Source organism: Anomalospiza imberbis, chromosome 10 (genome assembly GCF_031753505.1).
Source record: "Anomalospiza imberbis isolate Cuckoo-Finch-1a 21T00152 chromosome 10, ASM3175350v1, whole genome shotgun sequence".
NCBI lineage: Eukaryota > Metazoa > Chordata > Aves > Passeriformes > Viduidae > Anomalospiza > Anomalospiza imberbis.
Genome location: NC_089690.1, coordinates 11322381 through 11610738, shown reverse-complemented (window position 1 = coordinate 11610738; position 288358 = coordinate 11322381). Strand labels below are relative to the sequence as shown.

The 288358-nt window shown below is 44.1% G+C and overlaps 4 protein-coding genes and 2 long non-coding RNA genes across 11 annotated transcripts; 2 read left to right on the top strand and 4 right to left on the bottom strand.

Annotated features, from left to right (window-relative positions):
• Positions 1-124947: 124947 nt before the first annotated feature.
• On the bottom strand, positions 124948-168057 carry CCDC50 (coiled-coil domain containing 50). 2 transcript variants are annotated; one of them, XM_068200683.1, is made up of 12 exons: positions 167860-168057; positions 150052-150114; positions 148599-148728; positions 144019-144109; positions 141297-141414; positions 136981-137679; positions 135300-135406; positions 134671-134715; positions 134024-134128; positions 133051-133130; positions 131961-132058; positions 124948-130965 (listed from the first exon to the last, which is right to left on the bottom strand). In XM_068200683.1, the coding sequence occupies exons 1-12, from the start codon at positions 167906-167908 to the stop codon at positions 130946-130948; spliced, it is 1605 nt and encodes a 534-aa protein (XP_068056784.1). In that variant the 5' UTR covers positions 167909-168057; the 3' UTR covers positions 124948-130945. The 2 variants fall into 2 exon arrangements, with proteins under 2 accessions (XP_068056784.1, XP_068056785.1); XM_068200684.1 differs by lacking the exon at positions 136981-137679 and having other exon boundaries at positions 167860-168046.
• A 3546-nt stretch (positions 168058-171603) lies between these two features.
• Positions 171604-174473, bottom strand: LOC137479941 (uncharacterized). The gene is made up of 2 exons (XR_011002605.1): positions 174117-174473; positions 171604-172771 (listed from the first exon to the last, which is right to left on the bottom strand). It is a non-coding gene; the product is annotated as an uncharacterized lncRNA (long non-coding RNA).
• A 14-nt stretch (positions 174474-174487) lies between these two features.
• On the top strand, positions 174488-186460 carry UTS2B (urotensin 2B). 3 transcript variants are annotated; one of them, XM_068200681.1, is made up of 6 exons: positions 174488-175379; positions 177178-177394; positions 179561-179662; positions 182557-182594; positions 183885-183978; positions 185702-186316. In XM_068200681.1, exons 2-6 carry the CDS (start codon positions 177271-177273, stop codon positions 185725-185727), a joined length of 384 nt encoding a protein of 127 aa, XP_068056782.1. In that variant the 5' UTR covers positions 174488-175379; positions 177178-177270; the 3' UTR covers positions 185728-186316. The 3 variants fall into 3 exon arrangements, 2 of the variants coding, with proteins under 2 accessions (XP_068056782.1, XP_068056783.1); XR_011002604.1 differs by lacking the exon at positions 174488-175379 and having other exon boundaries at positions 175855-177394; positions 185702-185782; positions 185931-186319; XM_068200682.1 differs by lacking the exon at positions 174488-175379 and having other exon boundaries at positions 175830-177394; positions 185702-186460.
• Positions 186461-190346: 3886 nt separating this feature from the next.
• OSTN (osteocrin) lies at positions 190347-272114 on the bottom strand. 3 transcript variants are annotated; one of them, XM_068200679.1, is made up of 6 exons: positions 271906-272114; positions 207998-208201; positions 198121-198219; positions 195166-195383; positions 190991-191087; positions 190347-190690 (listed from the first exon to the last, which is right to left on the bottom strand). In XM_068200679.1, exons 3-5 carry the CDS (start codon positions 198217-198219, stop codon positions 191003-191005), a joined length of 402 nt encoding a protein of 133 aa, XP_068056780.1. In that variant the 5' UTR covers positions 207998-208201; positions 271906-272114; the 3' UTR covers positions 190347-190690; positions 190991-191002. The 3 variants fall into 3 exon arrangements, with proteins under 3 accessions (XP_068056780.1, XP_068056779.1, XP_068056781.1); XM_068200678.1 differs by lacking the exons at positions 207998-208201; positions 271906-272114 and adding an exon at positions 252975-253156; XM_068200680.1 differs by lacking the exons at positions 207998-208201; positions 271906-272114 and adding an exon at positions 205125-205256.
• On the bottom strand, positions 231274-231856 carry LOC137479563 (uncharacterized). Its single transcript, XR_011002344.1, has 3 exons — positions 231805-231856; positions 231573-231715; positions 231274-231466 (listed from the first exon to the last, which is right to left on the bottom strand). It is a non-coding gene; the product is annotated as an uncharacterized lncRNA (long non-coding RNA).
• A 2277-nt stretch (positions 272115-274391) lies between the features above and the next one.
• Positions 274392-282470, top strand: GMNC (geminin coiled-coil domain containing). Its single transcript, XM_068200079.1, has 5 exons — positions 274392-274697; positions 276710-277214; positions 277316-277401; positions 278790-278906; positions 280293-282470. Exons 1-5 carry the CDS (start codon positions 274392-274394, stop codon positions 280941-280943), a joined length of 1665 nt encoding a protein of 554 aa, XP_068056180.1. The 3' UTR covers positions 280944-282470.
• Positions 282471-288358: the final 5888 nt, after the last annotated feature.

The window sequence follows — 288358 nt, the reverse complement described above, 5'->3', positions numbered from 1 at the left end:
GAAGGAACTTGAAATATCATCCAGTTCCAAGCCCCCTGCCACGGGCAGGGACACCTTCCACTATCCCAGGTTGCTCCAAGCCCTACCCAGCCTAGCCTTGGACACTTCCAGGAACAGAGCTTCCACAGCTTCTCTGGGCAATCTCTGGGCAATCTGGGCAATCTCTGGGCAGTCTCTGCCAGTGCCTCACCACCTTCACAGCAGCTCCCCCCACTTTTGGCCTCAGTCCCTCTTTGCAGCACCCTGGAGTGCCTTGTCTTTCCCTGAACTGAGCTTTCCATGTCCAGCTCCATGCACGACATTTATGAAGCATCCTGGTTTATTTGTCAGAGAAATAATGTTTGAGGCAGTGCCTCTGAACTGAGTGATTTGTCAAGGTAACTGCAAGGGGAGGACAGAGCAGTGCTGGGAGCTAATGTATTGCTGTCCTGATAGATTCATGTTCTTAAATTGACGCCTGACATTGCTGGACCTCTCAGTGGAGAAACTGCCTGGACCATTGAAAATGCCATGTTAAAAATACTGGTATTTATCACTTACAGGGTTCTTTATAGCCTTGGATCTATTTAAAAAAATTAACCAATGGATCTCCTCCCGTTTCTATGGTGAGAACTCCGCGTAGCTAACATTAATCTCATCTTACAGCAGGGGAAATATGAAGGCCTCATGAACTGGCTGAGCACCCACAGATCTGGCTGAACACTCCAAGAGTAACAAGAAGAGTGCACGCAAGACATAAAACCATAAACCCCAAACTACAATGAAAATATTGGTCAGAAACTACATTAAATTCTGTTTTCTCCCAAAGGAATGTGGAAATATACATTTCGTTTTTAGAGATGTGATACTATACCACTCAGTTAGGAACAAGGGTAGAATTCTGAAGTCGCGGTGTTTTACCTGGTGCCACAATCCAAATCCTAGTTCTGATGTGCCATTGACCTCTTTGCTTATTAGTACCAGATGTTACAGCAATTCAGTGAAGAAAGCAATGCAATATCTGGACAGAATTTAAAGTTCCTTTCTCTTGTAAATTTTGTATCAGTCCTAGAACTTCACAGCAGACAATCCCTTCCTTCAGAGATCTCACCAGTACCATGTTTGCAAGTAGCAAGCCTATTTTAAGCCTAGTTTATAAACAAGCATCTTGGCAAAGCCCAACCTCCCTTGACTGCCCAGTGATTCTCTCTGTGCAGGAAAATGGAAAATGAGTCTCCCTTGTAGGCTATCAAAGCACTGGCAGCACTGCAGGGCTGTTTGTACGTGTTCCTCTCCAACGCCTGATTTCAAAGCTGAGCTGTGCTCCTGGGAACTCCCACACACCAGTACAAGTGCTGTTTGTATTACTTAGGAAAATAATGAGGTAATTTCTCCTTTGCCTTGTCCTTCCAGCTGTCACTGCCTGCAGAGGCCATTCCCTCCAGCCTCTGTGTGCTCCTGGCTGTTCACAGGTGCTACCAGGGCAGCTCTGGGAGCTGACATTATCACTACCTGGCACTTCCCTCTGCTGTTTTCCATTTTCAAATTGCTGTACTCCTAACAAAGGTGAGGAATTGAAAGCAGCCAAAGGGGACATTGTACTACAGTCTAAAGGGTCTTCAAGATGAGAATTAAACACCTAAAATTCTGTTTGTGCTTTTGGTAAACCCCTGGCCCCCCAAATGATGGTAATCAACACAATATTTTTGACGTTTGGAAAGGAAACTACTGAATGGCCCAACCTTCCTTACCTTTAATGTTCATACTGACTTCCCTTAATCCCCACTCTTGAAAAATGCATCAGGCATATGTCTCTGTTTGCAGAGGACAAAACCCAAACCAATCAGCCCAGTATAGCTTTGATCTTATTTATTGAAGTTGTCTTTGTGAAATATGTTCCTTTTAAAATTCAGTTATTAGAAGTTCAGAATAATGAGACCATTAAAATAACTTAGCACAGACTGGGATCAATTAAAATAAATGGGTAGGAATAAGGACTTTAAGAACAAGTTGCTTCATCAGGGAATTCAGCACTCAGCTGTGTCTACCTTGGCTTCAGTCTTTGCCACATGTATATTCATAGTGCCTTGATTCAGAGCTACACACAGCTCAATGTCTTGGTTATTGGATCAACTCAAATGTGCCTTTTTTTTTTTTAAGGTAGAAAGACTGCTTTTTAAAAACAGGGTGTGTGCCAGTTCACTGTCAATGAATCGTTAGTGGTCTCTTTTCTTTCTCAGCCAGATGGAATTGCTGTACCAGATCCCTGTGTATATAAACCTATGCTTAAGTTTATTTTGATCCAGTAAATCAGGTATTTAAGGACAGACTATTCACAAGGCTGTATGCCTTTCTGTGGGATTTGGGGAATTTAACCTCCCTTTGTTGAAAATTGTAACCAAAGTACTGAACTGAATAGGGATCAACAAGCTTAACTGGAGTTTTTAGCTCACCAGAGGTGCTGCTTTCTTCCCAAACTAGTGCTAAAACTAAAGACAGGGAGACATTGCTGAATATACCTTACACAAAGATGATGAAACATAAGTCTAGATTTGAAAGCACTTATCAGCATGAAAAAGGAATCTAGAAAAAAAAAAAAAAAAAAAAAAAAAACAGAAAAAACTTAGAAAAAACCATAGAAAACAGAAAAAACTTAGAAAACATAGAAAAAAACTTGTAACAGGTGGACAGCCTCTCTTGTGGCATGAAAGTAGATAGACGTTCTTTCTTTTCTGTTTACATTAGAAATAGTAGAAAAACTTTGTAAGAGTGCTTCAAGATCTAAATATTTTCATATCTGAGACCCAGCACCTTTCCATTCTAGAGGTTAATGCACATATGGGGATTCAGGAGAGCCCAGTAAAACTTGAGCTTTGCCAGTGATTTTCAGTGCAAGGAGTCAAACAACCAGACTCTCCTCCAGGTTTTTTTGCCCATGTCTTGTGACCCTTTTGTCTGTTCTTCGGTATAATCCTAATCCTACTGTCCCAAGACTGCCTTTCCATGCAGTGAAGAAATGTTCCAGCCCAGGCTGCATGGGGCTTCAAGCAACCTGGTCTAGTGGAAGATGTCCCTGCCTTTCCTGTGTGTTTTTAAGAAGATACATTTGTTTTAAGCATACTTTTACAAAGTATGCTAATTTAAGCCTAATTTTACAAAGCCATTGCTTTCCAGCAGTCTCCACCTGTCCAGCTGCACCAGGTTTTGTTGAAAGGGCTTCCAACCTTATTTTCAGATGGTTTTCAGTAACTCTGCCTAAGCATGAATGTCATCTGAGCAGGAACTTTGCATTACAAGAAACTGCATCTCAATAAAAAGCCTTCAGCAAGCAGCAGCTCTCCAAGGCACAGAATTATTAATGTATTAGAGCATGCTAGTTAAGCAAGGTAATTAATATATCTCTGAGCATTAGGTATGCATGGCCAACTCTGATACCTGTCAGCAAAACATAGTCTAGGTAATTTCTAGCATATAAATTGAATGCACTTTTGAAAAACAATTTCTAATTATGAAGACTAATTAATTTGGGGGAAAAGCTTGCTTTTGTTTAATTTGAACAATAAATTTAATTATGATAACAAACACCCAGTGGACAAACCACTCTCAAGAACATTATCTCTGTCCACAAAAAAACAGTTTTCTTTTATTTAAAACCTGATCCTGGAATGTCACCAAGAAAAATAAATAACTGCTTACTGCAAACACAAATATGATTTCCTGTGTCATATTTAGGGATACATCTGGCATTAAACTCACTTGCAATTGTGCCAACTGCATACACAGTGAGGTATCACAACCTTCCTGATGCTCAAAAGTGTGGGTGAGATATTCAATACCACAGGCAATTGATAAAAAACAAGTAGCTGGAATAGAAGGTATTTTTTCTATTATCAGCTTCCAGCAGCCTGGGTAGTGCATAGAAAGCAGTGGAACAAGACCAAGGGAAAAAAACTGAGCTGTGCCAGGCTTTCTCTTTTTCTCCTCAGCACAGCAGTCACCTTAAAAACTGGCAAGGTGGGAACCAAACCCTGTCCTTCCTTGTCCCCCTTGCACTCAGTAATACCCTGTTCACCCTCTCATAGCTGGGACACAGCAGGTATTTTTGTGGTCCCAGTGCCAACCCCTTGGGCAGAAATTGCTGGTGAGCCTATTTCAAAAAAGCTGAGAGTCAGTAACGGTACAGCTCTCCCAGTGCTCCCTTGTTTTGCCTGAGCGATACGTGTGGATTTTGGAGCAGGAAATTCAGTCCTTTATCACAACACAGAACAAATATTCTGCTGAGTGTATTGGGCTGTGCAAGCCAAGGGAGGAGCTACACTGTGATGACCACGAGGCACTTTTCAAAATAAAATATCCTGCTTTTGTCCATGGCAGAGAGTTGTTTTTATTGACTCTGAAGTGTCATACTCTGCCCTCGTTTGTTCGCATGGGATTTGAGATTAGAAAGTGAATTTCAAGCAGCCAGTTAAAATTGCTGAGATTTGGAAAGGGAACAGCATGAGAAGCAAGGATTCTCCTGAAGAAGGACAGCAAGCCTTTGAAGTCTTTTTCCTTTGCTCAGCCATCTAACTTGTGTGCAGTTCATGGCCCCTGGGGTTAAGATTTGCATCCCAAAAGAAAGACTTGAAAAGTAGCTGGTTTGAGGCACTCACACTTAGAATCCAGAGACTTCACAGGCTTCATGGAGAGCTGCATCACATTTCTGGGAAGCCTCTATAACCTTGGTGCTAAGGAGTTGCTCCTGCCACAAACCCTTCATACTATGCTGAGTCAGGTGAAACATCAGCAAGGATGTGGCAAACTTGCTTACCCTTATTTTTCTTCATGATCATTGCTTTCCCTTGCTGAGTACCTGGCTTATCAGGGCAAGTTCTTCACAAAAGAGTGCTTCAGCAATGGGACATGCATTCAGATGACATAGGAAAGGCTACAAAACTATTAAAATAAAATAAAAGGAAAGAGAAAAGGGCACTTGGTCTGCCTGAATTTCTGCTAAAGGCACTTTGGAAGGTCCTTTAAAAGACTTGAGATGAAATGCAGTCTCGACTTTGAAGTACTGTATATGTGAGCTAGGGATCATCCTGGTGGAAAGATTAATACATCCTTCATCCTCCCTCAAAAACTTTCTTCTCACATTTATTGTTTTACCTCCTGCTGCATTAACCTCATTGCAGCTGGAAGTTTCCGAGCTGTATTCCCAGGAGTGAACTCAGGAAGAATTGTCTGGTTTGCTGTTCTCATGTTCAGTGACAGGGGTAAAGCAGGGGTTTGGGGAGTGCTTGTTACTCATTCCAGCACTCAACTGGTCTCAGGCAAGTTGCCACAGAGGGCGGTGTGAAAACCTCCCAGAAATGCCAGAGCCCAAGTAAAATAAGAAATCTAACAGCTGACCAAGCCAAGCAAAACTTGTTTGGTAAAGAGGAGAATGGGATCAGTATGTGTCAAATCCAGCTGGGTACTTCTGCTGCGCTGTGAGGCTTCTGAAACCCTGACAAGTAAACCTGTGAGGGCAGGCTGGGCAACTTAAGAGCTAGCTGAGCAAACACACTCATTGTCACAGAGCAGCCTCATGGTCAGACAAGTCAGAGCATAGGTAACTGCAGCAGTAAGGAAAATCTAACAGAAATCCATTTGCAAAGGACTGAGAGCAAATGGAAAGAGTAAAATTTTTCAAGCACTTGGCATAAAGCATCATCATCCTGATACCACAAGTGAGCGCAACAGGAACGAGAAAAATTTCTGTCACTCTGCAGAATACAGAGCCCTGCAGCTACCAGCTTTTCTCATGGGAGCAGGGAATCCCTGCAGAGGCACAAATAGCAGCATCTGGCTCTGGGTTGAATTCCCAAGGTCACTTTTAAGCAGAGCAAGAATTTAGCTGCTGCTGAGACTTGAGATGCGGTACAAAGCACCGCGGTGGGCCGGCAGGAGCCCTCGCATTGTGCCCCTGCAGAGCTCTGCCAGGGAGGAGCAGAGCAAGGGGCAGGGAGTGCCACATCCAGGGGAGCCCTCCTGCTCTCTCCCCTCACTGGAGCAGCGTGACACTGCCAGTTCACAGCTCCAGCAGCCCTGGACTGCCAGGACCCTGTCCATCCGGGCAAGTACCCAGGAATACACTGTGGGGGTGGAAGGAGATGAAGGATGGAGATTTTATCATTAAGACTGCAATTGCATTTAATCATTTCACATTATAACTGAGTAACTGGCTTTCAGGTCATTGCCCTACAGAGGCTCTGCTGCACAGGGAGTGCTGAGACTTGACTGCTTTTGATGAAAAGTCCCTGCAATTACAAGATTCCTGGAAAATGTCTGGTTGCAAGGCAGCATTTTCTGATTGGCAGCACAGTACAGGGCAATTCCAGCCAGCACAAATGGTGAAATCCCCTCTCTGTAGAGCAGGATCCAAGGCATAGGAGGTGGTTTTCACTAGGGAATTCACAGAAAAGCAAACTGCAGGAGGAGAATCCTGACTGCAGTGTTTGCTTCAGGTACACAAGGGCAATTCTCATTAGCAACAAAGTCATTATTTAACATAATCTTTATCTTCTCCTTGAAGAGAAAATTGGTACATGGCCAAAGGTTTTGTTTCCCACCCATCCACCTGGCCCAAAAGCCATCCTAAATTTTCTGATTAGCTTTCCTGCCTGACTCTTCCACCACAGGATTTGTATGCTTCATAAAAATTAATGAATTAACTCTGCCAGCAGCTCTATGACAACAGAAAATATTACCCCCACATTACATATTTTAAAGATGCAGACAGCACTACAGGCTTTCACTAGATGCCCAATATAAAGGATGGGAGTCTCATGGATTTCTAGGGTGCCTGATATTTTTATGCTCTGAGAGCAGTTCCAAGAAAATTCTGTTAAAGACACATATGAAATACTGAGAATACAGATATGATTTATCTCCATCCTATCAGTCAGGCACCTAACAGAAATTAAATTAGGCCTTTATTTGCTCTAATCTTCCTCTATTTTCTCTGAAGAGAGGTAAAGCAACTTGTGTCCACATGGCTGTGCAATACCCAACCTGGGTCTCCTCTCTTCATATATTTTCCTCATAAGTGTGGAATGAGTTTTCTGAAATGGAATAACGAGCACATTTCCAACAGGTTTTGTCGTTTAGTTTCCTCTAGCTCAGCACTACTTTGTTGCTCTTACAGAGTCAACAGGGCTTCCAAATGGCTGCAGTGCAGCAGTCCCTGTTATTGCTGTGGTGCACCTGTGTACCTCTAGTTTTGATATTGCATAAGCTTCCATAAAATGTCAGTCTGTGCTCCAACAGACTGATAATTATGAAGGAGCTACTTATCTAACAAAAGAGCGATGAGGATAATAAGAAGATTTGGCCTGTGATACTGCTCATTTATCACAAAGATGTTAATTAAGTTGTGTTAAATCTTTGATGGTCTGGCTATTTGCAAAGGAGGGTCATCACTGTTTCTGGCCATGAATGTAAGATGTGGTCTCTAGCAAGGGAGGCAAAAGTAATTTTTCCCGAATTAACATGTTTTAAAGCCTCTGGATATGCATATGCCAAGCCTTGGTTTGCAAAAGCACATGAGGGCAGCAAGTGCCTGTGTGACTGGAATCATTACCCAGGTTGCAAATGCAAGAAACAGCATGCAAAAGAAATGCATCAAACAGTCCCCACTTCTTCCCTGGAAACACAGACCCAAGGAGCCACTTGCAAAACACAGCCTTAGATCTTGAGCTGCTGCAGCTGCCATCTGCAGACTGCTTTCAAAATGTAATAAAATGCAATTTGAACAGGAGGTAAAGAATGTGATATGTGCTTTATAACTAAATGATTAACAAAATGAATTGAAAAGACTGAAATATTCATAGCTTTAAATATTTTTAAATTAATTTTTAAAGTCACTATGCAGTATTGAGCTGTCTTTAAAAGTCTGCCAATCTAGGACCTCTCAGTTTCATTTCTGCTTGTTATTACAGTTATTAATACTCAAAAAAATGACAGGTGCTTGGCAAGAGAGATGAAATGCAGCTTCCAACACAGAAACAGCAGCTAATGGTTCTGCACTAGTGTAGGGTCAGCTACTCTGCTGGCAGTCACTGGAGGAAACCCAGCTCCTGATCATCCTGAGTGGATGTGCCCAGAGCCAGACAAGCCACGCTGAGCTGTGCCAATAAATCTCCCAAAGCAACAATTCCTGGCCCCATCAGTGTTAGCAACAACCTGTTCCTGACTGATACAGGGGCAAGTCACAACATCCCTCTGCCTGGGGTCCTTGCTGGACCACGCAGCAGCGTGGTGTGCCTCAGGGAAAGAGAAGAAAGAGCAATTCAACAGAGAGCATTGGCTGGAGCTGTATTTTATTTCTCCTTGTCCCCACAACAGTCTGCACACTGTAGCAGGAATTCACCTGTCCTTATTTGTCCCAAGATAAATTAAAAATATTAATAATGAGGCTGGTGACATTCCAATCTGGCACCACATTACCACGCAGGAGGAGACCACTGTCTGCTCTCCTACATCAGAACCTGAAAACATTCCCCCTGGAACACAGCCAGTTTGCTGGACATGCACAGTCCCCTCATGCTCACAAATGCCACAGAGAGCAGAGCACCTCAGGTTCCTCCTGCATGTCCCTCTTGCAGACACAAACAGTGGCACAAGAGCAATGATCCTTTTCAATACTTCTGCTTTATGTTTCTCCTTCACTTCCCTTTCACACTTATTTCTGATAAATACTCTGTATTCATGTAGCAGCAGGAGACCATTACCCTTTGACAAGAGTCTGCTTCCCTTGACATCTCTAAATTATTCTCATTTGATGTGACTCAGATGGGTTATACTTAAAGGGGCTTACATGGTAGCGCTTAGAAGAACAACAAAAGTTGTCAGACTATTTTTTAATATCACCTAAGTAAATAATTACTTTTTTTTTAAAAAAAAAAGGTGTGTCAGTATTTGTGTGTGAATATCTGAAGTTTATATCTTTCCAGAACAACAAGAATGAAAGGTCAGCTTATGACTCACAGAAGAAATAGTTTAATCTATCTTTCTTAGAAGGTTCAATAGTTTAATCCAGAGCATTGCTTTAATTTAGGACTATACTTCAAAGAGAGCTGAATACCATAAGGGAATGGATAATCCCATCTATGAACAGTTCCCAAACAGGACATTATGGGACATAACCAGTGAATGGGATAGTTTTATAAAGATTCTACTCAAGCCAGAAGATCATTCTTCTGATCAGCCAATGTTGTTGCATCTGCTCCTGAGCAGTTCTGGTCCATCACAGCCCATGCCATGGGGAGATAAGCATTTAAGAGATGCAGATCACTGTCTATCTGGTGATGCAGATTACCTGAACTTCTCTTCTCACACTTTCTGGCAATTTCCTGTCTTGACTTAATCTTTTAAAAAGAACTCATTTAAATAATGATCCTTCTCTAACAGTCAATTGCTTTCTCGAAGTGAGCTGATGTAAATCGAGTAGGTGGCTTGTCATCACATCATAGAAACATCAGAGAGATGCAGCAAACTTCATCAGGCTGCAATTAGTACTTTCAGAGCAATTTATATGGTTCATTTTGTAGTGCCACTGCTGGTCCTACATAGTGAGGATTTCTCTTCATGATTACAAATGTTACTCAAAACAGTTATAAAACTTCTTCCTTTAGAATCACTCCATTTATGGGATTATTTAGTATATGTGTGGGGAACTGAATAAATCAGAAAGAATTTGAAAGGCAAAACATACCCTTTTCCAGTTCAGAAAGTGTCTGTGTATATAATACCATCCTCTCAGACACTCTGCACATAATTATTGGTTTGTTTATTTATAAGAATAATGACAGCCTTGCAGCTTGTTAGTGAGAAGTCTGTACCAAGGATTTGGTATTTGAAGCCTGACCTTTGAATGGGAAACAACAGCTGAAGTGGTTATTTCTTGTCTTTGAATAAATTAAAGTACTCCTTAGAGCTAGGATTGAAGAGCCCCAGAAGGTCTTTCTGCAAGCCTCCAAGTTTCCACCGCAGCAAACACCAGTGGAGTAACGGCCTGCAGTTATTCTCGTGGTAAGTGTTCACTACAGCCCAGGGGAGCCACAAACTGGTGAGCACTTTGGGGCAGACAGTCTGCAGAACGAGTTGGTGGAGCAGAGAGCCTGGGAAGGCAGGGCACAGGCCCAGGCACCTCCTGGTCCCAGCCAGCTCCCCAGCACTGACAGGCAGAGCCCCCAGCAGCCTTCCTGCCTCTCTCAGCCGCACAGGCACCTCTGCCAAGGATGATTTCTTCCCAGATCATCACCGAGGAGGTTTTGATGCAAGGAGCTGTCAGAGGAGATAGTTTAGATGCTGGGAAGATAATCCCCATCTATCTGCTTTAAAAGGGAAGTAAATAAAAATGCTCTCCTTAAATCACAGAGGCACGTGGGTTTATTTGGCTGAATATCACCAAGGCATTTGTTCCTTGATCTGAAGGCAGAGCATAAGGGAGTAGTAACCTGGGGCAGGGAGAATAGCAGCTACAATGGGCACTGATGACATTAAAAACTGCAGTGCCAGCATCCTGCAAAACAAGCCCACACTTTATATCCCTCAATTTACTCTGCACTGACGCCTTACAAAGAAGTATCTCATAAAATAGCCACCTAACAGCAAATATTATCGAGGGGAATGTGTGACCATGGGCTATTTAATTCTGCTGAATACTCAGGTGAGCTAGATTTGTGGTGAGACACCTAGCTGCATGATCAGAAGTCAAAGAAATAATCACAGTTGCTGTCACCAAAGAAATAAAAAAGCATACTGAAGTGAGATGCAGATGTTCAAGAGTTCAGGTAAATAACCATGGGAACAGAACACCTGGGGAGTGCAAGTGGGAGTTGCACAGCTTTATAAAGAAAGCCAATCTAGTTCAAACATGAGCTTACTTTTGTTTTAAAGTTATAAATTGGAGAAAGGTATAAATAATGATAAGGTTTCTTCTGCCTTTTTTTTTTGCAGGTCAGACCATGTTGCAAAAGTGGCTCATCCTTGCTTTGAAATCAATGATAGAAACAACCATTTTTACCATCTAGTCTGACCTTGGATTTCTTTGATAACAATGGTATTCTTGGTTGGGATAAAATGTTAGAGAAGTTCTAAGATGTTAACAAGTCAGAGATGCCTCAGAGAATGTGATCTCTGCCTCACCTGTGGCTCTGCCCATCTCAGAGCTGGGTCAGAGGCTGCTGGAGAGGCTGAAAACCTAGAGATGATGCCCTCTGAAATATCTCTTGATTTTCAGATGCCCTCTCTTTGCTATCAGGCTCTTACAGCGTCTTGTTGTAGTCAAACCTGACTCTGTCTGACACTCTTGAGCCTGTCTTGGTGTGGAATTACAGAGATGTTCTTATGTTACAAGAATAGTCCTAGATTAGAATTTCAGCCTGAATTTCAGAACTATAAAAGGAGCCAGTTTCTTACAATTTTGCAGGACATGAAGACAAAGCTTTCAAATATCCCAAGATATTCCTAACAAAATTTTATTCATGCTCTACAAAGTTTTGCCTTCAATGTCCATTTTGCCCTGATGAAAAGCAGATACAATATTTGCTTATGTAAGATTGTCTCCTCTAGGCACTGGGCCCAAGTATAACAATCATCTTCTATTGAGAAGATGGCTTTGAACCAAGGCATCTTGATGAAGTATTTCTCATAGCCTCATTTACAGCTGTGCATCAGCCAAACAACCCAGCTACAAACAGAAACTCCAGCAGGAATTGCTTAAGTACCCTGGTACTTTGGAATCTAGGTTTGGCATAAGAATAAAAACCAGAGAGAGATCCTTTGTGCTGCTGTCTTTTGAGCTCTTTGATGAAAACTGAGGCCTCAAGCCATGCAACACTCAAGAATTGCTGTTGATAATGTGGACAAGTCAAATTAAACAAGCTAACTAATATTAGAAACAAAGATGTCCATGGCTGTATATCTACTTCAGCCATCTAGGCTGAATATCTAATTCATGCCAGAGATGGAGGAGGAATCAATATTATTGTTATTCATTTAATTTAACTCTCACATTATAGCAAAGTTCTTAGAATGAGATAGGGATGTTTTCTAGGGCATTTTGACATCATTAGTCATAGAATTTATTAAGAAGAAACCTCCAATTTTTTAAAGAATATTTTAGACTTTAAAGCAAAGCAAAAATATTTTTTTAAAACTACATTTTTTTTCCCCACCAGAATGGAAGTCTTCTCATATTTTTGTTCTAGTGGGCACACACCGACAAAAGTTTGGATGTGTGTTTAGGTGGTTGCGACTCTTTGGCCGCACTGCCTGGCCTGTTCCTTGGGAACCTCATAGTGCACGGCCTGCTGAGACACAAAAAGCACACCTGAAATGTGGAACTCAGAACTCATTTCCACTTAAATGTCTGGCAAATATTTCCTGTGTCAGATGTAGGGCTCCGTGGAAGGAAACCAGAGCTCACAGGCAGAACAACACAGACCTGGCCAGGTACCTGATTTGGATTTGAGAGAAGGCCATTGCCTCGTCCCTGCAGAATAAAAGCTCTTTGCCAGCTCTGATCTAACGTGAAAGCATTTGCAACTCCTAACATCACACACCTCCTCCAGCACTAAACATTTCCTGAGAGGAGCCTGGAGAGCAGGGAGAAGGAGTGATTCTAGTGAGAATAAAGATGAAAGGCTAAGAGCAAGAAGATGGAGAAGAAGTCCTGTGTGGGTGCTGGGATGCAAAACACAGCCCCCTGCTCTCCTTTATCGGACTCTTTTTCCTGTGTCTGGAAACAACCGGAGCAGCACCAGCTGGTGCCCTTTCCCCTCCCTGTGCTGGAGCAGCCCTGCCTGGCCACAGCAGGCTGGGGAGGAGGCGTGGGCTGCTGCCATCTCCTCACTGCCCCAGCATCCCCGGGGTCGCTCAGCAGCAGCTGGCAGTGGCACCCGTGATGAGAATGGATGCTGCTCATCAGGTGCCGCTGTGTGAGCTGCCACAAACCTCGCGGAGCTCCTGTGAAGTGCAGAGAGGAGAGTTTTTTAATTGCCTTATGCCTCAAGGACAGCAGTCCTCACTCAAAGGTCAAGAGCATCGAAAAGCAACCCGTTCCTGATGCAACCAGCTTGAAAAAGATGCAGAAGGGATTAAGCCACAGTGCCTGGCAGCGACAGGCAGGGGAGGGGCAGGGTTGGGTAAGTGTTTGCTGAGAGGTGGCAAATGCAAAATTGATTTTCTTCTTCATTTAACACGTTTTTCTCTCTCTTCTCCCCTTCCCCACCCCTTTATGATTAAATTTAAAAACAACAGTGACTTCAAGAGGCAAACACACTTAAAAGTTTAGAGGGGAGGCATGAGGAGAGGGGCTTGAGAGAGGAATCAGCCACAAAGAGAGAAACTTCTGCATTAGGAAAGCTGCAGGGATGCAGACATGGTATGAAAAGGAATTCCCTGAGGGAGGAGGAACGAAATGGCCTTGGTTTCTGCACACTCCAGAAGATTTGAGCTCCTGATTCCTCTGCAAGAAGGATGACATGAACACAGCTGACAAGTCAGTGGGGACCACGCCCTTGGTTTACTTGAACTTGCACAGGCCTTCCTCATGTTCATTTTACTTCAGATATAGAAAACAGGAATTAATTAGACATCTTCTGGAAGAGGAAAAACACACCATCAATTTTAAATTTAACAGACTTTTCAATGGTCTTTTCACCTGGCAAAAAGCTGGGAATGTTCTGTATGTCTGTAACGTTCCTTCATTTATGCACAGCAGGAATGTTGGGGTGTGTGTGTGTGAAATAGGTTGGGAATATTCTAAATTGCAGCTATGAAAGTGTGTCTTCAAATATCACAGAGTACTTTCCAACATTCCTTTCTAATTTACCATTCAGTTCTGTTTGGACATGCAAAACAAAATGAGAACAAACAGGGCGGACTTAAAGTCTTAGCTTTTTTTTTATTTAATTACTTACACCATTACTGATCAAAACATCGTGAAAAAAGGAGAAGTTGAAAAGCCACATTCAGCAACAAGCCTGCAAAACAAAAACACCTTTTCCCTTTGTATTCAACACCTGTACTACTGGGAACAATATTTTTTTAGGCTTCCCTTAAACTCATATTTCCCCTTGCTTGCCTCCTTTACAGCAGTTTCTGCAATCTCCAAAGCTTTTGTTTGGAGTAGCTGGGGACATCCTCATTCTTGTGGCATATGAGCCCCTTGGCCTGTACCATCACTGCTTCTCTCCACACTTGGCATCCCTACAGATGCTCTGTTTAAGCCAGTGCAGGTTTTCCCCAGCCATCCAAACTAGTCCAGAGCAGACAAGCTTTGTGGTGCTTATTAATCAGCCGAATGCACATGCACACTGTCAGTGCTAAGCTGAAAATCTCACCTACAGAGAAGTCAAGAAAAAATGTAGAGGCAAAGGGAGGTGACCTACACTGTCTTCCCGAGGGAACAATTTGTTGCAGGTCAGTTCTGGCTGCCCAAGGGTGCAGTGGTCCCTTAGACCTGAATTAACACAGGTCTACCATCACTATGTCCTCAGAAAATGATTACTTATTTTAAATTTTGCAAGCCAGGCTAAAGTCCTCAGCTAGGTTTGGCTCTGCAAATCTTCTAAGAAATGAACATCTCAACAAGGCTTTTCATGGCTTTTAGCAAAGCATAGGCAATTATTAGGAAAGCCCCACTTCCCAGAAATTTAGCACAGCACTACCTGGTTTTTAACTCCAGTATAAAACACAAACTGTCAAAACTCTCATTTATTTTTTTTCAGCTGCAGTTCAGAAACTGTATTTCCAAAGTTCCCTGCACCATATAAATAATGCATGAAAAATTACAGAAAGCAGAGAGTGACTGGACACGGGTGTGCTCCAGGGAGCCCCAGGACACGGCACCATGTCAGCCATGGCTGCCCTGGTGGCTCAGTCCCTTCCCATGTCACGAGAATTTGAAATAACCTGCAGCGTGGAAATTGGAAAATGATGCCATCAGCTACTTGTTAATCATGGAATGAGTCTACATAATATTCACTATCTCTTTCATGAGAACCAAGGTAAGGTCAACTTCAAAGCCTTTCTTACCTTGTTGGACCTAAAACAGAATTATATCAGAGAAAACCTGAATATGGCAAGATATAACTCATACAATGTATTCCACTGAGTCTGGTTGGTGGGGATTATGAAGCTAATCATGTCCTCCATCCAAATCCAGATGAAGATGAAGAAGTTTCCTCTTTGTAGATGTATAGTCTGAACTGGAACTGTCCAGCTCACAGGCCTGTAATGAACTAAGCTGCACTGGGTTTTCAAAGTTCTGTTTTCTGTCTTTATGAAATATTTCATAAAGCTTCCTGGGGAAAAGTGTTTTCCACACTGCATGAAATGTGTCAGTGCAGTCACAATGTTCAAACTCTACCCTGTCCTCCAGCTTGAATTTCTGTACAAGGATCAGCTCAGAGCTTATTCTTGGCTCTGCCTCAGGATCTGCCTTGGGATTGCTCTGCCCATATGCTCCCTCCTCTTTTCCCTTGAGAGCAGGAGACACACAGGAGGTACCAACCTGCTCCAGTGAGCCAGCAAAATCCAAATCCAGTAAGAAGGTGGGAGGTTTCTGGCAAAGAAGAGCCACATCAAAGTACTCTCCAGTATCCCCCTGCCAAAAAGGATTTTGGTACCCCTCCTCTTGCTCTGTGATGATTTACTTCTGCAGCAAGGGGAGTTTTCCATGTGCTTATTAACTGTCTCCAGGAGGCTTTTGGCAAGGTACATTGCCATCTTCCTTCTTGACTGCATCCCACTGAAATCTGTATTCCTGTCACCTGCCCCCACCTCTCTTGGTGGCAGCTACTCAGTTCAGCTCTTCTTCCACTCTGCATTCCCGTTAGACTAGCAATATCTGCATAATATCTTTGGGGGAAAAGAGCTTTTGAAATATAGCTTTTGTTTTAATGACAGAACGGCATATGCTGTCACTCCTCCAAGCATTTTCTAAGTGGTGAAAATGCTCTCAACTTATTTAATACAGTATTTTTCCACCAAGGCTCTTTGTGTAACTGCTCCCACCTCATTTTCTTTCAGTAGTGGTGGCTGCAAACAGGGCACATGGAAGCCAAAACGATACAGGCTGCAACTCAGACAAGAGCTACTCAGGGATGGTAACAGACCCAAAAAGCTAGACTCAAAAATAAACCAGGAGGCTCTGAGATTAGGAGTCTTTGGGACAGCTACAAAGACAACAAACACAGCCCGGACTTGCTGTCCTTTTGCATTCAGTGCACATGAAATGCCTTTGTTAATGGATGCTGTGTGCAACATTCACTGAAGCTGCATGACTGCCTTTTGTGCCATGTGGTGGCTGGATATGAAAGTGCCCTCAGACTCAGGGCAGGTTCCCATTGCCAGCTCACCAGATGCTTCCTGCCAGCCCAGAGTCCAGCCACAGACCCACCTGTGGCACTCTGCCCTGCGGCTGCCAGCACGTGGAATCACTCCCAGAAGTCAAGCACTAGAGATGTCTCTGGGTGAGTTCAAGGCTGAGACATCCACCCTGCTGGTAAGCCATACAAAAAAGCCCTGTGCTTGGGTTTGCACCTCTGGCACAAGGAGCACTTTCCCCTTGCCAGCACCTGCACGCCTGGCACCTGTGAGCTGGAACAAAACTCATGCAGCACAGAGACCAAAGGGCAGAGGTTGGTCACAAGATGGAAAAGCTCAGAAGCCACCTCCACACTGCCCAAGGAACTTCCTTGTGCACCTCTCCTATTTGACAGCATCTTTCTGCCTCTTCTGGCTGTGAGAACTGTGATTCCAGATGGTATCTGCTCCCATGTGAGTCCCACTCAGTGTGCTTGCACACGTGTTTTGACTTGTTTTGTTTAGATTTGCAATATCATCCCTGGCTGGACAAATGCAAAGTGACTTATTGGCAAAGAGTTTTTTTTTTAATTATTGAATTATTTAATTGCTCATTAGCTTTGATTACAAGTGACCATGACTTATTTAAATCAAATTTGACCTTTGCATTCAAATCACAAACAGAAATGACAGCAACAACAAACCCAGCAACAATGTTTGTCAGTCCTGGGCCTGGACAAAGGAGCACAGGGCATGAGTGACCTTTTCTGAGAGGGAAAGGGCTTTCTTGGAGCTTTCACTTCCCATGTCAACAGATGTTTGCTTATTTCCCCAGTGCTTCCAGGAATGAACAGGTAGAGCATGTGCTCTAGAGAATCCCATTATAATACACAAAGGCATCAGAGAGAAGGATATTCCTGCATTTTCTTAAAATAAAGACAAGAAATCTCCATAACCCAACAAGCACATTTATATTCCCAGATTTGTTTTTAAATGAAGGTGGTTGGTACCTGTTCCAACAGAATGCAAATCTCCCAGCTCTGCTCTGGTGTGCAGCTGACACCCCCTCTCAGACATGCAGCTGGCTCTAGAGCTTTCATTTATTTCAGAAAATAGTTGAAGTAGGAAACGGTAGACAGAGACTGGAGGAGTTCCAAAGGCCTCAAAATGTCACCCTTGTTATTAAAGCAAAAAGAGAATGTAGGAAACTGGCTGAGAAAAGGTCAAAAGTTTTTTTGTGAAAGAATCAAACTGCACTTTTCTTGTCCAGCTGTTACCTGCAGTGTTGTTGACACTTCCACTAATAAAATGTGAGGACCATGCTGGATGTATCCCAAAGCAAACCTGTTTATTGGGAAGATGGGATTTGCTCCATCTGATGTCCCAGTAAGGAAACCTTCCCACCCCACAGTTGCTTTTGGATGTGCTGCCCACATTAAAAAAGATGACTCAGGAGTGAGTAGAGGAAGGTGTGGAGTGATTGGAGGTGGTGCTAGCGTTGCCACCCCCAAGGCTCTCCTTTGCAGGCAACTGTAGGCTGATGAAGAAGAAACAACCACATCCATCCCCACCAGGGTGATTGGAGAGGCAGTTCCTCAGCTTAGAGAAAATACCCAGCTTGGATTTGCAGTCAGAAGTAGCAGTGCCATTAGGAAAAAAAAAAAAAAAAAAAGCTCTGGAAAGGATTTGGCTCAGACTGGTCCTGGCAGAGCTGCATGACCCAGAGATGCAGCAGTCAGGCAGTGCAGAGGAGCTGGCTAAAGTCAGGCAAAGCTGCTACAAATAAGTGCTCAAATAGAGTCACTCAGAGTTTATTTTTCCTATTTGCTCTGTCTATCCCCTTCTAGGGTTTTTGTCCTTTGAAGAGTTCCCAGACAGATGAAGAAGAAAGAGAACAGTACAACCTGTGCAAAGAAATCTGTTTTGTTGTCTAGACCATGGAAAAAAAAAAAAGGCTTTATTTTTTCCTCTTTATTTATGATACACCTTTTTCCAGGTGGGAGCTCTCCCTGTCTGAATAACACTCAGGTGGGACTCAGAGGTGGTGTAGCTCAGGCTCCTTTCCTCTCCTACAAATCTCCCTCAGCTGACAGTGACACCTACTCCCTGCATGGGAAGTACAAGCACCAGCAGGTCCTGGAGATGCTACAGGCCTGCACTGGCTCACTTCAGGGTTTTACAGCTCAGAATTAAACCAAAGAAGTAAGCTATAATATGATGGAAGCTAAGGCTTCCTAATGGTAGCTGGAGTGTGGCTTTACCCAGGTGGCAATGCCTGCAGGCACAGCCCACCAAACCCCCACTGAATTGCCCCCTCCATCCACCCTGCCAGGAGAGATCTTCCTGCACCTGCAGCTGAATTCTTGAACAACCCTGAGCTATGTAAGTATAAAAGAGACTATTTTTCTTGTTGTCCCAGTAATATTCCTGAGCAAATCCCAGATCAGCCAGATATTCCCAAGGGAAACCTGCCTAGGTGGTTTCTACCTCACATAAGGCTGGTTCTTGCATATATCCTCAGTCCAAGCCATCACACAACACCCTGAGAAAGATTATAAAAGCTTGCTCTACTTTAATAAATTCATGTTACTTAAATTCATATCTCCCTGCCGACCTATTCCAGGTCTGTGATCACAAGGCATCTCCACGCAGAAGGGTACCATAAACCTGCCAGTTTCCAAAATCAGTTTTAAAATCCTGTATGGAAGTTTGAAACACATCTACAACAGAACTGCCTGACATAAAACACTCCTGCTGTTCCATTGAATCTGTCCCAAACTGGACTCAGTGATTCAGTCATGGATAGTCTATGTGAAACCTTACATGCACATTGGACAACACCCCAATGTTGTTCCCAAAGCAGAGGTCTTTTACCTGGTCTGCCAGAGCCAGTCAATACAGAGTTAAGCTGTTTGGGTTTTTTTAACACCATTCTGTAGAAGAGGATGTGAGGCACCTAACACCACTGACAGACCTTCTAGGAGACATGCACAGTGTGTTATAGAAAAAGGTAACAGAGAAAGAATGATGCAAGAACAGATGATGGGTCATGTGCACTTCTGTATCAAAATTCTTAATGCATGTGTGGTCTTGGTCCAGTTCACTATACTACAATTTGCACCCAGAAATTTTCCTGGGGGTGTGAGTTTCAGTATTATAATTGCCCAAGGTAACTCTAGGTTACATTTTCATCCTATCAGCTACCACCAAGCTATTATTTAACTTTATACTTTATTACAGTTTCTGCTTAAGTCTATTTGGACGACAAGTTGTGAACAAAACAAGGATTGTTAAAGTACTCTGTTCCTGTGGACTCCTCAGTCCTCCATTGCTCTGCCATGTTGTTGTCATGGTTTCAAACCACCCCATAGTTGCTGTGTACCTTTTTATCTGGCTTTTTTACTTCATTTGATATCACAGAGGCAGCAGTTTCAATTTTGGATTGCCCAGGGTGTGGATAGTTGATTGCACTCAAGTCCTTCCCCTGCTGCACAAGGTTCTCTCCATGGCTCTGAGCAGCTGCTCTCACATCTATCTGAAGCTGTACCTGCCAAGAGGACTTTTGTCTTCACCCACCTGTGCACAAACACTGATTCCTTCTTCAACACAAGCTGAACTGTTTGTGTGGGAGGTACTTTTGTGGTTGCAGCTGTAAATCAGAGAAAACATAATGCTTCTTTTTCCGGTATTGAAAAGCAACCCCTGTTCTCCTGAGGCAGAGATCTACAGCTCTGGGGCTGTGTCTCCTGAGTGTCTTCTCCACACGCTGAAGCTGTGAGCAAGATTCTCAGTGGGTAAAAGCTGATGTGCTGCCACGTTCAGGAGCCAGCAGAGCTCTGGGAGCAGGTCCTCACCTGAGCCTGCCTGAGCCTCAGCAGCACAAACCTGTGTTGTGCCTGGGCTGATCCTGCGACAGAGGGAAACTCGGCTGTGCAAGACTTGGGGAAAAGAAGTCCCCGGGGAAATTGTCCCCCGTGGGCAGCAGATAGGGACCTCTTGCTAATGCCATCCTGTTCCTTCCTCCTGGTTGGAACAAGCAGCCACACATCCCTGCCCAAAAGGCAAAAAGATAAATGCTTCCCAACAGGATTTCATCTCGCTTTCCCCGTAGGCAGGAGCAGCGATTCCATGTGCAATCGCAGTGTGACATTGTGAAGGGCACTGGGGCAGCTCCTTTTGTGTTTCAAGTGTAAAAAACAAATACCAGACTTTAACAGCAGCTTGTCCTTCTGCAGAGACAGGCAAAGGGGACAGAGCCTGAGTGGCTCAGAGGGGCTCACAGCCAGTCCCACACCACGAGCAGATCTGACTCCCCCCCTCGCGAGGACTCCCTGCAGGGTCTCCCCAGGTCCCTTGTCCCGCAGTGGAGACTCATTGATCTCCAGCACTGCCATCCATCCCACAATGGGAAACTGAGGCATGGAAACACAAACTGTTTTGGCACCCCTACATGTCTGAAAGAAGGACTGGGCTCCACACCAGGACCTCCTAGCTCTGCCACAGTTCTCCTGCAAAACATCACCTCAAACCATCCCCATCCATAGGGAGCCAAGGACTGGATTTTGCAACTTTCCTGGGGACATGGCTAGGATAAAATGTTAAAAGGTCAATTAGCCACCTTCCTGAACCATACCAATCTCCTTCTCCTATGGTAGGCATCTAAGCCATTTTCCAGCCCTTTCTTTTTCTCCCTCTTGCAACTTCTGAAGAAAAAAAGGGCACTTTTTCAGACAGACAATTGGAGGAACAGCAAGTCCCTGCTAGGTTATATGACAATTTGTCAGGGTCCTGAGGCCCCCAGGAAATGGTGCAGGGATGATGGATGAAGGTGTGAAACAGAATTGTCACTCCACAGCCGAGGCATTAATCAACTGTCAGGGTGGCTGAAGAGTGTGGCAGGCGAGCCTGGAAAAGGGGGCACCACGCTGCCAGCAGGGTCCTGCTTCTGGCACCTCCTGAAGAGGGAAAATACTCCGGGAGTGACTACAGCTCTGCATAAGAAGCAAATGGTCCTGACAATTCCCGGGGGAGTTGCTCCTCGAGGAAGCACTCGTTCTTGCGTTTCAGAGAAATTTGTTCACAAGCCCTACTCCGCTCCCCAGAGCCATCAGCAGCTGTGGAAAGTGGCTCCAGCTCTGCCAGTGGGAATGCTCATGAACAAACCCAGCACCCACTCCATCCCCTTTCTACTTATTAAATATTTTTATTTCCAGGTTGTTGTAAAATGCATTTTGATGGTAATTTTTTTAGAGATTTTCAAAAATATTTTTCTTTTTTTCTTAGTTTAGGCAATTTTAATAATAAAATTAAAAACTGTGTTTCAGCATGAACTGTCCCCTTCCTCTTTAAAAATAAAAACAAGATGCTTTGTCACTTGGGAAAAAAACCCCTTCCCTTTATTTTGTAGTGAAGCTGTTCAGCAAGAGCTAATTTCACAAAGAGTTTAGTTCCTCTGAAAACTCAACTGTTAGTCAAGATCCCTATATCTCAAAAATATAAGCAGATATTCAACAGGATCTGTAGAATGCAAGCTCAAGACAACTTGTGGCTCTAAGCAGGTGTTACTCTGATCACTATTAAGCTGCTCTTTTCTGTTTCTACCCTCTTCATGTCTCCCCACTATTCATATCCACCTTTCCCCCAAGCTCACACATCTGTAGCTTCCCTCAGCAGTGGATGCAGTGTTCCCACCAGCCTCCAGACTTGGATCTGTGGTGCGCTACAGTAACAGTCTGTGATGGGTATTATATTTGAAATTTCTTTTAAGATATTAGCATTCAAAACTCCCCGTTGAAGAACAGGAGGGACAAAACCTCAGTACAGGAAATTCCAGCTTTTTTCTGGAGAATTTAACCTGAGTTGTTAAGTCAGTTAATGTCCACTGCTGCAGGCTCAACCCTGCTTTTTTGATATTAACAAGACTTAAGGGTGGGATTTTAGTGGGATCTTAGGAACAGAGATCTCCTGCATATTTTTATAATATGAAGCAGACATCTGTGCATGTACATTGATAACAAGAAATTTCCAGATGAAAAGCTGTGAGTCATGTTACTCAAGTTCTGGGTTTCATGGCACATCTGATAATCTCTGAGCAAGGAGAACAAGCTTGATATCCCCTCATGAAGAAATAGTGGGTTTTCCTGCTGGGTCTCAAAACAGATTTGAAGCATCAGATTGCCACAGCTGACAGGTTTAACTGAAACATCTGCTGAGCACAGCCCAGAGGGATCATGTCAAAAGAGAGATTAGGAGCATCTCCTGCTCTTTGGCTAAGAGTGGTTATTTGGTGCAGAAATTCTCTGGTCTCAGAGCAAATGTAGCCCTCAGAGCATGTCTCTCTCAGGACTGTTTTGGAAGAGGTGTGCAGCCCAGTAAATGAGTTTCAAAAGCCTGACAGGAGCGAGGAAGGGCAAACACAGTGCTCAGCCTTGCCCATGTCTGTGCCTTGCTGGTTGGGCAAGGCAAGCCTGAATTCCTGAGAAACCTGGCAAAGGCTGAAAGGTCTTTAGTGGCAGCCCTTACAGTGTCAGTGTCCATACAAACTTAAAGCCCAGCCTGACTGAAAATCTAATGAGGAAGGCACAGCGAGTGGAAAACCTCTCCAAAGGTTCAACACAGCCACAAAAAAGTATTCCAGGGCAAAAGTGACAGCTCCTCATTGCAGTCCTGGTGAAAGGAAAACTGCTGCCAGAGAGGTGCAAAGCCTGTGGGGACTCCTGAGTTCTGCTGCCATCCTCTTCCTTCAAGGGAGTCCTTCCAGAGCATTCCAGGTTTTCATTAATTATGTGGGTCACGGCAAACAGAGAATCATGTAACTTGCAGACCACACTGGGAAACAACCTTCAGTTCAGCGCTGAACAGTTTCCCCCAGAATTAAACTTCAGCTTTATGCCTGCTTTTACCACCTCACAATTCCCCACCAAACAAACACCATGGTTTGCATTTTGCCTTCTGCCTTCATCACGTGGCAGTGAGGGGGCAGATGAGGACACACATTTTGCACGTATAATGCAACCACTGAGCAGAAGGAGTCTCAGCAGTCCTGGTTCAGCTCTGCAGCCCTGTCAAGGGGAGCCTGCAATGCTGCTGCAGCATAAAGGCATCACAGTGTCAGGCTTATTCATTAACTAGATGAGAGATGGAAAACCCCTGTGCCAAATAAATGGATTGCATAAACTTGAGCCAGTCTAGAATGCCTGGAAGGCAGAGGAAGGATGGTGGATATTATAAATATGCCAGGAATCTTTTCGGCAAGATATATAAAGCTGAGAAAGCATGAGGTGCAAATAGCAGCATATGGTGGGGGAACTCCAAGATTTCCATAAGGGGGACACAAATTCGATAGGTATGATCAGCTCTTTCTACCTCCACCTTCAGCAATTACTTGCATATAATTCAGCATAGAGGTCTGCTTCTTCTCTCTTCTTTGCTCCCAAACTAGCTATTAAATAAATCTCTAAAGCTCCAGGGTGAGAATCTGCTGCAACAGAAGTTTCCCTTGCTAAGGCATCTTTCCACACCACACAGACAAAGGAAGTGTCTGTCTGAAGGAATTATCACAGCAAGCAAAAGACTAATGGGACCATTCATTATCTTTAATTATATTCATCATCTTCTGGTGATTAGAACACAGTCATAAATTAAGATACATTTAAATTTGGTACATTTGAATGAACTGGATATCCTTTGAATATCTTATAGGAAGTGAATTTGCTAGGAGTAATGATGCTGTCACCTTGAGAGGGCAGAAAGGATGCTTCAGTGTGTCAGGGAAATCAGAGGGCTTTGAGGTACAGTAACAGTGGCATTAGGGGAGGAAGGAATCAGCCTTTGCTTTGGTTTCTCATAGATGAAGATTCAGAGAGCTCAACTCCCAGTGTTCAGCAATTTCTCAAGCACTGTAACAAAGAGCACAGCCCTTTGTACTTCTGAAATATCTTGAGGTTTTTTGTTCTCAACACAGGAGCTTCAGGACAAGGCTCTGTGTGTGGAACTAGCTCCTCTTCTGTCCCCAGAGTGGTGAATCCATTCACAGATTTATACTTGCACAAGGGTTACAGACTTGGGGCTGTTAATACACTAAACTCGTGTAGCCCAGGAACAGAAATCCGCATTAAGGCCTGGCCCTTCTAAATCCCTCATATCTTAGTGGTTGCACCATAAATTAATCTAGTGGGAAGGATTAAAAGCTTGTGACTTGAGCTGCACCTTCCTAGGGGATGAGTGAATGAGAGGGTACATCCTTCCCCAGGTTTTACTCCACTTTTATGTCTCTATGTCTTTAGAGAACATTTAAGCAAGTTATTTCCCAGAGAGAAAAAGCCACAGGCACAACTGTTATGCTTCTTCCATGTTCTCACACCTCTCCAGACATTAACTAGCAGAGCTCAGATAATAGATATCTATCAGGTGATATCTATCAGGAGCTGTGATGCCTCCTGCTCCTGGCACCATGCCTATGCTGAACATTTTTGAAAACGGCTCAGAGACCAACCAATACAATACATGTGCACCTTGGGCTGCTCCATTTCAGTGAAAGCCTCCAAGGACAGTAAAAGATGACCCCATTTGCCTTTAGAGACAGCAAGTCTACAACATCATCAGCTGTGTGTCACTCTACAAGTTGGTGAAGGATAAATATTTTTTATGTGGATTAAGACACATAAATAGGAAATGTCAGGTTGGCAAAACCCTCTGAATCCCAGCTGATTGTCAGTGATATCAGTGGGCCTGGTTGTAATTGATGTGCATCACGTTACCCTGCATTTTCTGTGGACTGAGAACGTGTGGCCAGCAGGTCCCTGTGGCTTGGTCAGGCTTCTTTTGTGGAAAAGGCGCCTGCTTCTGTCACCAGGGCTGTCCCCATGCGAGTAAACAAAAGATCTACTGTTATTTGTTCCTGGATACAATTTTTTGTTGGTCAGTCCCTGGAGCACCAGAATGCTTTACACCATAACAAGAATGTACATCAACACATCACACCCAGCACATCAGCAGCCAAACAAGCCATTGCTCTTAAGTAATCCACTGTGCCAACACAAACACCTCATCACTGGCAGCAAAGGAGCACCCTCTGTCCAGATTTGGATTTAGCTACATGCCAGAATTCCTCCATGATCAAATTATTCTGAGCTGCTTTACCTATGTTTATGTTTCCATCGGAAAAATAGTAGATAGGAAAAGCTTAGCCAGTTAAAAAAAAAAAAAAAAAGGAAAAAGCTACATAAAACGTGATAGCTGGTACATTACTTCAGAGAGATAAAATGGTCAATCCGACTGGAACTTTTATCTGTAAATACATCTGCAGAGCCAGGATTACTTTGAAACAGAAGGAATTCAGACTAGAAGCAATGATCACTTTCAGAAGCTGCTAAGAAATTGCCGAGTGCTTTTAAAATCTCCTTTATTCACACCACCATCTAAATAAGATATGTATAGGTTGCACATATAAAAGATCATAATGCAGTGAACAGAAGCTGAATAACAGCATTGAACCTGAATTTAAATTATTTCAAACAATTAAAAAGAAATCCTGAGAAGAACAAAGTAAGCCAGCCTGAAGCAGAAGCAAAATTTAAATTAATAAACAGAATCAATAGAGGTTATTCTCTCTTATCACCCAGTAAAATAAAATGCACTAAAATAAAAGAAAAATGAGGTAAAATACAACCAGAAGAACAGTATTTTAGTATGAAAACTACTCCAATGCATTTTCTAATGAAAATATTTGGAATCGATAAATGCAAATACTGCTTTATGTGCTGATTTACATCAGGCACATCTGGCTTTATCTGAAATCTCCCATTAAAGTCCCAGAGTTCCACTGCCAACCTAAGAGATGTAATACAGAAATAGAGATTCTAAGCTGCTGTAGGTAATGGGAAAAGCATTAAGTGAAGATGGTGCTTAAGTCCTTCAAAAGCCCCTAACAAGGCTGTTTGCCTGGCACTCTGCAGTAGACTGAATAGACTGCCCTGTTCCCAACAATAGGCCAGGGTAATAAAGAATATATTTGTTTTCAATTCCTCCTAGTTACATATTTTCTATATATTTTAGGTTTATTCCTTTAGATTGATTTTTTTTTTCTCAAAGAAGCATTTAGCTTCTAACAAACTGTAAAAATAACTTTTAGAACACACTATGTTGTTTCTGGAAGAGGCTATTTCTTTGTTAATCTGTGCTCTTCTATACCCTAAATCACAAGGCGGGGTCCAATCTCCACATGCATTTTTAAGTTTAGGTTACTGAACAGAAGAAACTGCTTCTGGAAGCAGGAATAACACCCCTTTACCAGAATAAGTTACTGGATCAAAATTCCTACCCACAACAGTGGTACCTTTCATCTGTCAGAAACATTTGACTACTTTCAGCAAAGGAGGTTGAGTAGACAAAGTAAACTGTCACTTTTCATGGCAGCATGCTGTAAAATTCTCCCTCCAGTCCTCCCCCAAAAAGATCTCTCAGAGAGTGATTACACTGCTGCCATGACCATGAGTCCACATATGCTGGATTGTTTTAGTAACTAAATATGCTAAAAGGAGTTTGAATAGCTACTGATTCTTGGGCAGCTTTAGGTAACAGCTCTTTTCACACCCACAACTAGAAAACACCACTTTATTTTCAATTCATGTCAACAATCAAACAGTAGCTATGACCCAGCACTATCTGAACATGAAACACAGCTAATCTAGGCAAAAACTTCCTCCACTTTTGTTAAGGATGAAAGTACATCTCTGTGCCTTTATTGTTAGGGATCTGAAAAAAGTTTGAGGCTGTAGTTTGGTTTTGAACATGCAATTTGAGATTTAAAAAAGCATACTTATTACTGCATATTCTACATATCTTTAGCCTCTGAACATGATGGCATCCTTAATTTTTTCCATGACATCTCATTGTTAGGCTGTTTAAATTCATTTGAAAAAGTCATTAGCTTTACATTAAGGATTGCTGTGGCACCTGGCAGATGATCTATAAAGTTGTGTTCATTAGTGTTCATAGACTGAGAAACATTATTTAAAAGGAGGATAGCACTAATGGTATCTGGCACATAAATACACATCCATGTTCATCAATGAATCACACAGTGCATTATCAGTGTTAGCACTCATAAGACCCCCATGGAGTAGGTAGGAGGAATTACTGAGGCTGCTGAGATGGGGAAATGAGGCACAGATACTGTAGAGAAGAAATGGGATTACAAATAAATAGCAAACCAAAACACTCAAATGAAAAGGGAAATTAACTCCAGTCTTTGTTTTTCATCCACTGCTGGAAAGACAAACCCATCCTGCTCGTCCCATCCATCTGACAACTGAAGTGCCTGAACTGACATGGAGGGGACAAACATCTCAGGATTCTCTCAGCTCTGAGGTTTTAAGCTTCATGTAGGCACCAACCAGAAAGGCATTTCAACAGGAAAGAGCAAGAGCCACCCATGCCAAGGCCAGCAGAGCCCATCACTGTCCTCTCCCCGGCAGTAAGTCAGAAGCTCACTGAAGACTGCTGCTGACAGTGGGGCTATCAGCAGCACTGGATGCTTGTCATCCCCATCCGTTACAGCTTTGACCAGGAAACAAAATCTGTATCCTCCAAGCCCACAGACATACAGGGAGAAGACACAGATGAAGGCTGGCAAGAATACTGTACACATCTGCATTATGAATTTTTATTTTGCATTTGTATTTTTATGAACACTGGGAAGATAATTCCCAACTATTTAATTCATCCATACTTCTGCTTGCTAAAAATATTTTTAAGTCAGCAGAGTGAAGATTATGGGGAAAAATGAGACAGTTTAAATGCTCCATATTATGGAGAACAATAAAAAAATGTTTAAAGTTTCCTGGTTTTATAAAACACAATGGACCATGTCTGCTCCTGAGAACAGTTTAAGTACACTGCACCCTATAAGATGTTTTACCTAATCATCCACATTAATGATCCTATTGGTACAATCAGGATTGCAGTAACATTTTGCATTAATGCTTCATTTTACCTTCAGTTTGGGAAAGGCACAAAAGTCTCTCAGAACTAGCAATTTGTTATCCAATCCACCTCTAAGGATGGGTCATTCACTTTCAGACATGGGTAATCTCTGCATTGTCACTCCAGCAAAGTTATCTGTACATCATTTCCCCGTGGGATGGGATTTTCCCAGCAGGAAACCCAACAGGATACCTGAACTTGAAGTAAAAACCACATCATGCATACACCCACTCTGCCTGATGCAGATTTCCTTTTCCAGTAAAAATTTCTCTCATTTTTTTCTACCATCCAGGTTTGAGATTCATGGGAGATAATGTTACCTTCTAAAACATATCAGCTCTTGATAGAAAGCTTCTGTAGGTGAACTCTATTTGTTCACTAAATAAACAAGAGACAAAACCATCCTCTGGGTTTTCACCACCACTTTCTAACAAGGAAACAAGTCCTTACCCACTAAACTTCAGCTCGTTAGGTTGGCAAGTATTATCAAGCTCAACACACATTTCTGAGGGCAGAGGATCACCCTGCATCTCTTCAGGGCCCTCTCACCAAACCTCTTCTTGAAAAATTAGACTGCTGTGGCTTAGTCTGGAAGCCATGAGCTCAGCAGACAGTTCTGGAAAACTTGTGATGCTCTGACCCTAGTTTGACATTGGTAGAAGAGTCTCAGAAAAAAGTCAAAGCAAAACTATGTACATGGTTAAACAGCAGTTCACCACTCTTGAAAAGAGACAGGATTGAGAGCGATTGCTCCATGGCATTGGGATCCAGCAGGCAGAGCCACACCACAGAGCTCCAGCAAAATCTTGTTCCCATTCAGTTCAGCAGTGCAAGATCTGATGTCACAGCTGCACAAAGCAGGAAGCCAGGGCAGGCCCACCCAGGACTAATGTTCCCTCTTGACCTTAGAGGTGGCATAGAAGAGACAAGACCTGATAGAAAGCCATTGATGGCCTGACACCTTCTCTTTCCTAAAGGAGTCAAACACAGCAATGCAAACCTTGACATTGCATGACTGTCAAATCATGCAGAAACGAGGGGGGAAGGTGAGCAAGCTTCCAGGTTAGTAATAGCTTTTGGAGAAGGGCAAGAAGAGCTAAACAAGCTGCTATAAAACTGTAGGGACTGTCTTGGTATCAGGGTAAAAAACCAGACAGGACTGCAAAGGAGCTGAGGCAGTGAAGGCTTTTCAATCAGTGAGGGACACAGTTTATTAGCCTGGCAATAAACCCTATTTGTTGACCATTTGTTGATGAGATTTAAAATCAAACAGGCCAATAGTGTACACTGAATACTGCTGCCACTTAGCTTAACACTGCAGCACATTGAATTAACCCCATCTTTACTTGCTGCATATCCAAACATCTTTTACCAGCAATTACGAAGTTTGATTGAACACTGGAATCCAAATTCAGAATGCACAAAAACTGAAGAGCTCAACCAAGAAATTATTTACAGCAAGATCGCAGGGAGAAGCTACAGATTTTTTGCTTTTTCCTTTAGAACAGTGTTATTATTTTATGTGCTGGGGTCATGCTCACACTATCTTTAACCTGGAAGAGCTTTGTGCAAGACTAATAAGCATCAGTTTCATGCTGAAAATACTGTGTTAGGTGAGACTCTGTAGGTACACTGCCTAATGGGCTGGGAGGGAAGCTCCTCCTGACTTCTACTATTACAGGAATTTTGAGGTGTATATGCTGCTGCCTCATGGTGAGATGGAAATTTTTTGCTCCAGAGACAACAGATACTCTGCTGTTGTTCTGGGTCCAGGGAGAAGCAGAGGCCAAAACCCACAAGAACAGATACCCATTGCACTCTTTTCATACTATATTATGGAAGAACATTACTCTCAGTTTTCATCCTTGCACACAACTTCTCTGCCTCCTCTCAGACATGACACTAGAGCAGAATCTTGCAGAGAGAAGACCTTGTAGAACAAAGACCTTGCAGAACAACAGCACAACAGACTGTAGGAGAGACAAAAAATGGACAAAGCTGCTTTATGGATGTAATTAAAGAGTTTCTGGCAAGGGTGATTTCTACCAAGGTTACTCATATTGTTCACCAGTGCAAAAATAAGCAAAAATGAAAGTTCTTGGCGACATTTTATTCTTTAACATATTTAATTTTATTTCTTCATTTTTTATCACAAAGGGAGGGAAAAGAGGCCATTTCAGCCCTGAGCTATAAGGCTGACTTGCAGCTGGTGGCTCAGTAATTGGTATTTATTGCTCAGAACGCATCACTAACACACAGGTTGGAGACTGATATTTTCATCACTCCTTCCTTTGCTCTCAGCTTTGCAGCTATTTCATGCACTCTTGGTTTGCCAATTACCTTCCCGAGGTGGGACGGGGTGATTTGTTTTTAATGCACGTACGATGAGTTCGAATAGCCTGGTTTGTTTTTGCATTTGCAATTTCATGGGGACAGATTCAGGGACAAACACATAGAAGAGACAGCAGATAGCCTTGGTAAGCACCTCAAAGAGTTCTTGGAGCTTCATTTCACCCCAGCCAATTACATATCTGTCCCCAAACTGGCTCTTAAACCAGCAGCTAGTGCTGCTCCCTTTGGTTTGTGGCCTCTGTGCTTCTGGTGCCTGCTAAGCTGTTGTGCAGTTCTCATGCTGTGAGCTTTGCCTTCCTGGGGACTGGGAAGGATGCTGAGGGCTGGAAGCTGTAACTTGGATAGACAGAGATATTACTGAGAGGGTTCACAGAATGGGTGTGCAGAGTCAATCCAGAAAAAGAAGCCTTTACAGAATCCTATGAACAGGGGATGAGATCCCAGCACGAACCAGGAGGTGCAAGGGAAGCTTTCATGAACCATGCTGCTAGTTCTGTAATCTGCAGCCCTAGATTTAGGCTTTTTGAGGAAGTCAAATAGTATCTCATCTAGAATTCAATCCTCTTTCACTCTGTTCAGGATTCCTAGAGTCCCAATTTCCCCCCAGAGATATAACATGTCCTGCCTGAGGGCATGGGTACCAACAAATTGAAAGTGTCACCATTTTGTCATATTTGTCACTTTTGGAAGCAGCATGCTCAGAATAGGAAAAGGAAATTAAAATATCAAGAGCACAATTAGCCAGAGCCCATTGCATGCAGAGAGGCTGTCTGGGACGATAGAAACCCCTGGGTGAAATACCAATTCCTGAAGTCATTGAAACTAGTCAGAGTCAGATAGCACAGATAAACTCTTAAATAAACAGTAGAGTTTAAAAGATGGACCCTATACAGATTTAATTAGCATGCTAGAAATAGAGAAGAGATACTGGAAAGCCACATAAATCTGCATTACTAGGATTTCTGAGTGTAAAGAATGGAAAAGGGAAGGCTTTCTTATAGGAAAGAAAGGAAATAAAATATTTTAGTGAATGCACAGAAACTTTCCTGTAAATGGGCTGCTGGAATAACACAGGCAGAATAAGCTTCAGTTTCAACTGAAGCATGAAAGTCAATAATCTCTGTAACCTTTCTAAACTCTTTGCTCTTCTATCACATATTCAGAGGCTGAAGGGAGTTAATCTATTCAAGGTGTGTGTGTATCTATACTTATATATACAGCAGAGTACTCCTTCACAGAGAACCAGTTACTCAGCAGCCTGTCTAATGCTCAGCACTAGTAATAATTAAGGAAAGTGCCATTGTCATTTATGTTACTGAGAATTTTACTAAACCCAGAAAATATCCTGTTGTCCTTCCTAAAAAAATGAAAAGTTGAAAGATTAAAGGTGGTTCAAATTACCTTTTAATGATCAATTATTTGTCTAAAAATTAGTTTCTTATACATATGTTGCAATTCATAAACCATTTTGTAGATATATGCATTGTACCTTAAGAATTAAATTTGTAATATTTCTTCTAAAAATGCCAAATTGACCCACGCTGCCTTTCTCTGTTAAGTTTCTTTGCAAGAGGAAACAGTGCCTGAGCAGAGCAGATCATGTTGTTTTCAGAGGACAGTGTCAAGTTTTGAGTCCTGTAATTACTTTGGTTTAGTAATTTTATCCCTGATGAAGGTTTCCCTTGCAATCCATGGAGGGTACCTTTCCATCTGGGCAACAATAAATAGATAGTCCAGACTAAGACTTGCAGTTTCAGGACTGCATTAATTTTTAGTTGACAGTAATGAGACTGTCAGAATAATTCTTACCTGAGAAGAAATAATCTCTCTCAATAAATGCTGCCCAAAATGTACAACTGTCATTTGCTGAACTTCTCTTCTACAACTGCCAGATTGTTAGTGATAGGATGAAGTAGAAAAAGGCATTGAGGTAGGCAGCCTTGGCCTTAACAAGGGGTTAATGAATAAATAATTTCCAGACCATTATTCCAAAAGAGAAAACCAAGAAGTTGTAGCTGGAGAGAATACCAGAACAGACCCCAAATCTCCCAGCTCTCAGGATGAAATTTGGTTTCAACTAAAGAATAAAGATGTTTTTATCCTCTTTAGAACACTCTGCAGATAAATTCCTTCAGCTGTTGGAAATACTCAGATGTTGTGGCAATGGGCTCTACATAAAATAGGCAAGTACATCTTGAGAATATTAAGTTTATTACAAATTATTAATTTTAAACGGAGATTTATGATAGACAATGATTGCAGTGGGAAAAAATCACCATTGCAGTACAGCACATGCACCCACAAACAAGATGCATCAGCAATAAAAGGGAGGAGAAATCCTTCTCTAACTATATCTCCCTTGGAAAGGCATTTATTTATGGCTGGGCACTGGAGCATTTGAAGTACAAAACACCAAAAAAAACACATCACCAGTGTTCACTGGCTAAGATTCCAGCTCTTCCACCATGAGGACAGATGTAGCAGGTTAATAAAAAAGTTCAGGTGTATGTCTGGTAATATGCCAAATTAATTATTTCAGGACTTTGGGGCAGGCAGAGGAAAGATAAGGTGGGGATAAGTTGACTGCTATTGGAACATGCTTTGCACAAGATGCAGTGATGGCAAATAGCCTAGTTTCAGTGGGCTAAGCTGTGATCCGTAGATAAATATAGACTAAAAATGCAACAGCACCTACCATCAGATAAAAAAAAATAAAATCAAACTTGCAAAGGATGAAATGCCCATTTCTGTCTTGGCTGTCGAGCACAAAAATGCTGCACATAACCATGCTCTTTGAACCAGTTCTTTTTAAACATTGATACTACATAGGAAACAAAAAACAGTAGGGCTACTGTTTCCCGCAACCCAGCAGGAATCCATGTGTTCCACTGATAACGAAGGAAAAATACACATACAAATTTAGTGCAGAGAATGCTGAGTGTGACACACTGACTAAGATGACCACTGACAAAACGGCTCCATTACACATCAGTGCAGTGCAACACAGCCAGAAGGGGCAGGGGAAAAGCACACTCCTGAATTCTAAACCTGACCAGAAACAGGCAATTGCCTTGTCTCACATGCAAGACCAGAGCCTGTAAGCCCCACTGCTGTATCTGCTGACCTATCTATGTAATTATTCCAGAGCTCACCTCTGAAATTTTTGCATAAATATTTTTTGAGATTTAGAGCCTGATTCAAAGATAGGTGAACTCTTTAGGAACCCCTAGCACCAGGTTTGAGTTGGACTGCAAAGAAAAAGGCATTTCTGTGCCCAGGCCCATGCACTGCAGACCCAGCCAGGCCCCCCACCTTGCAGGATGGACACAGCACATGAAGAGGAAACACCTTTTGTGTAAGGCTCATACCCAATTCTTTGCCCTATAACACCAGCAGAATTACCTGTGTGACTCAGCAGACAGTCAATGCCCTCAAAGTGACAAATAAACTTATAAATGATAACTGTCAACAGCTTAAATTGCTTAACCACTTCTTTTCTGCTTACTGGCACATTGCTCCTCAGGCTGCTTTAGCTGAGGTTTTGTCCAACTCCGTTACCTCTAGTAAGATGATAAAGCAAAGACAAACTAAAAATAATGAAAAGCACTTTCCCCAGTTCCCCATCTGACAAATTTCGCCCTGTTTTACTGTTACAGATGATGACATATTAATTGCACTGTGGGTCGGACAACACAAAGCAATTAACACTTCTGCTGTGCTTCATGGCTGCTCTGTGCAGTTTCCAGGGGGAGGTATGACATGAAATCTCATGACTAGCATGAAACCAACTGTAGTTGACACTGAATTTATATTTTTCCATGCCTGCCTAACACCCAGTTCAGTGCCTGCTAGGCTTTCTCTTGTAGGCAATCTGGCAGCCTGGAACAGAAGACCTAATTTCTACAGACGTGGCTTAAGAACAAATTGCCCAAGTTTTGGGGGAACTGGGGCTTTAAAGGAAACCAGATAATGTTCAATAGCCTACCAAAACAAAGGGGAAAGAAGAGTCCAAGAGTTCCTGACTTTGGACAACTCATTTCATCTCCCCCAAACCATGCATTCCTGGAATGCAAAGAATAATACACTGGCATTCTTAGGATGAAAGCTATGCTTTTGAATTAAAGCATAAAAAACACAGGAGGTTTTCTCACATTTCAAGCTCTCAGCATTACTAATAATTTGATTTTATTAAAGACAATAAATATGGGCTTAAATCATAGCTTTTATCTGTAACTTACCATTGCATCCAGCAGAATCCCCCACTGGAATTTCTCCCAAACGGCACAAAAGAATTTGTTCCCATAATTAATCCTAACATTGTTAATGTTTGGGTTTAGGTACTGCAGCTCTTCCCTCAGGTCTATTTACAGCCTTTTGCTCTTTGCCACCTCCTACTCCTCCCTAACAGGCACCAGGACTGAAGGGTTCAGCCACAGGCAAGGATGACATGGATGAACTGATGGGTTCATTTGATCCCTCGCACCTAGGCCTGTGGCCACCATGCTCGAACCACAAATAGTGCCTGGGTGGAGACAACCAAACTCCTTCCAGCTACCCTGGATTATTTGTTGCAGAAGTTTATTGTCAGCTGGTAAGGTGGGAAGGATAAAGACAGATGTATGTGTGAGTCTGGGGGTTTGCTCCACGTGCTTTAGGCACGGCCAAAGTACTGACTAATCCCAACAAAAATGAAAGGAAACTGTTTGACAGAGGATTTAGCAAACATGGGCACTCCTTCCAGCCTCACCAGGTGGCTCTTAGCAAGCCAGGGAGCTGCAGGTGGCTGGGAATGTTTAAAACAGCACTTACAGAACCATCCTAACACACAGTCCTAAGGCTGCAGTCCAGGATGCCTGTGAAGTGGTGAGCTTCCTCAGGAGGGACAGACAGGCAGCCAACTTGGCCTGCTGCACATGCCTAAATCAGTAAGCATTGCATCATTGCTTGTGTAGGTGTATCCTTTACTTAGCATCCTGAATCTGTAGGAAACAAGTTACCTTGGCACTGGGAGTCTGATTGGCAAGACTTGTGAAATTTTAAGAAGGGACTAAACTGCTGGGGAATTTCTCTTACAAGATGTATTTCAGCTCTGGAAGTTGCAAAGTGTTAAAAGTGTTAAGTATTAAAAGCAGAAATGTATCCTTTTTTCTCTTGTTTTCAGGCTCTGCTTTACTCTAAGTTAATTGGCAAATTTATTTTATTTGCATAGCTCAACAAAATGTTTATAATTCTCTGCACAAAAATTGATTTAGAAAGGAAAGCCTGAGAGTCTTTTAAGCTGAGCAGTTGGTAGATGCATAGGACCATATATAATGTATGCCTATACCATAAAGACGTATATCAGTAGTGGGTGGACTGTGTATCTCCCTGTGCACTTATTTCTATTTTATGTTATTTTAAAATAAGAAATACCCTTTAAAAAAGCTGATCGCCTCAGGCTGGCAAAATTTTGTAAGGCTCACTTGAAATGTTTTTGCTTAACAGCAGAAAAAAAAAAGTCATGCATTTGAAAGTGAAAATTTCAATCATCCCAATCCTGGTGACCTCTTCTGGGTATTAAGATGCTATTGGCAGACAGCTCTCTTCAAAAGATAAATTGTGCCTTTCCACAGCAGCAGAATGGCATTTGTTTTCATGTCAGGACATATTGATTTCATACAAATTTTAGAGAAAATAACAGCTGGCCACATATATCAGTGATGCCAGAACACCCAAGTACAAGTGCCCTGAAGGGGAGGGAAGCAAGTAGGTCAGTCATAGAATCACAGAGTGGCTTGGGTAGCAAGGGACCATAAATACCACCTAGTTCTAACCTCCTTGCCATAGGACACCTTCCACTAGACCAGGCTGCTCCAACCCTTGCCCACCCTGGCTGCAAACACTTCCAGGGATGGGGCATCCACAGCTTCTCTGGGCAACCTGTGCCAGGGCCTCAGCACCCTCACAGTTAAGAACATCTGATATCTAACCTAAACATACTCTCAGTGTAAAGCCATTACTCCTGGTCCTGTCATTTCACACCCTTGTAAAAAGTCTCCTCTCAGCTCTCTTGTCAGCTCCCTTCAGGTACTGAAAGGCTGCGATTAGGTCACCCTGAAGCCTTCTCTTGTCCAGGCTGAATAATCCAAATTCTCTCAGCTATGTCTCTCAGGAGAGGTGCTCCATCCCTCTGATGATCTTGGTGCCCTCCACTGGACTCACTCCAACAGGTCCACATCCTTTTTTTGTTGGGGCCCCCAGAGCTGGGCTCAGCACTGCAGGTGGGGTCTCAGCAGAGCAGAGCAGAGGGGCAGAATCCCCTCCCTGCCCTGCTTTGGATGCAGCCCAGGACACACGGCCGGTTCATGTCCTGCCTCCCAGCCACCAGCACCCCCAGGCCTTCTCCCAGGCCTGCTCTCGACCTGTTCCTGCCCAGCCTGGACTGAGACCAAGGCCTGCCCTGACCCAGGCGATTCCCCCAGGCCCATTTCTGGAGCTTGTCCAGGTCCCTCTGGTCCCATCCTGTCCTTTAGGGTGTCAACCCCACTTAGGCTCAGGGCAGTGTCTCAGATCTGAGGACAGAAGGCATCCCAGGTCAGAGGGACAGATTAGTGAGCTGCAGCCATACAGAGATATTGCAGGAGATATTTTGACTTGTCTTTGAGGGTTGTCTGACTTCTGACAGATGAAGAAGGGCCAGCACAGAGGCCTCATGCTTACAATGGGGCTGCAAGGTAGAAACTGAGCATTTGCATCCCTCTCCACCCAGACAGGTCCTTTACTTTATAAGGATGGGAGCGGCAAATTTTACCTCTGGGAAGAGGCAGCAATGAAATATTTTCTTGGAGTTGGGCAAACAGTTCAATGAATGCAAAGTCAACCAGCTGGAAGGACAGAGACTGAAACCCTGCTATCTCTTCTCCTGAAACCAGAGCTGTGTTTGGAAGCCTTTAAGAATGAAGAAATAGAGAAGAAAATGCCATCGTGTCTCCAGGCCACAGACCAGGACATTATGAATCCATTGATATTGGGAAGAAAAAAAAAAAAGGAGTTTGAACATTGCAGTCAGTAAACACAGAGTTCATGATTAAAATTCAGCCTCACTACGAGGTTTGGTAGAGCAGCCCAGAGCCACTCATTTTCCCTGCTGAGTTTAAGTGACTTTACCCCAAGTTCCAGCACTGGTAAAGCCAGGCTTTACTCTCTCCCTCAGCAGATCTGAGGTGCCTAGCAGGAGCCACTGTGGCAGAAGAACGAGCAAAGCCTCTCTGGTGGACAATGAGAGATGTTCCTGAGACAGCAGCTGCTTCCAGCTCCTCTTCTACACTCCTGCATTTATCTACAGCATGGGTTTGTGGTTTTAAAACAGATGGGTTTTCCAAGCACGGCTGCTTCTTTTAGGGATAAAAATGCCATTAAGAGCAGCCAGGAAGGAGGCACAGCTTGCCACCACCAAGGGGCCTGCTCCAGGATGAAGCAGACTTCTTGCAGGAAAACCCCAAAACTACTTGTAATGTCTACCCAGTTTTGCCATCATCTCATTCCCAATTTTACTAACAAATAAAATGACTGGGCAAACACTGATATTAATTTACCAGCTGGTTTGAGTATTTATTTCTGAAAACATCTTAATCTTCTGGAAAAGCTCATAATTTTTAATGCAGTTGTCGACACAGTCTTTTAGAAACTGGTACAAACACAGGCTTAAGGGTTTTTTAATACTATTCTTCTCTTTCATTTCAGATCAGAGGGCTGGAATTACTGAGGTTTTTAAGCATGACATGTATTTGCTTTTACAGAATGAAAATAAAATAGGACAAAAAGGCTTAAATATTTATTAACGCTTTTCTTTAAAGATTGCAAATGGTTTTGTCATGACTGCACACTGAGAACTTTGCTGTGTTCCAGATGAAGTCATTAACTGGGAACCCTGTGTCAGACTTTGGAGACATTTTGACAAGAAAAAGGTTTTCTTCTTCCAGTTCACAAATCTTGGACCAGAAAATATATATTTGTGGTGTACCTTGGTGAGAGCACTTTACTGATAACACCATTCATATCACATTCTCATTCACACTAATTTAGCAAAGCCATCCAATTCCACAGCTTCCCTACTGCTGAAATAATTTTAAGGAAGACCAGTTATAGTAGGTTTTTGGGCACTTGTCTGTAGGAGTGTTTTATTACACTCAGGTAGGAGTAGCCCAAGGGAGAGGAGCATCCCAGAGTTTTGCCATCAACCTGAAGCACATACTCCACTGGTTTTAAAACATCTACAGAGCCATAGAAATTCCCAATGACTTTCTGCAGGGTAAAGGAGTGAAAGCTCCACTTTTCAGCCCCTCAGTATAGAATGCACCATCCTCACATATCTCAGCCACTGGTCTTAACCTTAAAGGGTACCAATCCCCTTTACTCATCAAGTTAACTCATATTGTAAGGGTCAAGAGGATAGTTCAGTCTCTCATTTCCTGTATTAATACAATTTCCAGGCAAGAACTCACCAAGCCTGCGTGGCAGCATTAGATGGGCACTGATTTAATATCAGTGTAATCTCAAAATAAACACACGGCTGGCCTTTCAGCTCCTCCTGATTCCTGCAGGACAGAATTGGCATGAGGAGAGCAATTGCTGTGATCCATACTTCTCTTACCACTCTTATCTCATACACTTGAAACACATCTCCTAGTGACAGAGAAAAAAAGCAGAGCTGGCTCGAAATGTTGCTGTTTTTAGAGCAGAGGGAAAAAGCAGCAACAACAAGAAGAAATGCCAATTTTTCTGTCATTCATTAAAAACAAAAGGTCCCTAAAGCCTTTAATGCAAGAATCAGATTGAAGCAAAATCAGAAAACAGACTTTAGAAGCAATCTGGGAAAGAAAATGTGGTATTTTTCAGAAAACAAAAATCTTCTCAGATAGTATGGACTCTGTATTTGCCTTGGTACAAACCACAGAGTCCAGGGCTCCTGGTACCCCAGAGGAAGTTCCCCAGTTCCATGCCAAGCTTCAGTGATTGCTAAAGGGCCCCAAAAGCAAAGTATTTATTTCATCTTATTTTCATGGAAATGAAACCCCAAGAATGTCTCATTGCAATAAAGCACAGTCAGGGAGATCAGTGATGAGAGCCCTGAGGCTTCATCCCCCTCAATCATGTGCAGCCCAGAAGAGAGTGCAGGGTCCCATTCCAGAGCTGGGTGCTCTCAACATTGCAGTCAACATTGCAGCACTGCCTCTGTTTAAGTCACAGCATAAAAATGGCCATGTACAGGAAAATATTTGGGATGAGAATTAATATAATTTGGCTTCAAGCCAAGATGTTCTTTGCTCAAATGGCAAAAACTTCTCCAGCTTCTGAAAGAGCTCAGGGCTGATGGTCTACAGATGATACCACAAGGCCCAGCTTTATGCTGCAGGTGCTGATTGAAAAAGCTGAGGAAGCTCTTGGTGACAGACAACGGAGCTTTGTCCATCCTGGTGAGGTCAGGTGAGACTGGTACTTTACAGAGGAAGGAGGATGATGCCTTGGGAAGGAGCTGCAATTCAGTTCTGCTGTTCTGAATTACTGTTAGGAACACTGAGATTGCACCCAGGAGCCTGGCTGTTTGTTAGGACTGCACCGTGCTCAGCAGCGTGCAAGCACAAAATGAAATTACATTCTCTGAAGAGTCCTTTTCATGCTTTTAAATAAAGACACTAAAGTCATACATGAATTCCTTTGAATCTCATTTATAAATCAAAATAATTATTATAGCAAGTGATGACAGGAAATAAGTGGCACAAGCTCTTGTCTTTTTCACTGCAAGATGAACCGCTTTCCCTGGATTACGGTAGGATTTCCCTCACTCACTGGCCCCTCTCTCTAACAATGCACTGCTTCACTTCCTCCTGCATCCAGCACTGGAACACCAACTGAGTACTTGACCAAAGAACTCACAAAGACAAGGATTATGTTATCTACAGAGCACTGAAGAGTCTCCTCACAGTCTATACACCAGTAAAAAAAAAAAAAAAAAAAAAAAAAAAAAAAAAGAAAAATTAAAAAGAAATCTCATTTGCTGAAGCTCACAGCTTCAGCCTTTGCAGATATGGCCTAAATATCTGCTTGCACACACTTCACAGCAAGGCATCCCACCAGCCAAATACATAATCCCTCCATTTAAAACCACCCACAAAAGAGGCAAGTATTGAATCATTTTGGGGGCTGGCACAGGAGATCTGCATCTTGCTGGTTTCATTACCTTGAATAATAGTGCAACAGATCTGTAAGTCACATTTAATCGATTTTAAATTAATCCAAACCCTAGGTGTAAACATAATAAAATGTTGGATGAGAGACTGTGTTTTAACCCATATTTAGATCCCCTGTATTTCTGGGATAGCAGGCACTGAAAGCACAGGTGTCAAATGAAAGCAGGCTTCAGCATCTGAGCCACTGCTGCAGTCTAAACAAGAGAGATGGTCCAGCCTTGAAAAAGAGAAAGGAGCCAAAATCCTGGATACAAACACTCAGCTATGGAGCACAGACCTTCCTGGGCATTTAATCCCTGACTGTATTTGAGAACTCCTTAGGATAACTAATACACACATACCCCCCCAGCTGACCCACAGATCTGCTAAGTTGCCCTCTACAGGGACTGCTGCATGGCTGTTGTTGGAATAAGGCACCCTGGTGCTGTGTGTTTTTGCAATTCAAATAATAAGTAATGCTGCTCTTTCCTTGCTCAAGCCTTTTATGTAGCAGAGGAACGTAAAATGCAGCATATTCCTGTCTCTCACTGATAGAGAAACAAGGTTCAGCTTACTCTGTGCTCAAGAAATGGTGACACCAGTCGCAAGATCTCTGCAAAGGGGCTGTAGTGGGGTACAGGGTAGCTCAGTTAAAGGTGTTTTTCTGAGGAGATTTGGGCTGAATTTGACCAATATTCTTAGTATTAAAATACTAGGCTACAGATGTTTCTCAGCTTTGTGAAAGTATTTTGCATTCAAAATCTAAAAACAAACAAAATTCAGTGAATCTGTATTTGGTAGAGGTCTCCTTCAGCAGGTCTCCATGACATTGATACCAGCTGATAGAAACAAGGGGGAAAGTCTAAACTTCAGGCTCTCCCCAAGCAATCATTCTGAAACACACCATTTTTTTAGTCAAGGAACTATTTTGCCTCCTTCCAAGGCCAAACTCCTATAAAAAAAGGCAGAGAAAACTGGTACAAAGCATTGTCTGAAAACAACACTTTTCCAGGTGGAGTCAGGGCTTGTACTCCTGAGAAATCCACGTTTCCAATTCTCTAACCTTCAGCTGATCCCTCTCCTGCACTTTGACTCTCATCATTGCAGCCCACAGCAGCCATCAACAGATGGTACCCAGAGAGTTCCTACCCTGCTGCCTGCATCCAGAAAACAGGCATGGAGGGGCATTTCCTCAAAGCACATTTAATATCCTTAGTGCTGCAGATGACAACACGTGGAAGATGCATTTGCCATGTCAATCTGGAGCTTCTTATTCCCAGTAAAGTACTGGGCTGTCTCCCCATAGAGGTTTTCTTGTGCTTTTTGTTGTTGCTTGCAGCACAAAATAATTTCAGGTGGCTCTGTACTGGTCTGGGAGTGAAGGAGTTACAGGAATGAACTCAACTGGCTGTGCCTGTGCAAGTCCAGGCATCCCTTCTCCTGACACCCCTTCCCATCATACAGGAAACAAGATGCAATTCTTTGTAAATACCACAGATAGGATATTTCTCCAAACTGCAGGGTCCCCCTATGTAAAATACAAAAGAAGAGCAAATGAGTTGTAAGGATCTCTGCAGCTCAGGGGAAATCATTCCAAAGATCAAATCTGTGCTGTGCCATCAGCTGAGCTTAGCACATTTCCACTGGTGCAGTAATTTACAGCTCTGGGGCTGCCACTGCCCGAGCACCGATGGGCATTTCCCAGCTGGGTTCTGACCAGCACAGCCCTTTAGGGAGCACCTGTGCTGCTCCCAACACCATGCAGCATCAGCAAACACTGGGATGTTCCCCCTCTTGCTTGCAGACAATGCTGCACAAGATGCAGCACACCAGAGAGGTAGGAGAGAATCAGGGAGCAGCAAGGGATACCCAGGGCCAGGGCACGAAGCAAACACAAGTGCTGGAGGCTCTGCAGGACTGGCAGTCTGGGTGCCTGTGCAGGAAAAGGCCAGGAGACATCCTGGCTGCTGCTGAGCACTGCAGGTGGGCACTGGAGGCTGCCCACTTAGAGCAGCACTGAGCAAAACCCAGCCAAGAAGCTTCCAGCAGCTCTCTGGGCTGTGGGGAGAAACCACTGCACTTCAGCAGGGTTAATTCAACCATCACAGGATTAACCACCACCAGCTTGGCACATTATTATGCCATGAAAACAGAGGTCAAATCTCTTCCCTAGAGTTGGGCCCGCTTGTCTTCAAATTTGTGGCAATTAAATCTGTGGCGTTTGGGGGTTTTACGTGACTCTTTAAAAATTTTGTTTCAATGATCATTGTGGGTCACTTCCAACTCAGGATATTCTATGATTCTAAAATCCCCATGACTCTAAATTTGTGTGCAAAACCTGACATAGGCTGTTCTCTCCCTGATGTACTCTCAGACTGCAATGCTTTGGTAAGAATTTTCGGGCAAATGTCAGTTAGTTCTCTTTAGTTTTAGATGAGGTTTTTTTTTTGTTAATCTGAAAAAATACTCTAGCAGTCATGGTAATTTTTATGTATATTCCTTCTCCACACACAAATAATCCTTTATATAAGGTCCTCTACTACTTTATGCCTCATTTCATTTACTTCACAAGAAGAAAGGTGCTTTACAATAAAGTTTTTCCTTTATCTTCTCCAAAGAAGTGGTTTTCAGCAAGTACAAACAAATTTATTTCTTTTAATGGTGACCACTTATTTCTTCAAGACAAGGCCATCCACAGAAACTGGACATTCTACAAGACTCTAAATACATTTCAGTAGAAAAGAAAGGTAGCTAGCTCTGCCTTGAAAACAATAATAATATTCTAACAATAAAATATATATCTAAGCAAGAGCCAGTGGACTTGGACCAAATCTGGTTGTAAAAACCAAAACACAAGTATCAAAAGGCAGGGATAAAATGCCAGACTGCTCTAGGATCTGAAGATTATTGCTACATCTCTCTGCATTAAGACATGCTCATTAGAGCCTTGGGGAAGTCATCCAGACTGGTAGCACCTATCTCCCTAGGTGGGAAAAAGGCAAATAAGGCAGGCTACACTACAGCCTTCATCTGGAGGATTTAAAACACTGACAACTATTTGGATGTGAGGACTGAAATATTTTTGATACTGCCTTTGTGGTAGAAAAATGGATGAAATGGAGTTAGAGGGAATTCCCATGAAGTATCTCCCGTTACTTGGTCACTGAGAACTACTAAAAGTTCTTGAATTCACATAAGTGGATAAAATTATTAATCTTAAAGATTAATGACAACAGTTTCTCCTTAAGAAGGTCATGACCACACTTCAGGGAAGTAAAAGCAATTACAAAATTTTTATGGGTAATGATATAAGCCACCTAAATAAGCCAAAATACTACTTGCTTAGATGAACAATAAAATGATCTTTGAACTAAATCAGATTTAAACTATTCCTCATACAGAAGTGCTACCAAACACGTACATTTAAGAGAGGAATTTCCCTTGGATACTCATCCTGTTCTGGTGCCAGCCTCAAGCCTGTGGCTCTGCACACCCGGAGGGACAGAAGGCAGGAGGAGATGGGTCACTGGAAATTGGCCTGGCAGCTTGAGGTTCCTTCTCATTCTGGCACCCACAGCAGCATTTAGCCTGGCGTGTGTGCAGGCAGACTGCCAAGCAGCTTTCCATAGAATCCCACAGGCTGGAGAGGGGTGAAGCTTACGAGGCTTTTCTAGGCTTTGTGGCCGGCAGTGCAGGGACAGGATGTCTCTGCACACGAGGGTGCTCCCATCTGTGGGACACCCTGTGCTCGAGCCACAACTGGAGAAGCGAGAATTGCTCACCCTTGACTGAGCTGCAGCACTGGCAGAGCTCCAAACCTGGCACATGGTGTTTCTTTAAGGCAATAAACTTCATCCCTTGGCTGGGCTCTGCAGCCCCTCATTCCCTTGAGAAAGAAGCTAAACTGAGAAGGAGCTTAGTATCAGCACAGAAAATAGATGGCTGTCTGGAAACAGACACTAAGGCTGATTTTATTACATGGACAAAGCTGAGATCTCTGGCAATAAAATGTTTAAATATTCTGAAGAAAATCAAATGCATCATTTTTCAGAGGGAGTTTGTTCTACTGAATTAAGTGCTAGTTTGGGCCTGAGGAGACTCTGATCCTACTCCCAGCTGCTCCTGGGGTCCTGGACAGCCTTCAGTGGGTAAGGTCACAACCCCCCAGCTTTGTTGCCCTGCCTCCTCCCTTTCAACTGTAGGAGCACACAGGTAGGGAACCATTTCTATGCTTCATTAGGTGGTTATTCAAAGCTTAAATGAAACCCATTGCCCTCAAAATAACAATAATTTATTACATGCTCTGAACTGAGCCAGACTAAGCAATATTGGATCAAAAATTCCCCAAATGTTTTATCCAGATTTCTTACCTGATTTTACCCAAGACACATCTCGTACCAATTGAATTACTCCTAATTTACACCAAGGAAAACATATTGAAATGCCATTACTCATAATTCTCATCAATGTGGGGAAGACAGCTTGCTTTCAGCAAAATCAGATTAAGACATGGGCAGAGCTGTCCAGAAAGCCTTTCACTTCAACACAAACCAAGGACAGTGGGCTCAGAGCCAGCACTCTAATTTTTCAGATTAGGTGCTCTGTCTGCTGCCTTCCCCCTCTCACTAGAAAGATTTTATTTCAGATCAAATGTGTTTACAATACATTTACCACTACTGAGAGTTTCTTTTTCAAACATGAATATAAGGAATAAAAAGATCTCATACACCTTTTCTGGTGGAGTTTAAAGTGCCTGGAAGAAATACAAGCACATGACACCTTTCCATTACCAGATTACTGCCTAAATACCTAGTAGACCTGCAGCACATGCTGTGTTTGTGCACAGAGCCTCAAAAACTATATTAAAAAAATTGAGTTCACTCTCCTAAAAATCAGAAACTAGGTCCTGATAAGATAAATGAACACTGGGAACATTTCTTGAGCTCCAGCTATGGAAACAATTCCTACACACAGGAGATGAATTGCCCCACTTAACTCAGTGAATGTTTTCTTAGCACAGAAAACAAGGAAAACTACATGTAAAAAAAGTAAAATACCTGCCAGAGTCTGATTAAAAGCAATCTCTGATCTCTCTGAAGAGTTAATAAAGTATGTGTTACTTGGTTTCTGTCATTTAATTTTTCAACTCTTAAAATAAACAAGCACTATTGCTTATTCCCATCCCTTCCACCATCCTCTCCCTCCTTAATGCAAATCGCACTCTTTTCCTTTGTGTCCAAGGAAGAGCTCAGCAGCAGAGTCCAGCCATGATCTCCTTAATCCATGAACATCAGCTCCCAAGTGCTGCCACACCAAGCTTCTCTTGTTTGGTTAGAGATAACAAGTGTTGGAGCATCTAATATGGTTTTAGGTAAACTATTCTAATATTTGACTTACAACAATTTATACATTATCTCTATCTTAGGTTCACCTGCCAGCTTCCAGTCGTGACTCAAGAGCCTGGTTAGGTCTGCTACCACTCTGAGTTCTCTAAAAACCAGTCAGTAAACTATGTCCACCCTTGATTTGCTCTTGAACAGACTTTCTTTAACCACTCTTGAAGACTCTTCAGCCTGGGGTCACCTCATCAGCAGATTTCTAGATGTTTTCCAGATCCTCAGGATCCCATGGAAACACAGACACCAGCACCAGGAACAACAGTCTCACAGTACCTTCAGAAATGATTTTGCTCAACATTCCCAAGAACACTCATCTACAACCTCACCCCAGAAGAATAATCGTACTCCATACCTAATTGCTACTTTAGGAGATTCCCCCCCCACCACAGTCATTATTTTCAAGCTAATCTCCCAGTTAGCATGCATGACCTCCCCTTCTTCCCCAAAACTATTCCTTCTTTCAGCATCTCTCATGTATACTATTTAGATGAGCACAATTTGCCAAGAAGCAAAAAGCCCTGTCTGTGTCTAATCTGCCAGGTCATTTTATCACATTCTTCTGCAACTCTCCTAAGACAGTTTTGCTGGCAGCACTTCCCTTATTTTATTCCTCTGCCCTCCATATTTCAACTGGGGGTTTCTTTACATAGAAATCCCAACCCCACAGCTGAGCAGGGCTGGACATGTCAGGAGGATGAAGCAGGGCAACATCGAGTGTGGCAGGCACATTCTTCTCTTACTCCGGATTTTTTCATAGACGAGCACAGAGAGAAGAAAGAGAAAACTACTTCTATTTCTGCCTCTTGTTTTTCCCATGTGGAATGTGTTTGGAGAATTGTTTACCTGGGGCGGTTGCTTGATTGGATTCTGGTGAGGATTGTTTGAGTCTGATGGCCAATCCAATCCACCTGTGTCTGGACGAGAGAGAGAGAGAGAGAGATAGAGAGAGAGAGAGAGAGAGAGAGAGAGAGAGAGACGAGTTGTGAGTTAGTTAGATATGGTAGTTAGAAAAAGTAGCTATGTAGTTTTAGTATCTCCTTTAAATAGTATATGAATGTATTATAATATAGTTATAATAAAGAAATCATTCATCCTTCTGAACTGGAGTCAAACATCATCATTTCTTCCCACCAGGTTCACCTGCATTTACAATAATCGAGTAACTGGCCACAGCGTTTTATTTCACAGCATTTTATTACAGGGACTTGGGGCTTCTTTGGCAACGCCTACATCCACTCACAATGTGCAGAAAGAAAAGCCACAAACTCCTTTATTCTTTTGTTTCTCTGGAAGATTAAAAAGTTCTGCTTGTTTTTTACCCTGGAGAATAATAAATCATCAGGAGATGATGCACTCCTTTGACACATCCCTTGGTTCCCATGCAGATTGGTATCAGCAGGAACAGCAGGCTTCCCCAGAACATATGTGCAAATATTCAAGAATAGCAAACACCAAGGATAAACATAGTTGGACCAAGCAGCTTTTCTGAAGAGAAGGGAATGTTTGTAAATGGTGCTTTGCAGTATTACCTGCACTAATGAGCTCCCTGTATTAAGTAACATGGTCTTTTACTCAAATAAACCTTTCTGATGAAGGGCATGCACCTCCAGCTTTCCCATAGGGCTTAAAAGGGTGTTCTAAATGAACATCTCTGAGACAAAACCAAATTATTATATAATTATTGCATATTATTCTCCAAATCAAGCAGCTTAAACATGTAGCCTTGATGAGAACTGATATTTACTAATTATTGCCATTCATCAAATGAGTCCACTGAGCCTTAATGCTGTATTAGCATTAAAATTTGACAATGAACTTCATGGTTTCTAAACTTTCACAATTTAACCTGATCTGACTAATATATAAAAATGATGTGTCCCTAGGATGATCCACTGGAATCTGTGTCAATTGAAGAATGCTAGTAATTTTGAAGGAGACACTTCCATATTCTCTAAGAGTAAGCAAGAAATTTGAATATTAAGATTCTGGAAAAAAAAATCCCTACAGCCAGCAATAGAAACTTACCTTCAGTACAAGAATAATAACATTTATCTGGAGGAGCAGTGGCTCAGAACAGATGTTGCCAAGATGAATGATTAATGCACATTAATTGTGGTGAGAAGTTTTCAATTTCAAGTGGTTTTGAATGTAAAAGTAGGAGATTTGATAAAAATAAAAAAAATTCTCTTTACAGTCAAGTGCCTTTTAAATCTCTTTTTGCCTTTTGAAAAACAAAAGAATTTGCATGTAAGTGAAATTTTTAGTAAAAAATGGTTCACTGAGCTGCAGTTGATTTCTGACTCTTCAGATGCCAATTTTTCCCCATCCAAAAAAAGACCAAAAAAAGTCAAGGAAAGGGAAATGGGAAGGATACAGTCTGGGAAGAAAGCAGCTTCCAGCCAGCTCTAGCACACTAATAATTAGTCAAGGCAACCCAGAAAGACTTTTCTCTCCGACAACATTGGTTTGAGCAACACCAACAACAGTTGCAAGGAATGAAAGCAACATCTGGTACAGGAAGTTTAGAAGTGGGCTTTGTTAATTTTCAGCTTTCAGAACTAAAAAAGACTAATGCTGGTCAGAAAAAAAAGAAAAAAGTTTAGTTGGCATTTTCTCTTTTCTGTAGATGTGCAGTGAGGGAAAGGACTCTTCCAGTACAGAAATTAAGATCTGAATATCAAACCCCAGCCATTCTCCTGACAGAGATTCACCCAGAGCACTGAGTGCCAGCGTGTCCTGACAGCTGTTGAACAGCTGTAACCAACACGTGGCACTGCCTACCTGGAGAAAACCTCTAATCGCACACATGAGAAAACTGCTTCATGTAGCCACAAAAGCACTGAAATTTTCATCTCAGCCTCTCCTTTTCTTTGATTTTATGTCAACAGAAGTCCTTTCTTATTAAGTGTTTCACCAGAAAGTCACACAAAATGTCACACAAGAATAACCTAAAATGCATCTTAAAACTCCCTTAATTTGTCAGCCTCTGTTCTTAGTTCTAGCTGTTGTTTCTCAACACCCTGCTGAGATGCATCTCATTTTCTCAAGCAGGGAATTCCTCCATTTCACCTGGTCTATGCTGTTTCTTCCCCTGAGACAAGCAAATGCTTCTTAAAAGAGGGTAAAATAGAAGAAGTTTTTTGGGAAGCTAGCTAGTAACATTTTTCCCATTCTGCAAAGTGAGCACAAGGTCAGAGAAGACATTTCTGTTTTGATTTAGGTATCAGTCCCTTCACTGGGAAGGTGTTTGGAAATATTTTTTTAAGAGGGGATTGATGCCCAAACCCAACCCTGGAATCTGAAGACAATTTCCTACTGTTATAACCAACTAATCCAAATCCCCAATTTCACTGAGAGTGGGGAGCATCAGTGTAGATCTCAGGCTGCCAGCTCCCCTCCAAGTAAATATTAAGGAGACTTCAGCAGGTTAATACACATTTTACTTCCACAGACCAAACTTTGGTGGGGGCAAAGGCTGACTCTGTTGTCAGAGGAACACAATCATTTCATTCCAAACATTCAGCCCATCATTTCCTTATTAAAGGGACTACTTCTTATTAAGGCTTTTACACCAATTCCATCTAAGCTTTTCCTATGTGTTCATTTACAAGGCAACAGATAAGAATCAAACTGTCCACAACGAGAGCAAAAAAGCCCCAGAAAAAGGAAGAGTTACAATTGCAAATATCAATCTCCATGAAATATATCAGGTGTCATCATCAACAAGAACATCTCAACAGCCTTGACAGGAATGCAGGAAGACACTGTCCCCATTCTCAATTCAAAATTTAATCAAGACACAATGTACCATGCAAAGATTATATACAGCTGAATCTTCCAATATACCTGGTATGAATTGTGAACAATTAAATGAAGAAAACTTGAAATTACTTTGATATCAGTAGCAAGTGTTCCCTGTCTAAGGTACAAAAGCTGAAATTGCCCCAGATTTCAGATATTTTGTCTCCATAGCTCTGCGTAAGCCACAATACTATTTCCTCAGCACAGCATATAAAAAACCCTGTTGTTCAACATTAAAAAAGGAGATGGGGCCTCATTTAATTAGCTTAAGTCAGGAGAGCTCCCACTGGTAATTGGGCTGTATGATCCGCAGGCTTAAATTTTATATCTGGGACAAAATATATATATAAATATACACACACACAATTCAAACACAGAGCACACAGTAACGGAAGTTTCCAACACCTGAGTAACTCCTCCAAAACACTGCAGAGAGAAAGTGCTCTAAAAAAATCAGAGAGGGGGTTCAAGGCTGGGAAAGTGAGGCAGTACCTGTGTAGAAGGTGAAGAAGCAGCAGCTGTCAGCTCAAAATAAAAGGAGATAATTTGAACCAGAAGGATGAGGTGACTAAAAAGCTCAGCTCCAGTATGAGCTATGTCCAGCTTATCTAAATTTATCTCCTACTAGTCAATATTTCTCCATAATTATATGGCTAGATATGCTGAAAACAGAGGAACCTGAAATCTGGGGTCTAAACCAACTACTAATTCAGAGTAGGGAATGGTATCTTTATTTAGCTGACTGCACCAAGAAATCATCTTCCAGAGTAGAAAGAAATGGGCACAGTGGAAAAAAACTAATCAAGTTGGGAGGTGAACCCTATTCACATTTGTAATAAGGAACATATTTGAGCAAACAATATTTTCTGTTATTTTCCTGAGTTGCTTCCTTCCAATAACAACAACCAAATAGTAAAGGGAACTGAGAGTGTGTTACATAGAGCAAGCAGCATTCCTCATGGAGCAGCAGCAGCTCTGGGAAGATAATGTCATCAATCAGAGAGAGGAAACAAATATGCTTTGTCCAAAGTGTCAGCACTGGACCTTGCTTGATTTTTCAAATGAATATTTTTGAATTAAGTCTTCAAAGAATTCAAGCAGGATATTTATTGCATGCATTACTCAAAGTCTTTTGTTTCTGGAAAACAGATTTAATTAAAATAGTGAGCATCAATAAACAGATCAAGTAAATATTTTTTATTAGAATGACAGAGCCAGAAACCAAAGAAAAATAAACCTAAAAGACTGAGAGAAAACCCTTCAAATTCCATTTTAATAATCAACTTTTACTTTCAGAGCATTCTTGCTTTTTTTCAGAAAGATGATCATTATTTGGACCTGTTTCCTACAGAAGCACACCATAAAGAACTTGACACACATGACCCACCTGGGCACAATTTTCTCAGCCTGAGGAGATCAGGGCCAATGCCCTGACCCAGGGCATACCCAGAGGGGAATGTCTTGAGCAGTGACACCTGTGGTTGTATGCTGGTTATCTCTGGCTGGCTTTAGGGCTGCATTCCTGGTTACATCAGGAGTTTAATTTAAACTTCTCTCCTGTGTCTTAGCTAATATTTTGGTTAAAATTCACCACTTTACCAGCCCTAAATGGTATCAGGGGAAAGAAGAAAGGAAATTACAGAGAAGAGCCAGTAACTCCTCTTTACATACCACAGCTGAGCTAGTGCTAGAGGTGCATTAAATGTGGAAGATTAAACTGATAAAAAATTTCCCATTTGTGGAATATACATGAATAATTTGTGGTATCCTCACAGTCTTAGGGCCCTGAATTAGGCTAGACTTCTAAAGCTCTCCAAGCAAGAGGAATCAATACTCAATTTCAGAAAGATTTCAGTCTCCCCAGCCTCTGCTCTTCCCCAGGGCACTGCGCCTGGTCCAAGCACATCAATATTCCCACGTGCACTAATGTGTGGATTTCAGGCCAGGGGTACAACAGTCCCCAGGCAGGCTGGCCCTCAGGGGTGGCACCCCTCACTCACACACCTTTGCACCCCCTGGACACACCAGGTTTCAGGAGCTGTCACTGGGAGCGTTTATGGGGCCACAACCCACTCACAGCACACAAGATAAACACAGAGGCTCTGTTGTTGCTCTCTTGCCATCACAGAGGATACAGCAGATCCTCAAGGGTAGATGAAGGCTGCTACTCATTTTCATGAACTTCCCTCAGGCAAGAGATCCTCGATGCAGAGCAGCCAGACATTCAGTGGAGTCTTTCTGACCTTTTGTTTCTGCAACTATCCAGAATAGGCACCTCTCATATATATACATACACACACACACACACACTCACAAAGCCTCCTTAACAGGAAAGACTGCCAAGTGCAGAAAATATTTAACTGCTTTTCACCCTGGACACATTAAAGAAGTTGAAGTGACATTGATTTATTTATGCTCAGAGCACACAGGTTAGGACCTGAACAGATTACAAAAACATCATCTCAAAAATACACTTTCCTTTGGATGAGTCATGCTTTGATGTGTTTAAGTATGTGAATAAAAAAAACATAATTCCTGATGAAAGTTTTATTAGTCAAATTAAAGGTTTTTAATCACTGCCTATGTCTGGATACCAAAGAGAAGAGAATATTATAAATACAGTCTGACCACACAAAGCACATGGAAAGGGTAATGGGTGGCAGGGGGATGCAAAGAAATTACCACAGCTAAAATGGCTCTAAATTAAAAATATTCTACTGTCAGTCAGCCCTCCTAAAAACAGTGTCAGAAAAAGATGCAGCTCTTATAACAAGAACTTTCAATAGCACCTGAGTTTGCAGATGTAACCTTATAGCTGTACAAGAGTGTCTATATTTAAGAAACTATGACGAAAAACACAATTTACTCATGGTGAGAGATCTATTAGGCTGACTTCAAAAGTCTTCCAGTTTTTAGAAGAGATTTTGAAGCCAAGTACATTGTGGGTGAGTGGAGACCAGACTGAAAGACAACCTGTATTAACTACAGGGGTTTTAATTGACTGACCCAACCCCTTCAGTGCCAGGAGAAGCAAAGGAGAGCTGGGCCCCAGAACCTTCACTAAAGCAGGCTGCATTGGCAATTATTACTTCCCAGCCCACCTTCACAATTACCTCCTAACCATGGGAACAGGAGTACCTTGATGATGTCTTCAAATGACACCAACTTTGTTGGCTATAACAAGACAGGTTTTAGCAGAGGACTGGAGCACCATGTGGGCAGGGATGACACTGACTACTAAATTAACGGAAGTGGTATTTAAATTTAAAACAAAAATAGATTCATTTTGGAATAAAAACTGAATTTTCATTATAAGCTACATGCTTGCAGTTGGAAATGTCTGAGGAGGAAAAGATGTGAATCCCATGACAACTGAATTACCATAATGAAGCCACCAAAAAAGGTCACTGTGCTCCCAGAGTGCTTCAGAGGAGAGCCAGCCCCTGCAAGTGCAGCAGTGCTAGGTACAAATCACATGCAAGGTATGTATCCAAGAAGATGTATATGGTTCAAGCACAATTTAGGAAAGATGAACTCATTCTAGAAGTGGGCAGGAGGAAGACTCTTGGCATGATTTCAGTAATGGAAATACTGCTTTAAGAGAGCTAAACAGACTGGGTTGGTTTAGCCTGTGGAAATGAAGGCTAAGAGGGGATGCAAACTCTTTGCTTCAGGATTAAACAGTAAGAAGAGAAGAACTATAGGAGCTGAAAGAGAATTCTATATGAAACCATTGCTGAATGCACGTGGGCTGGAAGTCAGAATGCAGGTTTCAGCTCCTGGAGGAGAACTCAGGAGTAATGAGCTCCTAACAGGACAATTGAGGAAAGAAAATTCAACCTGCCCTGTGACAGCAGTCTGCTCACTTGGCAAACAAGCTTGTGCCACTTGTCTGTCAGCACAGAAATCTGCTCACAGGCCTCCATTCCCAAAACATCTTCACAAGAAAATATTTGGAAAGTGTGCTAAACTTTAAAAGGACTACAAGGCGATTACTGAATTCCCCAGATAGCAATCTGCATCTCAGTCCCACAGCCAGTGTGGGCAGTCTTAGAAGTAATTTCCTTTTCTTTTTTTTTCCAGTTTGCCTGAACATCCCATAAAAAGAGGAATTACTACAGTGAAAGGGAGAAATTGATTATGCATATAGTACTTTCAAATGCAGGGGGAAAACAAACTAGAAAAAATAGAGCAGAATAAATTGTTTCTGCAATCTCAGCGAGTTAAAGAAAGAAAAACCCAGGAGATAAGCAAGGTGGTTTTGTTTTTTTGTTTTTTTTTTTTTTTTTCACAAAATTTCCACTGGTCTTTTTATACCAAAAGACTCACTTAATTTTTATTTTTCTGCACAAACGTGAATATTCTGGGAAAACATAGTGAAATCGCCCAGACATTAAAAAAAAAAAAGGCAAAAAAAAAAAGCAGGAAAGACTGTTTAGATGAAAACCCAATCAATAAAACTGCTCAGAAGAAACTTATCTGCATCCTGTTTGAGATTGACAGGGGAGGTATTAATATTGCATGTGCTTGTCTAGTGGATAAGATAATCGAGTACCATCAAAATGCAAAGCGGTTCCTGCAAGTCCTCCAGCAGTAAAAGAAAAAAACAAAAAGAATTTAAAAAAATCTCCTTTTCCATCTGAATTCCCTTTCTCCTGCAATGCCATCTAGAGGAAAGCAGGCAGAGGGAAGGGAGGGCAGAGGCAAAGGGCTGAGGAGGCAGAGGGTGCCAGTGAAGGCAAAGCTTCCCCCAGCCCTCGCCATGGAAGTGAATTCAGCTGCCCAGTTGCTGGAGCCATTAGGGGCAGCACAAGCCCTGGCTCTGGCACAACAAATCGCATCCAAGCACCAGGGACTCGGCACTGGGGCTTCCCTGACACCTTTCTAAGGAAGGCACCCTATTATTATAGGTCTCTGTCTGCTGAAGAAATCTTCATAAATTTCATCCCTTCTCCCACTATTTGCATCTGCAAACATATGAAAGGAGAATCCTTTAACATCCCAGATTTGACTGGAGGAATAAAGGAAAAACAAACAAAACAAAATCAACAACAAAAAATAAAGGAACTAAAATTTGCAGTGAGTCGCAGGCACCGCCAGGCAAACCAGCAGGATTTGGTTAGGGGAAGTTCAGAGCCCAGTTTGCCCCCTCCTCCATAGAGCGTCCTTGCCAGGGCCTTGAACACTCCTTCAACTCTGTCATTCCGCTCCCCAGTCATTTCTTCTCGGAGGGGTTGGAAGTGCTTGTGAAAGGCTCAGGCTGTGGGACACTCAGAATTCCTGCAGGCACTTCTGCATGCCCAGGGTCACATTTTTCAGCACCAGCTTCAGCCTTGTTTTGTACAGCAGCAGTGACCACAGCCCCTGGCTCTCAGCTCCACAAGGACTAACACAACATCATTTTAGCAGTGCTAAAACCTCAGCAACAGCTTTGCCACATGCACTACAGAGGATGGTTGGGAATGCATCACTTTTTACCCTACACAGAATTTAAACAATTCCTTTCAGATCACAGCTCTCAAATACTGCTAATGTAGATGTTTCTATCTGAGGGCTCAAGCTTTCTCCTCAGAGTTCCCCTGGCCTTTAAAAATTAATCACAGTAAAGCTGTAGGAAGAAAAAAAAAAGAAAAATCTTCAAAGCTTTTAGGGAATAGAACAGTTCAGAATACTTTGTTTTGACAATCTCTGGCTGTAATTTTTTTTTCTGACAATTTAGAGGATATTTTTTTCAGCCAAAAAATCGATGAAACTAACAGTAAATAAGACCTTGTTAAGAAATCTTGATTATTTTATTAATAGGGATGAGCAAAAGAAAAAAAAAAGATGTTATTTGGGTCTGGACACTGCCTGATTTTTTCAGTGGTATAGCAGCTTTAAAGGACCTCTTAAGCAGCATGCAGTTCAAGTGAATTTGCTTTTATAGCAAAAAGTTAAAGAAAAGACAACTTCCTCTGGTCAAGGGAAGCAAAGAGAGTGAGAGCTCTGAATGCTCTGCTCAAACACAGATCCTTGTGACTGATAAATCTTAATTCTGAATGAAATCTATTGCTCAAAGCTGGGCTTGCAGACAGCTTAAAAGCAGGGAAGTTTTACCTTGTGTTCAAGGACGAGCATTATCCAGACATCATGAACTGAGGGAACGAACAGCCCTGGTACAGCACATCCAGAGAGCGGGAGACTGCTGGGGCCTGGGGGTGGCTATTTAAAAAAATAATTCATACTTTCTGCCAGTTAAAATATTTTACAAATGTTTTGGTGGGATGCATCCGTTGCCTTAAAGAAAGCAGCCTCCTGAGCTCTACTCCATGGCCACACCTAGGCAAGGCTTCATCTCAGAGCTACTGGGGGTGTGTGCTATTAAAAATGAGAACTAGGTATAAAAATAGCTTTATAAACAAGACCTCAGCCTGTTGGGAAGTCTTGGTCTCTGCCAAAAGTGTGACAATCCAATGCCCAAGCTGTACGTAGGGAAGAGCAGTTTGTATTTCAAAAGGTGAAAATGGTAACTGAGTTATCCCTGGTTTTCAAGAACAGTGATCAGAATCTTTTAGTAACAGTCACCAAAATAACAGTTCCTTGTTTCTCCTCTTCCACGTGAAAATTCAAACAGTTCAATTTATCAGTGCTGAAGGGTTCTGTACCTGCTGATTTTGAGCACTAACAAATACTATTTCCAAATCTTTCTTACAACAAACTCCAGAAACATTTCCCTCTCTTAACATGGAATTTCAACAGTTCTTAAAGAAATAACCACCAAGAATTTGAAAAATATATGGTGAGAAAGACTAGTCAACAACCTTTAATATCTAAACTCATAGATTAGTTGCAGGGTCACTTCACTTCCCCTCTGAGCACAAAACAGGAACCCTTTGATATCTCTCCTTGGGCATTCAGCCTTTACTGACCAAGTAAATCAGAGGATGAACACATGCAAACCCCATCACCTTCCAGACAAACAAACCCCAGCATAGGCTGGATGCAGCAGCAGGGATGATGGTGCAGTGGCTGTGTGCTGACACTGTCACCAGACCATGCTTAAGAGCACAAATTCCCTATTTCTGCAGGGCTAATTGTATCATTTTTCTTTTCTCACACAGGCACCTCTATTTCCTCCTATTTATCTCTCTACCTTAGTGTAAGGTAGGAAAAAAAAAAAACCCAAGGAATTAAACCAAACTCCTGGGCCTCAGCAGCCTTGGTAACTCCTCACCAGTTTGTAGGATGGTTTCCCCCCTGCTCTCAGCTTGACAACATGCATGTCCCTTACCTCCCCATCAAGAGAACCCAAAGTCCTCCCACCCTGTGCCTTGAAGCCAGTTTGAACCAGTGGCAAAGAAATAAGCATCAGGACATCTCGAAGTGTAGTATAAAGACAGATAAATCTTCTTTCATGAAGCAGCTCCTCTGCTGCACAAACCACACTGTGAGCTTTCCCAGCAAATCCTCTGCTCCAGGGAAAAAATCATCTCCTCAGCTGCTACCCCAGGGACAACAGAGGGTAAGTTCTACAATTATATTACGAAACCCACAAATTATTTTTTTAAATCAAAACAATGCAAAACAGATAATTAATTTACAAAGAGAAATAAATGCTGCCTCATCCCTAAATAGTCCAAGTTCATGAAAAGGAACAGCATATTTGTTGTCTGCCACATGAATGGCTCTGACCAGCAGCTGTACACAGGCAGAGGATTTTAAATCTACTGGGACCCAATCCTGTAGCAGCAGTTCACTCAGGTATGCACCACAAACTATTGCTGACAGCACTGTGGAGCCCTGAATATTTAGTACCACCAGTACACTATAGTGCACCATTCCCAGAGTGAGCTGAAGTCCTGTTTTAATTTGTTCTGTCTCTGTGTACACAACAAAGCTACCGCTTAAAGTGGATAAAATTGGGTCTGATTTTTGTCCCTTGTTGAGTGGTTCTCTGTAAGAGAATTTTAAATTTTAGACTGTACATGACATGGTTTTAAAATCTGTTCTCGAAACTTGTCTTGATCCATCTGCTAAACTAGGGAAAGGTGGGCTCTGTGAGCCCTGGGGCCTTGAGATGGATTCAAAAGAAACAAGTCCAGGAGGAGAAAGCAGAAGCTGAGCTGCAAGGGCTGGGAGCAGGTTGGCTGCTGGTTCTCTGCCAGCTGGGCAGTGGCCCCAGGGACAAGAAGCATGCCCCTGCCAGCAGGCACCATCTCCTCCTGAGCAGAAAAAGATTGGAGAGATGCCTTGGCTCTGGGGACACTGGACTTTTTAATGCTAATCCTTTATCTACCAGCAAAGGAGAAGGCTGTATTCCTTCACTGGAAGCCAGAGGGACAGCAAAGAAAGGTGAGATAAATGATACCCAACACTACTCTTAATACATCCCTCTACAGAGATGGCTACACCAAAAGATGTCCATGTACTAACCTTGATTGAGAGGCTATTTGTGCCCAATATGCTAAAATTAAAAAAAATAAATAAATAAAAAAGAAGTCAAGAACAAATCATCCTGTTAGCCTGCCAGCATCAGAGCATGCCTTGGATTTTGACTGAGCCAGGACAGAAGCAAGAAGACAGTGTAAGTAATTCAGAGCACAACTTCCTTTTGGAAAGTTACTTTAAAAAATAATAAAGGTCACAGTATTGTCCTAAGGAAAAAGTTTCTTATAGCTTGTGCTCTGTTTTTATTCCATGAGCCTCTAGGCATGAGATTTCTCTGGTGGCTCAGGCTTTGTTCAGTACAGCTCCAAACTTTCTAAATAATTTCCAAAGTAAGCTGGGGGGAAAAAATTAGCTTTGAAATATTTTGTAACCCAGCTTTTAATAACTGATGGGGGGGAAAATGGTGCTTTGAGGTGCTTTGTAGGGCATAATTCTCTCTGCAAATCCTCATCTAGGCAATCCTTGATGGCAAAAAAATATTGAATGAGGCTTTGCAAAGTGACTATAAGAGAGGACAGGGTATCAAAAGTCATGGGTTTAGGGATTTCTTGCCTGGCATTAGCACTCTATTGTAAGGTCCTCTGGGGAAATCTCATCATGTTTTGCAAGATTTCCATTTCATCTTGAAAATGCTTTCCCATTCCCACAGCATGCTAGGTTAGGAAGGGAAACACTTGCATTTTAGCACTGGAAGAAATGATGCCAAGTGAGAAGAGCCACTTATTTAAGAACTACCCTTAAGAAAAAAAAAAAGAAAATCCCTGCAGTTTTCCCTTGAAGGTTGATGGCTCAGCAACACTGTCCTGGGCGGATATCACTGTAAATCTTCCTAGGGGCTACTTTTTACATCAGCCAATATCCCAGAACCAAGGAACAGCAGCTGATGTAGCTGTACTATTCAATTACTGGGGTTCATAGTGATATGACTGGATGGCAGCAGGGCAAAGGAAGTCCTGGCTTTGTCTCCTCAGTGCACAGGGCTTCGTGCAGTGCTTAGGAAACAGCAGTCAGTGCAAATACATAAATTGCTGCTCACCAGCTACTGCAGAGGAGCCATAGGGCACGCAGCTGAGGAATTTGTTACTTTGTTGATATACTAAAAACCCCAGTCAAACCCCACCAGCACCAAAGACTGCAGTTCAATTCAATTCCATCTTCTCCAGCCCCAATGAACTCTGGAGCAGCAGTTCAGATGCAATTTGCTTGAGCTCTGTTACTTTTAAAGAATGTGTTAAAACCAGCCAAACCAAGCCAGGGTTGTTGTTTTCCATGGGCACAAAATTTAAATGCAAGTGGCTAGAAAAGTGTCATTGTAATGCTTTTGCAAACAATCCCCAAGGCTGATTTGTCACACAATGCTGGTCTAAAAGCAACCTCTATTCAGAAGAGTTATTCCTTAGGGATTGCCATAAAATCTTTTAGCGATCTCTGATTCAATGTGCTTTTAATCCCATAGGAATGTCTGTCATTTTGGGACCTTATAATGGATGAGAGGAGAGCCTATAATCCATCTTTAGAGGGGAGAAAAAAAACCAAAACAAACTACCAAATACCAAACCCCAAGAGTGTAATGCACTCAGGAAGGTTTACACTTTAACATTCTACTTCACTGTGCTTCTTTGTCATTGAGAAGAATGTTATGAACATTTCCCTCAAACACCTCTTTCTAATAATGATTGTTCTGGAGACAAAACACATTTTGTTGTGATCATAACATAGCAGACTGTTTCACCTCCCCATCCCTCAATGCTTCCAAGCCACCCTGGGCATCCATTTGTAAGGAAGGGCAGCATGTCCTTGAGCACAAAGAAAAAAACAGCGTGCAAATAAATAAAGCAGATGCAATACAGCTCCTATTCCAGGTAACAGGTAGCAGCTGGTCATGCACACAGGGGATTCTCTTTCATTTTAGGGCTGCCTGAAACATTTCAAGACACAATTGATGCTTCTCCTTTAGCATTTTAGGTTAGAGAAGGGGTATGCTTTGGAAGCAAATCTCCCCACCCCCATCCTTCCTTACCCCACTTTGTTGTGCATCATAGAGCAGTCTCTAAATGCAAGGAGTGCTTTGCTTCCAGATCAAACCAGATTGCAAGATGCTCTCCAGGTACACACCCATGTGCTTCACCTGCTCACAGGTGTGCAATCCCTGGGGCCAGGTCAGAGCTATCTCAACACAGCTGCTGCTGCACACACACTATGAAATGCATGGGGAGAAGATTTCAGCTCCTGTGAGATTGGAAAACCCCCCTGAGCAAGTGGTGGAAATCCCATCTACCTACAGTTAGAGATGTGGAGATCACTCCCCCAAGCAATCTGGTCAGAGTTAAATTCCATTCAAGTATATTCTTGAGGACTTGGGATAAGAAAAATGCACTCATATCTTACATGTGCATCACAATCCTGTGAAACACAAGCCTAGCAAGCTCACAGCTCATGCCACTAACTTTAAAAACTGTCTGTCCCATAGATGTATGTTGGGGTATAAAAAAAGTTTTATAAATGAAGGACTGGGAACTAAATTCTTCTGACTAGAGGCAACAGGACAAAACCCTAAAAATTACTGTTTATTATCAATAATCTCTACTATCAGAACAAATTGCCTATTAGAAGAGTCATATATACACAGGGTTTTATCACTTAGTGATGTTGCACTCTGAGGCTGTAGTAGTTTTGTCCTTATTAAGGGGATATAAGAGAGTTTTAGGGCATGTCCTGCTGTTCAAACAAAAGAGTTAATGGTTTTCAAGAAGCTCCCATTACTAGGAGCTGAAGCTGAGGTCTTTCTCTGCAGGACACCTCTCAATGAGGCTGTATCTAAACTGCGCCTTTGGGATGAGTGATCTAAAACCTGCTGACTCCAGGGAAAGCTGGGGACATTCAATGTCCCCAAGGGTCTCACCTTTGCCACTTTGCAAGATGCTTCACTTGTCCAGGGGGTGTGATTGCACTGAGAGTTCCCTGTCTGGGTTCTTCATGCAAAGCCTTTCCTGAACCAGCCCAGTCATTTCGTGCCTGATCAAAAAAATGGCTCAGGAACAGATTCACCAACAGAATAGTCAGGAATGTGAGGATGGAGGACAGCACAACATCAGTGCTCAGTGAAGTACATACCACATCTCTCCATCTCTCATCACAAGGGCAGGAGTAGCCTGACTCCCTGGGTGCTCAGCTGAAAGATCCAGAAACTATTTCAAGCCCCCCAGCTCTTGACCTGTTCACATGGAGTTTGTCTTTGAAGTAAAAATACTCAAGATGCCACCAATCTAAAGTTCAAAAGCAATCAAACACTCATTGTTGGCTTGACTCGAGAAAGGACATTATCTCTGAAGTATTCTGAAAAAAAATTAGTGTAAAAAGAGTCAAGTAACCACCCTCAGGCTGGGCTATGAAAGTCACAATTTAGCTCAGCCTAACAGTGGCATATATAACAAAATTAGACTTTTTCCTGTGATATAATTCAGATAGCCTTAATGGATTTTCTTTCCCATTTTTAAACAGCTGCAGCAAAGTAACTTACAATTATCATATCTTCAATTAAACACGCTGTGGGGCTTTTGGGGGACCTAGCATGAAAATGTTGCCTGGAAAAAAAAAATTACAAGCTGCTAAGAGTTGGTGGTAAGTTAATTAAGTGAAGATTGCCAGATTGCAACAAACTGGCATGGGATTCACAGACCCTCTTCTCTAGATAAAGTGCTTTGACTCACGATGAAGGCAGCACACAGGAGAAGGAATCAAAAGCTGCTCTATCTGGAGAGTTCTTGTCATGTGAGGAGCTGTCAAAGAAGCCAGTGCTCTTGATCTCCTGTTATATTTAGTAGAGAAAGTTATGTCCTGAACAAAAAAGCATATATTGTAAGAGAAAGCAAAATGGAAGAGTTTTGTGCAGTCAAAAAGGAATTCCTGACCAATTCCTGCCTCCCCAGTGGTGACACTGATGTCAGTGCTGAAGCAGATAGAAATTTCTTTAATGATCAGTCTCTACAAGGTTCTCTGTTTATAAACCACCTCAGCTCAGCCAATTCAAAGAAAATGGCCGAATGCATTTCAGGGGACTGCACTCAGTCATCAACCCTTTCAAGCCACAGCTGTCTCCCAAAGGCAGCAGTTTACCAATAAATAGAGCAGCAAAGTGCTCACAAAATCTGCACATTAAAGAAACGATCCTGCTTAAGACTGGACTACTACCATGCCCAAATTCACCCCTGAGAATCCTAGTATGAAGAATTCCAGCTCTGCTTTCTTAGATCTTCAATTTTCACTGTTTCTTACTTCCTCCCACTCAAGCAATTGAAACGTTTCTTAATTTAATCCCGTTTTGGGCTCCTCACTGTATTTGTGAACTCCCTGTATGTTCTGCAAGGCAGCACCTTCCACCCTGGGCACAAGGTGGAAAAGTGGCCTCCAGCACTGCCTCCTCTTCCCAGAGCCACCTGCAGGAGCACATGCAGCAGGAGCAGTTCCTTTTGGCCACGGAGTGTGTTACAGTCTGCCTCACACCTCGGAGCAAACCCATCCCTGCAGAGGATGTGGGCACAGCATTTATGCCAGTGCAAGTCAGTGCCCAGGGCTGTGCCCCACCATCCCATTATCCCTGAAAACTGACGTTTCTTGAACACTGTGCAGTTGCTCAGCAGAAGTGTTCAGTTTTAATGAAAATCTAAGGAGGAGAGAAAGGTATAAACCTGTCAAACAAACAAACTGGTTATCTCAGGGATCTAGCCAAAAGGAACAAGCCTATTAAAGGAATCATTTTCTGCACCAATATGTCACTGCAGTATACTCTGTGCATAATAATTACTTAAATCCAGCCATTCCATGCATTATTAATAAGACCAGCCAACCTCAAGTCCCCATGCAGCCTTAAAGCAGATATATTAAATATTCCCAACAGGAAACAGGCAGCCATCCATTATCAGCAATAGACTACACAGTTAAGTCAATGCCTCTTTCAAGAGGGTTTTGTTCCGGTGTAATCAACAAGGCTGCTCTTCCCCATCCTCCAAACTGCCTTTCCTGTCAAATCTGAGCAGCATTTCCTCATTTCTCTATGAAACATGAGAGATTACCCGTTATTGGGAGCAACAAAATCTTGTGTAGGTAATAAATATTCCAGGAGCAGAGAAGCATCCTAAGCAAGATGACAGCAGAAAAACAAGAGGTAGTGGGGATCCAAGGCTAAAGAATCAAGGATGGGAGAAGAGGGAGAAAGAGTAAAACTTTTCTTGCTGCCGAGGACAATGGAGACCTTTGTCCACTGCTCACGCACCTGCCATGGCTATCACTTGTTTTCATATACAGGCAAGTGCCAATCTACTGGCCTATAATTCAGCATTATTCAGATTTGGGACACTTTGATTCTTATCCCTCCTGAATTGTCTCTCTACTCCTATCAGTCTTTCAAACTGCTTTTGTGCAGTTGTGGAGTACTGGTTTTGTACCAGGCCACACCACTAGCAAAATGCTGGTTTTCCACAGAGGGATGGGACGTCCTCATGGAGGGGCATGGAGCAGAGCACGTTGTGGAGAAGGGAATTGCTTTCTCACAAGAGGATATGGATCACAACACGCACACAATCACACAGTTTTTACATTATAATACATGACTGTAAATATTGCAAATCATAGTGCTTCTTGCATACTCCTAGGCCCTGCCCTCTTTGCAATTCCCCTGTATTCTGCAGCCTCCCATGAAAGGTGTGATTATGGAGTGATTCAAAATAGCAGGCCTGGAAGTTTAAACACTTCAGCAGCAAGCCAAGGAAATGCCCACAAATTATATGTTAGGAGAGTATTTGCTATGAAAATGTTTGGCTAGAGATTTACAAGGCATGAGCAGTGACAGAAATATGAAAATTCCTTCCTTATAAAGAAAAAAGACATGAGAAGATGGGGGAAAAGTCTAAATAGGAATGGCATGGTATTTAAAAATGTATTAGTTTCACTAGAGAGTACAAGGAGCAGCAAGAAGAAGAAGCACAGAAAAGATTTGTGTGCTGGAGAGGGACTTTTCCAGCCAGGCTGGACCGGCTGCACCAGAGGAGCAGCACAGCGAGGCACATGGGCACCATGGTTTTTGTCTAGCAGGTACAACGCATCCAAAAGACAGAGATATCAAGCCAGCTGGTTGTGAAGGCAGCCCCTCGGGCTCCTGGCTGTTGCTGGGAAGCCTGCAGTATTTGACATTTCTTATCAGAAGAAATGAGCCTGAAAGGTTTCTGGCTGGCGAGGGGAGGCAGCGCAAGCAGACGAGTGAGTTCTCGGCAACATATGGCTTGTTGGAGGAGAGGGACACCTAATGTAATAGTTATCAATACCTGCATGTCTACTTCAAATTAGATTAAAGTTAATTAGCTCCAACTCCAGTCCTTCCTTTATGTTGATAAGCTCTCGGAATTTTTTTATCAGTCTAAGTTGTTGGCAATAATCTAGTCCCAAAATCAGGGTGTTTTCGAATGTGAAGTCATTCCCACAGTGATACCTGTCTTGAACTCCTACTATCATATTTTTAATTTGCAGCAGAAAATATAATTTTCTGACTTCCTCTCCTGCAGCAAGACAAATACCCCATTGCAATATTATAAAGGGGGCAGAGGGGTGGGGGAAGCAATCCAAACCAGGCTGTTTTCAATACAACAATTCTAAAGAAGCTATTAGCAGATTACCCAAGCAATATATTACTGCTGAACCAAAGATGTGTTAGAAAACACTGAGTCATGCTACTGAATTAATGAAATTAGTTTGAAAATATAAATTTTCAACTGAACTCAAGCAGTTTGGGCTCTTCATCAGTTGCTGTAGTCTTCCATACCCTTAGACCATGTTATTCATGTTTTAATCTTGTTCAGCAAGGGGTAAAACCTGAAAGCTGGGGAGGGGAGGGGGGGTTGTCAGCAAGTATCACAGTAACATTAAAAACCACAAGCTTTCCTCACCCAAGGCAATTCCTGTCCAAAGATTTGCTTTTTGAGGGGTCTTCGTTGAAATTGTCGTAGATGGCAGGTGCTTAACCTGCAGAGGGTTTAGAAAGTTACTTGCTGGGGGGTACAGTGAAATGGGCAAAATCAGACATCTCAAGGTAACACCTATTTACACAACCAAAATGAGCCAGTTTGCAAGCATTGTCAGGTTTACTGCAGGGATCTTAAATCTTATGAGTTAACCTTACTTTTCAAAGTGTATTTTTTAAACCCAAGAGAGTTAGACAAAGAGGAAAAAAAAACAACAAAACAGCAACATGAAAACTATTCTGGTTCTGCTTTTGATTTCTGTGGTTTGTTAGACATTGTGGGAACATAGAGAGATAAGATAAGCCAGTCTCAACGCCTCCTCTTTCTTATGCCTATATCCAGCTGGACCTGCAGCTTATCATTCTGTCATTTAACTCCCTCTCTATTAAGTGATGAGGGAAGAATTAGTCTGGCCGACCCTCAAACTCTTTCCTGAGAGGAATGTGGCACAGGCTGTAAGAAGAGTTGTTAGAAGGGAGCACTGTGAGCTGATCTACTTATCCAAGGTAGCCAAATTTTTGGAGGCTGAGGAGCAGGCTGGTTATCACCAGAGAGCAGCCCCAAATACCTCTGTTCCTTTGCCTGCCTTTTGTTCAGCTCCTGTTTGAGAGCTCAGAGCCCCTGTCAATGCATAAGTGGCAATGCACATTTTTCTTTTGATGATTACCATGATCCTGATGTCTCAACATAAAGAAAAGACATTTCGATCTTTAAGGTTTTTTTGTATTTTTTGTCCAGAACTGAGGTTTTGAACACACAGGATGCCACTGCCTGTGTACAGAAGAAAGCACTCTTTTGGGAATGTTTCCCTTTATTTTGCTATCCCAACAGCTCTCTTGGCTAAATTTCAGACATTTCTGGAGAGACTTTGGCACAAAGGCAGAGCCTGTTCTAAGAACAGCTTTCTCCTGAAATGCATGAACCTTTTCTAGCACAGCTCAGCATTCTCACCATACATTAAAATCTATCCCCTTACCCCTGTCCCCGCTCAAACAGGAAAAGAAACAACCTCACCACTGGGTGTGGTCTCTGACCCGAACCTTTCTTTGCCTTTTCAGAGTAACAAGCAGAAGGGAAGGTGGGGAACTGGATGCATGAGGGAGAAAAGACTGAATTCTTCCTGATTGATTCCTAGTCAGGAATTCTGTTTCTAAGAGAAAGACTTAAGATAAAGATCCTGTTTCTTTGCCATGAACCCGACAGAAATATAGAAAAATTAAACTCAGTGACAGAGGATAGAAAACCAAGTGGAAATTGAGCAGAGAACCATTAACCTTGGTGTAGCCCTGTGATTAATACATTGCAGGGCTAGTGGACAGTATCTGCTCCCACAGCATTTGGGGACGGACACAAACAAGGGAACACATTTGGGCTGCCCTTTTGCTCAGTGGCAAAGGATAGATTTTTTCCAACGTGCATCCTCACTCTTAAATAATTCATGACATCTCCAGAAGCAGCAGTTTGCTGCAGACATACTTTAGAGCTCCAGGACTTATCCAGAGCCACACACTGTAGTGCAGAATCATTTCTCTTGGAAAATACCTCTGAGATCATTGAGCCCAACCGTTAACCCAGCGCTGCCAAGAAAGTCACACTCCAGACTCGATTCCCATTTTCTCAAAGGGCTGAATGAGGAAGCCATCCTTTTTGGGCACTGACACCAGCAGTATCTCTAGTACACCTGGTGGAATTTGCCTGCCTTTCTTCTTTCCCTGCTTTAGGTTTTATTCCTCCCACAGTTATTTGGTTTCTGCATGAATCCAATGCCTGCTGGCAAAGCTGTGTGGGACTGAACCCTTTCAGGAAAAGGCATGCCAGCATGGAGTGCTGCATGTCTTGTGAAAGGGCGTTCTGGTAGTGCAGGGTCATTGCAACCAATTACACCGTTCAATTCTTCACCCATCCTGCCCTTAACAACAAAACAGAGACTGGTTTCATCCTCCAACAGTCTCTTATTCCACTTAGGGTTTTTTCAGAGGCAAGAATGCATAGAGCATCCCTGCATTATAAAAGTCTTTCTTTGTGCTGTGCATACTGAGCTGCTCGAGTTACTGTGGGTTTTCACCTAATCCAAATCACTGAGGCACAGTCTGGGAAATGGTAAATGAGGCTGACAAAGAAGTAAGAAAAATACTGTCCAGGGGAAACATTGGCTGCAGCTTAACTTCTCTAATTTCTCTTTTCATCTTGATGGGAGCAGTGGGAAACAGGAGGTTCTTGTTTCTCACACCCTCTCCAATTATAGCAATTTTTCACACAGCACCTGAAAAAGTCTCAGGGCTGTACTATCAGAAAAATCAAGCAAAGATGAGGACAACAGTTCCAGCAGTAATCTCAGGTGAAAATTAGTATTGTAGCAGCAGAAAATGAAGCAACAGACATTTTAGTCACAGTATTAAAGTACAGGATTCCTCACTAAATAACTGTTCAGAAATCACAATATGCCATCCAAAAAGAAAGCACAGGACAACTGTCTACAGGCATGAAAGCACACAGCAAACCCTGGTGTTAGAGGAGAGAAAGCCTCAAGTCCATCATGGCAGGACACTCAGACTGGGAGCAGGGGCTCTGGGGGCTTCAGCCTGAAGGTTTTGAGCCATGTTTCTGCTTCTGGAGCAGACTGCAGCCCCTCTCCTGCCCTTGTTTCTTTTCACAGCAGTGGAGGAGATAGCCCACGCCAACAACCAAGCAACTCCTGGCTCTTGTACACTGCACACAGCCTCCCAGGTGCCAGGTGCTATAGAGTCATGTGCTCCACCTGTCCTGTGCAGAAACTTCTCTGCAATTCCCACTTTAAACATATTCCAGACCTTTTATTCATGCTGTCCCTTCGTGCAAACACTTTTTTTTCTTCGCCCATCAAATACAATCACCCCCTATTTGATCTTTTTACTTCAGTCTCACTGAATTTCAGTGTCCTCTCTCCCTCTGTGCCCCATGCCCATTTGAACAACTGGCTGATGGAAAAAGTAGGTTGGTTGGGTTTTTTGCACACATCCTAGAGCACTTCTGAGGATTGCCTCTTACCTTTGGCTGGCTGACTGCAGCTGCAGGAGGACACGGCCAGGCTCGGTAGCAGAGGACAGATCCCACCAGTGGAGTTGCAGTGTGCCAAACAGAGAGCTGTGCAACGACCCCACCAATGACTTCCAAAGCACAGAGGAAAGGGACAGCAGCAGGACTAACTTTTGTGAGGGGAAATAAGCTGCCATCCAGGGCTTAACAATTCCCAGCTGCAAACGAGATTTAAAACAGCTGAGGAGGCACAGCCAGGTGCATCAACAGCCCAACACATCTCTAAAAGAGACATGATTCTACTTTTGTTTTCTTAAAAGTGTCCCTGGCATTTCAATTAATGCCTTTAAATGAAATGAACTATTTCCTAAAGTCAGAATTGCAGATCTGCTGGACTGTAGCAGTTAGAATGGCCTGGAAGCAGAGCAAGGATGGTTGGTACACATTGCAGCCAGTTTTCCCAGCTGCATTGTGCAGGGGTAGTACAGGGCAAAGGAAAGAGGTCAGCACGCAGGGATGGATGTAGAAGAGGTGATGCAAGCCTGTTTAGCAGCTACACAGATCCTCACCACCAGCTTGTCTGTTGACCTTCACCTTAAGGGAGCCAAGATCTGTGCTTCCTCTCACTGCAGACAGATGAAGGGTGGGGTTTCTGTTTCTTTCAGGAACAACTTTGAGTAATTCTAAATTTGTTTTAAAAGCCAAACAGGAAAGCCAAAGGTGAGAAATAAGGAAAGTCTACAAGAGCTTGAAACTGAGCACCTTGACCTTGGCTATTTGGAAGAATTTTGACTACTACAGCTGCATTTTGATCCCACTTCTGATCTTGTCTTTTAAACATAAAGTCTTATTTCTAGCTCTTCAGCACTAACCTTAGGCTCAGCTCACAGCCCCACCTGAAATCAAGGTCAGCATGTTTGGACTGCTACAGTGCCCCAGGTGCCTGCGCCTTAAACACCCCATGCCCTGGCCAGTCCCCACACTAAAATCAACATTAAAATTAACCCACTTGTTTAGTTTTTTTCTCTGAACTGAATTTCATGCCAGATTTTTGAAAGAGATGTCAACATTTTTATTTTGAAAAACATTTATAGAGAGGTAGTTTTTTTCCCCCTCTCACACAGTTTCCCAAATCAGCTCCTATCATTACAGGTATCTCACACAACTGTTCTTTAGCAGGATTTTTAACCCAGTTGTCCTTCTGCCTCTCTACCATTTTCTGCAATACAAGACTTTTAGGCTTATTCTTCCTTCATATTACAGAAGTGCTGTGAAAGAACTCTGCAGTGGAGTTGTCCTGGATTTATACCATTATGAAGCAGGATTTGTCCCTTGAATGCTGGGGACAATATGCTACCCACTATCATTAAAATAGGGCAGAGAAAAGTAAACTGGATATAACAAAGCATTTTAACTAGGTCTCCTTATCTGCAAGACCAGAAAGAAAAAAATATATGTAGGCTAAATTGGCAAATAATCTTTTCCCATTGATTTACAGTTACTGGAATTTGTTTGGTTTATTGATAAATTATCTTCCTATTGGGATTCTGTGGGTGATTTAGGGGTAAAATAAATGTCTGGCTATGACTCAGGACTCCTTAATGTCCAGTTAACAACAAGGTAAAAAGTGCTACATGAAAAAAAAATTGCCCTTGTCATCACAAACTATTCATCATCAGAAGACTAGTCCAAATTAATGTCCACGCCAACACAGCGTGAACTGGTATGTGCTACACAGCCCCTTTTGGTTAGCACAGCTGGTCAAACACTCACTATCCAACCATTTTGATTTTTTGCTCCACATCTCAACACAAAGGGAGAGAAGTTTTCAGTTTTTGGGATAATGCTCAGGCTTTTATTACATAGGCAGTGTTAGGAAGCACAGCAGTTTCAGATTCAGTGATGAACAGGGGGCAGCTGTGCTGCTCATGCCGTGCCCTCAGCATCACCCTGTGCCGTGCAATGCTCTGGGAGTGCTCTGGGGTCAGGGCTTGAGCTGCTCCCAAAAATTGCAGTGCTGACATCCCCACAGGAATGCTTTACCTGTAGGACTCAGTAGGCCCAGACTCAATACATAATCCTATTTTTTCCACAGTTTTGCCCTGTGTGGCCTACATGAGCAGTCCCACAGATAAGTGTTGCTACAGTTCCACCCCTGTGACTGCTGCCAGCCACGCTGCTGCTGTCAGCACTTCCATCTGCATGGGATTGCATGGACCTGAGCCAAGCAGAAATCCCCCAGCCCTGGACCTACAAACTACAGGGACCATTTTGTCCCATCCTCATTAGTGCTGTCAGAACATCTCTGAGTCCACCAGGGGCCATAACTGTTTGAGGGAGACTGGTTGTCAGACCTGTTCCAGAGGTTACTTTCCAGAAAGCAGCTTCTGCTGATTCATCCCCTACTGACACTGCTGACTTCCTGTAAATGCCTGACCTGGGAATATAAATTACTGTATAGGCTGACAAGGATATACCCTCTCCAACAATAACTCAGGCAGCTATGGTCTCCTAGCACAAAAGCACATCCCTTTTGCTTTGGCACAGTGAGCACATCCTTGGGTTAAGGGGCTCTCGCTGACCTTAGTGAGGCTGCTGTACTCTGACATGGGGGACAGCCATGCTCACATCACAGGCTCAAAGACAGCCCAGTGACCATTATTCTTTGTGGGGAGAATGACTTATTGCAAAGGACTCAGTTCCTAATGTCTTCATCCTCAGCACAAGCCTATAAGTGACATTACTCATCCCTCTCAACATTTGAGATATCCTAGAAAACAGCCACTACTGCTGGACAGCAGTGAAATTATAAGGGCTGTTAATTCAGTCTCAAGGTTTCGGGGCAGGAGCTGATCACCAAGTGGAAGCAGGAAGGAATCTCTCCTCAGCAATAGCATTATTGCAGAAAATTTTGGAATGAAGTGATCATGGAGCTGGGAAGGCAGGGGAGGGAAGTGGTTTTTAGCATGCAATGGGACCATGCCTATAAAGGAGCAATTGCACTAACATTCACAGGAGCCCCTTTGAAGACACATAAAGTGTGGTGTCTTCATCCTTAGTAGAGAAAATTTCCACAGTGCTCCACTGACATCTGTCATAAAACAATCATATAATTCAAAGTTACAGCTTCAAGCCTCTCTTAAAGGTACAAATTTGTTATAAAATGCACTACGTTAATTACAGCTAAAATTATTCCCAGCATTTTTACTTTGGTACTGAAACATCTGTTTGCATCTGCAATGAGCCTCTCTTATCCCACAGCAACTTGCATAATGTTTTCATTAACACCATCTAGCAATGACAAGACAATATTCCAGCAATGTTTCTCCCACTAACAGATGTGATCTCATTGAAATCTCTCCCTTTGGCTCCCTTTAACTTCTTGCTCCCCTGGAATGATAGGATATAGAAGAAGGGGAAAATAAAATCTACAATGAAGGGGAAGTTAAGCAACCATACTGCAAGGAACCTAGAATAATAAATGATCTGAGTTTTGGAGAAAGGGAGCTTGCAGGTTATTTGTACTTGTTCTTAAGACCAACGGTGTGCCTCAACCCAAACTCTTTATTTTAAATGAGGTAAATGTAGCTGTCACTTAAAAGTGAGATGAGTGGCTGCTTTGTGAAGCTGTTTATTATGTAGACTCAATCATATCTGCCAAGTACATGTTTACTTTCAGCTGAATTTCTCTATTGAGGATGGGATCACATAAGATTCTTTCTCACCTCAGTCTTTGGTTGGACTGTTTGCAAGTCACTGTTGCTGCTGGATGCAGTGAGAATGCTGCCTAGTGCCCAGAAATCCCTTCTAAATTCAAAGTATTTCAGGACAAAAGAGATCCCACAAGAAGCACGCAGGATATGAACACACTTTGTTCACTGGATATCAAACAATTTCTCAGTAGGAGTCTTGACACAAGCAGGCTCCTCACAGTCCTCTGAAACTTCTAAGGTCTGGCTTTAAGGTCTGGTAAAGCCATTATTTTCCTGCACAGACCATTTCTGAAACTTTCTTGTTTTGGAAGTCTCTTTAAAACCTTCTCAGCTTTTTTTTTTTAATATTGCTGCCACCCCAGGAGCTGTCCTGCTATCTGTGACCCAGCTGTCTCTTGAGCCTGAACTCCACCAACCTCCTCTGCAGTTTCTGTGGTGGTCCAGCAACCTGGCCCAGGTTTGGAGCCATATGTCCAGCTCACAAGGAGGGAAAAGTGAACTTGGAATAAATCTACCAACCTGTTCTCAACAGAATTATGCCTCATATCTGGATCTTTCCTGTTGCTCTCTAGTCCCCTTACTTTTTAAGCAAAGGCAATTAATCTGCATGAGAAACTCAGATGATGGATGCAGTAAAGAGTAACTTTATGCCACCAATCAAACACATAATAGCATTCCTAAAATTACAGCATAGTAGTTCCATAGCTGTAAGAAATACTTCTTTTTATTATTATTCTCGTTTAGCCTGCAGTATATCAAGACTTCATTTTCTGAAATCAATAAGAGAAAAGAAAGTCCAATTTAGCACGTGAAAGCAGCAATAAAGTGTAAGTCTCTCTTCTCTTCCTATGTCCTGGTATTGTCCTTCAGGGTTCACTACTAAAGGATTTGCCATCCCATGCTCAGTTTCTCGTCAGAGTTTGCACAACATTTCCTGGGTGCCTTAATTGTCCTGGAGAAGACACTAATGGTCCACAGATTACTGGAGTGAGACTGAACTTTTGTACCACAAAAATTTACTCCAGCTCTTGCAGGGCTGTCTAAACTAAAATATCCCAAATGTATGTTTTAATGTACGTGAAGTTGGGTTGAAGTTGTCACAACAGTAAACACTTGGGTAATTTTTACCTTTTCCTTGCTTTTTAGCCTTTAGTACTCTCTTTTAAAAGATTCACTCCCAAATCTTGAAGACTATAAACTAATCAAAAGCTTAAATCCTCCCATAGTTAATTATGAAATTAAAGAAATTTTTTTCTTCCTATGGGAGGCAATACTACACTCTCATGCACCATCAGTAGCCATCTAGTAAACAGATTTGATCTCCAGCCAAGGTTCTTCTTCCTTGTTTATGTTTATTTCTGGAGATTCCTTAAACATATTAAAATCACATTACTTCTCCTGCACGTGCAGATGTGCTCTGTGGGTGTGCCCTTGCTGCAGCCCTCCCTGAGAAGGCGTTGCTCTCGCTCCTCACTCCCTGATTGCTGCATTGATGCAACCTGCTCATGGTCTTCCTTGAGAGTCCATATTCCCCCAGATATGCCTGGCTCATGCAATGCATCCTAGGAATGTTTCTACAGGAGACACTGGGGAACTTCTGCTCTACGTAATTTCAAATTTATCCAGAAAACAACAGACTCGTGCCAGGCTTTGTATGAAGTTGTTTGAACCATATTTGCATTGTGGTTCAAAGACACCAGACAAATTATAAAACTCTTGAGCTAAGGCTTGACACTCTACAGATAAACAAAATAATATAGCTGTTTCTGTTTCAAACTGGGCAGCTGAGGCACAGAAGGGCTCAGAGTCATTGTTACACTGCACCTACTGTAAGGTCTTAGCCTGACATTGCTTTTCAAACATTATTTGGACTCATCCTTTTGGCTGATTATCTGCTCCCAGAGTGGTCTGTACCCTGTTTCTGTTTCAGCACTCATTGCCTGTCCTTGTTTTCTTTCCTCCTTCCCATAACCTAGGCATCTGATTGATTAACCATTCTTTCTTTTGAGAATGTTGCCAAACTTTCTATTCGCCCCGTACTGTGTTCTTGTGTTTCTGGATCATTAAGCATGTAAATTAAATTCAATTGCAAATAGAATATATAATTGTGTATATGCAGGGTCTTGAAGAATAGGGGGGACTGTAATGAGATAAGATATTCCCATATCTGTAATTCTGACCTACTCAGTCTTTCAGAAAAGAATTGCTCAACAGATTTGAAATTGTATCATTTAAAATAATTTTGGCAGCTTTTATAATCAATTATCTCCCTCTTATTGAAGTTTTCTGGAAAAAGAAGGGCAACCCTTTCATCTCCTGTTTCTGGCTGTATGTCTACTACTAGATTGCTATCCCTTTGACTTAAATTCAGATATCTGAACTAAACAGTAATATACCTTGCTTTTCAGTGGAAAGAAATGCAAATGTTGGAATCCTTGAGTCCAGTGGAGTGCCTTCATAGATGCCATTTCTTCCTGAAAGTCACTAGAAAACACATCATACAATCCAGTTAACCTTTTCTTCTCTGATGTAGGGTATCCTTTTTTGAATGACTTTTGTCTTTCCTTTTTTTTTAACACAAAGGAAAAATCCTGTCCCATTATGAGGCTTTTTCTCCTAGAAGGATTTTGCTTTAATTTTGGACTATTCATGATGCAAGAACATAGGGCTTTGCCAAGGATGTTTCCTTGTTAGATCAGACTTACACACATTGCTCATTTCTATCACCATCCTTCACCTGTCGTTCCCTAATATCAACTGAACTCCCTGAGTGTGGAAGTAAATGGGAAAATGACATCATAAACAGATTCTCTGGGATTAGTGGTCAATAAGGGCTTACTGGCACCTTTGGCAAGGAAAGAGATTTTATCCTTATAACCTTCTGGATATAACATATCACCTGCCTTATATATTTTTTCATTATTATTAAGCCATTTGAAATACTGAAGAATAAGTTTGATAAAGCAGCAGTTACTTAAGCAAACCAGCTTACTCCAGTGCCCAAGCCATAATCACCATTGCAAGTCTTCCAATAAACAAATAAATCCATCATGTTTTGGCCAAATTACACCCTTGTTAATCATTCACATATTGCAAAAAATAACTTGCAATAATTAGTGTATAGTGTGAGTTTTTCTCTTTTTCCTTTCTAGAGGATATTTGTGATCTGATATTAATTGTTTCATATATATTGCTGTTCATTTCTACAAATTGCATCTACTAAAATATTTTATTTCTTGGCATGAGGTTTATGGTGGTCTTTCAAGCAGCTAACGCCGGGGATTTGAAATCCATGAAACTCCACTGTGCTGCTTTGTAGCATCTAGACAGAGCTAGATGGGATTCCACAGTATGCGTTCCATGTCTGGGGGAAACAGGATGACAATCACCCTCATGGAAATTTTAATTTCAGTTTAGTAGTACATGTAACTTTAAATTTACTTTATTGAAAAATTTATGTCAGTAAAGCTTTATTGCCAGGAAAGCAGAATTTGGACACGGGAGGTTCATAAAAATTGCTACAGCTGTCACATTTTGAAATTAAAAAATTATGGAAGTTTCGTTTGCAACATTTGTCCAGTAATTATGCTGTACTTGCCTAAAATTACAGTCTGCAAGACACTGAGTGAAGAAGTTATTCCTGACACCTTATCTAGACTTTGTGTAATTCCTTCAGCACTGCAGACATCTGCTCATTTCACTGTTGCATAGTGCTTCTTCATTACCTGCCAAAAGATTTGTGGCCATGTGGTCTGCAGAGTGCTCGGCAGTTGCTGGTGTGGGTGAGAGGGAGCAGCAGCAGCCAGCACTTCCTACTCCCCCTTTCCTCAGAAGACTTTGAAATGAGCATCATATTTGCCTCTGCCCAGATTACTTCAAGGTAAAATATGCAAATAGCCTAGAATTAATCTTCACAGGGGTATGTATGTCTTTTCTTTTAAAGGTATCAGTCTACTCAGCTTGCAAATGCTCCATTTCCAGCTGTCACTTCTGAAGAATTAAAATCAACAGCCTTTATTATTTATTGTTCTCTATACCTACTAATAGCCTCTTAATTGTGTTTTGGATAGGGTATTTTTAGAGGGAATCATTAAGTTTTCATATGCTGGCAGACTAGAGAATTAATGAGAGGCTCTTAATTTAGCCATAAACAACTAACTTTATTTAAAACATTCAATTTCCTGCTATTCATTTTGTTGCTCTAATCTTCACATCCTGTCCTGACATACTGCTGCTCTGACTGTCAGATTTTTCCTTTATCTCCTTCTGGATATCATAGCCCACCTGGTCCTGCTGCTCCCTGGATCTCAAAAGGAGCAGGGGTGAGCCTGGGGGGCAGTGCTGAGGATGCCCACAGTGGACTGTTGCTGTGTTATTTGCTGTCTATCCTTATTGCCTCACTCTGCTTTATGCCTGCTTTCCCCAGTTACCACCTTTTTTTTTTTTTTTTTTTTTTTTTTTTTTTTTTTTTGCTGTGGCACCCTGGGATCTGGGAACACATTGTTGTTTCAGCAGCAGAAGGGTGAAGGGTTTCAGGGACAGCCTGTGCCACTGGCTGCGGGTACCCTCCAGATATTAAATGACTTCTGCACACAGAGAGAAGCTCAAGGCATCAATATGAGGTTTTCTACCAAATAACTAGGGGGCCTCAGCCCTGCTTTGGTCCCAGACCAGTTGTAGATCATACTGCCTTAGAGTGGCCTGTTTAAATCCTACCATGCAAGAGACAAAGAAAGAATATAGCTGGATACACGTCTATAAAATGTTTTCAGCTAAGCCTTGAGCACAAGAAAAGTTCATCTGATTGTGCCCTATCTTTAAATCCTACTCTAGGATTGACTCCTTCCCTTCTCACCTCCTCCCCCAAACCCTCCCAAATGGCTCAGCTAGACTTTTCTAATTTTTTATTAATCTTGTATCTTATTTTAAATTAGTCTGTATCTCCATCACTAAACATAGCTTCGAATATTCTTCTTCTAATCCCTCTTGCTGTAGAGTTTTTCCACACCAAAAGGAAAAAAACCCAAAACCAACCAAAGACAAAATCTCAAAACAACCAAAGTCATTTTCTAGAGGCTGCAGAATAGCTGTTTTCCTGTCCTATGCCATTTTCCTAGGATTTTCTTTATTTGTATGTAAACCAGAAGGTGCCGACTGACAGAAATAAAACATCCTCAGGGGACCTAATACCAGCTTGTTTTTGCAGCAATCCATTGCTCTGATGAGAGCTGTAAGACATTTTTTGAAGGACCAAGCTCTTCATGACTCTGTTGGTTCAAGGAATGCACTTTCTCTCATCGGGTGGGGAGAAGGGTTGGGGAGCAGAGGCCACACTTTGTACTTCACTTCTTCTGTTGTATTCAGTGTTTATTCTCTTCCTTCACAGCACAGAAATCAGGCAGGGCACTGCTACGAAGAATGCAGATGGGAACTGCCTGCTCTATCCCTTCAGCCTTGCTTTATTCCTTTCCAGATAAATGTTGTCAGCTGCAACCATGCTCAGTAGAAAAGAGAAGTGCCTGGTCAAGAGTAGAAGAGACAAGCAAGGACCTCTCAGGAGATCACTAACCTATTTTTCTGTAGTAAGGAGCAGCTAAGATGAAGCTTCTTGCCTTTACACCACATATTTATAACAAAAATAAGATTTTAAAATATTCATTTAGTGCTAGATGTAAGGGCTGGACTGAGGTTTCAAGAGAATAAGGCATTGTTTTACCTCAAATATCAACATGATCTGGCAAAATATGGAGAAACCCCCATTTCACTGCTTCTGCAGGGTTCAGTCCTGTCCTGGGCTGACCTCTGCCAAGTTCCCTCACCTTCACAGCACTGCTGATCCTAAGCCTCTGCAGGAATACCACACCACTTATTAATTAAGCCAATTCCTCACACAGCAGCTGGAGGAATCTCTTTCCTGCTGGCACACCTGTGTCCATGCTAGGTTCTGGCTGACAGTTGGAGAGCAGAAAAAGCATGTGATTTTTTTTCATGTCCTTAAAGAATGATGCTAGTCTGGCAAAACACAAACACCAGGGACTACCTGCTACCACTCATCTATGTTCATATGCCATTGCTGTCCACGTATTCTGGTTCTTGCCGGCCTGAAGTGCTGAGATTAAGCCACTTGCCTCTCAGCCACCCACACTTCCACACAAACCAGGAGAAAGCTGAAATTCCATTTTTGCAAGCAAGCACATGGCAGGATCAGAGAGGGAAAAAAAGAGTTTTAAAAACAATTAGTTTGGGTCATCCCATTAACACACAAATGTTAAACCAGGCAGATGAAAAATCAGGAGGAATCACAAAACTGCACCTATAGGCACCAATTGGAAATGCAATTCAGAGACAGGATGGAGGATTGTTTTAAAACTGGTTATTACCCTCACACACCACATTTATAAGTCCCTTAGGGCTTTCTGAGAATAAAGCAGTTGTACAAAAGAAAAGCCTTAGGTAAGACCTCGACTCTTTGCTGGATTTCCACATTGCACATGGGGACTACAAACCCAGGTTTCCCGGAGTGGGCTGGAGGAGTTCATCTCACCACGGAGGCATCGGGGGGAAGGTGGCACATTGTGTCTACGGAACATTTCAGTGAAGGGAAAATGGTGTGTTGGGAAGTACAGTCAGATGCTGGGACGCAGATACAGAAAACCAGAATGACCCTGACTCAAGGGCTGAAACAAAGTGAAGAAGGATCAAAATATCCTGGTGTGTTTTTCTAGAGGAGGAATAAGTCAGTTTTCATAGGTGCCATGACAACTGTGACATCCAAGAACATGGCAAAATGCAAACAAGGATGAAAATTTTCAATGTTAAGAAGACCTGGCTTCTAATGGTTGTTGTAAAACACGAGTTTTTGGAATTCAGACCGTCATAAGGGTGACACCTTCTGAGGAGACCATGCTTTGTCCCATCAGAGGGGCTGGAACCCTTCTGACACGGGTGGGGCAGTGGCACCCCCCAGCAGGCTGTGCCTCCTGTGACAGCTGTCCCTCCTACAGCTGGGCCATCCCCATGTGAGCCACACCAAACCCATCTGCATCAGTGACATCCTCACCAGGACATCCTCCCTTGTCCTCATGTGAGGCCACAACACAACCCCCTTTTAATGATATTCCAAATCCGTTGCCAGCTGCTCCTGTGTCCCTGGAAGTCACAAATCAGTTGGCTTGCCTGGCTGATGTGGAGGGCCATGTAAAGCTGCTACCTCAGAAGACAAAATAAGAAAATCTGTGTTCCCTGCTCTGCTTTTCCCCCCACTGCTTTAATCAAGCCGGTTTTCATGGGGTTTGTGGTGAGTGAAGCAGGCACTTAGGGACCTGTTACAGACACCCAGGAAAAGAAGAGCTAAGGTCCCAGGGCCCCTCCTGGCATTGCTAGCTAGCAGACTTTCCTCAAGGTGGGGAGACTAGGGCCATCTATTTAAATTCAGGTAATAAAAAACCACATTCTTCCTCTATCCATCTATTCTTGCAACCTTTAAGATGAATAATAAATAAAAACCAAAGGAAGACTTGGTATGCTTTTCTAGAAAATGTTTCCCCTTCAGCTAATAGCAATATATCTTTACACCTGCTCAGTCAATTTTTAATCAAAAGTAAAAAACCCTCTTTGACTTTTTGTTCAGAATATCAAAGGTAATTTTCAAAGGTCTTAATAACACTTAAGCACCTAGACTCAGCTGAAAATTTGTGTACATTACCTACTGAATTGCTTCTATGTATACCTCTAAAAATCTCATCATACATCCAGAGATAGATTGTGTGATGCAGTGAATTAGCTGGATATAAGCAGGAATGTAATGTTAGTTCAGTGCTTCACCAGAGCTCATTTATCCTGTTTAGAAATATGCTTGTCTGCTTATCCACCTAGTTAGGATGTGATATTACTCTCTGAAAATACACCCTGCAGGTAACAAGAAACACACAAAAAGCAATTTCACTGTAATTGATTCCTTTGTCAAAATGATGTAAAAACAAAGTAACTTCATAAGCATCTATGGAACAAATCCACACTTCATCACAAAGATAAGCATTAGATCTCTTGAGTTATTGATGATTTATGCTAACGTATATGAAAAATCAGAATCCAAGGACCAGAATATGTGTCTGTTTACAAAAACAGAGAGATGATGCACACACAGACATTACATCCCACACCTTAATCACTAAAGGTATAGCTGTGAGCAATGTATTGTTCCACAGGAGAGCAAGTGCCTACATTCCATCACAAAGATCCTCTGGTAATGATGTTTCATCTACTGGGAGTCCACTCCACAGCAAAGATAATCATGACAGCACAGCTGAATACCTCTTCTCCATCATGCACGAACACTGGTGCATGACCTTCCTTGAGCTGCTGTTCTGGAAGGTGAAGAATGTTCTGGAAGATTCTTTCAGCTCTGCTATGGGTTTTAGTGTTGTTTTAAGGGTTTGTTTTAGATTTTAAGAACCAGTCCCTTAAACGTGGATCAGTGATCTAACTTTACCCACAGCAGCATCCTCACTGTAACCAACAACCCAGTTGGGTAAATGATTCCAAGTAGCAACAAAATGTTGCAAGTTTTCCTTTTTTTTGAGGCATGTTGTTTGACTTTTTTAACAGAAGGGATTTATAATTGACCACATATTCTGCTCAATCAGACCTTGATCTCAGAAGCTCTTGTATCCTTCATTCATATTTATCAAGAGGTCTTTCTTTAATTCCTTGAATAGACCTTAGGAGAGCATTTTGGTTCCTTTATTCATGCTTTTACTCATTAGGCCACTGGTACACAACAGCCATCCTGGTTTCACCAAAAAAGTAAACCAGAGCTTTTCAGAGCTTGGGGTTTAAGGGTTTTCTAGCAAGTCTCCTACAACCCTAAAGCAGCTTCTGCAAACTTTCATTTTGATCGCTGTGCATGAGAACTTTCCAAATTCTGTACATCTGTAAACCCTTACAAATGTTCAGACAGAAATGTGGCCCCCTGGGGCCACAGATTTGAGTCTACAGATGCAAAGCTTTTGTTTTTTCAAGTTATTTTCCATGGGCTTGTAAAACCTAATCTTTAGATCGACAGGGTTCCGTGGACCACAGCTTGAAAATCTCCAAAGTAATTCACAAAAAGGTTACTCTCTCCTGACATGCAGGAACAGGTGCTGCTCTGCAGAAGAAGTAAAATCCATTCTTACTGTAAATGATACACAGGCTCACAAAAACATCCAGGTCCACAAATCCACAGAAAAGACAATACAGATCAAACTTGTGCTGGCTAAAAGACTAATGTCTCAGCCTTGCAGTTATTCCTGCAGGGAACTGAAGGTTCAGACTTCCCTTTGCATCTTCATGACATCACAGTATGGAGTGCTCAGAGAGGAAAGGGTTATTTCCCTTTCCCTAGGGTTATTTCCCATGGTCCCTATTCACATAGGAATATTTTTACAAATATATCCTTCATGCAATGAAAATTTAGGAATGCCTAGAAATGGCTCGAAGGAAAACTAAATAGGAAATTTCAGAGGGAAACTGTCCTTCCTCCACTAAAAATTTTAAATTTCAACTATTTAAAATTTTAGTTTGAGTTTGATTTTCTGTAGTGTTGCTTGGAATTAGATATTTCCATCGAACTATTAAGAAACACACTCCTTAGAGCTCTAAAATTTCAGAAATCATTAAATATGGGAAAGAAAAACCAAACAAGCATACAAAGCCTGTTGTCCTGTCCTGCATGTCACAGATGAGCCATATGGGCTTCTTTGGAGAAAGGTACTAAACCAGTGTTGTCCAAAAGCATACCTGAAACCAGCAGAAATTTCCCTTTCTTAGAATTCAACAGCACCAGTGTCACCTTCTGCATGGATTGTCTAAGTTCTAACTCAGAGCTCAGAAAATCATCAGCTGGGTGACATGGGTTGAACCACTTTACACCACAGCTACCCAACCCCAGTTTGCCAGCACTTCCCAGCCTGCCAGGAAAGTTTGGGAAGGATAAACAGGGAAACTTTTGAGGTCTTTTGAGCCTACATTTAATAGAATTATGCAAGTTAGATTTATAGACTAGCTCAGTTTCTCTAAAACATCATGGCATATATTCTGCATCCTCACATTTTCCTCTCTCTTGCACCCAACCCCACACTTAACCACATCTTGCCTTCCAAGAACAGGTCTTCCCAAAAGGATTCAAGCCTAGTTTGGGAAGGTTCTTGTGTCTTCTTCTCAAAAAGCCCTCGTAATTCTGGAATTTTCCAATTAATTTCTCAGTGGTGTCACATCTCTGAAGGAAAACAGGTCCAAGACATGAATGACATATTTAGCAGCTCTGCAAGCTTTCCCTCTTTTCCTCCATCCCTGCTTATTATTTGGAACACATTGCTTGTTCCCTTTCAGAATTAACCTGTGTTAATCTGTCGGTCATCTCCCACCCTGTCCTGTGTTGTATCTCCTTCCCAACATTTCCTTTAATCAATATTCCCTCCAGACACACTAAGTGCAGTTCTTTTTATAAAGGAATCTGCCCTTACCCGGGAGATTTGACATTCAGACAAACTAAACGTCCTTCTTCATCTAAATAATTTAAGGGATCTGCATCCCTTATCAAAGACTAATATATCAGGCACTGCCAACAAGGCACCTTCATTGTTCTTCAGTGCACATTTAAAGTACATCCCCTGCTTGGCAGAAGAGCTCTGTCAAGAGCCATAGTGACTCAAAGATTTCTTCACAGAGCTGTTGTGCCATAAAAAACACCAGCACAAGTCTCCCAACAGAAATAGTTGTGATCACCTGCCCCAGTGTGCAGCCCAGCAAAAAGGGAAAATCACCCAGAATAGCTGTGACCAGACACTGTCTCATAACTGAGCTCATGTAAAACTTCCAATGCTTAAGGCTCCCCTCATCTTCAGATAAATTTTGAATTAGCCTCCCTGATGAACTTACATTTTTCATTTAACCAGGAATTTATGTCTTCAGCTTCCAGTCACCAAATATTACATCTGCTCAGATAGTGATGCCTTTGTTCTCAAAAAATCTCTTTCCCATATGAACTCTGACAACATCACCTCTGACCTCTTTTTTTGAAAGTTTTAGCTCAAGGCAGATTTCTCCTTGCTTGTATTTCTGCACAAGCTGTCTTTGGAATAGTGTTTCTAAATGCTGGATATCAGAGCAAGAACAAACTCCACCTACAAAGAAACAACCCACAGAGCTTTTCTGATGTCTTTCCCCCTCTCCTGCAAATGTGACCTCCAGGGCACAGCCTTTTGATCCTCTGTCCTTTCTCTGGTTGTGGATGGACACCAGCTCTGCACGACTGCTGCTGCCAGGGGAAGCTGAGATCTGCAACAGCTTCTGAGGACAAACTTTGAGCCTGGTCCATTGAGGATAAGAAAAAAAAAAGCCAGAACTTATGACACAGAGAGCAGACTTTAGATCCAAAGTTTTCAGCCTGGACTGATGTCCATGACCTCTTTTTAAAGATAAGATTTTCAGAAAGGAGAAGCCATTACGGTTGATCAGAGCTGTTTACTGTTCACAGAGCTACAAGTGAAGAAAAATGAAATTTCTCCTTTCAGATGTTGGTACCCAGGGTAATACCTCTTACTTATAAAAACAACTTACAAGGTGCTGGGAAAATCTTCCTGTCTCCTCATCATTCCCCCTGTCTGGGTGCACCACATTCACTGTAATAGTATTGAAAAAGATAACCACGAAACATTATCCTGTCTTTAACAACAATAAATGTAAGTGCTGAGGAAGGTAGTCAGTAGCAATCACTTTAGAAGAAGCATTAATGGAATGAACTGCACTGAAAGAAAGCTGGTTTTTCATACATTTGCTGAAGCCCTGAAGCAAAAGGGTATATTTTCTTCCAGAACTACAGGGCTGAAACAAAGTACTTTCCAGAGACGGAACAGCTGAACCAGAAGAATGAGAAAATTTTATGGCATCTTCAGCTCCCACAGCCAATCTGCCCCACCTGAGGCCTGTCACTTCACAATTCTTCTACTGAAACTGAAGTTCTCCCAGACAATGTCAAGCAAACAGAGACTGGATGCAACTTTTATCCTTCTCTTTGCCATGAAACGGGGCCAGGGAGTGCCTGATGACCCCAAAATGTGGAAACATGGCTTTTGGTGAAATTATCTGCTATTAACTGAGAGGGAGACTTTCCATCATGACCAGGCAGTGCAAGGACTGCACTACTAATTTCAATCCTTTAATGTTAATGAAAGAGAACTGTTGCTATCTAAACTAATAAGGGATTTTTTTTCATTGTGCCATTTATATAGTAGAAGGAATTGTAAAATAGCTTAATGATAGATAACTGTACTGCTGGAGTTTCCTTAGTTTGTAATTTCATACAAAAGGATCTCAACCACCATAAAATTAAATTTCTCCACATTGCAATTGTTCAGCAATGAGACAAACCAAATTTTCTGCTAATTGAATGCAGTGAGCTACTTATATATTCATAGCGAGCTGGTGCTTTCAGCACCATTGCACTCTAACTCTGCAGGAGCCTTCCCAGCAGCAGTGTTGAGCCAGTGGAGCTGGTGTGGAGCTGGCACAGCCACCAAGTCACCCACAGAGCTGTTAGCATTGGCTGGGAGCCCAAGATGCCACCTTGGTCTTGGCAGGGGCGTAGGTTTCCTTTCCTTCCTTGAGAAGCTCCAACCTGTTCTCTTGGGAATGTTTTCTGGAGACTGCTCTCCTGGTTTTGCAGAAACAGGACTAGACAGCCTGAAACACCCCCTGATTCCTCCAACTCACCAGTGGCTGAAAGTTACATTTTGCTAGATCACTATCCTGAACTTCAGAGCATAGCTATTCAGGAGCATCTAACTTGCAGGTTTCTAAACACGGTTCCTCATTGCCTGGCACTCAATAAAAAGAACAATTCAAGGTAAGACACGCTTCATGAATGCCTGTGCTTTGCCTTCCTTGCTGCAGTGGGGATGCTCTCTGGTTTGATGGGACCATTCCACAGAGCACCGTGATCCTCTCCCAACAGTCAAAGCAAAACAACCCCTTAAATGCTAAATCTCAGCCTCCCTCTTTCTCTACATACTTGATTAGATTTCTCCAGCATTTGTCAGACTCTGATGTTAATTCCAGACACCCTTTCTTTAAAATCCCATCCCTCTCCTTGAGTTCTGTAGCCTGTGTTTGTCCAGTTTTCCTAGCCTGGTATGTCCTGGAGTTGTTGATATAACAAGGCGTCAGCGGTCAGACCCCCTGTGAAATACCAGTGCTGTGGTCCTGTTCTGTTCCAGGTTATCCTGCTTCATTTCACCAGTGAATTACCCTTGCACATGAGTCTTTCAAAAGGAGAAAGTCTGCCAGCTTTCATCTTTTCCATTATCTAAGGACTAGAAAGTAATGGCCAGAAGAATGAGACCTAAGAAATGAAGCCAGCTCGTAGCTGTACAGGGGAATTTGCATCCTGCCAGCTGACAGGTAACCAGGGTCACACAACTGCATTCTGCAAATCTGTTTCACATTCACTGTTGTCAAATTTGCCAACATCAGTCTAAGTTCCAAGGCTTCTTAATAAGCCACTTACAGCCCCAGCTACTAGAATTATCCTGTTCAAAAATTTCCGGCTTTCATTTTTTGAAAGTACTTTTCTCATCTCCATGGTTGCACAGAGCAGCTTGAAGCAAGTATACATTGAACTCAAAATAACATATGTTTTAAAAAGCCCTATAATTTCAATCCTCTTATGATCTCTGAGTAATAGATTTGATATTTTTCAAAACTTGCATTTGGACAGATTGGATGTTAAATATGTGTCTGTGAGTCTGTACATACATGTGTACCCGTACATGTGCACATGCCCATCTTTTCAGACACGATCTATCCAAAAGGACATAGTTGAAAATGAACAAAAACGTAGCAGTGCTTTCAAAGATTAATTTGGGAAGACACCCATTCCAGTTCTATATATTGCAATGTTAAGAATAGAAGCAATTCACAAATGCCTGAAAGCCCCCAAAAAACAGGCTGCTTAAGAAAGTGCTGTCAGAGACAAGCAGAGCCATTTCCAGTTGACTTACTGTGTGAGGAATCAAAAAGCAAAGTTTAATGCTGTCAGAGGCCAAAGCATGAGCTTTCTATCCTCTAACAACTAACGTGGACAACACATTTGAGCTAGGTTTCTATAGGTACTAAGGTATCCAAACTTTTTCTGATGGTAAATTCCCCTGAAAAACTGATATTGCTGTAGATCCACCCCTACTCTCCCAGTATTGACAGAACAATATAATGCAGTTTTACTTTCCCTCTGGTTCCAGAAACTATCCTGCTGCTTGGTCAGTGGGTTGCCAGAAGGTGAATTGGATTCCTCAGAATGGAAAGCATGGGTCAGTTATTAATGATGGAATTAATTTTATGCACAGCATTTCAGGGAAGTGCATTCAGACATGTCGCAGCCCTTCATATCAAGGTCAGTTTTATTCTCCACATACAGCAGTGATCTTTGCTGAGATCTGTGTGAGTTGCCAGCAGGACTCTGCTCACACTGGCCGTCCATTAATCCACTGATTAGTTTAGTCAGTTACAACATTCTATTTCCACTTTATACTTTCACTATTGCCTTTTATACTTCCTGTATTCCAGGAGTATTATGGGGATCTTTTATTAACACATACACACAGGGACGAGATTTAATCTCTTTAATTTATTATCTATTGTATTCCTAGTAGACCTTTCTTTGCAATATCCAGGCAGCACCCTGATGGTAAATCACTGCTGAAAGACAATACAGAACTGCAAAGTATTCTTTATTAAATGTTTTATTTTATTACCAAAACTCTTCAAATGTCCTTAATATATTTTTCAAGCTGTTTTCATTTGGCAGTGAAATGGCTGATCCTTGAAAAGCTTTTGTCTTAGTGCTTAAACCAGTGAAATCTGTATTCACTCCTAGGTGAATTTCCCATGGTTTCCTATAACAGAGATTATTGACATTTTCCCTGGTTGCTATGGAGAGGGTCACTGCACACATTTAGTAGCCTGGGAATTGAACATGTCCAAAGGGTCACAAGAAGGATGGCTTGGTCTTGCAAAAGGGTTTCAAGCTTTGGCCAAGAGCCGACCTAGAATCTGTCATGGAGGGAACTGCATCTTCTAAAGCTAAGAAGAAGTGAATGAATCAAGGTCTTGTGGAGAAAGCCACACATCTCTTGAGCAGTGAAATCTGGGACACCGCAACCAGTGAAGTTCTTGGCTCCAGGACTCCAAAGGGGGCTTCACCCCTGCAAGCCTGGATCAGTACAAAGCTTTTCTCCAGGACACAAAGCAATGCCCAGGAGAGTGTCCAGCTGCAGCACAGCTTCACCACAGCCTGACCTGCCATGAGGTGCTCACTGCACCTGCCCACAGCTGCTTGTGCTGTGCAACTCCTCAAGCCCAGTTTTTCCAGAACCACCTCAGGAACTCTCTGAAAACTGGACCCAGAGCCAAGCTGCCAACTTGTTTGTTGATGAGCTGTTCCTCAGAGGGACTAAGTGAAATATCTGTTGGGAAAGACCTCACCAAACTGAGAGCATTAGCTGGGCTGAGCATGTTTTTTGTCCCTTCTGGTACCCATTCTGGCTGTCAGTTTGCCACAATGCAGTATATTAGTGATGTGTTTCTATAAAGCAAGCTGAAAAATACTGGCATTATTCTACACTGTTCTTGGATTCTTTGGAGTGGAATTGTCTTTTCAAACTGCTTAGACCTTTTAGTTTGGTGTAGTACCATTTAGCAACCCTAAGGATTAACCACCTCACAAAGGAAACAAACCTCCATATAAATGTCTTTAGTTTTAATATGGTTTTTAGGCCAGGATTTGTTTTTTAATTATATGGCCAATATTTATCATATATGTACACTTCCAGACTAAGTTTCTCTAACTTTTTCAAGCTCCAGTTTTCAGGATGAACTGCTTACTTAATAGCCACCATCATAATTTCTACTAGGACTTCTTATAATTCATATATTTAATTTTCAACTGGCAAAAAGTTACTAAATGTCTCTTATGAGGCCTAAAGGCAGCAAACTTTTACAGGATTTAAACCCAGGTGTCCTGAGTCTTGTTCTGTGTGTTAAGCTGCAAGACCACAGCAGTCAAACCCAAGAGACTCACTTTGCCATCAGCCTCCCCATGGAGCTGGCAACTGTTCTAGGATACCACATTTTTAGCAAGCTTTGTTGCCAGCATGGTGTCTTCAAGGTTTCAGAAGGTTCAGGCCACACACGGCGTGAAGGGCTCATCTGTCCCCTCCCAAGGGTATCCATGCCACCCCTGCCTCCTCTGCTCGGAGCGAGGCAGAGCACGCTGCAAGCTCTGTGCCTATGAAATTCAGCAACAAGACTCACTTTCAAGTGACACAACCAGTTCTGAAATGTCAGAACAACCCAGGAAATTAACTTTCAGATCAAGAATATCTGCTGAGGGTGAACCCCTGCAAGGCTGAAGTGATGGCACTCAAGAGGAGGTCATGTTCCAGAGACACAGCCAGGACAGTTTCTCCTTTTCCCCTCCAAAGCTCACAGCCCACATGGCTCAGAGTACCAAGGGGCACTGAGGCACAGATGGACTCCCTACTGAGAGCAACGAGCTGAAACCTTGGTTTCTGACCTGTGCCTTTTCAGCCCCACCTTCCTGTTCCCTTAGATGAGAATCAAAAAAAAAAAAAACCCATTCATACCCAGAAGAGGGTTTGCCATAGAGATTGGGGAATGACAAGAAGACATTTGCTTTTCCTCATCTCTAAATTCTGGTCTCCTAGTTCTTGTTTAGGCCTTGGCACCTCTGATACTCCCCACTGCAACCCTGCAGTCCACCCATATCCTACGAGCCAGCAGTGGAGTGGGAGATGGTACCTGTCTGGGAAAGCACAAAGGTGAAGTGCAGGTTCACCCTGCCTTGGGTGATGGCAACCGAACACTCGTTTTCCCATTAAGGCTATGACTTCTTGGTGACTTCAAGTAAACTGCAAGTTGTCCCTTGCAGTCAGGTCACTGCAGCCATCTCCTACAGGCTGTAGCAGCAGCCCAGAGCAGCTGTGACACATGAACAGCAGCTGGTGGGAGGCATAGCTGTCTGACAGCTCCATGAATTGGGCAGCCCTGAGCACACCAGGGCTGGGAATAAGGCTCCTTCTCTGTCACCACTCTGAAATGGAGGTCCATTTTTCAAAAAAAAAAAAAAAAATCCACAGATGGACCTGTGGCTATATCAATGCCTTCACTTCCCCCTGCAAAACACACCCTGTGCACACACAGCAGCTCTGCTGCCTAGGGCAGTGCAGAGCCCAAGGCCCCCAGCAGCCGGGAAGAAAGGTTTATCCAGCCAAGGGGCTCAGTGGGGACTGACCCCCCAGAGAAGACCAGGTCCCTTGGATGTCTTTCTCCTGTGTGAAAAACCTTTTCCCTGAAGTCATTTAAAATACGAACACTGTTTCTGCCTGTTCTCTTTCTCCCCACAGAAAATCCCTGCTTTTAACAAAGACTTGAAAAGGGAGAGAGAAAAGGGCTGGACGTATCAAAGGCTACTATTATTACTGCCTCCTTGTGACAGGCGCAGGGGAAGGTGGCTGCTTAAATTTCTAAGACAGACAGACAATGATAGGTAGCAGATGGACGGACGGGCTCCTGCTGGGAGCAGACAATGAATTTCATTTTGTTACAGCACATCTACTGCAGAAGGGGGATGATACTGCAGTATGTGTGCCAAGTTCCCTTCACTGGAATGGATCCTGCACAGACCAGACTCGCACACAGCAGAGATTCTGTATATTAAACAGGAAAGAAAAAGGGCTGACTTACAGCTTTTGTCTTCAAAATCCATTCACAGTGAAAACCTAACGGGAAAAGGAAGACTGCCCCACTTTTTGCAGCGCCAGGAGATGCTTTCGATATAACCAGTCCCTCAGGACGCTTCCCAGGTTTGCACAGAAATTGCTTTTCTCCTCGGCGGAGCACGGGCGCTCATGGACAGAAAGTTGGGAGCGCCGAGCAGCCAGGGCTGATGGCAGGCGGCACAGCAGGCACCCCGGCAGGGGACACCCGGCCCCAGCCTCCCGTCCCCGGCAGCCGGTCCTGCTCCTCCGAGCTCTCAGAAGCCTCGGGGCTGCAGCCCTCAGGTTTTCCGGCAGTGCCCTCGCTGTCACAGCCGCCAGCCCCTGCTGTCCCCTTCCCCCCCGATCCATCACATCCTGCCACCTGCAGTCAAGGTGAGATGGGAGTGACACGGGGGAAAGGGGAGGGCGGACTTTTGCTTGAGTCATCTCAGGCACCGCAAGGCCTTTTAAATCATGCTGCCGGTTTGAAAATGGGTTTAGAGCCTTTCCGTGGTAAATTTGAGTCTAAGCACGCTGCTTTGGCTGTCTGAAATACGGTGTGTACACACACATAAATATCTCCAGGCGGCAACCAAGCCCATCCATCCCCATCCCGGGGCTCCCTATTAGCTCCAAAATCCTGGCATGCAGCCTAAAGACCTTTCAAGTGATGCATTTGGGAATGATTGGTTATTATCTATAAAAAAATAATTCTCTGGGCTGGGGGAGGCAACTCAGCAATGAAGACTCACATAATCCACCTTTGCCTGCTTTTCAGCCTCAGGATGTTCCCTAAATGACATACGTGCACAGCACAGAGATGGGCAGTGCTCCTGACCAGTGCCTGGTCTGGACAGCACCCCATCATCCTAGAGGCCAGCTAGACCATCCTGTTGAGGCTCTTACTCCTCATATAAACGCCCTTTAAGCACTAGAGCTCCTTTCCCATGTGTTTTGTGCTATTAGGATGCAAATCACCTGTGTCTCCCCTCAAACCTTAGAACCAAATCCATCTCCCACTGCAGCCCTTGCAATGTCACTCATGGCCCCCAGCACTGGAGGCTTTCTAAGTCTCACTACTTAGGACCAGCTAAATAGCAGCTGTGTGGCTCTCACAGTATTCTGTGTCATTTAAAATATAAAAAATAAAATAAAAAGGAGAGAGCTGTCCTCAGTGTAAGCAATTAACTCCTTCAGTTCTGGAAAATATTTTAATATTAAGGCAACTCTGGGCTAATAAGCCCAGAAATGCAAAAATGTGTAAGGCTGAAGGCAAGATGTGGGAGGGTACAGAGGTAAAGAAATTAGCATGGAGCCCCTCCTGAATTCTTTTGCAACCTATTCCAAGCAAGATTGATCCTCTTCCTTCCCAAGAAAGGTCCAGCCCTTCTTTTCAAGTCCCCAGACCAATAAATATGGCAGTATTTGAAATCTGCATCCCAGTCCCCTGACCTGGAAACAGCAACTCTTGCTCCTGATGCCCACTGGTGAATTAGCAGGGTGCTTTCTACAGGGAGTGCCTGGGGGGAATGAGGTTGGAGATGCACTAACAGCACTATCATCCCACAGTGTGAGCCACCAGAGACTGGGCATTCCCTGGAAGGCTCCACCACATCACAGTGAGCGCTGAGCAGCCCAGGGCTGAACCTTGAGACCTTGGCTGGCCCCATTTGCAGGGAGGGTGGTGCAGGTCTGTGCTCTCAGCTCCCTGCAGACACATCTCGGGGAGCAGCTGCAGAGGCAGTCTCAGCTAGAATGGCTCTGGTGACCACCACTGTGATCTGCCCCACTCCTGTGACAGCCTGCACACCCCACAGTTTAATTACCGGCAGGTATATTGTTCTCCAGAGACCAAAGGCAGCTGCTCAGCTGCCAATAGCAGGGACTGCTCTGGTTTGCAAGAGAATTGAGTACTCCATGTGCACATCCTTTGAGCATGTGTCCTACTTCCCGTGTCTTTGTCCACATTCCTGAAGAAATCTAACAGGCACTGAATACCAACATCTAAAACAGCAGAAGGTCCATAGCTGCTCAAAAATTTTTTTGCTTTTCTTCCCCTCATACATTGACTGATCATTTGATCCCATTTTTGCTTTGTAATAAAGAGAATAAGGACAATGTTAAAGAAATGAGATGTGACGAGTGACCTTCCCTATAAACTCCATGGGCAGAGAACGAGGCTGAGCAGTAAATTAGAAAGTACCTGTCAGAGCTGCCCTTCCAGATCACTTGGAACCACAAGGAAGGAATTGCAACTATCACCACGGCAACTCTGCAGACTCTATTTTATATTGACCTTAAGGTACTACTGAGTGGATAGTGCTAGAAGTGAAAATGGGTATGGATGGAGTGGAACCATATGTACTGTCACTGATTACCCTTCCTGAGGACTCTGAGATTCAATGGGGGAAAAAAAATCCTGCTTTTTTTTAGTGGCAGTGACCCCTAAGGATAGGAGTGCCTGGATCCTCCAAGTAGTTCTCATTCTCACTAGAATGACAGAGGAGTTTGGTGCAACCTGGCAAGTAAAATCTTCTACAAGACATCCATCACCAGTCAGTTTTAGTTGACAAATTACAATGGGTGCCTCACATTTCCATGCACAGCAACTATTTCCATAAAAGAATTAGAAAATATGAACTGAAGTTGCAATACTGTTTGACTTTTGGAAGGGTTTTTTTAAATTTTCTTGCTCGGCACAAAGATCTTTTAGCTTCCAAGTTGAAGCAATTTATCTTCATGATGCCACCTGCTGACCACAGGGAAAAGGTCACTGCTGTTACCAATGACAGCATCCCAGCAGAACATCCTCTCAGCATTTCTCCTCCTCCCTTCCCTCTTTCAAGAGAAGGTCAAGCATCACCTCTCCTCCGGGGAGGAGTGACTTCTAACATTTCCTCTTTGCATTAGGAGCAGTTAATGGAAATGGTAATAAATCACTGTTCATGTTCTCATAAAGACAGTTACAGCAAGCAAAACCCATCTGCCTCTCTGGACTCCCAACAAGGAGCCATAAGATAGGGGGGAAAAACTCACCTTCTTCACACAAACCCTAATTTTTAACCCACAGCATGACTAAAACTCCTAGTCCAAGCCTCTTTCACTCCTGTCCTGGAGGAGATGCTGGTGGAGTCTTTTGTGTAGCATTGTTAGCAGTGTCGTAGCAGTGTGTCACTGCTCTGACATAGCCACTGCACTCCGTACTCTCACAGACCCAAACAGGGGTATAAGGAACATACGATCTCAGTGTAAAGGACAAGGTGGGAGTGGGAAAACCCACGTCAAATGCTTGACTGAGATCATAATTCAAGGCCACACCTGAGCTGGACACAGTCATACCAACCCACAGGCACGTCACTGGCCAGCCCCAGGACACACTGACAGCCCCCAGACTGCCAGGCTCATCAGCTTTCCTGGACTTAGACCTGTAACAAGGTGGGGGGGAGCATGGAACAGTCCCTGCCTCTGCAAGGGGGTGCAGAATGGGATTATCCTGTTAGTCTACACAAAGATTGTACAGGAACACAGGGCAAGAAGACAGGAAGTGATAAAGATGAGTTACATCCAGTCCCTGCTGCCTTTTTCAGACAGATTTTGAACTCCACAGAAAATACAGAAGACAAATTCAGGTGCCTGGTGAAATCAAGGAGATGTGCAAACATTTTAAAGTCTCTGACAAAGAGCAGTAATGGTAGTGCAGTACAGGTGCCAGCTGTGGAGCTCTGTTAATGAATTTCCTTTTCTCTCAGATGCTAATGGATGCCAAAGACTGGCAGTACAGAATATTTGAAACCCCATATGACTGTTCATTGCATTTTTTTTTAAGCAAAGCTGGTGGTACTTGTATTTTATCACCTCGTTTTTGTTATTATAAGTCATTTCATTTACAAGGTATGTGGCATGAAACAAGATGCACATGGACTTAGGTGAAGGCATATTTAAATAGGTTATGTTTAAATAGCATCTAAGTAGATGACAGGTTGTGCTGAACATGTTTAAATAGGCTATTTACTTTTTTTCAAGTTTAGCACTTAATCAAATGGTTTGCTTGGCAAGTACAGAATGAGCATCCCCAAGGCAATAGGAGTCAGACAGAAAGTATAAAGATTGCCTTTTCTGGTGCTAAAACTGCACACAGATTTTTCACACACATTGGCCATTCAAGCAAATCAGGAACCTCATCTATCCTCACATGCTTGCTTGCTTGCTTGGTTTCTTTATTTATTTATTTTTATGTGGCAAACCATTTGGAAAGCCAGCTTCCAGCAGAGCACATCCATCCCTTGGCCCCTGGAGCCATCCTGCAGCCCTGGTGCTGCTGCCTGCTCACAGCCCAGACACAACACAGCCTTACAGAGGGAACCTGGCCTTCAGCTTCATCACCGCCCTGCTGCACTGAGGAACGCACAGCAAACATCAATATTGCTTCTGCATTCCCAATTTACATGTATTTCTGATGCAGACTATCTTCAGTCAGGAAGAGAAGACTCAAATACTGAAAAGCATCAGGGCTATTAGGATCTGTATATCCCACATCAAACAAGATCCTCAAAATTTCAGCTCATCAGGAATTTCATCATCATACATTAGTGCACCCTACCCCTTCTTTGCTAGAAGTGTTCACAGACTTATCAGTTACCTTTGGTTTATCTGGCAGCACACTGAAAAAAGTGGGATTTTAAAAAATTTGTTTCTAAGCAACACCAGCAAGTGAACAGTGAACTAGCCTTAAACAGATGGCACATTTGTAGGGTGACAACCAGGAGTGATCACTGACCAGCAAAAAAAACCTCTCGTATTTTGTTCCTATTCCTGACCATTCCCAGAATTCTTTGAAATTGGACTGGCATATGAAGAGTAAATCAGGGTGGGGGAAGACTAATACAGGTCTGCATTTCAAAAATATTGGAGTTAAAAGTTATTGGACATTTGTTCCTGCTGAGGTCTCCTGAACTCTTTATTAGATACTTTACCACCTCCACCTAAGATCAGACAACCTGGTGAAGTTACAACTCCTCATTCTGTTCTTTTCTAATATTTTTCTGTCCTTAAATACAGAAGAAGGGTGCTGTGGGAAAATTTAAAATAAAAAATGTCTTAGCAATTTTCAGTATGTACCATGAAAATAAAAAGAATGGTTCTAGTTCACTGATACAGCAGAGGTTGATAATTCTTCTGTTTACTCTTTCCTTCTAGAATCTCTCTGTCATACTGGAAAAAAAGGCTGTTGTCTTCCTATCAGTTCCCAGTCCTTTGTTTCCCTGACATCCCATGTCAATGGCACAGCTGTGACCTCCAGGCTGAGGAAGAGACAGGAAGGATATTTTGACTTACTAACCAAATAGGCAATTTTGCTGTGAACAGCCTAATTTGTTTCCCTTTGTGTCTATCAGAAACCAATGAATAATCTGCTGTGTTCAATTCCATCAAGCTTTGAGGGTTGATGTAGGTCTCCTCTTGCTTTCCTTGAGTTGCTTTGAGGGCTTATAGCAAAATAATGAGGCATTTAAAATATTTTCAACCTACCTCATCCATTTCAGACAATTACCTAACTGTGTCCCTTTGATCCCCTCACACTGGGAGGGGAAGTGAATTTGAAAGACAATAGAACTTTTTTTAAAAAAGATTGTTTTCTGAGGCCAACTCACTTTATGTCCCACTTTGTGGAGAAACAGCCTCTAAAACAGCAGATAAAAGCCTGAGCTTCCCGTCTTGCTCAGGGAATTCTGGTTTTATGGTTGAATTATAAATAGTTTTTCTTATTTTAAAACATGTGAAAGACATCAAAGAGACACAGCCAGTCCCACTCTCTGTGGCAGAAATACAATTAGTAAACTGAATCTTTCCATGGATTAAAACAAGAGCTACATAGCATCTTGGTCACTCGGGGCACTGGGAGGAAACCAAACCCTGTTCAACACTGCCATGTGGCCCTGGATGAGCCCTTCCCCTTCCTGTTTCTCCTTGGTTTTATCTTGTTTCATCCACATTACTGTAATTTTCAGTTTCAGCAAGACACCAAATTATAAATTTATAGAAAAGATTAGCATTAACTTCTGATAACGCCTTCAGATGTCTTCAGAAACACCTTTTGTAAACACCCCTCTCCACAGAGCCTGGCTTTGTGGCTTTTCTTTGTCTTTGGGAAGCTGATCCCTGCTCTTGCTTCCAGGCTTTGATCCCATCATCATTCCTCCTCTGCAGGCTTTGCCTGTCCTTCAATCTTGCACATAAAGGGCTTAGAAAAAGAGGCAGCACCTCTCCTGAAGCTGCAGTTCTGAGGCAGAAGACTGAGTGAGAGCTGCTGAGGACACCCTGACCTTCCTCCTGCAGGAGGGGTGGAGGTGCCATCATCCTGCCCTTGCTCCCATCTCCTGCCCTCAGTGCCCATCCCAGCACCCCTGCAGGTGGTGCCCCCTTCCCCCTGGGCATGGAGGCAGGTGCTGCTGTGCCACGGGGCAGGAGCAGGGCATTGCTCTGTTTGTTGCTCAGAGCCTGCAGCACCTCAGAAGTGCAGTTTGTAGAGCTGCCCTTGGAAGGTGAATCAGGCAGAGCTGCTGTTTGCCAGCACCTCTTGTGAGGCACCTCCTTTAGTCTGAATTGTTAGACACTTTAGGAGCTATTGGACGTGGGGCCAGGTTTTGGCAGGGCTGCTGCTGCTCTGGCCATAATCTCTCTGCCTCCCATTTGTTCTCATTTGCTCCAGCCAGCAGCTCTCATGACAACTCTGTGGCAGCACATCCTTCAAAGGCCAGCAGCCAGATAAACAAACTGGACTACCAGATATTTCAGCAGCAAGTCTCAGCTAAGGAAGACCTTGAGTCCTTATAAGAAGGGAAGAGAAGGTAAAGCTTCCTTCCTCCCTGCAAAGTTCTGACCCTTGGAGGTAGTTGCTGCTTCAGAGAGGAGTCAGGATATTTGGGATTGCCTGGACAGGAAGGAGTGAAGTAGGGTGAGCAATGGTAAGCAGTAGGAAAAGTATGACATTGTAGGAAAACAGGAAAGAAAATAGAGTTAACTAGCAGGGGAAATTCCCTTTTCGAGCCCAGCTGTTAGATCAGCATGAGGCAAGGAGAGAAGCAGCAGCACCACTGGAGGGTTCGGTGAACAAGCACTGCATTCCAAGGTGCTGGGGAGCAAACACACCTCAGGATTTATTCTTGCTGCAAGTTCTGCAATTCAAGTGTCAGGCTTCCCCAGTGAAAGCTGCCAGTGTCATCTGCTGTGATTTAAATTCCAGAATCCTCTCCCGGCGGGTGTGATCAGTGACCGAGGCAAGGCTTTGCTTGCTCTCAGTGCCTGCTGCTGCAGGACTTCTCCCTTCCCTGGGCATCGCAGTAACACAGGGCAGAAATGAGAAGATGTGTTATGGTTTTGCAATGTAATGCATGCCTGATTACCAAGCAAATTTGGCCTTGGTGTTAAGGTAAGCAAAGCACAATAAATTCCTTGGTGAAGGATTAGTTCTTTGTACTGCAAAGCCTGGGTGTTCAAATATATTTGTCCCAGCTTAATTAGTTTTCAAAAGTGGCTTTAAATGTGCTTTAAGCCTCCAAACTGCTGGGGAAGCCCAATATTTTATCTCTGGGCAATGTGACAACAAATAACCTTAATGCCTATTCTTCCACACAATTCCCACCTTCTCAGGGCCAAGCACGCTGTGTATTTATGTTACTGACTGAAACAACAGTTTAGTCCAATGCTCAGCTTTGCAGATCTGCCTGAGAGCCATCAGTTCTGTTCAGCCCCATCTCCCAGCCACGTCATGGCTGCACCATCAGTGACAGCTGCACCTCCCTCCCAGGAGAGAGACCTTTAGGGTGGCAATGCAGATTTAGGCACGTCCAGACAAGTCCATTACTCCTTCCAGACCACAGGGCAGCTCTGTGTGATCCCCATGACCCACCAGGGGAAAATGATCATAAAGGACAAGCAGAGGAGTGGCTGCTGCCCTCAGGAACACCCTTCTTGCAGGAGAGCACAGCTCACAGGGATCTCCTGACGCTGACAGGGAGAGCTGCAGCGCTGCACACTTGCACTCCCAGGCTTGTCTCAGCAGTGGGATTTTGATGGTGTGGGGAATACCTCTGATCATGCCCATTATTCTCCCCATGGCATTATCTAATGGTCCCTGGCTGTGCAGCAGCTGTATAAAGAGTTTGGGGCTGATTTAATTTGCCAGAGATTTCATCTGGCTAGCTGCAAACACAGGGCTGTGATTTCTGTGACATAGCACAGCAACAGCTGCTCAGCCCCAGCTCTGATGGCTCTAGCCCAAAAGAAATATGAGGTGCTCATTGACATCAGTTGCAGTTTTGCTTTGGAAAGAAAATAAATTCAACTAATAAAGCAGGACAAATCCCTCTGACACATGCACAGAAACAGCTGCCTAGGAAAAAAGAGCAGCTGCATGGGATTGTGAAAGAATAGGAAATATTTCAATGGATTGGCAGTCTGCCACTCCTTAAAAGCAAGTAATATTAAGTAATTCTTGTAGAAAACACTTACATTCTAGGTAACCAAAGCACTTTGGCTGTGTTATCACTGTTCTGACCTCCAAGAGGATCCACACAGAGGCATAAGTGAAGAAATGTGCACCTTTAGGGGCTAATTCTGACCCAATTACACCTGATTTTTGTAACAAAGAACCAGTGATGAGCCAGTTCATTCCTTCTCTGGAACCCCAGAGGCAGCTCCCTGCCAGCCCCATACAGACCTGTCTGAGCACAAGTGCCATCCCAGAGGTTTGAACTGGGCAATCCAGGTAAATTGTCCTTGGTTCTCAGGCTGTAACCTCCACTGAGGGCAGGCATACTAAATCCCTGGCTTTCAAAACTCTCTGCAGAGGTCTTCAGGATCATGGATTTCATTTTAAAAGAGAGAGAAACTGAGGCACAGTGGTAATGTCCCTGAGGATATGTGACAGTCAGGAGCTCAGATCCCACTGAGCACACCATGCAACACCACCTCATAAAGAAGTGCTCAGAGTACCAGGTATTAATTCAATGCTGCTGACTCTTGTGTTCTTTTTTTCCTGACCTCCCTGAATCCCTCAGCCTTATCTCTCCTGCCTCAGCTCCCTCTGAGCCTGGAGCAGGTCAGAAGGAAAAAAAGCTTCATTTCTTGGTGGGGCTGTGGGAAGAGGAAGAAAGACAAGAGGAAAATAAAGATGTCTTGATTTGGAACTGTTCAGCCTTTCCTTCTGTATTTGATTTTTTTTTTTTTTAATTGCTTCCAGTTTCTGGGCAAGTCACCCCTCATGAGACTTACCTTCAAGGGAATCAGCAGAGGATGAAGGGTCTTTTGAGAGAGATGAAGGAGGAGCTGTAGTGTTGGAGATGTGCCAGCTTTCACCAGCTCACCTAAAAATCACAGAGCCATGGGAGACTAGCTCAGTTGGTCAGAGCATGGTGCTAATAACACCAAAGTCATGGCTTCGATCCAGGCCATGCACTTAAGAGTGGGACTTGATGAACCTTGTGGGTCCCTTCCAACCCAGAATTTTCTTTGATTCTGAAATGGGAAACACTCTAGACTAATTTGACAGTTGTCAAAACTGAATCACAAACCCATTCTAATTTCTTTCTAAAGGAATAATTATATCTTGTAGGTGAAGAAGCACAAATACCAATGAATCCTAATTTCCTGAGGTGTTGCCATAGGCAAACTATGGAAGCATGAACAGGTAGGGCTGTGATGAGCAGAAGGGGCTAGGAAAAAACCAGACTGCAGGAGCCATTTCCATTGGCTTGCTGACAGACCAAAAGGCAGCAGACAGCAGCCCTGGTCTGCTGCTGTTGAACACTTCCAGCACAGAATGGGGCAAAGAAGGGACAAATGTGTTTACTCCATCTGTAGACACCGCTAGCTGGGAAGAGACATAGGCACGCTGTGGGATGTGAAACAATTCAAAATAGTTGTGGCAAATTATGGCAAAAATATTCAATAAAGGACAAACAAACGGTGTCTGAATTTCACCTGGAATAGTTCACTGGCATCAAGGCAAACTGGAGAGCAGCTGGTTGAGGTGGGTAGGATCACGGGATAGGGAGGTCAGACAGCTGCTGGAAAGCCAGAAACCCTCCAGGGTGAAGAACTCTCTCTGCTTCCCAGAAGACACGGTTAGAAAGTCTTCCTCTTTACCCAGCACTGCCAGAGCTGTGTCCAGGCCGGGAACACAGGTCAGAAACATGTGGATGAAATGCAGACTGAATGTTCAGAGGTACAGGAAATTCAGTAAACTAGAAAAGGATGAAACGGGAACTGCTTGGCTTAGAAAAGGAGAGGGGAAGCACTCAGTGCTCTGCAAACAAAAGGTTACTACATTTTCAAGAAAATAAAGTTACAAGTTTGTCTTTGGTGGTCGGGGCAAGAAGGGAAGGGCTTGGACTGCAGTAGGGGAAATTCCAAAAGTATTCTTAATATTTAGCCAAGGAAAAAAAATGGAGGAGGACTGGAAATTCTTGTGCATGAGAGATCTGGATGCTCCAGGCATAAAAATCTTACATGAACAGTTTAGAAAAGGATCTTTCAGAGGCACAGCAAGGTGAGTCAATCCTGTCTTTAAACAGAAAGAAAGGCACAGACTTATGGCCTTTCCAACCCAATTTTCTCTAACTCCTGTGACTTCTATTGTTAGTACTTGTCCTGCTAAAATGGAACAGTTTCTCATCTTCCTCAAACATACTTTGCCAAAGACAGAGCAAGGGAAAAAAAAGCATTTTAATTGGAATCTTCTCCATTCACATCCAGTACATCTCCCACAAAATAGAAAAACAGTTAAGTCATCTCTTCCTAACCACATTCTCCCATGAGGTTTTTGCAGAGAGGAAAAAACCCAGATCCATTAAAAAGGCAATATTGCTTTTTTTTATTGAAATGAAAAGAACTAAAATAGTTCTTTTCCCCACTGAAAAATAAAGAGGTGAATGGAGAAGCAGCAGACAGGCTTTATGGAGGCGTTCATCTCTGAACTCATCAAGATATCAGTGGTGCTAACATTGGAGAAGGACAAGGTCCTGTGTGCTTAACAACCCAGAGCAACACTGCAAACTGGGGGAGGCTTTGAAGTACAGCAGACTCCTGTAGCCAGTGAAAACTGTGGCAGGGCTGTGGGGGTGGATTTAGGTAAGCAGAAAGTAATTTACTTCTCAGGTAAATTCAGCCCAGGTATTTCTGAAGGGCACAAAATTGGCTCCAGAAAAATCTCTTAAGCAGCAGCTTCAAATGGATTATTCAAGCATTTTACATTTATACTACAGTTTTCAACCAGTAAGGGGGTTTAACATTGTATGTCTTCATTCCAAAAGAGAGTTGCCAAATTCAAATTGAGGGCCAGATTTTCCTAGGGGAAACCAAAAGATGAGGCTTTTCTGTGGGATCATACTGAAGTAATTCTGAAATGTAATCATGCAAACTCTTTGCAGACATTGACTTTGTGTCTCTGTTCTGCAGCTGGCCAAGAAGAATGGTCTTAAACTTTGCATACACACATACACACTTACGATTGTGCATTTCATTTTCTAGCTGATCCCACATAAAATCCTTTTTGCAAATATTGATCTGAGAATTCTGGCAAGAAACAAAAGCACTAAATGAGGCAAATGGAACTATAACAGGAAAAAATAGGAATAGAACTGGAAAGCCACATGGAATTTTGTCTGCTATCTCTCTTTTAAACTGCTCCCATCAAAATTAATGACTCTGGAAGATACTGAAAACTTACATGCAAGCACAGTCCACAGTCAGCAATCCCAGTATTTTCTGTGCTAGGCAGAGTCTTGGGCTGTAACATTTTTCTCCTCCCACCCACGTTTTGACTGGCAAAGCTATCAAAGTTCACCTGGACTTCTCATTCCTTGGCAAAGCCCAGGAAAAAAGCACCAGCTATCGGGGAAGTCAGTCACAAAATAGAGCCTGCCTTTGTCCAGACACATCCAGAGGATTTTACATCACCCCTAGTTCACTGAGTCCCTCTTTCCAGAGGCTTTTGGTACAAGTGCTAAAGAAGCCTTGTCACTGGTGCTTTATAGACACACACACAGGCAGCCTGACTGGGGTCTCACAGCATCCCAGAGAGCAGAACCCAGGGGAACTCCACGGACCAGAGCACACAAAGCACTCCTCTTGCTTCCCCCTCACTGTTTTCTAATAAAGGTCACAAGCCAAAAAAAGTGCTGCCACTCAAGAAATAAGTTATTAACAGGAAAGACTCCAAGAAATCCCTTTGCAGGTTCTCCTGAAGACTCTGAGCTGTCATAACTGCCCAGATGGATGAATGACACCCTGCAGAAAGAGACAAAAGCTCTCAGGGAAGCACTAGAGGAGCTTTATTCAAGAGAATTGCAAAATGTCTGTTATAGGAAAACTTGTGATGAACTGATGGATCACAAGGAAGGAGTTCAAAACACAATATCCAGGGTTTTCTTTAGTGTGAAGGTAGTGAGGCATTGGCTCAGGTTGCCCAGAGAAGTAGATGTTCCATCCCTTGCAGGATTGAGTGGGGTTTAGAGTAACCTGGTCTAGTGGAAGAAGTCCTTGCCCTAGCCAGGGGGGTTGGATTAAGTTCCTTCAGGTCCCTTTCAATCCAAACAATTCTAGGATCACAGGACAGGCAACAACTCTCTTAGAGCTGGCCAACAATGTACATCCTCTGAGGCAATGCTTATTCTCTTTGCAACTGCCTCAAGAGATTTTTAATTCAGCTTTTTATCCTTTTCACCAGACATGTTCCCGGCTGGAACAAAATGAATTACCCTTAGCTATCCAAATGAAAATTAAAAAGCATCAGTAAGACTTGACTAACATCTTAACACATTCCAAATTTCTTCCAAACCCGTATTATCATTCTTAACAGGACAGTGTAATCAATCCCCCCTACATTATTTTCACTGTTCTAAGTAGCCTTTTCCTTTACTTATAGCTGTGGTGTTGCACACTTGCAATCTACCAGAAAAACCTTAAAATAGGAAAAGTATTTTTGCTCTTTTCCCCATACTCATCAGGCACAAAAACAGAACCAAAAAAAAAAAAAATCCTGCAAGGTCACCTTATTCATGTGCCCTCAGACTGGTCTGAATAATTTGACTCCCTGTTGTCCAAAGCTTCATTTTCTGAGAATGACAATGATTTCAGTAAACCTATTCCCACAGGTTAAGGGCAGGCCAGTGAGTTTATTTGAATGACAGCTCCACATACCCATACCTTCATCCCGAGAAAGCAGTCAAAGATAGTTGAAATGGTTCCAGTCTAAAAAGATTAGGTTTCTTCAATCCTGAAAAGAAATAACTAAGGGAAGTATAAAAACATCCATAAAATCAGGAGTGGCATGCAGACAGGGAATAGGTACAAGCTGCACATGCACTGTCTCCAAATCAGAACTAAGGGCTATCAGACAAAGCCATAAGAACAGCTTCAAAACCATCTAAAGGAGATGGTTCTACATAAATGTGTATTGCAGCCAAGGAGCTCATTGTTCTGAATGTTGTGGATGACAGAAGTTGACACAGGCTAAAAACTGGAACATTTCTCTGAAGAATAAAGTACAAAGACAGGCACTGCCTTTGCTGTACAAAAGCCCTGCACCCTGTACAGACTGCTGGAAGCAAGACTATTTAGAAAACTACCACTGTATGCTGCTGTAAATGAGACACTGGGCTAGATCCAGCATGTTTATTCTCACATCCTTATGAGATTTTTTTTGGAACGAGACAAAAGAATGCTGGGAGGAAAAACAAGGTTAGGAAATAATGTTACTGAATGCTTTCAGTATTCTGCTGAAAACAGGAGAGAAAGAAGTATTACTTTTCCAGAAACTTCAATGAAAAACAGTGCCTACAATGTTTTTTCCAAAATGTAATCATGCTTCTTGTTCCAGGAGTAACCTTGGTGTCATGCCACGTGCTCCTCATTACAGTTTCAAGTGAAGCTTGCTTTGAAGTGTTACTGTGCCATTCAAAATGCACTTGCTCTTTATGTGTGTTCTCACACAAATCTGCTGGCTTGAGCAACAGAACACATTTCTGCTCCTCCTAATTCCTGCTTGCCCTGAAATTGAAGAGCTTTGCCCTCTTCTGTGTGTCACCAAGAGCACTGGTCACAAAGACACAGTTGAGTACCCAGGGAAAGCTTTCCTGAAGGAGTCAGATGTTGCATAAGGAGTTTACATTCTGCTTGCAAGAATTTTATTGATACAGGTAAGTCACGAGAAGGAGGAGACCCACGACAGCTCCCAGATCCCTGGTATGTCTTTGGGATAACAAGCTAGCACAAAACTTGTAAGGAAATATATTTCTAGCTATAAGATCAGGCATCACTAAGAGATTTTTTTTGTGCATGGAAAGTTCTTACATAAAAGCATGTTCAGATTTGCAATGGCATGTACAAATGTTATCAAAACTGAAGTGGGCCTGATTCTGCTCTTTCTAGAAGAACACGTCTCTGTGGGATAAGCAGGAACTCCATCCCTCTCCACTCATCACTGGGTCTCTCACACACAAAGTGTGAGCTCTTCGTGAGGCATTAAAAACAAAGGGAAATAAAACAATTCTACCATTTGGCAACAAAACTTAAGAGAAAGATCTCTCAATTTCGTATCAAGGAATGGTTCAGTTACATTTGGATGTGGCTCTTGGCAACAAGTCAAAATTCTGGCCTACTATTTCTCCAAGGTATGGGAAGATGGAAAATATTTAATAATCCATGAGACTTCAAATGATATTTTTTTATAACTACTATGGGATTTAGAAGACTTAACCCAAATCTAAGGTGTCCAAATAATACTTAATGTCTAACCACATGTCTACAACATAAATGACATTCAGAACCCTGTAAAAACCCTCAACTCTTCCTCTTCTGATTTTCAAATTTATTCATAGGAAAACACTTCAGTTATCACTGAGCTGTGATTGCCTCTTGGGTGGCAGGCAGCACTTAAACTGCTCAGTGCTTGAGGATGCAACCAGATGAGACAGAGCCAAGAGAATTATACCTGGGCAAAACAGCCCAAATCCCCAGGAGCACTTTGGCTCTAACTCTCACTGACACCCATGGCAGCGTGGCCCTAAATAACTGCAGGCAGCTGTGGCAGTGCAGTTATTCCAAGCAGAGTTTGGTCAGCGTGCAGCAGTAAATGCCCTGTCCCCTCCAGGAGTGATGTAGGGTAATGGGAAGTTGAGACACTTTCTGTTTTACTCCTCCTGCCAACAGCAGCCTCCAGACAGAGCTGTTGAGACAATCATGACAGTCACCAGTTTCAAGGCAGCTCTGCTGGGTGGGTGACAATGCAGAAGGCCACCCCAGTGTCCACAGCAAGTCTAAGCATTAGCATTCACATGTCTGTGTCAGCACAGTCCAGCTCTGAGCAGCTCACAGCAAGCTGCCAGCCCAGCTTCTGCAAGCCTGAAAAATTCCACTGACAGAACAAAGTGTGTAGACAGACATTATGGGAAGCAAATTATCAGGATTACTATGGTAACAACAGGGAGTGAATGATGACTTCAAGGTCATGACAACATATGCATCTTGTAGGAACAGCTAATTGTCTGACTCTACTCACTGACACCACAACATATTTTTCATTAAATACCTTAGTATTTGAATTTTGCTGCCTCCAGCTACTATTAACATATTTTGCATTCATTCTTTGAATAAATCCCCACTAATGTTTCCAGTTAAAGTTCACAAACATATATTCAATTTATATTTAATGAGACAGTGTGAGTTAAGTAAATGAGTGCTAATTAATTGAAGCATATGTATAGTGGGCTGAGAGGATAAATTAGTTAATGTTTGCAGAGAGCTCTAAAAAATGTAAAAAACTATCTAAACATGAACTGTGCTTTGGAAGAAAGGAGGAGAGTGAGGAGATGAAGAGATACAGAGCATTATATCTAACATTTAATGAACATCTCAAAATCATGCATGGTTTGTCATCAGTGTTATCTGCAAAGAGAAACTAGCCACACATTAGTTAAAATCTGGTTAATCAGTTGTTACTTTTCAGTTAAAAGTAAAATGGGCCAAGTTCTCCAGTTCTGTCTCTGCTGTCACAGTACCACATAACATGACTGGCCAAAGTTATCCAGAGCTGCTGGATAAGCGCCATGAGGGGCCAGCATGGCCCAAGGGCAGGAACAGTGTTTGAAGAGCTCCTAGTGCTGGCTTGCTGAGTCCCACTGGTCTCCAGCTAAACATAGAACACAAATTTTTCTATTGCTCCCACCCATTTCCATGGCACCCAGCCAATCCCTGAGCTGAGCACTGGGGCTCAGCTCCTCTCTGGCTTCAGGGTAGAAATCACCAAGGCTCAAACCTTCTGGCTACAACCCCTATACACATCTTCCCTCTCCTCCTTCCTCCTCTCAATGATTTCGATTCCTGGGCACTGTCTGTATACTTGGAGACCTGCCTGGCAGCATGAATGAAGAAAAATAGCACTTAGAGCTTTCTAGCACAGTCTGCCAGTGGCAGGGAGAAAGCAGCTTGGTCAGCGTTACCTCCAGTGCTCCCTGGGCTGTGCTGAGACAGCTCAGACCCCACAGCCCCTAACCCATCCAAATCCACACAGCCCCAGGGCTGAGTCTGCTCTGCAGGCATCATCTCAGAGAATGATGGACCCTTGAGCCAGAGGCAGCCAAAGCTGCCCCACGTGCTTTCACCAGCCCTCCCCAACACTCAAAGGATAAGCAGGGAATATTTGTGGGCAGACAGCCAGAAAGATTGTGTTTCTTTGACTTTTGCCAAGGTAGTTCATTTTATACAAAGCTGGAGAGAAGGGGCAGAACAAAGTAAGTCTTTGGGAAGACTTCTTTAGGCAGTGTAATTGATGCAGGGCAGTATAATTGATGTAGGTTTGTATTAGAAGAGCTTTCGAGGACAGCACACTGGTAAACCTTATGCTCCTGCTAAACAGCCCTAGAAATTAATTTGGCTGTCTGCAAACATAGAATAAAACAGTCTGTCTGACCTCAAGGAGTCTTTCAACCAAAACAGGGCAAGGAATGTGCTTCCCCCTTCACCTCCTGAAAACTTAATAAAATATGATGAAGCAAGAGAGCCTACCTGTGACAGGCTGCTCAGCACCTGGGCTGTGCTGTGTCCTCAGCAGACCCAGGGACTGAATGCACAGGAGCCCAAATTTCTTCCCACCTTCACGTGAGGCACTGAGTAAGAGGGAAAACCAGCACAGTATCTGTGAGGGGTCCTGCTGGGTCTTAGGTGGCACTCTGGTGCTGTAACTGCAGCTCTCTGGCCACAGAGAGCAATGCACAACTTTCCCAGGCATTGTCCTGGGGAAGGCTGTGACAAGATCAGAGAAAAGAATGAGAAACAATTCTTATCTTCACTTGCTGCACCTGCTGTTGTGAACATGTGGAATGTGTTATGGAGATTTGTTTACCAAGGGGTGGTTTCTTATTAGCCAATAGTGATGGCGTTTGGATTGAAGGACCAATTGGGTCCACCTGTATTGGACTGTCTGTAAGGCAATGGGTTTCTCAATAAGTACAGTATAATAAAGTGATTGATCAGCCTTCTGAGAATCATGGAGTCAATGCTAATTATTACCCAGCTGGGGGCCTGTGGTGACATGGTACCATGTGTCCCATGCAGGTGAGCTCCATAACCAGCACTCAAAATCCTAAACCAATCACGTACCTATTAACCCCTGAAGTCAGGGGAAACCTCCGAGCTCTAACTCCCACAGGCTGGAACAGTGTATTTAAACATTTTTTGGGCTGTTGTGATATAGCTCAAAAGCCCAGGTCCAAAGCAACATACCCCTGGAAAGATTTGGTTAGTTATACACTCCAACAAATGGCAGCCTCGCTCCCATAGGTGCCTCCCGCCTGCTGCAGGGAAAGGCAGCTCATTGCAGTCTTAGGGAGAGATTGTGGCTGCTGCCCCAAGCACAGCTCCCCACAGGTCAGGAAAAGCTTCTGCAGCTTATCTGGATACAATTCTGCAGCAGTTCCAAGGAAGAGGAAAGCCCTTGTTGGCAGGGGCGGAGAAAGCAGAAAGCTCAATAGCCAGATGCAAGGATGCCTGGAGAACAAAGCAGCACAGGATAACTTAATTGCTAGAATTGTCTGCCACTGGGTTTAATTATCCCCCCAAAAGGGTTAATGACCTGCTTGCATGTTTCTGCTGTCCCACCTGCCACCCTGCTACCTTGAGGAGCTCTCTGGGCACCACCCCCCAAGAAAAAAATCCATGTAAGCACCAAGCATGTCTCCAAGCAGCTGCTGCCAGCATACCTGGCATGCTACTTAGAGGAGAACCATGTCTTCTTTCAGGAGAATAATCCTCATTTGTTCAGCAGACTTAGGAGGGTCTCATTGCTATGGAATGCTGCATAATTTATTCAGCAGTGCCTTTCTCCTGGAAGGACATAAGCCATTCTCTTAGGAGACCTACAAAAATCACATTAACACTAATGTGTTCTTTGATGATTAGAGAGTTTCCCTGGCAACACTCCATCAGAGCAGGCTGGCAAAATATATTGTCATAACTGGAGATAGACTTTTCCCCTTTCCCATTACAAAGTAATCCAACTGAAGGACTCCAACTGGATTCTTCCACATATGGTGCCTGTTTTCAAATAAAACCATCTCCTCTGAGATTATGGAAGAAGCAAGTTTTCAGGAACTTCCCCACACTGTCAGTTGTGTGCTCATGTGGTTTTGTTTAACACAAAGCAAGAACTGGATCTTCCATCTGTTGCTCCATGGCTCATGCAACATTTAGCTGAGTGTTTTGTATTAATGACGGTCACCCTTAATAAAACAGTTTGTGGATGAGGAATTTATACCACCTTTATAATTAACAGGAACCTCTTGCTAAATCTCCTTTATGGTACTTTCTGTCCTAAATTCTCAAAGCACTTTCTCTTCCTATCTAGATCCCACTGGCAGGCCATAATCTACCATGGGGAACTGGCTGAGCTTCTAATTGGGAAAAAATGGAGACATGGCAGGACACCAGCTGGTGCAGCTATTGCAGGAAATCACAGCTATCAGACTTAATGAGAGAGACCACAGCAGCTATTAGAGAAGCTGTTGCACCAAACATCAGTAGACTTTCTTTATTCTTCAGTAGATAAGTGCAGTCAAAACCTCAAACATTTGCTAGAAGCATTGATTAAGTTTGCAAGCACCAGCACCCACTCAGGCATACCAACCTGACCATAATTATCTGTGTAACTAAGTCCTGATAAACACTTCCCTGGGAGAAGATAAGAGGCTTTAGGAACTGATACCTGCCAAGACCAGTTCCATATTCCCAGTCTGGCTACTGAGAAAATTTAAGCAGCTTCAAGCCTCAAAGAAAACTTGAAGCAATCACTGGTGAAAAGACAGAGCCTTGATCTCTCCCCAGAAGTTGGACTTGAAGTCTAATAATGGGTCCTGAAGAAACAGAAAGCATAAATTATTTCTGTTAAAAGTACAGAATTAAAGTTATGTTAATAGAAGTCATTTAGCCATCTGAGCAGTCTCCTAGCAATTGCATAAATTACTGACAGAACAAGGAGTTTCAACCAGAACATTATTTCATGGACAGACCCTGACTGATTTCCAGGCAAGCAATAACAAGCACTCTGGAGGGAGCTGCTCTATCCTCAGATGAATGGAATTAATAGGACACAGAAAGCTGTTTAATAAACAAAGTCCCTCTTTTTCTCATGTGAACTGTACAGGAGCAGAGTATGTGAACAGGGAAGCCTTTGCTATTTCTCTGGATTTCCCAGACCGTTTCCTCATCAAGCCTTTGCCACTCACTTTAAGCCTATCACTTCTAAGCCCCAACTGCTTTGATCTGCAGCAGAGAGCCCATGGCACTGCTGACACCTTCTGAGAGGGTTTGTCACCTCTACAAATCCATATGCTCCACTCAAGGCAGTATTTTGACTGGTCTCTCTCTGCCTCCGGGGACAGAATGGCAGAGTTTTGGCTTAAATCTGTTATTCCTCTCTAAGACTCAGCCGTTTGTAGTTCATAAATTGCAGTTGAGCACATAGATTGAGATGTTCAAGTTTATCTTCCCACACAAGTAACAGCAAATTGTAGTGTGAGCCTTGTGTGCAATTTTGCTCAAGTGCCCTGAGGCTGGGAAGTGGCTCAGGGAAGCTGTTTTGCTGGAGATGAGCACTTTCCCAGGCACCATCTTTCCAACACAAAGCTCTCCTCCCTCTGAAGTGGCTCTGGCAAAAGTGATGGATACACTGCAGGCAAAATCTTTGTAAATGGCCCAAACTGAAAACAGTGAGCTAAAACGGCTCTTTTGAGAAAAACATCTCAGAACTTCTTACTGAGTTGGAAAAAAGGTCATTGGACTTCTTTAATTGTGCCTAAAAAGGTTCTGTACATTCCTAGGGAACAGCAACAGTCCTGCTGAATCACCACGAGGAAAAGCCTGTATCTAGGCAGATCTGGCTTTGCAGACAAGAAGCTTCAAATTCCTTAGGACTAGAAGGATTTGAAAGAAGAACCAACTGTGCACACATTTTACACAGGAGAGCTGGATCCTCCAGCTACTATCACAGTGAAGTTTATCACCATGGGCAGAAATGAGTATGGGAAACTTCTTTTCCTGAGGCACTTCCTTGTGGAACCATGGCTGTAATCACATTCAGTCTATCTATGAAGTGCCTAAAGCAATCTCAGGCCCATCCATGTCTCCACAGCTGAAGGCACAGAGATAGCACAGTCTGGCTGATATCACAGCAAAGGTAATCTAGATTTTAATAAGACATAAACTAAAGACTTGTGGCAAATGTTATTTTTAGGACCGTGATGGTGTCAGACTGGAAGGAGCATTTCTGTCCCACCTGGATTCTCAGTCTGTGCCAGTGTCATGGGGTGATCAGTCCCAGAGGACAGACTGGCACACCTGCAAAGCCACAGGAACATCTCAGGTCTCCTTATGACCCACTCCCACACAAAGCTGGAGTTTCTGTTCATGGCAGCACACGGCAATCCCCCCATGCAAGACCCCACCAGGCAATGGTGACGACTTTGGCCTCATATTTGCTAAGCCTCATCTCCTGTAGGGAGACACTACAACAGTCTGGCATCTTGGCCCCCTTCTGCCACTGCATTTCTGGGGGAAAGCAGAGAGAGATGGGGCTGGCCAAGACTCCCTGGCCCAGATTTCTGTGGCACATTCCAGACCTACAGCACTGGTGGGTGCAGAGCCTCATCAGCTCCCTGTGGAACCTGGCTAGCCAAATCTTCCTGGTTTTCCAATTAATGGGAACAAGCAGGGAAGGGGAATGGCACAGTGCTCTATCAAAGGTTCATCTCTGAGAAGCAAACCCATCACTGCTGCTGCTTCCATCCAGCTCCAGCATGACCTCTATTTATTTACCCACAGCTCTCCACAATCCACAGAGACATCAAGTGGCCAAAGAATCCAGTTGCAGATACTGAGCAGACTGCAGACTTGCTGAGGAAGGTTTGGGAGGAGAGGGGAACATCTGAGCTTAAGCAAAGTTGGGCCATTCACAACACAGCTAGGATTATTTTCTCCACATTTTTAGTCAATGTTATTTCAGTTTATTTTTCCTTTCTCTCTTTTGATTATAAGCCTAGTAAAAACATTTAAAAAACCAAACAAATAAAACCACTGAGAAAACACACCAAAAAAAAAAAAAAAACCACCACCAAACACAACAAACAGAAAAGAAACTATGTGATCCCTAAGACTGAGAGTACAGACTCATCAGTCCACACAGACACTGCCCCTGCAGGGTGTGTGACAAAGCCCCTCAACACAACAATCTGCTAAGGGAGAACCTGGCACTGGGACCTGTGCTCAGGCAGGAGAGGCATCACAGTAAAAAGGTTGTGCAAATTTATTTCCTGGAGTCTGCCCTCCCTCTCCTTCTCCCTGTATAAAGTAAAATGCCTATTATTATTATTATTATTAATTATTATTATTATTATTATTATTATTATTTTGGGTTTGTTTGGGGTTTTTTCCCCGAATACCTGCTGTGATGTTATCAGCAACACAAAGCAGAACAGAATAGAGGGGAGATGGCTTTCTCTAAGTGAGTTGGAAAAAAACATTTCAAAGCTAATCCTAGACCAAAACTCACATCACTTACTCCTTTCTACACCTTCCCCTCTGATAGTGACAGACTGTGGCTGGGGACCTCAGCAGCAAGTCCAGGAGTCCCAGAGGTGCTGGTAGGTACCACCCCCAGCTGATGATGCTGTCAATAGCCTGCCAGAACCTCTGGGAGCCAACTTACTAAATCTTGTGTTAAATCAGTTGATTCAATCTCACACCAGAAGCTAAGAGGGTGAGGAATTTATGGGACAAGTGTTGTGTGCAGTTGTCAGAGGTGAAGGACACAGTCACAGCTTTTGCAAGCCAGCCTAACAGGTTTCCTGTGCTTCAACTCTAAAACACCTCAGCAGGGTCTCTGCTTCCAGCAGTGCTATTTCAGAAGAGACTTTTGCTTTCCCACTCCCAAGCAACTCCCATCATAGTCTGCAAAAGAGCCGAGACCATGCTCATGCCTCCAGGTCTTCAGCTTCCTCAGGAACCATCTTCATTAGATGCACAGTCAATCCCTCCTGCTTGGAGCAAGTAACTCCTCAAGTTTTCAATTTCCTGGAAGGAAGAGTCCTGGGACAGAGACCATGGGCACTTGAACAGAGAGGCCAGGCTGAAGGCATGAGGAAATCTGTCCCCAGCCACAGAGCAGAGAAGAAACCGTGCACCAGGACCCAGCAAGGACGTGGCTAGGTCAGCTCTCAGTCTCCCTGCTGCTGTAAGCATGCCAGTGTAAAAGGAAAGCATGCGTGATGGGATTGTTACAGAAAACCTGGATTAAACCTGCCAAGAGACCAGTGTTTCACACAGGTTCAGGCACTCATTTGAACCAGCAGCCTTTGCAGTCCTGAAACATTAAATCATGACAAATTTCCCTCTAAGACACACCTTCACTTCTTCCCCCACTGTTGCCTGTGGAGGTTTAATACCCAACTCGAATTCAGCGGCCTGGCTCTGGGGAGAATCAAATATGCATTGCTTTCTGAGCAGCAGGACATGCCAAACCTGTTTTCCTTCACAAGCACCACTGTGGATTCTCTTGTTGAGCACCCACAGCAGTGCCTAAGATGCCTCTGCCCAATTTCACTAAAGCTCACCTGTTGTAGGTTCAAAGGGTAGAGGAGCACTGACAGAGTTTTGGCTCAAACCACAGGAAGCCAGGAGAGGAAAAAGGTATATCCCAAAAGAATTTCCACAGAGGAGAGTTCCTCCAGTTCAAACCAGCACCTCCACCATAGCCTGACAATAACTGTGTTTGACAGAGCAAAGCTTGTTTTACTGCACTTTGGATGTTCTCTCTGGGGACACCAGAGCTCCCCAGGGCTCCCAGCAGTGCCCTTTAATACATGTTTGAAAATAACATCCAGATCAACTCTTTCCAGCTGGATTTGTCTTTCCAATTCAGGTTTAAAAGTTGTGCAGTCTGTAAGAACTGACATTGCTGCAGTCTGAGCTGCACGAGGAAATTCCACATTTAAAATGCAAAGTTTGTTTGCCATTACCCTCAGTTCAGCACAGGTCCCGGGAGTGCAGCTGGGATAGACATCACCCATGGATGTTCCCTCTTCTGGCAGTGGCACCTCTCTGAAACTGCCCCCACTGTCTGTAAGTCAGGACAGAACTGCACAGAGCTGCTCCAGCTCTGTGGATGTCAAACAGACAACTCTATTAAACCCAAAGGACAGTTGTCCTCTCTCTGTTTCAGATTGGTCTAAAACTGTGCTATAGGGGACAATTAATCTTCAAAATCAATTTTTTGTCAGGAGGCTAAATTTCAATTGTCTCAGGAATGGTGGTGCTGGGCTGGTAATAACTGTCTGATGAGGCAGCCTCTGAATTCACTGCCCAAGAGAACACTTTTTATTAATAAGTTTTGTCACAAACCACAGGCCCTTTTTTTGACTTTGAGAAAACATGTTTGTTTATTTACTGTGTTAAAAACCTCACGCTGTCAGGAATCAGATTTGCTTTGGGTTTTCATTGCATTGTGAGACAGGGAGTATTTTAAGTAAGATATTCCCTTTTCCCCAGGAAAGCAAAGCAACCCCCCAGTTTCTTCTAGGAAAAACACAACCAAAATGCTTTTTCCTTCCTTTGCATTTGTGGCCTTTTCCCCCATGCCCCACTCCACAGTAATACTGATTTCCTTGCATCTCCCTCTGATTGTTTATCCACACAGTTGTTTGCTGTCTGGCTGCTGCATTTGGCCCCCAGGCTCACTAGCCATCATCCAGAGGGACACAGCTCCCAGCAGATCCTTGGAATCCTCATAAGCATCGACTCCATCCATGTGCTGAAGGTGAGACTGCCCCAGGACTACACATCCAGCCAGTGCTGAGCTTGGCTCCCTACAGCCTGGATATTTCAGGGTTTAATCCAGTGACTCTGTCAATGCCTGAATCACTGCAGAGGCAGGACTGATCCAGGGCTCCCTTCTTTCCAAGGGACACCAAGGCTCCCCCTTGCACCATTTCCCTTGGTCTGGGGCTCAGTTCATCAAAAAGCAGCAGATCCTGAGCAGCAGAGCCTGGAGAGCAGAGTGTTATCAGAGCAAACCTGTGTAGCCAGCACACTCTCCTGGCTCAGTGGAGACATGGCTTTGCATCTCAGAGTGCAGGCAGAAGAAACCCCAGCTTTTCAGCTGGCCAACCACCTCCTTTCTGGACGCAAAACGCTGCTGTGCTGATGTAGAGGGCACTGCCTGGAGCGTGCCTAGATCTCCTGGAGCCATGGGAGCTGATGCCAGCCTGAGCCAGGCACATCCCACACACATTTCCTTCCTGGCCAATAATCTAAAGTGTGTCAATACACTGAACCTCTAAGTCATGCTGCTGAAGTCCCAGATTTCCCCAGGAGAGGTCTGGTGTTGGCAATGTGTTTCATATACCTGGCTTGGCACCAGGCACCTCTCACTGGTAGCCTCAACCTTGCCAGCACTGCACTTCCACTGAACTAGAAGATGGCCCCAGATCTCCCATTTTCTGCTACTACTGTCCTTCCTGTAGAGGAATCCCCAGTGTTTCAGGAATCTGGGCTCTTCAGGAGCTACTTTTTACTAGCAGAGGGATACTAATGAACTGAATTGCCTTTAAGCCCCTGCATGTTCTTTATTTCCAGCTTACCCAGCTAAAGCTTATTTGATTTCAAAGATAATCCAATAAGCATCAGTTAATAAAATTAACTTTGCAAGGATTGGATTTCCCTAGTGCATGAGACAGATTAAAGGACAGGCCAAAAGGGAAACAGAGCTGAAAATTCTGTTAATAAAAATGCATTTTTTGTTAAATCCTGGACATTTGCCTTCGTACAAGTGAAGGTTCAAAGGACTCCTGCCCTGCAGGCAGCCAGGCCAACACTGTCTGTGGGTGAATAAATCCCTCCCAGGTATTGAAAAAGGCCCTGAAAAATTAAGCTTGTCCAGGCTGGTCCTGCAGGCCCTGAGAAGCAGGAATGATGCTGCAGAAGTGTTACAAACAAGGCAGACCTGCCAGCTCCCAGCTCACTGTTGCAGGCTTTGCTGTCCCCAGATCCACTCTGAGCCCTGCCCAGCCCACACAGGCTGGAGCATCTCCACCATGGGAGCACACTGTGATTATCCTGAGGAATGAAACAAGTGGAAGGAAGACTCAGGAGGAGAATGGAATATGCAATATGCTTCGAAGTGAGGACAGCAGTGTCTGAGAGACCTGTAATAGTGTTCCTTTGCATCCTGTAACATTTGTATTGCTGCCTGCATTACCTGATCACAGCTGGAAGAACTCATTCTCTGTTACTGAAGACCAAATTGAGCTTTCTATTAGCCCTGAAAACAAGGGTTTGGTAAAAGCTCTCTGCTGTCCAAATGTGCTTCTGAAAGATTAGCACCAGATTAAGCTCTTTCACTTTTAACCACAGAACCACTTTCTTACCACAGCCAGTGTACTTTTGAGACAGTTAACTCTGAATGGCTGAAGGCAAAACCCATCACAAGGACTCTCCTGAGCTGCTGCAGTATTTTCAGAGGAGGTTGGCTTCCAAGCACTGAAACGGGAGTAATCCCCTTAGTGACCCCAGATACATTCTCAAGCACAAAACACACTTTGACACTTCAATTCATATATCATGAAAACACCATTTATGACAAGGAAAAAAAAAAAAAAAAAAAAAAAAAAGAGCAAGATGCTTAGTTACAAGGAAATGCCATTAACCAGTAGTCTGGGGTTGCTGCAAGCCTGAGCTCAGCCCATGAAAAATTAAAGGCAACAGAGACCTCTAATGCATCACATATCAGGAGAACCATTAAGTAATCAGTCAGCATCCAGTTTTATAGGCATTTTGGGCATAATTCAATCTCCATTCATTTTAGATCATTTCCTTAATGAAGTAATGCACTGGACATAAATATTTCAGTGCAACTCTCCAATGTTCTTTAAGTAGTAAGCAGCTTTCAGTAACACAGAACCCAATTAAGCTGTACAGGATGAAAACTGACATACAAAAAAAGCTAAAGAAGGACTAGATGCAGGAATAGTGATGTGCCTAAATCCACAAGACTCTGGCATATACATACAGCTGTGCTCCTGAAGAGCCATTAAAGACAACAAACAAAATCATAACAGAAGAAAAATCTGGGGTTATTAAGATGCTATTCTATAGCTAGATTTCCTCTCCCTTACATGTGCACCTCAAGCAATTTGAGGTAAGGATTGCTTTTCTGTTTCAGGTTTGTACAGCACCAGCACAGTGGGATGGGTATTTTGAAGGGAATTTCCCAGTTTTCTGCACAGCAGTGATGCTTTTCCTGCCTTCATGCTCAGCAAAAGGGGAATGGGTTAGTAACAGGTTTCCTTCAGTGCTCTTCCTGTCGTTCACAGCACTAAGGGGTAGCTTTGCTACAGAACATCTCTCCTCCACAGGCTATGGTAGCTCAGTAAGACATTTAAAATACTTACTAGGAGGTTACTACAGCAGCCATGTCCCAGCCCATACCCCATCCAGACCCTCCTGCACTGCAGGACATCCACTCCTGTCCCCTTTGAGGGGAGGCTGCCAGGCCAAGTTCTCAGCTTGATCAACACATGGGTACCCAGTACAGCCTTACAGAGGTGCCACACGTCCAAAAATCACTGCAAGCTTCAAAGCTGCAGCCACGGGTTTCTCTGGGATTCACACCACAGTATGATAAGAGTCTTCAAAACAGAAAACACTGCAAGTCCAAGAAAACTTTTACTGCCTTTGAACCACAGGCTGAAGAATCTCACACCAAAAGTTACAACAAACATGGGGGAGGTAAGCTAGGGAATTAATTTTAGCATGTAAGAGTCAATTTTGAATCCTCTGAAGAGTAAACCAAAACACTTCACGACAAAAGCAGAGAAAAGTTTAAATCCATCAGAAGGATGGGAAAGAGTCTTTCCAAGTGTGAAAAAGCCTATTCCCAGGAGAGCAAGCTGGGAAGGGCTGGTGGTAAAAGGGAGGAGTCACTTTCTTCAGGGCATTAAGAGCCTATAGGGGAAGGTGGTGGAGACTGGCTCCCAGCTGGAGCTGGGTGTGAGTGGTTGTGTTATTTGTCAAGCAGAACTCCCTGTTCTTTGGGGAGTTTTGACTTCATGTAATGCTTTAAAACTTGTCTTTTTTTTTTTTTTTTTAATTTTTGCCATAATGTCCTAGTAGCTGATGTGTTGTATGGGTAGTGAACAGCTTTCCTGTGGCTGCCACCCCAACTCTGAGGTCATAGCATCTCTACTCACAGCTCATCACACAGTGAGCTTGCCCTGGGCCTAAGGCAAGGGCCAGGGAAAAGTACTGCCCCGATCTTCCCTGGATTGCACTGTGTACTGGCAAAGGGGCTTCTATTACTTCAATTCTGCTAATTTTTTTAAAGTTTTTGGGTGTTTGCCTTTGCCACATATTCAACAATATTAAAATCCACATTTTCCTGCACAGTTTCAGTAATGAGATAAACAGATGTTCAATACTGCAAATAAGAAAATTGCCTAAATACTACCCTGCAAGCTCTCAATACTTTAGCTGCCAATGGCTACTACCACCTATGCTGCCAAATGATACATAAAAACAAATTTAAAGGAACATAGGACTCCAAAGACTGCTGGTCAGCCTAGAGGAGGAGTCCTCTCTGCTGTCAGCTCCCAGCTGCAGTGTGTTGAAAGGCAGAGTGGCAGCTCGAACTGAGCTCTGTCTGTGAGCAGCCTGGCACAGCCCTGCAGTGAACAACTGGCCCCATCCAGCTGCCCAAGGGATGCTCAGCCCAGCAGGGCTCCCCTTCTGGGGGGTTTCAAATGCCCTCCTCCAACACAACCCCCTTGCACTTTTTTTTACCCTGAGGACTTTGCAGGACTAAAGCACCATCGACCATCAGTTCTGGGTTTATTCCTCTCTCTGCACACCCCAAAAGTGTGGGCTGCATTTCCCTGTGCCCCTCCGGTCCGATTAGGAGGCAGATCCATGAGAGGGGAGCCTGTGGCTTCTCTGCCGTGTGCTGGGGCTGTCAGCACCCAAAATCACAGCCCCTGGGTGCACAGACAGGTGTGTGTCCCTGGGTGCAGGTGCGTGTCCCTAAACCCACAGACAGGTGTGTGTCCCTGGGTGCAGGTGCGTGTCCCTAAACCCACAGACAGGTGTGTGTCCCTGGGTGCAGGTGCGTGTCCCTAAACCCACAGACAGGTGTGTGTCCCTGGGTGCAGGTGTGTGTCCCTAAACCCACAGACAGGTGTGTGTCCCTGGGTGCAGGTGCGTGTCCCTAAACCCACAGACAGGTGTGTGTCCCTGGGTGCAGGTGTGTGTCCCTAAACCCACAGACAGGTGCGTGTCCCTGGGTGCAGGTGCGTGTCCCTAAACCCACAGACAGGTGTGTGTCCCTGGGTGCAGGTGTGTGTCCCTAAACCCACAGACAGGTGTGTGTCCCTGGGTGCAGGTGTGTGTCCCTAAACCCACAGACAGGTGTGTGTCCCTGGGTGCAGGTGCGTGTCCCTAAACCCACAGACAGGTGTGTGTCCCTGGGTGCAGGTGTGTGTCCCTAAACCCACAGACAGGTGTGTGTCCCTGGGTGCAGGTGTGTGTCCCTAAACCCACAGACAGGTGTGTGTCCCTGGGTGCAGGTGTGTGTCCCTAAACCCACAGACAGGTGCGTGTCCCTGGGTGCAGGTGTGTGTCCCTAAACCCACAGACAGGTGTGTGTCCCTGGGTGCAGGTGCATGTCCCTAAACCCACAGACAGGTGTGTGTCCCTGGGTGCAGGTGCATGTCCCTAAACCCACAGACAGGTGCGTGTCCCTGGGTGCAGGTGCATGTCCCTAAACCCACAGACAGGTGCGTGTCCCTGGGTGCAGGTGTGTGTCCCTAAACCCACAGACAGGTGCGTGTCCCTGGGTGCAGGTGTGTGTCCCTAAACCCACAGACAGGTGCGTGTCCCTGGGTGCAGGTGCATGTCCCTAAACCCACAGACAGGTGTGTGTCCCTGGGTGCAGGTGCATGTCCCTAAACCCACAGACAGGTGTGTGTCCCTGGGTGCAGGTGTGTGTCCCTAAACCCACAGACAGGTGTGTGTCCCTGGGTGCAGGTGTGTGTCCCTGGGTGCAGGTGCAGCGCCGCCTCCACTGAGCGCCTGCCCAGCCTTTCCTTTCTGGCCGCTAGAGAGAGCCCTGGGATAGAACTGGATGCCCTGGGATAGAACTGAATGCTCTGGGACAGAACTGGATGCCCTGGGATAGAAGTGGATGCCCTGGGACAGAACTGGATGCTCTGGGATAGAACTGAATGCCCTGGGACAGAGCTGGATGCCCTGGGACAGAGCTGGATGCTCTGGGACAGAGCTGGATGCCCTGGGACAGAGCTGGATGCTCTGGGATAGAACTGAATGCCCTGGGATAGAACTGGATGCTTTGGGACAGAGCTGGATGCCCTGGGACAGAACTGGATGCTCTGGGATAGAACTGGATGCCCTGGGACAGAACTGGATGCAGCTGGAGCATCCCGGGCCTGGCACATGGGCAAAAGTAACCACTGGGAAGAAGAATAAAGGATTTTCTCGTCTTCCTGACTAATTTTTTTTCTCCTCGAAAATTGTTGAATTTTATATTTATTAATCCAAGTTAATTTTCAAGCCTTTGTTTTTAATTAGCTCTTAATTTCTCGAGGGACAGCTGGATTGTTAGGTAAACTGCCAAATAGCCCTTGTTAAGGACATCTGAGAGAAGAAAAATCTCACCAGGAAGGACTGAACTGCACACCATGGCTGGCACTAAAACTGAGTAAAGTTCAGTTGTGTGAGAAATGCAAAGGTTGTTAATACACCCAGTAAGTGTGGGGTAGAGGTATCAAAGCATTTCCATGGGAGCTTGGGAGTGCAGAGGTACCAGTGTGAGCTCTGGTGGAGTTTTATCTGAAGGAAAAAGCACTTCATTTTGCCACACAATATTTTAATGTTTGCCTTGCTGCCAGGCTGGGTTGGAATGCTGCAGCCCTGAGCTCTGCTCACACAGCTCCCACTTTGGGACTGACTCAAAACCTGCACAGAGTGATGCTCTGCACAGCTCATGGTGATCACTAACTTCAGTCTGGGCTGTGTGGTACCAAGGAATAGAATTTAAGGAATAAGGCCTCCAGCTTCTTGCCTGGGTTTGTACTGCTTTTCTAAATACTCCAGTAACCCACTAAAATGGTGACCATATGTACTTAAATTTTTTGTTGTTTTATTTCTGCAAGAACTGCCAACACTCTGTTTTTTAGGTTTACTAGCTCATTTTGAGTGTTTTCTGTTCAAAATTCAGGTGGGCTGGACTGGGTCACAGGGTTTGGCCACCCTTCAGTGACATTTTCCCTTGGTCCTGGGGACTTTTTCTCTTTCTCTCCCAGGGAGCATGTGCTCTATTTGCACAGCTGAATTTCGTTAAATTATGAGACTATTTAGAGAAACAAAAGTTTTCAGCTGAGCACAAAGTAACGTCTAAACTACAGCTAGTGTAATTTACACCCAGCTGGTGCTGGGGTCCTGTCAAGCAGGACATCCTAACTTCAAGCAGACACCTTCCCAAGACCAGCAACCACTGTGTCCCACAGAAAAGAAAACCACCCCTTCTTGGCTTACTTGCTTCCAACAGGAGCCACTGCTATCAGCCTGGGCCTGCAGGGGCTCTGGTATTTCCACAGCTAAAAGCAGAAAACAGAGAGCAGCAGGGCCAGGAGGGGTCAGATTTGGCTGCCTGTTTCAGCATCCTTGTGGAGGAGACAAGCGGGCATTAATGTGCACCTTTGAACAGCTGGTTTAACTTCTGACATCAGGAGAGCTGACTTACCTTCCTGGTGGAGCAAGTACCAGCAGAACCTGGTTTTCTGGTGCTGTTAGGCCTTTCCAGTTTTCTTTAGCAGACAGAGACCTGCACTGCTGCTCCTGGTCCCTGTTATCCCCTGGGGATGTTAGCAGGACATAGCTGCTGTCAGATCTGCAGTCATGGCCACACTGGAGCAGCTGTGGGTCCTCTCTGCCTCAGGTGTGGCAGCAATGCATCCTTCTCCTCCTGTGGGATGCTCTGCACCGACTCTTCCAGGTTCCCTGTGGCAACAGTGACAGTCCTGTCTGTGCACAGGACTCACAGCCTAAGGCTGGGGACTTTTTCAGTAGGACAGTGTGTCTAGGTTAGCTAGCAGCCTAGAAAAGTCACTGAGAAACCTTGTTCTTGGTGCCTCCCTGTGCCTTTGGAGGAGAGGGCACTGCAAGGAGCCCCTTCCTCCAGACCTGCCTGATGGGTGGGATGTTCCTGGACATTAAGAGGTGCCTTCAGGCTGGTCTTCAGTGTTTCATCAGTTGTAAGCAATTAACAATTAAATGAAAATGCACAAGTGAGGTGCTTGAGCGGGGTTTATGTGTCCCTTGGCAGGCTGAGCAGAACCTTTTGGTATAACTTGCTGTGTGGCCAGTAACAGGCAGTCAGTGCCAGTGGTGGGAATAAACCTTGTGTATGTGAGCATCTCATCCTCTCCCCAAACTCCACCTCCCTTTAGTAAACCTCCTACTGCAGTACCAGCACCTATTAAAGCTCCTTTTCAGTTTTGCTGGGACAAAGCTCACAGTCCCCAAGCACCCTCTGGTGTCATGCACATGCATGGCCATGCCATCACTCTCTGGACACTGTCTGCACCTGGGGAGGATGAAGAGGGGAGGAAGGCAGCAGTGTAGAGCCCTCTCGGGTCGCAACCTGTCCCAGCTCCAAGCTCAGCCCAGGGAAGGAGGTGCTGGTGCACTTCCAGGCTCCTCTGGCTCACAGTCAAACCCTGCATATGTCAACCATGTTTGCAGTAAAATGAGAAACCATTCAAATCTAGAATAGGCAGGAAAAGCTTGTCCTGTGACGTGGCATGACGCTGTTTGCACATAAATAGAAATCATGTGTAGCATGGCTTGGAGCCCTCCGTGCCAGCCAGGGGCTGGCTGTGCCTGGCCTGGCCTCAAATGGCCACAGGGCGAGTCACTGAGGTGGAGTTAGGATCTGTCTGGGGGGAAAGGGCAGGGTGGGAGCTATTACTAAGCAAAAGCAGTGCCAGGGGAAAGGAGACTTTGTGAAAACTGGTGTCAGTACTCAGAGCTGCCACTCTCCAGCAACAACATGAAACAGGAGCAGGTTTTGGCAGAGCTGCTTGGGTACTTGTCTGGGGCTCTCTGGGGTCAGGGAAGCACTGACATTCAATAAATACCCAGGTGCCAGACACAAGTTCTGTGCTTGTTTTAAACTTGGTTTGCAGCCTGATCCCAGGTTTCATTTAGTAAATCTAATTTTTGCCATTAACTGTGACAGGAATTCTGGCCAGAGTGATTCAGGATGGACTCGGGGCACTGTTCAAGGATCACTGTCTCTAAAAGAAGAAATCAGAGTGATGGACACGTGTACCTCAGAGCTGAGATAACTGACTGGTGCCAGGAGCTATCACTTGTTTGCTAGCAGGATGGTGCAAAGAATGTAGGGACTAACTTTGCTCAATGCTGAAATTGAGGAGGAACAGTTTCAGGAATAAAGCAGGGTTTCACATGGCAGAGGGGATGCTCTCCACCTCCAGCCATGTTGTAACCCACCAGGTCTCTGGCAAATGAACTGGGAAGGGTACATACCTACCATGTGTACTACAGCAAGTCATTTGTGCCTCAGATACATCACCTGGTTATGTTCTGGGTCTCTGCAGCCGTGATTTGCCTTCTGAACAAAAGGAGCATTGGTTCCAGGTAGGGAACCCCTGCCAGCATGGAGCTGGGTGGGAGATGAGGACCTGGACATGCACACAGGCAGGAGACTGCAGCTGCCACCTGCAACTCCCACCTTGCAGAGCAGTATGAAGCAGCCAAAGGGGCAGTCAGGCTGCTGGGCACCCAGCAATGGTGACTTTTAGCAATCTCCACTGGCTTAACTTTTTTCACAGATGGACGACGTGGTATTCACACACCCTCTGAACAGAGAGAGACTTAAGCTTTCTCAAGATTTCTCCTGAGAGAAGCTGTGAGAGAAGCAGAGAAAAGAAAAAACAATTTTTATCTCATTTGCTACTCCTGTGTTTATTCCCATGTAGAATGTAGTATAGAGATTGTTTACCCAAAGTGATTACTTAATTAGATTCTAGTAATAGTGTTTTCAGTTCATAAACCAATTAAATCCACGTGTGTGTCAGGACTCTCAGAAGAGAGTCGTGAGTTTTCTAGTTAGTTAGTGATAATTCTTGTTAGTATAATATAGTGTAATATAGTTGTAATATAGTTTAATAAAGTAATTAATTAACCTTCTAAAATCATTAGAGTCCTACACATCATTCTTCCCATGTCAGACATCCCAACACCAACAGCAGGACACATGGGAAACCTTGATCCATCACCAGTGGCACACTGGATCCACCCACTGTGGCACACCCACAGCTTGGGAGCCACGTGCAACTTGGAAAGTCAGAGACCAAAGTTTTCTGGTACAGAAAAAAGTCCCCAGGGGCTCTTCAGTGTTTGTTTTGTGGTCCCCACACCCAGTTCCATGTGCACATCACTGCACCAGGTGGAAGATGTTTCTCAGGGCTCCAGCTGGCCCTGCTCCCACCACAGCCCAGTGCTTCAACAAGTGCCAAGGCTGGTATGAAAGAAGCCTTTCAGAGAAAACTGGCTGCCCCAGTCACTCCAGACAAGAGGCTGCAAGAGGCTGTAAGCTGGCAGAGCTCTTGGCACTCCCAAGAGCCCTGGTTTTACAACCAGGCTCTGCCCCTGTCAGCCTTGTGTGTTTTGCTGACTCGTACTTCCACTCACTGATAATACCCAAGGGACTCTGAGATGCAGCTGGTGGAAGATAAAGATGACATCGAGGCACTTGGAAGCACTGGAGTAGTGGTGTGACACAGAGCCTAATCCAGCCCAAAAGTGAACTCTGTTGGAGTCAGAGTGCTCACTTGTGCAGCCCAAGCCCCTGGCCCAGAGGGAAAGCCCGGTGCACCCTGTGCTGGGGTGCCAAAAGGCTCTCTGCTCCCCTGTGCAAAGCTTATTCTTGGCAAGCAGGGAGAAATGAGTAAATAAGCATTAAAGAAAGGTTTACAGCCCAGATGCAAGATCTGGAATTTATATTGTGTAACCTCCTCTCTATTTCAGAATGTTCAGTCACAAACTCAATTTGTGACATGACAATGGAATCAGGTCTGCTCATGCTTGAGCTGCATGTGGCTGCATCCTCAGCTGATGCCTTTGAAGACAGCAGTCAGTCCCAGAGCATTTGCCATTTTTCCTTCTTACATTCTGTCCCATCACTGTAGGTACATGTTGTCCGAGGGAATCTTCAAGCAGGCTTTTTGCAAACTTAAAAGTTATGTTAATGAAATAAAAAGAACATCCTATCGTTGCAAATAATCATACTGCTTTATTTTTCAGTATCACAGTCTCAGGAAATGAAACAGTCCAGATCTTTTCCAAGATATTACATAGCCTTTTTTCCATCTGTCGACAAAATAATCAAATTAAATACAAATTGGTTTGTTTGCTACATCTATTACAGTGGAAGAACATAATTGTTGGTAGAAGCAGCTAGGTTTCAGGAACAAAGGGTGGAACAAAGTCTTATTTTCCCCTGCTTCTGTGTAACCCACTTAGGTTTCCAGAAAAGCACACGGAGGGACAGAAGGAAGCGGTGAATAACAAAATACAGCGATTTATTGAACAAAATGGGGCAAGGCAATGTTCCCTTTACATTCTATGACAATTCAGGAGTATGAAGCAAAACATGCTATACACACACACAGACATGATACTTTGGTTAAATGCCATTCAGAAGTTCTATGCCAAACCTGGTAAAATTATAGAGTGAACAGTCAAAATAAAACCAAGAATAGGCTTGCATAGACAGATTATTGTCAGTGTGCAATTCATATTTAAGGATTAGCTTTTACAATGCAGGATACACTTGCAGCTCTGAGGAATTTAAGCCTTCTGACTAATCCACCTCATTGCATGGCTAATATTTAGATTCAACAGGCTGAAAGTTTACCCTGAAGAGCTAAATGAGACAACAGCAGTTATTTATCTGAGGCAATTAACTATATTGCAGTGCACAGATGCAGCTGGAGACAGACCATGGAGTCTACTTAGAGTGAACACTGATACAGTGGAACTTGTTTCCCAAGAAGTAGAAAATACTCATTTGTGTGTGCCACTGTCCTCTCTGGGACTCTCCTGAAGAGCCCAAACTGCCCAGCTAAGCCTTGCCCTGTGCTACTGATGGGAAGGAGGTGGCTGATAGTATCTCCAGCCCAGAAACTGAGACTTGGGCAGCTCCTGAACATGAAACCCATGTCCCTCTGCCTGTCCTGGGCAGGGCAGTCCAAGTGACACCTGTGTGCAGCACAGCCAGTACCTCCCCAGCAGTGCTGCACAGCCCCAAATGTGCTGGAGTACAGCAAACTGGGACCTCTGCAGGTTTATGCCTGTCCTCTGCAGCAAAAAGAAGACAAGCTAACCATGGTGTGCTCCATGCGAGGGATATGTCCCATACCCACCTCCCAAAGCAACTGCAAAACTAAGCCCTGAACACCTTGAGAGAGTGGGGCAAAACCGAGTGTCCACTGGCTGGGGACAGATAAAGAGCAAAGCTCAGACACCACCACCCTGCTGGGCATTCCTGCCTGGCACAGGGCAGCACTGAGCTCAGGCACCCATCAGGCTGTGCTGGGAGCTGTGCTCCAGTTCCTATTGCATCCCACACAGTCCTGCAGTGTCAGTGCTGCCAGGAGGGACAGCAGGGGCCATCTCCTCAGGGGACAAACACACAGGAGACTGCTCTGTGAAGGAAACAGTGAGTTTCATGGACTGGCTGTACTCAATTACAAGAGTGTAAACTAAGTAGGGGAATCCTCACACTGTCTCCAAGTGCTCCCCTTTATACATATATAAATTAGCAATCCACAGTTAGTTTGCATACAGGATAATATGAATTAAAATAAAAACCTTGATAATAAAAATATATAATATACACATTGATGAAAAGCAATAAACTGAATGAAAACACTAGAATGTAACAGTGGCTGTAATTTGGCACAAAATAAACACACAGACATCTAGCACTGTAAAAATAACAACCCATTTTTTCCTGTAAGTAGAGAATGTTATCAATCCTGATTCAAATCCTGATAGATGAGAATGCAGAGATATAAAAATACTGTACATACAAGATCCCTTTTATAGAGAGAGAAGCAGACTGCAACATCTAACTTCTATCCTTCTTCCCCAAGAGGACAAATTCAATGATGAAAATTCATCTATCCCTTAACAGCTAATATTTCCTCACCCCACCATGTTCAAACCCATGAAGTTCTTTAAAAAAAGATGAAATCAACCTGTTGGATCTATCCCTGTGACGACAACTGCTTCTTGCTGCAGGAAGCTGTACAGTCCACATTAAGACAGTGTTTCATAGCAAGGTGACTCAGGTCAGCCTGCTGAAGACATCAAATATCCCTGCGTGTAAGGCACGATCCCTCCAGGTCACCCGACCTCTCTTCTGCAGACCACTGTGCTTTAGATGGAGGTGAGGAGGTGGTGAGAACTCTTGCTGCTGAGATGAGCCTACTAGGAAGGTCAGGAAGCGCCAGGATTTCAAGGAGATGAATTTTCCAAGTGGTGCTGGATGCCTTGTTAATGCACAGAGTCAGAAAGGGATGCAGGACCCAAACAACCTGGGCAGGGGTCCCAGCAAGGGCTTCAACATGCTACTAAATCCAGAGCAAAGCCATAGGCAAAGCTACTGAAACTTGGCAAGAGTAAACAAGTAAAAAAACCAAGATACTTAAACATTTCTCTGTCATAGGAAAGAAATATTGCTGAGTGTTTTTTTGAAAGATCAGCTACATTGTGCCTCTTTCCAGGAACACATGTCCAAGGTACTGATTTTACATTTCACCTACACAAACTGCATCTTCTTGACTCTCAGCAGAACTGTGGCTGCTGAGCCCCAAGGAACATGGCTGTTTGTTCATCCATAATCTTAACTCTTGTTGACCTCAGTGGGACCATGGAATCCCTTTTCAAAAGTGGTCACTAAAGATGCAAGTCCAGTTGCAACCTCTGCCTCAGGAGGTCTCTAACCTGTATGGCTGCATGAGGACCTGCTTTGTTCTTATCCCATTTACTACCTGCTTTCCTCAGATACCATTCCTAGCATTTCTCTCACTTTTCTAGCAAAGCCTTAGGAACCCCCTTTTCACAATGACTATGGAGTAATAAAACAGGAGAAACACTTACAAGGAACAGCAAATGAATAAAGGTAGGGAGAGAGAATAAAGGATGAGGACTAAGGGAGGATACAGAGCAAAACATCCCATGAAGCATTCAGAACCCCCAAAGGCATCCAAGGAGGCAGCAACTGCTCCTGGGATCCTTCTCTCGGGCTCCTGTCTCTTGGTGTCTTGGCCAGAGAGCTTGACTAGCCACTAAGGAGATCCTACAGCTCCACAGAGGAGACACTGAGGTGTTCTTCAGACTACCCAGCTTCCAAACTAAATCTGCCAAAGTTTTCCCTCATATTTCTACTCACTCCCATTGAACCAACAACTTGCATACTCCCAAGCATCCCTCCTGAATTGATAGGCTCTTTGAATGTCAGAGGGCTCAGGGTCTTCATGACTTCTCTGACTAGGTTAAAACAAAAGCTACACCAGCCAACTGCAGTGTAAGAAAGTCCATCACAGCCAGATACAGAGGCCCATGGAGGGCTGAATTCCTAGCTGGTGATTTCCCCAAGCCTTCTGCAGAGAATCACCAGATTTTTGCAAGCACAGCCAGTACAAAGCTCATCCTCTTTCTGATTTAGCAGGACTTTTCTCCATCCAGTTTTCACAACTGCTCCAGGTGGTACAAGCAGTAGTGCCTGGACTAGGGTGTTTGTAGGAAGTATTAATTCTTACAAACCCACCAGACATCCATTTTACAACAATAATTACTCTGATGGCAATGGAAGGAAAAATCCCACAGGAAAAAAAAAAAAGGCATTTTCAGCAGTAGAAATTTTGACTGTTACATGAAATACAAAAATAAATTCTTACAAAATAAAACCTTGGAAGATGAGGTTGCCACACTGGGCCAAGTTATCAAATAAGGAAAAAAACCATAGCATCTATGTTGTTTTTTTTCCTGAATCCTTTTAAACAACATGAACACTTCTGAATGGACAGAGACAGAAAGAGAAGCTAGAACAAGGCAAGGACAGTAAAATCTAGCTGCTGACTGGGATATTTCCTGAGAAGCAGCAGCAAGCAAGACCTTGCAAGTCACTTAGGAGCCTGTGCAGGCAGGAAAGCCACAGTCTGGAAGCAAGGGTATGCAGGTAGCAGGATTCTGCCCATACAAAGTCCTACATGGCAAGGTTTTTGGTTAGGGCATCCCTGGAGCAGAGATCCATTGGGGTTATGTGGTTCTTCACAGGTACTGAACTGCTGCCAACGGGCCAGTAGGAGTAGGAGGTGGAAGTCTCTTGAGTTGTTGGTCAAGGCAAGACATGGCCTTGTTATGTGCTATTAAACCTGCCCCTGCAACTTATGTGAAAAAGGAGTTGCCCTGTCTTCCCAGTGATTTGGCCCAGTAATTATCCTGACCAAGAACAGCCACAGTTAAAGCTTTACAGCTGCCTTGGGGCTTGAGTTGTGCACTAGAGGAACAGCAGACAGCCATGGTCTCTTCCTGTTTCCTAGAGGTGCTCCCTCCCCACAAAGCTCCAGAGAGCTGCCAAGGCCCCTTTCCCAGGCAGATCAGTGGTGAGGACAAGTCCATGTTTCCTGCCCTAGACACAGGTGTCTCCCCTCCTCTGCAGAGCCAGAGGCAGAACTGCAGCTGCCAGAGACAACAGAGAGAGAAGTGAGACAGACTCAGTGCTGGCACTAAGGTTGGGCTGCAGGGGCAAGGCAGCTAAGCTCTCTGCCATGAACTGGGCTGGTCCATGAATAACCAGCCTGCCCTGCCCTCCAAGACAGTGTCCAGATGTTCAGCTTTGTGATTTAAAAATACACCTGAAAATAATGGCAAAAAAAATTATTAAAAAGACCAAAAAATTTAAATGAGAGGAGGCCAGAGGAAAAGGCTACTTTTCGTGCAAGAGAAAAATTATTTTCAAAGAGTGGAGGGAAAACAAGCCAGGATGGAATCACTGCATGGGAAAATACTTACAGACAACAAACCTGCAGACCCTGCTGTGCCCTAGAGAGCAATGATTTTTTTATTCCTGACTGGAGCTTGCCTGGGGTGCTGGATGGAGCAGTGGAGAGGAAAAGCAGTCAGCACAGACATCATGTGGACTGATCAGCACTCCATGTCTGGCTCAGGTTGCCTGTAACTGAGCCAGTAGATTTTGAATTTGATGCTCAATGCCCATATGGCCCTCTCTCCATCAGCCCCATGTTTACAAGACACATCCAAGTTCAGAAACAAGTTACTCAACTTGTTGCATCAGCAACTGAGCTAAGAGTTACAGGAGATCTGACTTGGCTTTAATGAAATTCCTTGGCTTCTACCACACCGAAGCTCAAAGCAGGTGACCACAGAGGTCCCTTCAGACACATAGATCTGTTTGTATGAGTCTTCTCAAACCACAGTTCACAGCTTATTGAACTCCCTGGCAAATCCTACGTAATGCACACAAGGTCTAACTTCAGTTGGAATTGTCTTTCCTTTTAACTGTTCTAGCCTATATGCTGGAGCTAAATGCCTATACACACTCTACTCAGATTGTTGGAAACCCTAGAAAGAAATACAGCAGTTTAAAAAATCTGTTTCATAGGCCATTTCTCCCTCACCAGTCTCAGGGCTTGGCTTTTGCTGGTATATGTTTGACAATGCTCTCTCCTTCCTGCAAGCTCATATGACTGTCAGGTTGGCTCAGCTGTCCTATCCAACACAGGAAGAAACTCAATTCCTCTTATAGCTCTCTTTGCTAAGTTATCCCAATGTAAAAAGGACTTGTACTTCTGATGTTCCGCTGCATTGCCACAACCCAACTCATTTCTTCACTTTTCCTCCATTGTACATGCATCTCAATTTGTCCTATTCATCACAGCTCCAGCCAAACTTAAAAATAAAAAGAAAGCCCCAAAAGAATGCATGAGGGAGCTGTTGAGCCAGCTGGTTGATTCGCACAGCTCAGTGGCAGCTAGACTATACTGCACTGCTCAAGTCATCACAGATGAGTAAGAAATTGAAACAAACAATTTTCCTTAATATGATGACACTTAAAAAGAGATGATCCTGGGAGTGGAGGGTGGGCCTCCCATCAGATCAGGAATTGAGAAAGTTGCCTGGCAATTCCAGTAATGTTTGCTACAGAAGAGTCAGTACCAAAGGAAAGGCTAGCACAGTTTAGTGCTTCCTACGGGAACCTGGAAAACAAAACAGAAAGGAAACAGTCTGTGAGGCTAGATCCTGGTGAAAAAGTTACTACCGGCAGTCATATTTTACCTGGCCTGCTCTCTTGTCTGTCTGTCTGACTTCTAGGGTACTAGTAAAGTCAAAGGCCAAAATGGGAACTATGTTACAGGACTCAAGCAAATGGAAGGACAGATCCATGAAACAGGCAGACACATGCATTTCTTCTAGGGTGTGAATGGTGCTGCAGCCCCATTGCACAGTCTCACTAAAGCAAACAGACCCTACAAAGTGCCATCAGTTTCCAGCTTGCTTGACGAAGACAGAACATAAGTTTACCAAACTAAATTTTGGAAGGGAAAGTGTCCACATTTAAGTCTCACTAGTGGAGTTGGAAGAAATCCGAGATTGAGTTAAACTCAGACTGCCCCCTTCCTTCCCCAGAGGCTCTACAGATAACTCAGACAATGGGCATTCAGATTTAAAAGAACTGCAGGGGTGACCCTACCACACTGCTCTGTGCCAATTGATTTTAGGAAACAAACCAACAAAGCAGTGCTGAGATGCTACAGGAATAAAACCAGCCTGCTCTCAGGACAAGTTTCTGTCTATCATTCCATCTGCTCGCCAGACAGGCAAGGTTCTGTCTTGTATTGGATTGTTTGAGAATAGTGAGTCACCTAAAATCCATCATAATGTTGTCTTCATGACATCTCTTTGTCATTTGCTACCTGGATTTACAGTCATTCATCATTAAGAAATCACAGAGGACATACAGACAGCACCTTAACAAATTCCAGGCAAACCAATTCAGTTTTTTAGTGTCACAGCCTGAAATGTGCTCAGCAAGTCCAACCCAAACACTGCCCAGCACCACCTGCCTGCTGGGGCATTAATTCCCCTTCTTTATTTGCATCACTTTCTATCACTCTGTCCCCTGCAGGCTCCTTGTGTGAGGAAAAGAGCTGACAATAACCCAAGTGCTGGGCAGCCCTGGGGTTGGTCCTACCTTTAGGAGAGTGCTCAGGTTTGGGGATCTGGCGCAAGGGGCTGGGCTGGCTCGTGTAATACCGAGAGTGTTCAAAGTCGTCGAGGAGAGGCTGTGACCTGCCAAGCAAAGTGTCAAAGGAGCGTTGGGAAATAACTCAGTCACAACAGTGCAGCAAGAGCAACATCTCAGCTGTCTGGTCTTTTACTGTCAGTTTGATGCCAACCCTGCCTGGCCCAGACCTTCCACCTGCAGAACAGCTTCTCTGAGCACAGCCCAATACTGTTTTTGCAGTGAGAAAAGCACTTGTCATGGATCTCTTTCATTCAATAATGGTTTAAGTTATCAGGAAATAATTTCCATTATGAAGTTTACTGCAAACTTCACCCAAAAGGGCAGAGTTTTAAAATGGTTAATCTTGCACAGTTTTACCCCCAGAGTATTTTAATATGATCTCTCTCAATCTCCACCTGCACCTCCATTTGTTGTTTCTTTTGCAAGTTCAACAAGAATTTCTAGGTTTCTTTCTGGAATGGAAATCAAAGCCACTGGGGTCACTTTCAGGGTTTAGTACCTCATGAAGAGCACTGAGCTGGAGTATCAAGGGATTCAGAAGCAGCACTAGGCCACAGCATGTTCCCAGTTTGGGATGAGACACCCCAAAGCACAGTGCTCTTGCTTGCAGGGTGGTGTTCACATGCAGCCGTGGGAGCTGTGCACAGGGCTTAAATGGGAGCAAGGACCAAGGGAGCAGCTGTACAAATGCATGGTGATTACTCCTTCCTGCCCAGAGATGACATTTGGTTTCACATCCCCAGAAGCTGTTTAACCCTCTCAATGTTTCTCTGCCATTTAACAAATGTCACTGCACAAGCTCATCAATCTCCGTCAGCACCGGGCACAGGGGCCAAGATGGACAAGTGCCACGAGCACAATGAGTGACGCATGTCACTGAACACCTCATGAGCTCCGTGTCCCCCATCACCCTGCTCTCCACCAGAGTCCCTTCTGTGTGGGTCAGGCTGGTCATCCCACACCTCCTCCCTAGGACTCAGCCTCTCAGCAGCTTCCCAGCTGCATTCCCCATCCTTGCCAGCCAGTTCAAGCTCACCTTGAAGGCCTGTCACTTCTGTGTCGCTGAGTTTCGGGCCCTTCTCTTGACCTTGAGCGCGTGGACTCGCCTGCATCGGGCTGATGGGAAGAAGGGAAATCATCTTGTCTGTGTGCCTTGCTAGACACCAGCCAGTACACTGGGACTGCCACAATTCCACACAGCCCTTTTGTGCTTGGTTTACACACAAAATTAATTACAGCCAGACATGCAAATGGCAGCATCAGGACTCGTTTTCAGTAAAAACCAAGCCTTGCTGGGCCAAACTCCATCTCTGCGCTAAAACGTAACAGCAGTAAGGGACTGTTCCGAAGCTGGGCCCGAACACAGTCTGGGTGTAATGACAGTGCACAGGGCTGGGCTGAGCTGCAGGCAGCTGTGCTCCTGTAACCACTGAAACTCAGTAAGGAGGCTGAAAACACCGGAGCTGCTGCCATCTGGCCCCAACATTACCACCACATCCCCTTTAGCACCTCAGCAGTGCTGTTTCCTATCCCCTTCCTTCTGGTCAGCCAAGTCTTTCTGGTGTTACTCCTACCAAAGCCAGGCATGATAGATTCGGGACATTCATTACACCGCCAGTTACGAGGCACAGTGACAACTGAAACAGCTTCATTGCCCTTACACAAACAGAACCAACTACTGCTTGTATTGCTACAGTCAGGATTTCAGCAAAGGGAAGGTCTTCCACCAGGGACTGACAGTGCTTCAGGGAGGCCACAAGGTGCTGTGACATCCAGAGCCATCCTCCAAGGCCAGAGCCCCAGGGGACTACCTTGCTTGAGGTTGAAGCCAAAAGCATCTAAGCAAGGAGGTGCCTCCAAAAGGCTCAGGAAGCAGCTGAGTAACAGACAGCAAGATCTTTTAGATGCATCACCACCTTTTGCTCTCACCAAACACACTCACCTCCCACTGAAAATGGGAATAACGTTATAGCACCTTATCTGTGCTGCCTCCTGAAGCCTTGGCATACCTTCCAATCTTGATCATGCCTCCTCTTTTCAAAGGAAGACTTTTCTCTTTCTTTCTCTTTTCTTAAAGCCTTTTTCTCCTCAGCCATCAAGAGACGAGCAATTTCCTAGAAGAGAAACACAGACTCTGTCAGACAATTTTACTGCTCTTGTGGGTTTGAGTTATTCAAACCCTTTACCATGGACAGCTGCTGAATGGGAAGGGTGCAAATCCAGGATTTCATCTATCTGTGATCAGAAATCAAGGGACAGGGCAACATTAAGACTAGTGACATGCACCATGTCCAATAGCTCCCTGATTTACCAGAACTGCATTTGCAGAGCCTTTCTGCCCTCTATCCCTTCTCCTTAAAGGGGGTAGTGGTTTATCTCACAGCATCTCGGATAGTCTTCCATGGGCTCAGTTACAAGAAATGCTCTTACAGAACCAGGAACTTCCTGACTTTGTCATGGTTGCAACAGGCAGTGCAACTCTCTGCTTGACCAGCCTGAGCATATACACAAAACCTATCTATGAGAAAATCCCACTGGAGCCCCAGGCTTCCCCTACAAGGAGAGAAATTAACAACTGGAGGGTCAGAGAAAACAAGGGCTGTTTAGCAGCTTCTGCAAGTAAAGGAATTCCACAAGTATTTGACTTGTTGCTCACCTCATCTTGGGCTACTTGAGCTGCCTTCTGATCTGCCTCATTAGCCTGGAGGGGGAAAAAAAGTGGGGAAGGAAAAACAGAGACAAAAAATTACCATCTCTGAATTAATCATATTCATTAACCTACTGGGCAGGGGAAGTAGGTGCCCATACCAATACACCATCATCCTCTCCAAATACACTTAGCTACCCCAATACTTACCTCACAACCCAACTCCAATCTGCCATTTCAGCTTTTCAGCTGAATTTTGCCCTCATGTATCTGCCTGGCCACACCACAATGCATTTCCCACTCTGCTGCCTTCTCTCTCAAAGATGGGCAATGGCCTGTCTCACTTGTGAGCTGCTTACACTGACTACATGCCATCTTCATCTGCCTGGAAACGTCCATTTAATATCACTTTGCTTCAGTACTTTAATTTTGGGGTGCTTATTTAAAAAAATAGAGCTTATTAGTTGGAAGCCAGCTGTCATTTCATATTTGTGTGTATGGAAGACAAAGGTAATTAGCAGAATGCACAGGAGCAAGACCTTAGGTCTTATAGTCACTCTTATATATTAAAGGTTTACAAAGTAAAGTTGTCCATGCTCGTTGCCTTAGTTCCTTTGAGTTGTACCCTCTCTCCTTACCAGGAGCTCTTCCTCCTGCAGCTTCCGAGCCATCTCTGCATCAGACAACTCCTGTTCCATTCGGGGTCCATCGTACATGGCTTGTTTCCTCCCCCTCAAATTAGTGCCTACAGAATTGAGAGACAACAATCAACTCAACCATTCTCCAAATTCTTTGGTAAGGAGATCCCCACCATCTCCTCAGCCACCTGCAAAATCCCCCACCCCTCAAGAGAACCAGAGATCATCACAGTGTACGTGCCACACCGCTGGTGTGACAGCACCTTTAGCTGAGGTGCAGCACAAACCTTAGGGAGGTTTCTCTATGCACACAGCAGTACCTGCCACACCCTGTCTCAGATAACAAATGCAACTCCCCAGCAGAACAGGCCATGTCACCCTGAGCAGCCTTTGGTGACAGCAGTGCTAGCAAAGGAATTATAATTTGTCACTCTCTGCATTGATGCAGATACAGTGGCAAAACTGGGCAGCAGAGAGCAGCCCAACATTTGATATGAACACAGCAGAGTCTGAAGACATTGCTGAAGCAGCATAGGCTGCAAGGGTTACCCAGGACAGGCTCACATGAATTTTCAGACAATTTCTTCCTTTGGATGACCCATGAATTTTACAATTCAATGAGAAAACAGAAAAGTAAGCATTTTTGAAGTTCATATAATGTTCAGTTCTTGTTTGGAGTATAAAGTTCTGTTATTTTAAAGCTAAACCTGATTAGCACCTTCTATTTCCCTAAGGAAAGTGTTTGTATCATGAGGAAGAAGAATAATTGTTCCAGTATCTCCAGAGACAGACACACATTATCTTCCTCACCTTATTCATGTGAAGATCAGTTAGATGGCTTAAAGCATAAGCTGCCCCACACTGTGACACATACAGATCTCTAAACTCCTAGTTTCACTAGGTCACCCCTACTCCACTGTGGCTTTAAAAGTAGAAAGATGGATCTGGATCTTTAAAGCCAAGTGCTTGTTGAGCAAGAACTACACAGGTACACATTTCCCAGAAAATTCCACTTGCACAGAATTTGGCAAGAATCTTGCAACTAGAACCCAGTTGGATGCCCAGTGCCACTAGTGAACTTTGCCCAAAGTGAATTAATTAAGTTGCCAGCAGGGTTTTCAATAAGAAGTGTATGAAAATTGCTGAGTTTTTTAGTGCTTAAGCACAGTATCCTCACTTACAGTCCTGCACCTCAACTCCACAAAATACAACCATAACCCAACATTCAGGGCTTTGTTCCTTTTTTTTTTCTCTTGCACAAGGAGGCCACTGCACAAAATGTATCTCAAAAACAAAAGCTGGGTGTTGGTTGGAGTTTTCTGGGTGGGGGGGGGGGGGGGGGTCCTTCTTTGCAGATGGTGTGGTGGTTTTTTTGATGGGGGAGGGGGAAGAAATTTGTTTTCTTAAACAAAAGGATACCAAGGGCACCACCTCCAACAATTCCTTCTTACTCATCCTCTCCAATGCCATGGAACATCAGGATATAAAGCAAGCGCATTAATGTATAAGAAGAATCCTACTAAATCAGGGAGAAACCTGGGCAAGGTTCCCTGTGTACACATTGCAGGTAGATACTGGAGAGAAACATCTTCAAGGAAGCCAAACACATCTTGGACAGCAGTATGGGGCACGCAAAGGTCCATCCCCATGCATAAGCACACCTTCCCCATCACTTGGTTACCTGGGTCTCGCTGGCAGTCTCCAACCTTCCCCTGGCTCACGGCATGAGGGGAGGGGGAGTGTCGCCTGTGTCCTGCCCTTTTGTAGGCTCTTGCCTCACCCCTCCTATGGTCATCTCTAGATTCAGCATCATAGAGCTTCTCGTCACGTGCCATCCTGTGTGACGAGTGGCCCTGATGGTGAGATCTGTGTTTCTCAGGGTGCTGTCTGCCACCCCGATGCCAGGTGTCCTGCTGTGCCTCCAGTTCCATCTCAAGGAGGGGAAGGTGCTTTTCTCTGTCTTGCCTTCGTGGCTTTCTGCTGTGCTGTTCTTCCTCTGTGAGTCCATGCTCCAACTCCAGGTCAAGACTGAGAAGTCTCCTCTCCTTCTCCCTGCCAGCTGTCCTCCTCTCCTGCAGCTCCCAGCTATTGCTGTGATCATAGGCACGGTGCTCGGTCTCTCTTTCCAGGTCAAGGCTGAGATGTCTCCTGGACCTTCCCTGGCTGGCTGTCTTCTGCTCCTGCTGATGGCCATTGCTGGCCCCTCTTAGCTGAGGAGACCTTCGGCGGCCCTCTGAGGTGGAGTGCCCGTGTTTGGGGGCACAGCCGGGCAAAGGCGAGGGGGGTCCTCGGTGTTCTCTCTGCTGGTGCCTGCACCTGCCATGACTGTGTGTGCTGGGAGGTTCAGAAATCTGCTCTCTGGGGTCACCCCAGGGCTGCTCTGAGCAATGGGGGGACAAACAAGGAGGGGGTTAGTGGTGCAGGGGTTAATGGAGGTTCGAGGCCAGACTCACAGCAAGGAGAGGAAGGAGCTTGATATAAGGTGCTGAAAATGCAGGCAAAGCATGATGAAAGAAAGAATAATAACAGGGACAGATAAGGCCTGCAGGACACAGTGAAATGGCAGCCTGGCTAGCAGGGCAGCACAAGAGGCAACAAGGTTGGAGCAGAAAGCACAGGTCCAACACAAAAGTGTCGGAGCACTTCCTAGACAAGGACAAGTCAATACAGAGACAAATTACTTTTAATGATGCCACTGGGGCTGAAAAACTGCCAAGAGAGCAGCTCATCTCCTGATGACACATCACTGCTGCAGGATCCTGAAACCACCTGGGAAAGATTTGCAAAGAAAGGCACAAGATGCAGGAAAAGTTGGAAGACAATGAGGGGCATAAGGCCAGGAGGGGCCAAGCAGAATGGTCAGGTTGGAGCCTGGTTTATAAGCACGGGTGAGCCTTGCCCTGGCTTCAGGCGCAAGGTTTTTCATCAGAAAAAAGTCTCACCTAACTGGGGGAAAGACCCACATAAAGCAGAAAAGAAGTGAACAGGTAGGATAGGATTTTTTTTCTTTAAAAGCAAGAACAGGATAGCTGCAGCATCACATCCTCCACCAGACTGTCACGTATCTTTTGCACACTTGCAGGTTTCAGGGCCTGCACTTATTCGTTGTCCAAAAAGAAGTTTCAGCTCTGAATGCAAGACAGTTATGGATAGAAATTTTAGGGCAGATTAAGACTGCAGAAAACCCAGGCTCCTGACCTCAGCATTGTAGCTAGAAAAGCTGCTTACTTGGCATTCTGGTGGGGCTGTTTCCTCTGTGCTTTCCAGAAAGCAGGTAGAAATTTTGTCTGCTTTTAGTTTCAGTAATAAACCTGAAACAGCTACGAGGATGCAGCAATCTGCCTGCATACAATCTACTAATTGATTTATTTTTTCAACTAACCTATTTGCTAAGAAAAATCGTTGCACTGAGTGAACTACTATCTCTCTACAGTAGCTTTTCAAAATGAAAAATAAAATGGCTTGAAGCAGAGATTATTTTGAAACAGAACTACACACACACAACCCCCCACCAGAAAAACCCTGCAGCAGCAGACTTTCCTCAACCATCCAGAGTTTGTTTCATAGTATCTCAAAATATTTAAAATAGATTTCACTGCACATGAATTTCATTCTGCTTTAATGAATAGCTCTATCTCACAATCTATCTACATTTCAGAGAGAAAAACAAACCTCACACTAAAACTGAATGTTCCCTTCGAGTCATTCTATTCAGAAAAACTTTTTCAGAGCCAGCAAAAATAGAGCCTACAGAAAATCCACCTTCAAAACAAGTCTGTGTGACTTTTATCCAGAACAGGTGTATTTTTAAAAGTCCAAGAACTGTAACAGGAACTGCTGTGGTTGCTCTTTAACTGGTTGGATTTTTTTCTGTTCAGTTTTAGATCATACATATGATTTACAGAAAATAAATACCCAATCAAACAATCCAAGTGACTTACTGAACAACAGAGACCAGAGCCTGAAAGCAAGAGTCAGTTTTTGAGCAATAGTCACAAGAGTGTAAAAATTAATTCAATTATGTCATTGAGGAAAGCTCTATAAATACAACAGCAGAGAGCAGGAAAACACAAAAGAGCAAAGCCTGGCTGTGCTGGGAAAGGATTGCTGCAGGTAACACAACCATGCCAGACAACCCATGCAGATAATTTGCTTTTGGGGTATCTCAGGGTGATTAATTCATAAACAGGTGCTGGTTCCTGTGGCACCTTCCACAGGGGCCATGTAAACACTCCACAGACCCTGGTGTTACTCTCTGAAGCAGCAAGTGACTGAGTGAATACCAAAATGTTTTTCATGGCACAGGCAGTTCTGGGAGGAACTCTGCCTTTTCTCATGTTTATTTTTCCACTTTTAAAGAGCTCAGATTGCTTTGGAGCAGTAGGCCTAATCCACATTCCTCCTGGATGTGGATAAATTTTACCTCAGTCTCAAACAAAAAAAAACCAAAACAAAAACACACCCCCACCAAAACAAAAGAAACTTAAACAAAGTAAGGGCTTTTTATTTGTTTCAATTTACAACTAATGAGGACAATACAAACCAAGGCTGTAGAAGCCTAATCAAATAGTGCTCAAGTAATTAAGAGTTCCCAGAACAACAAGCTAAATGATCCAGGCATAAAATCCACTCCAGTCCTTTACAGCTTTTAAGGAGTGCAGATCAAGTGCAGCACTGCTTGACTGGTCAGGCAAACACCTCCTGCCTCACCTTCAAAATTATGGATTATTGCAGGAAGAAAACTTAGACCCACAAGATATCCTGCTCTCCAAATCCAAACCACAGTCTTACTTCAGGGAGTCACAGGCTTTATCAGCTGATTTGTTAAAAAAAAATCCATCCTGTCCTACCATCTCTGCATGCACACTTTTGCCTATGTTGTATTTTTTCAGACTTCTCCCATTTAATTCTGAAAACCTGAAGAGTGAGTTGGCTGTAGGACTCCAAGATCAATTTTCCCAGCTTTGTACTTGTAGAAGGACTTGTGATCATGAAGTTTCCACTTGGTTACTGTTTTGCACTTTTGAACTTTGTGCTTTGTACTTTCTTGGCTATCTTTGAACTTCTTCCAATTTGAAATTAAAATACTTTGTGTAAGTTCAAATAAAGGACTTTGAAACTGCCAATGGCATTGATGTTAAAATGAGAAATGAGGTTTGATCTTCGTCTTCACAATCTGTTAATCAAAAGCAACCCATCTTCCCCACCACATTTTTGAAGAAAGAACACAGGAACCACCACCAGCATAGCAAAGCCATCCCCAGATTGCTCCATAATTAAATACACCCTGATTCTCTCCTCCCAGTTTAAAGAAGGTCTGTATTCAATCACAGAAGCTGACCAAAAGGAAGCAATAAAGCACTGTGGATCAAATAATTTCCACACTGTACAGTCCCAGATGATAATCACAGCAGAGACATTCTGTGGAGATGACCTTGCTCTTCAGTAAGTCATTCAAGGCAGTTGTGCTAATTTTACAGCTTGGATACATACCTGCAAGGAGCTATTTTTGAAACACATCTCCATGAACCAGCATTTATTCCTTCATGTAGCTGTGCCAGCATCACAAATGAGCACATGGAACTGTCTCTCTTCAAATGCAAGCATGGAATTTCACCAGCATCTCTCCCCCACACCCTTGGTGTCACACAGCAGTAACTACCCTATCAGCCACTGTCTTTTTCCACAAGCACTTCTAAAACATGCATGTATGGCTGTACTTGCACATACACAAACCACACTACCTACCCCTGTCATTTAGGCCACCTTCAAGAACAATAAAAACTATTAAATTGTCTTCTCTGCTTTTTTTTTTTTTTTAACTAAATACTTCCTGATCATAAAATAATCTGATTCTGACCCCGGAAACTGATGTAATGCTACAGTGTTAAATGCAGGACTGTAGATTAAAGTTGAGTCTGAGGGATAAAGAGTTGTCAGACCACCAGGTTCATCTACAATGCCATGATCCTAAGCTTTTATCTTGCAGAAACATACCTCCATTTTCTGCATAATAGCTCTCTTCATAGCCCGTGTGTCCCTGGGACTCTGGGTAGTGCTTCTTGCGCATTTTTTCTTCCTGCAGTTCTTTCTGTTGTAGGAGACGGGCAATATCCTGCAGAGATGAAAGAAAACAGACATTAAATCACCACTAAAAAGTATCTCCAGATTCTTTTGGTCAAATTCTTTATTCAATTACTAAAATCCTTACCAAAAAAAAGTTCCATTTTTCAGACATAACAACAGTTACTCAAATTCAACCCCTGGACTGGACAAGGCTTTCAAATTAATGAGTGACACAAGGGACCATGTCAGCTACAAGGAGTCAACCAGTAGTCAGCTCACCCAGTACTGAGATTCCAACAGCATGGCAAACTCCCAGCTTCCCACTCCTCTGCACACAAGCCTGCTAAGCCCTAATGGCCAAAGCAGAGCAGAAGAGACTGCATGTGCAACTTCAGGCTTTCAACAAGGATTTGGAAGTCACAGAAGTGCACAATCACTAACGGGAGTGGGCTTGATCTCCTCCCTCCACTCTGCCAGGGAAAGAAAAGCACAGAGACAAAGACTGTCCAGCTAAAGGCACTTCTGACTGGAAGGAGTTCCCAGAGCGATCCATGAACTCACTTCACACTGGCTGTAATTTGCAGGGACTACAGGATGCCAGGCAGGGAAATGCATCACTTTGACAGACAGAGACTTGAAGGAAAGGAAAATCGAAAGGACATTAGGAAGAGCAAACTAGGCACAAGGCAGGAGCACAGTGGGGACTGCAGCCATTTGTCTTCTGTCACAGTTTTGGTAGATATGCCAAAGAGAAGAGCACTCCATTTTCCTAATTGGTTTTCCTTTGAGATGACTAATGGATCAACAAGGCCTAGGAACTGCAAACAGCTCCCAGGGGCTTGCTCCTCTGAGGCCCACGAGCTTGTGAGTCAGTGAAGCCAGTCTGGAGCTAGGGAGCAAAGCTGGGAGATACCAGCAGGGCATGCTGCCCCTTTGGATGCTATTCATTTAAGCCTTCCTAATCCTCAGGGCCTTTACAGAGCCATGCATGTAAAGTGGACACTGCAGGCAGGAAAGGCATGGCTGAAATGCAAACTAAGAGTCAATACCCTCCAGAGCCAAGTCAGAACTGGAGGACATTGGATGGCTGCTCAAGTACAAACTATCATTTCAGGATTCAGGTAAGATCTGCTCTGAAACAAAACAAAACCTCCACAAACTCCTTCCCCTGACAAGGTTAAACTTTCTAGTAAGTACTGTAAGTCTATAAATATATGAGCTAAAGCACATTATCTCCAGGATTGAGACAGCTCAGGACTTGCAAATCCACACAAACTACTTCTTATGAACAGGATTCATAAGCAGGCAGGGTAGGCAGGCTTAGTGCTTCATTTAAAATACCTGCACTCCAGAAAGGATCTGCCTCAGTCCTCAGCTACATTTCAGACACACTTGGGAATTTCCCATGTACCAGCAGGAAGAGAGAGAATATTTATGACTTCTTGCTATAAGCCACAGCCAGCTGAAGCCTGCTCCCAACTGCACAAGATGGTCAGCAGGCAGGTTTGACAGGCTGCAAGGACCTGTTGTCAGACCACTGACATCCTGAATTTCTCTACATAAAGCAGGAAGGAAAGGTGCAATTCCACAAGTCAACATTAGTTTTGCACCTCCTTCGCCTTCCTGATAAAAATATGACAGATCACTACCTTTTAAACAGAAATTCTGTAGCCAAAGTGTTCCTCCCACCCTGTTAGCACAAGCTCCTCTTGGAAGCCAAGCCCTTTCCATCTGTCTGGGCAGCCTTTTAGTACTTGCTTGGAATTAATGGTAGAAGAAGAAAATGAAGTCTTGCAAAAAACTCTGATGCATCTGTCAGGTAAGGGCAGATTCTTATTTCAGGCTCTGCCAGGAAATATAGCCTTGTGTTCAAGCTCTTCCTGATATAGAGAATGCCACCAGGCGCCTCTTGAACATCTTGAGACAACTCGGGCTTCTCAGGAAACCATCTGGTATCAAAAAAGGGGACAAACTCCAGGTTCTCACAGGTATTCCTCTATTCCGTGGGTTTCTTGAAAAGGCAATCTGACAGGCTGTTCCACTGAGGTGACCAACAAGAAAAACCCTTTGTACACCATGAACAAACCATACCACTCACTCTCAAGCAAAAGGAGCAGAGAAACATTCTGAAGTCACAAAAGGAATCTGCTTACAGATTCCTTACTGCAAGAAACTGTAACAGGGTGTTCAGGCTCTGAAAGACTAAACTGAAGAATGGAGAAGCCAGAAACAGATGGCTGGGCTGAGAATCCCGCTGAAATCTTTGCATTAAAGACAAAGAAATAATGGCCCAGGAGTCTCGCAAGAGCAGTACCTGTCTTGCATTTGAGAAAGCAAGCAGGTCTCAGAGTGTATAAACAATTACAACTTCCTGCAACAAGGCAATAAACACCTCAGCAAGACTTACCTATTACGTGACCTCTTCATTAGCAAGGCCACTGTCATCAACAACCCTTATGACCCTTGAGTGTGAGGACTATGACTGTATCTTATTCCTGTAACAGGACTCCCCACAATCTCTGTGCATACAGAGATCTGTCATGACAAGGACTGCCACCATGCAAGCCATCTCCTGTGGCTACTGGCCAAGAAATGTCTGCCCTGAAAGGGCTGCTACAAATAGCCCTGCCATCCCTGCAGCTTTAAAGGTTACCTCATCTTTTTCCTCTTGCCTGCGGCGCTCCTCTGCTTCAAACGCGAGCTTCACTTGGATTTCCTGAGCAATCTCGCAGTCCTGTCGTTCCCTAGAAGGCAAGGAGACAGGGATTACAGGCAGCTGCAGTCACAGGCATCAGTCAGCCTGGAGAAAGGGATAAAAGAGCTAAAAAAAATCCACCTGATTTACACAAAAGAATTATTACTCAGTGTTAGTGCAGAGCTATGAATCCTCACCAGGGACCAGGACTCCCTGTACTTACTGGTGGCCAAATTTAGAAAATATTTCCCAAAACATCCACAGCGTAAAAAGTAATAGAGATTAATGGGCAGATTGCTAAGAAAGGAGATAGGTACCACAAAATAGGGCAGGCCAAGGTAGTGCTCAGGAGTCTGCAAACAGCCTAATTCTGCTGAGTTTTTGTACATGTGGTATCTAAGGAGAGGTTCAGGGGTATGGTTAATGCAAGCACTTCTGGGAAAGTGGCTTTCACATGTAAGCCAAGGAGAAGGAAGTGCAGGAATATGGTACATAAGCCAAGTGGAGGCTGGAGGTGGCAGTTCAGTAATGAATCAGAAATGCCATTGAGGTGGGACAAGATACAAAAGCAGGACCAGTGCCCAGAGGCAAGGGAGCAACATGTGTCAAAACAAGGGGGAAGGAGCCACTGCCACAGTGCCAGTGGGGGTGGAGGAACACAAGACTGCATTAAATGGGGAGAGGGAGAGATCAGAACAATTGAGACATAAGAGGTTTGGCTGTGCAGACAGACCAGGAAGGCTGAAAAGCATCTGCAAGAAGAGTGCCACTCAGCAGCATGCTCTGATGTCCAGCAAATAGGCTGGAACAATGGCCAAGGATTCCTCAGGGCAATTCAGAAATGGGCTGGGGGATCTGAAAAGAAAGACTAAAAGTTCGCTCTTTCAGCACTGTTGAGATTGAGCTGAAGACCAGCTCTAAACATGTCAGAAAAGTCAATCCCCACAAGTGCAACTACTGAGAGGCAAGGCATAGGAGGAAAACAGCTGTAAGCAGCAACAAGCAGAGTCTGCCTTACTAGAATACAATCTTTTGAAGAATACACTGACAATGATCAGATAGGTGATGAAAACACTACCAAGAGTGGAAGACGACAAAATAACTGAAGCAGACTGAGCTATGTCAAAGCTGTGCTATGTGGGCTGGAGCAACTAGTCCTAGGTTTAAGCAAGAATCTGGGCATAAATGACCTAGTGAATCTGGAGGCAAAGGACTGGGAGACAATCTAGGACATGAGAAGAGGAAGTTAAAACACTTAAGTGCAGACAAGCACTTTTTGTTGCAAAACCAAGAAATGTGGCATGGCTGGAGCAGCCAGTGGCACAACAGAACCTTCTTTTACAGAAAGTAAAGAAGAAGGAGAGAAGCAGAAGGGCTGGATATGTGGCAAGGGTAGAGAGGAAGGACATTGCAACAAGAGGGTTTAGAGGATAGATGTCACTAAGAAACAAATCATTTGTCATAGGCAACAAAAAGGCACACACAGCAGGAAGGAAAAGAAGATTATTTCTGTCAATAGCTCCTTGGAAGCAGACCTCTGGACTGGAGTTATCAATAGGTCAAACATTTCAGGACACGAGTTTCTTTCATTCAGGTAATAAAACCTGGCAATTTTTGCATGTGCCTGTGTGTGTTTCATTTGACTCTGGGGACAGATCTGTTCAAAGCCACAAGAGTTCACACAGCAGCAAATCTAGTTCTTGAACTTGCTTTTTAAAAAGAGACTGGCAAACCTGGCACCAGCAGAGAACCACAGCTCCCAGGAAAACAATAGCTGAATAAGCAAATCCTAGGGAGCAGGCTGTCAGTGAGCCTGGTAGTGGATCCATTACAACCCCAGGCTCTGAGGACATGAAACCAGGTAGAAAATAAGTTAGAAAGGTCAGACACATCAAGGCATTGCACGTCTCCAGTTCCCCTGGCACCTGTGAGCAGAGCTAAGGTGCCAAGTTCATCAGCACCAACTGACTTGCTAAATGCTTAAAATACCTCCTATTGAAAACAAACAGGACAGAAAAACAACTAATCATCTTTCAGAGCCAAGGCAACAAGGTCATTGCCTCTCTGTTACCAGCAAAGAACCAGAAGTATTGCAAACACAAAAGCATTTTCTTATTTCTGATGACACATCTTGGAATACACCACATCAATTCTTGAGAACAGGTACAGAGGATTAGATTTGGGAGTTTATTGCTCTGCAGTAATTAAATACTGAGACTTGATTACTTAGTCAACATTAACTAATGTATTAACTTGTGCGAGCATAACAAAACAGGTTCAAGAGCTCTGACAGCTCTTCTTGCCCTTCAGTTTCCTTAATGTGAGCTCAAGTGCCAATCAGGCCCCAGAAATCAGCCAGAGCAACATAAACATCACCATTCCTGAACATCCCACTCATGTGTCCTTCACTCCTGGGCAGCCAGGAGTGTTAAGAATGTTGGGAAAACTCTACATCAGTTTACAAAAAAGAGAAAAAAACTAGAAGTTTGTGTGATCAGAAAGCTCCCTCCCATTCACAGTGACTGCATATACTAGTTGTTGCCAGATGAGGAGAAAAAAAGGGATTGTTTAAGGGAACTGTTCAAAGGAACTGTTCACATCAGTGCAACAGAACTATCACAGCACCGGGAGCAAAACAGGGAAAGAACATATTTTCACACCATTTTATTTTAGTAATCTTGCTACTATGCTTAGCAGTGTGCAGGCTGCTCAGCTAGATGCGAGAAATGTTTTTTAAGAAGCGTGAAAATCAGGTTTGATGCTTCCCTGAATTCTTAAAAAGAAATGTTTCTATTCTCTCATTTATCTTCACAAAGTCTTTCTCAGTGAAATTAAGATTTGAAAGAGACAAGAAAGCCAATAAATTTGAAGAGCTTTTTTGTTTCCTGTTTCTAAAGACCCTTAGTTCTGCCCTCTTACTCCTCCACCTTGTAGCATCAAACTGTCCTAGATGACACAGAAAGCAACAACAACAGAGATTATTTTGTAGCCAGAGCATGCTACTCTTGGACAGGGAAGAGACAGTGGGAATGTACAAAGAATTAAGGAAGAAAAAATTCCAATTACAAAAGGATGCCTCCAACTTCTTTTACTATTCTTGCAGAAGAGCTCCTGCTCTCAGAAGCAGAACTGCTGCTGACATAATGTTTTGCATCAGCAGTTCTGCCTGTGCTTTGGCTCACAAAGTTCATAAATCCCATTTTACAGAGTCCTACAACAAGAAAATTGTTTGCAGCTCCCAGCAAATAAAGAAGAATCGTGTCTGCCATACAAAATCAATTTTTATGTTGTCATTTACTCACTCACATCTCTAATTGGTAATAAAGACAAAACTATTGAAAAAAGCACAGCCTTGAGAGATACATATGTACACAAGGTCTGTCCCAGTGTGCTGGGAACTTTGAAAACAGTGACTGATCTGTCACGCCCCAGCTTCAAAGTTTTTATGAGCTGCTGCTTTGAAGCCAGTCCTGTATCTCCCACATCTGCAACACAGAGCTCTTCTCCTCTGTCACTGGTCCTGTCAGATGAGCCACCCAGGCTCTGTGATCCACCAGCAACTGCACCTGGTGGGTGGCATTCCAGAACCTAACAGAAGTCAGGAGGCAGCACAGCTGCTGGGAGATGCATCCTGCCTTGCAGACCTTGTATTTGCAGAGACCCCCATCCACCCACCTCTCATGAGTGGGATCTGGCTGAGCCCTGTCCCATGAACCATCTGTTACATCAGTGCTCTGCAAGTGCACTCTGGATTGGAAAGCACAGTTTGTTTTGCCCTGTGCTGGCATGTTTCACTTCTACAGCTCCACAGCTGAGAGCCATGGCACACAGAGAGCCAAACCACAGACCACAGGGTTAAGATGTGGCATGTGGGGACCAAGCAAACCTGCAAAGCAAACTAGATCAGTCATTAAACACCCTCCCACAGTTACTGCAGAAGTCAGTGGCTGCAAGAGAAGGCCAATTCCCCAACACCCATCCCCACTGAGCCACCCTGGAGCAGCAATTCCCCTTCCCAGGTCACTTCACACTGAATAGCCTCAAGCACACGCAGGGGCTTGTCAGTGAAGCAGGACACCAAAAGCATCACTCCCAGCTCCTCAAAAGCATTCATCAGGCACAGGGCAAACACACCAATATCTGCAATTTCCACACGAGACAGATTCCCTGTAGCACTGGGTATTTCTGTGGCACAGTTCCTTCACTCTTAAACTTCAGCCAGGGACAAGGTCAACATAAGTGGCCAAGTTACTCCATTTTCACAAAAAGCAGTAGAACGGGAAGGCTCCTTCTCATGGACAGGCAACAGTATCTAAGGCAGGATGGGCTCCAAGACCACCTGCTCCCATGCTGCTCTCATTCCTCTGTGCCAGAGCCTGGTATCACTACTTTTACAGCAGTGGACAGCCAAAGAAAAAAAGAAACAAAAGCAAAAGGCTGATGAACCCCACACACTGTCAACTCAAAGCAGCTGCTTTGTAGTGCTCTGACCAAATGGGACTAGCATTCCCATTCCAAGATCTCCAGCACAAACTCACAAGTCTTTTTGGTGTTTCTGGATTTGAGCACGGGCTTTCTTATCCTCCTCTTCTTGCAGTTGCTTGGCCATCTGCAAGTCATGTTGCACCAGACGATTACGCTGAACATTTGTGGCCAAGTGATGCTCAACTGGAAATAAACACAGACAAGAAGCCTCAAATCAGGCTGCAGAACTTCTGTGCGTGAACAAGATAAACCAAGTGGGAGGGAGATTCCAGCCTAAAAAGGAAGACAGATCTTGGCAGGGAAACACCAAGCAATCTCTCTAAAGGTGGGAAAGTCCTGAACTGAAATTATGCTAGCAGCTTGAGATTGCCTCTTTTCAGCACTGAGGGGGCTGTATACGGGTCTGATACCAAAACAAGTTCTGCATATCTTAAACACATCCAGGTTTATAGGGAATGGTTTTTAGGCTTTGAATTTTGTTTTCTGACCACAGAAAATCACTCTAGACAAATGAAGTAGGTCTGGGAGGGACCACCAGAGGCCAGTGAGGATGAACTGGATCCAAACCACTTATTATGGATACTTTCCTAATTTGTTCTCAATAACCTCTACAGAAGAAAATTCCTCTGACTCTCAGCAGAATCAGTTCCAAAAATCTCCCTACCTTTATATTTAGCAACAGAGCAACTTAGGGCTCCAGTGAGTCCTTTACCATACATGGATATTGCCTGCCAGAAAAAATGGCTACATGAGCTGCAGCCCAGAGTCCTCTTTAATTCAATGGTCTCAGGTTCCAGCACCAAGGGCATGAGCAGCTGCACCCTTGGTGGAGCAGCAGGAATGGCATTAGCACCTGGTACTGGCAGATACCAAATCCATGAGAAGCTGATTAGAAAAGCCACCACACCTAAAACTGCAATGTAAACATACCCAAAGTAACAGATAAGTATGTTAAATTTTTTTTTTAAAAAAGCACCAGTCACTTTGAAGTTTCTGGCTGTCCTTTTTTTCCTCCTTTATAAACTCTTCTAGTGTACAGCTGCCCTACCTCAAAATGTCTGAGAAGGAAGGCTCCTTTCAAAAGGGAGACACTGGTAATTCTGAAATAAGTAAACAAACAGAACTCTTCTGGTTGTACTTCAGGTCAGACTATAAAACTTGAAGCTTCCAAAATTGTTAGTCATTTCTAAAAACCTTGCACAGCAACAAAACCCCAAGTGCACTCCTACATGCAATTTTATCATAAATGGCATAAACAAACTCAAGTCTAAAGGAGAGCACAAAATTGAAATATAAAATGCAGCTACCTCTGGGGTACAATGTGAGCTGGAGCAGAGAGAAGTGTAGTGTTACAGGATAGTGAAGACAGCAATAATAAATTGTATTCCATTAAAAGGAAAAAATTAAATAAAAGCAGGAAGCGTTTTTCTTAGCAAAAACAAATAAAGCCAGATATCTGTTGGGACAAGCTTGCTTCAGTTTGTTCTGAAGATCATTGCTACTTACTCTCTTGTTCCTGTAAATTATGGGCCAAGGTATGATCTTCCAGAATAGCGAAGTCTCGACATACTGAACAGGAAAACAAAGTAAAGAGAATTAGCACCAGAAAAAACAAATACAAACAAAAAAAACATCAAATGAGCTACATCAGTCAGGGGAGCATATGAACTTCTGACAGTTTCTACTAGCCAAGGTCTGGAATTGTGTTTTTTCTCCCTCCTGCCGTCATGTCTATTTTTGTGTGCGTTTATTTCTTTGTCCTTGTTGGCATAAAATGCCTTCTCCACTCTCCCCTCGACCTCCACTTCAAGAACAGAACAGTCCATGCTACCACTGGATCAGACCTTATGTACAAACCTCTGCATTCCATTCAAACAGAACATATATAATATATTTTTACCAATGCCCACACTGACTGCATTCAGCTAAAGCCAAGGGCAAGCATTTGTGATGACTGTGACTTTCTGTGCCAGGTTAAAGACTCTGAGAATAGTATTTTCATGGCACAAAGGGTACGTGCACACTGGCAGCTCTCCAAAGCTGAGCAGACTGAGCTCCATGGCTCTCACTGCAAGGCATTTCTACCAACTCAGGTATCATTTTCAGTTGTTTCTTGTAAGCTTCACTGACTGTCTAAAAGCAGATGCTGGATTTGCATCTAGAACCCAGATATGGAATCAATCACAGCATTATGGGCAGGGATAACTACAGCTTCTTCAAAAGATGCTGAAAATGACCTTGAGACAAGTGAAATGGGAAACAGACAAACTCCCTTTGGCACCAGTTTAAAAGCAGCAGATTTTTGCCAATGCCTATCACTTTCCCACTTGAACTTTCAAAGGAATGCTCTACCTACACTGTAGAAAAACACCAGAGTATATTTTTAACTTGGTATGATAGGCAGTAGGGCAACAAAACACAAGCCTCATACATACTGGGACAGGGACAGACACAGCATCAGGCTCAGCCTTTTGGTGGCAGGTTCACATCAGCTTCTCTGTGAACCAAAGACAGACAGTGACCTGTGCCCCCAGACTGCAGAATGGGGCTCCTTTTCACAGATCTGCCAGACCTGGGGTTTCTGCCTGCTTTGAGGAGAGTTTAAGGCAGTGGCACCAAGAAATTTACACTAGAGAGGTCTGTCATTTATTTTTCCCTCAATGTGACAAGCTAAGAAGCTTAACAGCACCCACAGAGGGGAGTATCTCCCACTTGAAACACATGACAAAGAGAGAACTACAAGGTGCTTCTGAAGCCACAGATGGAAGTACAAACTCCTCCTGCTGCACTCCACTGGCAAAACCTCTGGGGAAGACCAACTTTTCTCTTTTGCAGAGCACAGGCACAGCCTAAAAGATAAACTGAAAATAACCACAAAACCCCCAGAATGCATCAAAAGTACAAGGGGAATTTATGAGGATTCTGTTTGTGAAAGGGTTCAGAGTCAGAAAAGATAAAACATTTCCATTGCCACAAAGGAAATGAGAAAGTAGGTGCATTTTCCTAAGCCAAGATCCCACAAGCCTTCCCTTTTCTCACAGATGCACACGTTCCACTAGAGAAGCATCAAGACATTACTCCACACCCAGGTATCCTTCACAAAATATCTGGAAGAGTTTCTAGTTGTCTGTACCAAGAGATCAGATAATGCTTTACCATATTCAATGGAATTTTTGGTTCAGTCTGCATTGAAAGGTGTTTTAAGATGACAAAAGCTCCTAACAGCCAGAGCAACACTTCAGGGAAGGACAGTGACATGCAGCAGGGTGGAGATGAGGACAAAGGTTACAGTTATATGATCCCACAGTGGCCCACTTTAAGCATGAACAAATCTGGATGGTGTAATTAAGGTTTTGCTGTTGCTTTCTTTCATTGCAACTTCTTTTAAAAAAGGAAAGATGATATGAAACTCAATAGCATTGAAATGCTTCCAGTGGCCATTTCTGTACAAAGAAAGAAATGTTGCCTTGAGCCACAAATCTGGAACAGACACAGCTGAGTCATGGGCAGCAGAGCTATTCACAGGTGACAAACCCAGAGTGATTGCTTGGTGGTCACCAACACATGCTTTTTACAGGATAGGACAAGGGAATCTTGCCCTAGAGACTAATTCTGTGATCCCTAATACTACTTCAGCTTCCTAGAACGATTGTGGAACGACCACCTTCTGCTCACAAGAAGCATCATCTGGCTTGCTGGAGGATCCGTCCAACACATCCAACTCAGAGCTTTGAGCCTTACCATGAGTTCAGAGACACCTCAGCACAGAACCAGTCTGCCCAAATCTAGGTTATTACTGCCATGTATTCAAGAAGCAGTGCTTGCTCTTGACTGTTTAAAAAACAAACAAAAAAAGAGAATGGGAGGATGGGAGGGAAGTGTTACTTTAAATGCAGTAGGTCTCTGAGGAAGTCCACAGCACAGCTGCCTGAACAGCTGTACCAGCAAGACAAGGTACGCAGCACAGGAGCAAGGATGAACATTTCAGAGCTACACATATTTTTGCATAAGGATCACTGCTACAAGAAATGCTTAAAAAAGCACATCCTAGCCCTTCCCAAACTCATCCTGCACAGGCTCACACACTGCTCTGATCCCTGTGGTATTCAAGAGTTCTGACTTGTCAGCCACAGTGCTTGCAGACCTTTGCTCCATCCTCCCCAGAGAGGCACACAAGCATAGGAGGACTTTAGCTTTTTGTTTTTGTTTTTTTTTTTACTCCATTCTACCCACACCCACACATTTCTCTGTTTGGAAAAATACACATTACAGAAACATGCTTGGCACATGGGCAAGAAAGTGGGAGGGCCATGGTAGGACACTGTTCCTTGTCTTTTGATGGTCTTGCACCCACCCCAGAAAAGTCTCACCTCTATCACTGAGCTTTATTCCTACAATGAAGCAATGACTGTTTAACCATTTTGGATTGACAGGCCACTAAAGACTTCCTAAAGAAAGCATGGGCTCACAATAAAAAGGCAAAGTCCATATAGACTTGTGTTGCATAGACAGGCCTGCTTCTTCTAGCTGCTTCTCCAGAAAAGTGCTGGAAGTAGTCTATGGGTCTCCAAACAAACAAGCAAAACAAACTCCTCAAATTCTCAGTTCTTACAGGCTACAGCTGAAACCTGCTGGATGTCACAGATATAAAGCAGGGACAAAGGCTCCTGTTTAGGTTGTTTTGAAGCTCAGTGACTGGGCCAATAAGCACATATAGGCCAGAGCACCACCTTCCCTGGTGCAACTTCCAGCTTCTGGCCCAAAGCCACCTAGGTCCAGTGCCATCCCCAACACGGCCACACAGCACCCAGACCTGGGGCTGTGCCCTGCCACCGCCTGTCCCACATCCACACAATACTGACAAAGCAAGTGGGAATGCTGCCCTGGGATGAGCCACCAAGTCGCAGGGCTTAGACATGAATAAAGGGGCTAGGTCTTAAATCAGTGATATTGACCCACCAGTACAGAGAGAGGGAAGCTGGACAGTTACCAGTGACATGCACACTGGAAACTTCTCAATGTCTGGGCTTCCTGGTGCTCCCATCTCACAGAGGACAGACACAGTATGGAGCAGACTGGTGGGGCAGCAGAAAGCCTTGGGTTTGTTCACACATTTGGAATTATTTGAGCATTGCTTAAGAAGCCATTTGGCTGCACACACTCTTCTGTTACAAACCCAAGCAGACACCTTGAGCACACAGCCCTCTCTTTGTGCTGCTGTGGCTGCTGGCAGGGCAGGCAGCACAAGACCTTTCGTCACTGTCAGAAACTTGGCTGGGCTGGCTGCCTCCAACTCATCTGAGCACATTATTCTCAAGTCCCATCAGGCTGAGAACAACGTGCTATGCAATGAGAACATCCCATTACGAACACAACGAAGCACTGTCACACAGCCAGGTGGCAAAGGATGGGGACACCTGCACCTCCCTAGCAGATTTGGGGCTGATGGCAGTGCAGAATATTCCCTCACAAATAGATCTGGTACCCATGGCATTGAGCCAAGCATGACAGCAGCTGTAAGTGAGGTCAAGGAAACCAATCCTTGAAGACTCACATCCAACAATGAGGCAACTATGAAATTACTGGAGATGTGGACTGGCCAGGCATGGTCTGAAATTAAGTTTCATCAGCACTAGTTCTAATTCCCTGCCCAGTCTCAGCAGTGTACAGCACAATCACTACGAGGTATTATGTACACTGGGTTTGTGCTGAGAAATAGGATGGCCTTGAGGACAACAGACTCAATTTCTCCTCTCTGAGAGGTTTTGTATTTAAGGGAAAAGAAATCCACTTCCTTGCTCCCTAACTGTATGTCTAAAAAATTAAAGGTGAGATTAATATTACCTTCACTGTTGCAAATTAACTTGACTTCCCATCCCTGGGCCTTGGCTGGGAGCCACCAGGCAGTCAAACAAGCAGCAGGGGTGCAATCAGAGCAGCTACAATTGGCAAATCCAGAGAAGCGTGGAACATTCACAACAGGTTTACCAGACTCATTGAGCCAATCTACTTTGGCACAGAGGGAGCAGACCAGGAATACACTCTGGCACAGCTGGCAATAAAGAAATGCCTGCCCAGGAATCCCAGTGGCTGCTATGGCAGAGGTGCCAGCTGGGGAGGATGAGGGCAGAAGCATCACCCTTAACTGTGACAGGATCTAAAATCCATGCATGGAAGAGGGAGCTCACTTGTCTTGAGGAACCCCCAAGAGCCTCTCTGCAAGCTCCAAGCACAGGTCTTCTTCTCTGGTAGTTCTCACTGGAAATATGCCTTTTTGTGCATTGGTGCATCTGAGGCTCTCAGAAACATGGCTGCAGCCCTGCTTTTATGGCTGACTTAAGAAAGTCCCTAGGTACAACAACTCAGCAAAATTGCATGAAATAACCTCTTACACTTTATATTCTGCCACCTATCTCACTAACTTTCTCCAGCATTACCTCAGCTCCACAGCTCAGTATTTTTTACACCCCAAACTGTTTCAAACAGATCAAGGTAACCACAAGAGAGGAGCAAATGCACCCTTAGATGTTGCTAGTGATACGCAGGTATGTGACAGAGGTAGGTAACACCCAGGAATGGGTGTTGTGGTGCACTGTCTCAACAAGAGGTCAGCCCCTACTGGCTTTTCAAGCAAGGTTCACAGCAAAACATCCCCCTCACTTCTGCCTGAAGTCTTAGATCGTGTTTTGACATCCACTGTGGGTCCCAAGGGCCCCGTTGGTTCACGTGGCCCATATAACGTGTCCAGGATACATGCCAGTTCAATGACCCAGGGACCACAGATGCATGTTCCAAGCATTTCCTTTTGGGTCTTAAAAACCATCTCTTGCTCCCCCACCCCCTCCACTCCCAGCATTTTCCCGACGGCACTGTGTGCTGGTAATTCACAAAATAAACTAGGTGTGAGTCATGCTTAGTTTAGAGCATCTGCAGTTCTTGAATTCTAATCTAAAGGACAGAAGGGACAGGAAAGACAAAAGTAACAGGAAAAAGCAGTATCATCAGCTAAAAATCATTTTTAGGACCTACAGAGCTGATAAATTAATGGCAAGCAGCAAATGCAGCCTTTTATAAGCCAGCAGTATCAGTAGGATGCCTGAGTTATGTAGATTCCTGCAGATTAGAAAGCAAGTTGGGATCTCTTACAGACTCTTACCAGCAGGGACTGGTCAGGCCACTCCAAGACAGATAAGCCTTCAAAATCTGGGAATTATTTCCTTGAAGCAAAGCCAACCTGACCAAGTAGCCACCCAACTGGAGGTGAAGGGCTGCCCTGAGGGCAGCTTCCAGATAAAACGTGCAACAGCTGGGATCCCAATCCCAGCAAAGCTGCTCTGTGAGATACATGGCCCAGTCTCAGCAATTCCCATTTCTGCCCTGCATCTCCCATGACACCAGGAGCTCCTGCTACCACAGTGGGTGCTGACAGAGGCTGGCTAGGACATGTCTGGCTGCTGCAGTTATACAGATGACATTCCTAGGGACTTGCTCACCAGGCCCCATTATGCCAAGGAAATCAAAAAATCATGCAGGGAGAAGGTGGAACCCAGACAGAGGGCAGGTCTGGGCAGCCTGAGGAAGGGAACAATTTCTGTTCCTCAGCCACAGCACCAGAGCATCACACATAGCTGGGAACTACGAGGCAGCACAAGGATACTGGGTGACTCCATGGGGAACCAAACTCAGAGGGTCTCAGCCTAATTCTCAAAAATGCAAACATGCAAAATAATAATAATTAAAAATAAATAAAACACCAAACCATCATGGTTTTTTTACTAGCAGTCTTGGCCTGGAAGCTAAGAACCTCTTGGGATTTGGGAAGGAATTTATCCTCTCTGCTCTAAGCTAAATGCCTTGAGGTCAAGGCCATGAGATTTTTGTGCTCTGTCTGCACCATTCTCCAACATTAAGCTCTCACCTGACTAACAATGCTTTAAGAATGGAAGACTATACATTTTGGAATCAAACCCTCAGAACTTCATTATATTTTTTTCACCTGCCATTGGACAGAAATCATCAACATTCACAAAGTGCCTTCTCCAAGGCTACTAGTTTGGCAATCTCATTTCTGTAAAGAAGCCTGCACACTGTACCACAGACTAGTCCTAAAGCTGAGAGAGTATCTGCTGAAGACCTCAAAGTAAAAGGTGATGTGCTTTCAGTGTAAACAGGAAGCTGGAGATACTCAAGATAGTGGGAAAATAGCATAAGGCACCTCAAAAGATTTTCCTTTGAGTAAGCCCCAGCCACAAAATTTGATAAGATTTATCATTCTGCTTTTCTACAGAAGGCTGCCATGTTTTTCATCACTGGATAATTCCACCCTACCTGGTTTCATCTGCAATGTTTCTAAATAAGAGCAAATCTTATTCCCAAAGCTTAAAACACAACCCATAGGTCGAGAATATTAAAGACCATCTCTTTGACTTCCAGAAGAGAATGCTGAGTTGGTGCACTTCAGTCACAAAATCCTAAAATAACTTGGGTTAAAAAAAAACATTAAGTCATCAAGTACAACCACTGATCTGGCACTGCCAAGCTCACCACTAAAGCATACCCCTTAGTGCCACATACACACATCTTTTTAGTATCTCCTAGAATGGTGACCCAAATACTTTCCTGTTTCGACCACTGGTCATCCTTATCCTGAAGATGTTTTTTTTAACATCCCATATAAACTTCCTCTGACAGAACTTGGGCCTATTTCTCTTGTTCCATCACTTGATACTTGGAAGAAGAGGCTGATGGCCACCTGGCTGCAACCTCCTGCCAGGGACTTGTAGAGAGCAATAAGGTCTCCCTTGAGCCTCCTCTTCTCCAGGCTAAACACTCCCAGCTCCTCAAGGACTTGTGCTCCAAACCCTTCCCAGCTTCATGCTCTTCTCTGGACTCATTCAGCAGCTCAGTGTCTGTGCTGTAGTGAGGGGCCCAGAACTGAGCACAGGATTCGAGGTGTGGCCTCACCAATGCCCAGTACAGGGTGACGGTCACTGGCCACACCATAGCTGATCCAGGCCAGGATGGCACTGGCCTTCTTGGCCACCTGGGCACACACTGGTTCATGTTTAGCAGGCTACTGACCAGCACACCCAGGTCCTTTTCCACTGGGCAGCTTTCCAGCCACTCTGTGCCAAGACTTTCAGATGTACCTAAAAACGGCATCGAGCCTTAAAAAGTAGTGACATCCATGCTTTGAAAATTCTCTCTTTTCAGCCATGTCCAGTTGGGTCCCCAGACACAGAGTAGCCTGAGTCACAAGAGCTGTCCAATACTCCCAAGTCCTACAGCCAACATTGCTGTTATAGCTGCTGCTTTCTATTGCAGGGACTCAACACACAGAATATATTAACACTTTAAAGCAGAGAGCAGATAGATAATACGATGTGTGTTCACATCTGCAAGTCATTACCTGCCAGGCTCAGAACACTCATCTCTGTAGAAATTTCTTGATTGCCCCAGTGTCCATCTACCTGTCCAGGACTGCCTACACCCAAAAGATCACCAGTGAGCTCAGCCATTCCATTGTAGACCCACCAGTAACACCCAGGTGGGTCTCTACCACAAAAGCTTCAAGGTAGGTATACTTGTCGGGGATGGCCTGGCTGGTTTGACACCACAGTCAAATAGCAGACCTCAGGCAGCCAAACACTTCACTCACAACATCTGAGATTGTAACTGAGTCTGTGTACAGAAGAAGATAATCTCAATCATCAGGGAGAACAAAAGCTGTTTGTGTAGTTCATCCTGTCCAGCATTTGACACAGCTTCAGTTGACTCAGCTAATACCATATGTGCAAAAGGAACAACTAACAATAAAGGCAGGGAGTTTTCCTAGGAGTAAGTTTTAACCACTACCTCCCAACCACGAACCACGGCAAAACAAACAACACTTGACTCCAACAGCTGTGCTTTACCCTTTACCCCAAAAGCAAACTACCATACACATCACTGGAGAGCAGGGCAGGAATTGCCTTCACCAGGAGAGGTCAAAATCCCTGGCCCATACAGGCCCCATGAGCATCACTGTAACTGTAACACACGCCTTTAGCTGTGCCCCATGGATCACACGACACTCCTTTTCTGGAAGGTTTTTTGGTTTCTTTTGCAGACAGAATGTCATGGCATCTTTAGCTTTAAGCCCAACACCACTCATTTAAATTGGTGTATGGGAGGCATAATAGAGAAACAGTCTCTCATCAAGTGCAACTCAAAACAGCCACCCACTCAGAAAACTGCTGGGGCATGGAGCTTGCATCTCAAGAGATTTGCACTGTATGTACACTCCCTTACCCCACACCCATCTCCAATAGCAATCACCGTATTCCGTTGTTTTATCTGTTTAATTCAGCCTTTAGTTCAGCATTTTACCTAATTTTACACCACACAAAAGTTTTGGAAGGACATATTGAGTTTCCCAGATAAGCAAAATTTCTGTTCTCTTACACACACTAAGTTTCCCAGATAGGCAAAACTTCATTCTCTGATGAATGCGCAGCTAAACCCCTTGTTCAGTTCAGCAGTTTCTCTGCAGAGAGCTGGCAGGCCCACTTTGTGGTTCAGGGTGGCTTTCAGGAGCCATGGCACCCTGGATTGCAGATATTTCACCAGCATTTCTTAGCCCTCAGGCTGTAGTGAATAACCTCACACAGCAGCTCCAAAGAGGCAGCTGAGAGCAGAGATAATGCAAAGTGTCAGCTCTCACAGGGTTCTCCTCGAGCTTAATCCTGAAAGATAATGTAGAAAAATACAAGGGAGACAGGATGCAAAAAGGGAGGATTGAACACCCCTCTGGTACAACTTCATGCCCTGACTCAGTTTGGGGACTGCTTACAAAAGGCTGACTGCTGGAAACCTCACACCCACACAGAAGCTGCCAAGTGCCAAAAAAAGGTTCAAGCTCCTCTCTAAACCCACAGTGTGCTTTTACATGACAGTGACCTGCAGTTGTACAGAGAAACAATAACTTCTGGAAAAAACAAGCAGAATAAAGAGTCCCCAGAGATGCCACCTTCTCTTCAGCCTTTGGACGACTAGAGCCAAGCCTGAGACTGCTCCATGGCTTGCAGCTGAACCAGAGCTACAGCTGAAAGGACACACCACAGTGTCAGTGCACATTCCAACCAGCCAGGTTTTATTCCTCCACATCAGATACTAAGAGAAGCAAAGCTCCAGCAGGATGAGCCTCTGAGCAGCCTCCCAGCCTTGATGGAAACCCTGCCATCTGCTGCATTCAAAGCTGAAGGTATCTGAGTTAACCCTGCAGTGAGCTCCAATTCTTGCACAGATTCCCTAGAAAGGTGGCTGCTAGGATGCAAGCAAAGACTCCTGTCTGCCACCCGTTCAGCTGCTGCCAGCACTGCAAAGCTGCTCTGCAAGAACAACTATCCTCCACTCAACCAACCAAGGCTGTTGGTTTGTTTCAAAACCTTTTTCCTTTGCTCCGCTAGCTCCTCACAGGTACTCTTCCCCCTCTCCCCCCTTGCTTCCTGTGTTTAAGTTCTCCAGGTTTATTAGTCAGCTCTGGGGAACACAAAGTACCAAAGCTGGCCCCAGATCAGTCGAAATTCCACATCCATCTACAAGTCACAAATCAGTAAAGCTACAGCACTAACAATACATGTTCCCTTTCCTGTCACAACCTTGTGTTGGCACACTGCCCTAAGTGCAACTTCAGATTTAAAACACTGGCATACAAGGGTAAGAATAAGTCTCTGGCTTCTGAGACCAGATGGACAGGGAGGCAGAGCTCCCTGCATCATTTTGAAGCAAACTGCTTTGTGGCATCTGAGCCCGCAGTTCATATACATTGCAAAGCATGAGGAAGAAGCAGGCTGGCAGCCTTTTCTCCTCTTCAAGAGCACTAAATGAGCTCCAGGTCAGTAAAGGTAATTTTTTTTGCTTTGGGAACTGTATCACCTTCAGGTGATATTGCATACTCACAGCTTCTTAAAAATGAGAAAAAGTGAAAAAAAAAAAAAAAAAAAGAACAGTTAAATCAGGACCAAGTTAAGTTCACCTGTTACACAGCCAGAGTGGATGCTGTGGGCAATGTCAGCTGCCTGGAATACCAAGTAACTGAGCACTGAGCTGGAGACAAATCTGCTTTTTCCACCTTGCAACAGGGATGTGTGGAATCCAGGCAGGGCTTTGCAGACCTAGCCAAGGACTCAGTCCTTCCAGCACTGCAATTCAGGTCAGGAGAGCCCAGCCTCTTCCCAACATCAACTTCCTTTGGAAACCTGGCACCTGCAGGAGAGCACAGCCCTGAGAACAGCAGAGCTCTCTGCCTGCCATGAAAACAGCCAACACCCTGGTGGCTTGGAAAATTCCCAGGCCTTCTCTGTGCTGTGCTCAATGACCCCACCTCAGCAGCACTGCCAAAGGTTCCAGGAGCTGCTGGTGAATTTAGGTCATAAATCCTTCCCATCCCACCAGCCAGCACCCCAATAATAAAACTAATACCAGAGCAGAAGTAGAGGCCATTTCTTTGCACCAGGATGCTACAAGTACTGCTTGCTGTAACCAGAACAGATAGATGTAATAAGCTGCTTTTGCAGTGCAAAGTCATTGTGCTGTGCAGAGATGGAGAAGCTTTCCAACCACACCCTGAGCCAGACCAGCATTACCCCAACCCATGTGCCAAGTCAGTGGCAACAGTCCCTCTGCAAGGAGCATTTCCAGCCAGAGCACACTCCAGCCTTTTGTCCTGTCTGGATGTAAAGAGCCTATGCTACACATATAATGCAGAAAGGAATTAAAACCCCTGCCTTCTCACTGCCAGGAAATGCTCCTGTTTGCATAAACTTCCTTCCTCCCTTTTGCCCCATTGCTTCTCATGTCACTCCTGTCAGTGACCTTATGGAATGTCTGTGTCTCAGTGTTTTCAACTATTTCCTCACTTATGTCCTTTTCCCCTTTGTCATCACTTATTGAACACCACATACTGAGCCCACATAACATTTCCCCTTAGAGATGACTCCTCTAGCTACCAAGTTCTGGTTCAGCAAAAGGTCTCAGGAAAGGATGAACGAAAATGCACACAGGAACTCAGTTTTACTGCACATGGTTTGTTACACCTCTTTTGAAAAGAGAAGTGAAGAAAAGTGACTCACTCACAAACCCACTTTGACTTTCTGTCCTGAAGAGCACATAATGCAGGGTAGAGCTACCAAGTGCACACAAACCAAACCTCTACCAAGCCAGACCAAAGACAAAACCTCTCACTATTTTAGTTTGGGCGACAGAGCATTGTGGCAGTGACATCATGGGCTGGTGTGCAATTAAAATGACCATCAGTTGAGCTTCAGGAGTCTGACACAAAATAATTGGGCATGTGCAGATGGGCTGTGCTAGACTCTGAGCAAGCTTTCATCTACACCTTTCTCCCCAGGAAGAGTAACACTTCTGACAAGCTTAATTCACAGGGTGCCTGGTGTTACTGGGTAAATTTTATGAGCACTAAGGCCTAACTGATCCCCTTTGCTCAAGGTAAGGTTCACAACAGCACTGCCTTGCACCCCTTACACAGCCAGCCTGACGCTGCACTCTCCTATACGCTTCCCAGCCCAGCTAAAAGTCTATCCCAGCAGCCGTACAGTGTCAAGGCCACACAGCACTCACTCAGCGAGCTCTGTGGTATCTTTTCAAGTACTGAGAAAGAAAACAGCAGGAAGGCTCCAATTTCTACTTCTCAAAAAAGAAGTATAAATGAAGTGTCAAGGGACCTTCACAAAATCCTATACATGTTCTGTGGAAAACCCAGTGCTGTAAGGTGAACAGAGAGCATCGCTGACACACGTCAGCCTCCAGGGAGACTGCAGCTTTCCCGGTGGAAATGTCCAGCAAACATGCCCTTTGCTCCCTGCAATGCAGCCAACCAGCAGCAGAACAGCAGCTGTCCTTATCACCTTCTTGGGGAACAGCTGAAGGCCAAGCCAGCAGTGAGTGTCACGCCAGAAAATGGACCTAAAGCTTCTCAAGTTTTAAGGTAATTTCACCAACAGACCAACCTCCTCCCTCAGTCCTTCAGCCTTCAAACCAGCACTACACAGGGGTAGCAGTGAAGGAGCAGGAAGCCAACCAGATGGGACACTCTGCAAAGGGGAGAAGGAAGCAGGCAGGGAACTTGTCACTTTGTCCTATATATCAGCACATTCATGTGAACTGGATGACCCCGAGCACGAAAAAGAAAGCTTATTCCAGCAAAACAGAAGTTTCACACAGCTCCAAGGCATATCCCATTGTTTTTCCAAGAGGGGCTTTTCTTGCACCAGAGAGAGCAGAACTGGCCTTTCCTGCTCCTTGCAGCAGCCATCTCCAACTCCTGCCTGGCATCCTCTGACGTTTCCCATGGCCACAGGAAATGAAAGATTAAACAGAGGCCCGTGGTGACCGTAAACACACTGCTCAGCTGGGAGCATTCCTCAGAGACCAGACCGTGATGGATGACATCATGATACGATGTTGTATCATGAACGGGAGAAAACCCCCCACTGCTACCCCTGTATCCCCAGGAATCAGTGCAAAAATAGGCTGTGTCCCCTCTTAACCCCATCCAAAAATCTGTCAGGAGCCAAGGAAACATCTCTGCAAAAAGCATCAATGGGAGTCTTGGGGTGTCTTTCTGCCAAAGCTTTTCGAGCAATATTTTTGCCTCAGTTCAACCTCCACAGCAGCTCACAGAAGACAAATGTTAAGGATTTAGGAATGGGAGGAGGCAGACCTGCTTGTTCAGCTGCCTTTCAGAGCCAAGAGCATGAAATATGCTAATCCTGCCTATCTCTGCCAAGCACTGCAGACCCAGAACCAATGAATGCAAAATAAAACTTTCACCCAGCTTTAACCAGAAGTGAAATGAGTGCCACAGCCTCAGCTACTGAATTCATGCATGCTGGAAAAACAGATCTCCTATTACCCAGAAGAGCTGGATGTGAACCAGTGACCTGTGTCTATGTCCCATCACTCTCCACCTCCCCGCTGCCCTCAAGCCATCCATCTTGCCTGAATTTCTCAGAGCCCCTAAACAAGCAAGTCACAAAGCAGAAAATCATGATGCTGCAAGGAAAAATCCCAGTTGGAGCCAAAGGGCATGGGGCAGGTGGCTTCCCAATGACCTGGCTGACCCTCAGCTGCTCTCAAAATTGTTGCCCTGATTATACTAATCCAGTTAAAGGCCAGTGCTTCCTTCAGATGAACACAGCTGACAGCTCATCCCTCAAAACCATTCCCCTGAAAAACCCCTAAGCAGAATCTTTCCTCATCAGACACCGTGCCAGCCATTCACACTTCCTCAATCCTCTTCCATCTCTGACAGACATCAGATTTCTCCTGTCCACTCTCATGTTGCTGAGCACAGAGAGGCACCAAAGGCCTCAATATAAGACAATAACCTGAGTCTGCTTCTCCATGGAAGCCTGACACATTGCACCTCAGACCTCATCCACCTCCCTGGTCACTTGGAGGGTCAGTAGCCAGGAGGTTTTTATTGCAGGAGTCTCAGCAGAGGTCACGTTAAGCTGCAGAGGTCAGCAAAAAGGTCTGTAGCTAGGAGGAAGAGGAAGACTGATGCTAACAGCAAACTTTTATTCAATTTATGCTAAGGAAAAGAGATCCAGCCAGACTGCCTGCCCCAGAGAACACCTTGCCAAGACAGAAAATATTCAAGCTCTTCCTGTTTCCCCAAGGTCGCAGTCAGAGCTGTATCTTTTACTACCATGGTTTGGATACTGGCCTCTCGGGCAGCAGATTACAACCAGCAGCATTTGAATGTACAGCTTCCAAAAGTCAAATCAGGTGCTGAACAAAGAGTAGAAAGCAGTGCGAGCATTGTTGTGTCTCTCCATGCACAGGTGCCACAGTCAGCCTTTGTCAAGGCTGGAGCTCCAGACAGTAGTGGCAGGGTCAGTGCTAATCATCAGCCCAGACATACCACCCTTGCATTTCCTTACTGTACTACTAAAAATAAAAGTCAATAAAAACACTTCACCCACTGCAAATTTCCACAGCTCTCCAGAGCTGCACACTACCGAGGCAGAGTTTAGAGTTCCCCCCCAACCCCACCTCTCCCTTTTCTCTCCTCACAGAGAATTCAAGATGAGGAGGCCATGGGAGAATGCCTGGACCTGGGTTTTTTCTGTTGCTGCCAACAACTGATGGCTCTTGGAGACTGCAATGGATGAGGGACTGAGCCTCAGCCTGAGCAGACAGGCATTCCCTTCACAAAGATATTGCCTCAGACCTTTGGAAAGGCAAAAGCAGACAGGACTACAGGTACCTCCTCCAGAGAGAGGTATGGTTTGCACAGCTCCAAAACACCTCCCGTGCAGCTCAGCCTGCCTGCATGCAGCCAGAAATGCCTCTCAAGTCCAAAGGCTCACTCACAGCAGGCAGCCAAAAGAGGGTGGAGCCCTTCCCAAACACAGCTCCTAGTAATGCATCAGGTCACAAGAGATGAGAGGCAGTTAGAGATCAAGCAGAGCCCAAGACAGTTTTATTTGCTTTATAAGTAGCTAATAAAAATAATGTTTCTAGGATGTTTTTATCACCAAAAGGCTCACAAATGAGACCTCTATTAAAAAAGATCTACACACACACATAGCTGAGCAATCTCCTGAGGTAGGTCAAAAGAGCAAACAGCAAAGGCTGCTTTGTGAAAAGCAAATATGTCACAGACGCTTGGGAGATGTACAGAAATGCAGGCAAAGAAACACAGGCCACAGATTGCAACTAACACCAAAACCTTCAACAAATAACTTACAAGAGGTTTACTGGCCACAGAGGTCAGATCCACTCTACTACTCATGGAAAAATGGGTCTGTAACACCAGGCTGCAGAAGCAAGGTGTAGTTTATACTAGGAAAAGTGTGTTTTGAGGGTACATTTTACACCAGTAAACCACTGCCCACAAAATAAGCTGGACCAGCTGAAGTGGTTTTCACCAGCAAAACACCATCCACATCAGGCCTTGAGCTGATATAAATGTTTTTAGAGGTAAAAGAGGAAAGTAAACACAAGAAGCAAGACTTCTTGCAGCACCTAGCTAGTTATCAGATTTTCACTGCCATCACTGCACTGAAATGATCCCACTTTTAGAAGAGCTTTTGAGATCACTCCAGAAGAGGAGGATGACACTGTCTTTCAGCAGTCCTGGCTACCTGCAGACAGGGAGAACTCGGACACAACACCTCCTCTCCTGATGCAGAGCTGGTGAAGAACAAAGTACTCAAACCAAAAGGCATCATTGTTAATGAATGACTAAGCTGACCTTTACCCCAGACAAAGAAAGGGAATGCTTTTTCCAGAAAGATCAACAGTGATTTCTCTATTAGGAACAATAAAAATTTCCCTCGGTATGGCAGGCAATGCTTTTCTTTCCTTGGCTGGCATTGACACAGAGCACGAAAAGACCTAATCCAAACCATAGCTCAGTCTCAACACTTTCCAAAACAACAACAAGTGATGCCATTAAACTAAAAGCGTGACACATGCCTGAGGCTTTGCAGAACATGGCTCAAACCTCATCTACTTCGCACGTTGCTCTGGCACACTACTTTAATCCCATTGCTATCATGTAACAACAGATCGCAGTAACAGGACACTCTTGAAGCTTAATCCACACTATACCATAGGTGCAAATTTCCCAGGGACTGGTTGAGTTACAATGTAACACGGTAAATGTACTTTCATTCAGCATGTAAATGACCTCAGCTCAGTCCAGTTAGTTCAACTCAAAAACTAATAAAGGCAAATCAAGTCCAGCCTACTTAAATTGTGAATATGAGCATCTACAGAGGGATTTAATTCACTTTAATCAACCCACTGGAAAGGTTAATTGGATTCATTTTCTTGAATTACCAACCATGTGTGGACAGACTCTAAGGATGAGATCTTGACCACACTAAAATGGTCAAGAACTGTTCTGCTATTGACTTAACAGGACGAACATTAACCCCTAAAAAGTCAGCTTCAGCTTTTGTTCCAGTAACACTAAGTGAAGCATTAAAGGATGACAGGAGGTCAAAAGGAACCCCCAGCTGCCTGCACAGAAATAGGTTTTCTACTCTTGGCCTGCTAAATCATCAAATTCACAACTGCTATTTTGTAAGAATTGAAATTTGGAAAAAAATGACCAGTGGCAAGAGAAACAAGTTTAAGGAAGTTTGGCTTCTTTTAGGCAGGAAACCATTGCTCTTTATTACTAGACAGTAAATCTAAACTAACTTGATTATGACAGAGCTTCTACTGGTTTAAATCACAAATCACTGTCAGAAAGAACAAACCATCTCCTAGAAAGCGTTCTAAACCCAAAGCAGCTCCAGGGCACATTTAATTGAGCTCAAAGGCACACGTGTGAGGCAGACACTGTGCTAACAGGGAAGCTGAGGCCAGTCCGGCCCAACAGAAGGTGAATCCGTGCTCTGAGCACAGGCCAAGCCAGCGGGACCCCTGAAAGCGAGGGGGGCTCGGGGGCTCTGCGGGGCGGGAGCGGCTGCTTGGCGCTCCCAAGCTCAGTGTGGGCCAGTCTTCATAAAAACCAGCAGGTTAAGTGTTTGTAACCGGGGCCTCAAAATCACCAGTCCCCCTCAAATCGCCAAATCTGTGAATATTCACAGTTCTGCTCCCATTTTTCCAACGGCCCGAGCGGAGCCTCCGACCCCGGCCGAGCCGTAACTGCCAAGGACAGACAGACAGACATCCCTGCTCGTCCATCTCCCGCAGGGTGCCCGGGCTGCCTCAGCCCCCGCGGGAGCGCAGCCCCGGCCGGTGCCCCCAGCCCGGCTGCCCGGGCGGGGCGGGGGGAGCGCGGCGGAGGCGCCGGCGGCGGCCTCGGCCCCGGCGCAGACAAAGGGCTGCGCCCTCCCCCAGCGCCGCTCCTCTTCTGCCGGGGAGAAGCGGCGCTGCCAGCCCGACCCCCGCCGCTCGCCCGAGGAGGGGAGCCGGAAGCGAGGCCAGCAGAGCGGCCACGGCTCTCTGTCCAGCGACTGCGGCTCTGTCCAGCGACTGTCCCCGCTCCGCCGCCGGCCTCCACCTCTCGTCCCCTCCCGCCACCGGACACCCCGCACCGGCAGCGGGACGGCTCCGCCAGCCCCGGGAACCCCGGGGCCACGGCCGCAGCACGGAGCGCCCCGTCCCCTCCCGCTGACCCGGCTCCCCGCCAGCGCCGCGAACCGCAGCGGCGCCTGGAAATTACAAAATGATAATGTTTAAGAAAAACCACCCCAAACCAACAGTTTTTCTCCTGCCTCGCTCCCATTTCCTCCACACCGCCCCGTCCCGTCCAGCGCCCCCTCCTCCCCGCGCCGGGGTGAGCCGCACCTTCCTTGACTCCGGGCAGTTTGGAGTGGTCGATGCCGATGCCGGCCATGGCCGGGCCCGCGCCCCGCTGAGGGCGGCCCCGCTGAGGGCAGCGCGGCGGTGCCGCCCGCGCCCCGCACCACAAAGTTGGGAGCGGATGGAGCCGGCGAGGCCGGGCCGTACGGCGCGGGAGAGCGGACAGAAAGCGCCGGGCGGGGCGGAGCGGGGCCGCCTCGCCGCCCCTCGCCCCCCTTCCGGGGAGGCGGACGGGGGCGTCCCGGGCTGCTTCCCCCTCCCCTTCGCCGGCGGGGCTCGGGCGGCAGCACAGCGGGACGGGCAGCTTCCGAGGGCAGTTATTTATAAATTTGGGGTTTTTTTTAAATAATAATAATAATTATTATTATTATTGTTTTATTGTTTGGCGGGGGTGGGTGTTAGCTGCTTTGAGGCTACGGCCGGGAGGCCGGGGCGGCTGTCAGACCGCTCGGACAGCTCCGGTCCCCCGGCGCTCTCCCGTACCGGGTCCGCCTGCCTCTGTCCCTTCATCCCCAAACCATCCCACCCCCGTGCTCGCCCTGTTCCGCCGGCCTGGGAGAAGCAGACGTGTCCCGGGGAGCCTCAGAGCCGCCGCCCAGCGGTGCCACGGCCCCCGCACCGTGTCCCTGAGGGCGGGGGCGGTGACAGTGCTGGGACGGGCACCTCTCGAGGAGAGGCGAGAGATTCCCGGTCAGGAGCACCGTGAGAGGCCTGTGGGCCCGGCAGTGCTCTGCCACACACGGGTTGGTGCCAGCTCTCGGCACCAGAGAGCAAGTCCTCCCGCAGACGGGAGGACTTACAGCTGCTGCCCACCTTGGTTTGCCGGCAGCAAAGAAACAGAACGAGATGATGTTCCGTGGGCAAAGGGGAGAAGATAAGAGGCAGAGGATTTGGGGTTTAGGGATGTCTGAGCTTCTCTGGGCTGTGCTCAGCACAACCAGTCAGTCATGTCAGCTGTTATGTTTGATCAAAATGCATGACACTGAGGACTATGCAAGCAGCAGAAGAAGTTAATATTGCCACATTCGAAATGAATTACTCCCAGCATCTGTTCCAATGACCCATGGCTCCTGTGCCGCTGGTGAGCAGGGGGATACAGAGCCCATTTGCTGCTCCCCCTCTCCAACAGGCTCTGGGAAGCTCTGCCCTGTGGGTGACTGGGATGTGAGCTGTGACGGAGACAGAGGAGGATGTCAGATGTCAGAAAAAACATCAAAGGGAATAATATTTCCACTTTATTAAAAAGTAAAAACATTGAAGAAAATTACCAAAAAAAATTATTTCCAGAAGGTTAGCCTTGTGCTACTCCTGAATTTTCTAGTCCTGTTTCCTGAAACTCAGGAACTGTCTGTCCCTAATTCTGCCCCTTTCAAACGATACTTCACCAACCCCAATGTGAGTATGCACAGACTGAATTCAATCTGACTGCCTTCACCTTCCCTTCAACTTCTTAGCCTCCTGCACAGAAAAAGCCATGGAGTTGTGTGTATTTGTGATCCCTTCCCACACTGCACACACCAAGTACACCTCTCCTGTGTGCTGGCACACTCTCAGAGCCGATGGGCCTCCTGCCTAGAGGGATGTAGCACCCACTTACAGAGAGGTGAGCAGTGCACAGCTGAGCCCCACTCCACAGGTTCTCCATATGATCACACAGATGGGGATTAGTCACAGGGTCTTGCCCCTCCAAGGGGCAGCTCACACAGATTATCTCCTGTCACAGTCCCAGCTCTTCATTCTAATCCCCCTGCCATCCACACAAGCAATACAGCTGGACTTCTTGCAAATAATCCCCATGGTTTCAGCCAGCTCTGGGCTAATGACAGATCCAAAATCCATTTCTAGTTTCTCCTAAATTAGAGTTTTTCTGAACTCGGATATTCCTCTGGACATCCTTCACCATTTCATAATCAAGCTTTTTGATCACTTAATAAGATTTTTATTGGACAAAAGCGAGGACAAAAGAAGAGGCCAAGGAGCCCGGACTATACAGGAGAAGTGGCAATGAATGTACTGATCTGACACAGGTCACACCTTTCCAAGACCAGAGCACAGTTTTCTCCTGTCCATCTCTTGTTATAAAGTATTCAAGTCAGAGCAGCAGAAGCTGAAATCCTGGAGCATTCACATTTACACAGGAGCTTTAATGCAACAGAGCCACTTTATGGCCCTACATTTATGAACAAAGCTTTAAAGCTTTCCATCCCAATGGTCATGCACTTTACTCCACACACACAGCTCTTTGCTCTAGTCTTCAGTAATGAAATTATATTATATTGTCTGTCTAGGGCCAAACCCAGCTACATAAATTACTCATAAATCTGCACTGCATTCAAGAGATTCCATGTTGGGATGATGTGGATTTGGCTGTTGTTATGAGTAAACTGTCTTCCTGCATGTGTTTAACTTCACTAAAATAAGATCTGGTACCCAGTGCTCAAAGTCACAGAAGAGCAGTTCCTGATTTCAGGTTTCTAATACACAAATTATGAGCTCCTAATACCTTCCTGTAGCTATATTTATTTATCTTGCAAGGTCTGCTGAAGCTCAGTGATAACCAGTGGATGGTCAGCTCTGCTAGAACCTAAGGAAACTACAGGAACACAAAGTAAATTACATTTTGTTCTTGCTGCTGGAAATGTGGAAATGCAGGGAACATCTCCAGCTGTCAGAGCACAGAAAGGCTGGAGCAGGCTCCTTGGAAGGGTAACACAGGCAAAACCCTGGCAACACTGTCAACCTGTTCCCTAAGGCAGTCTATTACACACGAAATATTTTCTTTGCCTTCTTAACATCAGATTTCTCTCTCATTTTAGCTTGATTTTTGAGAGATTATTCAGATGAAGTCTTTGAAATTGGAAGATGGCATGTATCACTTGATTATAGAAGATCCAAAAATGACCACAGCAGGACTGAGGTTGAGGAGGAATTAAACAGGAACCAGGAGATGAGTTACTGATGTAATGCTAGCACTGCAGCAGCATCACATCTTAGGCTCCCCCAAAGGGCTCCTCAGTGTGGTTCATCTCAGATCACCCTCCCAACTCTCACTTGTGTCTGCAAGCTGCAGCTTCTAGGCAAAAAGCATGAATGGTGTTTGTTCTGAGACTGTCATCAGCTTTTCCTGTGCAAATTGTATAGCGCCTAGCTTGACAAGTAGAACGTGTTGCAGTGGGTAGGTGAATCCCAATAAAGCTGAGAAAAGTAACCACTTCCTTTTATTGAAGATAACAAGACAGTGACCCTTCACTCTTACATAAAAGCAGGTACTTATTCTCACAGGACCTTCTGTTGGAAGAAAAATCCATATTGTTTCCCATGAAAAAAGCAAAATTCGATCTGACTTTAACTCTTCTCTCATAGAGTGATTTAATTCAGAAGAGGTTTTGCAGGGCACTAGTCTAACCCCCTGCTCAAAGCAGGACTGGCTTCAAAATCTGATGAGGTTGCTCAGTGCCTTCCCCAAATGAGGTTTGAAAATCTCCAAGGCTAAAGATCACACCACCTCCCACTGTGATTTTTCTCTTTGTGTCTTGGTGGAGTTCTCCTGGCTGCAGCCTGCAAATCTGGACCCTTTTCCTTGCACTGTGTGCCCAGTTTGGCTCTGCTTTCCAGCTGCCTCTCTCCATGGCAGACCACATACACCAGGCATACAGCTGTGAGGGGTGTGCTCCGCCAGACAGCTGGGGCAAGGGCTCAGACATGGCACTGCAGCTGGACTGTGCCACCACACAAGTATTAAATGCCAGGGAGCTCCAGCATCGGGCACTTTGCCTACCTGCATCCAGGCATCTGCTCTTCCCCTAAACACTGGAGTAAACACAGACTGTTATGCTGGTACACCACACAACACTTTCCCAGCTTTCACAGCACTGAAAACACTTCTGAGAGGATGCACAAAGGAGAGGTGGGATAGTTAAAAACAGGGGGAAAAAAGCAATACAATCTGGACTGGCCATCAGAAAAGTCACAATGAGTTTTGATGAGCAGGAGCTGCCAGACAGAGCTTTGGGACTAGGAGCTAGGATTGCTTTATGCTGCTAAGATCTTTCTCCAGGCAGGGAGAGACTGTTTTGTGCTTGCTTCTTAAATAAACTGGGCACCTCTCCAAATCTCCTGCTGTCATTTTAGGTCAACAGGATAACAACAACTGTGAAATAAATTAAGTCTCATCAAGATGTTCACTTTCAACAGAACAGCCTTTGTTAAAGTCTCCTTAATGACGGCAAAGCTCACTTCCAGCTATGGGGCTGCTGTCCGAAGAGACACAGAGGATAATAATCCTACAGACAGGAACTTGTGCATCCATTAATGGTTAATGCAAAGGGGTGAGAAAAAATGGTTCTATGTCTCTCATGCTATCAGGCACTGCACAAGCCCATATCTAAAACTAGTATGTCAGCGGTGACTGATGCCGGGGAACTTCCTTCTGGGGACATGGGCTCTGGTTTTTCTCTCCAAAGTCAAATTCCTGTGTAAAACTATAAAACCCAGTGCATGACTACATTCAATCTGCAGGAAGTCTGAAGGATGTGAGTGCATTGTTTCCCCCCTGTGATAAATAAAAATCAAGATTTGGGGGCTCAAACAGAACCTGTGCCCAGCCCAGAGCAAGGATGCTGCAAGGCCTCCCAGGGAGGGAGACAGGTGATGTAGTGATGCAGGGGAAAAAACAGACAGGGGAAAAAAAGAACAGTTCATACATCATCCTCCCTGCATTTCTAAGCTAAGACACTTCAAGAGAGGTTTGAAGTCCTGTGCCAGAAGGGATGGATGAGAGGAAGCTAACATTACAGCATTGGCAAAGAGTGCCAAGAAGCAGGTGTGTAATTTCCTTAGGTAGCTGAATGGTGCCTTTGGGAATTCATGCTCCCTGAAGAACAAGGAGAGTAGAAGCCTGCAAGGATTAAGGTATTATAAAGCTCACCAGGGTTAATGAATGGGGTGATTGCAAAGAATGAGCAGAGGAAATATAACTTGTGCTTACATGTAACATAACAAGGAGCACTAGGAAAATCATGAGCCATGCCACAACAGATCAAGGGGCTTTTTTGACTGTCAAGATGGAGAGTAAACATGTGCAATCTGAAGTGAGATATGCCTTCCAAAAATCTCACTTAGAGGAAAGTATTATTAAAAGTGTTACGTAGTAGATGAGAGAAGAAGAAAGTAGCTAAATGTTTCATTCCTTACTCTTTATGTCAGAAGAACAGAACCCACAGAATAATACATTATTCACTTAGCACTGCAGGGAGCTTCCTGCAAACCCACGCAATTGAGGCATAAGAAGCATAACAAATGTGGTAGCTAGTGATGAAGCACCTTGGTCATTCTCAGATATTCATAGCCACTACTACCTGGATGAAACCTCAACACACTGATATTGTAAGAGGGCTGAAGTCAGTGCAGTTCTTGCCTAGCAGTGACTTTGCTATATTCCACTCAGAAAAATTTCTAGGTCTATCTAAAAAAAAAAAATCATCTAATATGATTGCACCTGCCCCTCCTCTTCTGGATAAAAAACATAAAAATAAAAACTTCCTGTGTTATTACTTGTGCCAGCTTTGCTTCCCAAGATGCAGGGTGGTAAGGCATGAATATGTCCTATAGCCTCAGTTGGAGCCCTCATTTCAAGTCACTTTATATCTGCAAGTCTACAGCCATAAAATATTGGTGTTCATTCAACAAAACACCCTTTTGCATGTGCAGAACTCTCACATAGTCTCTCTAGATCAAGGTGCAAATGAAAAGCTAAGTTAGAAGACAGGCTGTCCAAAATGCAAAGTTTATGGTTATCTGCACAAGTTTCACCAAAACACTACAGCTCTGTGTATGCTCCAAGTCATCCCTTGGGTGACTTGTAGTGACAAAAAAATGGGCAACATTTATCAATAAACCATAACACCAGATGGTAACTGAGCAGGAAGAGAGGGAAAGGGGAATGACAGTGAAAGTTGGCACTGTTAGCGGATAGAGTTGATTTCCACAACCTTAAAAGTGCCCTTACTGGTATTTTTAGTAGGAAATTACCCAGTCTTGTCTTTACTAAAAGTAATACATGCACAAGCTACATTTGTCATCCAGGATGAACCTGGGTCTTGGAGAAGGCAAGTCAGAAGAGAGAGGGGTCAAGCTCAGGGTAAATCTGGTGGTTTAACCAGGTCATACCAGATCATGCCTCTTCAGGACACTGTGCTGGCATGGAGGTCAGATTAATCCTACACAGGCACACCAATATTTACCATTCAGAAGCATCACTGGAAGTGTCTTTGAGACCAGCAGATCATGCCATATTTCAAAGCAGAATAGGTTTCCAGATTGCCTTCCTCTCCTCACCAGGAACCTTAGCCAAGTTACCCTAGTTAGTAGGGAGGCTGATTCTGGAGGAAGTGCTTCAGCTCAGGATTAAGAGGCAGAAGTGAGAACTGGGGCATGACTGCCTCTGCTCTGTGTTTTCTCCCTAGGCTGCCTCATCCCACATCCAACACCTTTAGGTTCCTGATTTACTCTTTTAGCCCCTCACTCCAGGGCAACACTTCGTAGCTCAGAGAACCTTGTTCTCTGAGAAGTTGAATGGCTTCCTGGCAAACCCTGGACTGGAAGCAGGCAACCAGGCTGAGATTAAATGGGTCTCAGGAGCTGATGGGCAGAGAGGGTGGCGAGGCCCCACCTGAGGACACTCAGGACCATTAACACCCTCCAGGCACTGACACTCCTATTCATCTCTCTCACACTGAGAGCTGGTGCAGCTGGATTTGGTGGCACTGCTTGAACCAAATCTTCTCTATTTCTGCTCTCTGGGCTGTTGACCCTTGTCAATTTTCCAGTTTGGTTATGTTGGGTTACCTGAAGTCTGAGTAGCTTTGTGGAAAGAGAAACTTCTACATGAAGGGACAGACTGGGATCATGGGAGGTAGAGACGGAACTCACATCTTCATGTTCTCGTTATCCTTGAACTCCAGACATAAATGGATGAATATCAATGACATTATCAGTTATCAGGCATTATCAATGAGTGAAGTAATAGAAAGACTGTGGAGACTGTGCTGTTTTCCTATGGAGAATAAAATACATAAGAACAATAAAATGTAATATTATTTCCAGCACCTGGACTAATGGGGTAAAAGCAAAGGAATTTTCCAGGTGGGAGCCTTAGGGAAGCCCAATAGTACAAATAAATTATCCTCTAACTTCAAAAAATAAAAAAATTCCACTAGTGCCTGGCAGCAACTGCAAGGCTTCTCTCCACCAACCCATCCCCTGAAAGCATTCACTCCTCACAGTGGATCTTCCTTCTCATACGTAAATGTAGCACGGCAGTTCTGCACCTTCACCACAGCCATCACTTGAAAGGTCTGGCACACTCTCTACATGAGTTGCTTTGGGGGCTGAACAGTTGCAGTAATCCAGAACTGAAGATTCTCTGCAGTGAAAGAGGAAATCCCAGGAATAGCTCAACTTCCTGAAAGAGTCTGCCAATAGCCCATGAAATCTTGTATCCAAAGGTAGGGAAAAACAGTTAGAGATCTGTGGATTTTGCCTAAACTTAGATGAGATGGAGAAACTCACCTTCTGTATCCAGACAAAGTCAATTTCACAGCAGATCTCAAGACAGATTGAGATTTAGCCCTTTAGCACTAAATTAAAACAGACTTACCTTCCCTTAGGGGTATAGTTTTGAGTCAGAACTGCTATTTTCCAGACTGGACTCCTGTGCAAAGTGGTGCTCATCAAATTACGGCCTCTGCTTCACGAGAGCTGCTCACCTCTGACTAGTTTGAAACTGGCACCTTTGGGAGATGGAGGTGGCTGGAAAAGTGTTCCAGTAGGACATATATGTCCCTCAGTCCAAACAGAACTTTGTGAAGAAGGCGAGCACTTCAGATAGTTGTTCACTAGTTCACAAGTCTGAGGGAAACAATGGTTAATTTGTACATATTATATCTCCAGGGAAAATTTTAGAATGCTTTCTCAATAGAGAACTCTTCATTAATGAAAGCATCACATTCATTTTTATAGGCATATCCCACAAAAAAAATCTGAGCCTCTCCCCCTCCATTTTTGTTAATACTATATCAAATAATAAAATACTACAAAGGTTATTAAAATGCTTGTCGTTCAATACCTATCCAAGGCACAGAATGAGTTGTAGGGGGAGCTGGGGACCTGAAGCCAAAAGCCCAAACATGGAAATGATACTGTCTTTTAGTTGAGATGAAGAGCAGGTACCATCAGATGAAGCTATCTTGGGTAATCTGGCATGATGTGGTGTCAAAAAAGCACACACAGTGAGTCACTAGGAGTGTATGTACAAATCAGAGCTTGCCCTGATCCTCTCCCCCATCCCACCACGGGGGGAGTGAGCTGGCAGCTCTGTGGTGCTTAGCTCCTGGCTGGGCTTAAACCACGACAAGTACAGATGATTCAGTTCTGCAGGAAGAGAAGTGAAGAACAGAGCCTAGCACTGTTACTATTACAATTTTTTTCTCGGTAAGGTTGTTGTGGAAAAGTAGTAGCAGGTCCCTGATCAATACTGATGGATAGGCAAGAAATGGAAGTCAAACCAAAATGTAGTCATGGCCTGAGAAGGCATGGAATATATGCAGTGTGTATTAGTACTTTGCTCTAAAATTATAAAACAAGGCTGTGGAGCCAGAACCAGCATCTGACCTTCCACTTCTTTTTTTTCCCCAAGAAAAAAACTGAAGACTCTTGCCCATCCTTGACGTATTCCATACCTACTGCCAAATCTGCACTCCCCCACTCAGACATAATCCCAAAATAGGGTGTGATGCCTTTCCCGTTGACAAAGCCATAAGTCACAGTGAGCAAGACACACTCAACATTCTCCAATCAGTTAAATGAAAGGAGCTCTCCCCCTCTGTTTCCCACCACTTCAGCACTCATTATATCTCACATTAATTAATATAGGAACTAGGAAGTGAGATGATAAATTACAAAACCCCATTAACCTGATTCTGTCCAAATTGGTAAAATATGGCAGCTTGTACATTAGACAAATCTTCCTTGCTAATGTGGGAGTCCCCATGCCTGAACTCTGTTAAAGCAACAGCCCTGAAAAAGTATTTTTAATGTGTGTATGTATGGAATGTATATCAACGTGCATGAACAGTGCATGCCTGTGGGAACATCAGAATTCATTAGATCAGTCTGATATGAGATATATTGAACAGGTTCCATCTGACATATGTTACTGGGCTGTTCTGTCCACTCCCAGTGGAGTGAATCATATTGACAGGTTGAATTATATCTCAAGAGATATTTTTCTCCCCTCCTCCAAAGGCCATTTGCAATCACGGCACATCCACTGCCTCTTAAAAGTGAGCTCATCTGGCGCTGGTTTCATTGAAGTCCTCCACTGTGCCTGAAGGAAGGATGCTTTTGGGCTCTGGGAACGTGGAGAAGATGTGGTCTGCCCAGCTGTGTCTGGGAGTGCTGACCATCCTGACCATGGCTCTGTGTGTCCCGTCAACGCATGGAGACCCTTTTTTACTCCAAGGTAAGCTGGAATACAGGCTACGTGACACAGGTAGGTGGTTATCTTTTTGCTTTGCTGTTTGCCATGGCCAATGCAACACTCTCTTCTCTGGGAAAGAAAACAAAATGAACCTCGAGCTATACTGTCTGTTAACATGGGTGCTAGCGAGAGGCTTGTTCATATTATCATGAGCCAAAGCTATCCTTCTGCTCTGCAGCTGGCTGTATGACACCTTCTGCTAATCAGTGAAAATATCAGATCTGGTGAAATCTGGTAAGGGTAGCTCTTTCTTTCCCATAAGAAAATGAAAAAAAAAAAAATTAGAATATCAGAGAGTAGCAATTCCAGTATGTACCATAAGAGATTTGACAGCTCATAAATGTCAGTAGTACGGCGATGCTGAACTTTTTTTTCTTCACAGAACTTCTTTTTATATGTACTTCTGCCATAATTTAAATTAATCTTAACTTGAGTTTATACTGCAGGGAAATGTCAATCATTAGTGCTCTTTTTTAAAGAAGCTTGGCAGTGGAAAAAAAGAAAGAGCCGCTAAGTATAGGCTTGAAAATAACATTGCTTTTCAAATGATTTTTCCTCTAATATCACCTATTTATTTTTGTAATTACAACCAAAACATTCCCCAGGCCACTCTATCTAAATCCTGCTTCTGTTTAGCTTTTACTAGAGTGTTTATAACGTTGGATTTTTTTCCCTGTAGCAAATCCTCCAAAAAACTTAAAGTAGCTATTTTAAAATTATAACTGTCCTTCATACTTAGGAATGAGGTTTATGGCACTCCACGCTAACTGCAGGTTGCTCTGCTGGCTCCTCTGGGTTTATTTCCAGAGATCACAATCAGGACCAGCGGCTTCAGCCGCAGCGTGAGGTAGGGTTGAGTCTGGCCAAATACTTGGAGCATCCCTTTGGCCAGCATCCCTCAGCTTCTGCAGATTTATGTGATGTTAGCTAATGGAGCTGATTCCCACATGCTCTTGAGCATCCTTCAGGCTCGTGTGGTACAATGTTTTGTTTCATGGGTACCAAGAGTAATTGCATTCATCCCCTCAGAAGGGCTGATGGCCATATGAAACTGCATTGAGGAGAAGTCCTAAAGATCCTGGAAGAAGAGAAAAAAAAGTCTTTCTATATAATTTCTTAGTATGTTCCATGGAATTCTGTAGGCATCTTCTAGGGTTTTGTAGGGTCTGGATGTGGGGTAGGGCTGTTCAGACCAAAGATTTTTTTTTGAATGCTCAGTCTCCCTGTAAAGTCTGGCTCCTATTCTGTCATTCTCAAAAATTACTACATCATTCTAGTCTCAGATGACTCTGGAAATCTGTTGAGCAGAGCTGGGAGGGTCTCAGAGCCTCCAGGGAACTGAGCAGCCCCCTCCCCTGTGTCTGTTGGTTTCTGCTGAACCCTTGACCTTCACAACCATTCATTTGAGGGCATAGCCACAACCACTAAAGTAAAACCACTGAGAAAGTGCCCTAAAGGGGCCTCTTAGAGAACTCCAAATTGCTTTAGGACAGCAGCTTGGGGAGGTTTTTCCTGGAAAAATTCTGCGTGGTCTTCCTTTAAGTTCCTCCACATTTGAACTCTGTTCAGGAAGAATCCTTCAGTACTGCTGGCAATCAGAGCAGCCCCAAGGCCGAGTGAGCTCAAGAAAGGGCTGCAGGGCTTTTCAGTGGTGGTACCCACACCCCAGCCCAGTGAGGAGGGACTTCCCACCTCTGTCAGCCCTGGGAAGGTGCATAGGGTGAGTGGGGGAGCTCCTGTAGTTTTGAGAAGAGAGGGTGTTGTGGGCTCCTGTCTGGCTTTGCAGAGGTGCCCACTCCACCCACCTTGCAGAAGAGCTCAGGACTGTGTAAATCAAGATGCTGGCTCCAGCTCTCTGCAGCCAGTCGTGCTGATGAGGCTGCAGTGGAACTGGCCAGCAGCCCAGGGCTGGCAGGGAGGGCTCCCCATCCCACACCCTTCCACTGCGCAGCCCTCACTGCCTGGACATTTTATCCTGTGCTTACACACCTTCCTTTTCCACCGAGCTCCTTCCACCCTGATGAGTGCTGACAGGAGACATTTTCCTTCCACTTCTCATCCTTCTTAATTTAAGTGATTAACTGCATAAATTGATTAATTGATTCTTAATTTGATGAGATTGAGAAAGAGGTGTTTTATGTGCTGCAGAGAACCGAGTGCTTCCAGAGAGAGAAGACACAAATCATGAGAACACATTGCTGACTCTGCTTCTTAATAAGAAATTCGCATGGCGGAGGCCAGAAAGTATTGGTAAGTGAAGGGGAGGGGAGATCTCTGCTTCTTGAATCTGTGTTTGCATGAATGCAAGGAACCTGCTTCTCTGGTTCTTCAGAAATACCAACTGCTCAGAAAGTGGAAGCAGCACTCAGTATGATGCCTGCATGTGATTAATGTCAGATGCTCTCCATCATGGGGCTCCGGGACCTGCTTTTGCAATGCAAAGTAAAGCCACCAAAACCCATGTGCCCTAGATCCTCAGACACTCAAGACTTTGCTGGGAACATGTGTGTGTACATAAGTAAAAACAAGAAAATTTTCTGCTGAGTCCCTGTGGCCCTATTGTCCCTTAGATGTTGTGTACATTGCCTGGAGCATGGACCAGCTTTGGGAGTCACCTCTTGGCCACATCTCACACAGCCCTGTGTGCTTTTGAGAGACAGCAGCATCTTGTCATCATTTGGGGCAGGGATTTCACCAAGAACTTCCAGTGAGATCCATTGGGGTCAGGTGTAGTTTGGGACAAGGGCAGGGGGAGCTCCTGCCTGGGCCTAAGCCCCTGCTGCTGCTGCTGGAGGAGGTTGAGACAACTGGCTTTCCCCACACAGCCACCAAAGATGGGCCAGGGAGAGGCTCTTCCTGTCTGTGCTCTGTGAACAGACACCAAATTTAAAATCCACCCATCTGTGGCTAAACTCAGACCTGCTGAAGAGAAACTTGGGCTTTCCTTGACATGAGGCACAGCAATCACAAGCACCAAATGGATTACAGAGGTCAGCTATTCCCACGGCCACTGCAGCCAGGGGAGGGTTTGGGCTGGGTGTGGTGGTCTCAGAGCAGGAAGCTGCCCTTCCCTGTGAAAACAGCTGAGAGGGGACCCAGCAAAAATGTTGTTATGAAAATCCATTTATCAAACTCACTCAGTGCTCTTCCCCAGACCCTTGTTAATGCAGCAAGGCAGTGGTTAAACAAGCTTGGGACAAATAAATAAATATAAATAAATCAAGCCCTTGTACTAACAAAGGCATTCTTCTTGCAAAGGGGATGCATTCAAGAAATAACATTTTTATGATAAGTTTATGGATTATTGCACTTATTACTCCTAGAGGAAAGGCTGCATTTTATGCCAGACAATTGTATATTCAATTGTGAATAATGAATCTCTGAGCAGAGCACAGACAGAGGATTTACAGCAGGCAGTTTCTCAAAGCTTCATCCATAAATTAACTTCCTTCTTCCTGTCTGAGATAATCTGTTCCAAATTTCAACTGCTGTTTATTTTGTATTCATAGCAGTCATTGGTCAAACTTACAGTTTGCAAAAAGTCAAGCCAAAACAGGCACTTGAAACTCTGAAAGAGGTAAAAATGCTAATAATAATAATTCTTAAGCGACACTTTTGACTTACAGATATGCCAGGGTCTGCCTGTCTGTACCTTATGGGTATTTAAAGATATACTTAGGAGGAGTCTGCCTGGGGTCATTGCTGATAGTGCCAGGAACAGAGCCCACACCTTCTGATTCCATCCCCATCCCCATCTCATCACTCAAATTGAATTCTGATGTAATGGATTTGCTTAGGAATTGCTGCTTTCACTGTTGAATGAATATCAGAAAATATTCAGGATTTTTCAACAAAACTGTTCATTTCTTGAAGGAAGAACCAAGCAGGCAGTCAGCTCTTTCTTGGCACCCTCCTGCTCAGTTTCAAATGTTAAAAAAAAAAAAAAAAAAAAAAGCCCAAGTCTGGCAATGTGTCTGTGTGCTGAAGTCTTATCTGAAATCTGAAATCAAGGGGAATTATGTCCTAAATCCCCCTGATGATCCAGACCAATGCCTGCTGCCACACTAGGAACAGAGAAAAGAGGCAGCTCCAGGGCCATTTTTTGGTTTGCTTGTGGCCCCAGCAAAAACATTCTTTTGCTCTTTCCTGGCTCTTCTGCTTATTTTATTGCATTTTTTTCCTAAACTAGCATTTAAAACCAGTTGATCACTTTGCAGTACCCTCCCAGGAGAGCTACTGTAGCCAGTCACTCAGCTTTGACTGAACTCATCTGTCTTATTAAAAAATTAACTGGTTTTGACATCAATTTGGGTCTGGAATAAGGTACCTCAGTCCTCAGGAGGAGTGAGACTGAAATTCTCCACTGCTGCAGCTTTCCCTATTGCTATTCCAGGCTCTTCTCAGTTCAGCTGGATGTTTCAAATACTGTTCTTAGGCACCTACCTCTCCCCTCTTTCTGCATGGGCAGTTCATTCATCCACCTGAATAGTTTTTTGCCAGCAGTACAGTACTGACTAGCCTTGAGAGCTCTAGGTCTGGTCTGTGAGGCTGTGCCCCAGGTCCTAATGCTTCCCTAATATTTAGAAGTGTGGAATCCGTGCACTTACTGCTATGTGACTTTTCCTGTTGTTCCACTCTGCCAGCCTGGCTCTTTGCTGATTTATAAATCAGTAAATTATGCTAGGTTAAATTTGTGTCTTCTGACTTCTGCCTGCATGGGTGATGTAAGGATAAACAAGTCTTAAAGGAAGCAGTGGGATTTCATATAAAAGCCAGTGACAAAAAAAGCCAGCATTAGAGATTTGCAGGTAGCAGGATAAAAATTAAAAAGCAGCAAAGATTTTCACCTGGATTGGTATCACACAGTAAGTGACCTCATTGGGCCAATTCCCCTATGGCCTGGTGAGCAGTAAAGAAGCCTCCCTCATAATGGAGAATTAGGATAAGGTCCCATAGGATTCAGCAGAGAAAACCTGCTTTTCTCTCAGTTTCTGCTGTCATTCATTTGAAGATCACTAACAGGAGTTAAATGATAACTAGGTCTTTGCTTGTTGACCTCTGGAGAGGGCAAATGAAGAAATGTTTTTTAATTTGAGCTTCAATAAGCAATGCAGATACTGATGTTACTCTTTTCCCTCTTGCAGACTGGGAGCTGGCAAAGAAATTTGAAGAGCTTGAAGAGGTGAGAGGAGCAAATGCACAGACACATAGATGCATGTTCTTGTGTGGGTAGTTAAACAATTGTGTAAGCTGTCTTTATGCCCTATCCTTCCATCTTTGCATCCTGCCACCCTTCCACCTGCTGCTATAATGTAAGCATGGATCGAGAAAAGGGGAAAGCAGAACCTGGCTAAACAGCTGCACAAGCTGGAAAAGGTAAAAAGAGATCAGGGCTATAGACTGGTGCAATAAAAGCTGAGCAGTTCCTGCCAGTGAAGGCCAAGCCAGGAAAGAATTAAGCACCAAAGGAAATCTCCACAGAAGAAAAGGAGATCGTGCTGCCTTGTATGAGCTGACTGCATCAGGTCACAGGTTGGAGGGAAAGTCACTGCCTGCCTAAACTAGAATTTTTTCTGGACTCTCCTTGTAAGAGTGGCCCTACTCAAGGTCAGAGCCCTGCTGAGCTGATTAGAGCACACATATACAAATAGAGTCTCCATCCTACACCCACTGCCCAGGAACAGGAAAAGGTCTGTAGCAACCTTGGCATGGCTCCCATTGTGCCCCAAGCCCTACAAGCAGTGGCTTTTTTCCCCTTCTCAGCCCAGGTCCAGCTGTTCCAGCTGTTTGCATGGGTGCTGGAGGTCCTGCTCAGTACCACATGGAACTTTAATTTCACACTGAAAAATCCCATCATCATGCCAGACAGGAGGCTGCCAGGTCCTCCACTAGCCTCTCGCTCCAGTGCTGAGGGACATAAGCTCTGACTTTCTTTTTGAGAACAGCTCTGCCAGAGCAAAAGTCAGGATGGTGGGGGTCGATGTTCCCAGTCCACAAGGAGAGTAGCTAAAGATGAGGAAATGCAGTCCACATTATAACCAAGGGAAGGTAGCAAGAACTGTGAGGAAGAGAGAGGAGGGACAGCCATGGGCAATGGAGAAGCAATGTCCTCTGCTGCAGTGTCTGGATGCCTGGAGACTTCCTGTCCCAGCACTGTCCTGACTCTTAGTGCTGCAATATCCTTCTACACAGCCTCCCTTCCACAGGGACTTAGACCTAGGGTGGAGAGAAAGAGCATGGAGTGCCCACACCACTGCCACTAAACAAGCAGCTTAATGAAGGAGGGCATGAGGAGCTATGAGTGCTCCAAAGGCAGATCCTCTGGGAATGGTCCTGCTCCAGGGAACACTCTACCCTTCCAGTGAGGCTGCCAGCCAATCTGCATACATGTAGATTGCCCTGCCTTTCCCAGCACTCTGTGGAGCTCCTCATGATGGGGCCCTTGTTTACTGCTGTGTTTCTGTTTAAACAGCTGGAGAAGTTGAAGGATCAGCTCTCAGCTGAAGATGGGTCAGAGGTGGCCTATGCCTTGGAAAGTCTCTCAGCATCCCAGCCCAAAAAACGCGGTAGGTTTTGAGTTTGAGCCTTGCGGCCATACTGTCCACCCTCATTTCCAGGGCTTCCTTTGTGCAACAGACAGTCACAGTAAACATGCCCCAAATATGCTGAAAAGCAGCTGGTTGGCAGCTTTTCAAGCAGTCCTGGCCCTCTCTTATGGCTGGCTGGTTTAGCAGCTGCTGAGAAGGATTGTGTCCCCCAACCCTGTCTGCTGTGGAGGCAGATACACCAGGTCTGCACGCCCAGGACCTCACGGAGGCAGGCAGTGTCACATCCTGCTTTTCACAGAGGAGTGTGAGGTTATGTGAGCCATGAGTGCCTGCCCTGGAGGGGGGGAGTTCTGTATGAACACGTCCCCACAGTGCACCCCTCCTTTGCTCTGGCCTCAAAGCAACTGCTGGAGGCCTAATGAGGCGTGTGGACTGCAGGCATTCCCCTCTGCCAAGGCCAGTGCCTCCCCACAGAGAAAAAAGGAGCACTTGTCTGCTGCTGAAAAACAGCTAAAAAGGATATGGAAATCAACCAAGAATGCAGGGAACTAATATCTGGTATATCCCTCAGTTGGTCTCCCAGCTTTGTTTGCCCAGTCTGTATCCAGTGGCTCAGGAGCATTTTGCACGAGTGCTCCTGTGAAGCTGCCCCTGACAAGCACATGGACAATGCTGCTCATGCTGCCTTTCAATGGATTCCTCCACAAAGCTGTAGCAGCTGTGAACCAAAAGTCACTGATGACAGATCTGGCCTAAAACCAAAAGAGCTGGTTCTGCCCTTAGCCCACATGCTCTGTGCACGTGGAAGCTGACAACTGCCAGAGAGCCAAGAGAAAATCCCTTTGTGCAAGGCTTGCTTAGATGCTTAGGTGATCCTTAGGCAATATGCAATTTGTAAGCACCCCTGGAGGCTGTCATTAATTTGGCTAATGTAATTCATGCCCCCACCAGTCTGGAAGGTTTAATGTAGATAAAGCTACTTCCCATTGCCAGGTTTAAATCAGATTCTGACAGATATGAAAGCAGGGAATCTTTGTCTTCATCTAAAGTCCTTCCAGTCTGGGAGGAGCTCGTGTCTCAGCATGAGCACTGCTGATTCAGTAGGAGTTTTCTTCCAAGATCCCGCTTTCAAAAACCAGGTATAAATCTCTTCTCATACTTGATAACAGGAAACTCACATGGGATTCATGCTGGTTGTGATACAGTTACTTTTTCCCACACCAAAATATACATCCCTCCCTAATTTAGTCTTCTTAGAAGATTCTACAGAAATCCATGCTGTTTGTAAGATGGTTGATAGTAGAGTGGTAGTGACTGGGTTTAAAAAAAGTAAGAACCAGATCTAATCTCTCCAAGTCAGTATCCTGCTCTTCCAGTCAGCCACAGGTGCAAACCCCTGCACACACCTCTGAAGCAGCAAAACTGCTGACCAGTAGGCAGGAAAGAAAAAGCTAGTTCCTGACATTGCTGAAGTGGAAGAAAAGGAAACCTTTTAAATCAAGCAACACAAAGACAACTTTTAGACCCCATGTTCACACTATGAGCAGCTAAAAGAAACACCTTCTAAAAGTGTTATATGAACTCAAAGCTGGTTATTGAGATGTGCCCTGAAAGCAGAATGCTGGCTGCATGTTCCAGCTCTCTCAAGACGTGGGTCTTTTGAAACCTTCTCCAGGGCAAGAGTGGGAAGCTGGAATAAGTCCCTTTTATGCTGACATCTTTCTTTCCTATCCCTTCACAGCCTGCTTTTGGAAATACTGCATCTGAAGGCTTGTCAGAACTGGAGGATGAAGATGAGCCCTTCCCCAAACTGCCTTGCTGGGTATTAACATGTTAAGAGTTTGTTCTGTTCCCGCATCGTGCTGCTAATCTGGAAGCCATCCTCCATGAGTGCACCACAGCCAAGTCTAACAGGGGCCGTGACAGGAGCTGGCAGCCCACTGCCACTCTCTACTGTTCCTTTCTTCCAGGTTTAACCTACCATGATCTTCTACTCAGAAGATGCTTCCCAACTTTCTGTGCTGTCCTGTGTGTGCCATTCAGGCTGCTGCCACTGTACACTCTCCCCCTTCTCACCAGGTCCCCTGAGGCACTGAGCACTAACTCAGCTTCCCCGGGCTTGGGGCTCTGCCCAGACCTGCAGACGTTGCTCTCAGTGGTGTCTGGGTTTCCTGTCACCTCCTGAGCAGGTCTGTGCTGCCCTGGTGGCTGCTGCTGGGACAAGAAGGCAGGCTGGGTGTGATGTGGATTGCTGAGCCAGAGCTGCTCCTCGCCGTGTCCCACAGTTTGCACAGGGGAGGGCAGGCAGTGAGCTCTGGATCCTTTGGATACCATTCCAATAAAGATTTTCTGTTGCACAGAAGCATGTGTTTCTCAGTATTTGCTTTCTCAGCCCCTGCAGTGACCCAAAGTGCAGCACATTTCCCTTGATGTTGGCTCCTGTTCCCTTAATGGTTCATGTGGAGTTCACAATGGAAGAAAGGCTCCCATTAAACACCTAGGGTTTTAATGTGCCTGAGAAACAGACCATTCCTTTTGGCCAGGATCAGGAATGACAGCTGGGTCTTTTTCAGAGATATTTATAGGATACTGTCGTCATTGGACTGGACTAGATCCAATGGTCTCTACCTGCTCACCCCAAAGAGATGTTTTGAGCAGAGATTTTTGGTTCATCTGGCTGGTCAATGCAGGTGCTAGCTGACCTTTTCTACTGCAGAATTATATCTGGCCCTGTCCAAAAGGAAAAGATCACAATCCATTAGTGATTCCTACATATATTCATCTCAAGTCACATTACCCACATTTATTTGCAAAAGCAAAGGACCTCATTCTCATTCTCAAAATAAATCCCAATGTTAACTTTAAGGTTTCCAACAACCTAAATGAGAGCAGGATCTGGTAGCCACTGTGAATGTGTGGAATGATTTTGACTAGCATTGAACTGCCTCTCCAGCTCTGTTGAGTCATGTGATTTAACTGCAGCCTGCATATTACATATTCTTCCAAACATTACCTGTGCCAAAGCTGTAACTGCCATCCTACGCTCACTGCCTTGGGCTCTGGCACGAAGCACAGGCTTACCACAGCAGTGCCTTGCATGCACTTCATTAACAGGACACCTATTCATCCTGTTGTAGGCCAAAGCCAGCACCTAGGGAATAAGGCCAGCTTGCTTACTTATATCAGTGAAGTCTAATGGCATGTAAAATACAGTTTCCTGTTACCATTAGTTGTTTGTTATTTCTTTGGCGGTGATTCGGAACCCATTTCCCATTTGTTCTTTGTTGTTTTGTTGCTTTTGTGTGAGTGAAAAAGGTATGTGGGAACGAACTTCCACATACCATCACACTGGCACCAAATCCAGGAAAAAAATTATAACCTATGGACAAGAATAGTCTCTCTCTTTATTTAAAAGTTTGGTGCTTCAGCTGAAAGGGAGGTGTGTTCCAAGAGTTTCACTGAGTGCCCCAAGGTGGTGTTGAGCTCAGGTGATTTCAGCTTGCAGGAAATCCCAGTGTAAGGAAAAGCCAGAGCAGCAGGCCCCATCTGCCACCTGCTTGCTGTAGCCATGCCTTCCTGAGCCAGTGTGACAGCTCATCAGCAAGTCAGGAAAATGAATACTGCATCTGCAGATATTTAACAGCTTGCTCTGACCCTAGACAGGAATTCCCTGGAGTGCAATGCATCATGCTGCTTAGTAGTGATTTTCTGCTACATCCTATCAGTGCAGTTATTTAAGTGCTTGTGGTACCCAAACTACCCCCTATTTCCTGACAGGCACTCTATGCTGCTGTATTAGCTGCTTGTGTTGCAGACATCAGCATGTACTGAATGCAATTTATTAACTAATTAGAAGCAGAGGTGGTGTTGTTCCCCCCAGGCTTACCCTCTACATGGCAGTGTGCGGGTCCTGTCCTTTCTCCTAAACACACAGAACAGAAACACTTCTCCTCCACAGAGTGGCTGCTCACACCCTACCCATGCTTGGGCAGTCACTCTTGCTAAAGTTACTGACCCACAGGCAATAATTAAAGGCATTTCCCTGAGACATTGTAGTAGATCATGTGGATTTATTAGGAGAAAATCCTCGCAGACGTCTGAATGGATTTGCAAATCCAGTTAGCATAGGGCAAGTCTAGTGTGCAATGGATGCTGCAGTTTATCCTCATTTCACATTTGCTGATCTCCATGATGTGCACTATGGCTGGAGCCATCCAACATTGTCTACAAAACCAAATTGTGGTGTTTGGCCTTTCAGACATCATTGTATTTGAAACAGCACTTGCCAATGTACAGATTTTGAAGAGTGCTTCTTGAGCCACAGAAGTCTCAGTGTGCTCAGTGATGGACAAGGCAAAAGAACAGAAAGACTGTTGTTTTCTCCCAGGTAATTCACACAGTGGCAGGGGAGCAGGACTGAAGCTTCCAGCTCCCAGTTCTACCAACACCAGCAGAGACCCCTCTATCCTGCTTTGCTTTCACATTTCCTTTCAGATGAAGGCCATTTCTGCACACAACTTTCAGCCTTTAAAACCCTGCTTTTTTTTGGAAGCCCCGGCTAATACCTGCCAATTACTAAATACTTCTATGATCCAGCAGTGTCTTTGCAAAGCTGCTGTGTTTGCACTAGATTCCTCTGGTCTCAGTCTCCAAAAATATGTCAGGCACTGATTCTGTCCATGGTTCTTTTGACTGGCAGCTGTTTGAGTGGTCAGGTCACCACTTCCATAATCTGCCCATGCCCCATACATATGGCTGCCCTGCACCAGATTATCTGCAGCCTGTCTGGATGAGCTCAGTGCAAGAAGATAAATGTTCCCTAAACTTCAAGGCAGGCTCAGGATGGATGGTGGCAGTGCACTGCAGAGGACTGCCTGGGACTGCATTTGCAGGCTTGCTTCTAGCATGGACTGAAACAGTCTACATGCACCCACCGAGCTCAGCTCTCAGACCCTTCACCTGGAAACTTAAAGGCAGAAAATTAGCAGTATGACCAGGAGCAAAGAAGGAAGCAAAAACCCAAGATCATCACATATGGATTTACAGGCCTTTTTTGTTTTTTTTCTCTGACTTTTGAGAGCTTGGTCTGGAAAGCATCCATAGTGCTTCACCTCACACACAAGCATGGACAGCTCACCCACTGAAGGGGGAATGATCTCCTAAATCAGCTGCAGTGCTCTGGCAGATGGCAAAGACAGGGACACCTCTTGATGTGAGTCACTGGTTTGTGCTGCTGCTCTCAGCAGCATCAGCCTATATTAGAAAGACCAATAAAAGTGAAGTTACTTGCAGATTTTCTATGCCTGGGCCAGTCTTGGTCTCTAGGCAGGGCTGTAGGCAAGGAGGAAAATGGAAAAGGCCCCTGTTATGTCTGAACACATGAATTAGATGTTACCTGCCCCTCTGAGTGGGAGCCTCATCTCTCACCATAGCTGAACCAGGGCAATTCTCACCATAGTTGAACCAGGGCATTTGTCCCAAAGTCCCAACCCTCACAACAGCTTTTAAGTTCTTTGATTTCCCAAATTTTTTTTTTTTTTTTTAATTTTATTTTTGCTAGCTGATGGCCAGGTGCTTTGTGCCTCATACCAGATCAGGAAAGTAACACTTAATTCCCATCTCCAGCATAACTTTTTTTTCCCTTAATCCTGCATAATCCCTTTCTCAATGGATCTTCTTTTGCAATGCTAAGGATGATTTATACCCTAGAATAGCAATCTGAGGAATTCAGCTGATATGGACCAAAGTCCAAGAAGGAGAGAAGGAGAGATAATGTGAGGGTTAGAAAACATCAGCTAGGAATCTGAGCATTGAGATGTCAGCAGAGAGCTCTTCTCAGCTGCATTTTATAATCTGGAAAGAAGTGAAAATGAAGAAAGAAGATTTAAGATAACCTGTTTTACTCTGAAATGAAGTGGAGAGGACATGTTTACATTTTACCAGAGTGAGAAATACTTGAACTTTTAGAGCTGGATTCTGACCATGCCCTGTGCACACATCAAGAGGCTAAAATAAGGCATATGATGCAGATGGCCTTGGAAGTGGATGACTTCATATTTGGACACTATCCTATGTTATGCATAGGGAGGAGTGAAATGTATTCACCAACTAGAAGTCTCACCTCATTTCAGGATCTGCCATATGATGAAAACATGTCTAAATATGGTGCAGAGATAAGACTACTCAAAACATCAGGACAAACACTAAGGTTTTGTCACTGTTCCTATACAGACTAACTCCTAGTGAAGGCAGAAAACATCTCCTCCCAAGCAGCAGTTCAAATGCATTCTAGCTTTGTCCCATAACTGTTACATCCTCCCTTCATCTACTGATCAAATGCCCTCCAGAAAGAAATGTGCAAAGCAAACTCTCTGCTTTTCATGGACTGCTGTTGGCATCTCTGGAAGTTTTATTTTCAATCCAAAAAATCTCAGTCCTGCCTAGGATAATGAAATTCTGCAAGTTTAACAGATACATGCCATGCCATAAAAATATATATATTCTCTGTTCCCTCCTACCAGTGACACTGTGCACAGCTGTGAGAGCATTCTGACCTGATGAACTGAACATGTTATTATTTGTAAATGCAACATTTGTAAAATGCAACTTGAAACAGGAGGTCAATTCCTTGAGTGCTGTATCATTAGGCAAAGACAAGACATGCTGTGAGACATCTTCCAAAGCTCTGTAAAGTTTCCAATACAGCATCACTCATTCAGAATAGAAGCATCTGTAGGCAAAAAAAAAAAAAAAACCAAAAACAAAAAACCAGTAAACATTACATTTTCCAATATCAGAAATGCAAGGCTTGGGCACACACACTGTAAGGTAGAGTGGAGGAGATTAAAATTAGGAATACTTGTTTGCTTGTAGAGAGGTACTCACTGGGAAATTAGGGCATTCCATGTTCTAAGAAGCCATAATTCCCTAAGCCACTCCTCCCGAGCCCGCTGACATGACTGAGTACCTCCAGCAACAGAGAACACCTGGGTTCTCCAAGCCTGCCCACACCTGGAATGCTTTGGCTTACCTGCAGGAACTGCTAACCCCTGGTGCTGCCAAGGTGGCTCACTCCAATCCGGTCCAGAGGAACTCCAAACCTTCTCTTAGGCAGCTCAAGCACTTTCCTGCACAAGGAAAATGAGGAGAGAGGGAGGGAAACAAATGGGAAAAGATATCTATGAATAAAACAAGATGTTACTACAAGTTTGATTCCTGCATTCATACCACTAACACTTTATTGTTCAGACAGAACAGTGTGCAGGAACAGCCAAAGATGTGAGCATTTAAAAATAAGATGCTGCTCTTGTCTTACAAAAGGCTGCAGTTGCAGCTCTTTTACAGACTGGCTGAGCTTGATCCACTATCTCTATTTTTATTTGGCAGCAAACTAACTTCACAGGTTCACTGCTATTCATAAAAGAAAAATGTTACACTGCATTACTAAAGGGGAATTGTTTCCTGCACAGTATCACATACTGCAGGTGACCCATTACCTGGGTCTTTGAAAGCTCCAGGGCCAGCTGGGGCTAAGATTAGCAAGGAGGTAGAAAGTATTGCACAGTAATAGAGGGGACGAGTCAGAGATGCTCTAACAGGGGTTTTCTATAGATTCTTTGGCAATGTAATGTTCATCAAAACTGTATAGAAGCAGTTCTTTGATGAGATTGAAAATGGAAAGATTTTGGGGTTGATTTTTTTCCTGTATATGGTAAATTTCCTGATAATTTGATGAATGAGGGCATGAGGAATGTGTGAAAGAATTTCTACACAGCAATATTTTTTTGCAGTTCATTTTATATCAAATAATAAGTTCTCCCATCTTAATTCAGCATTTTGGAACATTTTTTCCACCAGCAGAAGTTTTATTTTTATTAATTGTGGAAATGGCAAGAATTCCTGCAGCTGAGAATAACCTCAACTTTTGCCCTCAGAAATACTTGTCAGTGAAATGCAAATCCAAGAGAAGCCCTGTAAGATTAATTCTTTATCAGCCCTTGTTGAGGAACATAAATAAAAATAATTTTTTTTCTGTAAATTGGCAACTGCAAAGTAACAAGCAGGAGAGAATGCTGTGGTGCACTTGAGTCTAACTTTGTGCCAACACTGTTAAGCTGTCACACCCTGGGGTTTTGGGGCTGTGCACAGCCCACCAGAACCCTGCAGCCCCTGGGCTCATTGAGCAGGCTCCTTCTCTCACACCTCTGGGCGCGGCTGCAGTCCGGATGCATCATTCCAGCATGCACAGCCCTGCTGACTCTCTCCTAGCTGCTTTTCACATGAGCTCAGGGGTTGGGAATTGGTGGAGTATCCCGTGTGAGGGGAGCACCACATCACTGCTGGAGCAGCGAGGGAACATCACAAAGAATGGGGAGCCTTTTGTTTGGCCTGTCCCTTCCTCTGGCACCAGCGTATCCAGCACGGCTGCACCAAGCCCTGGGGCAGGCAAGGGAAGGAAAGCCAGGATGCTCAGCCTGTTACCTCGAGGGAAGCACTGCTTTCCCCGCAGCTGGGCAGGCACAGGCGGGACACTTGGGCTGTCAGAGCCATCCTGAGCCTGCCTGGAGAAAAGGGGAGTTAACTGCCCGGAATGGAAGGGGATGGCGAAGGCGGGGCGGTGTTTCTGCCTCGTGAGCTGTACCAGGGCCATGCTGTGTTCGGAGCAGGGATGAGGAGCGGTGCCTGTGAGCTGTACCAGGGCCATGCTGTGTTCAGAGCAGGGATGAGGAGCGGTGCCTGTGAGCTGTACCAGGGCCATGCTGTGTTCGGAGCAGGGATGAGGAGCAGTGCCTGTGAGCTGTACCAGGGCCATGCTGTGTTCGGAGCAGGGATGAGGAGCGGTGCCCCTGAGCTGTACCAGGGCCATGCTGTGTTCAGGGCAGGGATGAGGAGCGGTGCCCCTGAGCTGTACCAGGGCCATGCTGTGTTCAGAGCAGGGATGAGGAGCGGTGCCCCTGAGCTGTACCAGGGCCATGCTGTGTTCGGAGCAGGGATGAGGAGCGGTGCCCGTGAGCTGTACCAGGGCCATGCTGTGTTCAGAGCAGGGATGAGGAGCGGTGCCTGTGAGCTGTACCAGGACCATGCTGTGTTCGGAGCAGGGATGAGGAGCGGTGCCCCTGAGCTGTACCAGGGCCATGCTGTGTTCAGAGCAGGGATGAGGAGCGGTGCCGTGCGAGCGGCAGCGCAGCCCAGCGTCCCCTCTTGCGGCCGCCCCGCGCCACGGCAGCCCCGGCACCCTCCGCTCCTCAGTGTCCCCGTGGACAAAGTGGTTTTTCTACTTAAAACAAAAGACAAAGTGGCTTTTTCTACTTAAAACAAGCCTTTTCTAGGATTCCCGCAGGTTCTTTCTGTCTGTCTGCCTGTGGGTCTTTCTTGCTCTCCTGCCTCCTGCACGCTTTTCCCGTGCTTTTCAAAGCGCTACAAACCGATGTTGATGCCGGACCAGGATCTGGACTCTCCTGTACATCAGTGGGTGTCAGAACAAGCTCTTAAGTGCACTAACATTCGATCTGCTCTTTTCCTAAAGTTTCTGCTTTGTGCCAGGCACTGCACACACTGCATTGTTTCGGGGGCTCAATCTATTTATCAGCTCTCACAAATTAATTTCCTGGTCTCAAAAGGTGACTGGCTCAGCTCGTACAGGAATGAGCTGGTGTCTGCTGGCTGGGCCCCTGTGACGGGGTGCTCAGTCCTCGCTCTTACTCCTCCAAATGCAGCAGCCTCTGCCTGTCTCTATCTAAAGGTACTTTTCTATCAAAAGCCTGATTACTCTTTCAAAGCATCCATCTGATCTGCGGTCCATGCTGGTGGTGGTGTCAGACTATCACTGCAGTGATCAAAGCAGCTCAGGTGGTTCTAATAAATGGCTCAACCCCAAACTTAAAATGTAAACAGCTCCCCCAAAAGTGATAATCCCAACTCAAAACTGCAAACTGTGCTGATGCTGCTGAGAAAGGGGGAATTTTCTGCAGCGTGTCACTCATTTTCATGAGCTCATTATTCAGAGACAAACTGTTTTGCACCACCATTTCCCTTTTTCTTTTTTGTTTGATTTTTGCTGTTGTTTTGGGGAATTTTTTGTTTGTTTATTTCTTTAGTTTTTTTCCTTGTACTGCATATAGAATGAAAGATTTCTATCCAAAAAAAACATGAGAAAAATTGTGAATAGCATGTACCTTTGCAAAAAAAAGTATAGCTTCAAAAATGACCTTTTTTTTCTTTGCCTGGAAAGGGAAAACATCCTAAAAAGCAAATGAAGAGTGAGCTGATTTTGATATCTTCAAAAAGCAGACAGAACAGAATAATTCTACTTAAGGTTTTAAGAATTTTGTATTTTATCACTTTTGGCTGCAGCCAAACAGTCCTAGTGGCAGACTGGGTGGATAAATGGAATAACAACAAGAAAATATTGCAAAACTTTGTTTGAAAAAAGTACTTGTAATATTGACTGGCTCTCATGAATACTTTCCATTTCCAGATTAAGCTTTAAGCATGTTATTAAATACTTTGTGGCATTAGGGATTCCATCCAAGAGAAGACAGTTACCAGAAGAGCAGAACAAGACAGACAAGCTCTCTCAGATACAGGCAGCAGCCCCTAAAGCTGTGCCCCAAACTCTCTGTCTCTCCCCAGCCACACTGAGCATCATTCATTGCTTAGCCCTGTTATAAACAAGTTTATCTTCAAACACACATTGCTGCATTGTTTAAACCCTGACTTATCCAAAGCTAATGGAGGTCTTGAAGCTCATTCTACTGTCTGCCTGCCCATTTTCATGATGTGTCCTTCATCTTTCTGTTCAAAACATCCACTCCACCACACCTTCTTTCCATCCCAGTCTCAGGAGCACCCAGCCCTACCCCTCTGCTTGTGAACCTCAGACACAGTTCTTGTTTTAGCAAAGCTCATGATCATAAATGTAGTTTTAAACTGAATGTTAGCTGACACCAGTGAAAAGAAGTGTACTGGAAAATCATGTGTACTGAAATGTTGTCTGGTAGCTGTGCAGCACTGTAGGGATAAATGAACTAGTGCATGTGTTATACAGCTGAAGGGTGACACGCTCTTTGAAAGGTTTCTGATCAGAAGTACCTCACAACTGACCAGCAAACCTCCTGGGGGCTAAAGCTAACGCATCACTGTCCAGAGCACCTAGCAACAGCCTTCCTCCAACTTTATCACTGGCAGGAGCATTTTAGAGTTTACCTCTCTTTGCCTTTAGCATCCACAGAGGATGAAGAAATTCTGTCAATGGGGGAGCCAAATCCTGGGAAGCTTCTTTTCTTCTTGGTCTCAGTCACCTCATTCTCCAGAGACACCAAGTCATCAAGAAGGAACAGTTTGGCTGCCAGGTTGGTGGCTGCCTTCTCTTCACTGGCAATGGGATGGTCTCCCACACCCAGAGCAGCAGAATGCTCCAGAGGCTGTAGAAGAAAGCAGTAAAATTTCAGTTTGCTGGCTGCTCAAGTCCCAGGGAAAAAAAGAATTCAACCAGTGTCATAGGAGCAGTTCTGTAAATACAGAACTACCAGGACACTGAAATTGGACCAATGTTTTAAAATGAAGTTCCTTCTCTGAAATGTGGCCTGTTTCCATCAACGGGATTTTGCTGTCAAAGTCTGGACTTTTTTTTTTTTAATAGAACTGAATTTGCTTTCATTATTATTGCAAGAAATATTAAAATTTGTTTACATCACAAAGCCTATTTCTTCAGGCCATCCCACTATCCCTATCTCAGCACTGTTATAGCATCATTTATAGCATGAGCTGACTAATGTAATCATTCTGCAAAATGCAATCTCCATTGCCCTACTCCAATATCCATTCTGATAGTTTTCAGGAAACTGATTTTTGTTTTTTAAATTAATGCTAATAAGTAGTAATGAAAACTTCTACAGAAGTTTCCATCCATACCTGACAAAGTAATTAATTGTTATGCAAAAAATGTCCCAAAAAAAACTTGCTCAGCCCTGGCATTCAAAGAAATTATGCAGTAACACTACATGGGGAGGAGGAAAGGAAAGAACATGCTCTTGAATTGACACAGCAGTTTGAACCTTAATTACAACATTAGGCTTAACACCATTTCAAAACCAAACTTTGCTATAAGAATAGCTGAGAATACCGGGGTTTATCGAGAAAGAAATGAAATGAATCAAAGTGAAATAGTTGCTTTGCATGTGACAGAATGTACAGGGCAGCAGCTAGTCTACAAAAGCAAACTCAGATCGTTGTATCTTTGAACAAAATGCACCTTCTTGTTCACTTGATCTTCACAGAATTAGATAGAAACATTACAACTTACACCATCAAACAGATTTTATTCTCTTTAAGCACACCACTACTGCTGTTATTCAGACATGGTGGGTTTAGTACACGTGTGAAGGAAGGCAGCACATGGATAATGCAATATCTTTGTCTAATCCAGTTGTAGTGGGGTTGTTCCCCACTGCTGATGGGTGGCAAACAGTGATGGAGTGCATAAAACTGTGACCTTTATGTGAGGAGGAGCACACGACCACAATGATCACACCGATGGTGTAGCACTGTTGAAACCTTTATAAAGGATCTCACATTGTCCCCTGACTCTGCTTTTTGTAAGCCTCAAATCCACAGAACAGTCCTTTCTGTTCTCTTTTAGGGTTATAAAACTTTCATAGATGTTTGCAACTGAATGATGCTTTCAAAAAAGATTGAACCCTTCCTTCTGCTTAATGGGAATAAATATCTACAATAACAGTTTAAACTAGAAGGACAAAAAGAGCCTCTGCTCTTGAATACCTTGCAACTCCACTTACTTTGTCTTCAAAAGATATAATGGAATTGTAAGAAGTGACAGCTAAAATGATAATCAGAAGTAGAAAACAGTTTTCTTCTGGTAAACCACTGAACACAGTACAATTTCACAGATAAGCAGAGATGAGAGTGGGTGTAGGTGGTATAGAGAAGGGTTTGCAAACTTAGGAACAGCAATGAAATGAATAAAAACTAGTAATTTTTTTCCTCAAGTGAAAGAGCTTCCCAGTCCACACAGTGAAGTCACCAGATGGTGGATTTAAAATAAATATGAGGAGTTACTTTTTAAACACAGCACACGGATGAAGGGAATGCACTGGCAAAGAATGTCATGAATACTGAGATTTTAAACTGGTTCAAAGATTAATTCTGGCCCATCAGCAGCTAAAACATGCCCTGGTCCAGTGCAGGTCTCTAGATCTAGAAGTCTGCAAAGATGTTCTGTTCTTATATTCTTTTCACAAAAATCAATCACTGATGGAGGCAGGATACCAGGTGTCTGTGGCACCAGAACAGCAGCTGCTGCAGCACTTCTGGAGAATCAGGTCATGCTTATGTGAAGACAGAGAGCAAGGTACAGGGATCCATCAGTATTCTTCAGTAGCCATCTAATGTTAAAGTTGATCTTAAAACATATGTAAAAACCCTAGAGGCAAACAGTGCTACTTTGAGTTAACTTTTAGATACTTGACTTTTTTTTAATGGCATGAAACCATTACATAAATACCTTTCCTGCCAAATCTGCCTTATGTCAAGATGACATAAAAATAGGGAATGCAGTAGAAGTATTTTCAGGTGCAACCCCTACATCTCATCCTGGGTGAAACAGGAGACAACTCATCCATTTCATCTGCTGCTTTCCTTTGCAAGCTTAGGCAAGTGACTTGGCTCCCTCCCCCCTCCTGGTCTAGTCCATCTCCTTTAATTTGTAATTTTTGTGCAGGTGATCTTCTCCCAGGGATCTCCTTATGGCTTCTGAAAGCTTCGGCTTTCTCATGCTGTTATTTGTCCATAAGGAGAAGAATTAAACTTTCCCTTCAGTGTTAGAGAAGTTTGCTTTCCCCCTTTCCATCACCTCCTTTCCCTCTTCAGGAAGTTCTCTACCCATTGGACAATGCTTTAACACACAGGAAATCCCCAGGTGTCTCAGGAGAGGCTGTGATAATTTGGGTGAGGCCTCATTCAGTCTGTTCCCCTAGTGCCATGCAATTTGCATCTCTCTCTTCTTGAAGCTCCTCCTTGGCCCTTACAGAGTCAATACTGATGCTACACCTTCCAACAGTGTTTGGATACTCCAGTGTCCTCCTCACTCTGTGGCTAAAAAGAAGAGCAGTTATGTGACAACCACCAGAAACCTTCACCTACCTCTGGAGCTGCCTGTGCAAGGAGCACAGAGCTGGAGTTCCACCACAGCAGGGCAATCACAAAGGCCAAATGCACCACCACGAGCTGGAACTGCAGCATCTGCAAAGGAGAACAATCTATAAATTAGCAGCAATCTATAAATCCACAGCTGCATCCCCTGAGGAATCTTGCTCCACAGGTCTTAGAGAAGTAAAAACCAAGGGAGACTCTCCCCATGGCTGTTAATAAGTTTTATCTCCAGAGTCACTGCATAAAGATAATGCCAGCTGAATGCTCTTCACCCTTGCATGTAGAATCAGCTCCCTCCTCTGCTCCTTCCTACACAGCCCTGCCATTCTTTTGATTCCTTTCTGCACAGTGGTGCAATCCTTGCAGCAGCAGCAGTGAGGAATGCAAACTTGCCTTAAAACCACATGAACTGCATGCTCACTTGTAAGCAGGGAGACTTTGGCTTGTAGCTCAGGCTGACCCTGACCTCCCCACATGCTGGAGAGGTGCTTAAAGTTGTGACAGAAGTCATATACACCTCCAGTAGTATTGTGAAGGCAAGGCTGCATTTTGCTAGTTCCAAACACGATCTAGTGGGAGCCACAACTTCCAATGGCATCCTGCAATAAAATTATTCACAATAAGCTTGCAAAGGGATGTGTTGCTGAGACTGGGGGTGGTCTGACCACGTGTCACAGCTGCAGAACTGCAGATGCCCACCAAGCCTTTAAGTAATGCAGGGAGTTTTGGGAGGCTCAGGATGGGGAAGGTGCTTGGTTACCTCTGGACATGGGTTTAGCCTACATTGTTTAAGTCCTTGTTTGGATCCAGATCTTAAAACATGATGTGCCTTCAGTTCCCCAGGTGGGAGTGTTTCAGATGATGTTAGGAAGAGCTGGGCCGGGGCCTTTTGCCAAAGGCATCTGCTGATTTGCTGTTTTCTCTGTCTCCAGGTCCTGCCCCAGGGTATAATTCAAATCTGATTCTGCCATTTTTGGCTGACTCTCCACTTGGCAAAGGCAGAAACACAAAGAGTGTATGAATATATATATATATATATATATATATATATATATATATATATATAATTATTATTACTACTATTGTCCGTAGGGGATGGGCAGTTAGGAAGAAAGCTGCTGGTCACTCTGCAGGGGTGAGGCAGACAGCTCACTGGAATCAAAGGACAAAGTCAAAGCACTAAGCCACCTGGTACCACTGTCTCTCAGCCCCACAGCAACAGCCATTTCTTGACATAAACACAGAGGACTGCATGGGTGTTTTTAAAGCTGGAACACTCTACAATGTATATTTTTGTATGTGGGTGTGCATTGAAATTTGAAGTAGCAGTCTACTACCTTCACAGATAACCACATCCTGATTATTTGGATACAGAGATGTAAAAATAAATGGCAAGGTTAAAAACATATGTTTATTATGGTGTAAGATCTGTGCTGGTATTCATTCAAGTTAAAGACTAAAGAGCTAAAAATAGCAACTGGTACACTAATGAAAATAAACAGTAAGGCACCTGCAACATTAAAGACATTTGATGAACTGGTCAGAACTCGATGCCAGTGAAATTAGAAGCAGAGGAAATTTTAAGGACTTAAAGCTTGGCTCTACTTCCCAAGGAAATAAGCAGCTAAAGAGGTGGTATCACTGACTGAAGAGGGAGCAAATCTTGAGTCCAGCAAGATCCTGCTGTACTGATTTTCATGCAGCAATGGGACCAAGGCAGGAGAAAAAGGCAGAGTTATTGTAGTGGAACAGTTTGGATTTAGAAAAGCAATTGCAAAACTAGTAATGCAGTGAGGATTATGTAAATACAATTAAAATCACGCTTTCTTCTGCCAGTCTGGGACTTAGTTTTACCACCTTCAGCCATGTTATAGGACCTTAGTTATTAAAAGAAGTTATTGGTATTTCTCCTTGAGCTTATTTGTTGCAGTTGGCCAAGCAGAGCCCTCTGGCCAAAAAGGGGGTTTCCCAGCCATGCACTGGCTATTGCTTCACCCCATCCATATTTTACCTTGACACATTCCAAGAGAGGCTTTAAGAGAGGCCGGACAGTATTTGTTCCTGAAGGAGAATAAGCAAAGCCCTGACAAGCTTTTCAAGATGCACCCTTAATTGAATTTGAAATTCATTGTATTGAAATTGTATCCTTCCAAAAAATTCTTCACCACCAACTTCACAGAGCTAGGTCAAGGGACTGTTGTATAATTACATGTCTGTAGTATCTCAGGGCCTTGTGTTATCTGACATAAAATATGGTTTTCCCTTCTCTAAATGTAATAGCAAGTCTGAAATTCAGGCATATTTATGTGTCTTAGCGATACTTTAGCTTGAAATGTGTCAAAACTAAAATTCCTCATATAATTAGGATCTTTGTTGCAGGTCCAATTAAAATAAAATTAAAGATAAAAGAAAGAACAGTATTCTACCTTATCAAAGCAGGAAAAACAAAACTTTTACTTAGGAAGCGGTGCAGAGCCATTTTCCAAGAAAATATCACAAGAAAGCAAAACGCTTTACCGAACAGAAACTGTTAAGTCTCCAACATCAAACCAAAAGACTTAAAAGATGTTTTTCTTACAGAGAAAAAAACAAAAGCCAAAATGACATCCTGAAGATAAGTGGGTTGAACATACCTCAGACAGAATGCAATTCATCACCAAGCTCCAAACCCATTGCCTGTCAAAAATGGTAACAGCCATCATTGTTCTTACCCATTTGAACCACGATATTTCACATTACTGTGGAGATTACTCTGCAAGCATAAATCACAAGGGGCTTATTTTTCTTACTGGCCTGTTAGCAAGAGAACCGAGGCAAGACATCACGCCTTGCTCTGCAATCCTTCATTCCAGCTGCCAGTCTGTACTGATGGCTGTGCTCTGCTCGCTGCTGTGACACCAGCACGGGACATGCCCAAGTCACCTGCAAGCGAGGACCTTGCTCTTGCAATGAGCACCTTGTGGCCAAGCCTAGAAACCCTTCTGGTTTTGCCTGGATGCCACCAACATGACCTGATGCAGAGCCAAGGCTTGGCTGTCCCACAGGCATTGGGAAGCTCCTGGCAGTGCCTCTTTGGCCTCCAGTGCTCCTCTGAAAACTCTGGGATAGCACTGGGAAGCCTTCATCACCTGCGTGCCAGGAAGGTCTCTGGGACTGTGCAGATTCTGGCCAGCTGGGGGAAATCAGAGCTGTGTCTGCAAGCCAGTTACTGAGCTATTTTGTTACTGCTCCAGCATCACAAAATAGAATATTAACTGCTGCTACCTATCTTAATTGAATTGATTAACCAAATTGAGTACTCACACTGGCCTTGCTATGCTTGCATTGCACACCCAATAGGAATGTATCTTGGCCAAAAAAATTATGATGGATGATAATCTTACCAAAAGAACAACTTAAAAATGGACTGTGTGAAGCTCTAAGAAGTCTGTTCCTGCTGGAAAAGATTTTCCTTACTTTTAAAAGTTGTAAAAGGTATCCTCTGATCATATATATCACCACAAAGCCAGAAATACTGCCCCTACCACCAGCCCTAGTGATTTCAGAACTGCTGAAGGACCCTGTGTTTCTCAGGTGCAATCCTGTAGTTATGTAAATGTCAAGGAAAAAGGGTAAAAACCAAAACAAATCCCACCCTCAGAAAAAAAAAAAAAGCAGATCTCAAAAATAGGTAAGAGTGGTGTTTTTGTTGTCATCCCACAGACGAGATATGGAGCATTTCTCACATATTGCTTTCTAAAAGATACTGAAGCCACACTTTGAAACATGGCACTTTTGTGACAAAATGAAATGTAAGCTGCCAGTGTCAGGCTCTTTATGTTATGAATAACGTGTTTTCTGGAGTAGGCATAGATTTTTAAACAATGCCATATATTCTGTTATACATGGTACGGACACTGACAACTTCTACAATGTAGTTTTCCTTCTATTTTCAGTTTCATGACTATATAGATATATAGGTAGATTTCATCTAGTGGACCCAGAGAGAATTTAAAATTCATAGACCTATGCAAGGGGCTTATGATTAGTTATTTTGAGATAACCAGGTATTTTTGTGTCCCAAAATAAACTTTTTGTCAGACAGTATTTCAAGGCCAAACATGCTTCACTTCCTGAAAATGAAGTTCCTTCAAGGTTTCTCAAGGTAGTCAAGATTTGTTGATTGATTTCTAAAGCCTTCATTTCAATAATTGCATTCCCTGTACCATGATTTCTGGTGTTCAGTCCTGACATGCTCTCATATCACCACGTGAGACACCTTTGCCTGTTTGACAGCTGTGCTTTGGCTCAGAAGATGCTCGAGCACACAGCAGTTCCTACCACTTGTACTCAGATAAAACAGAGTTTTATCTAATGGTTTCAGTCGTGGTTTAGTCACTGCAGGGCTCGCCTGGACCCTGCCCACACAGGACACAACATCTGTGGGAGCAGCACTCACATCATGAGAAGAAAGGATGGAAAGGTGACCCTCTAATTCCCATGGGGAGCTCAAGAAGTGCATAAATGAACACAGCCCTGCCAGGACACCTTTGCTGAACAGACACAAGCATGATTCAGGAACAAATTAACTAACAGAGGTGTGCAAACACTTGTGAAAAAACTAGTCAGTCATGGTTCTCATCTCTTCCTTTGAAAACAGGGCATGAAACCGAATGGTCATACAGAGCAAATGAGGACAATTTTCTTTAGAATGGGCAGGAAGGACAGAGGCTGAACATCCTGCAAAGCTGGCTACAGATTTACACTATTACACTGTGTAATAAATCCATTTTTTAGCAACAGATTTCAAAAATTAAAACCCCCAAACTCTCATTTATACCATAAAAGTAGGAGACATGAAGCAGCAGACAAACAGAAGTGAGGAAGCCCATCTAGAAGCTCAGGGGCTATTAAAAAAGAAGGATGCTATGAAGTGTAAGAAAATATCTCTTAGTTGGAAAAACCTACTTGCACCTTTCCTCAAAAGATAATTGGGTGAGCTGCAGTATTCCTGGTATGTACAATGGAATACAAAACATTATTAGACTATTATTCATTGCCAACAACTCTCAACCCTACACTGTTTATATATGTACTGACTAAACATGCCAACTTTTCTCAACATTTCTAACAATTTGACATGCAGCTTTCTTTCTTCTTTACCACAATAGCCAAAAACTTTTCGTTGTTAGAGTGCCATCTTCAGAATTTGAAGCAAAAATAAGAAATCATTCCATGAAGAAAAATGAAGAAATAGATTGAGGTTTTCTATATTAGAATTTTTTTTTCTAACAGCATTGAAGTGATAAGTAGAAGATCTTCACACCAGAAGAGAATAATATAAAGAGTATATTAGCATAATAGGTTATCAGTAGAAAAACAGACCATTTAAAGTATAATAAAAATATCCCTCAAGATCAGCTTTTAAGAGACGAGAACGGCATTGGAATTTCTTAACAAGATTCAAACACTGATACTGATTTACTCAAAAACACTGAAACATTCCAATCAAGGGTATTACTTGAAGAAGAAAACTCTTGGGGGAGATGCATTGCAAATGTAAATTAGAGAGTAACCCATCTCTCTGAGTTAAGTAAGAAGAGAAGGAAAGCTGCAAGCACTTGCAATCTTTGTCAGGGTCTAACAACAGAGCTCTTACCACTGCTGTGTGTTTTAATTGGCTATTCAAGAAGCCCAGAAAGGCACTTGTCATTCATTCACAGAGTGAAAACAAAGTCCTGAGCTGCTGAAATCAGATTGGCAGTTATTTATAAAAAAATGAAGAATGCCTGGTCCAGTCAGAAATATTTTGCAGTTTTCCCATCATTTACACCATAGATTTGCTTGATTTAGGCTGAGGATTTTTGCCTGTTATTCCTCATAATGTTCAAAGTATTTTACAGAATAAGTATGCTGAGCTGCATTTTGAATACAAGTGAGCAGAGACAGATAAACACAATAATAAGTTTCTTGAGTTAAGCAGCAGGCAGAAGCACAAAATGTCCTCTCAGCTCCTCAGGTTTCAGCTCTGCACTCCCCACGAGAGAACAATCATTGCAAATTGAAAGACCAAGTAAGGGAAGCTAAGGGCACTGCATGCTAGTGCTTCAAAAATTAGTGGATTCTGAAATTTATTGTAGCCTCTGGACATCTAAACCAAACGTTATTTGCATGTATTTACTTGTACAGCTTCAGTGTGGGAGGGAAAAAAAACCCAGTGAAATAGTTTTGAACTCAGAATGGAGAAATTACAATGACTATCACAGAATCAGAGTCTGCCTTCAGTTACAGGGGTACAAAACTGAATTAGCCAGATCACTGGACAATGATAACTACTCTGTTTTTGCAGTTATTCTATTATTGCAGGAATGCAGCAGAATCTGGATCAGCATTTGTCTAATATGGGATATAGTAAAACCCTTTTGCAGATCTATAAAGACTTTTCCTAAATAATTTATCCCATGTTTTCCAATATATTAGATGCAGCAAACTTGTCTACCACATATGATATTATTAATGCAAAAGAATTAATCTGTCACAGCTCTTTAGCTTATTTTGAGAAGTAATATGCATTTCACAATAAGTTACACAAAAGGAAAATCTATAACAATATAAACAGACAGCAGTTTACTGCAAAGCACTGCAACAGCATAAAAGTAATTTGTCACTATTGCAAAATGCACTGACACATTCTGTTTAAATATTGGCTGATTAACTGAAGGAAATAAGTTTCACTGAATATTTGTAGCTCAGTTTTACCACCAAAAATCCTAGGTGATGGGCACCTTATTATCTTAATTCCAAAGTAAAAAGTACTGGAAAAAGTACTTGTGCTTTTCCCATCAGATCTGGGCATCTTTATACATTTTGCATGTCTGTTAATTTAAAAAAAAAAAAAACAAAAAAAAAAAAAAGGAAACATCAAAAAAAGGAAAACACAGAAGGAAAGAAAGCTTCTGTAAAGACAGCAGAAGACACAAAACATCCCCAGCACATTCTGCCCTCGCTCCTCTTACCTTGCATTGAATGCAAGCAATTCCAACCTTAATGGTCCTGCTATGTTCTTCCTCCTAACTTATCCTTAATGTTCAGCTTTCTTTCAGAGTTTTTATAGTGTCTGGTGTAGGCTACAAACTCCAATCACTGCCTTTGCTTTCTCTTACATCATTTCTAAAGATTTTCCACTGATCCTTGCCCTAAACCTTTCTATGTCCTGCACTCTCACACACATACTTGCCTCACATTTGTTATATTTATTGCTGTGATCAAAATGATTAGGTTATAATTAAAGGTCTAGGGGTTTGTTCTGGTTTTTTCCCTTATTTTCAGTTAATTTCAAGATTCAGACAGTCATGGGAGTAGAAAGATTTTCCGCAGCATCACCATTCCTCTAAACTCTCACTTTTGTAAACTGCAGTACAGAAATATGATGTCCTGAGTCATTACTGAAGGGTTTTTTTAAAACTTTGTTTCTTGGGGACATCAGAAGGGCTGTATTAGCTTCAGAAAGAAATCAGCATGTTTTTAGTACACCAAACACCGCTGTGAGTTAAGCATTAGAAAAGTATTGTGCTTTGTAAAGCAAGTGACAAGAACTTAAGTCTTTCAGACACAATTTCTGTTATTGAACTGTTAAGTTATTGAATTGTAAAGCATGAGCTGTGGAGATGCCTATGTTTCCTAGGCAGCACCAGAGGACTAATTTCTTTCCCTGTTTGCCTCCCTAGAATAAGTCTATCTTCCTTTTTGCCCCTTTTTAAAAATCTCAGATTTTAATAGATTCGCTGAGCATTTTAGACCTGTTTTGGGGTATAAAATTCTAACCAATGCAGGCTCCTTAAGAGTTAATTCACAGTAATTTTATCCCCTAAATAGAAAAGCATACTACTTTGAAAGTAGTTTTTACTCTGACTTGCCAAAAGCTGTTCCTACAAGCCATGGACAGTAAAAGGAAATTTGCAGTATGTGGGAAAAAATTGCCTGTCAGGAAGCAAACACTGATTTCATTTGTTTTGATCAAAGTGATTAGAGAAAAATAAGAGTTTGGTCATATTGAGGCAAATCAAGGACTTCTGCCCCATATCTAGACATGTTCCAGGCCAGGCTGGATGGGGCTCTGAGCAGCCTGGTCTAGGGGAAGGTGTTCCTGCTCACGGCAGGGGGGTTGGCACTAGGTGATATTTAAGGTCCATTTCAACCCAAGGCATTCTGTGTTTCTACAGCATCTTTCAGAATAGCCAATATGGGGATATGGCCTAGAGCAGATCTGTAGAAATCCTGCAGAAACACACAAAAGAGCTGGCCAGATGTGGCAGCCACACCAGTGTCAGGGAGGTTGAGACTTCTCCACTGCAGGGTGTAACTGAGCAGTGATGGCAGCTGCAGAAGTCCAAAAGGACTCTGTGGGTACTGGAAGGGCAAGAGAATCAAAAGGGCAGAGCCAAACACTACCAGACTGCTGAAACACAGCTGAAAATGCTGCTGCACAAAGAGACCTGGGCTGAGGTCCATTTTACTGCATTTAGGTGGTGGTTTGCTGCTGGAAGTCCAAGGACACAGCAGAACTTGACTGATGTGTCTAAAACAAGCAAGCAGGATCTCAGGGGGAAAAAAATATCATGACAATCTAACAATGAGGTATTATCATTTTTTGGGCTACCTTAGTGATATATGACCACAAGGTCATACAAGGTGCTGTTGCCAGCTACTACAGTTCCAGGCACTGAGTTTCTTCTTCTTCTGTTGGAAGGACACAGGGTCACACTCACAGGCATTTACTCCTCTTGGGAATTCTTACAGATTCTATCTTAAGGTCTTCAAGCAGAATCTCTGCAGGACTCCATTCTACCATCATGCTTGGGGTTAATGTGGCTGGTAGGAGACCTGGGCTGTGACACTGGGAGTAAGCTGATGACAGAGAGCTGAGTGCTGGCAGTGAAGGTGTTTCAGTGTTTCACAGCACAGGGGAAAGTCTGGAGAACAGCTGAGACCCAGCCATCTACAACTCAGCACCTCACAAGAGTGAAGGAGAGGGGAGAGGACTGCAGAAAAACAGCAGCGGAAGTGCAGCTATAGTGTCACCTCCTTCAGCTCCAAGAGGATGTCTAAGAACTGGCATCAAAATTTTCTTTTATCCTCTCCATGGATCAGTGATGCTATAGCAAAGCTCCAGCCACTTTTGTTATACCTGTTGGACCTACTCTGAGGTCGAGGCTCTTCCTTTAAGAAAAGTTATTTTCTATTTCACAATTTATCACTGTATCCTTCCTACAAAATCTAAAAGATTTCACAAATGGCTGCTGATACACACAACTATCATCAACTCTGACTAGGAGGTATGAAAGACTCAGATCTGGGTAATTTGCCATCTTCACTGTTTCTGACCTTAGCATAAGACATTCTACCAGCACACATGTGGGTTTTCTCTCTGGGAAAAAAGAAACCCCAACAAATAAATCAAGCAAGTAAGCAAACAAACAAAAGAAGAAATACTACTAATAAAAATGAATCGCATGTTAGAGTGTTAACATTTAATTTCCTGCTCTAAATTGGCTGTGATTCATTAACACTTTTATGACACCTTCTAGTGAAGACTGCCAAGGAAGCTTCCCAGACAATGAAAAAGGTATATGGTGGTTACTCTGCTGGCAGAGCATCTAAGGAACAGATATCCTCAGCAACACTGTGGTTTAATTATATTTACAATATTATTAAATTAGGGCAACCAAGAGTTTGGAAGGAATCTTTATTATCTTAACAAGGAATGAATAAACATATATAATGTGATTTTTCTCAACTACAAAGACAAAAAAAATTGGAAAATTGGAGGAGGTAAGGACACAAGACATGAAGCTCTTTTTGTTACCATCCAAGAGAAAGACAAACCTACCTCCCTACTGCCCTCATGGTCCCACAAGAATTCCCATAAATCTTTCAACACTGGTTTGCAAATCAGTTGAGCTGGTTGTTTTCCTTAAGTAGACAAGTTCTGATTCACAGAGCAGGAGTTAGCAGGTGCTCACTTGTGCAAGTGTTGAGCAATCTTGCTCTTCAGCACCCTTGCCTGTGGAAATTATATTTGGGGTTGTCAGACCTTGTCTGTAAAGGCTTGGGAATGGCACATGAATACAATGCTTGATATTTCTGCACTGTTAGTCCTTTCCTTCTCCCACTAAAACATGCAGCAGTGCTGTTCCATCCCTGTGATCTAAGCCACAGGAGCCTCCTCGTTCTATCACTAAGTTGTCCCATGGGAACTTCACCTTCCAGACTCTTCGAAGTGTGCAACCCTTTCCAGCAACCACTGGGTCCTCACACAACATCACACCATAAATCAACATCAGCAGTGCAGGGTCCAGCAGGTGTCATGGCCTTGTCCTCAGGAATTTTTGATTGATCTGGCATGGAGTAAAGGCTTGTGACCTGGGGCATTCTGATTACTTGTGATTATACATATTATACATATTTTCACTAAACACTGAGTGTGTCATCAGGAACAGTCCAGTTCTCAGTTTAACATGGAAAAACAACACCACACTGAAGTTAGCAAAAGTGGACATTTTTCCAGGTTTGCAAGCTTTGCCCCAAAATTCTAAGAAATAATCCAAGTGGTTTTTATTTTGAAATTAAAAACTATATTTTTTTAAATAAAGAGCTGATTTTCAAGGCTGGATGCTCAGCTGATACTGATTCATATAGCGCTGAGATAAAAAACTGAGATATTCCAAATTACAGTAACTTCAATTTATTTTTACTTCTTGAGACAATAAACTCCTCAGATAAAATTGGCCTGATTCTGACACCAGTCTGAAAAAGGAATAGCATTTCATCAGATTAATCAAAACACAGCATGTTACAGCTACATTATTGGTACAGGGAGAACATCCAACATTACTTTTGTTGCATTTACATTCGTATCTTGTCTGGAGAATGGGAAACATTTAAAAATAACCACCCCAGATTTTTAGTCAACACAAATGAGAGAATTTCAGAAACCAAGCTAATTCCAACCTATTTGCATGTAGATACAGAGAGCCAGAGAGCAGATGACTCACTGTAAGACAGACTATGGAAAAGAGACCCTGTATTAACAATGTGTATGAATGTTTTCCAATAGAAGGTACATTCTACCTTGGAAGGAAAACCTATGTTAAGACAGCTATTTTTAAATCTGCAAACTATCAAAGTAGGCTTTGCTGTGTCACTTCCATTTAAGATGAATCCTTGCAGCTAGATAGAGTTGGAGAAACAAAACCCACAAAGTGAAGGTAGAAAATAGCACTGAAGACAGTAACATTAGGAATGTTAGGCTTCCTATGAGCAGTTTCTATTTATGTACTTTTTAACAGTCCTTTGTGCTGGAATTATGTGCTTGCGATAGGTGCTGGGTCATTGCATGTATGAATCTATGAAAAGCTCTCAAAAACCAAAGCAAAAGTCCCAAAAAGGACAGCTTCTTGAAAGGCAAGGCATGCTCTGATGCAGAAGGTTGTGTTTGGAAACAAAAGACCTCTGGTGCCCATGCCATTGGCTCCCAGCCCAAGAGGGACGTGAGGAGTGAAGATGGCCAAGAAAAGCAACAGGACCTTTTGTGCTACGGACGCAGTGGTCCATGAGCTGATGGACAAGGGGTAACAAAAACACACACATGTCTCAATGTACCAAGCAAACAGTAACAGGTCTGGGCCAGCGTCAGGCTGGTCCTGACTCAACTGGCAACACAGAAATGAAAATGAGTAGATTGTGTTTCCATCCCCTCTACCTATGCTGCTTGGAGTCAGCGCTAAATATACAGATAACAAACTGGGAACCAGCCCCATCTTTCTGTGCTAGGAGGGAAGAGTGTTGATGTTTTCACACTGCCTGCCTTGTCAAAGACACGTGTGCTGATGGCCCCTGCCACTGAAACAAACTCTCGGTGGCCAGTGAAGCCTGGTGCCACAGTACACAAAGCACAGACCAGCGAAGTGTGCACCTTGGCTGCAGAGCACACACTTCAGCTCCAGAGCCAGCCACAAATGTGGCCATGCAGCCCAGCGCTGAATGTGCAGCAGCAGTTCAAGTTTAGACATGCTCAAAGAAGAAAAAATGTGTCTGTCCTGAAGCTGTCCTCACTTCAAACTTTATTTCAAGCAACTTTTCATCATTTTTTTGCAAAACTGAGAAGTAGGGTGGAGTTTTGTTAACTGGCACCAGGATGAGAGGTGCAGAAGTAAAGAAAGCAGCTAAGCAGCAAAATGATAACAGATTCGGGAAAAAGAGGAAGGATAGATATTCTTCAGTCAGATGCAGAGGTGTGGAAGCTGGGCAGAGCCATGTGGACCACACACAGCATCACAGGATGCTGCAGGAAATCTCACCACCCATTTCCTACCTGACATGCAGGTAAAGGAAGTCATATGAAAGGTGAGGCTGGGAAGCTGTTTCTCCATGGAAATAGTCCCTGCACCAAATGGTATTAATAAGGAATGTTCTGTACCCTCATTCCTGGTACGTCCACCCCTGGGACAGTGGCTTGCACAGCAGGACTATGCTGTGCTGCAATCCAAACAGAGTGTTTCTGTTAGTGTAAACCAAGGAGTTCAGAGCAATTTGTGCTGGCTGATTTGATTTTTTCCTGCTTTGCTCTAGTATAAATGTGCTTATGGATTGGTTCTTTCAAGGGAGCCAGCGAAATAGCAAACCTTCATTACAGAAATGAAGGTCTCTGGTATTTCTCAGAATTAACCATCTCACAAGTTTGTAAATTCGTCCTAACACTTGAGCAAAATTCTGGTCCGTTACTTGTCCACTTCAGCTCGTCTATCCCTTCAGCAGGACAGAGACCTGCTCTGCTAGACTCTGCACCTTTCTGCAGGCAAGCTGCAGCTCCCTGAACAGCTGCAGTTCCGCAGCTGGATCAGCCCGGGATATTTCAGGAACCATCCCGTTACAGCAGAACGTTCATCAGTCAGTCACCGCCCTCTAGAGGTGGCCACACCGTGCGTGGGGCTGAGCGGGGTTTGCTGCCATCGAGCCATCCCACAGCCCCAGCATCCTTGCCAGAAGCAGGAGGAAGGTGTTGGCTGGTTTGGAGAGATGCGGGTACGCTTACGGATACAAAGGACTGAGCACCGATTCCCAGCTCCTCCACTATTCCTTCCCTCTCCGCCTCCGAGCTCACCCAACTGGCAGCGTTTTCCCTTCGCGCATTTTGCAGTTGTGCCGTGCAGAGAGGAGTGAAACACAGAGAACCGTAAGACACAGCTACAATCAAAAGCAGCCAAAGTAACTGCCAGACTAAACTCTTGTTACAGCTTAATTTTTTCACAAGCAATGTGCATAAACTAAACCAGTGGCACAGCTGCAAGAATTGACTGTGCCCACATGGGCTGGATGTGCTGGTATGAGAAAAGCAGCAGGCCCTTCTGTACCGCTACACACTCGCATTGCTTTCCCTTGGCTGGAATAGCTTGAGAGCTTTAAAGAGAAGAATAAAAAGAGTGATGAGCAATAAGTAACCTGCCACATAAGTAGATTCATCAAGTGATGAATCTACTGGTGTGCAAAGGCCCTCTTTGATTAGGTGATTATTTAAGGAGAAACTGCTCTGTACAGAGACTTAACATAAGATCCTGGAGGCAGGAATAGCACATGGCCAGGTTTCCCCAGACACATCCTTCCTCTTTTTTCCAGCTGGAAATTCTGTCTAGTTGGAATTTAGCAATCTTTTACATTTTCTCCTGACAGGCTGGCCAGATGTGCTGGTTTGCCTGCATGTGGAGGGATTCTGCAGGTAACCATGCATATGCACAGACCAACATTACCCTGGGATTCAGGAGAGCTGTGTTCTGTTACAGAATCACAGCATGGTGGAGCTTGACAGGGACCTCTGGAGATTGATTAGTCCAACACCCCTCCTCAAAGAAGGGTCAACAAAAGCAACTTTTTGCCAGTGCTCTCCATGTCCTCTCTGGGCAGCCTGTTCATTCTTCAGTCACTGCCACAGTAAAAAAAAAAAAAAAAAAATCTGATGTTTAAATGTAATTTCTTGTACTCAAGTTGTGCCCTTTGCTTTCTTTAGTGCACACCACTGAAAAGACTCTGGCTCTGTCTTTTCCTCCTCCATGAGGTGTTTACATGCATTGAGAAGATCCCCTCTGCTATACAACTCCAGCTCTCTCACCCTCTGCTCACATATGACAAATGCTCCAAGATGTGGCCCTCCCACCATGCCCACACCTCCCTTACACTGGGAGCCCAGCACGCCAGGTGTGCACACACTTACCCAGCCCAGGATGCTGCTGGCCTTCTTTGCTGCAAGGTCAGACCCAGACTGCTGGCTCATGGTCAGTGCACCCACCAGGACCCCCAGGTCTTTTCTAAAAGCTGTTTTCCAAATATTCAGTCCTCAGCTTGGGTAGGTGCATGGGGTTACTCTCAGCTTCACTTCTGCCTTGACTAGCTGGCCTTGGATTCAGCTCGCTGGGCCTTGCTGTCCACGGGGTTGATACCACTGATCTCTTCTGTAAAGCAATTTCAAACTTTGTTTATCTGATGTAGGTGTTATTTCATTTGTCCTTCCAAGGTAAATATCTTATCATCCTCCTTTAATGTGTGGCTCCTCATATTGGCAGCATTCACTTCCATGTGGGCTTTTATCGCCTGTTCACTGCCCTGTACTCCCTGTACGATTAAAACTGGGGCTTCTCCCTCACTTTTTGTCAAGAATACAACAGCCAGAGAGAAGAAAAAAGCTGGTAAGATGAAAAGGCATTGTTCAATGTTCTGAACAGGACTTTATAGCCCTTGGCTATAGGATATTATACAGTGCTCAGTTTTCTGTCCCAGTCTCTGGACTTGCAGTGTGGTGTATATGTGTGCATAAGCACCTAAAGAAAACATAAACCAAATACAATCTGAGGCACCTGAGCAGCAGGACAGTGAACATTATCCAGTTCCTTCTGCGTGGAACTGAACAACTCGTGCTTGATTAAAACTGAGAGACTGACAGCTTCAGAAAACTCAAGGTCCTGACACTGCCTGCTCATTCTTGCTGTGTTTCCTTGTCCACCTCTGCACTGTGCCAGCCACACAGTCAGACCTTTCCTCTCTGCAGGCCAAAGTTTGTCTTTCATGAGGATCTCTGGCTTCCTTCATGGGTTTTTCTATCTCGCTCAAAGTTACAGTGTGCAATGAATATGAATGTATTCATATATTATATGAATCATAATCAATGATTCATATATTTTCACACCACCTTCAGGAGCAAAGAAGCACAATGATCCCCTGCCAAATTTCAAAGCCCTGCTCTAGAAGTGCAGGTTTGTCACAGCCCCTCAGCATAACTCTTACCCTGGTCACACACAGCAGGAAGCAGGCTCGTGCCACGCAGCAGCAAGTCCCTGAACTACAGGCATTGCTGCTGGCATGTTAACCAGCTGCATAAATCACCAGAGATTCATGTGAGCCGTGTAATCCTCTGGGCCTCAGTTACTCACACCAAGCTGGGCGATGTCCCAAAGCCACACACTGCCCTCCCTGCAACGTGGCTGCTCTCTGGAGCCTGTTTGGTGCCCCTCCCTACCTGTCCCTTGTCTTCTCCAGAGGAGGCCTCCACATCTTATACAAGGACCTTAGAAGAGGGGACAAACCCACCTCCCTTGCACTTGCTTGCCTCATTAATCCCAGGTGTGAATCCACAGAATTGTGTGTGGAAGGTTTGCTCTCCACCTTCACAAAGGCTGCATTTGTGCTTACTTTACAATTACACTTGGAACCATGGAGCAGGAATATAATACAGTTTCTTATGTAACCATATATTTATTTTGGTTATGTGCGGCTTCGGGACAAATCTGAAATGGTGCTGGACCGTGCTGCTGCCCTCAAAAGAAGTTTGTCAGCAGAGTAACAATAATGTTCTGCTCCTGAAAATGATGTGCTGGGCTTTATGGTCAGCTTTTAGGTTTGAATGCTTTTTTTCCACTTTGATATTTGAGCCCTCCCCCCAAAGCAATTCCTTTGAGTGTATACACAGCTCTCCAAGCAATGGTCATGGGAGGACAGAGACAAAGCACAAAAAAAAAAAAAGATGCTGACAGCATCTGAAAATCATTTGCAATCTCAGCCACAGGAGCTCAGTCTCATTAACACAGTCTGTTATATACTGGGGACGGTTTTCCTGATGTTCTTCTAGAAATTTGTTTTGGAATTACTAGGTATCCAAAATACATTCAGAACTAACCAACCAGAGGAGTGAGATGGAACAGATAATGCTGACTAAGCACCCCAATCCCTGTCTCACAGACCCAAGTCAAGCACATTGCCACCAAGCACACAACTGCAGTGACCAGTCAGAGAGGATCTGGAGCTGGGTACTGAACTAAATCATGTAACACAAGCTGGGATGTGGCATCGTAAGAGGATCCTTCTGGGATCTGAAGCACCTACCCTCGCCATAGCCCAGCCTTGCCACAGCAAAGCCTGGTTGTCTTGGAGAAAAAAATGGTATTGGGAGAATATGGAAGCTCTGAACATCAGATCTGCTTAAGGTAAACACAGAAGAAGTGGCTGATCTGATCTTTTTTGCAAAATCTGTGATAAAATATCAGATAATTAAAGTACATGATAAATAACACAAGGAGCATATTAAAGAAAACAAAAAAAAAAAAAAAAAAAAAAAAAAAGTGAGGCAGGCTACTAAGGCTGCTGCTGAAAGAGTGAGAGACCTGGCACAGTGCCACAGATAACTCATCTCTGCTCATCCCGTGGGGCAGAAACCCTGCCCTGGGTGGTGCCATGTCTGGCTGCACACAGACATTCCTGGGCACACAGCAATGCCACTGGTGTCAGTCCTGCTCATACAAACTGCTTGGAGAGCTCCATGCTCTCAGGAGCAGGGAGTGCTGATTCGTAGAGAGATGAGTTTAGTTCTCAGTAGACCAAAAAAACAACCAACAGGGAGAAAAACCAGCCAGCTACCAGCCATCCCTGGTTCTTCCCAGCCCAGACAAGGGACTGGCTTCTATTCAGGGACGTTAGAAGTGGAATAACTGCTCTCAAGTCAGTACCTTGATGGCAGAGAATGCTGTCATTGCACTGAGGCCAGCAGTGGCACTGTGACTGACACCAGTACAAACAAGGCCAAAGCCTGGCTGCACAGACTGAAAGAAGAACAAGTCAGACCCCTTTTCTTCAAGGCATTTGTCACACACAGTCACTGTCTGAAGCACCTCAATCCTGCCCTTCTTCCATCTCTTTTTTCCTGCAATCTCCTTGGACCAAAGGGGATTCCCCCCTGCCCTCCATCTCCTGCCAAATAACTCGGTATGACCAGCGTCACCCTGAGAGCAGCCAGGGCTACTGAACTGGAGCCTCTCCCTCCTCCTGCTGCCTGCCCGGGCTCTGAAGCCTCTGGGCAGCCAGGCACGTCACCCAAGACTCTCCAGGTTGTTTTCTGGGGCCATGGGAAGCACAGTGTCAGAAAGAGCTGTCTGAGCCATGCAGCCCCACAGTTAGGGAGGAGAAACCTCAGCCCAGGGCTGACAGTGACTGATGACTGTAGGTGCTGTGAGAATTCACTGCTCCTCACATCACCAAAATGTCAGGGGGTAGCAGTGGTGTTCTTAAAGCACCACAGGAGTGCAAAGATCTGTGTAAACTGAGAGGATAATCACCATGCAGGCAGTGCAGAAGTGTTTGACAGTGTTGAAATGATGTTCTTTGGTAGCCCTCGGATTTGTCATGTGACTTGATACACTAAAAACACCCATATTGTGTTTTTATGTCCATGACAATTGCTTTTCCTGCAAGAGACAATGATTTGTAAAATGACTTTTCTTATTCCCAAACCGGTCAAAATTTTGGAAATTGTTTTCCACGAACTAAAAGTGGTTTAGAAATAACCTTGGCTCAGGGAATGGCTCTGTGGTGGGGCTTTTGCTGCCACGACAGCCAGCTGTGAGAAGACAGTTATTTCTAAATCACTCTATTTTTTACATTAATATCTCTTTTAGAGCAAAACAGCAGCAGAAGCAGTATTATTTCCGTTGTGTGCTCTGAAATAGGACTGGTTCCTAGGAACCACAACTTGTGATCATCCCATCATAGGCATCCCTGGCCATTTCATATGGCAGCATATCCACTATCTCCCCAGTCCCAAGCCCTGAGATCACTCTGGGGCTACAGAGGCAGCTCCTTTTCTCCTCTGTACTGGGAACTGCCATCAGAAACACAGATCCCACTTTACAACAGACAGCTTTGTGGGGACAAAACCCAGCAGCCCAATATCATAGAACAGGCTGGGCTGAACTGGGCCTTAAAGGTGATCTAATGCCAACCTTCCTGACAAGGGTAGAGGAAAGGGAAAACCCATCTCTGCATGGGCTCAAGCCTCAGCTTTTCAGTTATGAGCTGAACATGCTGATGGATTGCACCACAGAGACTCCCTAGTTACAACTATCTTCATAACAAGAAATAACTTTCCTACCTAAAATAAAACTACTTTCTGAAAAACATTGATTCCAAGTAGCAGAAATATCACATAGACCAAGGTGGCCTTTATCATGACATTAACAGTGGTTCAAAACTGCAAGGCCAGGAGTTCTCTTTTCCCAGAGACCCATCAGCAGCTTCCCCATCTGCAAACTGACCAGCTCAGACTGACAGCTATGGCACCTTACAGGATTAGATCCCACATTTTCAAAGCTCTTGTTCCAGTAGCAAGGACACAAATTTGGTGTCTTCTGAGCACGCTGAGGACTGAAGCACTAATATGCCTCAATCATTTCACTGGACTCTTCACATTTCAAGAGATCAAATGTGCAATCTTAAAGATTACCAGAGAAATTAAAGAAGAGATTTAATGGATCACTTAGAATTTTTAAATATTTATCATTTAAAGAGAGATCCAACATCTTATTGAGGAGGGAGCAGAAAGAAGGGAAGAGAAAGAGGAAACAAATGAGGAGAGGCACCAAACTGTATTCCAAGTACACACAGTGGAAAATGCAGGTCAGTGCCAGGAGCCTAATAATCCAAATTCTCATTCTATGCACTGATCTCTTCTGAGTAAAGGAAAGAATTTAAAGTCACATAAATGATAACTGTACATATTCTGGAAGCAAACCTAAAAGTGCTGCCAGGAAAAATCATCCTTCTCCACACACAGCCATTAACACATCCCCTTCCACTGGGGCAGCAAAGGTCACACCTACTCTGGAGGCAGGGGAGAGAGGGAATGTTCCTTACCTGCCACACACAGTCAGTCCTCACCACAGCAGAAGGCTGAGCATCAAATCTGAGTGGCAGAGATGGATGTCAGGGCTGGCAGGACCGATGTACACCCTGAGCATTGGCACTCAGGCAGGCACTGCAGCTTTCTGGAGAGCCCAGCAGTGGAAGCAGCACTGCATCTCCAGGAGTCCCCAGCAGACACAGTGCTGGTCACTTGCCCCTTCCCCTCCCCACAATGAAAGACAAGAACTGCTTTTCCAAAGAGCTGCCAACTAAGAAAATTGTCCTAAATGCTTTTTTTTTTTTTTTTTAATGACAAGTTTCATCCCTTTTACATGCTCCAGATGGCTGTAACAGCAGCAATAATTCACCAAAATACCAGCAGCTTGATCCACCAACAGCATAATTCTGTACAGGGCTTTATTTTCCCTTGTTCTTCATGCAGCTAAATGCCCACACACATCTCTGCATTATATTTCTCCTTTCATGCTGTTCAATACCTCCCCTTGGCCCCAATGAAATGGAAGTCCCACTCATTTTGCACACCCACTTCATACCAGCTATTTAGATACTTTTTCTGGCCAGCTTACACACTGATTGGGTCAAATTTGCACGAAGAGGATTGCAAAGTCTGCCCCCAACATTTCCAGTGGAGGATATTCTTGCCTACCCCACCTTTGCCTTTGGCCCATCTGCCATGGCTGTTGCAGGGTTGAGGTAGGGACAGTACTATGAGCAATGAACTAAATGTTCTTTAGAGGGGATGAAAATCCTGAGAAATTCACGAAAATCAATGGAGATATTCCAGATGAGGGAGGTATGGCTCAACAAAAACAATGAAGCAGAAAACACGCACAAATGCAGGAGATGCTGTCCAGACAGTTAAGCCACCCCGGCTCAGTCTGCCAGGAGCACAGCCCTTAACACCCCTGCAAAAACCTTCTGCACTGCAGCTTAACCCTGACACTTCTCTCCCTGTCACTGTCCCCAGACTGCTCACTTTGCTGGCTCCTGCTGACTTGTACTGGGGGCAAGCTCAACCACTGAAATTACCTTAAAAACACATTTGGGGTGTTCAGGAGGGGTACCCTCAGTGCCCCGTGGGTGCCTGCAGAGCAAACCCTTGTCAGGCTCAGAGGGATCACTGCCAGGGGAGGCTTGGGGCAGGAACACTGAGGAGATCCTGCTGGACAGGGTGAGGGACACACAAGGACACAAGCACAAGGTGAAGAATAAACTAGCAAAATAGGTGTAAGGTTTCTTGTATCTCACAGTATTATTTTGGTGTTGTAGTTCCTCTGTCCTCAGTAGCATTTACTTTGGTGTAACTGAAATGAAAACGTGGCTCAGGAGGATTGGAGGCCTCTGAGACCAGCTGAAAACAGAGAAAACATTACTTTACTCCACCAGCTTAAGCAGCTTTCCATGGGGCACATATCCTGAAAGGGGAAACAATTCACTGTACTGAGCTGCAGAGATTTTCACAATGACTTTAAATCAACTAAACTTGCCAACAGCTGAGATTTTGGGCAATAAACTTGGCTGGAGATGAGCCAGCCTCTGTTAGGCTGGGATCCTGCCGTGTAAGCTTCTGAACAGAGTGCTAGAGCCACGTGTGCTGAGTGTGACAGGGAAGATGCTGAGGGGACAGAGGCTGAAATCAAGCCCATAGCTCCAGACAGAAACCAGATTTGGCTGCAGCTGCAAGCGTAAGGATAGACAAAGGAGGGCAAGACAGGGCTCTTGTCTTGAGACAAGAGCACCTGGACTGGAGGGGTGAGCTGGGTGCTCACATCTCCTCTGGAAACAAACATCTGAATTTAATGTACACACTTTGCTCACATTTGAGAACGTTAATCCAGCACAACGGAAACAAGAGAAGTCACCAACTGTGTGCTGCTGAAACCAGAGCCTTTGGCTATTTCAGGGAGTTTACTAGGTGTGTAAAAATAAACATGGAAGACTTCACTGCAGCAGTTTAACAAAGTGCTAGAATCCCTTCTGAAACCTTTATGAGGTGAAAATTAGTAAGCAACCTCTGCAAAACCAACTGACATTTTTCAATTTATGAGGCTTCCCATGTCACAATGTCTATTATTTTACACAAAGATTTTATTTTAAAAACCGCCTCTCTGAGCTATGCTGAGATGAGAAGGCTGCTGAGATCCTGGGCTGACATCCCAGGGACCTCAGCAGAGTGCCTGGTATTCACAGTTGAATTTTCTAATAAGCTGATGCACATTTCCAAAATATCACTGCACAAGTGTCCATTGGTGGTGTTATTTTAAGGCAGTGGCTCAGGAAGGCACTTCTTGTGCCTGTTTCTGAATTGACAGACATGCCTGCCTTGAACTAGCTTAAGACCCTGCTGTGAAGAGAGACTTCAATGGCAAAGACAGCTCCAGGATCACTTACTGGAAGAGAGTTTTATCACTTGATTTTCTTCTCTTTGTGCTGGTGTCAATTAGAAAAACAAAAATTTCTGAAATTCAAGGAGTTAGCCCTGGATAAAAGAAGACTGAAGCCTGAACTGAGCCATTTAAAGCAGATGCTGCCTTAGAGCAGAGGTATTTTCCACAGATAATCTGCACTAGAATAGATGGAAGTAACCATTTTCTGTTTCCCTTTCCAACATCACCTTGTCAGGGACAGCCCTGAGGCAGTTGTGTTGAAAGTGCAGCCAGCCAGGCTGTGGGGTATCACAGTCAGTGTTCGCAGTGCCAGGCAGTGATCTGAAAGGCATTTCCAAAGAATCTCTTCTGATACTCACTTCAAGGCTCTGAAAGGCACATACCTTCATCCCACCATCCCTCGCATCCTCTCTCTGGAATCTGACTCATTTCCTTGGTTTTGTCTTTATCTCTGCTCCCTGAACATTTTTAAAGTTAGACTAAATGCTCATGAAGTTGCTGCTGTGGGGGACTGATTTCCTTTTCCCTTCTAGAACTGCAAGATCCTTCAACCACTGCTGCTAAGTCTTTCACAAAGATGCTCATGAAGATCAAAATATTTTTGTTCCCTAAGTGCCAGGTAGAAAATCCAGGGAGCCTTAAGGTATCTGCTGTTGTTCCTTGAGACACACTGGAAATAATTTTATTTCTATTTTTCTCCATTAGTCAGTATTTCATCATTCCTTCCTCCCTGCTCAACTTCTGTAAGAACATTTTGTGGTGGACTTTGTCATAGACTAAGGGTACTGCAAACAAATCAGATCAGCTCAGCCTCCTTTAATTATTATATTCCAGCACAGAAAATGCCAATCATTTTCACTAGAGAAAGAAAGGGCTTTAAAATTTGCTCTGGTGCCTTTGTCATCTATGTAAAATGTGAACTTTAACTGCCCTCTTCTATGGAAAACAAACAAACAATCAAATCAGGAACAGTGAAATTGTAGCTTTTTACATGTTCTCCTACTCGTGGAAATGACTACAGGAGATGTACTTTGGAGAATGAGGAGCGGTGTCCCACCTACACTCAAATACTGCACATGCAGAGCCACAATTGATGTGGAAAGGACGTGGCACCAGAGGAGCAGAACTCCTTCAGGATCTCCCTCACACACCCAGCCCCTGCCTTGCCACCACACACAATCTTAGATGATTTAAATTCTACCTTTTTTATACATAAAATGAGCTTCCTGCCTCCCCTTATCTCTGTTTCTACTGCATTTCAGTGAAATTTTACTTTGTTATATTCCCACAAGAAATTTAACAGAGGAGTCTGCAGAGTGGACAGCAGAAATAATACACTGGAAGGCAAAATATAAGCAGCAGGGACAATGTAAAGGGAGACATTTAGAACTATTTTAATTCCTTTTCTACTAACTATTGAAATCTCCTGCTTCTGTTGTTATTTCTTTTCCTTTATGCTGGGGAAAGACCATCACGTGAAGAAGGAGCAATGCCTTCTGGGACACCTCAGAATTCCCTCTTACTGGCAGGCCAGGATTGAAAAGTCCCTGTGAGAGCTGCTAAGAGGTGACAGCTGCCCTGCTCAGAACTTCTGAGCATCCCATCTCCAACAAAGATACTTCCTTTAGAGCTGGAGAGGTTAAACTGGCTCAGCAAAGGAGCCATGGCTCTGGAACAGATTTCACAGAGGATTGGAGAGCAGGAGGCTCAGGAGTCCCCAGTGTCACTGCAAGGGCAGAGGGTGCTTCACCTCATGCAGGGTGCTGGCTTTGTTACCTTACAGTCCCTTCTCCCCTTCAGGTATCCTACATCTGCCTGACAATCCTGCGTAAGGAAGCCAAGTGCCACAGAAGCCACTGGGACATTTCATGAAGAACTGGCTGGAAAAGGGAATTTCTGATCTGTGGGAAGTTCCAACATTCTGAAATTTGCTTTTCTTCCACGTATAAATGAGAGGCCAAAATTCCATGGTCTGTGTGGAATGGATCTCCTGGAGAGGAACAGGGGGAAGTAATGGAGAAGATTAAGAAACTTTCTTTTGAAGGAAAAAAAATAAAATCCTGTTGATATTGTTTTGGTGAATTTGGCCACTTTTTGACTTCCATGGGGACCAAACCACACCCCTGAGAAGACTCTCAAAGTTTGCAGCTCACAGGGAACCAGGGAGAGATGCATGAAAAACAAACAACTAATGATCAGTCAGAAGTCCCCTGATAAAGAAGTTATTCTCAAATTGGTTTTACATTTCAAACAATTCACATAAAGTCAGTATTTTCAGACAGCTATACAACTCCTCAAAGAGTCCAGCAAAGGCTTTAGGTATGGTTTTCAATTTCAAAATATGTGTCCCCACTGAAAATATTTACTCAAGCATGTACAGCTGAAGGTTCATTTAACTTTTTCCTGGACTAGTTCCTATTCGTTCTTAACCCAGTAACATTATTTTTACATTTTACACAGCATCCTACTGATTTCTAAGCAAGTTTCACTCTCAGTTTCAGCTAGCTCTGGGTCTGCTATTTAATTTTTTTACCAAAATCAATTGGCCTTTGGTATGACAAGACAGCCCTTTAAAGTTACATAAATAAAAGGTACTTACCTTTCATTGAAACAGAAAATCTGCAGTTTTACTTAATCATTGCTGTCAAGAATCTGCAGTATTCCCTTTTGCATGACTCATGAAATTTTGGGATGCTCATGGGCATAGCAATATGCGTATTCCTGACAGTCCTGACTCCCACCTTCCTCTTTTTTATCGTATGAAGTGGCTAAAGCTGCTCAAAAAAAAAACCCTCCTGGTATTTTTATCTTGAGAAAAAACAAGCTTCGTGCAAAGATCCAGAAAAGACAGAAAACAGAAGAGAGTTTGCTACCACTAATTAGGTATTCCAAAGTATTAAGGAATTATTATGGAAAACTTTAGGTGCAGTTGGCAAGATTGTTTGTCTGGCCCAGAAAATGGACAAATGACATTGTCAATAAATGTGAAGTGATGCACACAGGAAGAAACAATCCTAAATACTTCTACTTTGTCTGCATAGCAAAGGGCTTTGAGCTGGCTGTTCTGATCCAAAATGAGGAACAAGAGGGGGTTTGGCAGGGCTGGCTCTCAAAATGCTTGGTTCCAATGTAACAGTTTGGGATTTTGAATTGAAAATGACAGGAAATATGCTTAAAAACCAGAAAGGACCTATTTTTAACCAGAGTGTATTTTAACAGTGGAACTCCTCACCAAATTACGTTCTAGATGCCAAAAGCTTACACAGATTCAAAAACAAAGTCACCAAAGGAAAAATCCCTCAAGGATTATTAAGCACAAAATATTGTGTCTGGTTCTAAAACCCCTCAGCCACAAATTGTTGGAGGCTAGGAGAATATTTGAAGGAAGTGACAAATATGCTTGCAGGACTGGCACTGTCAGAGTGAGTATTCTGAGCGAGACAGATGCCTGGGCTGACCTGGTATGACTGCTCTTGCACTTTCATATCACATTTTCCTGCTGCCTTGTTCTCAGAAAAACGTAAAAAATAAATCACTGAAATGATCATTTACATTCACACATGCCCCATATTTTGTTCAATAGACAGAGCTGGCATGGAAAATTTCAACACAAAGACTAAAAGTTTAGTAAATTCAATAAGCAACCAAAGGAAGGGAAATGCTAAATGTTTACAAGTTAAATAAGAGACAGAGCTATCTGCCCTACCTTTAATTAAAAAAAAAAATATTTAGAGTTCAAGTGGATAGCACATATCAACAATTTAGGGAAATACAAAATACAACAATTATATAACTGCTCATGAAGTGAGCTAAAGAAATTTAGAAAAAATTTAAAGAACTCAAATATACAGACACATGAAAACACATACATATGCATCTAGACACAGTGTGGTGACATTTGCCATGTTTCCCACAGCCTAAAAGACTCTAGTGGTTTTAGAGATATCCTTTGCAGTAAAAGTTCAGAATCCTAGTAAACCTAATACTGTTCCTCCATCTGGTTGGAATTTCTTGGGTGCACATACACATGCAACGTCTTTGTTTGAGAGGCCAATGGCAATTAAATGTAACTGCTTCCCCTGTGGACTTAAATCATGGCTGGATGGTAAAGTAATGTACTTTTATATATAGTCTGTTTATAAGTAATTCTTCTTCAGCAGTTGCACCTTTTCCACGTAGTTTAGAACAGAAGCTGCCCTTGTTCTCTAGCACAACCTCTACCATGAAAGCACCAGCAGAAAGTCATTACATTGAGCAGGCACCTCCCTTGTTTAATGGTGTAGAAATGTCTTGGTGCCAGTCCTGTGCTTGGCATGCAGGGAAAGGTTAAATAAATTAAACATCTGCAGCCCAACTAGTGAAACAAACACCAAACAGCAGTGAAATGCTACAGGACATGTGATAACCACAGAGAAGCACAGGAGAAATGGAAACACTAATGATGGAAGGGCACTGTTTAGGATAATTTGTAGCCATAGGAGGATGCTTTAAAAGTGCGTGCAGGGAAAATTATGCTGGAAATATTTCCTAATGGGGAAACCCAATAGGCTGTGGAATAATCACCCAAGGGAGAGGAAGGAAGTCCTTTTGACTGAGTCATTTCTTTCTGGACTGGGCAAAGCAGGGAAAAAATGTGCTGGCACAGAAAGACTACCAGCTCTGATGTTCAGAAGCCTAAGACATTTCTGTTCTCAACAGTAGCAGTTTTATTCAGAGCAAAACCAAGCTCATGAAAACTTTTTTTAATCGTGCATGAAGAGATGAGTGACTTCTGTAATCTCTCCCTTCTGTTTCTCAGATTTAATTTATCTACATATGTTTATGGCTCCTTCTTAAACTGCATTTCTAGAAGAGAGGTTTCCAGGGCTGCAGTCATGTATTGCCTTTGTCCATCTGATGGTGGGTGGCAAGAGCAAATGCAGCTTTATCAGAAACTTGTCCTGATCAGGCTCTGGCCAAGCATAACTAGTTTAATGTGACAGATTATAGAATGAAAGAAGGGTGAGAAGGGAGGAATAACAAGTGCCAGGGAAAGATTAGATTCTCCACATTTCTGCATTTATTGACCTTTTCTTCTTCGATATACCATTAGTCACCCAGATTTACAACTCGAGATGGCAGGCAAGCTGTCAGGTGCACTGCTTAGGTCATTGATGATGTTATGAACTCTACTGGAAACTGATTTCATTAAGCAAAACTATGTGGCTTGGCATTTGGTGTAGCAAATATCTAACTGACATTTTTAGTTGCTCTTTGTACAATTCCTTTGTAATTAGTGAGGTCATTTTAATAACTTTTAAGGGACTTAATTTTTAAAATTGCATGTTGGGTACCAACAACTGGTATACAGCATCCATCCCTGATGAACAGCAGTGTATGTGAGTCTGTATGATGCAGTCTGGCATCACTGTACATAAATCTGTAGACCAATCTGCAGAGAAGCAATATTTTATACTGAAGTTTCTTGAAGGCTCACTTCTTTGGTTTTCTTTCAGCACCCTCTACATCAAGTATTCTGTCATAAATTGGACTTGAGTTGCAATTTACTCATTAATAAAATACTACCTCTGGGACTTAATCCAGAGAGAAAGTAAAGAACCTAACTACCGCTGGCCAGCAGAAGTTCAACATGCAGGACACCAGTCTGAAATGATGCAATAATCTACAACAGTGCAAGCAGGATTTTCAAACCTTTAGACCCACATTTCTGAAGGAAAAATCTATACTTTGTTTAAAGCACATGCAGGTCTGTATCTTTATTCTGAGCCCAGGCTGTTACTGTGTGTTCACTTTAATCATTACTGTCATGGTTTAACCCAGCCAGGAACAAAGCACAAAAGTCACTCACTCTCTGACCCCCAGTGCGGGGAAAAGAAACATCCAAGGGTAAAAGTAAAAAAAAAATGGTGAGCTAAAATCAATTTTATAATTTAAGTAGGATAACAATAGTAAATTTTAATGAAAAGGAAATGAGAGAAATAATCCTCAAAAAGGACAAGTGATGCAAATGAAAACAATTCCTTACCATCAATTGACAGAAGCCCAGCCAGGCCCTGAGCATCCTTGCCTGACTCCGACCTTCTCTCTAGCATCTTGCTGAGCATAATATCAGATGGTCTGGAATATCCCTGGGGTCAGCTGGGGTCACCTGTCCCAGCTGTGCCCCTTCCAGCTTTCTGTGCACCCCCAGTCCCATCAGTGCCGGGGTGAGGCGAGACAGAAAAGCCCTTGGCTATGTGTAAGTGCTGCCCAGCAATAGGGTCCTAAAACATACTGGGAATTCTCACAACTTCCCAGCACAGATCCACAACACAGCCCAACCCCAGCTACAGTGAAGAAAATTAACAATATTTTAGCCAAAACCAGCTCAATAACATCAGTTGAGACTGTGAAGTTACACTGATACACAAATTCCCCACCACTGGATATGGGTAAGAGTTGGATCATTGTTCAACTGTAACATGCAGGAGCCATCCACACATTCATCTCGTTAGAACACTCTCAGGTTACAGCACATGTCCTAACCCTAACTCTAACCCTAGCCCAAACCCTAACCCTATGCCTAACCCTTAACCCTAACCCTTAACACTAATCCTAAGTCTTAAAAACCCTAAACCTAACCCAACACTAATCCTAAACCTAAGCCTAAATGGCTTCTGCCCTTTAATTTAGTCCCCTAAAATATTGGAAAAAGAGAGGTTTTCCTCACTTTACATTTCTCATATGATGGAAAAAGGGGGATTTTCCCCTCAATTCAAGCCCTTAAAAACTCTAACCCTAACCCTAAACCCTACCCGTACTTAAGGTTAGGTAGAGAAGAATAGTAATGATATGAATAGTTTCACTCTCATTGGGATCTCTAATTAGGGTGATATAAATATTAATAAGAAAAATAATAGACTCTTGGGTGGTGTTAGGACTATGTATGTGCCAGACTTGCTCCTATACAAGATATTTGGTACTGGGCCACAGGTAGAAGCACCCTGAAATGCAGATTTAAACCCTTAAAATGCTGGAAAAGGGAGAGCTTCCTTCCAATGAACTCCTAAAATGAGGAAACTCACAACACTGAGTTATACCACTGAGTGTCTTCTTCCACTTTGCTTTATCTAGGAAGCCAGGCACATGGATTTCAGTCCTGACATGGTCACAGTGGTGTCCCTGCTAACCACAGCCACAGCCCTGCAGTGCTGACCTCGCCTGACTTGGAGCTGTGGCTGCAGAGCCTCTCAAAACCAACCTACAGTCTGTGGGGGAAATGGAAAGCTCCTTGCTCTCATCCCTTCTCTAGAAAATCAGACACACAAGTAGTGGCTGCAGCTTCTTTGTAGCTGAACATCTGCAGTATAAATGATGCCATGGTCTTTTTGTAGACACAAAAGTAGGGAATATAAATTTCATGGCAGAGATGATAATGCTTATGATGCAAACAGGTTTTATGCCAACCAAATCGCACCTCCTGTGGAGTTTTAAAAGCCTTTTACAAGCCAGCAGTAGATGTAAAGTGAGTTTTGTTATTCTAATTAAATTAGTAAATAGGCAAGATATCCTCAGCCTATTAAGCACTGATAAATAAGGGAAACTGAGGCTGAAAGCAGTGAAGAAATCAGCCAAACAGTGGGAACAGCAGGAATCAACCCAGAACTTCTGACTTCTGCTTCTGCTCATTTGGCAAACACTCTTTTCGTGTAAACCAATTCCTGGTTCTGAAGCCAATGTAAAACTTCCATATATGTGAACAGAGCAAAGATTTGAAATTTCAGTCTGTCATCTGCACTTTATATGTCTGTGCCTTTATAGATGGGGCAGATATTTCATTCTGCTCTGAGGTTCAGCCAGCTGGATGGTGCTATATATATATTTAGGGCACAATGAGGAAAATAAATAACAATTAAAACACCAAAAAATAAAAAGTCAAACCTGTTCTTCCATATGGAATATTTTTAATATTTTTAATGGTAAAATTACTCTTTCACATTTATGGCACTTCCACAGAGAGAACACATTAGCAGCAGCAGCAGAGGCTGAACTGGCTCTCCCAGATGTCTGCTCCAGCAGCCTGGCAGCTCCCCACAGCCATGGGATACAGTGGCTTGTGCCCATCTGTACCTTGGAAGAGACAGTGCTGCACCCACTTATCCCCTCTGTCATCTTCTGGCTTTACTTTGGCTTTTGACAGCAATTAATGCTTTAAGACTGTTTTAAACTATCAGCAGGTGACTACTCTAGCTGATATCTTCAGGGGAAAAAAAAGCAGCAAGAAAGTTTTAAAGCTCATAAAAGCACAAGATTAAAGAAGTGGAGATCTGGTCCCATCTACACATCACCTGAAACAGAGAAAAAAAAGGGAAACCCTGTATTTCATACAGATCACCTCTTCTCCAGGGCCCTCACTCTGTCAGTGCAGGAACACTGATGGGTCAGTCAGGGATTAGCTGCAAAAGGCTCTACACCTTCCCAATGAAAACTCTGGTGAACACCACCACTACTCTGGAACTCCAAAGTGAGGACAAGTCCAGGGTAACTGCTTGCCCCAGCCATTCTGCAGTAAAAAAAAACCAAACAAACAAATAAAAAAGATGTCTGGAGTAAAACTGCTCTGTCTGTAAGGAGTGTCAGCAGGACAGGAAGGGGAATGGATCCCTACTGCAGCCGAGACTGTCTTGGATAGAGCAGATGAATGATCCTGTTGAACTGTTCCTGCTGTCTCCTGCTTCCACAGGTGAGGCTCCAGGTCAGCACATTGCCTGGGTCTGCTCCACAAGTTATGTACAAACAGAACTCTCCCCATCACCTTTCTGCTCCTGTACACATTTGAGGGAACCACAGGCAACTTCACCTGGATGAAGCTGATTGTGTCACCATGCCATGAGTACAGTATACATTTTATTCACCCCTGCAAAGAACTGGGGCACTGTAGGTCAGCAGGGTGGGGCTGGCACAAAGCAAAGCGGGGGACTTTTCACCTTAAAAGTTCTTCCACAAAAACTGCCTTATCATCCCCCCCAGTTCCTGGATTCTCAGAGTGAGAACAGGTGGGCACATCCTCCCTCTCCCCCAGGGCAGAAGGTTTCAGTCATTGCATAGCTCAGGCTTCAGCAAAGCAGGGTGTACATGTGCAAACAGGCTCACAAACACTAATGTCCAAATACTCCCAAACCCACATGACATCAAGATTTTCTTTAATTATTGTATTTTTAAACCATTTATTTTCTCGTGGTGGAGGCCTGAGAACCATTGGAGACCTTGGGGGGTGGAGGGGTGCCAAAGGCAATTGTGGCCTGGGAATATTTGCCAGTTGGACCATGTGATTTATTTTTCATTCTCAGTTTTCCCTGTTCTCCTTTCAGATCCTCTATTCTGGCTTGCTGGGGTCTGCAAATGCCCTGATCTAGAAACGGCAAACCCAAACTGCATTGCTGCATCAGTCCCTGCAACTGAGAGCCAATGCAACAGTGAGCAGCAATTTGAGATACCAGGAATCCTGCACTCACTAGCCCCAATCCCAATTGAACTTTGAAGGCCAGGTTTGCCCCTGTTTGCACCCTTTCAGCTTTAACTGCTACTCCTGGTTTATACGAGGAATATAGTTTGGAATATGGGATTCATTTCCTATTCTAAAGAAAGAAAAAGGAAAGAAAAAACACAGCTATCTTGCAGGCTGAAATTCTGTTCTGCATTTTTTCCTTCCCATGCTGCAGCCTCCTCTGCTCCTTCTGCCTATTTTCAGACAAACTGCTGAGATGCTGAAATTCAAACTACACGAATGTGCATCATATCTATCACTCATAAAGACTGTGTTATCTTCCTACCCACCCTTTCTACATCAAAGTAAAATCCTCTGGTTGCCTGACACAGAGAAGACTATCATGCAAGTATGACAGGAGTTCTGCACAGAAGTGCTGCAGCTGCTGGTTCTTGAGGCTGCTGCCCACCACGGAGATGTGCAATACTTCCTTGAACTCAATCCCCAGCTGATGTGCCAGCACAAAGCACCAAGATCCCTCCTTTGGAAAAGATACAAGGTGTGGGGCAAAAGATGTTGATGTGCTCCAGCTAGCAGAGAGGCAGCACCCTCTACCAGCTGCACACAGAAGGGAGAGCTGGAAGAGTATTTGGGATGTCACAGGCCCTCACCATGGAGAAGAGCTGAGAACAAAGCCCTTTTATGTAATAATGTTGAGGCATTGTCAGCAGCAGAGGTCTGAGGGGAATGGCTAAAGCAGGAGAAGGACATTACAGATCCTAATAAGGAGCAATCATATAATTGTTTGGGACAAACTGGGGCTGAAGATGAGTTCCTCCACAGAATCTCATCAACATGAGCTACCTTGCCCGGGACTGAAGGGAAACATACAGTCTTCATGCTCTCAGAACAAGACATGAAATAGCATAGATGGAGAGCCTGAAGATTCCCATTTCCTGCAATTCTTGCAAAAGACTCTCTGTGGCCACTTTGTAATCAGTTTGGTGCCATCTCCTTTCTGAACTCTTTCATCTTTTCCTCATGAGTCATCTCCTGCAGTCCCTGAAGCAAAACAGATCCACCTTTTGGATAACAGAAACCTTGTCATATAGGCTGGTTTTATCTTTAGTAACCTGAGCCAGCAAGATACCTAAACACCAGGTGGGTTTTCACAATCTTGCTAAGAGAGCAGGAAGGAGAAGCCTTACTGGAAGGCAAAGCTCAGATACACATTGCATCATGGCACAGCATGAACATCCTTCCTCCACCCCCTGCTGCAAAACACTTGGAACCCATGGTCTTATTTGGAGACTTTGTCTTATTCCTCACCCAAATTAAACCACCCTTTTGCAAGCCTTACCAGCAGTTTCACAGCACTTCAGTCACTCCTTTCAGAAAGAAGGAAAATACTCCATCATCTGGATATGCCACAAACATCAAATGAGGATCAGCTTACATTAACAAAGTAGAAGTACGCTACATCTGTGCTTATCCAAATTGTCTGGCAAAAACCAAGTATACTGGGAAAGAACAGATAGACCAGGACAAAACAGAGGAGTTATTTCCTCACAAAACACATTCTTAATAAATAACTTGAATCACTTTGCTAAGAATAATTTGACTGGAACATTGGACTTAAAACTGTTTAAAACTTTTATTTTCCACTTGCTCTTCATGCACAGATTCTGTGACAATTTAACTTGTATTTACTGGATTGGGAGTCCAGAATTACATCCCAGCATTGCACTATTGAGCAACAAAATTACCATTGTTCCTCCCGGTGTGCCTCCTCTCTATTTTAGCCTTCTTCACTGGTATGCAACATATTTCTATCCAAACACAAATCTTTTATTGCAACTGCAGGGTAAGATATAAAGTGCCCTATGTGGATGATCAGGGCATAAACAACCATAGCAAAAGTTGCTTGCTAACCTCCTGCCACTCAGCAGAAGAACTAAAGTCAAGAAGGCACTTCCTTCCCCTCAGTTTTCCTTTTCCTACATCCTATACAGCTTCCACGTACACCGTTTCATGTGCAGAAGTTTTTAGCTCATCCATCTGGGTCACATATCTGGTGATCTTTATTCAACATGTGCCTTCCCCAGACATGATCTCAGCTAACTGGTGTATCACTTGAGCCCATCCCATTCTTTCCCATACAAGTACCCAGGAAATCAGGTTGAACTGGAAGGCAAGCGATGACAGCTTGAGGATAATTTTTGTGTCCTGTCCATGAAGGGCTCCAGCCAGGCCTTTGGAGCTGCAGCACCTGTGATGCTAACACAGTACATGGTATGTTTGTTATAAAGATAATAACAACACCTCTTGCTGGAAAGTCTCACTGCACTTTACAGCAGTGGGATGTAATTACCTACCAGAAATGGAGACAAAGGGATGGGATGTGACTCCTCTAAGGTCATCTACCTAATCTGGAACAGCCACCAATCTTACAGTTCAGGACTTCCATGTCCCTACCCAATGCTTCCTCCAAGTGAGCCTGGCAATAAAACACACTGGACTAGATGAAAATACAGCCAATTCTTTCTTAAATCCAGGCTCTGCTCTACCCTTCCATAGCAGCTGAGACTTTCTTTTTAAAGCACTCACCTTAATTTCTGAATAAGATGATCACTATGTGCCAGTCCTTAGTGTTGGTTACTTCTGTGGGAAAGCAGGGTTTTAGTTTTGTAAAATCTGAGGGGGGGGGAGGGAAAAAACCAACAAACCAACCAAATCAGAACTCTACTTTTGATTTAAATTCCTCCAGAAATTATTTTGGCCTGCTTCTTAGCCTGTAAGCCAACAATGGGTAAGGGATGAATTTTTCAAGGCAATATTAAAGTAGAATTAGCATTTTCTGAGCTTGATATTTTCTGCACTTTTCCTCACAATTAACCTCTTTGCTGGGGATATGTGAGCTTTCCCAATTCAGAGGTGGATTCACACCAAGGCCAAGCTCTGTGATCACCCACACAGCTACAACACACAAAGTTCAACTGATTAATGGAGAGAAACACCAGCCATGCAGGGCAGACCCTTGGCTTATGTCAAGCTGGCCCTCCTGCATCTGGATCCAGCCACAGGGTGAAGCAAATGTGAATGTATGTCACTTTTTATACAGAGAGGCCAGTGGCACCCGTAAGCCACTGTGCAGCAGCCAGTCTGGAGGAGCCACCCCTGTGAAGGCTCTCACCTCTCTGCAAGTGCAGATCTGTCAGACCCAGCTTAGCACGCAATAAAGGAAGCTTCAATAAGGCAACAAGACCTTACATGGAGGGAGAGCTGAGCACCTGCATCAAGACAGTGATCATGACTCAGTGATCTGCAATAATTTGTCAAGTCACAGCAATGTGAGCATCTATCCAAACTCAAGTGATTTCCCAATTTCCCAAAAAAAGCCGAAAGCACAACAGAATGAAAAGCTTCTCTGTTTCCCAGAATCTCAAATACCAAGCCCAGGTTCCCCTCCCTCTCCTGATAATAAAAAATAGCTTTCAGGTGTATCCTTTTATCAGAAAACCAGTACTTCTCTAATTGCTTCACCATAAGAGTTTTTAAAGTATCATTCATTTAAACAGCTCCCAAAAGCACTGAATCTGTACTAATGAAGATTAATAGCAGATTTGCAATAACAAAGCTTGGAAAGTGTACTTTTAGAAATTAGCATCTCACCAAAAATACATTTTCGGCTGTACATTACTAATTCCATGTCCACTGTAGGGTTTCCTGGACTTCAGAAATAAATGTATTGCAGGCTGTGGTGTATAGGACTAGATGGGACCTCAGTGTGGCAATTCCTGTGCAAGACAAGACTTCCCTATTATAGGATTTGCCATGTTATCAAAGTACTTATGCAAACTCTTGAAAAGGAAATATAGTAGAGTTTTACACAACTGAGAATCATTACTGCAGCATGAAGCTGCTCTGCACAGGTAAGTGATCAATAGGAAGAAAACAATTCTGCCATTTCTGGTGACATTTGGGTATAGAGTGCGCATTTCCTGTACACATATCTAAGGGTGAGACCCTGAGATCAAACTCTATGTTAGGCACTAAGAGAACTGTGAATTGTATTAGTCAGAAGTCAGATGCTTTCATCACACCCCGAAGTTATGTGAGGCCATTAAGTGTCTGGTGCCACTCTAAATGGTTTGCTACACCTCATTATTCATGCATATTCCTTAGGGGTTACCAGAACTTAGCATGTAAGAGCTCCCAGTGAAATCCAGCCCCAGTGCACAGAAAAAAGAATAGGCATCAATATTGAATTTTCCAGAAATCTGAACCTAAAAGTCTTCACAGGCTTTGCAGAAAGTAAAAAGAGTGGGGTAGGATGCCCAGCAGTTGGCAGTCCCAGCACCCACCAGTTTTGCTCTCCAGTTTGCTCTGGCCCAGCCCAGCAAATGCACGTAGGGTGCAGAGTGGTTTGAGTCTCAGCCTTTGCTGGCAAGGAGCAGCAGTACTGACAGAATAACGTCCTGCAGGCAGCAGCACAACTTGCTTTGGCTAAAGACTTGATCTCACTTTGACCATGGGCAAAGCTGGAGGATCTTGCAGCCAACTGTTACCCTGAGCAGTGGGCAGTGAGTGCCTGGCAGGATGAAGTGGAATTGGAGTGAGTTTCAATGGAAAATATCTCTGTTGATACAGTTCTCTGTGTGCCTGGCTATGGCAGAATTTAACCCCCAAGAAGCTCTGCCAGCCACAGCTGCTGTCAGTAAACCCTACACTGCCCTGTAGGACCCCTGACAAGGGGAAGCACATGAGCAGCAGCTTTGCAGAAAGGGGAAAAAAAATTTCAGTTGAACTGTAGCAAAAGGAGATGGGGTGACTTGGCCAAGCACCCTGTCCAATTTACACTGAGGACAGTTACTCCAGATGATATTAGGACCACAGGAAAAAAGACCATACTCAGAGAAGCTAACCTCTGGATTTCAAGTGTGCTCCAACTGCAGAGCTCCTACGCAATTTACCTTTTCAGGTATTCTGCCAAAGAAATCCAGGTACGGATTATGGGACAAAGCCTGAAGAAACAAAGAACTGCTAGATATCAAAGGTGGAAGCTGATTTCCCTCTGTTTCTCTTGTTAGAAAGGTCAATCCACCTGATTTCTCCCACATGTTGTTCCTGCTCAGGCTGACACATCACTTGCAGCCAAAGAGGAGCATCAAACTGGTAATGTTCCATGTTTGGCAGCAGGCACACAAACAGCGAGGCTCACTAAATGCCCTCAGTAACTTTTGGTTTATGTACAAGTTGACAGCACTCTAACACTTGCAGGAGGTATTAAATACCTCATAGAATTGGGCCAATAGCCAGGGCACAGATCTGGCACATGGAAAATAATAAGTGGAGTATCTCCTTGTAACCACAGCAACTTGAAAAACACAATGAAAACACTGCATATCCCTGCAGAATTACTGAAAATGAACAGACATATATTTGTGAAATAGTGAAATAAATATTTTAATGATGCTCCTGAATTGCAGAACAGATCCTACTTCATGCAGACGTGAATGTCAGAAAGCCAGATGCTGTCTATTGACACTGAAACTTTCTATAATCCCCTAAAATGTGTTGGATAACATACAGGAACTGATTGTACCAAAGCTGAAAGGAACAAGAACAGCCCTGACACTTACACAGCTAAACACAGGGCAATACGGATAGTATTTCAGAACTTGCTCTTAACCAAACTTTTTTTTTTTTTTTAAAGGCATATTTCTTTACTTCCATGGATTGTGTGGTAGAGACCTCATCCATGTTACCCAGTTTGCATCAAGACAGACATGGCTTTAGAATGTAATGCCAAGACAGAAGGGTAATTGAATGTCTTGAGATAGGGAATCTGATGCAGAAAATACAAAATTATTACACACTTCATCAAGCTCCTCACAACAGCTGCAGAGCAGAAACTATAAAGTAATTATTGGAGATAAAATATGTGATCATAATAAAAAAAATACAGTAAGAACAGGAATGTCCATGGTCAGAACCAAAATGGTTAGTGGAAGGCCCTCTTGGGTCTTGCTGAGTTACAATTTTCTCATATTGTGTCCATCTAGTGATGAGGCCAAAGAAATTATTTTCTGGATCAATCAGATACTACAGCAATACTTAATTTAGTCTACCTGAAATTCTGCACTGAGCCTGTCTGATTTTCTTGTCACAGCCAGGGTGGGGACACATTCAACTAAAAAGAGGATGAAGATGAATCTTTATACAAAACTTGAATGAAAGCCATGAACTTTTCATCAACATTTTCTTCCCTAATGGCTAAAATTTTTGTCTGCATTTCCTTGATTTCAGACATTACTGTTATTAAAGGTAGGCATTACCTTGAAGATAAGAATAGTATCAGGTTATGAATACGTTTGCAGCAGTACAGAGCTCTTTAATCTGCAGATTTACCTAGAGACTAAGAGAAGCCTCAAATACACACAAAAAACTGATGATGATAAATAACCTGTGCTAGGTTCAGTTTACAAGAAAAAAGCCCAGTACTTCAAGACAGTCCAGTTGTGAACTGTTCCATGGTAACGGTAGGAAAACCCAAGGGCATAGCATCATTGTGCTCATCACTCTGTCTCAGTTTCACAGCATCCAAGATTAAACAAGGGCCAGGAGGAATCCTAGGAGGTCAACCTGACCCCGGTACTTTCAGTGCTGCAGATCCCAGACCCCTCTTGGCCACTTCATACTTGAGCTTTGTTGCCCTTCCATGAGAAACCTTTGCTGGGAATTGCAGCTCACACAAGACGGCGATTTGCACATACATGTTGCCGTTCCACACTGGTGAATCCACTCCGAACTCACCAGATCCTTCCAGAGGCTCATAAAAGAGGACAGAGATCCCTGCTTTATGGGAAATGGACCAAATAAGATTCCTGAAAGAAAACACACAGCATGCAGTAGAGCCAGAAAAAGAGTCATCGAAACTAAGTGTTGTCAGGTGTTCACTGAAAAACTGCAGTTGTATTTCCCACTGGAGAGCTTCTGATCCTAAACCAGTGATCCAAGGGGAACACAAATGCCACACACTGTTAACAAGGTCTGTTTCCATCATAAGCATGCATTTATCCCATCACCCTCTCTCTCGAACCTGGATTTTTTCACGGTAAGTCACTAACATGTCACAACAATTTCCTGAATTGATGCCAAAGAAACTGTTGCTTGTGATTGCTTTAAATATGTCAAAGCTCTGCCTTGGTTTTTGGTTTGCTTTTTAAAAGTATCTTTTACCTGATAGTTTTTTTGCCTTAGACGTGGCAGTTCAGTAAGAAAACAGACTAAAGCAATTTTTCTAACATATGAAATTAAAGTCCTTTTTAATATAAATGTAGTGATTCTTTAAGCAACAGTTGCTGAGAAAAAAAAAATTGATAGATGAAAACTGTGGTGACAATCACACATCAGGGGAACAACTCTGAGGCAGGTCCTGTTTTCTGCAGAAATGCCTGTGCTGGGAATGGGGAGTGCCTGGTACACGATGTCCTTTAATCACCTCCATGGAAAGAAAGGCAGGACAGGCTTTCATTCTGGACTTCCAGCAAGACTCCCTCCATGCTGCTGGGCTGTTCTCTTCCAGGTACTCATTCCCTGTGAAATCCAGGGGTGAGGACCCTGCTGCAGGTGGTGCAGAGCAAATCACTGGCAGAGCCCAGGAGACAATTCTGTGCTGACCAGACACGCAGACACATTTTACCTTCCATCACAGTATCATAACTAGAACACAGCTCACTGTCACTTGGAAAATAAGCAACAAAGCGTTCCAGTGCCTCAGCTGTCTTGTGACAAGCAAATGCAAAGGGCTGGTAGATGCAACCTGCACCAGGCACTCTGGAGGTGTAGTTAATAGCAAAAAACATCCCTGCTTATGGAGAGGGAAGGCTAAGAACTGCCTTCAAGCATTTCAGGGGCAATTATCAGAGTTTCTGCTTCCATTTATTTTAAATTCCTTCTGGCTTGCCTTTTTTTAAAATGTAAACTTGTGAGGCAAGAACCAAATTAAGTCCAATTGATTAATTCAATTTATCAAGGGGCAAAAAACCCCCAATGAATAAGATAGTCCCACACAACAGCTCGTTTATATTCTAGACAAAATGATGCTGCAAACTCAGCAGTGACTACCCAGTAATTTAGAATAAAACATATCAGAGAGGCATGGTAATGGTCACCTCATCAGGTGCTAAAACAATAGAAGAAGTGCTGTAGTGGTTCACTTGAAAAGATCTCTTACCATGTGGAAAACTGAAAATGTGCAGGTTGGGAGAAAATGTCCACAGTCATACCTCTGGTCCAACCATAATTTAAATGGCAACAAAATTGTCATTTTTCCTTTCAATGCTGCTGTCATTAAAAAGCTTTGTGGACTGAAGGGAACCTGACCAGTCAAACCTGGGAATGAAATGGGGTCGAGGCAAATGGACCACATAGATGACAAAGACTCAGTGAGACTTACATTAAAAAAAAAAAAAAAAAAAGTAAAAAAAGAAAAGAGATAAAAGGGTTTGTTTTAATCTAATAGAGATTAGGAACATTAATATAGATATCTCTCTCCAAACTATATATATACATAATCATTTTTCATGGTGACAGCATCAGTTTAAAGACTCCATGGCTGTTAGCCAAAGGTTTGGAGAAGTGTTGGCCCAAAGTAAGTCACTGTTATGGAGACAAAACCTCTCGTTCAGGTTATTTGGTGTACATGGCAGCATAGATGTGATTTTTGCAAGGCTGGCTCTGTCTCTGCAGTTAACTCTGCTCTCTCCAGTGCAAAACTCATGTCTACCAGTGCCAGTCTTCCTTCACTGGTCAAACACCTCTCAGAGCTGATGCTGGCAAGCAGCAAATTCTCAGCTTGCTGCTCTGCCCTGAAAGAGTTTCTTTCCTCTGCCTTTCACCTGAGCAAAGGGAGAAATCTAAATTCACTCTCTAATCTTGCTGCTCTGGTGAAGTGCTCCATCACTCTCAAGTGCTACCAGATCTAAGCAAAGCCATGCCAACCCTCTGGAGTTACAGTAATGCTTTCCACATAAACAGTTTTCCAGGACTGATTTTTCCATTAGGTTCTTGATCCTTTTGGCATGCATTGTTCTGACTTTATGAGATGAAATCTGAAACTTCCTCCTCTTGAGGAAAAGGCCTTTGCATGCAACACAAAGCACTAGAGCTCCAAAGTGGCAGTGTCTGTGTGTACCTGCCTGCACATGCACCACGTCCCTCTGCCAGAGGGCAGCAGGAGCACCCAGCAAGAAACTGCACATCAGAGATCCCAAAGCAGCAAAGAGAAGCATCCAAGCTATCCAGACTTCCTGCAGCTGAAGAATCTGCATTTGACTCTCCCTGTCCCTCTGAAGGTTTAGGTGTAGCAGCTTTGCAGAAGCAAAGGTACCTTGAGCAGCCCGAGAGCAGCGCTGGCAGGAAGCTCAGGCAGGACAGTCCCAGCTCTCTGCAGGCCAGGACAGGGCAGTGATCTGGGGGCTCTCAGGTACATTCCTGCTAGCTCCATGTGGTGGGGAAAGAGCTGCAACCAGAGCTCAGAGCACAAGGGCAAATAACGACTCTGTGTTGGCCCCCTGTGGTAAGGAAAGCAGGAAGCGCCAGATGTGATCAGTCCAGCAGAGAATTCCGACCACGGCTCACAGGCTGGGACAGTGAATCACCAACCAGCCCAGAAACATTTCCTTCCATTAGTCAGGGGAAAGCCTCAAGAATGAGAGTTTATTCCACTTCTGGTTTTAATTTCCACTTTGTGGTTAGCCTTGAAAAACTAATAAACATTTAGTATATCTGCCACATAATTCTATGTTTGCCTGCCTGTATAGGAGCTGTAGGGAGCAAACACAACAGACTTTAAATCAAAGTGACAGTCATTTGTCTGCACCAAAGAAATTTTTTGGTCTAGTGACAGCTTTTCAACCCCTAATAAATTTAAAATCAATTACATAAATGTGAAAACAGAACAGAAAAATAAATTTGCTAAAATATATGTGTGTGCTTATGTGTGCAGATTCAACACAGGCTGGAAGTCTTCCCACAATTAATTAATTCTAGGTGTTTTCCAGTTTTTAAGAATGTTGCTCTCCTGAAGCCAGTCCAGCCACACAGTGGAGGGCTCCTGGAATTACATCAGCCTATTTCTGATTACTTCCCATGCATTTACACTGAAACTCTCTGAAATTACCAAGATGCTGCTATTCTTCAGTAGCCTACAGGTTCACCCCAGGCTAACAGCCTTCAAATTACCTAAACTTAATACCCTTAACAGCCAAAATCCCAGGACATGGTTTGCCTTGGCTGAACACCCCTTCCCATTCCCAGATCTTCTCTTCCTCCACCACTCATGAGCCTAAATAATACATGACAAGTTCACATTAAGCTGTCATTTTCTGTGACAGTTCTGAGATGACTCCTCAAAGAGCTGCAACTCCCTTTGTGCAGCAGGTTTTTAATGAGCTTTAGGAAGGGCTTTATAACTTCTCAGAATCAATCTGAGCCCGTATAACCACTCCTCAATGACCTGCTTTTCAAATAAAGCCTTGTGGTTTTCAGCTAGGAAAATGCAGAGCTGTGTTGGTTATCTAAGCATTTGTTGTAGCGAGAGAGGAAGGAATATAAAGACTACCCCAACCTGAGCTGGCAGCTGGGCTTCCCAAAAGGAGCACCAGGAAAACCACAGAGCGTGGTACAGAGGGCTCTGTAGGATACAGGAGCCTGAGCAAGGACAGAGCCAGCACACGAAGGGATGTCACCGAGCCAAGGTGTTGCCATTATCTCCAGTTTCCAGGCAGGATGTCCTGTGTACACACAGGCTGCCGAATATCCTGAGGCTGTGCCATGGGCTGTGCAGGGAGAAGGGCTGGCGTGGGAGGTGAGTCATGGGATACAGAACAGCTCGTTGGAGAGTCCTGGTTTGCGTCCATCACTTCTCGTCAGGGGCCCTGGGTGGGATCACCGCTCTGCTGACGTCAATGGCAGAACTCCCGCTATTGTTCGCCTGGGCCGGGATTCACCCTCGAGAGCTTCTGACACATGAGAGAATCTTCCTAACCCCACAGGTGGGTCTCCCCTGTGATCTACAACAGACAGCTCACTGTCCCACCAGGGTGACACAACCTTTTGCTGTATGTGTGAGAGGCTGCATCGGAGGGGACAGAACCTAGTAAAGCACATATAGACACACACAGGAAAATGCACTGTTGCCATCCCCACACCAGCAGCATCCTCCAAAGCTGGTTAGGGCAGGAATCTGAACAAAGTCCAATGCCAGCTGTAAGAGAAATCACTCCACAAGCAGATTGCTAAATAAACATCGAACAAGTATCAGAATTTTGCTAAGCACATAGGAAAGGCTTTGTTTCAAGAAACCCAACTGAACAAAAAACAACGAAACAACAACTAAAATAATGCCAAAGCTCCAAAACCAGAATTCTCTGTGTTTTATGCACTCAAAAGAACTTCAGTCAAATAACTTCATCAATAAATGAGCTGCACCTTCATTTACAATACTCAATCAGGTTTAGAGCAAGTCACTGCAAGGACCTGACTATAATTACAGCAATAGAAGACACTGATTGCAACACTATAGTGTGACACATTTGTCACTAAACATGTAACAAAGCATCTGCAGCCAGTCCCAGCACTCAAACCCCATCATTCACTGGAGCTGCATGGAGGCAAGGTCTTTATTACCATGACAGATTAGGAGGTCTGCAGGTGCCTGGCATGCCAAGAAAGCATTATGCTTTGTGCCACTGAATCTGAGAGAGGTGACACACATTACAGTAGACTATTGCCATGCAGAGAAAAGGCCAAGTTACTCACAGCTGTAGCTACCACCCCACTCTAGAGCAGACTGTCTAACAAGGCAGCAGGAAAACAGGGGTGGATATTTAGCCAGTCCCCAGTTAGATGTATTTATAAGTTAAATAATGCAAAATGTTGCTTGCAGTATTAAAGCCACGGGTGTCCTTCTCACGGGTCTGTTGCTCAGCCTTAACACGCAATGGATCCATGTTCCTGCCTCAGTTTCCCTCGGGTGAGCTGGCTAATCATAATTGATTGTACATCTTCTTATAGATAAAATAACAGTGTTTGAACTAAGTTACACTTTGGTTTTTGTGCAGAATTTTACACTGACTATAAATGCTGCTTCTGTAAATGGTTCCCAAAACAAACTTGCAGCTTTACACTTCCTGCAATTCCTCACTGACTGTAATATTGCTTTAGCAATTATATGGATGCTAAATGAGAACAAGCCAGGCACATAATTTGGGAAAGGTTTTAGAACTCTGATAAAAGCTGATTCATATTTTAACATTAGTCACTCTTGCAGTTATGTAAATATAAAGCAAAAGGATCCCTGAAAATGTGTTTCCTACACAATAAAGTTTCAAGAACAATGATTCAGGTTTGAGTACCAATGAGATGTTGCACAATTCAAACCTGTGTTTACCTCAGGCAGCTCTCAGCACCCAGCAGAGCAGTGTAAGGCAGGTGGAATTCTCTCTTCACCCCTTTCACATATTCTATACTGCAGAGCAAATTTCACCCCCTGGATTTCCACTTTTCAGAGTTATACTCTGAGATCACTTTAGAAAAATATACAGAGGAATAAAACTCTGGACTTGATGGGCTGCTCCAGGAATATTTCTTTCCCAATAGCTTCCTGTGAAGTAATCGAAAGCCCAGGATAACTGAGCCCCGTGCTGTCACACTCGGATGTGCTGCAGTTAAGTGTTGCTGCACATGGTCCCATCAGCCGGGGGATGGTGATCCAGGGACTTCTGATGGGCAAATGCATCTGAACTTGTTTGCTGGCAGCAAAGTCTCTACAGCCTCTTTGGGATTACATGGTTCCTGCAGTCCTCATTCCCCTTAGTTGAAAATACATGGGACCCTGCTGCCAGTGAAGAGTGGGCTCCAGAAGGAAAGCAGCAAGGGCGATTGGCAGGGGCTGGGAAAAACAGGGGAGTCTTCTCTCTTCCATCAGACAGCTCTCCCACTAAACCTTATCCTACAGCTCTGACACCCTCAGAGAGCCCAGGTGATAAGCTAGAAAATAGTCATCAGTAATTTAAAAGAACAGGCAAAAATTAATGCTTGCAGTATGCCTGACTGATGGCACACTGAGGTGAGAACCACAGGGACTACATCAATTACACTTCCAGTTTTCAAATACACTTATTCTGCCCTACAAGATTAAACAAATATTCTTTGTAGCACTCATAAAAAAGTATCGGTTTTCCACAACTGTTACTGTACCTGCTCAGCACTCACATGTGGCATTTCAGTCATTTCTGTTGATACCTAATGATCCAGCATCACACGGGCTGCTTCCAGGAAACATGTGCTTCTGCTTCTCTAGCTGTCCACAAATTAAAATGGGGTCCCAGAACAAAAGAAACCAGATCTGTGAGGAAATTCAGATCCGGATTTGAATTCCAGTCTAAATGTCACACCTGGTTTAAAGGAGATAAAATAATCACACACACATTACACATACAGAGATCTGCACTCCCCTGCTGTTCCAGACCAGGGGCTAGGATGTATTTTACCTTTATCCAGTAGTCTTCCTAGATAGTATATTTTCTATTAATTTCTACCTTTACTCACAAAATGTTTTCAAAGAAAATGGTGTGTGTCTTACTGGGGCAAACAGGATAAAGCCAGGGGAGGGTTCAGACACCATGAAAAAGACTCCCTCCTCCCAGAGCTGCTCTTTTCCCAGGACTGCCAGCCTGCATCATTCCCTCCTGAGGCCACGTAAGACAAAACGCTGTCCCCGGAAAGCCCCTGGCTCCCGGGAATGCCCTGGGGAGGCGCGGCCGCGCTCCGCTCCGCGCGTGCCGCGAGATGGGGCTGTGTGCGCACGGACAGACAGACAGGGCACAGCCCGCGTAGATGGGCCGTGTGCGCACGGACAGACGGACAGGGCACAGCCCGCGTAGATGGGCCGTGTGCGCACGGACAGACAGACAGGGCACAGCCCGCGTAGATGGGCCGTGTGCGCACGGACAGACGGACAGGGCACAGCCCGCGTAGATGGGCCGTGTGCGCACGGACAGACGGACACGGCACAGCCCGCGTAGATGGGCCGTGTGCGCACGGACAGACGGACACGGCACAGCCCGCGTAGACGGGCCGTGTGCGCACGGACAGACGGACAGGGCACAGCCCGCGTATATGGGCCGTGTGCGCACGGACAGACGGACACGGCACAGCCCGCGTAGATGGGCCGTGTGCGCACGGACAGACGGACACAGCGCAGCCCCCGCAGACGGGCCGCGTGCGCACGGACAAACGGACACGGCGCAGCCCCCGCAGACGGGCCGTGCGTGCACGGACAGACGGACACGGCGCAGCCCCGCAGACGGGCCGTGCGCGCACGGACAGACGGACACGGCGCAGCCCCGCAGACGGGCCGTGTGCGCACGGACAGACGGACACGGCGCAGCCCCGAGCGGCACGCCGGCACTGGCGCCACGCCGCGGCAGCACTGAAGTCATGGCCCGGCTGCACAGACAGGCTGCCCGCAGCCCCTTGCACGCCGCCGCGGGAAGCAAAGAGCAGCTGCTGCTCCGTACGACGGCTGTGCGGTCTCGCTGCCTGAGAAACACAAACTCGGGCTCAGAGCTGCCGCTGGAGGCCGGCAAGGGCCAGCTTTCCTGCTGAAATCCTAACCAGGAAGGCAAGAGTTAGGACGAGAGGCAGATGGGAGCTGAATACTGATGCCGAGACCTTCCCGCTGAGTGGCTGGGGGGAGGAGACAGGCAGAGGTGTCTGAGGGGTGTGTGTGTGTCACAGCATAAAGGAGAGGATGGGAGTGCCTTGAAGCAAAAGACAGCACCTGACTTTAGAAAGGAAGAGCTCAGATGATCTGCTATCAGGCGGAGCCATGGAGCACCCAGCCCAGCCTGTCCCTGGTCCCACTGGGCTAGTGAGCCGAGTCTGACAGGTACACACCACAGGTGGGTTATTCAAATGACCCAGACATCCAGGATGGGAAGTCCCACCTACATTTGGATGGCTCGTTTTGGTGATTTCACATAAGGGGTCTGTGGAATAGCTCCACACTGGCAGAAATACACAGAGGTGAGGCAGTGGAGAGAATCCCCTGTGATTCCACACTGCAAAGCAGATTGCAAGGGCTGTCCTTAGTGATCTCTGGGGTGCCTAGAGATGTATGCATGGTGATGTGAGGTTGGAGTAGGAGATAAGAGCCCAAAGAACCCTGTAAGAAACATGAACACAGGAGAAACTTCAGCAGACACAGTATTTTTCTCTCACCAAGGCTGAGCCAGTAGGTGCCTCCCAGGGAGGTTGTTCAGAGTGCTCCTCTTCCCTTGGCAGCAGGGTAAGTGCATTTACTAATGAATAGGACTCTTAGAAAAGGCAAGGAATTTTTTTTCCTCCCTACACATATTCAGAGAAGCAGAGAAGTTTTTTGTTGTTTTTTTTCCTTCACCCCCCTCCTCAAGATTCTTTCGTTTGTGATTTCTAATCATCATTCCACTCTTCTTTCCCTCCTTTTCTTTACTCCCCATTCGTGAGTCACCCCCCCAGGCTTGGCACCTCTCCAGACCAAATGAACTCCAGGAAGGTTTTTTCCCTCTCCTTTCCTCACCACCACCACCTTCTCCTCCGTATTCAAGCTGAACCTCTGGACAAAATAAACTCTGGCACTGGGTCATTGTCCTTCCCCTCCCCATCACAGGATTCTGAGAAAGGATTAAACTAATCTCATACATTGACTCACTCCTGGGTGCTGGCCTGGACTCCTGCCATGCAATGAGATGGCACCAAGTGCAATGTCCCAGCAAAGTGTTTCTGCAGTGACTTCCTATGCAAAGGCAGCAAAAGGATCCAGCTCAGGAGGTGGTGGTTCTATATTGTGCAATGTCAACACAGTTACCACATTTAACACATTGCCTTGATTTAAAAGGTAAAAAAAAAAAAAGGTAAAAAAAAAAAAAAAAAAGAAAGCCTAGGAGGTCCAAGGGATTCAACAATCCAACCAAACTGATCATTTAACTGCTTCTACATTGGCTCATTTGTTAATTAATACTTAAGCACAGCATACCCAAAGTTGTGCTGTGATGGAAGGGAGGCTACTAAGAGTGGGAATTTCTGGAATTACTTGGGTTCTTCTCCTGTCTCCCGCGTATTCAGATGATCAGTACCTGCAGCAACCTCCTAGGAGCTGGCAGTGCCTGCCTGCAGGGAGCCCAGGATCAGCAGCCTTTGAATGCTTCACAAAGGAGGACAACCATTGCTGCTGCCTCTCAGCAAGTGGGAGACTTCAGAAAACACAGTGATTCCCACAACCCACATGGGTAAACAAATGGCCTGCTCTGGAGCTTTAGTTTCAGAAAATACCAGCTCACTGCTGACATCTCTGAAAAGATACTGCTAGGTTTCAACTGCCTGGATGGCTCTAATGAAATAAAGCTGCTGGGCTGTGTGTGCAACTCCAGCACCCTTCACTGACTAACACAAAGCTACTTCTGTCCAAAGATGTCAAAACATTCAGCAGACAAGGGCACAACTCAGCAGAGTTTGTGAATCCTGTGATCCCACGTGACAATGAGTTGACTTTGATGCAACACATTTTTAGGCATTAGTGGGTTTTAATTGGTAAGGTTAAATCAACCTCAAGAACCACATGAGCATTAAAGACAGAAATGCACAAATGATTGAGGATCACAGTTTGCCATTGATGGGGAGTGTATGTAACACATTTCTGGTGTAAAGTGACAATGCTTCAAGGCTTGGAATACATATTCAAGGTGTACACATATAGAGGAGCTGTGGTCAAATGCCTACAGTGACTGTGTTAGCAGCATATCCATAGGGGCACAGCCTGAAGGGAGCTGTAGAGCTCTGCCAGGCCAGCTGAGCCCCTGATGCAAAGCTCATCTACACAGCCAAGGCATCCTGGTGGCTCTGAGTCGGGAGCTGTGGCTATTCCTCATTCCATGCCACAGATACCTCCACATCCATCAGCAACACACTTAACCTCTCCATGCGAGAGGTTCTCATTTCTAGGCGCAGCTAACACAGCCAAGGACACCTTCCTATGCCATCCACCCCCACCCTTTGTGTGCAAGCTGGCAGAAGGGTGAAGTTTGCTGGGAAGAAATAACTGCAGAAAAACTGAAGAGGCAAGACATGACCAGAGCATAAAACCATTCCTGATCCATCTCAGGCAGCAAGTGCTAAGGGAACGAATTCTCATTCCTGCATCAGTCTTGCAGCTGATGCCTGAACAGCCCTGAAACAATCCACAGATACCAAACAATTCCAGTCACAAACACCCAGGCACAAATGTGTAGGTGGTTTGTCAGTGAGCAATTAAATCCTGTGCTGGATAAAAATGTTAAAAATGCATCACATTGTGGCTTTAAATAGTCTCTTGTTGGAGAACTTGGTCTCACTGCCAACTTGCACTTGGGTAAACTGTTTTTGCCACTGCTGGGATTTGCTGAATGTCCATCAGGCAGTTGCATCACACACTGAATAGTTTGGCATTACCTCATGCCTTAAGGGAAAGCAAGAAGAAAATGAACTAGCAGCCTGTTTTCTGTCTACTTATTTATTTACTTTGGTGAGGGGCTTTTTTATTTGCTTTTGTTTTGGGAGTATTTTCTGTCTTTTTCCCTCCTGAGCTAAGGGTAACTTGAGTGCATAGCAATCAAAAAATGTGGTGAGGAAAGTAGTTTGGAAAGTAGTGGGAATGTGGAAGGCAAAGGAGAGAAGGAAAAATGTGAGTCAAAGGATTAAATCCAAATTCCAGTCTGGGACTTTTTAACGAAGATGGAATACTGACTAGTTGAGCAAATTAAGGTTTTTCAAGGGGGTCTGGGGAAGTGATTGGTTTCTATCCAAGCAGAAAATGTCATTCTTCTCCATCAGTACCAGAGAAAATAAGAGAGACAAAACACTCCCAACCCTGCTCTGAGAAATCTGAAAAGATGGGAGAACAGACAAGGACAAACAAGCAATTAAAAGGAAATTGCTTCTCTCTCCCCACCAAACCTTTTGTTTCTTCCCAAATGAAAGTGGAAAAAATTGATTAGGGGGTCAAAAGGAGGAAGAACCAAAGAACTGCATCATGTGCAGTGCCATGTGAAAACAGACACTGCTCCACCAGGATGTGGGCAAAAACCTTGCTGCAGCAACGGGGCTATAGACCTGTCTTCCCATCTCTGAAGCTTACTTTGACAGTTATAGTTTCTCTGCCTAAGTCAACCATGACATGACCAAAAATTTAGAATATTTTAACCTGTGTTGTTATTGTCTCATCAAGCCACTCTACCATCTCTCAGTGTGGTTTCCCAGGAGACAGCAAGCACACACAGACCAGCAGCTGCTCAGATCTTCAGCTGGAGTCCCTGCCTGCACAGCAGGTCAACAAAGGGGAAACGTGCACTCACCTCTGTCACTGCAATAGCTACTCACACATCCTACTCAAATCTGGTTTAACAGTGGAATAACTAATATTAGGCTGGCAAAGTGAATAAAAGGGATGCTCAGCATTTGTTACCTGCTGCCCTTCTACCACACAGAGCTACAGACAGCAACTTCATCAACTTTTTCTGTAGGATTCACACAGAGACTTCCCTTGGAGCCCAAAGCATAGCAGCTACACAGGAAAGGGGGAAAATTCATGGGACACCAAGTATAAACTTTTTTTTCCTGCAGCAGTACAGTACTTTTTAGGGAAGTGAGATCTTTGCAAGAAATCTAGATTCCCTTCTATGCCCAGTGGTCTGCAGCTTCAAAGGGTTCCATCTATCAGCTCTGGATGGACATAATTCTACCCAAATTATCTGAGAATTCAGTACTCACTAAGACTGGAATGTAAGGCTAGGAGAAAATTATGTTAAAAAAAGAAGTTTTATACAGAAACAGTGTTTGCTGCATTGGATCAGAGTGAACACCTCCCTAAGTAAGCAGCCTCAGCAATGGCCTTAGTAGCTAGACAGAGCACACAGATGTATGATAATTCTCCCTTAAATTCCTCCACTCTCCAACTATTTTTGGCCAAGGAACTTCTCAAGTCAGAGGGGCATTTTCAATGGTTGGTAAACCTGGCTGGATTTCTCCTTTCTGAATTTTTCCAGTCTTCCCTTGAACACAAGTCTGACTTTAGCCCCTACAACAGTTTTCGGCAAGGAGACTCCAGTCTCTAACATGGAAAGTCTTTCAGGAGTTATTTGAAAAATCAGGCAGTGATGTACATGATCACTTGGTGGTTTGCAGGGCCTGCAAAATTCTCAGCTCTTCTCTGTTAAAAACAGTGTTTAACACTTCACAGGTGGGGAAATCCGAACCATCTCTCCTGCATATCCAAGCTGTCTCATAGGATGAGCCGTGGTAACACATACTGGGCAGCTCAGCTGAGCAAAACTCAGCATCAGAGATCCTAGAGCATATTCCACCACAGCAGCTGGAAACCCTCTCCAGACACCCTCTAATTCCACCTTACACTACAATATCCACCTGTGCAGAGCTTGAACAGTGATATCCACACAACCATGATAACTGTGAATCTGTCAGCAAAACAGTGTGAGAAATCATATCAAACCCACCAGATTTCTTGAGAAGCTTGAAGTTGGCACATTTGTAAGTGTTTCCTAGAGGTCTGCATATTTCCAAGGAAACCTGAGAAAAAGTATCACAGATTTGAAATAGAACCACTCAGAATTTTGATGAAAGTGAGAAATCGAAGACATTTTGTTAAGCTCCACTTCAATATTTCAAACTCATGTGTGACTGCAGAAATGAAGTGATAAATTCATTGTGAGAAACACATTGGTAACACAAAGGGGAAAGCCAGATGAATTTCTGCAAAGTGTGAAGGCTGTTTCCAGCATCTCTCCTGTTGGACACACATAACCAAGAAAGCTTTCTATAGTAATTTAGACTGAGCCAGGAGACCTATGGCCAGCAGCAGAGCCTCATCCTTCTGACCCTTGTTTCACCACATTCTCTCTAGACACTCTGGTGCTGGGGAGGTTTAATCTGGGAAACTCCTCAAGCATAAGGCATTAGTGACAACAAAAGTTTAGAGGAGTTCTTGTACATGTAAAATGAGAATTCATTTTTATGTTACACAGAATAAACACTTAAACAGTCCTAACCTCCTGCACATCAGAGAACAGGCTGAGCACTCATTACCTCCAACTCAAACATCCCTTAAGAATGTTATAGACTGTATTTTTTTTTCTGTTTTCTGTTTTTTCTTAACTAAAGCATGTTTACTGATATTTTCTGGACATAATACATTTATCTACTTGAGATATTCACCCTTTACAGTACCAATTCATGTAATCAAGTGATGTCATTATATACAAGTGGCATCATAATCCACTTGCAAGTGCCACGTAGACAAACGTTCCCCAGCAAGCTGAGGAGGGGCAAGGCAGTCAGTCTGCACTGGGATTTCATTTTGCCCTGCAAGCCTGATGCTCAGAAGGGCCAGGTTCAGTAACCCAGAGGTCCTGGGTAACCCAGAACAACGATGCCTCAGTCGTATGTCCCGGGCTTTGACTGGTGCTACGGCAACAGCTAAGTCTGGCTGGGACATTTTCATTATACTCTCAGTGCTGGAAAACAAACAAATTTGTACAACGCACACAAACAGTCTTTTCTAATCTCTTTTAATGGCACTCTGAAGACCAGACTGTCAATTGTCTGCTGTGTTCTCAACAATTTGCTAATGATAATTAAAGATGCTCAAAGTCTGCCAACTATTTCAGCACTCTATTTAACCAAGAAGATAAGGGTTCAGGAGGAAAGCAAATGAAATGAACTTGATCCAAGGAGGAGGTGTTACCTACAAAGAAACCGGTAAGGACATAAAGATAGCAAAGACAGAGTAAAATGTTCTCTAATCTGCACAACCGATACACAGGGAGATCATGCCAAAACCTTGGAATGAGATTACAAAAGCAGGAGAGTAAGTGGATTCTTTTCCTTTCTTTCTAAAGGATTCCATCCCAAAGAAGTTGCTTAGACAACGGCAACCCCCTACCATGCGATCTGTGTATGAAGAAAAACAAATCCATGCTGTAGTAACAGGAAGATCAAAACCTGGGTTGTGGTTGCTTTTTGGGGGTTTTTCCTTCAACTGAGAGAAATTAAATACTCATTGCATGCCCATTTCTGCAGGAAAGGACCATATGGGCAGTGGGATATCGGGCATGCAGGCCCCAGAAAACAGGAAGAGGGAAAGTAGAGCGGGCACCTGTAACTGGAAGTACAGCTTGGGTTGCTCTGAAGTTCTGCTGATATAAGGGTCCTGTATAAATTCTCAATTCCAGAGAATCATTAGAGGCATTCAGCTGACCAATACCACAACATTCACTTGACCACTAAAGCTGTATTTTTAATGAGATCTACTGTGGCAAATTCCTAAATGTGTGTCAACACATGCAGCAGGTAAGCAAGCACACACCTTGTGAGACAACTTGTTGCCTTTCAGGAAACATCTTTTCTTTCTGAAGATCACCAACCCTTGCAGAAGTTTCTCTGCCATGATCCAGTATGATCACATGCCTGCTGTCAACACGTATACAGAACTTTATCAAATTCATACTCTCTGGAAGCCCCATACATGCAAAATTGTAGCTATGGCCTTCTGGCACCCTTAAGCATTAGGCTCTTTGTACTTCTACTGGCTTACTGCATTATGTTCTAAACCTGTTTACTCCCTGAGTGGGCCTGTGTTTGGAACAGCATAACAACTTCCCAACAGAAAATGAATAACATGGACAAAACATTTGTACCAAAGGGCAAAAATATTTTATTGGAAAGAATAGTCTTGCCTTATACCTGAAGGAGCTTTATCTGCCCACCTATTTTCTGTGAGCATCATATTCAACTTCTGCTCATTTCAGTACGTGCCAATGACTTCAGCAACACCCACTCGGCAGGACCCATGTTCCCTTCTGTGAGAAAAATAGTAATGGTTTTCCAGCAGATTGCCCTCCACATCATTCTCAACTAGAAACTCAGTGAAAACACTGTATTCCTTAATTCTTAAATCACACTTTCCCCCCTCCAAATGTCTGGGACTACAAACCAATAATCAGAGACCCTTATTAAATGTTAATTTTGAATCTGGCCATATTGATACTCAATTTGCTACTGGAACGAGTTTTATAAAATACATTCCTGCTAAGTTCCAGATAATTATATTTTCAAAGAAATTTAAATTTTTGTAGAAAACATGAAACAGACAAAAGCAAATAGACACCTACTGCCTGTAAATGTCTATTTTTAATGCAGTTCCTCCACTTTTAGTGTTATTTATCATCAAAATCTTTTAAATTAGTAGTGCAAATTAAAAACTCAGGAAGCATTTTATGTAAACATGTATAGGTTTGAAAGCTTGCAGCATTATGTTCACAGGTTTTGATGTTAGCACTTTGGGGCTAAATTGTCTTTATTTTCCCCACACTTTCATGCTCCCAAAGTCATGTGAAATAGGAGTCAACTCTCTACCAAAACACCAGTCATTTCAGATTCCTCTCAGATTCTTTCTGCCTGGTGGCAATAACTCCAGAAAGCAGGGGTGCCTCAGCACACAGCATTCTTTGCTCAGAACGTGTTTGACTTGAAACAAGCACTTGGCTCGGCAGTGACAAATCAGGACATAAGGTGGCATTATTGCCCTTCCTTAACTGTCTGCAGGGCCAGAGTCCAGGTCTGCATGTCAACAGTGCTACAACATCGTTGTTTGGCATTCCAGGAACAGTACAAAACCATTTTAAAAGAACCAATGAGAAAATCAAGTCTGCACCAAGATGCATTCAGAATACTAGACACAGCCAAATCCTGACTGTTTCCTGACTTGAAATCTTCCCCAAATGCTGTGTGTATAAAGTGGCCTGACTAAAGAAAAAAAAAATTAAAGACTATTAGGCTTTTAGTGCATTAACTGTACAGGACTTCTGAAATAACATTTTAAAAATCTGGACTTCATTTCTATCCTTGACTCAGTGTTCAGCTGCGATTGCCTACAGCAGGAACTCCCATCAAATTGATACAGATGCTTGGAATAAGAAATGAGAAAGTAACTGCAAAGAACACAGGGACATGGTTTGCAGGCTTATCTGTTTTCAGTTCACACAAAAAATTTAAGGATTTGAAGCTATTTTTTTAATTAAAGAGAGCCGGCAGCTGTACATTTCAGATAGAGGAATAGAACTACAGAACAGGGAACCAGCTTTTCCCTCCTCTTGTCCAACACTTGTAGTGTATTTGGATTGAGAAACATCTTTTTTGTCTGTTCAGTCCAGCAAAAGTGTAGAGTAGCATGAGACCAACAGCCACACGTGAGCATGTTTCCAGTTCCAGGTACATACAGGATCTTTCATTCAATAGTTGAAAGCCACTACTCATAATGGAAAGAAGGGGAAGACTTCAAATAACACCAGCAGTTAAACACTGGAACTGTTTCCCACACAACAGCACTGTCCCTCACACAGTGACATTGTCCTCTAGTACTTCAAAATCAGGGCAGGTGCCTTTGGGGAGAGGATGTTTTAACCACATACAAAACCCCAGTGTAGAGAGAACCAAGAGAACTGACAGAGCTATATGGTGTCAGAGGCAAGGTGGTCCCTTTTGGGTTTCAAGCTCTGCAAACACTTGATTCTACAAAACAAAATTCATTGCGATATCCCCAAATAGCTCATTCATTCATTTTTCCTAACAAAATACACTCATGCCTAATTTTTTTATTATGCATCTAGCATGAAACTCACCAATGTCAGGTCCATGTCTGTATGAACAGAGGTTTAAAGATGAAAAGCTCTGCAGGTCTAACACAGACTGTCACAGTGTTCTCCTCTGCAAATCTTGTGCCACTTTAACACTGAGACATGGGGGCCAGAAATTAGCAAAAGTGGGAAGCATCTAGGGAAAGCCATCAGAAACTCAAGACAGCTCTGAAAAGGATTTGTTTGTGCTTGGTTACCGTGGTGGTGGCAGTTGGGGTAAGCTCCAATTACATCTGACCCGTTACACCGCTTCACTGAAAAGGAGCTCATCACAGTCCAAGAAATGCCAAGCACAAAGGTGCTTATTTACATTTGTCTATCTCTGGTTCCATTAATCATGACCTCCTGACAACTTCTGGATCCCACTTTCCTCTTCCCCCATTTTGCTGCAGCCCTGAAGGGCCTCTTTTATCAGGTCCATTGAGCCAGCACCACGATCCCCATGAAAGCTCCCAGTGTGGCACTGGCTCACGGTCAGACGTGGCTCCAGTTCCTTTCTTTCCAGCACTAAGAGTCCCCAAACATGGTTATTAATCATGGCCTCGCTGACAGGGCACTGAACTGTCTGGAGATGAAACTTCATATTCCTATCCAGGGCTCCCCAGGTAGGACATGGAATTTGTTTCATCTCTGTGTAATCAAGAAATAGAGCACTAGGGGAGCGAATTAACCCCAACTTCAGGTTCATAAAGGTGTCCCTGCTCTGTTTAATTAAATCTGTCTTAAAACCTCCTAATCCCAAACTAAAGACTTAATAATGTTCAGGAACCTCTTTTCCCTTACAATATATTGGTATAAACTGCTGACAGCTTAATACTGAAATAAACATGCTGCTCCTCTACCTTGACCTGGCCAGTACAAAGACCAAAACCCACATGACTAAGACCAGCTTCTCCCAGAATGGCAAGAGGACAGTGGACCACAGATGTTAGGTGTGTAAAATCCTCTTAATTTAATGCTACAAAATGTCAAAGACTGGGAAAAGCATTTAAAAGATCAAAATAAAAATCATTAATAGAAGCAAGAACAGGGTGTAAAGGTTTGATTCTTTCTCTGAACATGCAGAGATCTGTCCTTTTAGATGGAGGATTGCAAACCCTTACCCATGGGTTTGGGGTATTACACTTTCCTTCGAGAGAGTTTTGAGGCACCAAACATCACTTCAGGCCTGTTTCATAGTGGTTAGAGAGAAGCTCTGCTCAGGCTCTCCAGATGTGGTGGCAAATCTGGTTTTGTAATTCCTTCTAAAAAGAAGTGAAGATTTGTTTCAGATTGTGATTAGCAAAATTCAGACCTAGATCAGAGCTTTCTTCCCTACAATAAAAAACGGGTGGTTGGATTTGGAATTTTGGTACCAGAAACTAAGTATCCTGGAATATTGATCTCAGCATCTGTTTAGTCTCAAGAGGTAGAAAACAATAATCAACATTTTAGAAGATAGCTTGTGGGAAGCAGAGTGACTCTATATGAGATCTTTAAGGAGGCAACCACATCAAGAGAAAAACAATGTGATTTAGCATTGGAGAAGAAAGACAGCAGGAATAAAGCAGAGGTGTACAGAGGCAGCAGTGCAGGCTGTAAGGAATGCCAGTCCATGCCCAAAGTGATTTATGGGAGGCAGACCTATTCATAGCTCTCCATCCCAAATCCATCAAGGTCCATTTGAGGAGGGGTACGACTTGTAGCGCTTCTCCCTTCCTGAGATGTCCTGCCGTGCCTCAGAGACAGAGGACAGGGAGAAATGTAGAAGACTTGGACACAGCAAACACTGCATCCCAACAGAACACGGAGCAAATGGAAACGGTTTCCACTCTTTCTTTCCCTAAGAGGATTATGTCAGCAGGGCCTGGCTGGCGTCTGTACCAGAGCTCAGCGCCAGCCACCACGGCAGCCAGACCTACTCTCCTGTCAAAGGCTTTCATTAAGACTTTGGTTCCCTGTTGCTCACATGGCGGCTTGCACGTGCTCCCTAAATATCCTGCATCCACCTCCAAGGTATTTGCTGATATAGAAATCTCTTCCTCCCCCTTTGCCCCTCCCCCCAAGAACCTGGGGCCACAGCACAAATCACCATCCTGCTGAGAAATTTTCATTACACAGGGATGGGACAGAGGACTCAAGCTGAATGGGTATTACCAGAGAGGCAAGGACCTTATAACTGTACATGGTGTCTACTCCTCTGACCCTGCCATCAGTCAGCGAAGGGTGCACACAAACCCTGCAGAGCACAGCAAACAGCAACCACCCCCTTCTCCTCACGCACTGCCCGTGTTGGGAATAACCAAAGGAGTTACTGCTCTTGGCCAGCCCCAGGTGCTCTGCTCTGGCTGCAGAGCCACACTATGGGTTAGCACCTTGGACTTCCCTCATTGCTGAAGGGGTATTTCAAACCTTAGAATTAAATAAAAATCCAGAAATCCCAAAGACAGACTCTTGTAACCTCTCTTTTGCAACCTGCCTTGCCTCAGGCCTGCCTCTGCCCTGCATCCTCAGACAGCCAGAACAGCAATGCAGATCCAAGGGGGTGAGATCCATTTGGCTCAAAATAGGCAGGTCAAAGGACAGTCCCAGCCATTTCAAATAACACCACAAATCTTTAATCTAGTTTTGAGATGAAAGTGAGGATTTTCACCATTAAGCTTGGGAGAGAAAAGCCAGGATCCTTGTGGTCAGTCACACAGTAAAATACACCCAGCTGCAAAGAATGACATATTGTGGTCACAGAACCTGCAAGTGAGGATGGGTTTTCCCAGATATTTAGCTCCCCAGCATCCCAGTAACAAGGGATACCTCCACCTGTCTTCAGCTAACACTTTCAGCAGAATCAATCAATGAATCTACATGGAAAGCAGCTCATCCCTTTTATCTCATTTCTCTGTTACCAACTTGAACAAAACCAGGAGAAAGACTTGCCTCTGATTGTATAGATAAATTAAAGGCAATTCCATTTACAAAACACAGCATATAAAATTGCATATACTCCTTCAGAATAATCAGCACATGGCAAAAATCACTTATAAATTCTGGCTTCAATTTTATGTTACTTGTTTCTGAAGTAATAACTATGGCTCGAGGCAGGAACCAAAGCATCAGACAAGTCAAATGTGCCATCTAATGTGGAACTACCAACTTTTGTTCATTATTTCTCACACATGACACCTGCCTCCAAATAATACAAGTCTTTTTTATTAACCCTTCTCAATCATTTGGAAAATAATAACTACCTTTACTTGAGTGTCTTTCTTTGTTTTCATTCTATCCCAATTTGCATTCTGTCACTGGAGAGGTCATACTTAGGTCCTTTTTAATTTGAGAAGGCTTGTTTTTTCCTTCTTTCCAAAGACAGAAACATTTGGAGAAACCAAAAATCATTAGTGAAACTTTTATTTTTGAGGAGGGATGAGCCTGTAAAGTGTTGGATCAGGTACAATAAGTTATCTTTGAATTTCTAGGGTGATACACGTGGAAAAGTCAAAGAGACTAAAAATAATCATATTTCCTATTTAAGTCGCAGAATACTGAAGAAAATCTATTTCCATTTTAAAGTTTATATTATATTTTATTTTTCATTTGATTATTCTTAAAGTTTTAAATTCCTTTTTTGCCAAATATTCAAAGAATGAGCCCCTCCAGAAGCATTTAGGAAACTACACATTTGTAAACACAGCACCACTGGAACTGTGACAGCAGTTTCACCAATCATATTGTTCATTGGGCTACCTGAAGTCCTCCTCTTTCCATAACCATTTATTCCTTTAGCAAAGAAATATAAAGATTGCATAAGCTAATGCTTGCAATCTAAGATGCAAAGCAAGTCTTAACTCTCTGTTTAAATTAAGGATCCAACTTCTAGCAGAAACCAAATATCCAAGCAACAGCTATAAAGATGATAATCTGACATATTTATAGGGATCAGGTTACCTGTACATGAACACACACACTGCAGATAAAGGTATGGTACAAACTACTGATATAAAATGTAATTCACAAGTGACTGGATGCAGCATGCCTGTAACCCAAGTCTTAAATACAAGAGAGCCTCAGTGACAGAAGGGTATTTCATGACTAGTGATTGCCTGAGGTGGCTTAAGGCAGTTCCACTTGCATCTCAGATGGGCAGCATGTTTTCCAGAGTGCAGACTAAAATGCTACCATCTCTTTTGGATGTCCTTGTCTGTCCCAAGTGGCAAGAAGCCCAAGCAGAGCCAGTCAGGACAGCCTGGACAGGAGCCATAGGCACAGGGCTGGGGCAGAGCACACCACTGACAATTGCTAATGCTGGCTTTGAGCACTTCCAAGATGCAGCCCAGTAACTCCTGAGCATCCTCACACCCTTCATCTACAAGCCAGGCAGGAAATAATGTTTAGAAAGGCCATCCTCAAGTCAGCACTTGGCATTGAAGGGTTCGGCTTTCTGAAAAATCTCTGTGTTCCTGGCCCTTCATGCATTCCTCCCCAAACACATATCTTGCAAAGTCAGTGGAGAAATCACCTTGAAATGTGGTCTGCCAGTCTAAAAACATTTAAGAAATAACCATAAGAGCCACTACTAACTAAAACCCAGCAAAACAATGGGATCTTTTTAAGAACATACAATTATTTATGGTTATGTGCATGCAATATACACATAGTGCCTATGTCTAATTCCATTGTATTGTAAGCAAGCACCTGTGCCATAAGGGAAAGTCACCAGGATGAACCTGCATCGTGCACAGCACCAGATTCTGCTTTGTATGCACAGATCTCAGTGTAAAGGCAGATGGAGGGGCCAGTTGTGTTACACCCAGGTGATTATGTCACAGGTTTGGGGTTTTGTTTTATGTTTTCTTTACCAGCAAACTGTCCATTAACTTTTCTGAGAGCAGAAAGCAAAAGGAGAGGAATTTGTGAAGTTGGTAGCCCATATGGCTGGTGGGGAGTTAATCTGTGTCTAAGCAGCAGGTCGCATGAGCCAGGCTGTCTGTTGGGGTTGTTAGTAACCTAGGGGCAGATCATGGAGCAGCAGGGAACAGGATAAACTCAGCCTACAAATACAGTCAGGAATGTGGCAGGAAATTATTTCTGAAAACATACTCTGAAGCATAATAGCAACGATCAGACGGTCAGGCTGTGTGTATGAAATCTATCTGGACTCAGGGCACACAACAGGAGTGCACACAAGGGTGTGATAAAGCAGATTGGGTGTAGGCTTCTGTGTCCATACATGCATGTTAAAAACATAAACTCTGCTCAGAGAAAAAGTGCAGGCACACCAGAGTATAGCTAGACAAACATTGCTTCCCCTACCATTGTAAGCAAATGAGAGTAAGTTATTTGCTTATGTTTCATGCAAACCATCTGCCACACAGCTTTATAAAATTATTCATTATGTCAACACTAAAGACAGAATTAGCAGGAATTGAAAGGTTCAGGCAAGGAAAGCATTTTTTTTTTTAAGGGAAAAAAACATGAGGTAAGCTTCAGGCCATAAGAACAGCACAGGACAAAGCCTTTGCACCCCAAGTACAGACTCTGACACCAGGCAGGGAGCAACATGACAGGAAACCAAGAGCCAGGTGGCACCAATGGACACAGCCTGGGGCAGCGTGGAGGAGGTCTTTTGGTTAGACCAAAAGAAGCAGGAAATATAATTAAATTTTTAATTTAATTTTAAAAATGTCACTTAATAAGAATTTTGATGCTCTAAGCTTTTTCAGCATTCAAGACAACAATAAGACAGCAAACAATTGCCTAGGCTGGAACACTTTCTTTTCAACCATCTTTTTTAACTCATCACTGGCATAACCCCAGATAACATTAACCCTCCAGCTATTGCCATCTTTAGGATAAGAAATAGTACACATTGGACAGTTTAAGCAACACAACACCACACAGCTGTGTAATCTGCCCTCATTTTGAGGAGACAGGGTAAGAGATAATCAAATAATCTTTGGGAAAATGTAGATTTGACAGCACCAATGGACCATTTAGCTCTACAATCTGTCTTCTGCTGTGGCTAGCAGAGGTTGTCTAGGAAAGTATGCAAGAGCAGGGCACTGCTTCAGCCATATACTCATCTACTTATGAGGCATTTCAAGCTCAGGAACTTCTAGAAGCATTATCTTTGTATTTACTACTAGTGATCAGGGCACTAGCAGGACTGGATTTTAGCCTCAGCAAAGAGCAGCCCTCTTTACTGACCATAACAAATTGCAAGGCAGTTCAACTCAGAGGGAGAGACTCAAACCTTCCTGTCACAAGTGGGAGCTATTCTTCCCCAAACTTAAGCACCAGAACAAATCAAACATGACAGATGTCATTTGTATTACATATTAGGGCACTACAGGAAAGCCAGGGCCCACCAGCAGTGTGTGCTTTCTAAAAAGTCCCAGCACAGACTGCATAGTTAAAAGAAGAGAAAGCAAGCAATATTTTTATGCAATGACTGATATTCTTTGAGACCACTTGGAAACAAAATTTTTCTGAAAGTAGCAAAATGTTGAAAAGTGAGTGAAAACAAAGATTGCGTTTTTAAATAGGAAAGGCTGCACCTTGCCTCAGGTAAGCACTAGAATGCTATTTATGTCCAGGTACAATGTCAGGCATCAGGAAACTTGTAACAGAAATTACATTTCTCTAGATTAATGCCTGTCCCCAAAACTGTAAGATGACAGCAAAAATGACAGAGAAGAGTTTCTCTCGGGAATACAGATGAGCTTTGGAGGGGTATTAGACATAAACCAAACCTTAAAGGGAAGAACAGGTCAAACTAAGTGTGAAAAAATCTTAAAAGAGGTTCTCCCATGACCTTTAGTCAGAGATTGACAGTATTCTACATCCAGCAAATAGGAGGAATGGAGAGTCAATGGCTGGGCAGAAGCACTGCATGCTACTCTCTGGATCACCTCTGTATCTGCCCACCAAGTTTCAGAGGGGCATGTCCTAGCACAGAAAGACCCTGTCATGCATTTAACTTGATCTCAGCCAATTCTCCTCTCTTAAGAGGGGAAGCCCTGCTTAGTGCGAAAGAATCTTACCACAGTCTCCTAGAGAAACGTGCGAGAAGAAATCAGTCTTTAGTGGATGAATGGAGTAGATCTGAGCATTCCTTGAACCTTAGCAACTGCAGGGCAACCCCATGTCCTTCACTGCCACGGGTCTGCACACACTGCCAGCCCTGTCCCAAAGATCAGCAGCACTAGGGATGCAATTCTCCTGAGCAGAGCACCTCTGGAGCTAATTAGCACATTTACACATGAGCTGAAGGTGAACACTAATCCTTTTCCTCTTCCTTAATCATCAGACTCTACCTTGGTCACACAGATAATTGTCCAAAAATACTCTGTGTTAAGCATCACCTGAATTTCAAGATGCATATGGGATTCAAAGCAAATAAACTGCTGCTCAATATTCTTTGCTTCTAAAGTGTTTTTCCATTAGTCTTCAAGTTCTGTTTTTCTGCCTTTCTTCAGGTTCAGATATTCTACATAAATTTGTTCCTACAGACACCTCTCTAGCTTGTTACCTTTAATTCCCACAATCCTCCTCCAGTTCTATCCTAGACCTGCAGTGTGACCTCAAAGACTCCAGCTGTCACAGATCACAAATACTGACATACTGGTCTTGAATTCAAAGTGAGATTTCTTCCAATACTTTAGTTTATATATGAAAAAATTCCTTCCCTCCTGCATTTGCTTCTCTCCTTTAACCATCAGGCCCTGCAACAGGTCAAAATATTTCTCTGCACTGAGAACCACTTGTTTCAGGTGAGCAGGGAAAAGGGGGTTCATCTCTTCAGAGGGCTGGTAGCAGCTGCCTGCTGGTCCTGGCACTCAGGCAGCGTGGGGGCAGAGTTTCACCGTGTATGTAAGTTATTTCATCAGGTATCTCAGCTGACCAGCTGTTACTGACCAAAGAAAGACAACACTGAGATCCCAAATACCTCCATACTGAGCACACAGCTCCCATCTCTGATGGGCTGAGGGTGCTTTGCACTGCTCAGTTCTTTAAAAGGCAAATTGAAAACTGTCAAGTTAATGGGGAGGTTTTGTGTGTGCTAATTATAGAACACAAACCCTCATTGTCTCTGTCCAAGGCTGGGTCACACTCTTGTTACAAAGCTTTTGTAACTCTACTAATGCCTTTAATATAAGCTCCTATTAATTGTATAGTCAATTCCTAAGCCCAGTGCTACTGGGTTGCAGTAGCCAGGCAGCTGACTATAATTACAATGTGCTTATAGTGTGCTTAACCTGCATTTATAAAGCATGTTAATTCTCATGATTCTGTTTTAATTTGGTGCAAGATTGACAGCCTTTTGATTTTACTCCACAGGTCAGATCTAGCGTAAGCAGCAGCCAGGTAAATATGCCATGCTGTCCATGTGGAAGGAGGTGACACAGCACTTCATCCTCCCCTGGGAAACTGGAACCACACTGTCCCTACAGCTCTCTGCAAGTTGTTGTGGTTTTTGTTTGTTTTTTTTTTTTTTTTTTTCTTGCACATCCTGGCTCATTAGAAACTTTTATCTCCAAAACAGTCACCCTTCTAGAAGGCACAAGTGGGAGTTCAGGGCAAACAGGAGCTCTCCTGTGAATGTCACCACTAGTAAGGGATCCATGGCCTTCAAAAGAAGAGTTTCCCTATCCATGAAGGCCCCAGTTCCAGTCCACTATGCAATATTTGAGCAATTTTAGAAACTAAATTAATTCTCTTCTCAACCATTTCAGACCAGGTTTGGACTCTACAGGTGAATGCAGATGAAGGGAAACACTGCTTTGTTCATTTGCTTTTTTGTCTGTAAAGAAAATCTCAGAGAAGCCCTGATAAAAACCAGAATGCTGCATAAATTGGGATGGAAGCAAATTCCTCCTTTACTCTGCTGGCTGTCTGCCCCATGAATGCCCATTTTTGAATGACTTAGGGGCACTGAGGCATTCAGGTCTTCCTGGTGCTACTGCCATGAGCTGCACTAGGATCAGGGAGCTCAGTGCTTATGAGGGTGGGCCACTCAGAGCTGAGATGTGCTCAGCCTTCAGGATGACAACTGTGGCTTGGCTATATCCAGCGCTGACTCCATTCCCTTGACACTCCAATTAGCAGGTGGCTCCTACCTACAAAAGTTCTCCTGGGTAACAAACTCTCTTTGCAGCAGGGTCCAGTCTTGCCTTTCCTCCTCCCCCATCTTCTCTTGGTTGTTCAGCAAATAATAAATAGCAAATAGACACTAGAACAATTAGTGATTTGGATACCATGAAAGAAGAAGAAAATGTGGTGTTTCCTCTGAAGAAGATTTAAGAAAGGTATCAAATATAGGAAATGCTGCTGAAAGAGGTAAGTGAATTTATTTTATGCTCAAGGAATGCAGGACACGAAGCAATGAACTTAAGTTACCACAAATTCATTATAAAGGAAAATCTCTGCAGTAAGAACAGTGGCATGCTGGATTTGGTTGGCAAGGGATCTTCCATTCTTCTCTGTTTTCAGAGCAGGCCAGGTAAACACCCACCAGACACAGCTTGGCTAAAGGGCAGCTCATTTTAGAGCATACAGATAGACATAATGACTTACCAGCATTTCTTACAGCCATCTTTTTAAAAATTCTTTTAACCTTTATATTACCTTTCTTTGTGTGTCTACCTATTTCTTTCGTATTAGCTTTTTCTTTGGCAAAAATAGTTTTAAATGGGAACAGACACCCTTATTTTAGAACTTAATACCAATCTCTAATCTTTCTCATTTGTGTCTCCTCTCTTGAAAGAGATATAAAATCCCTCTATTTAGTCATGTAGTACACTGATAAGTATTTTCAAGTCAAAAATATTCTTTGGAGTAAGGCGAACTTATGTGCACAATACTAACTTCAAAAAACTTCACTTATTTTTAACAATAGTCTCTAATGGAAAAAAAATATCACTGTTTTAGAAGACAGTTTTCAGCAAAAAGGATCTTTGACTTGTTTTCAAAAGAAAAAATAAAGTTCCTAATTTGAAGATGTTATTTCATTGTTCCTTGTATGATTCTCTCAACATTTCCTGCATTAAACTCCCCATTAACATACTATTTTTATTTATTTCCTTAGGTATTTTTCTAAAAGCAAAGGCCATCAAAACCTACAAACTGGAAGTGTTTATATTGCATATTAGATCACTGCCCATGCACAGGAGCACTTGTTTAACACATGCTCCAGCAATAATATCTCAACTTCACAAATTCAGAGCCTGCTTAATCTCTGTTTAACAAAATCCAAACAGGGAAGCCCTGTGTCCCCAAATGCTGCTCTGCCTTCATCCCAACAGGTGGGCTCTGGGCTCCTCTGTCGATGTGATTATTGCTGTCCAATTCCTTGCCTTTCTCCCAAGGCCATTCTCCTTCTGCAGGATGACTCATTAGCCCCGTCCCGGCAGGGAGCTGACATCCAATTAACCAGCTGACAGTCCTCCAGTGGCTGCCACTACTCCTCTAAGGCTCTGTTTACAAACACAGGCTGCTGTGCCCATAAAGAAGGGGAAGTTGAAAGTCCCCCTGCCAGGCCAGTTTGTTCAAAACGTTCAGAGCCCTTTAAACAATACTTTTGTAGGGTAAAGATCGGGCATATTGCGTGCAGAGGGATGCAAGTCACCCTAATGCCACAGCTGCATTTGGCGGGAAAGGGAGCAGCAACGGGTACTGAAACGGAGCATCAGGACTCGGGTCCCAGCTGCAGCTGGGAAGCCAAAAGAAATTTGCAGATAGGGAAATATCACTGAATTCTATATGAGAAAGCACCTACAGCCTTCGTCCAGAGTGACATAAAGGTCTCTGTGACAAAGAAATAAGCTTTTGAGTATAAAACCACAGGTGTTGCAACTCCTGCATGAAGGCATGAGTCATTTGACCAACACATAGCAAAGAAGCTCCACACACTCGAGCAGGAACATGATGTTCCTTGCAGAGAACAGAGGTTTTCAGTTTGCAGGGTTCTGCAGTTTCACTGCAGAATGCCTCTGCCTTTCATCTGTATGTGTTGGTCTCATTCATTGGCACTGGGAGTTCTGCTTAGATTTTTTGTCTCCTCTTTGGCCAACTCCAGAGGAAAAAGGTGCCCAGAAAACTATGATCATTGCTACCCAACTTCCACTTGGCACCAGCTAAAGCAAATAACTGCTGCTACAGGTCTGCCTTGGCATAACAACTTCAAACTTCAGTCAGGAAAGCTTCTCCTAACTTGGCAGTTAGGAGATCTCCCTTGCAGCAAGTCTGAAATTACACTTCAAATTCAAGTTTCTGAGTATTTACTGTATTTTTGGGATTATGATTTACATCCTAATTTTTACCCCCAGCTACCTTTTTGAGTTAGGTACAAAACCACAAAATGATCCAGCCAGTTTCAAATCTGAGCCAAATTCAGTTGAGATTTTCATAACCAGAGTCTCATCTTTTTACATAACCTGCAAACCAAGGCAGTGGCTGATTTTTGCAACACTGAGGAATGACAACACTACCTCATGAAGGTCTCCACTGTAGTACACTGCATCTCTGGGTAAGAAACACAGCAGAGATGATCCCAAGAGAGATAGGGAAGCACCAAATCCTGGTTCTTCTTTCCTCCAAGGTGTTTTGCACCATGCAGACACGCTTATATAGTGTTATGATGGGATTAAGTGCTCATTCCTTCAGATCTTCCCCTCTCACACTATTAGAATGATAAAAATATAAATTTATTGAGAATTTAAGGCTGAACATTTAGTCTCTGTGCTTTTCTTTAATGTAACTATTCCTATTAGGTTACACAGCAGGCAAAGATTTCACCCAGAGAAGGTCCTTGCAGGCAAACACAAAGAAAGGCTTTGGCCAGAAATATACTGTAAGAGCAGATTTAATAGCCTGAGAATTTGCCCCTCCATCTCCTCTAGATGACAGCTGACTAGAAATGAACACTTCGATAGCCTGGACCTGTAGTACAAGTGACTTCAGTGCTTCCAACCTGCAGCAGTGCAGCTCAACCAGGTGAACTCAAACCATCTTCAGCAGCAATATGAAATCTCACAGGGACCACTCACTTTCTGATCCTCAACTCACCTGCAGCATCCTCTCACAGGAGATAAGAAATAGATGAAGGACAGGCACTTATTTAGTCTCAAAAATAATTTCAGCTCTAACCAGCTAATCATAGCTGAAAGGACAGCCTCTGCTAAGAAAAGCTATTGCTTTATCTGGGTGAATTATATTCCAAATTATTGTGTACAGATCAACTTTACCCATTAATTAACTGTCTTAATTTATTACATTATAGAGGCAACAGTGATAATTACCATGAACATTGTGGGGTGACACCAGAGCCACAAACTAGCCAGCACAGCAGCACCCAACAGAATGTGAGCCATGTGCCTCTGTCCCAGGCCCTGGGCTGTGCTCCAGCTGCAGCATGATCACAGGAAAATTAAGAGTTCTTTCCCAATTTAGATCATACTGCTCAGGACTTGGCCCAGGCAAGTTTTTTTTTTATGAAAAAACACAGAAATGGTGATTTCATGATCTCTCTAGCTTATCATGTCTGGATTTTCTTTCTTTTGTTTTCCTCCCTCTCATATCTAATTGAAATATAACTTCCCCCAGCTTTTGAATGCTTTCACTGTGCATGTCTGAGTTGGTCTCTGTCTTCTCTATATACCCCCATAGCAGGAGAAAACTGTCATCAGATTCATTTAGCCCTTTCTCCAATCTAAGCAAGTCCTGCTCCCTCACCCTCGCATTCTCCAGCCTCCTGTCCAGCTTATTGGCCCTCCTATTTGATTTTCCAGTTTGACTACAACTTTCTTGCATTGTGAAGACCAAAACCAGATGCAGTACCTCATATGCAGTTTCACCAGTGCCTAGTAGAAGTTACCAACCATCTCCCTCAGCCTGCTGATTGTGGTCTTGCTAATGCACCCCAGAGCACAGAGAGCCCCCTCTGCCCACTTTTGCTTTGTCTAGGTAGTCATAAAATGATCTGTTTGTTGGCTGTGTCAAGTCACTAATCCCTGGAGTTCTTTTTGATGCCTGTTATTAAAACTGTCTTCTTTCTGCACTCAGCATTTGCAGTTAAGTGAAGTCTAAGAACCCTAAAATTGTTTTAAAAGTTTGGGTAGAAATAAACTCACTCTTTCTGTAGACCATGTACGCCCACAAAAAAAACAGTCTCTAACTACACTGCTTTGAATCCTGTGGCATAGACCAATTCACTTGTGAAAGACCAACAGATGGACAGAAAGAGACACCCTCCTCCCCCCTCTGGCTGGTATCAATTCCCATTAAAGACTCTCCTGTGTCCAGACTATGCATGCTGACCACTCAATGCAGGCAAAATTGCAATCCACCTTGATTAACTTCCTAACAAGTTCTTTGCGCCTCCCTCCTTGTTCCTCTACCAGTCACACTCCTCCTCTCTAAAGTTTTCCTCTAATTAATTCCATATTAAGCACTGAAAATCGGCAGGGTCCTCTCAGATGGCCCTTGTCCCTTTCTGTGTGGACCCTCCGGGTCCCCAGTGCTAAGCCCACTGGTAAAAAGCTGACATCTGTGCAGCAGCTCCCAGGCTGCACTTTCAGGTACAGCATGTGTTGCACCTTGAACTACCGTCTCATTTCAGACCCCACCATTGAGACCAATTAAGTACAGAGCATGCAAGGAGCTGACCGAGTGTCGCGTGCTGGCTATAACCACAAGGACTTAGAGGCCCCAAATCTGTTATTACCAAGCTGTTCCTGACAGCAGCATGCTGCCTCCTAACAAAAAGAATAGATTAAGATCAATCAAGTCTCCCTCTGGCTTGTCAGTGGGACTTTGGACCACACCTTCCACCCAAAATTTCCCTCCTCTCCTGCTTCTGAACACCTAGGCAGCTCTAGGCTAACAAGGTGGCTGCTGAGTCAAGCGTGAGCTGAACCATATGTTCATAATTAGTTAACTTCTTGCTTTTTTGCTAGAAGCACTATCAATAAATCAGTGACAGCCCATAGTGGCCTTAGGAGATGCAACAAGCCACTCCCAGCCAGCACGGGACCCTCCCCTCCACACGGGCAACTGGCCATATTTCATTCCAGCTGTGGCATTGTGCACTGAATTAACTTTATCCTCAATTTAGAAAGCCAGCATGAAATCAAGAGACCTGAGGGAAAGAATAAAGAGAAAGAAAGAGAGAGAGAAGAGGAAGGGGAGGGAGGAGAGGGAGAAATCCTAGCAGGTCAACTCAGAAAACAGTTTGGTGAGTGACCATCTACAGGGATGGTGCTGCTTAACCCATTACTGCAAGGCTGCTTGTGGGCAGCACATTAATTAATAAGAAAGAGCCTTTCTGACTCTTATTGCCCAGCGCTGCAACTGAAGGTTTCTTAGCACAAGCTGAAGGGGGAACCCAGTGATATAATTGTTCTTTAACCAGTCACTGTTTAGTTGCAGCCTAAATAGCAGGTGAAGACAGCAATAGGCAACAGTGGTGCCAGGATGAGTCTGGCTGGACACACCGCAAGGTCCTGAGGCGAGTGCTCTCACACAGAGCTGTGTTCAGCTTGAGCAAAGTGCTGTGACAGGTCAGATATTCCCAGATCTGGGAAAGCACATGGCAACTGTCACACTGCTGGGTGTTAAGGCAGATTCCCTGCGGGCAGTGGAGAGTGCTGGAGGCTTCTATGCAGCAATTCACAGCACCTGAATCCAGAGCCTGCCCCTCCTGTGGTCCTCACACCTCTGTGTACTGCAAAGTTACACAGGCAACCTGAACATTACCCACAACTAAATGCTGAAATACCTGTAGTTAACTCATCCTGGGATTGTTCTGCCTGCCTAGACGTTTAACTGCAACACAGCCTGAGCTCGCAGTGCTCCCACTGACAACTTTTATCTGGTTAAAAATGCACTTGAAAAGGTCACTGCCATCAGGCAGAGTAAGTGCTATCATCCTCCTGGAGCCGATGGAATTTTGAAAATGCAGCACAAAATAATTCCTTTCCCCCATGTTGTTCACTTTCCCCCATCCTCAAAACTTAAATTCAGCTGTAAGATCCTAAGTGAAGGCTTCCTGTTTACTCAACTGAACCTTCTTGCTGTGCCCGGGTGGGGGCAGAGGGAGACATGCTAGCAAGCCCTCTAGTGTCCACCTGCAACATCCTTCTTTAAAACATCCCAGGGTCCAGGAGTGCATGAAAACCAAAACATTGCCAGCAATAAGCTAACCCTCCAAATTCATTATACCAAGCCACATATTTGAAAGAATAAAGTCTAAAATTAGTGTTACTCTTGAAAATAACACTGACAGCAATTACAGAGGGCTATTCCTCAGTAAGAACATCTATCACAGTATCTTCCTCATCACACATTTAGGATAAACAAAGCAATAAAAGCAAGTTATTGAAGGGCGCAGCCAACCCAGAATGGAGCTCTGTAGGGTCTTTCAGTTTCCCGGTGAAGTATTTTGCTCCAGGGGGCCCCACTCCTTTGTGCCCCAGGCACCAAGGGTGCTTGCCCAGACTCTTCCGTATAGATTTGTATCTAGTGGGTGCTGAAGATTACAGAAAGGTCTAAGCCCTGTCCCTGAACATAAAATTCTCTTAAAATTAGTGGAATTGCAAAACAACATCCAATAGCTGACAATCACAGATTAAATCAGTTCAGTTCAAATGAAGCTGCAATTTCTCAAACTACACCTTTCTAGCTCTAAGGAGGAGGTCAGCAAACACTGACCAGAGCCAACAAGGTCCCCATGTGCATGTCAGGAGTCTGCTAAGCTTCAGTGCTGGCCATGGATGACAGACCAGTCATTGCAGCTTCTGTGGGTGGCAAGAGGTCTCATTTCTGTCTGACTAGAAAGAGAGAAAGGAGAGATGATACAGAATCCACATGAGCTTCTGGGCAGCTCAAGAGCTGCCATTTAAGTCTCTGTTCCTTCCAGTGACTTCAGGAGACTCGGACACAAGAACCTGGAGCCAGGAGAACATCTCCCCTCCAAAGCCTGCTCTGTTGCACTGTACTAACCTCCACTTTCTTTCCCTGTTCTATTAGAGTTTACAATGGAATTGCAAAATTACAGTGAGGCATGGATAAATTCTGCTCTCTCATCCAGGAGCAGTTAAAAACCAAATACTTCTCTTGTTTCTTATTCACTTTCAGGCCTTTTTACATTGCTTTGGCACAGTATGAGGCTGCCAAATGGATACAAATCTCCTCCCACCCCCTTCTCCTCCAGGATAGCATAAAATACAACTGGACAAAAAAAAATCCTGTCTGCAGATATTATCCACTGCACATCATTCCTATAAGGGAAGTCATGCTGCCATTGAAGTATGCAAACTTTTGGTTAAAATTAAATTTCAGCAAAAATTCAGGGAAGAAAACAGCTCTGATGTGTTTTGAATGGAATTCTTTAAAAGGCCTTGGGATTTGGAAGACATTTACTCTTTTAATCCATTATATCAAAATAATTGACAAAATCACAATGAAACATTTTGTTCCTTCCTAAAAACAAAAACCAAAGAGGGGAAAGAAAAAAATCTCACAGAGAATTAAAAAGCATTCAGGTTTCATTCCAACGAGCTGGGCGTCAGGACCTTGGCATTCTTCAAGAAAAGAGATTATTGTCTCCAGCCAGCCCTGGTATAAGCCTGTAAAATCCACTGCCAATCTTTTAGATGAATTACCAGCCAACTAATTCCTTTTCATCAGCAGTTCATCGAACACTACCTGCATGGACTAGGAGCTGGAAAATTTGTGTATACAGACAGAGCTGTTTTACTAGGATATCTCCCCACTGACTTATTGCTTTAACTCAGCCTTTGAAAAGTATGCACAAAAACCCCGACATCTTTCTCAGCTCATGACAACAACATCCTTCACCTTCTAACCTCCAACACATTTACACACGTCCTAGAATCTTTCTTTCATTATTGATTAGGGAAGGCAATGCCATACAGCTCTGCAATGAAGAGATGCCCTCACACATATTTACTCAGATCAGAGATCTCTGCCAAACATCCCAACTGCCAGCCAAGAATGGAAAGTGCCCAGCTCTGCACCCAAAGCAAGATGGAGAGAAGCCAGACTGCCAACTCCTGAGCCAGAGCCAAGAGGAAAAGCGCTGTTCAATAGGTGAAGCCCAGTACATTGGGCTGGCAGCACCGTGCACACAGGAGGAGCTCGCAGGCCAGGTTAGAAGCAGGCAGATGCACACGTCAGTGGATGATTAGACACGAGGCCCCATTCAACTCTGCATCTGGTCCCATGAAAATTCATCCTAATTTGGACTAAACCTGTGAGCTAAGCTTTTCTGGCAGATCTCCCTGCAAAATAGTTTGAGTTCAGTAGAAAACACCATGGAGAAAAACATGGCTTTTTAGCACCCGGCTCTTTCTCTTGTAGGCGCAACAATTTCCCCCAAACCACGATGGTCAACACTCCAATCACACTCAAGAAAAACTGTTTCTGCCATCTGTTATTTAACCCTGGGACTACCTCAGGGCTTTTGTTTGCACTGCTGAATCACTTTCTGTGGTGTAAAGGTTACTTAGCTGCAGCATGGCAGCTCAGTGAAGTGGGAACCTCTGGAATGAGGGACATGGACAGCAGCAGCATGCTGCTGATGCCAGCCAAGAACAGCCTTTGCTTCCATAACTACATCATGGTTTATATTAAAACTCCCGTCCAATTAATCCCCAAGCAAAAAATTATCAGTTCACAATTAATTTCCTCTTCTGGAGCCAATTGGTCTCAGCCAAGAACAAAGGGATGCATTTGGCCAGGGGCTACATGAGGACATTTCTTATTACAAAAATGTGAAATCTAAGCAGACACACCAGTCCTGACTGATAGATGAGGAACTGAAACAAAGATGCAGGGACTGACTTAGGTCTATACCGTAAATGGGTGATGTTCTGAAATGTCAGGCATTTAAGTGCTACTATAAAACTGTACAACATCAGAGCCAGGAGTAGAACATATTTCTCTTCCATACACCAATCAGACTGGCAACAGTAACAAATTCACACCTGCAGTTTTCAGGAGAACTCATCAGCTCATCAAAAGCTGGCCCTAAGATCAGGAACTCAGGGTTCTTTTATGATACAATTCCAGCTAAAGGAAAGGGCAAGAAAACAGACAATAAATAGAGACTGGGATGAGTTCTGAGAGAGCATGTCTATAGGATACTAAACAAGTGCAATTAATGCCCTCCTCTGACAAAAGATCAATATACCCAGTAGAATTAATGAAAGCATTCAAAAGAAAAAACAAGAATTATAAAACTCATTCTTTTTTTATCCTCTCACTCTCAATGACATTCTGCAAGCAGTGAATTCTGTAAACATATTCTGTGCTCATAAAACCTGCATTTTTTCCATTTGCCTTTCCATTTCAGGGAAACTTCATACTGGTACCTGAGGCTGCAATCAAGTGCAATCTAGAGGACCACTTCTCAGATGGCTGGCAAACAGAATAACAGTTGCACAAATCCAGACAAACACAGCATAGATTGTTGTTCATAATACATCAAACGGCACACAGGGCAAACCAGAAAAAGCTAAATCCACAAATGTCAGATTGGAAACTGGAGTGAAATTCTGAACAGTACCAGCATCACAAGAGCAAGTCTCTTCTAGTCCTAGATCTTCATGAGCAGTTATCTGTGCTTACCCAACAGATCTCTCTTCAAAGCAGGGACCTGCTGCTCCTTTTGAAACAACAGCTACATGCACAGGAGATACCCAAGACTTGCTGTTAGCAGGGGTGATAACAGATGGGGGAGCACTTGTGGGCACAACACATGGCACAGATGTTATTCAAACATGGTCCTTAAACATTTCACCTGTAAGGATATTCTATACATAAAAGTGCCATTATCTATTTAGAAAACCTTCAACTTTTCCAGATAAATTCCATCCTTTAGTCACCAACTCACCACTCGTGCTGTGAGAAACTGCAGGCAAACCCAGAAAGGTGTTTTGCAATTTTTCCATCTTGTAGTCATCTTTGTTCTTCATTCTAAACACTTGTGGAACTCCACAGTACCCAGAAGTATCAACACAGGAGAGCTGGAGCCTAATAGCACTGAAGACTCAGTTTAAATTAACTGCATTTTACAGGCAATAAAGCCCACAGGTGTATTCACTGCCACCTGACAGGGATTTCAAGACTAGTAACTGGTGTGAGAGAGTGATGAGAAAGGTAAAGGCTGCCCTAAAATATACCAGGAAGATACAAAAGAGAAAGATTTCTCCATGCTTTTCTCTAAACAATGGTGTGTTACACAGCAACCCGAGTAACGTTGGTCATCCATCTGAGAAACAGGTTAATATCAGCTGGAATATTTTGAGAGATGGGTTCCTAAGGTTAGGAAAGACTGTAAAAGAACCTGCCTTCTTTGACCTCAAGAAAAAAATGATGTGTGACAGTGCTTTGCAAAGACATCAGGGCTAAACACCGGAGAGGGAGATGAAGTTTCTAAACTAGAGCAAGAGTTTGGCACAAGGACAAAAGGGATTATACCTACTATGAATACATTCAGCCTGGAAACTAGAAAGTGTCCAGCCATCAGAGCTCAGAGTACGGTGTAGCCTCACAGTGGGAATAACATAAGGAAAATAACCTAATTAGTTTTAAGAGGGAGATTGAAAAGTTTAAGAATGTCTCAACAGCAGGGGACTGGATTTGGGAAGTGCCTTTTAGTCCTGTGTTCACGGAGGAAGACTGATCAGAAAAACAGCCAGAACCTGTATCTGCATAAATTCCCTTTCAATAGCAGTTTTGCAAATCAGTCTCATCAGGTTTAATTTCTCACACCTTTGGTTCGCAAACATGATCAGAGATTCATGCAAGTGCCAGGTGCCTGTGTGTAGCTGTTTATAGGTTAATATCCTGAGTTGTAAGTGATCCTCTGGTTTGTCACTGGTTCACTTAACCACTCTTACATGGATAAGAAGCAGTGTAGCAGCAACATGGCAGGACAAGTAAAGAGGATTTGGGGTGTGTTTGGACACCAGTGCAGGTGTCAGCACGCAAAGTAACCCATACTGTAACTGTTGTAAGCCTGGTATAAAACTTGTATTAAACGATCTGTTTTCTTCTGTGTACCATCCCTTCTGAGAGCCCATTCACTATGATGGAAATGCAACTTTAAGGCTATTTTTACATAAAAAAGGGATAAACCAGAAAAAAGGTTTGTTTTTTTTATTATTATTTTAATATTAATCTGAAGGATTAGCTTCACCACTGTTGTTTAAACAAAAAAAAAAAAATATAGAAATTACAAAAGAAAATATAGTGACAAAGAACATACAGTAACTAACACACTGCAATACACTTAAATGCGTGTTCCCAGAACTTCAGAAAAGAGCTGCTATGACATTCAAAGTGAAATCTCCACTGAAGCAATATTGTAGTCTTGATAAACGTTTTCCCCCAGAACTTTATTCCCAATTAAAGAGGTCCATCATTAACTGCAATAAGCAGTAAACACTCCAGATGAAAAGGAAAATCAGCAGATGATTGTTACTTAGTTTTGTTTTACACACACACATCAATGTGATTGCCACTGTGACTTCAACCTCTTCCATCATCGTATGTGATCATCCATGCACCATTTTGCAAAATGAGGTGTTTCTCTCCTACAACAACAGCATTTTTCTTTCTTTGGCAGTCACCCAAAGCATATCTCCCCAAACCTACCAGGGCTCTGATTTGGTTGTCTTTTAGCCATTACCACCTCTCACTCCCCAGCACATCAGCCTCGGTGAGTTGACCTGAATTGAGCTCACAAAGCCAAGCGCTGTCAGCCCCCAGCCAACGCCACACCCGCTGTGCAGAACCCACAGCGGCTTACAGGCGGGTGTGACATGTCTCCAGACAGGGAGACTCCCCACCCTAGCTGGGCAGCTCTTCCAGTGCCTGCACCCTCTAGAGAAAGTTCTTCCAGGTGCTGTGGTGAAGCTTCTTGTGTTCTAGTTTATGGCCATTGCTCCTCGTCCTGTCACTGGGCACCACTGAAAAGAGTCTGGCACCTGCCTCTTGACCCCCACATTTATTAATGCATATAAATATGAGATATTTATATGCATTAATGAGATCCCCTAAGGAGAGGCCCCGTTCCCCCAATCTCTGCTCATAACAGAGCTGCTCCAGCCCCTGATTATCCCCTGGATGTGCTGTCCAGACACCCATCTCTCCTCTCCCTGCTGCTGCCCCGACAGACGAGCCGCCAGGTGCCTGGGGCCGCCCGGGGAGCACCCCCTGCGCAGGGCATCCCTGCTCTTCAGCCACTGCAGGCTCCTCTGCACCCGCCTCACCCCCTCCAGGGCCAGGCGGGCGCCTCCCGAGCTCCCTGGAGCCGGGCACCGGCAGCGGGGCAGTCCCGGCCCCTCAGGGGACACCGCGGCTCCCCCCGCCGCCATCCCCGCGCGGCGGGGGCGGCGCGGGCTGATGACGCCATCTTGGGCAGCCCCAACATGGCCGCGGTTCGGGCGGCCCCGGGCCGGCGTTGCGGGGCCCGGGGGCGCCGGGGGGCCCGGCGGGATCCACGGGGCGTTCGCCTCTCGCACGGGGCTGCTGCGGGCGCCGAGGCCTTCTCCAGCCTGGCCGCCCCTGGACGTCTCCTCTCCCGCCGGGCCATTACCCAGCGCGCTGCCCGCTGCGAAGGAGCCGCCGGTGCCTCAGCGCCCTGCGGCACCGCAGCGGTGGGCAGGGGGGCCAGACCCGGCCGAGGAGCTGCGCTGCGCCCCGGCGCGTGTTGGGCGTGTGTCACACGGCTCCAGTTCCTTAGCAGGCAGCAGAGGAGCCGGCCGTGCAGGAGGGGCTGGCATCTGGAGGGAGCGGGTTATCACAGCAGTTACCAGAGGTGCTGTGCTGCGGGTTAAGAAACCTAAAGTGTGACCCCAAACACTGTAGGCTGAGTGAGAGAGTGCGAGGCCTTTTTGAAACGCTTCTGTTGGGAAAAAAAAAACAAAAACAAAAAAAAAATCATAAGGCAGGAGATGGCAGGGGTTTAATTTGGTATAACTGCCAGTTTACCAACCTAGGAAAATGGCCAGTAATAAAAGAATGGAGGCAAATGGCCCTCTTGGTTTGTTCCTCAGGTATTGTCCCTGAGGCTTGCTGATGGGGGAACAGCACTGAGCATCCTGCAGGGGAGAAATCAAAGAGCATCCCATATGCCAGCACGGCCTGCCCTCGGCCCAGCCTCGTCCTGCCTGGCTGCAGAGGGGTCGGGATAGCACCTGGAACAGCCCTTGCCATGGCAGGGGCAGGATCCTGGCAGAACAACCGCTCTGCTATTGGCTCTATTCCCACCATTCCCTAGGCTATTCAAAGGCAGACCCACAGTGAAGATTTTTTGTTTGATTTTTTTTCCCTCCCCTCTGGGAAAAACTGAAGTTTATCCATATCCATTGATTTTGATTGCTGCATAAATCTGATACAAATCAGAAGTGACTATATGGAGACAATCTCTGCCTTTCACACACCTGTCCATGGCTTTTGCAACATTATGGTAGTAAATCCTTTATGATAATAAATCTTTTACCACTGCACATTAATATCCTAAGATCTTCTAGAAGTCCAAGGCTTGATAGAAAACATTCTTGATATAGTGAGACATTTGCAGGAGCTTGTCTGTGCAGACTCTGTTGTTCTGAAACCTGCACTTTCCTCCTCAGAACTGTCCACAGAAGTGCTCTGAATCACATTTGCATCTACACACTTCTGAGAAGCTGGGCAAAACCCACTCGTCAGCCAGGCAGGTTGAACAGACTTGTTTCTTCCTGCTGGATTTTACAACTGCAAACAAGTCTTCAAAACAAAACAAAACAAAAAACTCACCAGCAACACCAGCAGCCTTATTCTGAACATGTGGGATGCTTCCCTGGATGCCTGTTCATTTCCTGGAGTGAAACTCAGACACACCAGTTCACTGCTGCCCCTAAGTGTGTGAAAACTTTTTTTTTCCTTCTCCCTCCTTTTCTTTGCCCTCCTTCCTTGTGTTGATTTGTGGGACCAGAATGACTTTGATTTCAGCAACTTTGCTGTTTATTCACGTCACAAGTTTGACAGCTTTACACCAAATCAGATTGCTGGGTTTCAGGAGAGCTCTGAGGCGTCACTGGGAGCTCCTTTAGATTAAACTCGCCTCCCCGGTCTCCCCCCTCTCCCCCTCCTTCAGAGCCATTTAAACCTCTCTGGGGCTTTAACAGAAACGTGCTCCCAAGTCCTGCATTTCATTCTGCCACAATTATGGTAAGTGCTCTTTGCATTTCTCTCGACCTCGAGGCAGAGGAGAAGCTGGTCTCTCCCTTGGGGGAGTGCAATAGATTTTGTGCCCTCATAAGATGGGAAAGAAAGAGGGCTCTTCTGTACCTGCCAGTGCAGTCTCTGCTGCTGTGCCTTCCCATGGGTGGGCAGACTCCCTGACTGATACTCCACGTTCTGCCGTTGCCTTCCTTGCAGAGATTTAGAGTTGCTGCAGATGAGGCTTATTTGGAGGAGGGAGAAAGGGTGAATCCAGAGACAACCCCAGGCTTTGCGGTCTGGGACTCCTGCAGAGCTGCAGGGGCAGAAGAGAGTGCGAGCAGCCAGGAGGTGACTCTGCTGGCTCTGTGCTGCTGCTTTAGAGCTGAGTCGAACACCCATGGTGGCAGGAAAGGTCTGGCCAAGGACAGCACTGGACCTCCCTGCACCCTAAACCCACTCAGGACCGTAGCATTTCCCCAGGGTTTGCAGGAAACTGAGCCGCCTCCCTGGCACAGCTGTGCTCGGAGCCCCAGTGCTGCGGGGGCTGGCGGGGCGGCACTGCCCGCGCTCGGCGCACGGAGCGGTGCCACCGGGAAAACGGGGAGCGGTGCCACCGGGAAAACGGGGAGCGGGCACCGGGTCAGGGCTGGGCGCTGCCTCGGGGGCCGGCGGAGCCTGGCAGGGGCGGCGGGGCTGCCCCGCGACAGCACCCGAGCACAGCTCGGCCGGGACAGCAGCGGGGCGAGCGCTGCCCCGCCGGGGCGCTTCTGCCGGGGCGCGGCGGGGCCGGGCTGGCACCGCTTCTCCTCGGGGCCCGCCGGCCCCGCCGAGCGCCCCATCGCCTCGGCCCCTTCCCTCCGCAGAACGCCGGCCGGCCGTGCCCGGAGCCGGACTTCGCCGGGGGCTCGGGCTGCGCCTGCCCCTGGCCCGCCCCCGCCGGGGTTTCCAAGGAGACCTGGGCCGCCGTCTGCGCCGCGGAGCCGCCGCACAGCCAGGGCCGGCGGGAGGCCCGGCCGCCGGGTGAGTGCGCTCAGCTGCCGCCGGGGCGGCGGGAGCGGCCGCGGTCCCCAGCCGCGCTGGGAGCGGTACGGGGCCGGGCTAACCCCCGCTCTCGTCCGCAGGCCAGTTCTGCAGCCCGCAGCTCGGCGCCCAGGACGCGGCGTGGCAGGAAGACCAGCTGTCCTCCCAGCTCTACAGAAACAAGCAGGTAAAGGCTCCGCGCCCCCCAGCACCCCCGGGTTCACCTCACGAGGCTCCCGAACTTTGTGTCAGGTATTGCACCTTCTGGGTTGGCTTATGGCATGAGACCCTGTCACTGGCACGGATGTCGGAAGTGACACAAAACTGTTGTTCCTTGCTTGACGTATTTGTCTCCCCCATGTTGTCCTGTGTAGTTGGACCAACTGTGGTGGGATTCCCTATCCGTTCCTCCCCTCTTACATCATGTTGCAGCAGCAGCCTTGGCACTAAAGAAAACCAGGGGCATGAACAGGGGGGGCCTCAGGCTCTGATGATGCTGTTGGCTAAAAATAGGTAGTGTGTGTCCTCCTGATTCCACCAGGTTTAACTTCATGGGAAATTATTCCACTAGAATTGCCTAGTTACATAGAAGATCGACCGTTTTGACCAACAAGTTTTCCTTGTTACTTTATTTTCTCTTATATTTAATTTTTTTTGTAAATCCCAACAAGAGACAGCAGAAACTCTGAACTTTTCGATGAAGGAACTCCAGTTTGATGATTCTGGTCAAGTGCTTGGAATGTTGTTTTGACACAGTCAAGTCAGTGAAAATTCAAATATTATCCTAAAGGTCCCTGGAATCAAACCATAGTTCCAGATGTCAGTGTACTTCTTTCTCTGGCTCTGCCTCAATCACTTAAGTCTGGTTTTGACTGAGCCTATGCTCAGAAGATGCCTGTGGTCCTTGGCAGAAGATTCTTTGTCCTCCTAAAGAAGTCTCCAGAGCTGTGATCAGGAGCCAGAAATCTATCTGTAAACACTTAGATTTCCCATGGAAAAGTGTTAGATGTCTGCCATTCCTGTTCAGCTTTTGAGACCAGGTATTAACTCTATATATGTACCAGGGCTGGCACAGTAGGGTCCAGAATTGAAGAGATCACTGAGTGCTACTTTATCATAAAGAATGGAAACTGCATCTTCCTTTTGCACTCTTCCCCCATAAATTGTTAGTTTGCAACTTCTCCTCTTTTTTTTTTCACCAGCCAGCTATAAATGGGAAGGGGGGGTGCAAAGGCATGTTTACTGCAGCTCAAGAGGAGATCCTGAAGGTGCTCTCATGCCTGTGACAATTTCTGGCTGCTCACAGGGCTACTTGTAATTAATTTTAATTATTATTCTGTGGTTGCAGTTTTTTTCAGAGTAATCTTTTCAAACACTCACTTAAAGATTAAAGGAAGTCAAAAGGGAAAACTGAACAGTCATGCCACTTAGATTTATAGAGACAAGAGGCTGGAGGGGTGGGTTGAGCTCACAAAGCAAACACCCAGATGATCAAATCCAAGCAGCTTGTACCAGAGGGCAGTTGCTATTAAGTTACAGAGTCAACATCTATTCATCAATATCTCTATTCCACAGCTTCAAGATACTTTGCTTCAGAAGGAAGAGGAACTTGCTAGGTTACATGAAGAAAATAATAATCTCCGACAATACCTGAATTCTGCCCTGATTAAGTGTTTAGAAGAAAAAGCCAAGGTATTGTGTTCAAACCTGTCATACAAATGTGTGCAGAAGGAACAGGTTGATTAGGTACACGCCAGTAAGATATATGGAAAATCTAAGAGTGTAGACAACCTGCAGTGGAACTCACACTCACATTTAAATTCACAAAGATGACAGTTTGCTCCAGGAATGATATACTGTCAGGTTCTGACTCTGGAGACAGTGTAGCACCTGATATAATTAAGTTTAATTTATTAGTTAGCTATAAGTAAGATAAGATTATATAGTCAAGGTAAAATTATTTCCTCTAATTTTTTTTCAGTAAAAAGTTAAAATTTGAATATATATATTTTGAGTGTCTCTCATTTCTCAATTATCCCTTTGATAAGGATTTTTTCCCAGTTTATTAACTAAAAATTGTGTGGGGATTTTTTTTAATGGTGAAATACAAGATTAAACATTTCAGGTTGGATGAAACATTCTGTTAAACTAAGTATGAAGGGTTGGTTTTTTTAATATTTGAATTCTTTGTCTCTCACCTAAACAAAAATAAAGAAAATAATTCTTTCTTGTCAGCTGAAAGACATTTTTTACTATTCCAACCTTGCCCATGAAACTGAACTATTGATTATTTACTTAACTCTGGGGATTAGGCATGAGGTATAAAAGACTGTAGGACATAGGAGACTTTCCTTTTCCATCCTGTTGATGAGTTGATAGCATGACGTCCTCCTTCCCATGGCCAGACCTGGTTCCTGGCAGTAGAAAAGGTCTCTTTCACTGTGCACGGCAGGGAGACGTGGCCACCCCCTGTGTCATGTGGAGAAGGGTCCAGGGTGGAACTGTTGCGGCACGTGTCTGAGCAGTAATTCATGACATGGTGGGGAGCTTCCTTGTTCATTCTTGCCTTCATTTGACCATACCTGGGTGCCTGCACGGCCTTTGTCCTGGGATAATGACAACTGAGGTGAATTGATGAGTGCAATGCTTTCGGGCTGCTGCTTGAGCACTGCCTTGTCAGGATCACCCTGTTCCAGCATGTTTCAGTTACCTTTGCATCCTCCCTCTTTGTCAGGCTGCCACTTTGCCCCCCATGCCCTGCTCACCTGCAGAGCGCTGCTGGCACAGAGGCAGGTGGGAGCTCAGGGCTGGGAATGCCATCAAAGCACAGGTCTTAGTGACATGGTCACACTCTTCTCTTTCAGGAACAGAGTTGTTGCATACACTGTAAAGATACAAAATAGTTGGTCATACCCATATGTTTAAGCAGAGGGTAAAAAAAAAGTCTCTGTAAGGACAGTAGTAATCAAGTAGTAACCATCTTGTGCATCTGAGGTCAGAAACATGTTGCCCTCAGGTATCTAGAAATTCAAATTTTAATCTTCTGTCTCCACCTTGTTGTTTTGGTTTTTTTAATAGAAACTACTGTCTGGCCATGGGCAAAAAACCTGTGCTATCCTCAAAAGTACCAAGAGGAGATTAAAAGAGGACCACTGCTTTGTTCCTCAAGAAACTCCTCATGCTTCCAAAGCTAGAAGGAACCTCTTCAATGAATTCACTGCCTGTGAAGAGCAAGCCAGCCCTGCTGTGGACAGCTGGGTCTTGCAGACCTTAGGATTAAAAGATGTGAACACCATTGATGAAGCTTCAGCTAACTACAGTGCCCTGTCCCCAGACCTTGGAAAAGACACGTACTGCCTGAGCCCTGGGGGAGCAGTAGATTATGAGCAGAGGGAAGGAGCAGCAGCAGTGTTTAGCTGCAGCCATGTTCCTCCAGGCAGCAGCAGCAGCACCACTCATCCATGCAGCGAGGATTCTCCCTTTCTTCCCCAATTTTCTTCAGCACCATGCATTTCCTCACCAGTGCCAAGTGTTTCCTCCCTCCCAGCCCATGGGTTGCCTTATTTGACTGGTGGTTTGTCACCCAACAAAACAGAAGTGGCCTTCACAACGTCCCTGAGTCCCCACCGCAATGTGAGAACGCACAGCTTCCACCAAGGACAGGCCTTTGTGCGCAGGGACGATGATGGGGGGTGGAGATTCACTTGGGTGCCCAAGCAGGCTGAATGATGCACCTGTTCAAGGGTCAGCCATAGAGGATGTAGGAGTCACACTTCATCTTCTGCATCAGACAGGTTCAGGCAGAAAAAAGGACCCCTTTGGGCTTCTTTAAATGCTACTCTGTCACTAACCCACTCCTCATTCCCTCACAGATTTTCACAGATGTGACTCCAGATTGCACTTGGACAATTTCCTGCCCCAGATGTTCAAACTGGATTCCTTTCTCTTGTGCCTGTGTTGAGATACCTGCTTTTACTTTTTTCCTGGGGTTTTGTCATCAGCTCTTCCTTGTTACTGGTAGTTTCTAGGCTGGAGGGCTTTCACTTTTAATGATCACTTTCACATACACCAAACTGAAAAGCACTTTGGGAATACACCTCTCTGGCTTTGGAAATAGCACCTGTCTCACAGATATCCACAGATAACAGAGGAGGCATATGTTGGAGGTTGAGGATCAGCAGTTTCTCAGTGATTTATGTCTCTCTTGACTACACAGATAGCCTTGGATTTAACAAGCACCCATGGTTGCCTTAGGTGCTGCACAAAACTGACCTACCTGCAGTTCCATGGTGCTGTCACATTCTTTGATGATGCCTCAAAATAAAAACAGAATTTACTTCTAATGCCTGGAGGCTGCTTAGTTACAAGAGATTCAGCAAGGGCAGGGGATCTTCCTAAGGTGTGATTAAGAAACTGATGTGTTTACTAACACATTTTAAAGGTATTTTGTCTATCAATAAAGGGAGTTTACATGTGGGGAGGCAGTAGCACTTAGTGGTTGGAGTGGGTCTTTGGGAACACCAGCCTTCAATGCCGCTCCTGCCTCTCTGTATCTGCCAGACTGGGCTGAAGGTAAGACCAGCATTACTTTGAGAATGCTTTAAAACTCTTTGAGAAGGTGCTCTAGCACTGCACAGGACTTAACTTTCACTAGTGCTACTAAATGATGTGAATGATTTGATGATATGAAGTCAATGGACATGAAGGAAGTTCACCAGTACTGTTTTCTGTTACCTTTGTCTTCAGTTCTACAATAGTTTGATGCCTAAGTATTCCAAATAGATTGACTTGGTTATTCTTGCTTTCAGAATGGGGCCACTGACATTGAGGAAGGACTGAAGTAAAAATAACCAAAATAGAGAATTTTTTTTCAGTGTCTTATTTTCCTATAGAAAACAGAATATTCCTCTATTTTTAGAGGATAAAAATATCTTCTAATAGCCTGTTGTGCCTTAGAATTGCAATATTTGAGACACTCCATCAGGAGCAGTAATGATTTCCCAAAGGACTTCTAAATAAACAAACTGTATTTCTGGGTAGTTACTTTAAAGTAACTGTGGCAGACTTCCAGAATAGGCAATATGAAAACATTGATTGTAGGCATTATTTCACTGGATTAAAAAGCCAACCAAACTGAAAAAACACCACAAACCCACACAACCACTGCAGAAGAAAACCACAACAAAAACTCACTAAACCCCAAAAAACCCAAACTAAACAATACTCATGGAATAAATACAAGTATTTGTTTGGGGAGCTTGCTGTAGTCCATAAAATTGTGGTAGACTGATGGAGACTGGTCAGACAAGACCACTGTTTCTGTAGCACTTTTCTGCTTTTCAGTGAAAGCTGAAAAAAAATCCTGTCCTACAAACAACTTATTTTTTTCCTCAATGCATTTCTTTCCTATTATTCTCCCCTTGCCCCACTATATAAGAAAGCATTGAAGAAAATACTCCTATCACTGGAGTTTTGTTGATGAGTGTGGTAGTGTAGAAAATGCCTGAACTTAACCCGAGTTTGTGATGGGAACCCACGGTACAGGTGATGTGGAGGATGCACAGCAAACTGTGACAGGGTGGCCAGAGGACTACACCCAGAGGTGTAGACAGGGTGGCCAGAGGACTACACCCAACACAGCTGTAGATGCCACATCTCTCAAAGCAGCTGTAAAACAGAAGCAGAGAAACATCTATGTTTTCTAACACTATAGAGTGCTATTACATGTGAATTTCAATGCTATGGAGTCAGCAGCACTAATAAGTGCTTTTGTACTACCAACAAATCTTAAATCAGGGCTTTTTTTCTCTGAAGAGAGAGAAAAAGCTTTCCATTTGCCTGACATTTCCTTTCCACATTTTTATATCACTGCATGTGAGAACTTCTCCTGCAGAGAGCCAGAACAAAAGTGTCAGATCTTTGGTATAATCCTGAAGTAGGGTTTCAGTAGGAACAAACTGATGCTTGAGCCTTTGCCAGTCTTTTGTACAAGGGTGAGTGACCCTTAGTCTCATAGCAAATCAATTATGAACGTGAGGAAATAAGTTACCTGAATGAATCCTTTTCTTTTCCAGTGGGTTCCAGAATTTTACTCTATATGAAGGAGCTGAGTCCTGTTGGAGAGATTTTTTTCTGAGTCTGACTTTACTGGAGTTCATTTGGGTAGAGGATCCCATGGTGCTGCTCCTGTCAGCTGATGGATGCTCCTGATCTGCACATGCAGACTTAAAACTCTGGTTCAGGCAACTGCTTGAGCAAAGTTCTCTGTGGTAATGATGCTGCTGGGCACTGGAGCAGAGGGAGCACACTGAAAAGGAAACAGAAAAATCCCCAAAGCATTTTAACAAATAAGAGTGATTTGTTTTACCCTGACACCACCATTTGAAGCAGTATTTCCTGAGTTACATGAAGAATAGAAACAGGGTTTGTCTAACGCCAACCCACAGCAAGCAAATCAGCGCAGTGACCAAACCATTCCTTTAGATAAATATTGCTCCTGTTGCCAAAAGAAAGCCGTTGCTCAGCATACCTCACTCTAAACTGCCTGGTTCCTCTGAAAATCCTGCCTTCCTACAGGTGTAATAGATGTGGAAAATGAGTAAGAGGCTGAAGACATCTCATGGCAGATTACTGTCACAGGGTGGGATGTGAGGACAGGTACTGACTGGGCTGGTGCTGGGTTGATGTGCTGATTGAACCTGCTGTGTCCCCATGATTTCCTTGGGCCTCGAAACACTGAAGCTGCATTAACATGGTGCAGTTCTTTGGCCTGCAAAGATGTGGGGGAAAAGCTCTTGCTGGTACAAAACTTAGATGGAGCTGTGAAATGGGTGTTCAGTCTTGTTTTGTGCTCCATCCTCCCTGTTTGGCCTTTTTTTATCCCTTCCCAGTGGGGGAAAGAGATTCAAAGCCACTCTGCTGCTCATGGAATGTCTGAGGTAAAGCCCAGGGAAGCCTGTTACACATTCCTATGCCCCAGAGGTAGCTAGAGATCAATGGCAATGAAAGCAAAAAGTGGAAACAAAATCCAGTTGTTCACACTGCCATCACAACTAGGTAGCCAGGAGGTAGCAGAGACAAGTTTCAGCTTAGTACTGTATTTCTAATTTCAAAAAACAGGCAGCTGGAAACAAGGGCCAGAAGGCAAAAGTTCTGGGTTCTGATGCTGCCTCTGGTATTACAGCTGGTTTCTATGCTTTGGATTCTATGGAATTCACCACTGGACCAGTTCATAGCTATTTAACAAGAAAACACAACTCTTGCTGCTGCAAACTCCAAGAAGTTCCCTCTTGCCAAGGATCAGTACCAGGCCCATAAAGCTCCAGGATGGGGAACTATGACTTGAATGGCCATAGGACCCTGGGTGGTTCTTTGAGCAGTAGTGAACTTCCTTGTCTGTAAATATTCATCTTGTATTAACATAATTTGTTTTATTTTTTTATTTGAAGTTTGCTTTATTATGTGAATGTAATGTGCAGCTGCATAGTTTAAAATAATCCATGCTTCTAGAAAGGTACACTAACAGAAATGGAAGTTAATTTAACACTTAATATGGTGATGTTCCTGATTTTTGTGATTTAAAAAGGCCATGATTATATGTAAATGACAATTTTACCACTGTCACTAAGTTATGTCTAATAAAACTTAACATCCAATTGATGCAATTCTTTCTGCCCACTTTAGCACCTACTAAACCATGCAGCTGTTATTCACACAGCACAGCATCCACCTGGCACCTACATATCTCCCCAGAGCACTGAAAGGGACCTTTATTTCCTGCAGTCACAGGTGTCCACACAAGGACATGCCATGTTTTTATGATACCAGATCCAGCTATATTGACAGCCACGGGTGTGCTCATTTCAGCCTGGGCTTGCACAGCGTATTACAGTGATCCATTATTGCATTGACTCAGGAATAGATGCCATGCTACCAAACAAGAAGGACAGATGGAAATATTGTGCTTTTAGTCTGTTGTTTTTGAAGCATCTGCCTCTCTCACCTATACCTTCCTAGGCAGCTGAGCATCCTGATCCAGGACAACCTGATTCATTATAGTACTCTCACTACTCCTCATTTTGACTCTGAAATGATTAACTGCAAAATGGCACTGAGGTGTCACATAAAGGGACTAGAGGTGAGACAGAAAAGCCTGATTAAAAAATTCAAACCTTTACTTAGCTCCACTTGACAACAAAGAAAAGCTGTTAGTAATTAACTTTCCCTTCTGTACATGAGCAGGTTTATTGGTAACTATGCAACAGCTGCAACCAGAGTGATTTTTCATTGGAATGGAGATAGTTTATTGCTTATAAAAAGATACAAAGTGAGCCTTCCTTAATCTCTTCTGCCCTCATCTTGAAGCCATACTAAGTCTATGAGATGATTCATCAACACTCTGGCCTGTTGCTGGATAGCTGACACCCTGTCATAAAAAGAGAGAAGTCTATAAATAATTTGAGGAATGAGCTGTGATTCACCTAAAATGCCATCTCTCCAGTTATTCCTCTGTTTCATTAGTTGTGCATCACTGCATTATTTAAGGCTGAATGCTTAAACACAGTGCAGCCCAAGGAAATCAGTATAATAGTGCACAAGGAACAGATTATAAAAATCAGTATGAGTATGAAGAGCTGGGAGGTCTGAGGTCCCTATTTTCCCTAATTTATTTTTAAAAATCCCACTCGAAGTGTGGCTGTAGTATTGGTATGGTTAGCTGAAACTCCCAAGAACTGCTGCCTCCAAAGCTGTTACTAGTCAAAGATCGCTCTAAATATTCATTTACTAAACAATGTTTGCATGTGTGACATCTTCCACCATGACATTATTCTCCGTTAGTGATCACAGAACACAGGGTCAGGAACTGGCAGCTTCGTGATGCTTTCAGGAGCACAAACAATGTAATCAAAGCCAGCTCCCAGCTGTGCAGAACGGGGGCCTGGCAGCCCATTAGAGAGCGCAGATGTGCCGTCTGTCCCAGATGTGCCGCGCGAGCCCAGCTGTGTAGAAAGCAGCAGCCGCACGGCCGAGGCCGCAGCAGCGCAGTTACACCCGGAGGTGTGGAGCGATGCGGATTGCCGCTGCGGGGCTGTGTCCCCAGGCTGTCACAGCTGGGGGGTCTCGGTGCCCCCCGGGCCGCTGCCGGCTCCGGCACGACCCGCGCCGGCCGCCGGCCCTGGCCAAGGTGCTGAACCGGCCGCGCCGCTCGGCCCGCGGCGCGCTCAGGGCACGGGCTGCGGGAGCAGCAGGGCGAGCCAGGCTCTCCGGCAGAGACACCCGCGACATCCCGGCTGGGACTGCCCTGTCCCCTGACCAGCGCTGCCAGGGCTCGAAGGACGCTGTCACACGTGATGGCATTCGTTAGAAAAATGGGCTTGCTTTGATCTCGAGGCCATCTTTACCCGGCAACACACCTGGGGGCGAGGAAGCAGGGAGAAATATCACATTCACGGAGCTACATCCTTGGTAGCCATATGTGACAGTTTACAGGTACGAGCCGTGTTGGGCTCCTCTGTCCAGGCTGTGAGGCAGCTGCGTAACAGGCAGGGTAAATTCAGAGTATCTTGTTCCATATCACTGCATGGAGAGGCAGTGTCAACTGGAAAGCTCCCCTTTACCAGTGTTCTGAACTGCAGTTTATCCCAGATACAGAATAAAGAGGTTATCAACTGCCTCCCAGCTGGGACAGAGAAACCAAGAAATCCCTGTGACTTTTGAGAAGAGCATCTTTGTAACCTTCAAAGCATTTCATGTTTGATTATAAGCTTGATTCTACAGAAACATTTTGTTACTACAGATTTAAAATAATCATCACTCTCTGTTATAGGATTATTTAGACTATCCAGGTAGGAATATGGTCTCCATTATATAGGAAAATATATCACAAATGTTAATCATTCTGTAGTAAATTTTGTTCTCCTTCCCCCAGACTAGGATTCCCTACAGCCTCCCACATTCTAAAAGGTTTTTCCAAGTTACACTTATAAGTAGGACCTAAAATATACATATATTGTTTCTGTTTTTTTTTTTCCAACATCCACTCTGGAATTACATGAAAGACAGCTGCTATAATGATTTTCAGTTATCAAGAGACAGAATATAGTAATAACTACCCTTCTGCTGCTCTCCTACTTTTTGCTCATCTAGTCCAATTTGAAATCCAGGAGCTCAAAATTATCTGAAAACATCAAAAACATGAAAAAAAGGAGAACCTATGCTGATGGAAAGCCTCTAAGGAGACTCTAGTTTTAAGAAAAGTTGACATCTCTTTTGCTTATAAAACCACACAGTTACAAGACACAAGCAACTCCTCTTTCTAAGAAATACACATTCTTGTCCAAGTCTAGACAAAGTCTTCACCAACAGTGTAATCCAGGTCAGCTCATTCCCAAGTTCTGAATATTACTGTAAAGTAAAGATCAGCTCAGCAATATTCAAACTCAGCTGTAATTGTTGCACCTGCTTTGAGTTCCAGTTCCCTCCCTTGGAGATAGAATCAAACAGAACAAGTAGGAACGACAGGATTCCTCCTTGCTTCAGGAAACAGGGCTAATTTTGTTTATCGATGGGTCATGAAATATTTAGTGATACCTTTTTGCAAGTGAATGGAGAAACACTGACTTATACTGGTAGTATTGTTCAAACCTGCCAGCTTCAGTTTCCTTCAGAGCGTGATATTAGCCTGGTAATTTTTCTTGCCTTCTTACCTGAACAAATCAACAACACTGCTAGGGGAAAGATGCCATGTTCCTTCACTACAACGGTTTCATTTCAACAAAAGTGTTTTTCTAAACTTTTACAGTCTTATAAGAATTGCAGTAACCCACTGAAATCAGCATGACTAAGTCTGACCCTGAGAATAAAACGGAGCTGAGAGAGCCTTAAGTTTCTTCTTAGTTAAAGACCTTTTATCAAAATAAAATATCATTACCTCAATGGCCCTGTGGCCATTCCAGAGGTATATAAACATTTGCTGCCTATCTGTAAGCCATTCAGTTATAAAGATCTTGATACTGTGTAAATATTTAACTACAATAGAGGATATAAATCAGAGAAAGTGATTTTGTTTCATTTCACTGGTGGCAGTAAATCACAGGCTATTCAGGCTACTGGGCTACACCCAAATAAATGACTAAGCTGTGAAT

Coding starts and splice junctions, on each gene's coding strand:
- CCDC50 (XM_068200683.1), bottom strand. CDS start 167,908: ATGGCCGGCATCGGCATCGACCACTCCAAACTGCCCGGAGTCAAGGAA. Junction 148,729..150,051: donor TAATTTACAGGAACAAGAGA/GTAAGTAGCAAT, acceptor GTTTATTTCCAG/TTGAGCATCACTTGGCCACA. Junction 133,131..134,023: donor GGCATGATCAAGATTGGAAG/GTATGCCAAGGC, acceptor TCTTCCCATCAG/CCCGATGCAGGCGAGTCCAC.
- UTS2B (XM_068200682.1), top strand. CDS start 177,271: ATGCTTTTGGGCTCTGGGAACGTGGAGAAGATGTGGTCTGCCCAGCTG. Junction 177,395..179,560: donor AGACCCTTTTTTACTCCAAG/GTAAGCTGGAAT, acceptor TATGTGCTGCAG/AGAACCGAGTGCTTCCAGAG. Junction 179,663..182,556: donor GCGGAGGCCAGAAAGTATTG/GTAAGTGAAGGG, acceptor TCCCTCTTGCAG/ACTGGGAGCTGGCAAAGAAA.
- OSTN (XM_068200678.1), bottom strand. Junction 195,384..198,120: donor TTGCACAGGCAGCTCCAGAG/GTAGGTGAAGGT, acceptor TTTCTTCTACAG/CCTCTGGAGCATTCTGCTGC. Junction 191,088..195,165: donor GATGCTAAAGGCAAAGAGAG/GTAAACTCTAAA, acceptor TTCCTTGTGCAG/GAAAGTGCTTGAGCTGCCTA.
- GMNC (XM_068200079.1), top strand. CDS start 274,392: ATGACGCCATCTTGGGCAGCCCCAACATGGCCGCGGTTCGGGCGGCCC. Junction 274,698..276,709: donor TGCGCTGCGCCCCGGCGCGT/GTTGGGCGTGTG, acceptor TCCCTGGCACAG/CTGTGCTCGGAGCCCCAGTG. Junction 278,907..280,292: donor GTTTAGAAGAAAAAGCCAAG/GTATTGTGTTCA, acceptor TTTTTTTAATAG/AAACTACTGTCTGGCCATGG.